The sequence below is a fragment of the Anolis carolinensis genome, chromosome 5, assembly GCF_035594765.1.
Source record: "Anolis carolinensis isolate JA03-04 chromosome 5, rAnoCar3.1.pri, whole genome shotgun sequence".
In the NCBI taxonomy this organism is placed as follows: Eukaryota; Metazoa; Chordata; class Lepidosauria; order Squamata; family Dactyloidae; genus Anolis; species Anolis carolinensis.
Window position 1 is genome coordinate 138,638,647 of NC_085845.1, and position 288,358 is coordinate 138,927,004.

The 288,358-nt window shown below is 40.1% G+C and overlaps 3 protein-coding genes and 2 long non-coding RNA genes across 16 annotated transcripts; 3 read left to right on the plus strand and 2 right to left on the minus strand.

Annotated features, from left to right (window-relative positions):
• Positions 1-4,051: 4,051 nt before the first annotated feature.
• LOC134299468 (uncharacterized) lies at positions 4,052-5,342 on the minus strand. Its single transcript, XR_010006685.1, has 2 exons — positions 4,418-5,342; positions 4,052-4,321 (listed from the first exon to the last, which is right to left on the minus strand). It is a non-coding gene; the product is annotated as an uncharacterized LOC134299468 (long non-coding RNA).
• Positions 5,343-23,922: 18,580 nt separating this feature from the next.
• ankrd26 (ankyrin repeat domain containing 26) lies at positions 23,923-95,853 on the plus strand. 10 transcript variants are annotated; one of them, XM_062982382.1, is made up of 41 exons: positions 23,925-24,340; positions 28,778-28,892; positions 29,276-29,449; positions 30,042-30,148; positions 33,088-33,225; positions 33,555-33,703; positions 36,152-36,202; positions 40,035-40,068; positions 40,354-40,417; positions 41,377-41,437; positions 41,815-42,806; positions 43,480-43,633; positions 43,920-43,987; positions 45,007-45,103; positions 45,294-45,313; positions 48,489-48,573; positions 48,666-48,710; positions 49,151-49,330; positions 50,197-50,252; positions 53,544-54,545; positions 55,429-55,658; positions 63,111-63,260; positions 64,635-64,668; positions 65,803-65,938; positions 68,492-68,705; positions 69,290-69,473; positions 72,960-73,106; positions 74,082-75,026; positions 75,621-75,773; positions 77,858-78,033; positions 78,218-78,311; positions 78,774-78,851; positions 81,963-82,097; positions 84,281-84,393; positions 85,413-85,554; positions 85,700-85,990; positions 86,146-86,381; positions 89,433-89,679; positions 92,386-92,440; positions 93,044-93,089; positions 94,767-94,848. In XM_062982382.1, the coding sequence occupies exons 1-39, from the start codon at positions 24,105-24,107 to the stop codon at positions 92,437-92,439; spliced, it is 7,587 nt and encodes a 2,528-aa protein (XP_062838452.1). In that variant the 5' UTR covers positions 23,925-24,104; the 3' UTR covers position 92,440; positions 93,044-93,089; positions 94,767-94,848. The 10 variants fall into 10 exon arrangements, with proteins under 10 accessions (XP_062838459.1, XP_062838452.1, XP_062838449.1 ...); XM_062982379.1 differs by lacking the exon at positions 92,386-92,440 and having other exon boundaries at positions 94,767-95,853; XM_062982381.1 differs by lacking the exon at positions 92,386-92,440 and having other exon boundaries at positions 53,544-54,482; positions 94,767-95,853.
• Positions 95,854-130,659: 34,806 nt separating this feature from the next.
• Positions 130,660-146,802, plus strand: LOC134299469 (ankyrin repeat domain-containing protein 26-like). 3 transcript variants are annotated; one of them, XM_062982391.1, is made up of 8 exons: positions 130,660-132,680; positions 135,207-135,420; positions 136,014-136,197; positions 141,513-141,625; positions 142,605-142,725; positions 142,871-143,053; positions 143,316-143,539; positions 146,311-146,802. In XM_062982391.1, the coding sequence occupies exons 1-8, from the start codon at positions 132,647-132,649 to the stop codon at positions 146,330-146,332; spliced, it is 1,095 nt and encodes a 364-aa protein (XP_062838461.1). In that variant the 5' UTR covers positions 130,660-132,646; the 3' UTR covers positions 146,333-146,802. The 3 variants fall into 3 exon arrangements, with proteins under 3 accessions (XP_062838461.1, XP_062838460.1, XP_062838462.1); XM_062982390.1 differs by having other exon boundaries at positions 130,666-132,680; positions 142,871-143,161; XM_062982392.1 differs by lacking the exon at positions 135,207-135,420 and having other exon boundaries at positions 130,673-132,680; positions 142,871-143,161.
• Positions 146,803-160,131: 13,329 nt separating this feature from the next.
• lsm8 (LSM8 homolog, U6 small nuclear RNA associated) lies at positions 160,132-167,799 on the minus strand. Its single transcript, XM_062982393.1, has 4 exons — positions 167,639-167,799; positions 163,512-163,552; positions 162,730-162,857; positions 160,132-160,397 (listed from the first exon to the last, which is right to left on the minus strand). Exons 1-4 carry the CDS (start codon positions 167,667-167,669, stop codon positions 160,307-160,309), a joined length of 291 nt encoding a protein of 96 aa, XP_062838463.1. The 5' UTR covers positions 167,670-167,799; the 3' UTR covers positions 160,132-160,306.
• A 90-nt stretch (positions 167,800-167,889) lies between these two features.
• LOC134299470 (uncharacterized) lies at positions 167,890-229,338 on the plus strand. The gene is made up of 2 exons (XR_010006686.1): positions 167,890-168,067; positions 228,446-229,338. It is a non-coding gene; the product is annotated as an uncharacterized LOC134299470 (long non-coding RNA).
• The last annotated feature ends 59,020 nt before the right edge of the window (positions 229,339-288,358 follow it).

The following is a 288,358-nucleotide window of genomic DNA, read 5'->3' on the forward strand; positions in this document are numbered from 1 at the left end:
AGCTGAAACAGTTTGAACATCTTGATTCAAGCTGATTGGCTGGGAGGGGGCAGACCCGAGGGAAGACATCTTCCCTTCGGTCAGCCTGCCCTGCATTTAAGCTCCCTCAGTTCAGTTGCTTTTGAACTCTCCCTACCCTTCTACTTGCTGTTTTGCATTGGGTTCTGCTGGAGAGCTGTACAGTAGAGTCTTGCTTATCCAACATAAACGGGCCGTCAGAATGTTGAATAAGCAAAAATGCTGGATAATATGGAGGGATTAAGGAAAAACCTATTTTCCTTAATCCCTCCTTGCAGGCCAGATGATGTGCCTGATGGGAAAAGTCTGCACCGGCCATGTCTCACCCCTCCCGTGTGTAGAGGCCCGCTGTGCGTTGCTGCTTAGAGAAACAGCTATTTCTCTAGGCAACGCACAGTGGGCTTCTCCATGCGCCGGGTGCTTGCTGGGAGAGGTGAGACGCAGCCGGTGCAGGCTGGACGCTGTGCCCACCGGGAAAAATCTGTGCCAGCCACGTCTCGAACCTCCTGGTGGGTGCCCGGTGCACAGAGAGACCCACTGCACATTGCTGCCTAAATAAACAGCTGCAGATCTGGATGGGAGGCAGACTGCATTGAATAATATAGAACGATGGATGAGTGAAGGTTGGATACGTGAGACTCTACTGTATTCTGCATTTTTTCACAATTTGATGGTGGTTGGCAAGGGCTCTGGATTCATGTTTTACACTCGTACTGAAATGGCAGACAAAGGCTTTGATGCAATGAAACAAGAAGAGTTCCGAGGGCTGCAGAAAATGAAGTTTTATTCTCAGTGGCCACAGAGAATAAGCATAGGACGGGCCTTTCCTGTAATCAGGAAAGCAAGGGTCATGAACAAAGAATCACAGGGCCTTTTATACCATTTTGCAGTCATCTACATATGTCATATGGGCATTATCCATCATCAATTAGTGTAAAAAAAAAGTCCTATTTTGCACTTTACTAAAAGCTACTTTTGCATTTTTCTAAAACAGAGGCTAATTTCAGGACCTCTGACCCTCCATTAGGGCTTATCTAAGGAATCGCCTATCTAGGCTTTTTAGGGTCCCATTAGTTGAGGAATTTCCTCTATCCAGGCTTTTAGGGTCTCATTAGCACCCCTCCACATTCCTTATGGTGCCAGGCTACCTTAAGCTTCCTGACAACACAAAAAGCCTCAATTTGTCTTCCATTTTCTGGACTTATTTAGCCTGTTGACACTTGATAGATGTTCCTGCAGGTTTGAGGCCTCTTCAGTGGCCTCTGCTATAGAGAGACGATGTATTTGCTACAGAAAAATGTATTTTCAGGGGCTATATGTACACATCCTGCTTGTGATTATATATATATTTTATTCCTATTTCTAATATGATTACATTCAATATATGTTTTCCAATACAAGTGTTATATTTTTCCCAATATACCTTCATCAGTACTCTCTCATCATCACACTCTGGGATGGGTTCTTCCTGCCACATTTCAGAGGCTGGGGCTTTGCAGGGTAGCCCAGATCAGTGGTTGGATAGGTATCCCTTGTAGCTGCCAACCCATTTCGGCTGTAACCAATAAACAAGTTGTGGCCTTTATCACCCCAGTATGTGTGTGTATCCTGTGTTCTCGGTGGGCTGGGGAGAGCATGTTGCCTTGCACACACACAACTTGGTAGTCATAATCAACATGCTTTATAGAACAATAAGTGCAAGGCCATAGAGGACTGTCCACCTGTAGTAAATGTTGCATTGCCAAATAAACTATGTAGACCACAGTATCTGCTCAATAAAGTGTTATGATTCAAAGAAAAGCCTATATACTTCTGCACTAATAATAATAATAATAATAATAATAATACTTTTATTTCTTACCCACCTCTCCTCACAGCTTGAGGCAGGTTACAACATTGCTAAATACATAATCAAAACACATAATCATTTAAGATACTCCATAGAATGCACATATTAAAACTTAACTGAATTATGGTGATTTCTTGGTAACACCAGATCCATTTGAAATACAATGTGGGTGTGTTGCTTTTCATGACATCTAATCAACCCACAAAGCAAAATAGATGTATAACTTGAAACATATAATTCCTCTGCAATACTGAGATTGTTCAAATTTGTGGTTTTGTGCCTTCAGGTTACTTCTGACTTATAGTAACCCTAAGGTGAGTTCATAATTTGGTTTTCATGGCATGATTTGCCTTCTTCTGAGATTGAGAGAGTCTGACTTTTGCAAGGTTTCCCAATGAGTTTCCATGCCCAAGTCCAGCACTCAAACTTCTACACCATACTGGCAGATTCAGATACCAAGAAAAACTTGATAAAATTGTCACTTAAATACCCAGAATGTTTTCCTGAATATTGGGAAACACATTCTTAAGTGGTGAACAAATATTTATAAATTTTCTTTTCATACCCTAATAAACACTGTTTTTGTGTGTAAGCAGTTCTTTTAAAAGATCCACAAACTTTCTCCTTAACAGTAACCATATCTTAGAAAAGATGTGTTCTATCTTTCGCCCCACTGAAATACTGTACGTGAAAATGATGTGCAAGAAACTTTGCTTATATATCAGCAAAGCTTGAGAGTATAAATCCCTTGGCTTTTATAAGCATCACAAAATAAGACCAAACTTTTTTTCGAAAAGGAAATTGCATTTTAATGTATCTGCTTCACCAGTCAAAAGTAATCAAAGCAAAGTACTGCTTGGGCAAAGCTAAAAAGTCTGCTGTAGAAAAACAAATAAGATTGAAATACAAAATAGGAAATTATGAATAGTGTCATTTTGTGCATCACATTGCTTTCTTGAGTTTGAGGTGACTTGTGGAAGAAAATAATTCTTTTAGGTAATTTATTTGTGTTTTATTTGCTATCTATTAGTAGTAAGCATACATCCATGGTGTTTGCTGGCAGTTTCAAGTAAAATGAGATGGTTGTTCTTTACTACGCAATTTAGCAAGGATTTCAAAATACTAAATTACACTCAAGCAAACCGTGATTTGAACATAAAACTTCTTGAACTAAATGAATTGCCTGAATCCCTGCCAATATGGGCAAATATGGAATTTTTTAAATCTGTTTTTCTCCTGCCATTTCTAAATACACAATCTCTTGGTGAAAGATCAACATCTTTCAGATACATATGCCGCTTTGTTTCATAAAAGTAAAAAGTGCTGTTTGGCACACATCCATAAAATCTAGAAGGCTACTCCTCATCATTGATTTTTACTAGCTACTTTTGGGTTAAGTTTTTATTTTCAAATGCTTCTGTAAGTATACTAATCTTTTTCCTGTGGTGACCACCACAATGTGTCTCAGTAATGAGGACATCTCAGTTTTTCAATGTCTTTCGAGATAATAATAAATAAATAAAATAAAAATCTTAACAGTATTTATATTCCACCCTTTTCACCCCAAAGGGGACTCAGGGCGGATCACAGATTGGGATTGATATATGGGCCAGGGCTTACAGCCAAACGACAAAATTCAGCCGGCCAAACGGATACCATTTTTTAAAAAATTGTTTCACTGTTTCTTTTGTTCCCATGGGGTTGTACTGTTCCGTGCAATCCAAATGGACGAAATGGTACAAAACCACAAATGGAACAGATGAAACAGAATTCAAGCCCAACCCTACAAAGAAGTCTATAACCTTGCAAGATAGGAAGAGTATGTATTTATTGGTTTTTTTAAAAAAGAGCCTGACAAGTTCTTCAATATAAAATAAGACTAGGGATACTGTAGTTGAACATCCGGTGATATTCAGATGACCATTTGCTACTAAGTAATTTTGCCATCATAAACAGTGAAGAAAGACTGGAGAAGACTACAGCAATATACTTGTGATGGGAGCCATTAGCAGATGCCATATGAACTACTTATGGAAATTACCTTTTGTTTCCAATAAGCTAAACACAATTAGTATTGATTTTTTTACTTACTGATCTGACTTATCAAGGCATTTCCCTGTAGGGATATAAACATTTACACAACTCTTGGGTAAGAAGCAAAATCAAAAGGCAGGAGTATTATAGTACTTCTTTATATATTTTTATTTTAAAATAAGCCATACAAATCACACACAATATAAAACAAGCCTTTTTCTCTCCAAGGAGAGGACACTCAGCTGATATAGCGTTTCTGGATGGTATCAGCACCGCAGCCAATCCGGCAGGCAAGGAGCGAGGATCCCATTCCAGAGAAGTCCTATGAATCCTGGGTGGAGCTATGGACAGACTATGGAGCTAGTAATCCCAGGTTCTTCACTGTCTTCCAAGTACACGATCTTGATGTCTGTTGTTGCACTAAGAGAAACAAAAAATACACATAAGAACAACTCAAAGTCTCCTCCAGCTCAACAAGAAGACCCAACCCCCACTCAAAAAGGGAGAAGAAGTTACTTCTCTTCCTGGGACTGCTGGCTCCAAAGTGTGTCCATGCTCCCTTCTTCTTCTGGTCTCTTGGTCACGGTGCACTGTGAAAGAAAGAGAAGAACAAAGTGATTATTGGGAGACTTTCTCTGAAAGCTTGGCCTCCCCTTCCCCTTGGCAGAAAGACAGTACTCCTGCCTTTCAATCCTTAGCCAGGATTGATAAGACTCTTCTCGAAGGGAACCCTCATGCCTTGCATCTGGGCCCGGCTGATACTATGCAGAAATACTGTAAAGGAAAAAGAGGAGACTTCCTTCAAATCCTGATCCCCTCCACTTTGCAGAAGTACAATGCTCCTGCCTTTCCCTCCTTAACCAAGTGTCTAAAGAGATGTCCGAGGAGGAGGATTCTTTGGCTTCATCCGGAGCACTAGAGAAGAGAAAACAGCAAAATGTCAGCAACGGAACCTTATGTAGCTATGCTGAAGGAGATCAAGGATGGTCACTAAAACACCAGTGAATTAAATTAAAACAAATAGAAGAGAAGGAGGAAGGGGATACCTGGCAAGAGCCACTTTATTTGATTTCCTCCTCCGGCAACATGAAAAGCAGGTCTCACAGACCTTCCTGATGTTCTTCAAAGGAGAAAGGAGGACAGAGGGAACAGGAGGGAGTCGCCTTGGGAGAGTGGCTGTTTTAGGGATTTTGCTCTTCCTGTGGTAGCTTGAACCCCAAAGGTCCCCAAGCCTGTATTTAGATGGGCCATTCCACCCCACCCAATAGCTCATTGAAAAAGGGTGAAGAACAACATCTCTAACTTCCCCTCCTGGTGATCTAGAGCAGGGCTTCTCAAACTATTTCCACCTGCTTTCCTTCCAAGACAATTTTACATGATACCAGACATATTAGTCTATAAGGTAGGTTTAAAAATGAAACATTTCCTGAAAATAAACCAGCATTGTTGTGATGACTCATGGGCCATGTAGTCCCGTTCCTAGTGCTGTTGTGACAGATGAAGAGGAAAACTTGGGTTTTCCACCATTTCAGCCAGAAAGGGAACTTTCCCAGCCTGAATTAGAGCCCTTGCACCTGCAGGAGGTTTGTATTCCAGAAATCTGCCAAACAAGCCCTGAGTCAAAATCTCCCCCATTTTCTCGCCGTAATTATTATCTACAACAAAAAGGAGTTCAGCAGGCTAATCGCCGAAGCCTGAGAATCGCAGCAAAGCATTCTGATGATTAAGCCTGCTTCCATGAGAAATTTTAGGGAGTCATACATCTGGACACAGAGATTGACTTTCGTTTCTGGTTTCCCCAGAGAAGTGTTCTCTGGTGGGAAACGAGGCCCTATTTAGGTTCCTTGCCCCTTTTGGAATCTTGCGGAGTCAATTCGTCAGCTACTGGAGTAGCGTGTGTGGACAGCTACTCCGCTTCCAAGCCTCGTTCCTGTTTCCAAGCCTCGTTCCTGTTTCCAAGCCTTCGTTCCCAGCCTTGTTTACTTCCACGGATCTAGCCTTGCTTTCCGGACCTTGCCAAGTAAATTCCACGGATCTTGGTTTTGCTCCTCGTTTCTTGTTGCCTTGTTCAAGCCTTGTGTTCCAAGTATCAAGTTATTTCCTAGCCTTGCTCAAGTTTCATGGACTAAAGGACCTTGTCATCTCCCCTCACTTCGCTTGGCGAAGTGAGTGTTTCGGTTATTGGATTACAACTTTGGACCTTAATATTTCATATTGGACATTGTTTCTTTGGACTAATTTTGACCTTCCCTGAAAGGTCTACTCCAGAACTATTTCCTACACTTGCTTTTATTAACCTATATATTTCCTTAAATAAAGATATTAGTTAGATTCTGGCCTCTGTGTATGGTTATTGGTGCTCTGCAGCCTGTGTCGTGACAATTGTAAGGCTTGCTTAACAGGCTGGTTTGAATTGTAAAAATGTTCAGAAACTTTTTATTACTTTTTGTGACCACAACATTGAGCTAGGAGGACCTATTTGAAATGAACCACATTATATGAGTCTGCACGGACCATTGAATGAAGTTTCAAACTGTGTTATATGAATCTAAATACAGGCTTGGGGACCTTTGGGGCTCAAGCTACCATGGGAAGAGCAAAATCCCTAAAACTCACAGGAGCACTGTCTTGCCCACATTTTACTGGCTCCTTTGCGAGAATGTCTTGGGGAATCTTCTCAAAGGCCTTCCTGAAATTGAGGTGTGCTACACCTACAGGATCCCCTTCATTCACCAAGATTGTGAGACTTTCAAGTGTGCATGAATTTATTATTTATTTATTTGCGATATTTCTACATCGCTCCTCTCACCCCAGAGGGGATTCAGAGCACCTTGCAGTTTGGCCACTTCAGTGCCACATTGAAAATACACAGTGTATAAATACAATAAAACACCAATCAAAGCAAATTTAACATAAAATACAAGACACAAATCACACAAAGAATAATAAGGTCTAGAAATAAATAAATAAATAAATATTAAAAACATTGAATACCAATTTAAATTATTGTGTAGACCCATCAATTATTTCGCTGAGCTCAGTCAACAGGGATAAACATGAGCCAGCAAGAAAATTAAAAGAAATCACCACAAAATAAATAAAATAAAGTCTGAAAACAAAGCAAAAAAAGAGGGAGGCAATGAAGGGGGCACTCAACGCCAGAACAGGACTGGCCCCAGGGCCTCAAAGGGAGACGGAGGGGAGGGCTCCCAAGGAGTGTGGCCCTTATCCTGAACCACGTGTCCAGGGCCATCCTGAGGGTGTGCACAGAGGGGCCTGGGCCAGAGAGGCATCCATGGGGACCGGCCCCAACTGGACCTGCCTGGAGAGCCCTCTGCTCATGTTGGTGGCCAGGAAGGCAATGGCGGGGCCAACTAACTGGAGGCCCCTCGGAACCTCCAGTCTCCATGGCAACCAGGTAAACACCATCAGCCCTGGAACCTTGGCAGGAATGGAACCTTTTGAAAGGAAAACAACCTCCAGCCTGGAGCTGCTCTTGGGAGGGAGGGGGGCCAGCAGGAAGAAAGCAAACAAGCAAGGAATCAAGGGTGGCCCTGCATTGAAGGGGAAAGAATGACAATCCCACGGAGAGCACTTTGGAACTGTTTTTCAAAATTTAGGCTCAAGTTTTTTTTAAAGACTACCATGTTAAAAAAAAACCATGCAAACTCCTGAATGGCATAAACATCTTCTCACCAACTCCCCACTTCATCACATTAGGCCGGGAAGTGTGTGGCAGAGCTCAGTCTTACTCCATTTTTTAAATGAAACGGATGTTTTCTCTACCTTCTATCACACTGTTAAATGTCTCTTGTTTCCTTTCTGTATTCTTTCACTGCAGCTGCCTTCACATTGCAGAGATTTGGCCTCGCCCACCATCCCTCTCCCTGCTCATTGTTGAAAATGGAGGGAGGGAAAGCAGTGATTCTCCCTCCCTCCCTCCCTTGGCTGCCTCACAGAGAAGGGTGTAATAATAATAATAATAATTTTATTCTTATACCCCGCCCCATCTCCCCGAAGGGACTCGGAGCGGCTTACATGGGGCCAAGCCCAGACAGAACAATATAAAAACAAAACAATAAAACAAATCAATCAGACAATAAAAGCAAGTCATAAAAACCACAAACAAGATAAAATGATAAAATCATGGATTGAGTTCAAGGATCTAGGCCAAAGTGCTAAAAGTGCAAATATATCATGTCATCAGGGAAGGGTGGTTACTCAGCTTGGAAAACTCCCAGGACTGCACGGCATGGAGACATATCATCATCATTATTATTATTATTATTATTATTATTATTATTATTATTATTATTATTATTATTATTATACAAACCACAGAGCACTAATGCACACTAAGGGCTTTCTTTTGCACACTTTTGTGGGAATTTGTTGTCTGGTCACTGTAGTTTGAAGCTAGCTTTGACCTGCATTATATATTGTAGATTGGACCTATTGGTTATGAGCAGAAGCTAGTGGATTTAGACCAGTGGTTCCCAACCTTTGGGCCTCCAGGTGTTTTGGACTTCAACTCCCAGAAATCCCAGCCATCTTACCAGCTGCTAGGACTGTGAGAGCTGAAGTTCAAAACACCTGTAGGCCCAAAGGTTGGGAACCACTGATCTAGAGATTCCAGAGCAGTGATTCTCAACCTATGGGTCCTGTCGCACCCCAAGGCTGCATAGGCACCTTGAAAACCACACTGGAGCCCAGAATATAAGCAATCAAGCTGTTTATTGTAGAATATAAGTAAGCACAAGCAAATACAGTTCAAAGTCAATAGAGTAGATGAAAGTATAGTTCAAAATCAATAGAGTGGACAAACCACCCAGCTATATACTTATCTGTCCTTAAACAGAAGTCCAAGAAAATATGTCGCAGATGTAGTCCAAACTGGAACTTTGCTTAGTCCCACAAGAAGTATCAAAGGTAGTCCACACAGAGTTCCCTTTCCAAGCAGGAAACAGCAGAAAGCCACAAGGAGCAAGAACCAAACTCAAGGTACTCCAAGAAACTAAAATCCACAAGGCAAGGAATCAGGAAGGTCCAACTGGAAACAAGGTTGACAAGACAGGAGATATCTGAAATCCACAAGGCAGGATCTTGGCTTGAAATTCACGAATGCAAGAGCACGAAGAGAGATGTTTCTCACTTGAATTGCAAAGTTGACACCGCTGCTGAGCAGAGGAAGCAAGGAGTATTTGAGGAGATTTCAAGGTTAACATTCTTAGTGAAAACTAGGGAGAGCCATTCGTCTCACGGGAAAGTTGCTCATTAGTGTGTTTCTGAACCAGACACTGGCTTCTTCTCCAATACTCCCTCCTGCTCCTTTCTTGGGTAAACATCCCCCTTCTGTCATAATCATCAGCCTCCTCCGGGGTAACATAGCCATCTGGTCTTTGAACTGACCTTGACTGCGGAGAGGAATGCTCCTCTCTGGTTTCAGAATCCTCTGTACAAACCAATTCAGGTAAACGTAGCTGAATTACAGGCCGAGATTCAAAGTTTTGGATGGGCCCAACATCTAGTTCCAACTCAGGCTGAGCTACAACAGGTCCCCAGATGTTTTGGCCTTCAACTTCCAGAAATCTTAACAGCTGGCAAACTGGCTGGGATTTCTGGGAATTGTAGGCCAAAACACCTGGGGACCCACAGGTTGAGAACCTCTGATTTAGACCAACACTCCCCCTTACAGTAGGCAGATTTAAGCAAACCATAGTGCTTTTCTCTGGATTTGTTTAGTATATTTTACAAACATTATCACTGCCCCTTCTGTGGTTTGTTTTTCCCTTAACAAACCAAAGTTATGGACCCAGGGTTAGTTTTAGATATCCTTCTTTGTTTGGTGGAGGAGAAAAGGAAAAAAACAGAGGGAACTGCACCCACATTCGAACATCACACAGAGGAAAACTGCATGATTTATTTAACTAGTCCTGCTTCAAATGGAAACAAACTGAATGCACAACATACTGCTAGTAATTGACATTTTCTGGTTCCCATACTGACTTGCCATACCATCCAAACCAGCCAAATGTTTACCTCCCCAGTGCTCTGTGATAATTTAATACAGTTTTCTCTCACACAATAGTTATTAGCTCTGAAGGGACATTTAACATTACTTGGTTTATCTGAAACAGGTTTGTTTTTCTATAGCAAATTAAGCAACACAAAGTATTCTAAAAGTTCTGTATATTTGATACTTTCTGGAGTTTTTCATTATTTATAATTATATCTATCTACAGATTCAACAAAAATAGCATGTCCAGATGTTATGATTGAGCCTCATGGCTCTGTTACTGACAGGCGTGGGCGTAAGACTCCTCGAGAGTCGGATACTCTCGAGGAGCGAGAGAGAAAAAGACTGCGAGACATATTTGCAGCACCATCGGACGAAGAGTCGTTCGAAGGGTTCACGGAAAGAATGGAGGAGGGGCAGGTTAGCTCAGAGGAGGATGAGATGGATTGGACTCGGGTAAGGGAGGAATTGGGGGCCACTGGCCATGATGGGGCAGAAGATGAATGGGGACCTTCAGGATTAGACCCATGGCTTAGCTGGAGGGATGGGACGGGATCCACAGCTGGAGATGCTGCTGGGCGTAGTCAGAGGTGTTCCAGCTCTGACGAGGAAAGTGATGAGGAAACGCCCGGGTTAAGGAGGACAGCTGACAGTGATGAAGATTTGTAACTGGCATAAAACTGGGCTTGGGAGCAATTGCAAATTGCGTCGGGCAAGGTAATCTGGGCAAACGCTTGGGATCCGTGTGTGTGTGGGACGCTTCCCTGAAGACTTGTGTGCTTTCCTGTGCTGTGACGTAAGTTGTTTGGAATCCAGGGTCAGACGGCGGGAGGGATTGTGTGGGCATTTGTTTGTGCAAACCTGTGCTTACTCTTATTAGCTTGACCTCCCGTCGTCTTCTTGACGGACGCCATCCACTGTTTTGAATACCCGGACTGAACTGACCACGGCTTGGCTTCATCCCCTTCTTGGACTTGGGAAAACTACAAACGTCTGCTTTTGGCTTTGAATTACGGAACGGAACTGGTCTACTCTACTGCTGCATTCCCTGGCTGTGCTGGAAATCCTGTCTGCTGTGTGTGTGTGTGGGAGCGACGCAAGTTACTCTAAACACTGTGTTGGCAGCAGAGAGGAATCTGCTGCCAATTAGCTGCATTCTTTGTATCTTTTTTCTTGGCTCTCATTTTGTTTAGGCTGAAGCAAGCATTTTGTTTTTACCCGGATTAAACTTCGGTTTAATCCGGTTTATCTTTTGAACATTCATTTTGTCCCTTTTTTGCTCCTAAAGGCAAATACTGCCTGGCCCTTTGTGTTTTACGGGCTTATTTTGAGTTTGTAACCTAATAAACCTTGTTACTGTGAATCTCGTGGCGTTCTGTCCTTGACACCAGAAGTACCAGCAACAATTCTCCAGTTCTTTCATGAATGCCTAGAATTTACTGCTGTAAAAAAAAAAAAAGAAGAAGAACAAACCCAGGAAAACTCTGTAGTCGTGAAAATGAGCAGAACAGCAGGGTACAAAGCCCACTCTGTCCTCAGAGATACAAAGCACAGCAATTAAAATGGACTCTTGAAAAGGCATTAAAGTTAATGGACTATCCTGCAGTTTCTTGGAAAGGAGAACATAATACAGACTTTTCAACAAAGTAACTGTTTTCGAAGCCAGGTGAGGTTTTTAAATAATGATCAAATATATTCTGTACTCTATTTTTGTTTCGGGTTTCCAAATTACCTGCTCTCTTTTTATTGCCATTTTAAAAATGTTTACTAAGCTTGCCAAGGAGAGATTGCATTATGGCTGGTAGAACAGCTAATATACTGACACTTAACAACAACACTGCCATTTCTACTTCTACCACATGCAAAAAAGTGTGATTGCAGGGAGAAAGAAAACAGAGAAGATTCAATGCAATTTCTAAGTTAAGATTCACATCATTAAAGGCTACCTGATAAACCCTATATCTCTGTAGGAGTTCGCCCAGACCCCGAGGTCCTCTTGAGAGACCCTTCTCCCAGTCTTACCACTTTCATAGGCACAGTAGACATGAGACCAGGACCGCATCTACACAAACTATTTAATGCAGTTTCAAACCTGTAATGAAGAAAGTGGTTTTGCTGTGCAGGTGATTACATAGGAAATCCTGGAACCAGGTTTTATGATGATTACACAAACCACAGGGGAGAGCTTTTTTCGTGTATTTTTGTGGGATTTTGTTGTCTGGCCACTGCAGTTTAATACAGTTCAAAGCTAGCTTTGCACTGTATTAAATATTCAGTGTAGACGAGGCCAGGGTTTTTTGGTGACTGCCCCAGTCTATAGAACCTCCTTCTCAGGGAGGCTAGATTGATGAATTTTAAAAGGAATTGCTTCTAGGAAGATGCTATCTTGTTTAATTGTACTGTTATAAAACTTGTTTTTATGGAAGGTTAAGTCTCTCATACCTGGAAATCCAAAATCCTTCAAAAACCAAACTGTTTTGCCGTTAGCTACTTTGGGGAAAAGGGGCTATTCCATATGTCCAGTGCCCATTGGGTTTTCCTGAAGGAGCCTTGAGAAAGAAGAGGAAGGGTGGTAAGACATCTTTGTTGTAAACCACTCCGAGTCCCGCTTTAGAGAGAGTGTGGCATATAAAGTTATTATCATCATCATCATCATCATCATTAGACACCACATATTAGACATCCTGTAAAAAGCAGACCTCTGAACACATTCAGGTTTCTGGAAATGGTGGAACAGGGACTCCTTATGGCAAAGCTTGGAGGACACTGGATATGTTACTAACCCCATTTCCTTCCTGTCCCACATTCACTAAGTATATGCAAATACAAGAATGACAAAATTTGAAACAAAAATCTAAAATCTGAAAAACATTCTGGTCTTAGAAACTATGGATATGGGGAAATCAACCTGTATTTATAATTGTATATTTTAAATTGTTTCATATTGTTGATATGTTAGTTATGTTTTAAAACAGACCTATTAATACTTTTAGCCATGCTATACTTATTTTAATTTGTAAGCTGTGTTGAGTCCCAATTTGGGAGGAAATAGCAACAACGATACTACCACTGCTAAGACACATCTGTTAGATGCCCATTTATTTTACAAAGACACTGGGTGTCCTAAAAGGTAAAGGTAAAGGTTTTCCCCAATATTAAATCTAGTCGTGTCCGACTCTGGGGGTTGGTGCTCATCTCCATTTCAAAGCCGAAAGACACCTCCAAGGTCATGTCGCCGGCATGACTACATGGAGTGTCGTTACCTTCCCGCCGGAGCGGTACCTATTGATCTATTTACATTTGCATGTTTTTCAACTGCTAGGTTGGCAGAAGCTGGGGCTAACAGCAGGAGCTAACTCTGCTCCCCAGATTCGAACTGCCTACCTTTCGGTCAGCAAGTTCAGCAGCCCAGCGATTTAACCCGCTGCACCACCTACAATATCAGAATTACAATATGACCCATCTGCATAGAGCATATATTCCCGGACTTTGCATGGCTATGCAAAACTGTAGATTATTGCAAACCCTATTGAAATGAAGGATTTTTAGCCCAAGAACACCATAAAGTCATGTTGGAGAACCTAAGGTAGAATTAATGGAGTTTGATAGCACTTTAACTGTCATAGCAATGTTATGGAATTATGAAAGTTGTTGTTAGCCTAATTATATGAAGAATGCTTTTGCTTCTCCAAACTACAAATCCCAGGATTCCATAGCATTTAGCCATTTCCAAAATAATAACTGAAGGTGTTTCTCCACAAGACCACTTCTTTCCAAGTGGTAAAATGAGGCTCCCTCAAGTCTTTCCCAGATTACTCCCATTATAGGTGGGAATGTAAGGGAATATTTTTTATTAATAACGACCCCCCTGTTTAACTCTCGCAGAACCATCAGAAACCAGAGAAGCCTCTTTAAAAATGTGTGGATATTTATATGGTGGGAATGCAGCATTCCAGTGTCAGACTGGTAGGTATTAAGCAAAATGCTTTGTGAAATAAAAGTCACAGTTTGTACTAATCTGTATGCAAAATGATTTTGCCTTCACTAAATCTTCATATTTCATTTTGTTTTCCTATCACAGGCCCCCAAATCCGTCATGATTAGCAGCTTAAGGCACAAGTCATGCCCAGTTCTAATTTGCTTGTTAATAGTGGGAAATGGATTCAGAGGTAATAGCTTTTGTTAAAACGCTACTTGCAATGTGAACTAGCCATGGAAGCGAATGCACAGTAAAAGAGTGGTGCCCACAGACAAAACAAAGTAGTGCAACTGGTTCCTTCAATGCCAAATCGAGGGAGAAAAAGCTCTCTCTGCACTGTTTATTCTCTTCCATCTTCCCATTCTTTTAAAAGTATTTTAATACATCATTTAATACTTCTGTTCAAGGCCAAAAGCAATCCTTTCAAAGCAATTCACTAAAGGAAATCAGCATCAAACAGGTGAAAAGTCTAAGGAAACGTACACAATAATTCTCACCTAAAATAATAATCAGTAGTAAAATAGTAAAAAGAAAAAAGAAAAGAAGATTAAAATTGCAGCTTGAAAGCCCCAAGCAGTAACCTTATTTGCCAAAATCAGATATAAACATTCAGGTCTTTTGAGCCCGGTTATAATGGATCAACAAGGGAGCTAAGTGTATCTTTGCCTTGAATTCTGCTTGAAACGACAGGATGATATAATGAAGAAATCAAGTGAAAGGATGCACTGGGAAATGTTTAGACATAAAAGGAGGATGAAACATTTCTGTGAATAAATGGTATATGTTTTGTTTTGTTTTTTTTTTTGTTAAGTTGCTGTGTTTCTGTGTTTTCTTTTAGAATGCATTGTAAGGGAATTGTGGCTTCTGGTGGAGAATAAGACCAGGAAAGATCACGGTCTTTAAAGGTCAGCTAGGTTGGCGAACAAACATCTTTCATGGACACAACTGGTAAAGAGAGAGATTTCTACTTTATATAGTACAAGTAGGAAAAGAAGACTATCCAATTTATTTCAGTATAGGCTTTTGTGGACTACAGCCCATTTCTTCAGGTACGATTAAGGGGCAAGTGTTAAAGTCACTGTTCAGCGCCAGAGATGATGGTGAAACACTTTAAATTGCTATTCAGGTGATAAAGCTCAGATTTTGGTTCCCTCCTCTTTGAGGAATTGTCATTCCGCTACTTGTTAGAACATGTACAGTGAGATGAGACCACTAAGGGGAAAAAAAACATACAGTAAGATCCCTATATCCATGGAAAATAAATTTTCAGCTGGACTGTATTTACCTGAAACTAAATACAACAAATAACATTAAATTACCTGACTTCTGGCCCCAGCATACAATAGAGTTGTGCTGGAAGGTCTAAAGATTTCTTGAAAGGTATCGTCTCTAGAAATTCGCTAGAAAATTTGCAAAGAAGCATACAATAAGATTGTCCAGAGAACCTAGCAATTACAGAGAGATCATCCTGCCCCCGCCCAAATGTTGGTAAATTAAACCACTGATATTGGGTTGCTGTTAATTTTCCGGGCTGCATGGCCATGTTCCAGAAGCACTCTCTCCTGATGTTTCACCTGCATCTTCAGAGGTTGTGAGGTCTGTGGCAAGTGGGGTTTACATATCTGTGGAATGTACAGGATGGGAGAAAGAACTCTTTCCTGTTTGAGACAGATGTGAATGTTGCAATTGGCCACCTAGATTAGCATTTAATGGCCTTGCTGCTTTAAATTTTTTTAAAAACTCAGGGATGCAGAAATACGGATATGCGGATCTTTGCAAAAGTTCTGTTCTTTGTCCTGGCCAGAAAAACTGCGCCCTCCAAACATTTCATGAAGTATCTGCCACACAAATAAACCTTATGGGGTAGGACCACTGTTGCCCAAGTCAGCACTGCACAATGAAACAGGAACATACACTTTCAAGCCAGGAACAGAACTTTGTCATTATTGACACTTTTTAGAGCCTGGCTGCCTGGCCATCTGTCCAGACAGAGTTTGTTGTTTACTTGTGGCATGAAACAACAGGGTGCTGTTCCTGGGTTATATATGGCTGTTCCTATTAGTCTCCTGTATGACCTTGACTCTCAGTATTTACATTCCTCTCCAGCACTTTCATGTCCCAACACCCAGTAGTAAATTTATTAAACTGTACATGTTGTCAGCATATACTCAATGAGGAACCCAGCAACATGATCCTGTTGTTCCCTGGCACAGGAACAAACATCTAAAACCCGGGAACAAACCCAGATAAAACATTCAATGATTTCGGATTGCAGGGACATACAGACATGCAAACCTCCAGATAGGCCCATGCTGTGGCGCAGGCAGGAGAGCAAGCCAGCTGCTGCAATTAACTGCAATGGATCACTCTGACCAGGAGGTCATGAGTTCGAGCCCCACTCGGAGCCTATGTTTGTTTGTCTTTGTTCTATGTTAAAAGGCATTGAATGTTTGCCTATATGTGTAATGTGATCCGCCCTGAGTCCCCTTCGGGGTGAGAAGGGCGGAATATAAATGCTGTAAATAAATAAATAAATAAATATTTGGCTAAAAACCGTGATTTTCCCACACCTGGAAATCTTGTGTTTTTTGCCTTTTGTAGCGATTGCTTCTGGGTTTACAGGGAACAGCATCTGGCTACCCTCCTGATTGCTCCAGGAGCTTCTGGGATAAAGGTACTGTCTGGACAGGCCCATAGTCTTCACACTTTCCTCATGCTTCTGAGCTGAGCAACATAATAGGAAAAGAGAAAGAAAAAGACTGAGGGACCTTCCACACAGTCATATAATCCAGAATATCAAGGCAGGAAATCCCACATTTTCTGCTTTGAACTGGGATATATGGCAGTGTGGACTCAGATAATCCTGTTCAAAGCAGATATTGTGGGATTTCCTGCCTTGATATTTTGGGTTATATAACAATGTGGAAGGGCCCATAGTGATGTTTCTCAACTGAGCAGCAGAACTCCATGATCTTTTGCATACAAAACATTTGCCTCATCACAAACCTGCAAGTCTTCTGCCAACTGCAGCTATCAACTGCTTTCTTGTGACCTGAGGAGCATGGAAGGCTTCTCAAATTCTCAGAAGTCTTGAAGAAGCCGAAGTTATGTTTATTGGAAAGTGCAGCCACTACCCACCCCTTCCCCCCCCCTCCCTTAATTCCCTGTCCCATAACCTACCTCTCCTCCCACCTTTCCCCTTAGATGACATGTGTTATCTGGAAATTCTATAATAAAGATTATTTCAAAAAAAAAAAAGAAAGTGCAGCGTATTAGTAAATTCCAAGAAATTGATGACAAAATAACTTCTCCATATTGACATGTTTCAGCACCAGTACCATGACCGCCAATGATAATCCAGCACACCTTTATACCAAACAGAGATTTAACAGATATTACTCCCTTATATATGGGCTGTAGTTGGCAGAAGGCTTGTAGGTCTATGATGAGGCAAATGTTTTGCATGCAAAAGATCTTGCATTCAGTGCCCAGCATCTCCAGGTAAGGCTGGATAAGGGACTTTATCAGTCAGTGTAGACAATATTGAACTGGATCAGCAGTGCTCTGGCTTGGTATATGGCAGCGTCTTAAGCTGCAAACTCTCAGAATCCAGTACTAAAATACTTACTAGAGAGTAAGCACTATGTCAACAGCTTTGGGTTGTGCTGTAGTGTGTTTGGATATTGTATGTTGTAGCTGCTCAAGGGAAATAACCAATTAATGGTTTATCAAGAAAGCACATACCAGGGCAGTTTTGTACTATCGCCTCAATACTGATTGTGCCATTTTTCAAGATACTCAACATTTTATTTCACTGCCATGCAATGTTATCCGAAACCCTGCTGCTAGGGAAATATACTCCCATTCCTGATCAGATTCTGGGGCTAATAACCCAGTAGGAAGAGAAATGAAAATTACAGGCTCATCATCTGTGCTTTTATGAGATAGCATGCTTTATGTCACTATAGCCAAGCAAACAATATTAATGATTTGCAGCTAATTTTGTGGTACAATAAGAAGAGTTCAGGAGCTATTTTGGTTATATCCGAACTGACCATTTTCACCTGAGGAGAAAGGGAATATACACATTTAAGTGAAAATAGCAATGTTCCAACTAGATAGCCCAGTAAAATTGACAGCAGAACAAAATATTTCTGCAGCCAAACTTTTGCTTTCTTGTTTGCCAAAATACAAATTGTTTCAGTTGCTCTGCTCAAACAATATAAAGTGATCTTTCTCAGTACCACAGAAAAATAACAGTTTTAATAAGGTGAAGCAATACATTTTTCCAGTAGATGGCAATAAATATACACAACACAGATAAAAACATTTCAGATTCACAGAGGAAGCCAATAAAGAGACATTTGATTTTTCATGCCTTGTCTCCATCCAGATTCTTTGAAATACTTTTTCTGCTTTTTGGATGTGTTTTATAAAATGTTGTGAGCACATAAATGTGCCTTTTGCTCAAATAAAAAAAGAAGAATAAAGACTACTACTAAGCATAATGCAGTTATTCATACTTCTTTTGAAGGATATATCAATAGCAGGCTAAGGCAGACAGGAATTGCTTCTTTATTTTATTTAGATTTTTTAAAATGTCATATGAAAGATATTAAAAGTGGTTGATAAGATCATAGTACAGTGTAAAACTTCATAGTAAACTAAATACATATTTAAAAATGAAAGAGAAGCAAGTTTAAAAAACAGAACCTCAGAATCCCACCAACAGGTCACATTTAATTCAATGACAAAATGTTTATTGAAACATTTTGACAAGGTTTTTGTCTAATCTTCAAAAGCTAGCAGCAATGGAACCAAGCCGACCACAAGATAAAACTGTGGGCAAACTCTGTCTCTTATGTTCAACTGGTAATAACAGTCAAATAACTTTTGGCTTTGTTAACTGGTCTATATGGAATACTGTCAGGGACTTCTCTATAAAAATTATAAAGGTAAAGGTTTCCCCTGATGTTAAGTCCAGTCATGTCTGACTCTGGGGGTTGGTGCTCATCTCCATTTCTAAGCCGAAGAGCCAGCGTTGTCCGTAGACTCCTCCAAGGTCATGTGGGATGACTGCATGGAGCAGCGTTACCCTCCCGCCGGAGCAGTACCAATTGATCTACTCACATTGGCATGTTTTTGAACTGCTAGGTTGGCAGAAGCTGGAGTTAACAGCGGCCGCCGGGGTTTGAACCTGGGACCTTTCGGACTCTAACTCAGTGCTTTAACGCACTTCGCCACCGGGGCTCCTTATAAAAATTATACAACAGCATTATACTATACTAAAAGATAATGCCATCAATACTTGTAAAGTCATACTGTGTTCTGGACCATGGAATCATGAGATATACTTGGATCACAGTCCTTGATGAAATCAAGTTGCAGAGCTTGAATAATAATTTCCCTTCACTTCCCATTTGCTGTATCCTATTATATCTCTTATTGGACTATTTACATCATATCCTTAAATTCACTCATGACCTGGAAAATGTTGGGTCTATTAGTCCGAATAGACTTGTTGTGTCCCTTATCACTCCACAGGACAACTCCATAAAATAATTGCATGAAGGGAGTAAGGTATTCTTGTGTCAGTGTGATATAAATACATTTATTTAACTCAAGCTCAGCTTTAACTTTTTTATTGCTGTTGTATCTCTTCAAGTTGATTCAAATGTAGACATTTATCACTTGGGGAAAGGATGATTTTGATAATTGTTTCATTGGATTCTCGAGGTGTTCTTACCATGAAAACATTTGGCAACTTTCAGCTCCATTAATATTCTCAAAGGTAAATCAGGACTGCACCTTATTCATTTTCTTTTCAGCCCATAGGCTGATGAATTTTGATACATGAATTCTGAACATACAGGTGACTTGTCTCATCAAGTGGTATAAAATAGATTTATTGCAAACCAGTTTTTAACTTGAGGGAATATCTTTCTAGGGCCCCTTCCACACAGCTGAATAAAATCCCACATTATCTGTTTTGAACTGGAATATATGACAGTGTGAACTGAGACAACCCAGTTCAAAGCAGATATTGTGGGGTTTTCTGCCTTGATATTCTGGGATTTAGGGCTGTGTGTAAGGGCCCTAGGTCCTTCATCGCAACTCTGCAGTCAACTTCCAGTCATGATGAAGGATGTAAAATTCCTAGGAATACCATATGAATCAGTTCCACAAATAATCAAATCCATAAAGGTTAAATATGCAAATGTAGAAGGCTAACTGTATAGGTAATATGTTCAGTTCATTATGCAGTGTATCCCAAAAGTTTCTCTATAAAGAAAAAAAAATAACAAACTCACATTTTTGTATCATACTAGTTTAGGTACCCGGTGATGCCTGAGTTAGATATTTTGTAATGTTATTTATTTTTTAAAAATAGTTGTTTTCTTTGTCACATTAAAACTACATAAGGATGTGGGTGCACTACAACTCCCAAAACTGTGGGTCAATTCCTCTCAAACCCCACCAGTATTCAAAGTTGATCATGATGGGTCTGTATGCCAAGTGTGGCCCAGATCCTTTGCCGGGTGGGTTCAATGCTCTCTGAGTGTGGGTAAATGATAATTCCCAACAACCAAAGTCAATTCTCTCCAAATCCCACCAGTACGTACATTTGGTCATGTTGAGTACGCCTGCCAAGTTTGGTCGAGATCCATTGTCCATTAAGTTTCAAAACATAGCTTTTCAAACTGTGTGTCGTGAGACATTTTAGAGCAGTCTAAAACTGTGTTGGTTGCAGTGTGTAGGCATGTTGCACATAACAAGAAATGACAAACATTTCTTGGAAATATTTTATAATCTTACAAATCATACATTTTAAATACATATATAAATGAAAAGTTTTCATGAGATATGTTGTATACCAATATATTTCGATATTACAATTGATATATGTGTTGAAACATGGACGATACCATTTCCTCCACTAAATATCAGAGTCATATAGCAATGTTCTTTTAAGAGACTAAATATCACGGGAGAACAGAAAAGACCTATAATGCCTATAATGTCTGTACCATTCTGTGTCATAAAATCTGATACTAGAGAATACTTTTAAAAGAAATGTTTTAAAAATATGAGCATATCTTGGAGTAGTAAAAATGTCCCACATCAAACCAGTGTCAGATGATGCTTGGTTTGTTTTAAACACAGACAAAGACACACACATATATATGTATATATCTCCCAGTACATGAACATTGGCTGATACAGTGAAGTCCCCTCCCACCCTGGAAAAGGAATAGAAGTATCCAGAAAAAGAAAAGTCACTAAAATTTGGGATTTTGTTACACCACAGATAAGTCATCAGATCCATAGCATATTAGATGGAAAACATAGCCAATGTAAAGAGTGTTTACCCATTGCAGGAGGGAGAGATTCACAGTATATAAATAGACAGTAAATTAAAGACACTATTTTTAGGCTACCTGCATGTGTAGCCCTAACAAGATCAAAAGCAGAGACAGCTCTGTGCTCTCCTTCACCGCAAGGTAAAACCCTGGGTAAAAGTTCCCCGTGGTTTAAGCTCCATTTAAGCTCCACACTAAGATCTTAAATGCAGATTAAGTGATATATAAATCACTGTGGGAATAAGTCACCATTGAACTGACATTCTCAATCTGAATTTTACTCTTCCTAGTGTGTGTATATATGTGTACTTTTACAGTATAGAACTACATAAAAGTAAAGGTAAAGGTTTCCCCTTGACTTTAAGTCTAGTCGTGTCCGACACTGGGAGTTGGTGCTCATCTCCATTTCTAAGCCGAAGAACCGGTGTTGTCTGTAGACACCTCCAAGGTCATGTGGCCGGCATGACTGCATGGAGTGCCGTCACCTTTCTGCCGGAGTGGTACCTATTGATCTACTCACATTTCCATGTTTTTGAATTGCTAGGTTGGCAGAAACTGGGGCTAACAGCAGGAGCTCACCCCGCTCCCCGAATCTGAACCGCTGACCTTTCGGTCAGCAAGTTTAGCAGCTCAGCAGTTTAATTCGCTGCACCACCGGTCAGAACAGTAATCGGCAATCATTTCAGTGCTGATTTGTCTTTGTATTCCTATGTCCAGAAGCATGAAAATTCATTTATTGAATTAAAGTGCAATGGACGTCAGCAATGACACGTAAATTGCAAAAGTATATGTAGCTGTAATTGTTTCCAATTTGATACATAATAGTTTAAGTTTATAATGTTGAAATGCACAATGTTTGATATTAGAATAGCGCTATTTTCATATCCAAGCACATTAAACACATTTTATTTTATTTTAGATATGTTTGCTGTTTGAAATAGTAGCAGAAATAACTGCAATACCTTAACTTCCTAGGGCTCTTCCACAGTCATATAACTCAGAATATCAACCAGAATAACCCACAATATCTGTTTTGAACTGGGTTATCTGATTCCACGCTGCCATATACAGTAGTCTCACTTATCCAACATAAACAGGTCGGCAGAATGTTGGATAAGCGAATATGTTGGATAATAAGGAAAGATTAAGAAAATACCTATTAAACATCAAAATAGGTTATGATTTTACAAATTAAGCACCAAAACATCATGTTATACAACAAATTTGACAGAAAAAGTAGTTCATTACACATTAATGCTATGTAGTAATTACTGTATTTACAAATTTAGCACCAAAATATCATGATATATTGAAAACATTGACTACAAAAATGCGTCGGATAATCCAGAACATTGGATAAGTGAGACTCTACTGTAATCCAGTTCAAAGCAGAAAATGTGGGATTTTATTCAGCTGTGTGGAAGGGACCCTAGACATGCCCTTTATCCCAGGATGTGATCCCAGGTTTTCTGTTTATCCCAGATTATCTGCAGTGCAGACTCATACAATCCAGTTTAAAGCAGAAAATCTGGGATCAGATGCTGGGATATAGGGCCTGTCTGGATGGGCCCCTAGAGAGATGAATGAACTATAGTTATGTTGTCAAAGGCTTTCATGGCCAGAATCACTGGGTTGCTGTGAGTTTTTCCGGGTTGTATGGCCATGTTCCAGAAGCATTCTCTCCACATCTATGGCAGACATCCTTAGAGGTTGTGAGATATATTGGAAACTAGGCAAGGGAGGTTTATATATCTGTGGAAGGTCCAGGGTGGGAGAAAGTACTCTTGTCTCTTTGAGGCGAGTGTGAATGCTGCAATGAATCATCTTGATTAGCATTGAAAAGCCTGAAACAATCAGGGCCAGCTAACACCTCCCAACAAAAAAATTCCCCATGCAGGAATCCACCAGGTCTTGAAGATGCAAGGCTTTTCAATGATAAGGCGATTAATTGCAACCTGCCTCCAACATGCAAGAGTTCTTTCTCCCAGCCTGGACCTTCCACAAATATATAAACCTCCCTTCTCTCGTTTCCAACATACCTCACAACCTCTGAGGATGCCTGCGGAAGATGTGGGCGACACGTCAGGAGAGAATGCTTCTCAAACATGGCCATCCAGCCCGGAAAACTCACAGCGAGCCGAACTATAGATAGGTCCTGCAACATATTTGGGGAACACGACATTGATTTCCTTTTCTTCCTGGAGTTCAGTGTTCACATCTGCAGAGCAGCTTGCCAAGGGTGTTGCATGGCAACAGAGAAAAAAAACTTGAGTCAGATTACTGGTCTGTTTTTGTCAATTCTGGCTGGCAGCGATTTTGTAGAAACCGCGGTGCCAAAGTTGCTTGAAGGCGCATGCGCAATACTCCTTGGGGGGGAGGGGGGAGACTGCCGAAGTAGATTGCGCATGCGTTCGCTGAGCCCAAGCCCCTTCCAGGGCAAGGAGTTGCTTGAAGACGCATGCGTAGTACCCCTTTGGCGAAGGGGAAACCGCCAAAGAGAATGGCGCATGCGCTCTCTGAGCCTAAGCCGTCTCCTAGGCAATAGCGGTGCCGGGGGTTGCTTGAAGGCGCATGCGTAGTACTCCTTTGGGAAGAGCGAAAAAAGGAGTGCGCATGCGCCTTTTGAATCAATTCTCCTTCCAAACACCAGTGGGTGCCAACGGTTGCTTGAAGGCGCATGCGTAGTACCGCTTTGAGGGAAGCCGTTGCCGTGGCTGCCGTGGGACCAGGCGAGGCTCTCTCTGCTCGCGCCCCTCTCGCCTTTTGCAGGAGCCTTCGGGCGCGCATGACACCTTCCTCCGGCAAGAGGACACTTTCGGCCCTGGCTGAGGGAGAAGGAGGAGGAGGATGAAGAAGATGAAGAAGATGCTGGGGTTGGGGAAGAAACGGAGGGAGCCGCCGGAGCCGCTGCCCCTGGGCCATGCGTGGGCGGGCTCGCGGCTGGGCTTAGCGGGAGGCCTCTACAAGGTCCGGAGCAAAGAGCTGCCCAGGCTGCACCGGGCCGCCGCCGAAGGGGACCTGGTTGAAGTGCGGCATCTCCTGCGGAGGCACCACGACCCGGACGAGAGGGACAAGAGTGACAGGTGAGGCTGGGAGCAGCGAGGAAAAGGGTGCCTCCACACCGCGGGATCATTGCAGTCTGGCGCCACTGGCACTGCCATGGCTCAAGGCTATGGAATTATGGGAGTTCTTAAGCTTTGGGTTGCTGCGAGCTTTCCTGGCTATATGGCCATGTTCCAGAAGCATTCTCTCCTGATGTTTCGCCCACACCTGTGGCAGGCATCCTCAGAGATTGTGAGGTCTGTTGGAAACTAGACATGTGAGGTTTATATATCTGTGGAAGGTCCCGGTCGGGGGAAAACTCCTGTCTGTTGGAGGCAAGAGTGAATGTTGCAATTGGCCAGCTTGATTAGCACTGGAAAGCCTTGCAGCTTCAAAGCCTGGCTGATTCCTGCCTGCGGGAATCGTTTTGTTGGGAAGTGTTAAATTTTATTTAATTAATTTATATACCGCTCTTCTCCCCCGGGGGACCCAGAACGGGTTTATATAATGGCAAAATTAAACACCACATATAATACAACATGTAGGAAAACCAAACATAAAACACAAATAAAAGCCGGTGTCCAAATCAAATTAAAACAATTCAAACCATGTGACCATTACAAAAGGGGAAGTTTCAAGCCAAAGTCAAGAGCCAGTCTGTGTTTGAATTAATATTAATCCATCAGGTCATATCAGCTCATATCTTAAGGTAAAGGTAAAGGTTTCCCCTGACATTAAGTCCAGTCGTGACCGACTCTGCGGCTTGGTGCTCATCTCCATTTCTAAACCGAAGAGCCGGCGTTGTCCATAGACACCTCCAAGGTCATGTGGCTGGCATGACTGCATGGAGCGCCGTTACCTTCCCGCCGGAGCAGTACCTATTGATCTACTCACATTGTCATGTTTTCAAACTGCTAGGTTGGTAGGAGCTGAGGCTAACAGCGGGCGCTCATTCTGCTCCCGGGATTTGAATCTGGAACCTTTTGGTCCGCAAATTCAGCAGCTCAGCGCTTTAACACACTGTGCCACCAGGGGCCCCAGCTCATATCTTAGGATGGGCCAAATGCTTGATCCCACAGCCAGGTCTTCAGCTGCTTCCTGAAAAACATGAGTGAGGGGGCTTCCCTAATCTCCCTTGGCAAGGAGTTCCACAGCCGTGAAGCCACCACTGAAAAAGCCCCGTCTCATGTCCCCGCCAACTTCACCTGTGATGGCAGCGGGACCGAGAGCAGGACCTCACTCAAAGATCTTAATCTGCAGGACGGTAAGTTGGTAAATGGCCCTGATTGAATCATGTTTGGAACCCCCCCCCCCCCCCGTTTTTAGAGTGTTATTCTTTATTTAATAATAATAATAATAATAATAAACTTTATTTTTATATCCCGTCCCATCTCCCCGAAGGGACTCGGGGCGGCTCACAACAGGGACAAGCCCAAAACAACAACACAACATATTTGACAAAAACATTCCAACGATACACAAAATAAAATAATGGACAATACATTAAAATCCAAGCAGATAAAATCAGAGTAATTAAAAGCAAACCAGCAGGGACAGGTTTGATAAAGTGCTGTATCATGGAAATAAGTATCAGTGATAAAGTGCCATACGCTTTTAAACAGAAAGAAGTATTCTAATGTAAGTATTTGTATACCCAAGAGTTTGCAGAATTTGGGACTGTGTTGTGCATATCTCACAGTAATTTTGAAGTGGGGACACTATTTGATATAATTTACATTTTATCTTCTTCCTGGAAAGTTTGCTAAATGAATAGCTGTTGCAAAGATATCTAGCTTTTATTTCCTATTTTAAAAAAGGCTTTATTTATACAGTAGAGTCTCACTTATCCAACATAAACGGGCCGGCAGAATTTTGGATAAGCGAATATGTTGGATAACAAGGAGAGATTAAGGAGAAGCCTATTAAACACCAAATTAGGTTATGATTTTACAAATTAAGCACCAAAACATGTTATACAACATATTTGACAGAAGAAGTAGTTCAATATGCAGTAATGCTACATAGTAATTACTGTATTTATGAATTTAGCACCAAAATATCACGATGTATTGAAAACATTGACTACAAAAAAGCGAATGTTGGATAAGTGAGACTCTACTGTATTATAAATCTCACTTAATTTACAGATATATTTATTCAATCTCTTCTTCTCCTTCTCACCCATAATCTAAGTTAACAAACCCTATTTTTCTGCCTATCCATCCATCTGCTTATTTACCTATCAATGTGTTATCACTATACAATAAATGCATATTCATAATAATAATTGGGTTATATGTTACAATCAAATTACATTTCTTTAAATGGAAGTTAAAGAACAGGAGTTGCTCCAAACCTCATAGAGGATAAGATTAGATTCTTGGGGAAATCCTGCTCTCTCACACATAACTGGCAGCAGTTTTTTTTAAATACTGGTAGCCAGATTTTGTTCATTTTCATTTCCTTTCTGTTGAAATTATCCACATGCAATGGCTTCTCTGTGTAGTCTGACATGGTGGTTGTTAGAGTGGTCTAGCATTTCTGTGTTCTCAAACCATATGCTGTGTCCAGGTTGGTTCATAAAGTGCTCTGCTATGGCTGACTTCTCTGGTCAAGTTAGTCTGCAGTGCCTTTCATGTTCCTTGATTCGTGTCTGGGCAGTGCTGCGTTTGGTGGCCCCAATGTAAACTTGCCCACAGCTGCATGGTATATGGTATCTGCTGTGGCCCCCCGACTATGGAACTCACTGCCTACTGAAATCAGGCAAGCTCCCACTTTGTTAGCTTTTAGGAAAGACCTGAAAACATGGCTCTTCCGCTGTGTTTTCGGTGAGTAACTTCTGTTATATATTTCTGTGTTACTCCCCCCCCCCCCCCCCGAACATCTATCCTCTAAACTGCCCCACTCTCATATGTCCCTGTCCACATTGGAGTACCCCTCTGTCCCTCTCACTCCGGGTTTTATCTTTGTGTTCATGCGGCCTTCTCTTGTTTGACTGTTTCTTGATTTCTTGATGTGATGTTTATTATTATGTATTGTATTACTTTTAATTATGTTATGGTATGCTGTTTTATATTTTATTATATTGTATTGCTTTGGGCATGGCCCCATGTTAGCCGCCCCGAGTCCCCGCTGGGAAGATGGTGGCGGGGTATAAATAAAGTTTTGTTATTATTATTATTATTATTATTATTATATGGTAGACTCCTGCAGAGATGAGAGGTTCATAGAATCATAGAGTTGGAAGAGACCTCATGGGCCATCTAGTCCAACCACCTGCAGTTGTAAGAATCCCTCTCGTCCTTTGTTGAACGTAGTATTTGTTGGATTTTCTTAGTGGGTCTGTAGATAGTTTGTAGGTTGTGTTTCTTCCCGATGTGGTCAGTGGTTCCTTTGATGCATGGTAAGAACTCTTTTCCTCTGGGTGGATCTTTGTCTTTATTCTTGTGGCTTGTTCTTGGCCTTTCAGTTCTTCTGATGTCTGTGGTGAAGTATCCATAGAGTTTAAAAACTCTAAAATCAAGACAGTAAATAAAGAACAACACTCTGAAAATAGGGGAATTCCAGACTTAAAACAATCAGGGCCAGCTAACACCTCCCAACAAAAGGATTTCCCCAGGCAGGAATCAGCCAGGCTTTGAAATTGCAGCGCTGGTGATTAATTGCAGGTGATTAATTGTAACATTCACATTTGCCTTCAATAGTCAAGAGTTATTTCTCCCACCCTGGACTTTCCACAGATCAGAAAAGATACATGGGTGAACAAAGACCCAGGCTTCCAGTCCAAATCTTAAATCTGGCACTTTACTATATTGGTTCAGCTATGTTTGGAAAATGCCTTTATTTTTTCTTTCTGGGTGAAAAGGTAAAACTGAATGCAAGACCATTTGATATGTCTTAGGGTCAAGTGCAATGGGAAATGGACTGAAAAAATAGCTAAACTATAAGTCATTACAACATGTGACAAACTCAGGGACCATATGGTGCTATGCAGCTCTCAGCCTGTGATCCAGAGAATCCTTTCTCCAGGTGATCAACCATCAGCTGGGCTACAGAAAGCACAGTTTCTCTGCAGGGAAGCTAAATCCATGCTACTGCTTTGATCCTGATCAAGAAAGCCAAATTCTGCTTTGGACTGCTGTCAAGATTACAGCGGGTGGGGGAGTCTTTCAGTCAGAAGAGCTGAGCCTTATAAATGTGAAGGTGAAAGATGTTGCGTGTTTCTGTTCCATCCCATTAGTGCTCCAGTCACCACCATAGCTACACACCCATGTGGCCCTTGAGAGGTCCTGCAGGGGCCAGCATAACTTCTCTGGTTCCTGTGGTAGGAGGCACGAATCAAAGGAGGTTGGGGTACTCTCAGGATAAAATTGGAGAACCCAAGTTTGTGCTGACAGAGAAAGAGTCAAATAACGCTAAAGAAAATAATATCAATTTTATTCTGTGATACTGATTGAATTTCATTGCATTCTTTTCAGAACACCTTTGCATTTTGCCTGCGCCAATGGATGCATAGATGTTGTTACTTTTTTAGTAAGCAACCAATGCCAACTAGATCTCTACGATAGTGATACAAGAACTCCATTAATGAAGGTATGTATGAGACATAATATTGCAACTTTGCAAATATGACATATGAATGAAAGGATCAGCTTAATGCAAGTCCTATCAGCAGAAGTCACAGGTTTTAACCAAGTATTTTAAAGAAGAGATTCTTCTATGAAATTTTTGTGTGCGTTTGAGTCTCTGCTCAACAATGGAAATCACAGTATGACCATGAGCAGTATTCCCTCAGACTCAGAAAGGCAGTGCTCCCCCTCCCCCGAACAAATTTTGTCAAGAAAATCTTGTGATAGGGTTGCTAGAAACTGGAAATGACTTGAAGACACAAAGTTTTAGCACACTATGCTGTGGCAGCATGAATTATTTGGACGAATTGACATGTGGGGCTAACTTCCTCTTCTTAAATGTTATAGGCTGTGCAGTGCCAGCAAGATTTATGTGCAATTTACCTGCTTGAGCAAGGAGCAGACCCTGACCTTGTGGATGCATACAGTAACACTGCCCTCCACTTTGCTGCCTTTAATTCTAGCATATCAATAGCAAAGCATCTCCTTGAATATAATGCCAATGTTGAAGCACAGAATAAGGTAAGGCACACCTTTTTAACGTCAGAAAAGTAGGCTACAACAGCTTTGTTTTTGTACTTTTGGAAGTTGAAAAAGTTCTGGAAGAAATGTATTACTCGATACACTGCTCATGATAACACCTAAAGGGTAATACAAAAGTCATACATAAAATATATACACATTGCCATCTGGTAAATTCCCTGCATTCACGTTGTCTCTCTGCTTCTAACCCTCCCCCCCCCCCCCCTTCCAGTTCTTGTGTCCCACTGCTGTCCATAGATTGGACTCAACCACGTGACATTTTTAACTTTTTAAAATATGTTAGCTGTACCAGTAGACTTGATACATCTGTTTTATTTATAATAAACAGTATGAGCATTTTAAAAACAACACATTTTATTGTTACACAGAACATACTTTGAGATTTGAAATCTACTTTATATGAAATGGCCTTTGTGCTGTTTGTGTCCCTTATTAATGGTTTTAATATTCTGAGCAGCTCTTCATTTCATTTTAATATATTTAAGTTATAAATAATTCTTGATCTTAAAGAAAACAATGGAAAATACGATGTGTCACTGTTTATATCTTTTATTTGGTTATAATCTTATAGGATGGGAACACACCTTTGATTGTGGCTGTAACTGAAAATAATCGAGAAATGGTAGAGTTTCTTCTAAAACAAGGAGCATCTGTGCATGCCACTGACAATTCAGGAAGGTACAGTCGAATTCATTTATCCCTCTCTCAGAAATTTTGGACTGTTTCTTAAGTAATTTGTTGAAGTTCATTGCTAAGGATAATGACAGAAGAATATAGTGTGGAATTTGCCTAGCTGAAAGTGCTTATTATTTACTAATCGCAGTTCTGTATCCATGCCATTATAAATAAACTTTGAGGACAGCTTTGACAGTGCTATTATTTATGTATTCACTCAGAAGCAAATAGCTTCAGTGGAACTTATTTCCAGATAATTGTGTGTGGAATTACTGCCTAAATCCTTCATCTGTCTTTTCTAATGAGGATGTTACAGAAAAGGGTGGGAATCATCTGGCTCTCCAGATGTTGTTAGACTGAAATTCCCAGCATCCTTAGGCAGTCTAGCCTGGAGTAAGGATTGCCTGAAGTGGCACTCCACCATGTCCAGCAGGGCCACTTAATTCCCAATGCTGCCATAGTCTATGAATGATTTTTGTAGAGTAACTGTTATGAAATCATATGGAATACAGCTATTGAATGTTGGGCTATACCTGTGTGCTTTGTATTGACACTGATCCTGTATTTACCGTATATACTTGAGTATAAGCCGACCCGAATATAAGCCGAGGCACCTAATTTTATCACAAAAAACTGGGATAACTTATTGATTCGAGTATAAGCCGAGGGTGGGAAATACAGCAGCTAAGGATAAATGTCAAAATTTAAATAGATACCAATAAAATGTCATTAATCCGGGCATCAGTAGGTTAAATGTTTTTGAATATTTACCGTATTTCAAAGAAAAACAATAAACTAGCTCTATAAGTGGAAAGGTAGGGGCAACAAAAACAATATGGTATCAACAACAACAACAACAACAATAATAATAAAAACTTCATTTGGATCCCACCCTATCTCCCCATGGGGACTCAAGCCAGCTTCCAGCATAGTAACAGGCAAACATTCAATGCTTATATAAACAATGCAGAGCTAGATATAAATCTATAATTATAGATACTGATTTCACATATGCATTTCCCCCTGAAACGTTTTCAAATCCCCCTCTCTATGTATGTGTGTGTGCATTTCCCCTACAATATTTGAAAGCCATATATATATATATACACACACACACACACACACACACACACACATACATACACATACACGCGCACACGCACACACACACACATATCTGTCTAGACATGTCTATATATATTTGTGTGTTCATTTCCCCCCTGTAATATTTGCAAGCCCTATATATATGTAGATAAGAATATATTCATATCTATCCAGACATATCTCTTTATATAGATATTTGCAGAGACTTGCAAACATATGAGGGTAAATTCATATATAAAAATAATGTATATGTATGGCTATAATACACAGGTACATGGATCTATATGTATAAAGGATTTGCAAAGACCTGCAAACATATGAGGGGAAAATTCATATATAAAATTCATGTTTATAGATAGATACAAATATAAAGGTACATAGAGATTGCAAAAGCTTGCAAGGGGTTAATCCCTATACTGTATACCTGTAGGAGAGTTTAACAAATATTTTGGGGAAAATGCTTTCATAAGATTAATAAATATATATTTTTCTTCTTCCTGACTTGCAAGGGTGTCTCTCTTTTCAAAACATTCTCTTGCTTAAGAGCGAGGGAGGCTTTGCAAAGTAAAACACTGATAAGGGAAGAGAAGAGAGAAATAGATCACATATTGCAAGCAATAGCCTGCAGGCTCCATTGCCGGCCTTGACCTTGACCCGATTATAAGCCGGGGGAGGCTTTTTCAGCTCATAAAAAGGGCTGAAAACTCAGCTTATCTTCGAGTATATATGGTAATTTTATATTGTGGTTTTTCACAAGCATCCCGATTTTAAAAGTGGTAAAAGGGAGGTCTCTCTCCCATCTTGTCTTTAAAAGTAGTTATTTGAACAAAAGACAAATTGCACTTGCTTCAAGCAAGCAAAATATCAAGTGAATCTGCTTGCCACATTTTGGTGATAAAAGTTGGTAGCTGATTTGAGGGAAAATAAAAATTCTGAAAGTATACATTGAAAACAATGTAATATGAACATGGAAGTCCCACCATTCTTACTTCAGCATCTATAAAATGGAGTGTGTAATAGTCATGATTGATACACCTTATTTGAACGTGCTTTTAATATGAGCATAACAATTATTTTCAAATTAAAAATGACATTTCATATGTGGTGTTAGTAATCCAGAAGGAATTTTGTTCTTATGTTTCCAGAAAAGACTAGATTATCAATTGAAAGCTTGTTTCTGAACCTTCCATTTTTGTATATAAAGAGCCAATAAATCATGAAATATTCTTAAATCTAAACTGTGGCTATAAGTGACTTTCACAAAAGAGCAAATCTTTTTTGAGGTCCCTTATTAGGATATATAGTATTGCTTATGATAAAGTGTAGAGTTAGGTCTTCAATAATTAAAATGTCTAGTGATAGTACAAATCTCTGCTATGTGATTCTTCAGATGTTTGTCTGCCATCATAATCATAGATGATGGGAGCTTTCAATTCAGAATGTGTATTTGTTATTTATAGAACAGCCTAGAACAACAAAGAGCCAACAATATTTATCTGTTCTCCTTGATTGAACAACAAACAAAATATCTCTTTAAAGAAATGTCTTGATTTGTAGAAGGTTGCATTCATTAACAGCCTTGGTTACATCTTAAATCCAGAGTCTATATGGTTTTGTGTAAAATAGAAGTGCAAATAGCCAATTCTTGAAAGCGAACCTTATTGAAATAGTCATGCTTCTACCAAAGACATAAGCATTTTATCTAAGTGTGATTTGTTTTACGTTTTGTCATAGCAAACAATGGTATTTAAACTCCAAGGTATTAAAGCAGTAGTGCTAAGTGATCTAGGCTAAGTGAACAGATCATACAGTAATTTTGTTCTCTATTTCTATTTCAGAACGCCGTTGTTGATTGCTACCTCTAATAAAAAACGTGATTTAACAAATATTCTCCTCTTTCATGGGTCAGATGTTTCCCATAAAGATGAAAGTGGATGGTCAGCGCGGGATTATGCTCTACTTAGCGATGATCCTATGTAAGCCTTTATTTCTAACATTTTCAAAATGTATATTTATAATTATCTATCTATTTAAATTCTGAAATGATGCTAGGAATTCTCAGAAATTGTTTCTTTGCATGTCCCTAAGCAAGAAACAAACAACTTGAGTATCATGATTTCTGACTAAGAAAAATAATACAAACATTGATCAGTTGACATTTGAGAACAGATCTCCATAGATTCCTACAAAAGGACTTCACTCTTACGATGCAGTTTAATGTTTTCTTCAAGTTATATTCTTTTTTTAAAAAAAACCCTTTTTTATTGTAACAATGTTATAAAAAGTTTTATCTTTTCCCTTTTAGTCTTCTTCAATATATAGCTGATTATTCCAGGCAGAGAGATAAAGAAGAAAAGTCTCTTGATGAGCCAAATATTCTGTCTATATTGAGCAGATCAGGCAAAATGAAAAATGCTGCTATAACCCTGGGTGCTCCTGCTACCAATAGAGAAGGTATACATTTACATTCAAAGAAAATAAGACATGTTCTACTGATTTAGACCAAAAATTATCTAATTCACTGTCTTTTCTTATTCCAGGGGGTAGACCAGATATGTGTAGAAAACACACAATTCGTACATTTATTGCTGTTTTCCTTGACATTGTCTTTAGGGGAAAGTGTAACTGAAACTGGAGTTCTATGTAGCTATTGTGATTGATAGCATTTGGTAGCTACTGAGGCCCCTTCTACGGGCCCTTCCACCCAGCCATATAACCCAGAATATCAAGGCAGATAATCCACAATATCTACTTTGAATTGGATTATCTGAATCCATATTGCCATATAATCCAGTTCAATATGGATTTTATACAGCTGTGTGGAAGGGGCCTTGATTGCCCTATATCCCAGGATCTGATCCCAGATTATCTGCTTATCCCAGGTTATTTGGCACTGGAGAGTCATACAATCAAATTCAAAGCAGATAACCTGGGATCAGATCCTGGGATATAAGGACAGTGTAAAAGGGGTCTGAGAGGCCTCTTTTAAATTAATTTGTCTCATCCTCCTTTAACCATTTAGGAAGAGGGAATTACATCATCTTGGGAGTGACTTTCCTAACATTTAGCTTCATTGGTTTTTCCCGTGTTCTGCTCTGTATTCACTTTTCCACACTGGATCAAATCTCTCATACCTCACAATGGCTTTAAGCTTCAGAAAATGGGGCAGTGGCAGTGCCTTAACCTACCAGACATGCACTGCTCTTGCTCCTTAGCCCACAAATATAGGAAAGACAGCAGACCAAGCCAAGGATGGGGTGCATGGGCTGTGCTTCATTCAGTCTACATTTCTTTCTCTAGGGGTTAAAGAACATGAGCCAAGTACCACTTCTATCCTAGGAAGCAGGAGGAAATCAGTCAGGCAATGACAAAACCACAAAATATTGAATCTGCAGATGTCAAAACAGCAATTGTGGAGGAGTGAAGTTCCTAGGATAGAATTGGTGTTTCACAGCTTTTCTACTTTGGGTCAACATTTTCATAATGTCAAAAGAATCTTAAAATCTATTTTTGTAGCTATTCTGTGCTTGTTCAGATCTCATCAGTGTAGATGAAGTGTTAGAATTTTTTGCATCACTTTGCATCACATTAAATTTACCAACGGTCTGGCAGAAGTTGTGCATACCGTCACTGTGGAGGATCTAGAGATTGCTTTTTTAAAAAATAATAATAATAATAATAATGTAGATGCACATCAATTTTAACTGCCATGACTCAGTGTTGTGGAATTGTGAGAGTTGTAGTTTGGTAAGATACCAGCATTATTTGACAGAGAACGCTAAAAACCTTGTAAAACTACAACTCCCATGATAATGTATCATTGAGCCAGGCGGTTAATGAGGTGTCAAGCAGCATCCATTCTCTCAGGTTTTTTATACACTTATGTTGCTAAACCCCACGGTAGTGACAAAACTACCATACATCAAAATTAAAGCAATTAACTCCACCCAGTTTGCATTTAATCTCTTGAAAGAGTGCAGTTCTATCTAGAACAATTTGTATGCTTCTCATCAGGGTAGAAAAACTGTTGCCTAACAGTGTCTTGAGACAACACACCTTCACTTCATTAGCTTTCATTACTGCATCTGGCCAGTAATTTATTGTTACTGACTGACCTGGATTTGAGTCCCATTTCTAAAAGACCAACGGAATATAAATTAAATAAATAGGTAAATATATAAAATAAGCTGAAGGAGAAACAGAGTTGCATGACATTAGAATTTGTCACTTCCCTTTAAATTAAGTGTGCAGTTTTATATTGATTGCAAGCCAGCAACTTGTGGCAGCAGTAGGACACGCATTGTAATATTTCAATTTACTTGGGAACTCTGTCCTACAGAGCTATGGCAGCCAATTTTATAAGGATGGTTGGAGCTGTGCAGGTTTTTAGAGGTAGATTTTTAAAAAAAGAAAGCATAGGAGATTGAAATCTGGCAACTTTGCTCTAATTTCTACAGTAGAACTCTATTTGGTTTTTGTCTTTTGATGTCTCTGGAGTAATCCTGAAATAGGAGATGCCAGTTAAACTACTGTACATGGAATGGCTATGTTTCTTTTCCAGCATTAATATCCTATTTTCCTGAGGAAAAAAATTCTTTCTTGTCTGCGGATACAGTGACACCTAAATATAAAGCAAAACACAGATTCTTCAAACTATGTTTAACCTTTCGACCCTGAAAATTCTAAATATTCCAGAATGGCAAAGATAATCCCATTGTCTTAATAATGAATGATTTATCTTTTGAATGAAAATTTGATCTTTTTGTGTGTATTGCTTTGTTTTTCTTTTTATTGTAGTCATGACATTGAGTAACTTCTTACTTGCTCATGCATTCTCATATCTGTAAACATTTTCTGAATTTACTTTCTTTATCTGTTCCCTTCATGCCTTATCCTGAATAGATAGAAAAGGGCAGGAGTCACTCAACCAGGCAGCAGGAGTTTCAGGGGAAGGTATAATTGTCTCAAAGAGTCTAATCTGTTTGCTTAGTGAATTTTAGTTGTTTTGAATTCAGACAGCCTGTTTTGGTGTGTGATGCTGCTTTTATATCTGTGTGTAGTATATAGTTCTACTTCGACCCTGGAAGGCAATTTGTTGCAAGTGGATGTTGAAACTATAGCAAAAATTTGATAGAGTGTATAAGGTGGGACCAGGACTGAAACTGCTGCATATAGGGAAGGACTTTAAACTCTTCCCAGTGCTCCAGCCCTGTCAAAACTATGCTCCTCACAAGCTACTGTTGCTCCCTGGATGAGAACCATTATTGACTTTGAGATTAATGGACAGCTACTTTTTGGGAACTTCATGAAAAACTCAAAAATCCAAAACAAGTTGAGTTGTATGAATTGAGTAATGTATATAAAAGACATAGAATAATATAATCAAGACATACCGTATATACTCAAGTATAAGCCGACCCGAATATAAGCCGAGGCACCTAATTTTACCACAAAAATTGGGAAAACTTATTGACTCGAGTATAAGACGAGGGTGGGAAATGCAGCAGCTACAGGTCAAATTTAAAAATAAAAATAGATATTAATAAAATTGCATTATTTGAGGCATCAGTAGGTTAAATGTTTTTGAATATTTATATAAAACTGTAATTTAATATAATAATAAGACTTTAATAAGATAAGACTGTCCAACTCTGAATACCTATATACTCAAGGATAAGCCAACCTGAATAGAAGCCAGCCAGGATTCTCACTTGAGTATAAGCCGAGGGGAGCTTTTTCAGCCCTAAAAAAGGACTGAAAAACTAGGCTTATACTTGAGTATATACAGTATATTATAAAATAATAATAATAATTCTTTTATTTCTAACATTTTAAAAATGTATATTTTGAAAAGTCAAAGAAGTTTACTAAGAAAGCATATATAAAAAAGGACAAAACAATATTCCATAAATAAGGGGTAAAATCCAGGAGGTAATATAGCAGGCAAAAGTCTTAAAGCCAAGTCAAACCATTTACAGAAAACAGTCCACAGGCAGAATAAATCCCAAAGCAAGGCTCCATACTGGACCATGAAGGCAGGATACAAGGTTTAAAACATGAACATGAATTTCCAGATAAATCCAGAAAACCAGGAGCAAAACATGAGCATGAATCCCAGAATAATCCATGAATCAAGGAGCCACAACATGAGCATGAATTTTGGATCTCCAACCAAGGCTTGAACAGGGAACGAGGTCAGAGAACCTCCCAGGATAAGCGACATTGCTAGATCTAAAATCCTGACATAGATCTCTCTGCTTTAAGGACTGCATATTCTTTTGACCTTGCACTCCCCACTTCTCTCTCTCCCTCTCCCTCTCTCACACAACAAAGTCTCTCGAATCCTTCTGCACCTGAATCCTTCCTCCCTCAGAGCCTCATGGGAATGTTTATCCAAATCATCCGATTCCCGTCTGTTATCCCGTTTGCTAGTAGGTGAAAGATCACCTCTCTAGCTGCTGGATTCAAAACAACAGTATTTTCCCACGGCAATACAAAAACAACCTTTTGCTCTAACACCACCTCCTTCCCCCCCCCCCCCCCCTTGGCTGCATCTGAATCCAGCATTCTCCCTAGCTCTGAAACGGTATCTTTCATTCTCATAGGTCCTGACACCACAAACCCCTCATCTTCATCAGGTTGAACCACAACAGTTACTCTGTCTTTACTAGCTGACCAAAATTGCTCTCTTGTCTGCATTATTTGTGTATATGAAGTACAACTTCCATCCTTGGTTACTTGTTTCTTTTCTCTTTTTGGTTGAAATAGATATTACTTATTTTTATTTATTTAAAACATTTATATTCCACCCTTCTCATCCTGAAGAGGACTCAGGGCAGAGCACAACATAAATGCAGCAAACATTCAGTGCAGGAACATAAAATAAACCATAAATATACATAAACACTAAAATTAGTTATCTTCACATTAAAACCATTATTTAAAACCCTCACAAGTCAGCCGTGAAATTTCCTATTGCCGCCATTATCTGGAAATCCAGTTCACTATACAGTGTGTGTGTATATATACCATATATACTCGAGTATAAGTCGACCCGAATAGAAGCCGAGGCACCTAATTTTACCACAAAAAACTGGGATAAATTATTGACTCGAGTATAAGCCGAGGGTGGGAAATGCAGCAGCTATGGGTAAATTTCAAAATAAAAATAGATACCAATAAAATTTCATTGATTGAGGCATCAGTAGGTTAAATGTTTTTGAATATTTACCGTATTTCAAAGAAAAACAATAAACTAGCTCCATAAGTGGAAAGGTAGGAGCAACAAAAACAATATGGTATCAACAATAACCTAATAATAATAACAACAACAACAATAACAATAAAACTTCATTTGGATCCCACCCTATCTCCCCATGGGGACTCAGGCCAGCTTCCAACATAGTAACAGGCAAACATTCAATGCTTATATAAACAATGCAGAGCTAGATATAGATCTATAATTATAGATACTAATTTCACATATGTATTTCCCCCTGAAACATTTGCAAATCCACCCCTCTCTCTAAGTTTGTGTGTGTGCATTTCCCCTACAATATTTTAAGCCATATATAAAATTAATGTATATAGATAGATACACATATAAAGGTACTTAGAGATTGCAAAAGCTTGCAAAGGGTTAATGCTTATATATCTGTAGGAGAGTTTAACAAATATTTCAGGGGAAAATGCTTTCATAAGATTAATGAATATATATTTTTCTTCTTCCTGCCTTGCAAGGGTGTCTCTCTTTGCAAAACATTCCCTTGATTAAGAGCAGGGAGGCTTTGCAAAAGAAAACACACTGATAAGGGAGGAGAAGAGAGAAATACATCACATATTGCAAGCAATAGCCTGCAGACTCCGTTGCCAGCCTTGACCTTGACCCGATTATAAGCCAGGGGAGGCTTTTTCAGCGCATAAATAAGGGCTGAAAAACTTGGCTTATCTTCAAGTATATACGGTACTAGCTTTATTGTCATTGTACTACTGCACAACAAAATTAAATGCCTTCCCCAGCACACATCACAAAAACAACACACCCATTCCTCCACACCCCAACCACAATTACACAGTACCCAATGCCACATCAGTATATATGATTATAGTGTTTTCTCTGTTATATATGTTTTGAATACATTCTTCTATTCATAGAATCCAATTTGCTTATCGTTTTAGCACCTTTTCTGCTTTCCTTGTTGTGATACGCATTTCATCTCCAATACATTTTTTTGTTGTTTCTGGTAGTAACTTTGAGACACATATCCATGAGAATCATATTTAATTTTAGAGCTATTGACCATGAATTTATTATCTATTTTCTGAATGGTGGGACTTTCTCATCATATTGTACACAATGAGACTTGATGCGCATTTCATCTCTCTATTTATGTAATTTTGTACAGCTATTATGTTCAAAAGCACATGAAGCAGCTGTTTAAAATCTTTTATAAACATTATTTTTTTTTGTTCTAAGATATGCTCCCCCCACCAAACATCTCTAAAAACAGGGTGTATCTTAGAATCAAGTCTCTCTCTCTCTCTCTCTCTCTCTCTCTAGATAGATAGATAGATAGATAGATAGATCTGTGTTTCTGTTGGTAGTACTGAAATTGGTGTGTTTCTTAGAAAAAGTACAGTATTCCCACTTTTACTAATTTTATAAAATAGTACTTTGGCCTTAAAAGACCTGCAGTTTAAACAGTGAACAGTACTTGCAAATATTGTTTGCTTGTTTATCATTATCTCAATTTTGCTTTCTCTTTTTCATGTATACTGAACACAGTTATAGATGATCATTCTTCTGGAGACTCAGTAAGGTATGACTGGCATTTTTATTTTGTTAATTTTTTTTTGTTAATCTAGATTCTAGAATGTGGTGTAATGATTTGAGCATTAGAGATCAGAATTCAAATTCCTGCTTGGCCACTGAAACCCACTGGGTGATCTTGGGCAGGTCACACTTAACCTCAGAGAAAGTAAAATGCCCTCTGAACAAATCTTGCCAAGAAAACCTCACAATGTTGTTGTCACAAGTCGGAAACAACAGGAAGATTCACAAAAACCAGAAGAGATTAATTCTTAGCTTTTCTGTTCATTTTAAGAGTTTCCGGGCAAATGTATGATGGCACATGGCAATCTTCAGAAGAGGAAGAATTCAGCCCTAAGGTACAATTTTTTCATTGTGCATGTTCCAAAATTACTATGGAGATTTCTGTTACAATGCTACTGCTTATATCAAAGTCATTGTGGATCTCCTTACTCTAGTCGAGCACTTTTGTCTGCTTAGGTTTTCAAGGTTATAGGGTAAAGAAGTGGTTGGACTAACAATGGAACACAGAAAGAAGAATTGGGATTTGAATGACTGCAACTAGGCTGAAGAATCTTTCAGACGATATTGTGTAGCTGTTCACTGAGTAGCTACCATTTAGAGAGTCTTGTGTGGTTTTAGTGCAGACATGTTACTTTTAAGGGTTACCTTAAGATATTTTTTTTTATTTGCCTTCAGGCATTTTATATCTTTTACTGATTGGCGCATGAGAGATCTATTGTAATGATACTGTGTTTTTCTCCGTTTATTCTACAGTGTTTGTTTATAAGTACACTCCCTTTTTCCATTAAACTCAGAAGAAAGCCTTCAAGCTTTTAAAATTATGACATCTATAGCTTTCTAGGAATGTAATACAATCTGGACATTAATCCTGTTTAATAATTTGCCTGTCATTTTTAAGAGTGGCAGCATTGTACCTTTAAGAGGTTTGTGCCTGAAATATGCATAAATATTTCAAGAATCCCAGAAGTTGAATGTTCAATACAGTATTGAATATTTGTTAGATGTTTTCTGCTTCTTATGTACAAGAGTTTGTGGAGCACTAGTGTTAACTTCTTTGTGTTGATATTATATATTTTGCCTCATTGGACCACATTGGTGTGTGATCAGGAAGACAAAAAACACACGTTTTCAGTGGTATTGCTCCTGTCACTGTTTCACAACTTATTATATATGCTAAATGTAGAATAAAATGTGGATAATGGATATGTCTGTCACTGTATGATCTTGGGATTTAGGGTTATTCATAAATGGTTTCTGGAAACAAAACTTAATGTAATAATATCTTTATTTCTAGAAATTACAAAAACCAAATTTGGCTCACCTAATGAATGTTTCTCAGCAATTGAAGAAAAGCTGTAAGTTGCTTAAATTGATTCATTACTTTTGATATTTTTATATGAAACTATGGATTTTAAATATTTTCTTTTGTTCTTAATTGTGTGTGTTTTATATTTTGATGTAGTAGATATGAAAAGTAGCATTATGAGAACAGAACATATAGAAAGTAAATCAGATTGTGAAGCTGGAGATGACAATGAATCCCTTCCTAAGCCTTTGTTCCAAGTCAAATCCTTCCCTCAGCCTATCCGTTCCTCTCCTGGCTCCTTTTCCAAATGCTCCCAGATGGTGGCTCACTTGAGCTCTAAGCAGGTAATAATTTTTATTCACAAATTTCAACCAGTCATTTGTTTTATCTTATGTATTTTTTATACCCACATATTATTCTGTACAGACAATGAAAATGAGAATGATCAGTCACTAAAAGAAAACATTCAAGCAGAATCTCAAAAAGATATTAATCCCAATAATCAAGAACCGAGTAATCCAAATGATTCTTCTGTAAGTAACGAGGAGGAAGAAATTGATGACGAGAAAGAAGAGGAAGATGAGGAGGAGGAGGAGGAAGAGGGAGACGAGGAGGAGGAGGAAGAAGACGAGGAAGAGGAGGATGAAGAAGAGGACGAAGAAGAGGACGAAGAAGATGAAGAGGGAGAAATGGAAGAAGATTTCAGTGAAGAAAGGAAAGATGAAAATATAGAAGTAGAAAGTCAGTGCAAGATAAAAGATGAAGAGGAGGAATCGTTTGAAAAACTAGAAAAGAGAAGAAATCTTGAGCATAATGAACCGGTGCTGGAAGGAAATCTTTCTAAGAATAATTGTGAAATAGACAAATTACAAAATGAAGAAATGCAAGAATCAACTGATGTGCTGATGCCTTTTATTGCTGAGCAGTACGAAAATTCACATGAAAAAGTGAAGTGTGAACTGCAGGGTCATTCATTTGAAAAGGAGAATAATAATGAACTTAAAGATCAGTTTGAAAATCTAAATGATTTTGAAGATAATGAGAGAAATGACAAAATTCAAGATGACAGCCAAAAAGAATTTCACAGCAGTGTTACAGGTACTACTACTTCAGAGGCTTTTGAGGGAACAGCATTAGCAGAAGCTGAAGTTTTCTTAAATAGCCATCATAACAATGGTATGAATTCAAATCTAAGTGAAAGTATTGAAAATGATCATGGTTCTGACTCAGAGGCAAAGCTTACAGATAACAAAATTAAAGAACAGAATTTCGAGAATACTGATTTTGTGTATTATCAAAAAATTGCAGACAAACTATATACAGAAATTAAAGAACTTCAGGAAACAGTAAATGAATCACTGCTACACAAAAATGAAAATACTGAGGAAGATCTGAATGCTGTTCAACATGATATCAGTGTAAGTGAATCTAATATGATGGGAAAATTCATTTAGTAAAAGGTAAATCTTTATTAACTAAATCCTAAGAAAATAATACAATCCAAGATGCAAACACTTAATAATTTTCTTTAAGAGTGTGCCTTGATAGTGCTTTCAGTTTTGTTCCAAGGTATTGATCTTGGTCTGTAAAGTTCTGCATGGTTCTTAATTCAGAGTCCTTGAAGGTCCACTTCATATGAGCACTCAGTGTCTTTAAAACTTGCTTCTGTGATACTTTTCAGGTTGCTTTTACTTATTTTATAATAGGCAGCTCACCATTTTTACTTGTTTGCAGTAAAAAACAATACAAGTACACATTATAAAACATTTTCAGTTAATAAAATTGGTTAATAAAATAAGAGACGTAACCAGAAATGCTGAATTATTTACCGTCTTCTACAATTTGCGTTCAGTATTTTAAAAGCAGACTTTCTATGGCTGTATTCTAAACTGATGCATGTAAGATGGAAATACATAATATCATGTTTGGGAACGTGCTGGACTAGAAATTTTGTTTTATACTTGTTGTATTACTGATTTTTGTAGGATTTACTCCCAAGTAATAACGTGTAAAATTGTTCTACATTGTACAAAAATTAAGTGAAAGTAGATGAATTACCATATCAGTAATTAATGTGGATCCTGATTTTAGGAAGAATCTTCAGAAGAAGAAGAGAAGAAAGAGGAAGAGGGAAAGGACAGTGAAAATGAAAATGAGAAAATTTCAGATGTTTTGATTAAAAAATTGCCTAGTAATGAAAGTTATCAAAATTGGAGTGCTTCACAAGATGGTGCTATTAGAAAGGGTAAATACAACCAGTCTTCTTAAATTTGTTGCGCAAAGTAGCAATGTATTCCTTTTTAAAATAAGGAAGAATGAATGAAACATACCTTGGAGCTAAATTGTGAGTGGATCAATGAATAGCTGGCAAAAGGGCAAAGACATGCCATCAAACATAGGATGGGAGGTACAGTAATATTTAAATAGTTGTTTGCCTAGCAGTCATGTATCATTCTTTGCAATCAACTGCCTTTTTTGTAAAAAGGAAAACTAAATCTTTTGTAAATAAAATATGATCTTTTATTTTCTAGTTACAGAAATAACAGGCATGAATAAAGAAGAAGAGGACAGGGGTGCAGAATCTCCATGGGATTCAGAGGTAGGTTACTTTATTTTGAAGAAAATACTTTGTTTAAGACTCTTGACTTCAGTTGTTTATTATCAGGTGCTTTTTGAAGTCTATATCTTGGTAGACTTCAAAAAGGTTATATGTGTTACAGATGTACATCTTTTCAATGGAAGAGCTGAACCTGAGCAAGTTTTGTATCACTTGTAAAATGTATTACATAGTAAAATGTATTAATAGATCTCTCAAGCAGAGTAATGAAATTCTGAATGCTGACACTGTCAGGGTCTGGGAAATGGTGCAAATGATGAAAATTTAGCATAGTTGAACACATGTTCTAATGAAGAAAAGATGGAAGATGAGTTAAAATGATTTCAAGTTCAAGGGATGGAGAAGGAGTTTGGATACTGTAACAAAACAGAGTCTTATCTTTTGATCCCGGAGAAAGAAGAGACTACTGAGTTTATGACCATATGTCCATATCTACACAGATGTTCTGTTTAGTAACATAAACTGACTATTCCTTTCTCTAATAGAAAGATAACATTCCTTCTAGGATTTGAGAAGTGAGACTTCTCAAAAACCTTATCTTAGTGCAGTGATTCTCAACCTGGAGTCCCTAGATATTTTTGGCCCACAACCCCCAGAAATCCCAGATAGTTGACCAGCTGTTAGGATTTTTGGAAGTTGAAGGCCAAAAACATCTGGTGACCCCAGGTTGAGAACCACTATCTTAGTGGATCTCTCCTTTGTCCATCTAAAAGGGATCAAAAGTCCAACTATTCCTCTGCTTCAAATTTAAAGGTACCATATTATCATGCATTGCAGTTCTCTATTTTGAAAATAGGCCTTTCCTTTCTACTGTATTCTTCAGCACAGAGCTCATTTGCTCACATACAAACACATTCATGCATAAGCAAACATGTTTATTTGTGACAATACAGGAGAACAAACAATCTGGAAGTCAGCAAACATGTAAACTTGCAATTAGTTTAGGCAGCATAGATAGTTAACCCTTCACAGCATCTGTCTTCATGATTTGTTTCCAATAGTGTACTACTGAAAGCCCCAGAAAGCCAGCTGTCAGTTCCTTGCCAGCATCTCCTGCCAAAAATGGGACATGCATGCACAGTATTACAGAAGAGCCATGTGAGTAAGATTTTCATAATAGTTTTGTTGCCTACCATATGTGTTTTTGACAACAGTCTTCATGTTTTACAAATTAATAAACTCTTTGAAACAAAAGCCTATCATATTCAAAATGAATAAAATGAATAATTATTGAAAATTTCAGTGCATTATTATTACTACCACTAATTCGCTTTTCTTGACATTCTAGGGAATTCAAAGGACATAAAGGTAAATATAGTTCTGCAATTATATTAACACCAATATCCTAATTTAAATATTATATTTTTGTTTTCCAAAGGTTCCACAGAGATTATTCTGATGGTGTTTTTCTGAAATATGTAGGTGTAGCTTATAGACTTGCTTCTCTAAGAAAAGTAGTTACCCAGATCTCCCAGACTAGCTCTGCTAGTAATGACTGAACTGAGTTGGAGCTTCTAAGAACCTAACTCAAGTTAATACTAATACTACTACAGTAGAGTCTCACTTATCCAGCATAAACGGGCCAGCAGAATGTTGGATAAGCGAATATGTTGGATAATAAGGAGGGATTAAGGAAAAGCCTATTAAACATCAAATTAGGTTATGATTTTAAAAATTAAGCACCAAAACATCATGTCATACAACAAATTTGACAGAAAAAGTAGTTCAATACGCAGTAATGCTATGTAGTAATTACTGTATTTATGAATTTAGCACCAAAATATCATGATGTATTGAAAACATTGACTACAGAAATGCATTGGATAATCCAGAATGTTGGATAAGCGAGTGTTGGATAAGTGAGACTCTACTGTTCTTCTTTTTACTTCTCTTTCTTTGCCTCCTATTTTTCACTTTCCCTGCTTTCCCTCCTAAATCTGAGGAATAGGCAACCATATTCTATTTACCAAAGGGCCTAAGTCTCACTTTCTTCGGGGCCCATTTAAGTTGTCTTCTCACAGTTCACATCTTTAACAAAGATACAGAAGCCAGAATGAACCAATGGGATCAGTGTTAATCTTGTTCATATTAGGAAAGTGAACTTTATTTGCAGCCCAGTAAAGTGATGGAGTTGCTTAAGCTTTTAATGAACAGTCGATGTAGTTTCTTTCTGTGCTCCCATGTGCTGTGTATACTGGTGTATTAGTCAATCTCCTGTATAAGCCGTGGACAGGGTTGGGGGTCAAAATTATGGATTTTGCTGTGACCTGTGGAAAAGTCAAGGATTAAAGCGGAGTTTAACACAGAACTCCTCAGAACTATTCCACAGAGAAGCAAAAGCGCCAGCACCACCTCAAGGCCAGCTGTCTCTACTGCTTCTATTTTCTTTTCCAAGCACTCAGACCTTTTGCCACTCTACTCAGAGGAGTGGATGATTGCTTTTTCAACAAAATTAAGGTTCAGTAGGAACTCATATAACCATAAAAGCCCTTCTCTGAGAAGTTTGGTAAAAGGTTAAAGATTAGTCCATCCTGCATTAGTAGATGCAGTCTGTGATGCTGCTTCAGGCCTTTTTGAGTTCCAGGGCAGGAAAACCATGCCAGTGGTGTTTCTTTGATGCTTTCCCTTCAGCTGAAACAACTGCTTGATTATTATGGTTAGTTGAAGAAAGCTGGCTGGCAGGCAACTAGGCAAGTGAGCTGTTTCTTCAGGGACCAACATGGCTATTCTGGGTTGAGGACCTGTTGCCTCTTCAGACAAAGGAGCCCACCAAATCTTGCTCTGTCACCATTGCTGATTCTATGCTTACTGCTTCCACAAGAAGCAGACATTGTCCGGCAGTGCAAGAGCCAGTACTAACTGCTTGTTCTCTTTTGCCCTCAACTGGTTTTATTGTCTCAGCTGGTCAGCCTGACTTACTTTTTCACTTAGGCGATCCCTTGTAGTTCGAGGATGATGGTCCTCCATTTCTTGGAAGATGCCTGTGTGTGATTTTTTTTTAATGTGTGGAGGTCGGTGCATGGCCGGTCAACACAAAGTCTTCACAGATTGAGGTCCCAGCAGTGGTGTGATTAACACAACGAGAGTGGCTTCTCAGTCTGTTTCCAGCCTTCTTCCGCCTTCACAGCCGTTGTAACATGTACCATGTTATCCTTCACCTGCTCCGCCGTTGAAATCTTTGGGTCTTCGGATTGTTCTTGGTCTGGATCCTCCCCTGTGGCCACTCCTGGGAGTGTGTGACTCCCGTGGTTGTGCCTGCAGATTCATTGGAACACACAAGCCCCCTCACCACGTCAAGGTGACAATCCATCGAGGGTCAGCCTGAAATAGGAGGCTCTGTCATGGTCATCATCTTCTCTGGATCCCTCTGCAATGGCTGGAGAAATAGCTGGTTTCTCATCATTCTCCTGCCTTTTCCAGCTCCTCTTCACTGCTCAACCTTGCATATGGTCCAGCTATGAAAAACCAAGGGTGAGCAATTGGGCAGTGAAGAAGATCTAGAGAAGGCAGACAAATGACAGCAAAACAGCTGTCCTTCCACCTGCAGCAGTAGGGTCCTTGCTCCATTTGTGTCCTAAAGGAAGGCGAATTAAAAAGAGAGATAAGCTGGCCGGAGATCCCTCCACCTTAGCTGGAGGAGCAGCTGGCTTTGTGTCTTTTGCCTGCCTTCTCCGGATCCTTTTAACTACCCAACCGCACTTGCAGGCTGACTGCAGACAATAGAGGGGAGGTGGTTGTATGGCAAAGAAGAGCAGAAGAGGCATGAAAAAGGAGAAACCAGCTGCTTCTTTAGCTGTGGTGCAGGGATAAAGAAAGGGCAATGACTGAGATAGAGTCAGCTTTCAAGTTGACTGGTGAGGTAGGAAGGCCAGCTGAGGGCAAAAGAGAGTGGCTCCTGCACTACAAGGGTATGTCCTTCCCGCACAGAAGGGACAAGTGAAGAAATAGCAGCAGTGAATTAAGATGATTTGGTGTTCTTTGTTCATCCTCAGTTTGTCTGCACCAGCCTGCTTTCTCCTTAAGTGGGCTGGTTGTGGACAACCAAGAATGGGAAGTTCAGTGGTGAAGAGTCTGACTGGGAAGAGCCTATTATAAAAGAATCAGTGATCCATCTGCCACCCCCCCCCCCCCAAAAAAAAGACAGGATAGAGTTAAAGAGGTGTTGCTGTGAGGAGAGTGGAGGGGATCAGCAGTCCTTTTAGGTTCTGCCTAGGAAAATTATGGCAAGAGCTTAGTTCTTTTGGGAAGAACCTATAAAAGAGCACCAACTTCCTCTGCATTCACTATATGGCATGGAAACACCAAAGAACCACAATTGTTGCTATTTTTTCGAGCCGGCATTACAAAAGGTCAGAAGTGGTAGACAGTGACCACATTGACTATTAATTAGTTGATCCCGGTTATGAGTCTTCCTAGAGAGCAGAAATTCCATGTAAAAAACTTCAGATGTTCTTACTACTCTGTTGGATTATTTTTTTTCTAGCTAGAAACTGCTACCACAATTCTACAACATGCTACTTCTTCTCATCCTTTAAATCAGACAGAGAGCAAAGAAAAGCAAAGATCCGGTAATGTTTGATAAAATAACTTGCTGGGAGGGGTGAAAATTTGGTTTTACTTTTTTGTTCAGTCAAAGCATTTCAATATGTTCTCTTTTCAGATTTAATGAGAGAACTTGGTTTAGATGATGCAGATGATATTGAAGGTACTTGGTCATTTTTATATCTGTTTTTGTCGGTCACACAGAGTTAGGCATCACAAATCCTTTATCCAATACTGCGAAAAGAGTACATAAAATCACACTATTCCCCTTTCCCCAGAATTTGCAAAATTTAGAAATAACGGTAGCTGAATTTTGTGTCTCCACTGAGAAAAAGACATCCAACATGTCCTATATAAGTCTCTTTCCAAATCTGGTCATTGAAATCTTCAGAGTCATTTTGAGAAGACAAATATTGGTCCATATTACAAAAATGAATACTTCAGTTCATAAGAATTCTGTTTAGCTACCATTAATAGACCGTAGGTTTTTCTGTTAAGTTTAAAACACATTCAGTTATCATAGTCTTCATTCTGAAGAATGTAAATATATTGTTGAGGTTATTTGTTTTTTGTTTTCATATTGTGATATCCTGATAATTTCAGATGCATCTGACTGGGATTCTACCAGCCTGTCACTTAAGAGTGTTCCTTATGCTAAAACCTATGACATCTTAACAGTGGGAGAACATAAGTCTCCTTTACAGTTAGCAAAAGCTGCTGATGTAACTGAAACTCCTGTTCCTTCAAGAGCAGAATGTGATGTTCTAACTGTTGTTTCAAAAGGTAATTGACACTATTTTTTTTACAATATCTTATTTTTTCTTTTGTACACTAAAGAAGATATGGTCCATGTATACAGCCCTGTTCTTTATAGTAAACCCCCTAAAAGTTGGGAATTTCAAGTTTCAAAATTAGATAGCTTTTTACCAATTGTTTTTAATCTAGTAGAGTGAACCTGATACGCAGAAGTCAGATGGTAGGGTGGATAAAATGAAGTGAATGTGATGGGTTGCTAAGGAGATAGGAGACAATGTAGTGAAGTGGGAGCTGGGACAAAATAGGACAGCAAGGTAGGCAGTTGAAGAGGAAGGATGGGAAATAGATTACAGTTTCTGAGAAAATAGTTGCAGCCTTAATTTTACTTTTAAGAATTTTGTTAATATTCGTCATACACACACACACACACATACATGCATACACACACACACACGGGTTCTGCTCTTTATAAAGTAAACTGGTTTTTTTAAAGGAATCCAGGAGTGCACTTGTTATTCAGATAGAATCCTTGTGGGTCAGCTTTGAATGCTGCCTCTCATCAACATATATTTGAATATTACTTGTTCATTTAAGTGGGAGTTCTTTTTTTTTTAAAGAACAACAACTTTGTTCTCTGTCTGTTCCCTGATCATTTATTAAGCAAAATATTTATTTTCTGCCCTTTATCTAATGATCGTAGAAGTATTCAAACGTCATTTTGAATTATTTTTAAAATTAAGTAAAAAACAGTTTTAAATGAACCCACAAGATAAAATGATTTGAAATCTTCATGATGTGCAAACCTGACATTTTGACAGTTTAGATGAGAAATCCAAATCTTACACTACTGTGAGGCATCCAAACACAAATATGCTCATTCAGTATTTTTACAGGCCAGCAGTGTGATGAACAAAATGACAATGGAGAAGTAGAAGAGGATGAAAACAAGGTAGGTATATTACAAATTAAATTTGCTTGTTGCTATCAAACATTACTGTGCATCTGAAACTATTGTTAATTTAATTCTTTAAGTTATACAGACACTTCAAAACAGAGTCAAAGGCACAAATTCTATGTTCTTCTAGTCTTTATTTTGTTATTTCTTACCCTGTTAATTTATTTCCAAATACTATATATTTCCATGTCCTCCAACACCTTCCTTATACATCTAGAAGCAGCACTCATACAGCATACATAGAAACACGACTTGTATGGTAATTATGAATTTTTCATACTTCTGGAAGGCAGAACTGATTGAGTAGTGTTTACCTGAATGAACATCTTCTAGAGATCTTTGGTTGCTATGATCTCTATACATTTATATGACCTTTGTAGATTGACTGGGGGGGGGGAGTTGGTTGCATAAGCTTAAGTCTGCTTCCTCATGGAGTACAGTGGTTACTTTTATGAGCAGACTCTATTTGTGAATAACAATTAAAATGCCAAATAATAATAAATGTGGGGATATAACTATATAAGTGGTAGAGATCGTTATTGGAATACAGTGAGGTTTTAAACTATGGGTAGGTTTTAATTTATTTTAACTGATTTTAAAAATACTGTTTATATTTAATCCTGTCTTAATTTTTGCATACTTGTATATTTTAAATTGTATACTCCTTTGGGAGAAATAAAGTGGAGTATAAATAAACAAAATAATAATAACAACAACAGCAACAACTGTTATAATATGTGTAGTGTGCCAAGAAACCATTGTCTCTGTGGATTACATATATGATAACACCAGTTAATGTCCCAGTTTAGGCGACATCTTTCCTCCTGTCTTTGTTCCCCAATGGCCATCATCGAAACTGAACTTATCAATTCATCACCGTTCCCACAGGTCTTCATTTCTGTTGCTCTTCAAACATATAATCTTCTCAAAAAGATCTGCTCTTTGACACTGTATCAACTACTTTCTCAGTCTCAAAGATTCTACAAGATCTCTTTGCATGTTGGCATTTTGCATAGAATTCTACAGTATATGTGTGGAGTAGAGATAATGCCTGAAGAGCTATTCCATCAGTACAAAAGCATTATCAGAATGACTTGTCTGCTTCAGAATAATAGTAATATGGCAATTACTGGGGAATTCAAGAATACTTCTGCAGTCTATTATAAGAGCCCCCGGTGGCCGGGTGGATTAAAGCCTTGTGACTTGAAGGTTGGGTTGCTGACCTGAAGGCTGCCAGGGTCGAATCCCACCCGGGGAGAGTGTGGATGAGCTCCCTCTATCAGCTCCAGCTCCATGCAGGGACATGAGAGAAGCCTCCCACAAGGATGGTAAAAACATCAAAACATCCGGGTGTCCCCTGGGCAACATCCTTGCAGATGGCCAATTCTCTCACACCAGAAGCAACTTAGGTTGCTACTGACACGAAAAAAAGTAATACAGTAGAGTCTCACTTATCCAACATAAATGGGCCGGCAGAACGTTGGATAAGCGAATATGTTGGATAATAAGGAGAGATTAAGAAAAAGCCTATTAAACATCAAAATAGGTTATGATTTAACAAATTAAGCACCACAACATCATGTTATATAACAAATTTGACAGAAAAAGTAGTTCATTACACATTAATGCTATGTAGTAATTACTGTATTTACGAATTTAGCACCAAAATATCACGATATATTGAAAACATTGACTACAAAAATGTGTTGGATAATCCAGAACGTTGGATAAGTGAGTGTTGGATAAGTGAGACTCTACTGTATATATTTATGTGAATTTTTGTTGATGGCAAGCCACGGTTCTACAGAAGTTTACTCTAGAGTGTTTATAATCTACATATCTAATCATGAATAGATCTTTAAAATGTAGTTTAACATTTTATGTTGGAATATTCAAATAACTAGTAACATTTTTTATGTATGTATTTCATATGTACATAAAGCAGTTTAATAGAATGCAGCAGTTTGACTAAGAAACCAAAATTATTTGTCTCCTGTTCCATTTCTTTAACTATGATCCCCTTTGAGCAAGTTAGGACCTTGCCTACTAAGAAACTGGCAAAAGTGTTTGGAACCAAATGATTATTTGTTACCTTCTCATATTGCTAGTCTTTGCTCACAGATACCATTCAGAGCTTTCTCCAAGGAGATGGCTTTGGGAGAAAATGTGGTAGATACTGCCAGCAAAACTACCTGCTCAAGTCATGAAGCTTTCAGCTTAGAAGATCCTACTGGGATCTGTTCCAAGTTAGTTGGCTTCCTTGGGGACATAGTTGAGCAATTTATTCTACTAGCCGAACAACTCAATCCAAGCAGAGAATTTTCTCAGGTTATTTTATGTGGACTTGGAAGCAGTAACAACATATGACTGGAAGGATATCCTCAATGTCTCCATAGGCATTTTGCAACTTGGTAGGCTTAGTGGCAGTGTATAGGCTTCTCCTGAAAGATGTTATCTGCGGTATGTCCATAACCTGCCCAAGCCATAGGATTTGCTAGATAAGGGCTAATTTGTAGATCACAACATCCAAAAAGATGGCATAGGAGTGGCTAGCTTTTCTTCAAACTTCTCAGTCCTCTGTCTGCACAAGATAGAAAATCTATATCAGAAATATAATAATGTTGGGAACACAGCCCAGTTTTCTTTTATTTAATAAAATGCACAGTAAGATTACAGTATATGTACATTTCTTCATGGAAAACACAGGAAATCATTTTCAGTTATAATGATGATGATACAAAATTATTGCAAGTACAGCAATACATTGTTGAAAAAAAACGAACATGCATTGTTAAAATATTAATTTGTTTTTCTTAATAATACATGCTGGTATTGTTTCATTATCTGTGCAGAACCCAAAACAGGGCCTAGACAGAGAGAGATAGTCCATTTTATGGGGGTAGAGGGTGGGTTAAAGGAGGAAAACCATTTCCCTCTGATATCCTGATATTCCCTCTACCCATGTCGCTGTTGTGGAAATAACCCTTGTTTATGACATGGGAAGTCAGGGGGGGGGGGGGGGGGAATAACCAGCAAAAATAGGGAAATGATTTTCTTCTTTCAGCTCCCCCCCCCCCCCCCATAAAGTAGATGATCCTTCTCTGCCTATGCCCCCTTTTGGACTCCACCCGAAAAATGCAACAGTACCTACAAACTTGAAAAAAACATATAATGTAAATTTATTACTCCTGAATATAAGAGAATAAAATCTTTTTTGTAAATTCATAAATGTAATGTGTTGATTATTTTTGTTAATTTCTCTCTATTCATACTTACGTGTATAAGGAAAAAAGCGTATTAGATACACACAACTCCCTAGAAAGATTGTCACCTGAAACAAAGACTGACAAGGCAAAGATTCCATATGCTTATGATGAAAAGAAAATTGGAGCAGTAACTCACAATGTGGAACCAGACAATGAAAGCAGTCATTTTGATTCGGCACTCTGGGAAGAAAGATATGAAAAAATGTGGGTTGCAAATGAAAAAAAGGAAGTCAAATCTCATTTTAAGACCATTACAGCAGAACTAAAGCAGATGTTTGGTGAAATCAATATAAATGAGAAAAAAAGTAAGACTGGGGTTGAAGGACAATTGCAAGATGGCCCTAATGGTTTCTCGGAGGATATAAAAGAATCATCGCCATCTCATCTGTCTAAAGCTGCAGTTGGTATGCCAGAAAATGATAGTAGACTGTTACAGCCTATCATTGCAGAAAAAGAAATAAATACTGGAAACTCAATTTTATGCCCTCAAAATTCTGTTTCTCGAGAACCATTTTTTGAAATGTGTGAAAATAAAAGACATAATGTCAAACAAAATCTGGAAACCAATGATGAGGTATTGCCTAATAATGCAGAAGAAAAGGGAACGAATGTAAATGAAAAAGATGATAATACATTTGTACAACTGGAAAAAAGTATGAATAGGAATGCTGTAGCTTCAGAAAAAAATCCAGATTATTCATCAGTGAATAGTTGTAGAGACACTTCAAGTACATTTTGTAAAACACTTGTTTTAAAACACCCAACCAACTACCAAGAGAGCACAAATGGGGAAAATGAAGAATTTCTGCATTATTTTAAAAATGGTGTCAGAAGTTGTAAATATTTTGATACCGAGTCTGGAAACCAAGTGAAAAAGTCTATACAAACTTGCTGTCAAACATCAAAACAACAGCTGGATGAAGAATTAGAACGTGATGTTGCAAGATTTAAGAATGAGGTAGGAATGCTGCAGATAGTGTTCCTGACTTTGGAAAGAGAAAAGGCCCAGCTTCAAAAAGAGGTAGAGACGTACCTGCTACTTTCCATTCTTTGGTCTTTCTCCCACCTCAGTCATGCTGTTCATTTCAGCTCTTCAGTATTCATTATAAAGTTTTCTTTCTGTGTCAGCTTTATGCTATGCTTCTAATATAAATCAGGAAGGAAAAGTTTATATAGGACGACCCCCATATCAGCAGGGGACACTTTTCTTAACATACTGTTGAAACAGGAAACTGGATTTAAGTGTGAACCCGATTGAAGTGAATGGCTTCCACTGAAAGTTGGCATAGACTCTGTCACCTACAAAATGCCTAGAGAGAACATACTTTGTTGTATGCGGTTAGGTGAAACTATGGGTACTAGTCCTGTGGGTAAGGAGGGTCGTAGTATATACGCTTTCCATCTAATCTGTGTGGTGGTGTGATTTAACATATTGAGAATTCAGAAATTTAATGCTAACAGAAAAAGATTTCAAGTAGCTCATATTTTAAATAGATGCTACTTTATAAGAAATGAACTGCACCAATTTATGTACTTGTTATACTTTTGGTCCAAAGTATGAAATTAGGATCTGAACAGGTTATTGATTGATCTTTCCATTTACTTTTATTCTTGCTTAGCACTCTTCACTTTGCTGTGTGAAACATTTCTCTTTTGCATGAGTCATTCTTTTAAAGCATATTTAATCACTTTTGTGAAGAATATTCTTTTCACAGTTAAAGTATTTTTGTTTTATCATTCATTTTTTCTTTTACATTAATAGTTTTCTCCCCCATTGCCTCCTTTTATACAATACTAACTCTTTAGCTTTAGAAGTGATTGACTGTTTGCTTTTGAAGAGTGGAAGTCTTTGGTTTGTGTTCTGAGTACTTTTTGATAAATATATAATGACTACTTTTTCCTAGGTTGAAGAGGAAAAAAGAAAGCAAGGATTGGAAGCTGACGGGGAAAAAGAAGCTGCAAATATTGGACAAAAGGTGGATGTAGAAACTGAACAGGAAACAGAGCAGATGCCTACAATAAATGAAAACCAGCATATTAGAACAGCAGGACAGAAAAGGACAGAAATAAGCCAGGTTATAAACAGGATTTCCTCACCAGACCGAGAGCGATTTATGCAAATTTCTTATCAGACGTGAGTATGAAAAGTGATATTAATCAACTTGTTTAATAGCCACTTAACTTTTTTCCCCTCATCTACCTTGGTGTCTGAGATAGCAGCATGCAGGTTCAGGAGAGTTAGTCTCTATCATCTTGACCAGACCTACTCCATCTGTTATATCTCAATCCAGGCTGATTACAGTTACATGTTTGGAGGTCCAGTGGAAAAGGTGGAAGGATATGATGAGGTTGTCATTGAGATCACCTTGGCAGCCAAAAGACTTTCTACTGCCGTATTTACTTGAGTATAATGTGTCATCAAATGTAATGGACATCTCAATTTTGAAGGTGCAGGGTGAAATGGTGGGGAGAGTGGGGATTGGAGGAGAATCCCACGGATGTCACTCCAAAAATGGATCTGTACTCGGATATAAAGCTCTCATCAGTTCAGGCATAGTACATCAGGGAGGCAGACAGCATGAGTGAGAGAACTCATATTCATCCATCAGGCCGACGATTCCCAATTGGACTCATAACGAGACGTTTAAAATTGAGTGGGCAGTTTTGAAGGCCTTCTAAATGAGGCCAGTTGGGAACCGGATGGGACTGAGCTTAGTGGGGAGCAGGCAAGAGACCCCAGAGGCACCCAAGTAGCAGGAAACTGTGATGACTCATGGGCCATGTAGTCCCGTTCCTAGCGCTGTGGTGACAGATGAAGAGGAAAACTTGGGTTTTCCACCGTTTCAGCCAGAATTGGAATTTTCCCAGCCAGAATTGGAGCCCTTGCACCTGCAGGAGGTTTGTCTTCCAGAAAGCTGCCAAACAAGCCCTGAGTCAAAATCTCCCCCATTTTCTCGCCGTAACTATTATCAACAACAGAAAGGAGTTCAGCAGGCTAACCGCAGAAGCCTGAGAATCGCAGCCAGGCATTCAGCTGATTAAGACTGCTTTCATGAGAAATTTTAGGGAGTCATGCATCTGCACACAGAGATTGACTTTCGGTTCTGGTTCCCCAGAGAAGTGTTCTTTGGTGGGAAAATGAGACCCTATTTAGGTTCTTTGCCCTGAAGGAATTTTGCGGAGTCAATTCGTCAGCAACTGGAGTAGGTTGTGTGTGGACAGCGCTACTCCGCTTCCAAGCCTTCGTTCCTGTTTCCAAGCCTTCGTTCCCGTTTCCAGCCTTGTTTACCTCCACGGACCTTGCCTTGCTTCCTAGGACTCAGCCTTGTCTTCCAGGACCTTGTCAAGTATTTTACCACGGATTTTGTCCCTGTTCCTCGTTCCTTGCTGCCTTGTATCAAGCCTTGTGTTCCAAGAATCAAGTTTACTTCCTAGCCTTTGCCTCAAGTTCCTTGGACTAAGAACCTTGTTATCTCCCCTCACTTTGCTTGGCAAAGTGAGAGTTTCGGTTATTGGATTACAACTTTGGACCTTAATATTTTATATTGGACATTGTTTTTCTGGACTATAATTGACCTTTCCTGAAAGATCTTCTTCTGAACTACATTCTACACTTATTTTTATTGACTTTATATATTTCCTTAATAAAGATATTAGATAGATTCTGGCCTCTGTGTATGGTTATTGGTGCTCTGCAGCCTGGGTCGTGACAGTTTGACTCCGCCACCCTAAGCACCAATTAACCTAGGCCAGAATGTCTACCGGAGCCGGACCGGGGGCCCAGCCACTCAGCTACACCATCGACAAGGATGAAGTGGACCGCATCCGTGATAAGCTCAATGCGCAGGAGGGAGAAATAAGGGGATTGAAGGAACGCGGAATCCGTCTCCCGGCCCTGGCGTTGCCAACCAAGTTTTCTGGAGAAGCTTCTAAGGTTCATGTTTTCCGTCGCCAATGCCAGGCTTATCTAGAGGCCCGTAATGCCGAGTTTCCCCAAGAAGACATCAAGGTGGCGTGGATCTACAGTCTCCTAGACGGGCCAGCGGCCAACTGGGCGACGGCACTGTTCGACCAAGTCTCCCCACATCTAAGATCAGCACAACACTTCTTGGATCACATTAAGGCGACTTGGGGGATCGAAGACAATTTGGAGGCAGCCGGCCACAAACTCCGGCGCCTCTCCCAAGGGGACAGACCCTTGTCCCAGTACATAGCCGAGTTCCGAGTGCTGGCCCATAACACCGGCTGGAACGACATAGCCCTCAGAGGACAATTTCGGGAGGGTCTCAACATCGAGATGCTGGAGGAAATCTCCAAGGTGGATCCTCCACACTCCCTTGAAGGACTCATTGAACAATGTTTACGGGCTGAAGTCATGCTTGCCAACAGAAAGCAATGGATCCGAGGCCAGAGCGGTAGGGCTGGAGCGAAACCTCCCGCTCCCACCGGCGTCCAGCCGCGTCCAGTGTGGAGACCCCCGCCACCAGCCCCATACCCCAGAGGAAGCGAGGAGGTGCCGATGCAGCTGGGCAATGTGCGACCCAGATTAGATGCTGCCGAGAAGGCCCGCCGCCAACGCCTAAATCTCTGTTGGTACTGCGGGAACGGGGGCCACTTTGCCAGAGAGTGCCCAGCCAAAGGGAAGCCCGCCGCCCGTCTGGCGGCGGCGTCCTCCACGGAGACGAAGGCGTCTGAGGCGGCTGGCGTGAAGCCGGCGGGGGAAGCCAGCGACCGGGCGTAGAGAGGCTCGCCAACCCGGTCAAAACCCCACTCAAGAGCCGCCAACCGGGGTCCTATTTCTCCTAGTGGTCACCTTGTGGTCAGCGAAAAAAGGACCCGTCATGATCCATGCCATGATAGACTCAGGAGCCACAAACAATTTCATTGATAGAGAGTATGCCGACTCTCTGGGATTACAATATCACGATTTCAAGAACGCCCGTGTGGTGCAGGCCATAGACGGCCGCCCCCTCAAGACAGGTCCAGTAAGCCAGTGGTCAGAACCCACCAGAATGTGGATAAGGGAACACATGGAAGAGATTTCCTTCTTTGTTACCGAGGTTCCCCACTTCCCTGTGATTTTGGGAATCCCATGGCTGACACTCCACGACCCAAACATCTCCTGGTCCAACAGAGAACTGCAGTTTGCTTCAAAATATTGCCAAAACCATTGTCTTGTAGCCAAGGTCTGCCATGCCACAGACGCTGAACCCATCATCACCTTGCCCAAGAAGTACTCAGAGTATTGGGACGTATTCAATGAAAAAGAAGCCGAGAGACTACCCCCGCATAGACCTTATGACTGTGCCATTGACTTGGTGGAGGGGGCCCCGATCCCGCGAGGACACCTCTACTCCCTGACTGAACCGGAGCAAGAAGCTCTCAGGGAGTTTTTAGAGACAAACCTCCGCAAGGGGTTTATTAGACCCTCTCAATCCCCAGCCGCTTCCCCAGTGATGTTTGTAAAAAAGAAGTCAGGGGACCTACGCTTGGTAGTGGACTATAGAGCATTGAACAATATCACTAAGCGAAACCGGTATCCCCTGCCCTTGATCTCGGACCTATTAGACCGGCTTCGAGGGGCCAAGGTTTACACCAAACTGGATCTTCGAGGAGCTTATAATCTAGTTCGCATCAGGGAAGGAGACGAGTGGAAGACCGCCTTCCAGACTAAATTCGGTTTATTCGAAACCCTGGTCATGAATTTCGGTTTGTGTGGAGCTCCCGCAACGTTTCAACATTTTGTCAACGATATCTTTCAGGATTATCTAGACCGGTTCTTGATTATCTACCTGGATGATTTTTTGGTGTTTTCTAGATCACAATCAGAACATGAGAACCACGTTAGAATGGTGTTACAACGATTGCGGGATCATGGACTTTATGCCAAGCTGGAAAAATGCGCTTTTGATCTACAAGAGGTAGATTTCCTGGGATATCGTGTCTCGCCACTAGGGCTCACCATGGACCCGGCAAAGGTTGCAGCAGTATTGGAATGGCGGGCGCCAACCAACAAGAAAGAGGTGCAACGCTTCTTGGGGTTCGCGAACTACTACCGCAAGTTCATTCCAGACTTTGCCCGCTGGTCTGATCCAATCACCAGCTGCATCCGTGGGAAGCAGCCTTTCCGCTGGACAGAGCAAGCAGAGAAAGGATTCCAACAGCTAAAGAAATTATTCACGTCCCAGCCAATCCTTCAACACCCAGATCCTGAAACCCCTTTTGTCGTACAGGCGGACGCCTCCGATGTGGCAATTGGGGCTGTACTCTTACAACCAGTGGGAGATCATCTTCACCTTTGTGCCTTTTACTCCCATCAACTGACCGCACCAGAGAGAAATTATACTATTTGGGAAAAGGAACTTTTGGCCATAAAGGCAGCCTTTGAAACTTGGAGACATTGGTTAGAAGGGGCCAAATTTCCCATTGAGGTCCATACTGATCATCGGAATCTAGAGCATCTAAGAACTGCCCGCAAGCTAAATCAGAGGCAACAACGCTGGGCTTTATTCTTTGAGCGTTTCAACTTCCAAATCCACTATGTAACCCCAGCCCAGACCAAGCAAGCAGATGCTCTGTCACGGAAACCGGAATATGCTGCAGGGCGCAAAGAGACCTTTGAATCCCAACTGCTGCAGCCCGAGAACTTTGCCACGCTCACTGTGGGAAATACCAAATCCACTCTAATTGATTCAGCTCCCTCTACTCCAGGGCCCCTTTGTGCTCAGGAAATCAGGGCCAGTCAACAAGCAGATGCTTGGGCTCAGGACCAACTTCGCCAAGGACTACAGTTTCCCTTCTCGCTTAAGGATGGGTTACTTTGCTATAGAAACCATGTCTACATACCTCCAGGACCGGGCAGGGAAAAGGCACTTCGTCTGTGTCACGACTGCAAGCCAGCCGGGCATTTCGGACTATTTAAAACCATGCATTTGATCCTAAGAGATTTCTGGTGGCCCAAGATCCGCAAGGATGTGGAAAAATGTGTCAATTCCTGCCCAGTATGCCAGCGCTCCAAGACAAGAAGAGAGAAGCCCTCAGGGCTTCTGCAACCCCTTCCTACCCCATCTCGCCCATGGGAAATAATCTCTGCGGATTTTATCACTGATCTACCACCTTCCTGTGGATTCACCACGATCCTAGTGGTGGTGGACCTTTTTACCAAGCTAGCCCATTTCATTCCCTGCGATGGCCTCCCCACGGCCAAGGAGACTGCAGATTTATTCCTTCAGCATGTTTTCAGATTGCATGGTTTGCCCAAGAGTTTGGTCACAGACCGTGGGTCTCAATTCACCTCTCGTTTCTGGAAAGCACTACAAAAACTATTGGGCATAGACTCTCGTTTATCTTCGGCTCACCATCCCCAAACGGATGGGCAAACTGAGCGCACCAATGCCACTCTGGAACAATACCTTCGCTGTTATGTAAACTACCAGCAGGACAATTGGGCTTCCCTGTTACCGCTGTCGGAGTTTGCCTATAACAATGGTGTCCAGGCTTCAACTAAAGAAACCCCGTTCTTTGCAAACTACGGCTTCCATCCACGTTTCTTTCCTTCTATTGTTGAAACCTCAGAAGTTCCCGCAGCAGAGGACTGGCTGCAGGAACTCACAGCGGTGCAACAACTTTTGCTCCAGCAACTAGACCAAGCCAAGGAGGACTATAAACGCCACGCTGACAAACATCGTCAGCCGGGCCCCGAAATCAAGGTAGGAGACCGGGTTCTTCTGTCCACTCGCTTTTTGCCCTCCCATCGCCCTTGCCGGAAGTTAGATGCCCGTTTCATTGGTCCCTATCCGGTGGTGGCGCAACTTAACCCCGTGACTTTCAAACTCCAACTTCCGCACTCTATGCGCATTCATCCAGTGTTCCATCGCTCCCTGCTCCTTCCGGCGGATGGTGTGCGCCCTGATGCAGACCGGCCGGCCCCCCCTCCTGTTTTGGTGGATGGGGAGGAGGAGTTCGAGGTTCAGGACATTTTGGATTCTCGCTTTCACCGCCGCCGCCTGCAATATCTCATTGACTGGGTGGGTTTTGGCCCCGAGGAACGCTCATGGGAAGACGCTTCCACAGTCCATGCCCCCGATTTAACCCGCCGCTTCCATCAGACCTACCCCACCAAGCCGCGGCCTCGCGCCTCGGGGAGAGAGCCCTATTTTGAGGGGGGGCTTGAGGAGGGGGATAGTGTGATGACTCATGGGCCATGTAGTCCCGTTCCTAGCGCTGTGGTGACAGATGAAGAGGAAAACTTGGGTTTTCCACCGTTTCAGCCAGAATTGGAATTTTCCCAGCCAGAATTGGAGCCCTTGCACCTGCAGGAGGTTTGTCTTCCAGAAAGCTGCCAAACAAGCCCTGAGTCAAAATCTCCCCCATTTTCTCGCCGTAACTATTATCAACAACAGAAAGGAGTTCAGCAGGCTAATCGCAGAAGCCTGAGAATCGCAGCCAGGCATTCAGCTGATTAAGACTGCTTTCATGAGAAATTTTAGGGAGTCATGCATCTGCACACAGAGATTGACTTTCGGTTCTGGTTCCCCAGAGAAGTGTTCTTTGGTGGGAAAACGAGACCCTATTTAGGTTCTTTGCCCTGAAGGAATTTTGCGGAGTCAATTCGTCAGCAACTGGAGTAGGTTGTGTGTGGACAGCGCTACTCCGCTTCCAAGCCTTCGTTCCTGTTTCCAAGCCTTCGTTCCCGTTTCCAGCCTTGTTTACCTCCACGGACCTTGCCTTGCTTCCTAGGACTCAGCCTTGTCTTCCAGGACCTTGTCAAGTATTTTACCACGGATTTTGTCCCTGTTCCTCGTTCCTTGCTGCCTTGTATCAAGCCTTGTGTTCCAAGAATCAAGTTTACTTCCTAGCCTTTGCCTCAAGTTCCTTGGACTAAGAACCTTGTTATCTCCCCTCACTTTGCTTGGCAAAGTGAGAGTTTCGGTTATTGGATTACAACTTTGGACCTTAATATTTTATATTGGACATTGTTTTTCTGGACTATAATTGACCTTTCCTGAAAGGTCTTCTTCTGAACTACATTCTACACTTATTTTTATTGACTTTATATATTTCCTTAATAAAGATATTAGATAGATTCTGGCCTCTGTGTATGGTTATTGGTGCTCTGCAGCCTGGGTCGTGACAGAAACACAGCTAAGGAACATCTGGGTCACTAGCTGGGTGATGCTCCTCCTTTGCATGCCACAGAGTCCTGAGGCTGCCTCCATTACCAAGAACAGTCCCTTTTCACCCCCACCTCCCTGGCCTCCAGGTCTCTCCGGGCCTTTTCACGCAGGTGGTTTTTTGTGTGCGATTCTAATGGACCATTGAATCTAATGTGCACCGTAGTTTAGCTATGAAAGATAAGCATTAGACTTAAATAAATATGGTAATTGTTTACTTGGGCTACTTGGGGACATTTTGTAGATAGTGAAAAACTGAATGAAAAATATATTTCTCTTGATTGTATTTTCCTTTTTTTTTTTTAACCAGGAGAGAAAAACTTCCCACTTAAAGAAAACTGATTTAGGCTAAAATAACTTTCATCTTCCACCAACCGAACTGATTATGATTCAGGTTTCTTGTTTCATTTCAGGAAAAATCATATTGCCAAAGCGAAGGAAGTAAGAAAAAGTGGAAATAAAAGACCAATTTCAAAGCAAAGAGTTGCTCAGGAGATCACTGGCAGTCTTCATCAATTACAGGATGACAGCAGTTCGAGTGAAGCATCTCTGGAAGATAAAAGGTAGGCATGATCATGATTTAGAAATAAACTCATATTATTTTTAAATGAATACTTACATTTAAAGACTTATCTTGTGTGGAATGAGCCAGTCATGCATTTAGACGAGCAATATCTTTAATAATTCTTTTAAAAAATAACATTGCAGATAAATTCCAAGACAGAAATCCATCTGTAGTCCCAAACCAAATAGACCTAATGAAACTATTATTGAATGAGAAATCAACATTTATTTAGAAACCACTGCTTTGATACTTCTATGATAATTGAGACTAGGAATTGGATTTAGGTCTAAATAATGTATTTTTAATGTATGATTTTTGAACCAAGTCTGTATTCTCTGGCTGAGATTATTTTTAAAGGGGATCTTGGGATATTACTAAAACAAACAGAGAAATCAGCCTGGTGTGAAATAGGTGAACTTGGTTAAGAATTATGAGGAAACGAGATGGAAATGATTGTCAGATTAGCTTTGTCAATTGTAAGTGTAATAACATCAAAGGCAGAAGTACGTCTTTATCTGTATAAATTCATTAGTATTTGGAAAAACAGTTTGTTGCATCCAGCTTTTCAGTATTTAAATGACATGTTTTTGGAGAAATATTACTTTTAATACTGTAGTTGTCTTTGATGTAAGCGCAATTCTGGACAAATCTGGATGTGATAGAAGAGATGTGTGATTATATTGGACAATCATGAGTCAATAGATAGAACATACACTTGGCATGCAGATGGATCAATTCTTGGCATTCTCAATATCATGTGATATGAAAGACTTCTGTCTAAAATCCCTGAAAGCTGTTTCAAATCAGATGAATCAGTACTTATCTAGATAGGACAATAGTCCTTCCATGTAATATAATAATAATAACAACAACAGCTGCAACAGCAACAACAACTTTATTTATATCCCACCCCATCCCCCCAAGGGCACTTGGGGCGGCTTAAGGCAACGTAGTGCAAAAATATATTAAACACCGAATAACATAAAATATATAACAGCACACAGGAATTTACATGTAAAATACATATTTATGTTTCTAGGAATTTTTGTTTTGTTGTCTCCTAATTATATGCAGCCCTGTTCGACTGCTTTTAAGAATAAGGAAAAGGTGTCCTAAAATTATTATTTAACCTTTTCTGTTATTGTCCTTTCCTTAGTCTGTAGTACCTTCCATCTGTTTAGATATGAAGGGATTCATAGAGATCTTAGAAAATATTCTGTATTATGTCCAGATTGCATTTCAGCAATGCTTTTCTAGTGTATTGCAGATTTGGTCTTTAAGGTCTAAACATTAGCAGTATAGAATTTTTCGACATTTTCAAAGAAATTTACATGAAATGCTATTGTTAATAATTTTTTTGTTTAATTTTCAGTCATGCAGCCAAATCTGGGAATGAAAAGAAAAAGGTATTGTAAGCTACCAAAATATACCAACTTTAGAAACAAAAAGATACAGTGGTTCAGTTCAAGTCATCATCATAGTGATCATTAGTGACCTAATATGATTGTCTTCCAAGGGTAAATAAAGTCTTGGTTGTGGGTCTGTAAGTGGCTCTAGAGACCTATTTGGAATCTTCATGGTCTTCTGCAGTGAAGATAAATTTCCAGATGAAAGACATGTTTGATGCACTTTCCTCTTAACATGTTTCTTCCTTTCACTTTTTATTTGTGCCTCATCAAAATCCATAGCACTGTTGGTTATAGCTGACCTCCAGTTAGAAACTTGAGTGCCAGGGCTTCCCAGTTTTTGGTGTTCATAAACTTTATACTTTATAACACATTTTAATATAATACACTATTGACCAAGATTCTTAACCCTCATTTACAGCAGTGTCCAGATTGACAAATGAAAGATTGTTTAAAATGGTAGAAGATGTTCTGGCCTGGTGGAAAGGAATCCTATAAGTACTCTCTGAGAGATGCAAAATAAGCAGAATCCTCTATTCCACTGTTCCCTAGCAATTACCAGTCATTTTCAATATAAAAGCTGTCATGCTGTCAATAGTCTCTAGAGATATTTATTAGAAATGGACAAAAAAGTATAGAGCTTTGCCTAGCAAGCTAACTACAGTTAGTCTGTATATTTGAAGCCAGATTGTGAATTATGTCTACACAGGGCCCTTTTTCATACATGACCGAGAAAATGGGACATGCGTGCTAACCATGGTCCTCAATACATGATGGTAGATGCAAGGGCAGGTCCCCTTTTTTTTTTTTTTGCATTTAGTCCACGAATTGAGTTTGATCAGTATGAAAACTGTATTGAACCACTACGTGCTTAAAATCCTAATTACATGTTAATTTGTCTAAATCAAGTATTTATTGTTAAATTATCCAATTATAAACTATATGATTACTTAATGTTAATACTTATCAATTTATTAATCATTATTAATTCATCCCAAATAATTATTTCTTTACATTTCTTAAATCGTTCATGCCAGCGACTCTTTATACGTTGTATGGATTAGAAATTCATTAAAGATTTAAGTAACAGACACAGTGGTGTTTTACTCTGTATGATTATATGTTGTTTCACAGATCCACAGAAGAATTGGTGTTACACCTTATTTTGATGACTTAACTCAGTCTTCAGATACAGCTGCAGAGGATAATGTATTGTCTGTCACAAAAGAAGCTGTGATGTTGATGGAACAACTTAAGTTGGATAATAAAGGTGAACTTATCAGCTGTCTTTTCTAAACATTCTGATTTTGTCTGAAAGTAATATAAATAATTAGAATATATGGCTGGAATCACTTAGTAACATATGTTAATGTCATTAGTTATGCCAACATATTTTTTTCTGAATATAATATTGAATGCAGTTTTTAAAATTAGTGTTCATAATGTTGCATCAAAATTAACTATGAAAAGAGGAAAAGCCAAAGATTTCCATTGATTGATACCTTGTCCAAGCAGTACTTGCATCCTGGCCTCTTTACAAACTCTAGCATGCTATTGTATTTAAACACTCACGTGATAGCAGTAACCAAAAAAGAATTGTTAGTCAGATAGAGGAAGATATAGAATTCTCTTACCCACCTCTGTGCCCCCCAAAGAAAGTGAAGAGAAGCTACCAGAAGAAGGAAAGCTCCTCCTCCTTACTAAATATACTGTGGAAAGATAAAACACCAAGTTCCCCATCTGCCAATTTCTGGCAGGGAAATAAAACTCATTTTTGCGAGGGACTTCCTTTATGGATTTATTTGTAAGACATTTGTATTGATGCTTGGATTTAAAAAATTAGAATCATAGAATTGGAAGGGAACACAAGGGTTCAGTCCAACCTCCTGCCATACAGGAACACGCAATCAGAACACCCCTGACAGATGGCCATCCAGCCTCTGCTTTAAAGCCTCCAGAGACGGAAACTCCACCACACTCCAAGGCAACATATTCCACTGCTGAATAGCTCTTAATATCAGGAAGTTCTTCCTGATGTTTAGATGGAAACTTAAAAAAAATAATTGCTACCCATTGATACTAAAATATGGCAGTTCTTCACCTTAGTACTTAAAACATCTGATGGATGGACAAAATATTCTCAAAGTATGCATGTGGCCCCCTAAGCTTTGCTTTTGTGGCCTCTCAAGCCCCACAATCTTAGTTCTTTTTAAAAAATCCACACTGATTTCAAGACGATATTTAATCCAAAATGCAACCAAGTCAACAAAAAACAGCCACAATCGTAGCAGTTTATTCCACCCGCCCCACCAAGTTTCACACATTCCCCCAACAGAAACATTGACACACATCTGCCAAATAGGGCAACTGGAAGTAACATGGATTCACTTAGTATACCAAAATCCTAGAGATGCAGTCATGAAAATTGGCCTCAACTCTCTCCATCAGTGTCCAGCTCTGTTTAAACTTCTAGAAATTTTGACTGCTAGCTATCCATTCCTGGTGGAAACATCCAAAACATCAGAAGGGCTGCCTGATAAAAATAAGAGTGCTAAGTTTACTAAAACTATTAAGTTGAAAAACTTATTTTTTTTTGTTTAATGAATTTGCAGTTGTATGAAATGATTGCAAATAGTAGTCACATAATGTTGCATTTTATATACGTTAGAGTAAGGACTTGCCAAATGATAGCTCAGAAAACATGAAGAGCAAAGTACTGTACTGGGAAAGAAGACAAAGTGCAGTGTGGAAAGTCAGGAAAGGATGATAATAATAAGATGATAATATTTAAGTAACAGATTCTCGGAGCTCTGCATGTAGGACACTCTAGAATTCCTATTCTATACTCTTACTTTCTCTTGACTGTGATAAGTATAAGTCTTTGCACCATATTTCATTCTGGCTGCTTTGTCCCACATAGAAAATTATACATATACGTGTGTGTGTGTGTGTGTGTGTGTGTGTGTGTGCATACACCTATATATATGCATATATTTAATTAAGGTACTGTGTGCCCTTGGTATCTGCTGGGATATGGTTCCAGGACCCCCATGAATACCAAAATCCCTGGATGCTCAAGTCCCATTAAATAAATTGGTTTAGTAAAATTGCTTCCTTAATATAAAATGGCAAAATCAAAGTTTGTTTTAGGGATTTTTACAAATATATATTTTCAATTCTTAGATGGCTGAATCTATCAATGCAGAATCTATGGATTCAGTGGGCCAGCTGTATTTCTATCCTGGCCTATATCTGATGCTATCAGAGTGGCTTAGAATAAAATTGGTTTGAATCATATTTTAAGTAATTTATCAGTTAAACACCAGGCAGTTTTAAAAATTTTAATCCATAGCACATGTGCAACCTGGATATGTGTCTCTAGAGAGTGGTCTAATTGCTGCAAGTCTTTTCAGCAATCCTATTATAGGTTGAAGAAGAGTCTTTTCAGCAAACCTACGCTTTGCTTGTTGCTCCCTTTGGCATTATTGAAAAGTAGGAACAACCAGGGTGACTTCCTCTTGAGCATCTGCCCAGAATCCCCAGCCCCTTCCTCGTCAGCCTTCTCCTCTTCGAACTCCTCCTCAGAGGCAGAAGAGGAAGACACAACACTTGTGCAGCCCTACTCTAAACATTGTAGTGAATTTAACTCTGCGGGAATTCTATCTGTATTCGCCTATCAGGACTATAGATATTGTGTTGCCTTTCCAAATAAAATAGAAACCATGGTAGGGTCTTGTCAGCATTAGCCTTTGAAATAAAATACAAATATTTGCCCAATATGTTTGTAAAAGTTATATAGTACTACAACATTTTTCCAAAACAGATTCTGTAAGCATCCTAAAACTTCAAAATATTTTCCGTGAATATGAGCGCTTAATTGAACGTGAAAAGAGACGCTATACTCATATCCGTGAGAAAGTTAAAAAACTTGAGAATGAGAAAAAAGAGCAGGAGCGAATACTGGAAGAAATGAGAGACATGAAATCTGTGCTGAATCAACAGCAACTAAAATGGGAAAGTGATATCAGCAACCTCAAGTAAGAACTCTATTCTGGTACAGGATTTACTGCTTTTTTGAAAAATGAGAAAGAAGTACGGAAGGCGAAGTGATTCAGAAATGTTGACTTTGCTATTAAAATATGGAAAATGGTGTTGCACAGAAAAGAGCTGGCTGGCTACAGTAATTCGGACAAGTGATTTGAGTTGAGATAGATATAACCAAATAGTATGATTCTGTGTTTGGTTATATGGTTAGAGCTGTACAAGAGCTGTCTACTTTAAATCACTAACATCTCCACAATTACTTGCACTCAAATGAGGTTACCAGATAGCAATTTGATACCTGGTCTCTGCCAAATGTTCAGATCTTGACTATGGCGGATCTGCAGGTATCGTCTTCACCTTTCCAACTCACAAATATGTTTCATTCTCAGTGTCTGGGCTTTTTTCATAATGTGTTGGCCAAGTCATGTAGTCCATACACTGAATTGCATAGTTTACTATATGCCGTATACATATAGTTCCATATGTATAGACCATCATGCTATTATGAGCGCTTGATACAAAGATAGTGGAAGCAGTTCCAATCCATTACTGTATTTTTTAAATTGTTAAACCCCAGGTTTTCTTTGAAACAAGAGAATGAAAAGAGAATGACTGCTGAAATATTGTATGAAAAAATCCATGGACAGTCAAGGAAGAAAGAGGAGCAATACTGTAAACAAATGGAGGAAAAACAACAACTTGAGTTAATGCTGAGAAGTTCTGAAATGGAGCTGAAAACACTAAAAGATCACCTGAAACAGGTGAGACAAAATTAAAATATAGTATTTGTAGAAGGTGTGCTTCTGGATTTATAGTTGGGGCTCTCTTCCACCAAAAGTCAAAAGCATCATTTTGACTGCCTTGGGATTTGGGATTGTCCTGCACATGCCAATGGCCATGCTTTTGGAGGTTGAAGTATTTGAAAGAATTTGAGGAGCTGCTGCTAGGTAGTGGGGAAACATGCTTCTATTAGACCAACTGCATGTACCCTAGATATATCTTTCCACTGGCTATAAATAGGAAGAGGGTTTTAGAGCGCGTGTGGTGTACCAAGTGTAGTGAGCCAGACTGAACATGGCTATGTCTTTATTTAAAGGCATATGCCACAGCAATAGACGCTGCAAATAAATTTTTTACAGCCAATATTGTGTCTGCAAAGAACCGTCTGGCGGAGCTGTTCTGAGTAGTCAGAGGTTTGTTAAATCCCGTCTCCCATGATGAGGTAGGCCTCTGACAACTCAGCAGCCCGCTGTAAAGCATTTGCTCGGTTCTTTGTGGACAAAGTCGCTCTGATCCATATCGACTTAGACACCACATTAACGGCAGTCTCTGAGGATGTAATATGAGCACCAGCTTGTCCAGTTTTGATGGATTCATTTCAATTGATGCAGCCCGATGATGTGGACAAGATACTCGGAAAGGCAAGAGCAACCACATGCATCCTAGACCCCTGCCCATCCTGGCTTGTAAAGCAAGCCAGAGGGGTGTCAGGACCCAGGCTACAGAACACCAATAACCATGCGCAGAGGCCAGATTCTATCTAATATCTTTATTTAAGGAATATATAAAGTCAATAAAAACAAGTGAAGAATAAAGTTCAGAAGTAGACCTTTCAGGAAAGGTCAAATATAGTCCAGGAAAATAATGTCCAATATGAGATATTAGAGTCCAAAGTTATAATCCATTAACCAAAACACACACTTTGCCAAGCAATAGTGTGGGGAGATGACAAGGTCTTTTAGTCCATTGAAGCTTGGCAACAAGGCTGGAAAACAAACTAGATTCTTGGCGAAACAAGACTTGGTACGAGGCAAACAAGAAGCAAGAACAAGGTCCGTGGCGAGGTCCGCGGTCAAACGTGAAGCAAGGCAGGCTTGGAACTTGGTCCGGGAAACAAGGAACTGGGATTACTAAGTCCACACACGATCTCACTCCTCAAGCTGACGAGTTGACTCCGCAAGATTTCCTTCGCGGCAAAACACCTAAATAGGGTCTCGTTTCCCGCCAGAAGAACACTTTCCCTGGAGAACTAGAAGTGAAACCACTCTGTCCAGATGCATGACTCCTTAGAATTTCCCAAGGGAAGCAGACCTAATCAGCTAATTGTTTGGCTGCGATTCTGGCACTCCGGCGATTCGCCTCCCTAGCTCCTCTATCTCTATTATAATTGTCTCTCCGGGAAAACGGGGGAGAATTCTGCCCAAGGCTTGTTTGGCTGACTTCTTGAGGGCAAACATCCTCCAGGTGCAGGGGCTCCGATTCTGGCTGAACCGGTGGAAATCCCATGTTTTCCTCTTTGTCTGCCACAATAGTACTAGGAACGGGACTACAAGGCCCATGAGATATCACAAGGGGGTTTGGCAGAGTGGATGAAGGTGGTGGTTAATGCCTCCCTTCGGGAAGACAAGATTCCAGCCAGCCTAAAACAGGCTGTCATAAAACCAACGCTGGATCCACTCAATTCGACAACTTCAGGCCCATTTCAAATCTCCCCTTTTTGGGCAAGGTCCTAGAACATGTGGTTACCTCGCAACTCCAGTTATTCTTGGAAGACACGGATTATCTGGATCCGGTGCATTCTGGCTTTAGGCCGGGACACAATACCGAAACAGCCTTGGCCGCCTTAGTGGACGATCTACATGTTATCCTCCGCCTGCTCCGCCATTGAGGTCTTAGGGTCTTCGAATTGTTCTTGGTCTGGATCCTCCCCTGTGGCCACTCCTGGGAGTGCATGACTCCAGTGGTTGTGCCCTCAGGTTCATTGGAACACGCAAGCCCCCTCACCACAGCAAGGTGACAATCCATCAAGGGGAAAAAATTACTGGAAGAAAAATTACTGGAAGACCATCATCCTCGAACTACAAGGGATCGCCTAAGAAGAAGAAGGATGATCTACACTGGGAACTGGATCGGGGGGAGTGTGTCCCTGTTGATTCTGCTGGACCTCTCAGTGGCCTTCAATACCGTCGACCACAGTATCCTTCTGGGACATCTTGCGGGTATGAGCTTGGGAGGCACTGCTCTGCAGTGGCTCCATTCCTTCCTGGCAAACTGTTTCCAGAAGGTGTTGTTGGGAGACAGCCTGTGTTGGATGGGTTACACTCCCTGAAGATGCATATTCACAGCCTGGGAGTGATCCTGGATTCAACAGGTCTCAGCGGTGGCTAGGGGAACCTTAGCACAACTAAAAACTGTGTGCCAGCTGAGCCCGTACCCTATGAAGTCTGACTTGGCCATGGTGGTCCACGCTGTGGTTACATCCCACATAGATTACTGCAGTGGTGCTGCCTTTGAAAGCAGCTCGGAAGCTTCAGGTGGTCCAACGGGTGGCAGCCAGGTTGCCGGAGCGGCATACAGGGAGCATAACACTCCTCGTTATGTTAGCTCCACTGGCTGCCAATCTGTTTCCAAATTCAATTCAAAGCGCTGGCTTTAGCCTACAATGCCCTAAACAGTTCCGGCCCAGTCTACCTGTCCAAACCTATCTCCTCCTATGAACCACCTCGGAGTCTGAGATCATCTGGTGGCAGCCTGCTCTCAGTCCCACCACCTTCACTAGCACGGTTGGTGGAGACGAGAGATAGGGCCTTCTCATTGGTGGCCCCTCGGTTATGGAACTTCCTCCTAAGTGATGTCAGGTCAGCCCCCTCCTTCCTGACTTTCAGAGAGTTAAAACCTGTCTTTGGGAGCAAGCCTTCGAGAAATAGTTGTGCAGTAAGTTTACTTGAAATCGTGCAATTGACTCTGGATCAGCCTTAGACCTTGTTTTTGGAAGCTGTGTCTTAATATTGGATTGTATTTAAATATGTTTTTATGTATGCTTATTTTAATCTTAATGTAACTTTTTATGTTTTATGTTCTAGGCACTATGTAGTGCCATTTGTAAGCCGCCTTTAGTCCCCCCAGGTGTTGAGAAAGGCGGGATATAAATGCGGCAAATAATAAATAAATAAATAAATACATTTATGGTGAAGAATGCTTTTGGAAAATAAAAATGCCATGAGAGTTTAAAATACCTTATTTAAATATTTGGTTGTTTATGTAGAATATATGCCCCAACACACTTCTCTTCACCTTACACTGGTATATATGTCTGTGTATCCATTTATTTGCCAGTGCAGGACCACATTTCATATATCTAGTGAGATATGTCCTAGTCCACAAAAGTGTATGCTATTATAAAGAGACTAGCCTTTCAGGTGTATGTGGAATTTTGGTTGTTTGTTCATATCTAGATGTTGTTATAGGTTGAAGAAGAACGCAATGCTATACAGCAACAACTCTGCCAAGAACAAAAGGTCAGATTTCTGCAAGAAGGTAGTTTGAATAGCCACCTTCGGAGGCACAAAGAGTTAGAAGAAGAATTGAAAAAAGTAACAACAATGCAGTTAGAGGTATCCATTTTCTTAGTATCGAAGAGTGTGTTAAAGGTGAACACGGGTTTCTTTTAATGTCCGCAGCTCTGTAGGTTGCTTTGATTTCTGCAGTGTTACACTAGAATTTTGGGCAATTTTTAGTATATGTGTAACTATTTTTTATTCAATGAAACAAACCTACAATCAAAGACATACAGAAAGACAAATTTCATAAAACAAAAGGATCATATCCCCTGTTACAAAACACAACAGACATTTTTCTTCATATAAAACACAAATGTAACAAATTTAATATAACACAGTTGTTTCAACCACTACCATCCCACGCAACCCTGCTAAACACATCCTGCATATCAGGTAAAGGTGGGGGGGCTGACTGTATAGGTTAAGGTAAAGGTTTTCCCCTGATGTTAAGTCCAGTTGTGACCGACTCTGGGGGTTGGTGCTCATCTCCATTTCTAAACCGAAGAGCCAGTGTTGTCCGTAGACACCTCCAAGGTCATGTGGCCGGCATGACTGCATGGAGCGCCATTACCTTCCCGCCAGAGCAGTACCTATTAATCTACTCACATTGGCATGTTTTCGAGCTGCTAGGTTGGCAGAAGCTGGAGCTAACAGCGGGCGCTCACTCCACTCCCGGGATTGGAACCTGTGACCTTTCGGTCTGCAAGTTCAGCAGCTCAGTGCTTTAACACACTTCGCCACCGGGGCTCCTGCATATAGAACAATAAAAACTAATCTATGAGTCTCACACTCTCTTGCTGTTGGTTTTCATTTCTCAATTTACTCTTTCCTTGACATTTACAATATTGAGATTTAATTTCCTCATCTTTTTCTTTAATTCATTTCTGAGGACATTAGGGAAAAGGTTGGGAAATGTCAGGAAAAGAGTATACTTTGAAAGAAATATATAATACTCATAAGAGGTAAGAATTTAGTTCTTCAAGTATGAGGAAAAGTAAACACATTTATTAACTTTGCTTTTTTGTTCAGATGAGTGATAATCAAGACCAAGAAAAGAAACTGTTGCACAAAAATCAAATCCTCCAAGATGAACTTTCTGTATTAAGATTAGAGCTTGACCGCATAAGAATTCAGCATCAGGAGCAAGAAAGTAAATATTTAGAAGAAAATGAAGCTTTGAAAGAAAAAATAGAAGAACTGAAATTGAATGAAGATGCTTTGACTCAAACAGTTTTCCAATGTAATGGACAAATAAATATATCAAAAACAGAGGCTGCAATGCTAACCACCAAACTAGAACATATTAAGGAACATAAAGAAAGACTAGAAATGGAAATCAATTCATTCCATTCTCGTTTGAATTCTACTGCTCAGGAACTTGAACGGTGCCAGTTAGGAAAAAACGATGCTGAACGAGTGCTGCAACGAGAGCGGGATGAGTGGATTCGTTTAAAGGACAAACTCAATCATGATATTTGTACTCTAAGAGAAGCTAGCAATACGATGTCTCAACAGTTAAGTAAATCTGAAAGTAAAGCTAATGGTCTAGAAAATGAACTCCACCAAGTAACATACACTCTCAGAGAAAAGAGCTTGCTCTTAGAAAGTTGTCAAAGGGATTTGAACCAGGCCCAAGGCCAAGTGAAAGAACTTGAAAATGCACGACAAGCTGAAAAAGATCAAATGAACAAATACATTGTAAAACACGATTCTATGCAGGAACGATTGGCACAGCTCCAGAGTGAAAATCTTTTACTTCGACAACAGTTGGAAGATTTTCAAAATAAGAGTATTATCAAAGAAAAAGTAGTTACTGATGTCCAAGATCGATTCAATGATATTTTTAGTAAACTCAGAAGTGATACTGAAAAGCAAGTGCAGCTGATGGAAGAGAGAAATAAAGAATTAGTTACAAAATGTGATAATCAAAGAGAACAAGTTCTTAAATATGAAGCCGAAAAGGCTGATAGAGAGGTAAGTGTGATATATCCCACCAGGACATTTTAAATTTGATGAAACTATTTCTTCAGTAATAGAGCTAAGCTTGTGTCTAGACTGGACATGAAGATAATTATATTCCCTGATTCCACCTTCCCAGAAATATCATCCTTGGGTATTAACATTTTTGATTAATCACTGTAAGACTAAAGCATGTATTGATTTACAGTTAGATTCATTTTGTAGAATTAAGTATTTTGGAAAATTATTTTCTATATAACATTTGAGGAAATATGCTTGCTGTCCTTCACTTAATAGTAAACACCATACAGCAGGCATGGGCAACCTTCAGCCTTTCAGGTGTTTTGGACTTCCAACTCCCACAAATCCTAACAACTGTTAGGAATTGTGGGAATTGAAATCCAAAACACCAGGAAGGCCAAAGTTTGCCGATATCTGCCATACATTGTTGATTGTTTAAGTTGGCATTGCTCAGGAAAGAAATATATCAATTTATGTTTATATCAAACAATATTTGCAATTTAGCACTCTTGGGAGGGCCAGTGTACATTAAGAATAAAATAGCAATGTTTAATTTGTAAACTCCATATTTTTAAATTCTGTTCTCAGGGTATAATAAGACAACTACAACAAGAACTTGCAGATTCTCTTAAAAAGCAGTCCATGACAGAAGCTTCACTAGAAGTTTCAACACGTTATCGTATTGATTTAGAAGAGGATAAACAGCAATGCCAGAAGGAAATAGAGAGGATAAAATCCAAGGTATGGTTGCAACAGTTCATTTAGTCCTGGCCAATTTACAGTCTGCTTCTATACACACACACACACACGCATGTGCACGCTGTTTGGGTGAAATAATTACCGTATATACTTTTCAAGTTTTTCAGCCCTTATAATCGGGTCAAGGTCAAGGCTGGCAAGGAGCCTGCAGGATATTGCTTGCAATATGTGATCTATTTCTCTCTTCTCCCTTATCAGTGTGTTTTCTTTTGCAAAGTCTCCCTCGCTCTTAATCAAGGGAATGTTTTGAAAAGAGAAATACACCCTTGCAAGTCAGGAAGAAGAAAAAAATATATTCGTTAATTTTATGAAAGCATTTTCCCCTGAAATATTTGCTAAACTCTCCTACAGATATACAGTATAGGCATTAACCCCTTGCAAGCTTTTGCCATCTCTATGTACCTTTCTATGTGTATCTATCTATGTACATTAATTTTATATATGAATTACCCCTCATATGTTTGCAGGTCTTTGCAAATCCTTTATACATATACATAGATTCATGTACCTATATATCTGTAGCCATACATATACATTATTTTATATATGAATTTACCTTCATATGTTTACAAGTTTACAAGATATTTGGGTTTAGTAACTCAGATAATGCATGGGATAAAAGAATATCTTCTAACAAAAAGACATTTTCAAAAATTTATATTAAATTACTAGAATGGTCAATGCAAACAGAAATGGGCTAGAATGGTGAAATGGGCTAGAAACATTGGACGACCAATTAAATTAACTGAATGGGAAACTATGAATTTACCCTCATATGTTTGCAAGTCTCTGCAAATATCTATATAAAGAGAGATGTCTGGATAGATATAAATATATTCTTACCTACCTATATATAGGGCTTGCAAATATTACAGGGGGGGAAATGAACGCACAAATATATATAGACATGTCTAGATAGATATGAATATATATATATACAATAGAGTCTCACTTATCCAACATAAACAGGCCGGCAGAACGTTAGATAAGTGAATATGTTGAATAATAAGGAGGGATTAAGGAAAAGCCTATTAAACATCAAATTAGGTTATGATTTTACAAATTAAGCACCAAAATATCATGTTATACAACAAATTTGACAGAAAAAGTAGTTCAATACGCAGTAATGCTATATAGTAATTACTGTATTTACGGATTTAGCACCAAAATATCACAATGTTTTGAAATCATTGACTACAAAAATGTGTTGGATAATCCAGAACGTTGGATAAGTGAGTGTTGGATAAGTGAGACTCTACTGTATATTTGTGTGTGTTTGTATGTATATGTATATATATATATAGGGCTTGCAAATATTGTAGGGGAAATGCACACACACACACACAGAGGGGATTTGCAAACGTTTCAGGGGGAAATGCATATGTGAAATTAGTATATATAATTATAGATCTATATCTAGCTCTGCATTGTTTATATAAGCATTGAATGTTTGCCTATTACTATGTTGGAAGCTGGCCTGAGTCCCCATGGGGAGATAGGGTGGGATCCAAATGAAGTTATGATGATGATGATGATGATGATGATGATTATTATTATTATTATTATTATTATTAGGTTATTGTTGATACCATATTATTTTTGTTGCCCCTACTTTTCCACTTATAGAGCTAGTTTATTGTTTTTCTTTGAAATGCGGTAAATATTCAAAAACATTTAACCTACCGATGCCTCGATTAATGAAATTTTATTGGTATCTATTTTTATTTTGAAATTTACCCATAGCTGCTGCATTTCCCACCCTCAGCTTATACTCGAGTCAATAAGTTATCCCAGTTTTTTGTGGTAAAATTAGGTGCCTCGGCTTATATTCGGGTCGGCTTATACTCGAGTATATACGGTAGTAGCATGCCACAGAACTTCCTTATTTCCCCTTATAAATGCAAAATTGGCTAAAGTGAATAATGCTCATGGTCAGATGCTAAGTTTCATAGTCTACCAAATGTTCTTTTTCTCTTCTTCGTTTGTAATAATTTAGTTCTAATTCTATAGTCAACTGAGCAAATCCAGGTAGACATTCCTATTGCTAATATGAAGTGTTGTTACAGCTGCAAGAGTCAGAAGAACAGTATTTTCAGTCAGAAAAATGTATACATAACTTAAAAAATGCTTTGGATGCTAAGGAACACGAAGCAATTGTGGCGGCTCAGAAATTAAAAGACCTACTGGTGGCATCATCAGGTGCAAATAATGCCATAAAACAATTAGAAGAGCATGTACAGAGGTAATAAAATATTTCCCATGTCATGAAATTGTACATGTTAGCATAAGATAGAAATGGAAAATTAATGTAAAATATAAATGTATAGTACTGAATTCATGTTTTGGACATTTAACAAAAATATGTAAATTGAATACAATTTAACTATATTGTCACTGTTCTGAAACTTGGTATGTGCCTTTTTCAGACTTGAAATAGAAAATGCCAGATTGGAAGCAACAACGAACCAACAGGCCAATAGAATTGAGATACTTCAGAAAGATATGCACAGTAATGCCTCTGTAAGTCAGCCATAATATTATTGAGATAGTTGGGACGGTTGCTTAAGAAAGATTTTATGTATTTCACTTTTTTATTACCTTTTAAGACGTAAGCATTTTGGAGCAAAGTAATGTCTAGAAAACTGCTGAATAGCTCTCTTTAAACCATAACTTTTTTATTCTTATAAGCTTTTAAAATTGGTTGCAATAGACCTATTAAGGGTATATTGTCTGGTTGATTTGTATCTTCTGTTTTTAATGTATTTTAAAATTATTTTAATTCTATAGATAGTTTAATTACATTTTAAATAGCATTTATATCCTTAATGGATGTTTTATATGCCTTTTAATCTGTATTTTTAAATATTTGGTAAACTGTTTTGAATGGGAAAAAGAGAGATGTCAATGAATAAGATAACAATAAAATAATCAATTGAAAGGGATTTCTCAAACCTACTATTTCATTTGTTATTTTGGATACAGGCTCACAATAATCTTGAGGAACTGATAACTGGTTTGCAAACAGCAAAAATCAATTTGGAGGAGCAACTAAGTCAACAGGTATTTTACACATTTCTAATATATTTAAAAAATGGCACTCGGCACCTTGGAGACCATTTCCTCCGTTTTCTGATTCAGGGAGCAAGTTCCATCCTTTGTGTTGGCTACATAGAAGGAGGAAGTATCAGCAGGCTCAAGAGAAGTTGTAGATTTGTAAAAATACATAAAATTAAAACAAAATAAAACTTGAATATAAATTGCTCCCAGGAAAATGTGTAATATAACACAGGATTTGCTGGATAATAGTGAACTGAAGTAGAGGGAGGAGGAAGAGACATAGGTGTACCTGTCCCATCATAGATTGGGAGACGTTTCTTGCACTGGACAGCATCCCAATTGAAAAAGAGTTATGAAAATGAGGTGACGTTGGATATTTTAAAAAGCTGTTAATCACACAAAGTCTATAATGCACCTAGGGCTTTTGAGAATCTTTTTCATAGAATCACAGAGTTGGAAAGGTTCAAACTGCAGGATCTCCTGCTAAAGCATCCCAGTGTATTTTTGAAGATGTTCAAGTAGATCCCATCACTTTTTTAGGCAATTGGTTCCATTGCTGAACTGTTCTTACGGTCAAGGAGTTTCTTTTAATGGTGAATCAAAATCTACCTTCCTTTAACTTTTAACCATTCGACCTAGTGCTACTCTCTAGGGCAGCAAAGAGGAAATTTGTCCCCTCCTCTCTGTAAGGCACTTGAAGCATTTAAATAATTTAATCATGTTAACATTCAGTCTTCTCTTTACCAAGCTGAATGTGCCCAACACTTTCAAGCATTCTTCATATATTTCTTTCTCTATACCAACTAGCACCCTTGTTGGTGTTATCTGAATTCACTCCAACTTGTCTATTATAGTAAAGGTAAAGGTTTCTCCTGACATTAAGTCCAGTCGTGACTGACTCTGGGGTTGGTGCTCATCTCTATTTCTAAGCTGAAGAGCCGGCGTTGTCCGTAGACATCTCCAGGTCATGTGGCTGGCATGACTGCATGGAGCGCCGTTACCTTCCCGCCAGAGCAGTTCCTATTGATCTACTCACATTTGCATGTTTTCGAACTGCTAGGTTGGCAGGAGCTGGGGCTAACAGCAAGCGCTCATTCCACTCCCTGGGAATTTGAACCTGGGACCTTTTGGTCTGCAAGTTCAGCAGCTCAGTGCTTTAACACACTGTGCCACCAGGGGCCCCCTGCTTGTCTATTATATCATCCTGAAAATGAGGCATCCAAAAATGAAAGTTGGACTTCAGACAAAGTCTGGCCCGTGCAGACTATAGTGGGACTATTACTATGCTTCTATTAATGCAAGTATGTAGTACTGGGCTATGTATCCTTTATCCTATACCTGTGCGTTTGGTTTTTGTGCTATAAATGCAGAATTTTGCATTTGTTTTTATTGAATTTCATTTTATTAAGTTCTGCCCAGTTTTCTAGTTTGTAAAGGTTTGTTTTGGATTCTGTTCTAACCTTTATGTGTGTTACCCAGTTCTTCTAGTTTTGTACCATCTGCAAACATGATAAGGATTCACTCCACCCTATCATCTAGGTAATTGATAAAAATGTTGAAGGGCGATGGCCCTCGGACAAAACCAGACCATTCAATTGAGACTTCCTTCGAGTTTGAACCACAACCATTGATAACTTTTCAGGATGATTTTCCAACTACTTATGGATCCATCTATTCTGTATTTAATTAGTTTGCTAATTAAAATATTGTGAAGGACCTTATCAAATCTTTTACTGAGATTCAGATAAATGCCACCCACAATATTCCCACCATCTACTAAACTAGTGACCTGATTTAAAAAATTACAGTAGAGTCTCACTTATCCAACACTCGCTTATCCAACGTTCTGGATTATCCAACACATTTTTGTAGTCAATGATTTCAATCTATCATGATATTTTGGTGCTAAATTCATAAATACAGTAATTACTACATAGCATTACTGAGTATTGAACTACTTTTTCTGCCAAATTTGTTGTCTAACATGATGTTTTGGTGCTTAATTTGTAAAATCATAACCTAATTTGATATTTAATAGGCTTTTCCTTAATGCCTCCTTATTATCCAACATATTCGCTTATCCAACATTCTGCCGGCCCGTTTATGTTGGATAAGTGAGACTCTACTGTAATTAGTTTGGCGGGATTTGTTGTTGACAAGTTCATGCTGGCTCCTACTACATTGTCAAGATACTTTCAGACAGATTCCTGTATAATGCAGTATAATATTTTTCCTGGAGTTAAACATCAGGCTGTCTGGTTTATAGTTTCCTGGATTTCCTTTTTTGAAGAGAGGCAGAACATTGCTCCTCTCTGGTCCACTGACATTCTTACTGGGCAGAGGTCCCACAAAAGCATTCCAAAGGGTATATGAAGCCAATGGGAAAGGTTGTAAATTAAGTAGCTGCACACTCTTACCTTCATGAATCTTTCCAATTGTAGTCTCTTCCCAAATATTAAAGGTTTTATCACATATATATTACAGCTTATAATTACTATATGAATATTTCATTATATAATTTAGCCCTCATTATTCTTAATTATTTTTGTATTGGTTGCATTTGTATCCTGCCTTTCTCCGTGTACAGAATGCACAAGTGACAGTTTTCTATTCTGTTTGGTCAGAGTCTTCTAGCATGAGGAATTGTTGACTATTATCTGTCTATGAATGTGTTTGTTTTCATTGCTTATTTCTTGGCTGCCTAAAAAACGAATTGTCTTTGTGGCATACAATCATTATATAGTACCGCACAGCGTGTAACAAAAATGAAATAGAATCATATATAGAGCCCAGCATAGTCAAGAGCTTACCAGTCAATAAATAAAAAAACCTTCAAAGTGTTGTAGTGGTTAAAACAGATTTTGGAAGACCAGGGAGAACATGCCTTTAAAGCAGGCATGGGCAAGCTCCGGCCCTACAGGTGTTTTGGACTTTAACTCCCACCATTCATAACAGCAGGTAGGCTGTTGGGAATTGTGGAAGTTACAGTCCAAAACACCTGGAGGGCTGAAGTTTGCCCATGCCTGCTATAAAGATACATGCTATCTATTTCTTTGGGAGGGGGGGGGGGCTTTCTGTTTTGTTTTGCTTCTAACCGAAAGGCAATTTCTTTAGGTACAGAAACAAACTATGCTCTCAGCAACTGCACAAGATACTCATAATTTGTGGGAAGAGGAGCTAAAGTCAAGATCAAAACTTGGGCTTCGCCTTTCTGAGCTTGACAGGGAAAAGGCAGAGCTAACAGCTCAGGTAAGCCTAGTGGGAGTGCAATATGTTTGCCAAATGGAGGACATGCTTCTATCTTTCCTTTTCAGTCCTTAGTCATGTGCTGTGGCAGTGACATCCATTTGTTTTCTTCTACTACGGTAGTGGTTCTGAGTATACTCTGGAACCAGATGAGTTTTATAAATAAAAAGTTTTAAAAGCAAACCAAGTCTAGGATGTTAGAGTTAAATTACTTGTGTCTTTCTCACTTATCCTTGCTAATGTCTTGTTCAATATGTTGTCTTGGAGCAAGTGGAGCAGGGATGGCTAATTATTTTACATAGGAATCAAAGTGGTTCTTACTGTACTCCTTTCTAATATCCCACAAAGATTTTTAAAAACTCTCCTGTTACTAGACAAATTGATGAAATAGCAGCCCTGACATCTAAACTTGGGTTAGCCAGTTTTGGAGATTTCTGTTCACATACTGAAGAAATATTTTCAGACATTATGAACAAAAGAATACCGTATATACTAGAAGATAAGCCGAGTTTTTCAGCTCTTATTTATGAGCTGAAAAAGCCTCCCCCGGCTTATAATCGGATCAAGATCAAGGCCGGCAACGGAGCCTGCAGGCTATTGCTTGCAATATGTGATCTATTTCTCTCTTCTCCTTCCTTATCAGTGTGTTTAGTTTTGCAAAGCCTCCCTCGCTCTTAAGCAAGGGAATGTTTTGATACCCTTGCAAGTCAGGAAGAAGAAAAAAATATATTCATTAATCTTATGAAAGCATTTTCCCCTGAAATATTTGTTAAACTCTCCTACAGGTATATAGTATAAGGATTAACCCCTTGCAAGCTTTTGCAATCTCTATGTACCTTTATATTTGTATCTATCTATATACATGAATTTTATATATGAATTTTCCCCTCATATGTTTGCAGGTCTTTGCAAATCCTTTATACATATAGATCCATGTACCTGTGTATCTGTAGCCATACATATACATTATTTTTATATATGAATTTACCCTCATGTGTTTGCAACTCTCTGCAAATATCTATATAAAGAGAGATGTCTGGATAGATATGAATATATTCTTACCTACCTACATATAGGACTTGGAAATATTACAGGGGGGAAATGAACACACAAATTTATATAGACATGTCTAGATAGATATGAATATAGCTTGCAAATATTGTAGGGAAAATACACACACGCACACACACACACAGGGATTTGAAAATGTTTCAGGGGGAAATGCATATGTGAAATTAGTATATATAATTATAGATCTATATCTAGCTCTGCATTGTTTATATAAGCTTTGAATGTTTGCCTGTTAACTATGTTGGAAGCCGGCCTGAGTCCCCATGGGGAGATAGGGTGGAATCCAAATGAAGTTTTTATTATTATTATTATTATTATTATTATTATTATTATTATTATTATTATTATTAGGTTATTGTTGATACCATATTGTTTTTGTTGCTCCTACTTTTCCACTTATAGAGCTAGTTTATTGTTTTTCTTTGAAATACGGTAAATATTCAAAGACATTTAACCTACTGATGCCTTGATTAATGAAATTTCACTGGCATCTATTTTTATTTTGAAATTTACCCATAACTGCTGCATTTCCCACCTTCAGCTTATACTCGAGTCAATAAGTTATCCCAGTTTTTTGTGATAAAATTAGGTGCCTCGGCTTATATTCGGGCCGGCTTATACTCGAGTATATATGGTATGTCTTAGAAATGTAGATCTAGACCAGGATAGTTACTTACAATCAAGGTGATATCAGTCTGTGTAATATACTTGTTTACATTAAATAATGTATAGCTTGTAAAATAAAGTTTTAAAATGACTCTTGAGATCAGGAGTTGAATCCTCACTCAGCCATGTCATCCACTGGGTGACCCTGGGCAAGCAACTCTCTCAGAAGAAGGCAAAGGCACTCCACTATGAACAAATCTTGCCAATGAACCACCATGATAGGGTTTCTGTGGGGTGAAGGCACACAACAAGTTTGTAAAACCTGGAGAAAAAAAAGAATTTCCACAAGTAGAGGATCATATCTGGATTTTATGTCCCTTTTGTCACATAACACTCAAGTGTGACACATAAAAAATCCATCTGTCCAGGAACTGTGTATTCAATTGATGTATTTTAAACGTTGATAGTTAACATACGTTTCTGTGTAAAACTTCTTATTTTTGTATCAGTTGGAGAATGAAAGGAAAAAAGTGAAGAAGATAGTAGAGTTAAAACATTCAGTGGATATACGACTAGATCAAGAAATGAAGAGAAACAGTGAATTACAAAAAGAATGCCATGGGTAAGGAGAATTTACATGTCCAAATGTTAGTAAGTAGTTCACTTTATAGAAATGTGTTTTTATTTTTCTCCAGTTATTCTAAATGCTTGATATGGTATAAAATCTACGGAATACATTTGCAATATAATACAATAATAAGACAACCCAGCTGCCATTTTTAACTAGACTTGTTGAATCAATCATGATTTATACAGGTGTTGACTTGCCATTCAACAGCTGATTAAGTGTATTTACTTTCACCAGAATCAGTAATGAAGGAAAAAAAGGTGTAAAAAATAAGTTTTCAGACTACGTATATCTGAATCTTACTGAAGTTTCCGCCTGTCAAACTGCACATGTTTTAGAGAATGGGTTTCCATTACTGAAAAGGCTTACTGGTCTCTATTTTAGATATATTTAGCATTGTCATATTGAAAATAGTTATGCATATAAAATCCAAGTCCATGGCATCTTATACTCTTGGCCTGGCTTTTAAGACACAGTATCCTCTTAACTGTAGTAGAATGATGCAACACAAGGATGCTGTTATTTCTGGAGAAATAATACCCCCATACATTGACTTCAGGTCTCTTGTCAACAAGCAGGTGAAGGAATAGGAAGGAGGCATCACCAGAAATGATAGGAACTGGAGAACTTGATTTATTACTTGTAATCTGTGGAGTTTATTGTCATTGACAAAGGATAGAATTAATACTGTAGTTATCTGTAATTTATTTAATATTCAAATGAATTTGTACTTATTCATTAATTAGCATATTTATGAAATAAATTAATGCTTGATATGCTTGATAAATTAAGTCTATTGGCATTTTTTAAAATTCATGTATTCATGATTTAGTAAATATTCCCTGAAAGGAACCACCTGGTCTACATTTTCCTGTTTGTTCAATCATAGTAAATGTTTTTATGTGTTGAGTAAAAAAGAAAATCTGTACCGAATATTTCAGCCATTAAAATACTGTCTTAATCCAAGTTTTCTCATCAGTGTTACCTTTACTTTTCTAATGTTTACTTTACAGGATTAGAAAACTTCTGAAAATAACTAAAAAGAAACTAAAGGAGTATGACAATACAGAGAGTTCATCTCAGTCTAACTTCCATGGAGACATAAAAAAGCGATATTCAGACATTGACATAGAAGTTGAAAAGTTGAGAACAAAGGTACCTTTATGGTCAAGCTTTTCTATTAATTCTACTAATCTATTAATTCAGTTCCTATTTCCTTGTAAAACTGAAAACAGAAATGTAATTTCTCTTTGTAAGAAATAAAGGCCTGTTTTCAATTCAGTATTTCTCCTTTGTTCAGGTAGATGAACTTTCTCGCAACTTGGAATCTGAATCAAAAAGATGCACTCAGTTGGAATCTAGAAATCATGAATTACATGAGCACTTGTCTTCTATGAAGATACTTCATAAAAATTATGAGAAATTGGAGAAAAGCAAACAGCAGCTAGAAGAAGAAGTTGCTAATCTCAAACACCACATACAGGGTAATGCGATAGACTACAACAAAATGGAACAATACAAGAAAGACACTGAAGAGCGAGCTAGACAAGATGTAAGGCAAAAACTAGAAGAAGTCAATTTGTTTTTGCAGGTAAACATTAATTCAGTCAAAACTTCTGGTAACTGTTATACATCAGATCACTTTAATAATTATTAAGCTTTGTTATCCTACTGTAGCATTTTTAATAGCATGAGGAAGAAACCTCCTCCTTCTAAATGTAGTAACATACTTTTTTTGTATCATAGACACAGGCAGCCTCACAAGAAACCTTGGAACAAATACGAACCACCAATTATTCTTCCTTGAAAAATCAGCTGGAAAACAGAATTAGAGATTTAGAGTCTGAGCTGACAAAACTTAAAAACAGTCAGCAAGACAGTGGGTTACAGAAACACTCAATACACACAGAACTGGAAAGATATAAGGAGCTATACTCAGAAGAACTAAAAATGAGAAAGTCTTTAAGAAGCAAATTGGACCGGTAAGATTAAGAGGTCTTCTGTCAATCCTACCTGTTGCCTTTTTCTGCACTTTTTTTAACACTGGTTAGTTAATATATAGCACAAAAAGGAAATAAATATTTACCGTATAATTTGAATGACATTAGGAAAACATGTTTACAGCAAAACATGTGATATAATAATTTCAAAACTTAATTCTGTGGGTGTTGTAAGTATTATATGTCGTCTCAGATGCTGGTAGCAGAGCATCCACACAGTTGCCTGCAGAAATATAATAATTTTTCTTTTATATTTTTTAACCTGACCCAAGGCAGAACAGCTAGTGAATACCTAAGATTTAAGAGGCATAGTATAAAAGAATGAGCAAAGCAGGAAGTCTAATTATAACAGATTTTCTTTTAAAAATAGTAGCTGCCACCAACCTAAAATGTCTTTAGGATTTTTGTTGTTAAATGTGTCTGAGGCAAACTTCTCCCATTCCCTGCCCACACTGTTTCTACCCCTGGCTCCCAAACTGATGTTCACTATGAGGCTTTTCTGTGGTGTTTTATTGTTGTATTGCTGGAACTTTTATAAAGGCTTCTTGATGGAAAATATACACTGTGGAGGCTCTTGAAAGGTGAAAATAGAATAAAAATTTATTTTCTTAAAAACCGGCAAATTATTACTTCAGAGAGGTACATTAGCATAAACGGTTACAGGCGTTCTTCAGCTTAACTTAGTTGTATGTTTCAGAATTACTTCACTTAGTTTCAAACAGTTCCAACCAACCAATCTATCTATTGGTCACAAAAAAACCTTGCTCTATTTTCTGAGAATAGACACAAGTTCCCCTGGGTTGTTAATTAACTCTAACCTAGAGTCCTTCTATTAACCAGCTCAGTAGTGAGAATCAATCCCTTGAGTTATCTCCCTCAAGAGATCCAAACTGCCTGACCTAGCCTGTCAGTTTCCACAGCTTTCAGAGCAGAAACAGCAGATGCCTCCCAGGGGCAGAGCCAGCGCTGGGCCCGCCCTCTGGGAAGGGGCCTGGCCAATGAGGGCCAAGGCCACCCCACCCGTCATTGGCCAGCGGGGGCTGGCGGCGGGAAAGCTTCCCGCCGCCCCCAGGAGGCTTCTGGGAAGAAGAAGCCCCTGGATCGCCGCCATGATGGGCGCGTGGGGCGCCCTGCCCTGCAACAGGCACATCCCGGTGAGTCGGGCCATGCATTTTCTCTCTCACACACACACTCCAAACTCCCAAAACCGAACTGCTCTCTTCAAACCCTAAAACAGAACTCCCTTCTTCAAACCTCAAAACACAACTGCATGGAGCTCTTTTTTTTCTTCCTGTACTCTAAGACTTGGCTCCTCCCATCTGCTCTGGTTGGCCAATCATAGGAGTCTCTCTCTAAGCTCCTCCCTCTTTCTAACCACACTCAAGATGGCTGCCTGGCATTCCTCAACAAAGTGGAGGCTTGCCCCACTCACTGTTTCCCAGGCTTCATTCCAGGCCTAATAGGTAAGGTTCACTACACAGACTCTTTAACATGTCAATTACAGAAGAAAACAATGTCTTTTGCTGGTGGTGACTTAAGATATAAGAGACAGGCTATAGCATATCACTTAAAGGACAAAGTGAAAAGGGAAAATTGGGTGGGATGAGTGCGTCCCTTGTTCTCTGAATGTTCTGTCTGTTCTTACCAAATCGTGTGGGTGAGGGTGGAGGCTGAAATATGCATACTGTGAAGTCTGCATTTTCCTCAATTGAGTCCTTCATTTGAGTCCAAGGTGTGTTTTTAAAAAATTACTACCTAATCAAAGTGCTTCCTTCAATCTTAATTATAAACTTCCTGGCAAGAAATAACCTGTGAAAAGTGTGAATTGCCACTGCTTCTATTCTGCATGGTAGGGGCCCAAGAGAGGAAATTTATATATTCATGTACAAGTCAACCTCGTATGTAAATGGATGGCAGGTTATGGGGCCAAAATTATGTATTTTGATATTAATAATGGGTAAGTCAAGGAGCATTCCACAGAGGGGAGAGCCTCAACTTCCACCCAGGTATTTAAAAAGACCATAAGTGGTGCGGTGGCAGAGAGATTATATGTGATTGTTACATCTTTTAGGTGCCCTCTCTTGCCTTTCACCACTCTGCTCAGAGATGTGTCCTTTTTTGATAAAGAATTAAGGTACACTACCTACAATGACCCATGGATAAGCCAACAAAAATTTTGGGGGTCAATATTTTGACTAAAATTTCTACATGACCCACCATTTCTGAAAGGAACTGCTCAGGTTTAGAATATGGTGAGCATGAAGATATTTTATCCCGCCCCAGAACACAACAATTTGTCCTCGTAATAGAACATACAGAATACTGAATCATTTATCACGCTTTCCATTAACTGTTGAGGGATCCTCTTAAATTTTTCCATATACTGTAATACTGAACTTGGTAGTCTTGTGTGTATCAGTTGGACAGGAGAAAAATAGGACTGCCCACAAGCTGATGCATTCTGCATAAATGTAGTTTTTCTAAATATTTAGAAAAACAATGGGGGATTGCTTTTAGATTATGTATTCTGTAAGGTTAGAAAAAGCAGCCTGTTCATGATGACTGTTCTCTGAATCACAGGAAAGTATTCTATCACAAAATGTCAGTTCCTGTGGTATATGGGGAGATTTCACACAGAGAAAAGGACAGCTTTTTCCCGTTTTCACTCTTTGGGAACCTTCCTTCCACATAACATTGCAGTAAAATAATACAATTTGAGATTGGTAGTCAGCCAAGCAGTCCTAATACTAAACCCTTAGCTTTGTATAACAGTATAAGAAAATTGCAGTACGTGGAGAAAGGGGGGGAGGGGGGGGGGACACAGTTTTTTAGCTTTGCCCTGCCCTGATCTGGGAATCAAAATGAAGTACAAGACGATTCTTGGCTTATTGGAACCCTGCACAGCAGTATCTCTGTGAGGAACTGGAGATACAACACAAAATATATCTCACTTGTTAAAAAGTTGAATGTATACCAATTCTTTTTTTGGTCATATGTCTGTTAACCGTTCACTTGCTGTTAAATGTTTCACAGATCTAGTGAGAAATTGGCAGAAGCCAATGCCAAACTCTTTTATGAGCGCAACAGGAGCAGATCTCTACTTGCCAACAGCTTTTTAGGTGGAAGCCTTTCGACAAGCCCTGTCTTGGAAACGGTTCAGTTTGGAAATCTTGGCTGCAATTTAGCATTTACTAGACCTCTTAGTCTTGAAGGAGAATTCATGAACCCAACCGGAAGTCCGTTAGCTTCAAAAAACAGAATGGAGGCTTACTTGGAAAAGGTTAGTAATCCCCAGTGTCATTATAAGATTTCTTTTAATGCTATGATATCAGGTCATGTTCACCTGAACAGCTGTATCAGTTTAAACAATATGCTAAGTCCTTAAATGTGTAGCTCCCTATGCTGCCCTGTAAGATACAAAACAAAAGGAAAAATGAAAAGATTCCTCCTCCTCTAGTTTCCTTCCTCTCTGGATGCTCCCTAACTCAGCTTTTTCCATTTCTCATCACATGGGCAGGTGTTTTTTCCTCTCATCGCAGCATCATGAAGTGCCTATGTCAAGAGTTAAAAAAAAAATTGTGCAATTGCAGAATGTTAAAGTTTCAAAACATTTTTAAAAAGAAGACCGATGTTCAAAGAGCAGTGGTGGCAGAAGGAGCATCGAGGGGCAAGAAATGGCCACCCACATGTACATCCACAATGAAACGTCAGAATACAGATCCACCATTTCCCATCCCACAGAAAAATGCCCATTTCTAAGTTCAGTGAGACTAGAGGAGTAGATTCCATCCTGCTTCTACATGCTGCAAAACCAGAGTCCCACCGGCAACCCACAAAATGAGTCGCGCGTCATTTGATGGGATCTATGGAATTCCATCTCTTAAATGTGTAGAAACGGAGGAAACCTCTGATGAGGTCCCATGGAGCATTTTTGGAAATAAATACGTTTCAAGAATGTCAAGCTTCAGTTACTAGGAACAGATCATAAATGTTGAATAGCTTGTCCAAATAACTTGTGTTACTTTTAGATTTTCTAATTATAAATATTGTCTTTGTTTCGATATTTAATTGGTGATATACCCAATTTGAAACTTCTATTTTTTGATACAAAGTGATGCCTGGACTGGATTTATAGTCTTCCCCCTCTAAAAAAGTTTGTTTCTCAATATTAGTTTGCAATTTAAATAGATGGAACATATGATAATTCTCTGTTAGTGGTGAAGGAGCCATCCAGTATGCAGGCCTACACAACTTGTGGCCCTTCATGTGTTTGGAACTCCAGCTCCCAGAAATCCTAGTCAGTTTGTCCAGTAGTCAGGAATTCTGGGAGCTGAAGTCCAAAACACCTGGAAGGCACACATACATATTGTGCACGCTCACAGTATGGGTTAGCAAAGGATCATGGGGTTTAAGGTTTCCACAGAGAGCTCTACCTCCTCACTTGCCGTACAAGGTCAGAATCATTTTCATTTTTCTTCCACAGGCTGGTATTCTTGTTTTTCTTTTCTATATATTAAACTTTTAAAATCTTATTCCTCTTGCTGCTTCTTACATCAGTTTCAGTTGTCTTTCCTTACCCCGTTCCACTCTTCAATCTGTTTTTGATTGTTTTCTCACTCCCTCTGCTTCCATTTGTATTTTCATCTCTTTTGTTTATTGAACCATGCAAATAGAAATTATTTCTTAACACCTGGCTGCCAATTAATGAATTGTGAGACTAATTATAGAGCTCCGTTTTATTTTTTTTACCACCTCATGTTACAGTACTGCTGTCATTAGACTGAAAATCTGTTAGCCTTAAAATTATAACTTAAGAATGCCGTTTACCTTAGAATGTCATTTTAGAAGAACTGGTAGCTGGGGTGGTGGTGAATCTTTCTAATTATTCGTCTAAACCTTAAACAACCAAAGCTGAATCTATTTGAGGAGTAGCTTTCAACACCTAGAATGGGCTTTTAAAAATCTGAACTACCACTGACAACCATCACCTGTCACTAGTTAATATAACAAGGAAAACAAAACAAAAATGTTTTCATGTCCTCTACAAAACTTGCTTGAAAATTAGTATGGTGACCTTTATGGGACACGGAAACGTACATTTGTTTTTCAGCCATCTACATTAGAGTGTTATCCTTCTTAAGAATCAGGACAATTAGTGAATGTTCCAAGTGAAGGAGCAATTCCAGTTTCCCAAATTTTCCCACTTTTCTTGTGCTTGCAGTGTTAATAGGCGGAGTAGTACATTTCCAAGAAATGTTCAATATTTACAAAATCATAAGCAGGACTTATGATCTCATAACTTTTGGGATTTATATTTATGTGCGTTAATTATTGAATGTGACTTCAAACTCTATCTTTTAAGCTGGGCAGTACCCAACTGGAGTATTTCCAGGGTACTGTTGATTGGGACACTAAAAAATCATGACTACAGTGCTCTCAGAGTCACAGAGATTAATGAAACAAACAGTTGTAACAGGACCCTGCATGGTATGGTCTCTCTTGTTTACTATCTTATACCCTAAGACCAGGAAAGCACTGCAGTCATCAGCTCATGACATTCCCATCCACAATGTCTTAGAAAACTTTATTTGGCTTCAAGTCAGGATTTGCGACCGGGGGGACAGGGACGGGACGGGACGGGACATTGGCATAAATGCCCATGACAGATCTCAGTTGTCATAGCAATATCTAATTCTACACAATTTCAGCTGAATCCAAAGAATATTTGTCATGCTTTAATTCCATTGAAATCATTGGCACTATCATGTTGATTTTAATGAAAAGTATAACAATTTTTTTCCAGATCAGTCCTGTTTTTCTTCTTGCAACTAAATTCTTCACGTTCTCAAAGTAAATCACACTGTAAATGGTTTGCATATCTGACATAGATCCAAGTAACCTATTTTGTAGATTCTATCACTTATAAACTGGCCTTTTTAAAAAATTCAAGAACTATACACTTATGGCTTGTTCTTTGCTTCTTCAGCTCTTTGATCAAAAGTCTATTGCTTCTTTCTCTTCTCTGCAACCAGATACTTAAGGTGTGTAGTCCGCATTGCTTAATGTCATATAATTTTTTCTACAGGACAACTATGACTGTTCTCTTACAGATTAATTAAAATTGTTCTTTATCCTGACAGATAGTTTAAAAAGTTATTGTTTAGTATTAAGGAAATACAAACTGCAACCCTGCGTGGAATAATTCTGTAAATTATATCAAAACTGTACTTTTTTATATCATATAATCAGCTTCTTAAAACTTATTAAAATATAGCTATAGTTATACACCCATATCCAGTTGACAGTGTTGGCTCACCTACTTTTTTATTCACTTCCTTGTATTGCCTCCTTAAGGACTTCTGAGGCGATGAACAAATAAAAGTGATTCAATGGCAACTGGCTAGAGGAGACCCACTGAATCAGTGGATTTGCATAAGTGTTGATTCACCATTCAGATTATGATTCCGTTGGTTGACATTGGTTGGCACTATCATAAAATGATGCCTTGGAAATTAATATCAAAATGATATTGAAACAATAGATGTCATAGTTAACCCAACATAACATTTCTTATGATGTTACCATTATTTAATGAACATTGCACATTTACATTTGATTTATAATTAATCTAAATGTAATTTCAGATGCAGATGGAATTGGAAAAAAACATTGCCAAGGAATTAGACCAAGGTATGTTTGCCAACTGCATGCTAGCAATTTATAAATGCATGTTACTGTGGAATTTTTCCTACAAAATTATAGTAATCATAGTATGCCAGAATTTTATGCCAAAACATTTGTTTCTGTTGATTTCAAACTAGTCTTTATTAAATGCATATTTTCATGAATTGTATAAGTATACAAAATTAAAGGAATAGTTGAGTTAACCATAACCAACATATACAATCTATGATGTGGTAATGCCTTTAATAGGCCAGTAAAATGGTAAAAAATAAAAGTAATTTCAAAGGACTTGCAGCCTGGAAAATTATTTATTTATTTATTTATTTACATCATTTCTACCCCACCTTTCTCACCCGTAGGGACTCAGGGCGGCTTACAACAGTTGGCAAATTCCATTGCCCCAAAAACACATTCAATAAACAGCGACAGTTCAATAAAACAATAACAATACCAAAATCAATTAAAAGTTATATCAACTCTGTAAAAACATGAATTATAAAAATATTAAAATGCATGGGTAATTAGATTCATCCGCTGACACCTTTCACGTACGCCTTGATTCAGCCATATCACCTCAGATATTTATTCCTCAAACGCTTGAGTACACACCCATGTATTGACTGCTTTCCTAAAACTTAGGAGTGTTGGGGCTTGTCAAATACTACTGGGGAGAGCATTTCATAGCCAGGGAACCACTACCGAGAAGGCCCTGTCCCTCGTTTCCACCAGCCGAGCCTGCGAGGCAGGTGGGACCGAGAGCAGGGCCTGTCCAGATGATCTCAACAACCTAGGTGGTTCATAGGAGGAGATACGTTCGGACAAGTAGTTTGGGCCAGAATCGGGCCTGCTTTATCTTTCCTGCAGGAAATTCAAAGCGGCTTAACATAAAAGCATCAGCATACAATTTAAAATAAACAAATAAGCAAACATTAAAACAGAATTAAATCTAAGTAGTATTTTAAAATTCCCAGTTAAAAACCATTAAAGCATATTCAAAGTTAAAAACGACTGTAGTGCAAAAGGAGCACTTTAGAGACCCTTGGAATAAAGTTGGTTAGTCTGTAGTGCTAATGCTACCAACATTGTTCTCTCAGTCTCTAAAATGCTACAAGATCCCATTTTGCATGCATTCAATTTTACGAGTCTACACTGAATCTGGATCCAACCCTTCATAAGGAAATTGTTAAGGCCTGACATATTTGCAAAGAATAATTTCCAAATGATAATCTGAATTTGTCTAAATATAGCATTTAAATCATACTATTCTGGAAGTGTGTGTGCGTATATACACACACATATACATATACAATTCAACATATATAATCAATTAATATATGCACGCGCATATATGTTTGTGTATTCAATTAATGTAATGTTTTGTCTCCAAATCTCCAAAGTAAAATAAAAATTGAATTTGCTTAATAAAGTCTTCAGAAATTCCTAAAAGACTCATATTTTACCATCTAATTCATTGGATTTGTTCAGTCTGACATATTTACTGTAAATAACATATGCTGTCAGATTGAACTGGAATAAAGCAATTCTACCTTACTTCTCTTGAGTACATTTTTAACAGAAAATTCTCCTTTATATTGCTTTTTCACCTACTGTCTTTGGTTATTCATTTTCTGTCAAACTGGGAGAAAATTATAATTTATTTTATTTTTATTTTTTGCTTTCCAGCAAATGCAGAACTTGATACTGGGTCACTTCGAGCTTCCCCAATAGGATCAGTTGGTGGATCTTCAAAAAACCTAAATGCAGATCAAGATCAAGTATCCAAAGCAACACAACAGTATCTTGATGTTTTAAAGAAAAATTATATGATTTGAACTAACTTTAACTCTTTTATATATTGTATTTTACTATGTTATTTAACTATTTTAATTGTTGTATTATTTTATTGTATTATGATATACTGGTAGTGATCCTGTCAGTTGTGTAAGCCGCCCTGAGACCCCTCGGGGAGAAGGACGGGGTAGAAATATCAGAAATAAATAAATAAATAAATTTAATGAAAACTTGCTAATGTGGGTTTGCTACATTACTTTATAATGGAGGGAATGAAACAAATGTGAATTTGTATATAGTTTGAAGTTATGTTATAAACATATCAGGCACATGGCACTTATATCTGGAAAAATATTGCATAGCTAAATAGTATTTTTTTCTATTTGTAATGGAAGCCATATTTATTTTTTTAACATGTAAGACACTAGCCTTTATATCTTGATAGTATCTGTTCTGGATAGTTCAAGTCCTGTCTTGTTATGTATTGATATAAAATCCAAGTATTTTTATGAAAAGTTTAGCGTAATTTGGCACTTTGTATTTTTAAAATGTGTTTCAGTATTGACAGGAAGTTTTTGAAATGCTTCTCTGATATATTTGCTTTGTTCTACCTTCTTCACCCCACTGACTATGAACTTTTCTGTCCTTTGTAGTTTGGTAAAGGTTAGGAATATATCATTTTAAGTTCAATATTATTGTTATGAATGCAGTCTTTAGGTATGCCATTGCTAAGAGACTTGCAGTTTGTATTTTTAAAAGGTACATGTATATTTAAATGTATATTTAAATGTACAATTATGCAGGTTTTTAATGTATGTTTTAATTTTATTGTAATTTTTTAATTTCGAAAGACTTTTAAATCTGATGTAAACTGTTTTTCTGATGTATATGTTTATATTGTAAGCCGCCTTGAGTCTCCTGATAAGTGAGAAGGGCGGGGTAGAAGTGATGTAATAAATAAATAAATACATAAAGTACATTCCAGTTTGATTGAATAATACAGGGTACTTGGAGCTCTTGGTATATTGTTCTCTGAGTTAGTAGTAACAGGCCTTCTACCTCTATTTGTGTACTTCCCAAGAACAGTCAGCTATAATCAGATGACTTCTAGTTGGAAAAATCAATCTGTTTCAGTGATCAAGTCAGTTCAGAGTTAGTAAATTGCTTATCTACTCTTGATTATTGTGGATGAGCAATAAAATTGTAAGTAGCTATGAAACTACAATTCATTTTACATAATAATCAGCATAGTGCCTCACAGGCTAGGTCCAAAACTATGTTTCTGTAGTATAGCATCTACTAATACACAGTTGGGACACATGTCACTCTCCAGATCTTTAAAGGTACTTCCTACTAATACTGAAGGGTGGAAGCTGAAGTTTAACATGTGGAGCACTATGCTTCATCTCTGCAATTAGCATAGATACCTCTCTTCCCTGTAATTCTCAATATATACTCCAGAGCTGGGGAAATCCTCAGAAGTGAAGGGAAGTTCTTGTGCCAGTGGTGGATTATAAAGAGAGGAGGGATGATCAAGCCTCAAACAGGTCAGTTTCTGTGTTTTTTAAAACTGCCTTGCCTCTGAGAAAAGAGGGAAGATCCCCCCCCTTCCTTCTTTCTCTGAAGACATGGCAATTTACAAAATCTGAAATGAAGCTCTTTGGAGGTTTTTAAAACTGCCTTGCCTTCAAAGAAAGACAAGGGGAATCAGCTCCAAACGGCTATGCAATTATTATGTGAGGAGCACAACACAAATTTTGCAACCCCCAAAATAGGAATGTGATTATTATGCAGTGACAACCTCTTATGCAAGGAAACATGGCAAATACTTATTAGCTTTTTGGAGGCTGTTTTTTTTTAATCCTTTCTAAGTGAGTATTTTCTATCTTAATATAACCTGCTTTCCTTAACACAGGATTATCTTAATCATTGATACTAAGTACCTATATTTGCCATTCCATCAGTGAACAAAACAAATTCCTGGTATAATGGTCACTTGAAGAACATAAGGTGAACTTTTTTTCATGTAAACAGACTTAAGATCAGCCTTTTAAATCTACCCAAACTAATATATCCATGAATTCCAATGCAAGACTGCTGTAAAAGCTACCAGTTTTTCAATGTGTTGTAGATTTTTAAAAACCTCACAAGTCTTTAATAAACATATCAAACCATAACATTCAAAATAGGAAGGTATCTGCTATTCAGGTTGTGACACATAACTTGTAAAAAAGCAGCCATGCCAATGTATAAATAGTTCTGTACAGCTGGAGCTTCAAGATAATAAATTTATAAAGTTGATAACAGCACAAGATTTCAATACTTTAAAATTATCAATTCTGCTTAATGCTGAAGGTTAGCTTTAGGCAAAGCAAAAATAATGCAGTGAGACCAACAGATGGGCATCAAAATAAAACAAGCATCACTTTTATTAGTCACAGAAAATACAGTACAACTTAGCTACACTGTCCGTGTACTGTTTAAATACATCTTATGATACATGGGAAAAAATTCTGAACAAAGACTTTGCTTTTGGAGGGGGGTAACTTTCACAGGGATTATCCCCTTCTAAACTAAAAATAAATTATATAAAACCTTATAGCTCAGTTCTTTTATGGAAAACAGCATTTTGAGAGGAAAGGAGGAAATCTAGATTTTTTTAAAAAAAAAGTCAAGTGACTAGCAGACTGCACCAGAAAGATGGCAGTGGAATTTCGGAAACATGGGAACATAGATATTGCATAAGTACGACACAAATGTTGGAGGCCCCAGTTCACCAAAAGAGGGAACCGTTGGGCTGTTTCACTTTACTGCAATAATACATAAATTAAGTTTGAAAGCATGCATCGATTGGTAGCTGCAGAGAAACTCCTAGCAAAAATACCTATATTGCATATCAATAACTAGCTTTCAAACAACCCACTCAAAGCCTTTCAGCTAGATAGATGATTTACACCAGGGGTCCCCAAACTAAGGCCCGGGGGCCGGATGCGGCCCTCCAAGGTCATTTACCTGGCCCCCGCCCTCAGTTTTATAATATAATATTTTTATATCAGTATTAATGTAATATATTTTATATACAGTAGAGTCTCACTTATCCAAGCTAAACGAGCTGGCAGAAGCTTGGATAAGCGAATTATCTTGCATAATAAGGAGGGATTAAGGAAAAGCCTATTAAACATCCAATTAGGTTATGATTTTACAAATTAAGCACCAAAAGGGTTGTTGTATGTTTTCAGGGCTGTATGGCCATGTTCTAGAAGTATTCTCTCCTGACGTTTCGCCCGCATCTATGGCAGGCATCCTCAGAGGTTGTAAGCACCAAAACATGTTTTACAACAAATTTGACAGAAAAAGCAGTTCAATACACAGTAATGTTATGTTGTAATTACTGTATTTATGAATTTAGCACCAAAGTATCATGATATATTGAAAACATTGACTACAAAAATGGCTTGGATAATTCAGAAACTTGGATAAGCGAGGCTTGGATAAGTGAGACTCTACTATACATATAATATTGATAAAAAAATATAAAGTTATACAATATAATACGAATAATAATACCATATAATAATATTTATATGTTATATATTACATATAATATTACAGTATAGTGGTATAGTTCAATATTATCTATATATATATAAAAGGGTAATGAAATTTCAGCCTAGGACAAAACAACAAAACTACACATTCCAGAAACACTAAACTTGGCAGCACAACCCCTCATCCATGCCTCTACGTTCATACAACAAAAATAAAAGAAATATAAAATCCTAATTAGAGGGAGAGGAATAATTGTTTTTATCTAATTGCTGCCAGTTAGAAGGCTAAGTTCTGCCCACTTGGTCTCCTAAGCAACCCACTCAGCCCAGGGGACAGGCAGAGTTAGACCTCACTTAGGCCTCTTTCCACACTGCCTATAAAATACAGATTATCTGATTTTAACTGGATTATATGGCAGTGTAGACTCAAGGCCCTTCCACACAGCTATATAACCCATTTATAATGGACTTAATGTCAGGGGAAAACCTTTACCCTTTTCCTTAACTACCACCAATTCCTCAATACTTTATTTCCCATACCACCATACTTCGCCACAGCAACGCGTGGCCGGGCACAGCTAGTAGTAATATATAATGCTAATATTTCATTTTTAAATATTGTATTGTTCTTTCATTGTTGTTTTGCACTACAAATAAGATATATGCAGTGTGCATAGGAATTTGTTCTTTTTTTTCTTCCTTTTTTCAAATGATAATTCGGCCCCTCAACAGTCTAAAGGATTGCGGACCAGCCCTCTGCTTTAAAAGTTTGAGGACCCCTGATTTACACCAATGAATTACACTAACAAAACAGAGGAAACTTACACATTATCGCCTCTTACAATGTATAATCCTAAAACAACTTGTTCTACTCCTTGTGAAGAACTGAACACCCTTTCATGGCTTTCATCCAAAATCAGGTTGATGGTCTGATCAAAGCCTTTGAGAGTTCCCTTGGGGGGGAAATAGAGACATTTCAAATTCTCATGTTTATGTCCAAAAAAATAAGGGGCCCCTGGTGGTGGCACAGTGTGTTAAAGCGCTGAGCTGCTGAACTTGCAGACCGAAACGTCCCAGGTTCAAATCCCGGGAGCGGAATGAGCACCCGCTGTTAGCCCCAGCTCCTGCCAACCTAGCAGTTCGAAAACATGCAAATGTGAGTAGATCAATAGGTACCGCTCCGGAGGGAAGGTAACAGCACTCCATGCAGTCATGCCGGCCACATGACCTTGGAGGTGTCTACGGACAACACTGGCTCTTCGGCTTAGAAATGGAGATGAGCACCAACCCCCAGAGTCAGTCACGACTGGACTTAACGTCAGGGGAAAACCTATACCTATGTCCAAAACACATTATAAATATAAAATTATGCTACTTAACACTAATTAAAATGCTCTGAATTTTACACTATTTACCAAAATCATACAGCTTTAAATATGCTAACTTCAGCACATTATTCTGAGGTAAATGATTCTGTATAATCAGCAAAATTTAATCTCCCCCTGATACTCTGAGGGGAGATTCTTCTTTTTCCAGCTACTGATCCCAAATGCTTCCATTTATCCCATCTCTGTGACATCAAATGTGGAGATCTAGATGCCCTCAATGTTCCTATGTGAGACTTTATTAATCTAATCTCCCCACCAGGCACCACCACCCTTAATTCATTGCTACCACCAAAGACGTTTCTATTTGAACCTTAGTTTTAAAGAATAGAGCACAATGAACACTAATTTTCAGGGTGAACAGACAACTCCCACTGTCAAATGAAGGTATCATGAAAATGTTTTGTGTAGAAACAGGTTCATCCTCTCAGGAATTGAAGCTTGTGACTCTTACATGTCTTCCATAACTGATGTATAAAGTTTTTCCCACAGCTATTATTTGTATCTATGGCTACTACTAAATGAACAGTCTACAAAAGTATAGTGTTTAGATTTGATGTGAATTCTTACCACAATCATTCTACCATCTGAAGTAATCGCAGCAACAGTACCTGGGGCTCAAGTTAAAGAAGAACCACAAGAAAGGCACAGGTGCATTTGCTCTGCCTAATATTGCAGCATCTTAATTCCCAGAAATACAACCATATAAAGTTATTTACAGGAGATGGTGAGCCCTTCCAAGTTTTTAAGTGGCTCTGCCCATATTGCAGTTGCAATCTGCCATGGTTCCATCCTACGGAACCCTTAGGATTCATTTAGAGTATCTACACTGTTTAATGCAGTTTGATACCACTTTAACTACCATGGCTCAGTACTATACCAACCACTCAATACTTCATATTCCATCACTCAAATATTAAGTTAAGTCTTCGGTGTTCATGGGTACAAAAGGTATTTGAAGAAAACATTGAAAACCACAGTTCCATACTAGTTTTTTCTTCTCTATCTGTAATATGTTAATACATTTGTGTTGTCAAAGGCTTTCATGGCTGAAATCACTGGGTTGCTGTGAGTTTTCTAAGCTGTATGGCTGTGTTCCAGAAGCATTCTCTCCTGACATTTTGCCCGCATCTATGACAGGCATTCTAGAGGTTGTGAGGCATTCAGAACTACATTCAGAAGACAAAGGAATTCCAGACATGAATCAATCAGGGCCAGCTACCACCTCCCAACAAAGGATTCCCTCAGGCAGGAAGCAGCCAGGTTTTGAAGCTGAAAAGCCATTCAATGCTAATCAAGGCAGCCAGTTACAACATTCACACTTGCCTCAGGCAGACAAGAATTCTTTCTCCCACCCTGAACATTCCACAGATATATACACCTCATTTGCTTACGGTAGTTCCCAATAGATCTTACAACCTGAGGATGCCTGCCATAGATGCAGGCAAAACATCAGGACAGAATGCTTCTGGAACATGGCCATACAGCCCAGAAAACTCACAGCATCCCAGTGATTCTGGCCATGAAAGCCTTTGACTCATATATATATATATATATATATATATATATATATATATATATATACACACACATACACACACACACACACACACACACACACACACACACACATATTAGAGTCTCACTTATCCAACATAAATGGGCCGGCAGAACATTGGATAAGCAAAAATCTTGGATAATAAGGAGGGATTAAGAAAAAAGTGACTTATTTTAAGGTAGTCTGCCTGAAAGAACCTCTGCCATTATTAAACCTCCTTGCAATTTGGCGGCAAGTGGTGGGATATTTCGTGTAACATCCCCAATTTGGTGCCTCAGATCGCTCATAAGAAAAAACTGTGAGGTAAAGTTTGTAGGAAATGGCCGCCAAAAAACAGACCACCTTGTCAGAATTGACGATGAAATATCAACTGGAGTTGAAGAAATTGAAATGGAGGATAAAGAGAAACAGAGACAAGCAGAACTGAGAAAGATGGAGATCGATCTAGAAAGACAGAGACTGACACTCTCTCAGCCTTCTGTATTGGCACAACCAGGGACTCCCATTATTAATCCTAGTGATTTAGCCTTAAAGAGGTTTCCTAAATACACTAAGGAGGATGATGTGGAGATGCAGCGGATTGAGCTCGCACCACGTCTGAAAATGCCATTGTGCCCAGGAGATTCTTGGTGCCTGATTGATTTTAAGTGGTTCATGAAGTGGAAGAAGTATGTGGGGTTTGAACGTTGGGACCTGTATTATGCGGGAAAGCCTAATTACTACCCAGGACCCATTGACAACGCAAAACGTTTTGCGGATTCAGAAACTCAGACTTTAAAAAAAAATCGCATGACTAGAGTGGACTATGAGGTGATTCCTATTGCAGCCTGGAATAAGTAAATCAATTGGTATGGATGTATAGAAGGACAGAGACCAATTGAGAGAAACATTGTGGAGTATGGAGAATATTTTAAGTACTGTGAAGTAGAAGTTTATCCATCAGAGTTGAAGTTATGTCAGAACAACGATTCTACTGATCTTGTAAGCTCTCATTTCAACCAAGCAGAAGGATCTGCTGGAGATGGAGGAATCGTAGACCTCCAAGAGAAGTTGTCTGTGTCGCAGCTAGGAGTTCATTGCGTGGCTGAGGCAAATGAGTCACCAGTGGCTGAGATCCTTATTCAGTGCCGTAATGACACAGGAGTAGAGCAAACTGCAGTAATGGAGGATATAGAAGTGCCAGTCATTAGTGAGAATTATTTACTTGAGCACTGTAAAGAAATTAATGTTGTTATAAAGAGTAATGGTTTGAAAAGTGACTGTGCCCTAACAAAAGATTTACAAGAGAAAGATAGTGACATGAAGTTGCTAGGTGCTAACAGAGCAAACAATGTGGTTCCCAGTAAAGATGAGAAGGAAGATGAAGTTCTGAGAGAATTTTGGGGAATGACTGATTCTATCTACTTAGTGGTTGTCTCTTTAGTCACTACAAATATAGAATCGAGTCAACAGTTGGGGCCAGAAAAAGATTTACCTCAGAAAAACACCAGATTTGGTCAGTTTGAATTATTGTGTGCAGGAGAGCCTAAGGGACCAAACAAATCTCTGTGAGAGAGAAAAAGAAGACAGACATCTTGAACCTGAGAGTTATCGCTAAGCGCAGCAAACTAAGAAACCTGCAAAGGTTGTGTTTTGATGGAGAGAGTTTTAAAGACCTCTATGCGTCAGAGTGAGAGACGTGGGTTTAAAAGGAATTTTCAAAGATACTTGTAATGACTATAAGGCCCATATGTTTTGATTGACCTAAGTTGCAAGAGGCCTGTGTTTGAGAAAAGGCCTGCGCTTGAGAGAAAATGCTGATGTTTGGGGAAAGAGTTGTTCCAGAGAAAAGAAGTTACTTTCAAATACAGCAGAGTCTCACTTATCCAACATTCTGGATTATCCAATGCATTTTTGTAATCAATGTTTTCAATACATGGTGATATTTTGGTGCTAAATTCATAAATACAGTAATTACTGCATAGCATTACTGCGTATTGAACTACTTTTTCTGTCAAATTTGTTATATAACATGATGTTTTGGTGCTTAATTTGTAAAATCATAACCTAATTTGATGTTTAATAGGCTTTTCCTTAATCCCTCCTTATTATCCAACATATTCGCTTATCCAACATTCTGCCGGCCCGTTTATGTGGGATAAGTGAGACTCTACTGTAATAACAATACATCAAGTCAGAACCGGTTCCCATACTTGCAACAAGTCAGGGTCAGTAACATGAAAGCACCATTGTCTAAAGAATCACATGTTGTTACAGCATAGAAAACCAATGGGATTGCATGATGGTTAAGATGTTTGTGACGTAGACATTAGACAAATTGGGAAAATGATCTTTGTAAGCCAATAAGGATATGCTTGCTAATTTCTGTGAAGGTGATAAAAACCCTTGCAACCATTTTGGAAATTCGGACAAATCCTTTGATTGCATGTATGCATGTATTTGTCACATTGCTATGGCCACACAATAAATAGTTCTTTTGCAGTTCGAAGATCCAACTTTGGTGGTGTTTTTCCTCGTCCTCTTCACAGAAAAGGGGCCTCCTGCTTTTGACTTTGGATTGAGTATTTTTTTTACATCTTTTACATCTTTGCCCCTTCAAGAGATTTGCAGTTTCAACCATCAGGATTACGTATTGAAAGATATAGAGCTCTCTCCCTGCTATGTGCGTGTGTGCGTGTGAGGGAGAGAAAAGAACAGGTTTTTCTAAGCGTAAAGAGCTGTTCATCCTTTTAAAGACATTATAGGCTTTCTCCCTGTGTAGGAGTTTGAGAAAGTTAAAAGTCAGAGCTCTCAACTGCTATTTGACTTGTAGAGGCGTTTTGGCGCCAAAAGAGGGTTTGCTGCTTGGCAGCTATTTGTGTTGGTTCTTTTAGGCTTCCCTCACAGAAGTGAAGCAGAGGGTTGGCAGCCATTTTGTTTCCACCTTTTCTATATAGTTTCTTTGGGGATGTGTGCTTTGGTTGAAAGGAGCGGGGAATAGTTTGTTTCGTGTTTGTTTTGCCTTTTGCCTGAGAAAAGGAGCTAATACTCAATACCGATTTCATATTTTGTGATTTCACTGATAGTTTAGGTGGTGTTTGTAGGATTTGTGCGGTCTGTCACTTTAGTCCTCTTCCCACACAGAGTTTAGCAGTGATCTATCATAATGGATAGGCTTTCTGAGGGAATCGCAAGCAGACATTCGCATAGCACCCGCTCCCATAGAGAAAAGCACCCATCAGAAAAGGACCTGGAACTGTTGCTGGCAAGGGAAAGGCATTTAATTATAAGGGCTGGAATAGTTTGGAAAGATTTGGAAGATGACGTGCATACTTTGTCAACCACCAATGATCCTGTGAAAATAGCAGTGTATAAAGATGGGCTTCAGGATAATTTTTCTAAATGGAAAGCCTTAATAGCTAAGCAACAACAAGTTCTTAAAGACATTAATAATGATGAAGCCAAAGCAAGGCTTCGAGCTTTAATATTTGACTCACAAAGAAAAGAAAGTGGAGTTAATGCTGTGCTTGAAGCCTCTCGGTCTCAACTTCAAGAATTTCAGTTGAGCGGGGTTTACTTTACATCCCCGCCTCAGAATTCTCAAGTCAGTCAGGGGTTTTACCCTTCTCGGCCACAGAGCACCAAAGGTTCTGTCACACACCGGTCGAATATGTCATCTGCCAGTAGGCACCATTCACATTCTGTTCGTGGCAGTGATGGTACTTCATATCATAGTAAGGCTCCTTCTAGAGCAGCTCAGCATTTAGAAGAGTTGAGGAGAAATCTCAAAGCTCAGATTCTCCAGGCAGAAGACGAAGCTGCTATGGCCAAAATTGAGGCAGAGCGAGCCAAGCAACAAGCCCAAATTCGGGCAGAACAAGCCAAACAGCAAACCAAAATTGTGGCAGAACAAATTAGACAACAAGCCGAAATGAAAGTCCAGATATTGGCTCTTCAAAGTGAAAGAGACATATTACGAAAGAGCAAAGAAGCAGCTAAGCTAGCTGTTAGGGCAAAAATTCTGGCAAAAGCTTTTCAGGATGAAGTAATTCCTGAGAATGTTAGGTTGCTGCCTCCGAAGGACATCGACTCTAAGATGTCTCTTCTCTTTACTGACAAAAATGTCATTCCCAAGGAGCAGCACTCTATTGAAGGCAACATCATTGAAGTTTTGCCTAATACCAGAATTAACGAACCTGTGCCTCAGCTAGATAATCTGCCGCCATTGTCATCAGTTGGAAAATCCTTTAAAAGGCAGAAGCCCACAGCGGGGAGCCAGTCTTTCCCCACCTGTACTCCTGCTATTAAAACTTTCATGCCTGCCCTGTCACCAACAATGGAAGAGGAAAACATAGTGAGGCAGCTGAAAAATGAAGGAGACACAGGGATGTTGGGGATGCACTAGGTGAAATTGAAACTGATAAAGCAGTGGTTACCATGGAGTCAAATGATGATGGCATATTAGCTGAAGTCATGAAACAGGAAGGCAGTGAAAGCATGAGTTTGGGCACACCAACCGGCTTGCTGGTAGAGGAGGGGCAGGACTGGAAGCAAGTAGAAATACCAAGTCACAGTGGTGAGGCACCCTCATTGTCTGGACCACTGGCTACAACTCCTGTCCCCATCCCATCACCTTCGGTAGCCTCGCTACATAAAGCAGAGCAACATCCTGAAAAACTGCAGTTTCACTTAAGTCCTGCTGCCCACGATAGTTTGGAATCCTATGGACTTGATGCAAGCAGTTGTACACCCTCAGATCCTCGAGAGATTTTCTCTAAAGAAGATGCCCTTTCACTTTTAGAGCAGAAACCGAAAGGAAACCGAGTTCTGGAGGCCCTGGAGGGCCGAATACCTGGGTCATCTTCAGAGGAAAGGTTTGGCACCACTCCCGAGAGGACATCTAGGTGGAGTGCAGTTTCATTTTAAGGGACCAAAGTGCTTCCAAGAACTCTTGGTGTATGGGTGTTATCCAAGAAGACTTTTTGAGTGCGGATGACCACATCCAGAAGGCTGCAGCCAAGGCGGCCTCATGAGAAAGGACTGAAACCTACCAGTGACTCATCTCGGACTTGGTGGTTTTATTTAAAAGTTTGAAGTTTATTTGCATTTACTGTATAAAGTAATTTGCATTTATTTATTTGTGCAAATTTGTTTCCAAATTTGAGCGGGGAGTGTGCTGTCTTACTGGGTTCCTATCCCCTGCTTATTTCCTGCTTTGCTTTTCTTGGGTGGAATGTTCCATTGGCTCCTGTTTTGGGGGTGGAGCTTGGGACTCCCCTGTAGGTTTGGATGGGATGGATCAGCCTGGGAGCTAGTCTCTAGAGGCCTTTTCCCCTCCATTTGGCATTCCAGAGAAAAACCTCTTAGAGATAGGTCTTAGAATTTGGTCTGGGTTCTTTGACCTGGCAAATTCAAAGAGGCAACATAAATCACGTACTTACCACCTCGTAGTTTACCTCATAACCATTAGAGATAGAGCTTATAGTTTCTTCATAGTTAGAACTTATAGTTCACCTCATAGTCTCGTATTTATCTCATGTACTTACCTGATAGTGATGTACTTACCTTATAGCTTATCACCTTATAGTTTACCTCAGAGTTATTATAGATAGTTCACTATAGCTGGTAATTACCACTTAAGTTATTATAGATAGAGCTTATAGTTTACCATATAGTCATTATAGATAGTACTTACCTTAGGTACTTACCTCACCTCACAGCCTAGTACCTACCTTTCCTCATAGCTTGTGTGTTTATCCTTTATAGTTTTATAGCCTTCATTCTCAATCAATATAGTTTTATTTCTGTATAATTTCAATGATTTTACCTCATATTATTTCTAATACAATAAAAGGGCTGTTTCCTGTGTCCAATAAATATATTTTTGGTTATCTTTAATCAACTTCTAGAGTGTTTACTTTGGGGTTTGAGGTATAGTTATAGGGTAAACCGAACGCCGCTTGGGAAGCCAGACCTAGAGATAGCCATTTCCCCCAGCGTGCCTTCACAGTATGGTAAGATATGGACATGTTATATGTAAATGCAATCCATATTATTTTTTACTATTCTGGATTATAGAAAAGTCAAAAATAATCTTTATGGGTTGGGAGGTGTAAAGAAGTATGAATTTTAGTTTACAGATGTCATGTTTAATTGCGTTTTAAAAGTCATGTTTAACTATGCTTGAAAGGGTAAGCATTAGAGTCACCAGTGTGTGGGGGATGGTAGCCAGCTCAGCATTCTGAGGCAGGTTGCCATAGAAACATAGCTGCTTCTGTAGAAATGTAACCAGCAAGAAAGGGGCGGAGCTAGCTGGATGAAAAAGGAGGGAATGTTTTAAAAACAGTTTAGTCTGTGTTCCTATGAGACACATGGGAGACTGATCTTCGGTGAAGGGATCAGGGTGGCTCAAATGTTTCATTTTCATGTGTCTGGGCAAGGCCCCATGTAAGCCGCCCCAAGTCCCTTCGGGGAGATGGGGCGGGGTATAAGAATAAAGTTATTATTATTTTATTATTATTATTATTTTGAGTCAATTTAAAATAAGTTTAGTGACTTATTTTAAGTTAGTCTGTGTTCTGTTGAAGCACAGGGAAGGCTGATTCTCAGTTGGAGAATCAAGGAGACTCAAATAGTTGATTTTGAGTCTATTTAAAATAAGTTTGGTGACTTATTTTAAGGTAGTCTGTATTTGGAGGGATTACAGGGAAGACTGATCCTCAGTGAAGGGATCAGGGGGGCTCAAATGTTTGATTTTGAGTCAAGTTTAAAATAAGTTTGGTGACTTATTTTAAAGTAGTCTATTTCCAGATAAGAAACAGATAGTCTGTGATTGAAATTCACAGAGTAACTGCAGGTTAAAGCAGTAGAGAAAGAAGTAATGTTTTAAGGAGTTTGAAACACATTCTAGCTTTGCAACTGTTAGACCAAGTGCCTCCAAAGAGGAAGTTATTGTAACCATTAAGCTTGTGCCTGAATAAATGTGTTATTGTTCTTTTTAACATCTCAGTCTCTGACATATATATTACCATCAAAAAGAGGAAAGAAGAAGAAGGAAGAAAAATAAAGATTTAAAAGCCTCCTCTCTAAGTAGCCAGTGGCTATATCATCCCATAGTGGTGGCAAGAGTTGATAATCCCCTTAACATCTGGTGGCAGCTTATAAATAAAACATCTTTAATAACCTAATGGCAGCGGATACAAAATATATAATAATAACATATTTGCAATTTGGTGGCAACGGTGGGATTAAAAGATTTCTCCCCCCTTCCTGACATCTTTACAAATTGGTGGCAGCGGTGGGATTTAAAAGATTCCCCCCTGCCTGAAAGAACCTCAGCCATTATTAAACCTCCTTGCATTATGTAATTACTGTATTTACGAATTTAGCATCATAACATTGCAACATTTACTACAAAAACAATGACTACTAAAAGCCAGACTGCCTTGGATAATACAGAACATTGGATAAGTGAAGCTTGGATAAGTGAGACTCTATTGTACATATTATTTTATCAGGCATGGGCAAACTTCAATGTTTTAGACTTCAACAGCTTATAGGCTGTTAGAAATTGTGGGAGTTGACGTCCAAAACATCTGGAGGGCCTAAGTTTGAGCATGCCTGCTTTAGATTATACACCTTTGGTAAGACCCGTTTCTTTTTACTGTCAATGCACATGATGTGTATGTGTATATATAATACATATTTATGTGTACGTGTATATATAATACATATACACACATATATAAATACAAGTAGTGTTAATTCTAACAGAATCACTTGAGGTTTCTGCCCAAATATAAGCAAGCCTTTTCTTTAGAAAGCGAGCCCCGACCCACTCCCTCAAAGTTCGTGAAAGCAGCCCATTATCGGTGCTTGCAACCCCTCCCCGCTTTCTTCTCCTTAGTGTGCCGCTCTTCGCTTGCCATCTGCTTTTAAACCCGCAAGCGTCCAATCAGAAGCAGCCGAACTCCACCATCGCAAGCCCCTCTGGAGCACGAAGGCCAATGGGAAGGAAGAGCCGGTTCCCATGGTCCTTCCTCCTCCTCCGTCCACCCTTTTGCCCCAGCCTCGCCCATTGCTACTCAAACCGCTCTGCTGAAGGATACGGTTAATATAATTTTCCAGCGCGGAAGTCGTGGCAGCAGAGGCCTGGACTTCCTCGCACATACTTAGATCTTCTGGCGCGCTCACACAGGCTCCACTCGGGAACGTTACATCCGGGACACCACACCACACACACCTTCGTCGGACCACACTGCACATGCACCAAAAGGAATTGAAAGCTATTCGACTATAAGAAACCGGAAGTTGCCACCTTTGAAATTAAACGTCTAAGTCTACGTTCCTTTCTGCTTGAATATTATTGGTGCTCACTGGTCTCAACGTGAGGGCGGGGGGAGAGCGCGAGAGCAGAGGAAGTAGGCGGGGCCGTCCTGACTGCGCATGTCAGCGGGACTGCTATTTAAGTGTTGCCTTTGGCGAGTGAAGCCTTTTCGCGTTGGACTCTCAGGGAGGGTGGATGGGTGTCATTCAGGGCTGAGACTTTTCAGGCCTATTTGGCCTGCTAGCAGCTGTCTAGTAAAAAGTTTGAAATATGTTAATGGAGGAGTAAAGATTTTAGGGAGCAAAGCCCAAGCATTTATTTAGAACACCAGAGGGATTATTTTAATTGAATACCAGTTGTGCATTAGGCATTTTTTTTCAGAATGTTGTTACATTAATTTCCACTTAGCGTTTTTCTCTTTCTGGGAGTCAACTTATTTCATTTTAAAGGAGGTGTAGCTGTAAGTTGGTGTCATTAAAATGCAGTATGATTCTACTTACATTGCAATTGAAAGAAATGCAGAACATGGCAATTAAAATGAACAGGTGCAAACAGTGCAGCATGTTGTGAAAAAGGCTTTCACCTGAGAGCAATCAATCAACAAAGGCCAACTGAAGCAAGCAAAGCTTTCATCTGGTTAGAGAAGAATAGCAAGCGGTCAGAAAGCAGTTTTAAAATCTGAAGAGTTTTAGTGTGAAAGCAGCTACCACAAAAAGCATAAGTTTGTTTGCATCAAACTTAAGCTGGGCAAAGAAGGGCTTCCTCAGAAGACAAAAGCAAGGCACTTATTACTGAATAGACTTGTAATGCTAGAATTCTCACTCTATCATAACCCCAGTTTTAGATATTGCTCTTTTCCCAATGTGAAGATCTATATATTCCTGAAATTTAACTTACTCTGCATCAGTTCTTGGAGGCTATAAAAAAGTTTTAAGAAACTCAATATAAAGGAATTGTCAAAAGTCAGACGCCAGTTAGAGAGCAAAATAGAGTTTATTTAAACAATTGTCCAAAAAATAGCTCAACAAACACAAAAAGACTTAAAGCACTTAACTTTCAGTGTTATTAAGCAAAATGAGCAAGAAAAACTCCAAAAACAAAAGCTAGCAAATAATCCGGATTAACCAGATATATAATCCGGGTTAAACCTAAAGTTCCTGGACTTGACTCAAAAGTTCACAATGGGTTAAGCAATGGAGGCAAAAGCTAAAGCAAGCAGTATCTAAGCCCACAAGCTCTTCTAAAAACTTAAAGGTTCAAAAGGAGTTCAAAAACAAACAAACGCCCAAACCGTTCTGGCGAACTCTCAGTCATGAGCAGCAAAGCCAGCGGGAGAGCGAGACACTGGCAAGCCCGCAGCAAACCGCTGCTGGAGCACAGTCCAAACCAGAAGTTAAAGGAACAGAGCAGGGGAACGTCGTCAAGCTGGTCCGAAGTTGAGATAAGCTAGCAGCGTCAAGACACTGCAGAAGCAAACACCAAGCCAGGAATTAAAGGGGCAGAGCGGGAAAATCTTGTTAAGCCGGTCCGAAGTCGGGATAAGCAGTCAGCGTCCGCGTCAGTAATGAAGGCAGTAGTCAGGCAGCCACGGAATTGAGAACGATGCCAAATCGCAGTTTGAGAACGAAGAGCAAAGCCGAGTCAAGTTCCAGTCCAAGGTCGGAGAAGTTGAAGTCATCCAAGATGGTCACAACACAAAATGGCAACGAGGGCGAACAGCAGCTAATGCAAAATAGTAATAACAGTGCAGTCCAGGAAAACCCACACAATTCCAGCCCTCCGTTGCAGAATAACCTGGATTAAACTTACATCCGTTGCAAAGTCCCAGTCCAGTCTTCAGTAACACAAACACAGGAAACCCAATGGTGCCCAGCAACACTTTGCCACACGCAAAGTATAGTGGCCAAACAACCCCAATATATCCAGGTCTCACTGGGCGTCCAAACTACTCACGCCCAAGAACAGGTGTCCCAACTTCTTAATCTGAATCAGAACTCCACACAGCCAACGCCCTTGGGTCAGGCGTCCCGAATTCTTCATCGGAGTCCCAATCATCCTGCCCACGCCCAACTCTATCCACACCTGTGGACCCACTCTCACTCCTCCAAGCAGACCAAGTGGGATCTGCTTCTGAAGACACCCAAGCTTCCCCAGTATCAGCAGCATCCATAGGCCCCGATTCCTCCCCAAGCATCTCCGGTGCCCGTGCACAGTCCGTGCCCAATTCCTCCGTTAATACCTGTTCCCCAGCATCCATTTCCACCTCAAGATCCCCACATGAATCCTCCTCAGAAGACTCCCCATCAGTCTCCCTGACCCTTTTCCTAAGCAAATCCTCCAACGAGTCCTCCTCGCGAGGGTTTTTCCTTCCTCTCCTGATCCCACCACTATCATTCACAGTCTCCGAAGGCGCATTCACAACAGGAATAGTCTCAGTGGGAAGAATGGGGTAGGGAGTTGTGTTTCAAAGCAAATCAGAAAACACTGGCATGCTGCATCAGAACGTCAAAGCTAGTCTCATTTGGCAGTTTAAAAGAATAGAAATGCCATCAGAAAGAAATAGGTGATAAAAATGTGGCTGTGTAGGCTAAGCACCTAGTGCTCAATTCATTGCCCTCAGCCTAGAACATAACTAATTTTGAAATACAAATGAATACATCTTTATCCCCAGTCACCATTTCCCCGAAGGAACTCAGGGGGGAGGGCGGCTCACAGAAGCACTCAAGTGTCCATATAAAAAACAATACAAAAGTATATACACAATGACAAGTATATAAACAACGCACATAAAATCACACTGGGATGCTTCATTTGCTGTATGTTTCAATTGTTATTTTGGGTGCAACATGCTTTGATTTAGAACAGGGCTTCTTAAATGTTTTTGATGCACAACCCCTTCCACCTGAGATATTTTTACATGAACATGTATGAAAACCAAGCATTTAATAAATTGTTTGTATGGCTTACCAAACGGTGATTTTACAGCTGAAGAAGGTTCAGTGTGAGCACTGCATCTTAACAGATTGGTTTGAATGTCTAGGTGGCATTCAGAAACCTTTGATTGTTTCCAATTTTTTCATGACCCTAGCAAGAACTGAGAGGACCTCATTTGAGACGACCCACAGTTTAAAAAGCAATTATTTAGAGTGCAGAAGGACATTACCTATTCTGGTGTCACAAATTTAGTATCTATTCTTTCCTATTCATGTCTGCCTTCTTTCCCTTTCAAATCTCCCATCACTCTCCTGCCCCACTCCCAGCCATTTCAGATGTTGCACTGACCTGGCCTCTTCTACCTGCCAAATCTGAAGTTGCTGCTATTGTCCCTCAAGGCATGGGTGACACCCCAGTATCTTGCTAAGAGGACCTGTGGGTGGTGGCAGCAGACAAATATCCTCCAATATTGAATAAGTGTGGATGCTTTGTGTGTAGTCATTATCCCGAAGTGCTTCTCAAAGATGCCTGGCAAATGCAGCTTGTACTGCTAACTCAGGTTAGCAGTACAAATGGGAGTTCTTGTTGTGCATTGTCTTGAAGGAAGAGTGGGTAGAGCAGCATTATATGTCAAGGATGCATTATATGTGAAGAGATGCAGGACATCAATCCTGAAAACCAGGTTGAAACCATCTGGATAAGAATTAAGAACTAATTGCTCAATACTAAAAGAAAATCAGCATTTCAGTCTGAGCAATATGGGGCAGACAAGGCAATAAGTAATATCCCTAGGTAAAGCTCAGCAATACCTGGCCACTCTAAATAAATTGAAGTCTCCAAGGCCAGATGTACTACATCCAAGAGTATTAAAGGAACTAGATCTTAACTCAAAACCGCTGGATTTTCCCATTGGAATGCTATTCCATTCTGGCCCCCAAGGGTAAGGTAAAGGTCTTCCCTTAACATTAAGTCTAGTCGTGTCCGACTCTGGGGGTTGGTACTCATCTCCATTTCTAAGCCAAAGAGCCAGCATTGTCCGTAGACACCTCCAAAGTCATGTGGCTGGCATGTCTGAATGAAGCACTCGTTATCTTCCCGCCGGAGCGGTACCTATTGATCTCACATTTGCATTTTTCCGAACTGCTAGGTTGGCAGAAGCTGGAGCTAACAACGGGAGTTCACCCACCTCCCTGGATTCGAACTGATGACTTTTCAGTTAGCAAGTTCACCAGCTCAGTGGTTTAATCTGCTGCGTCACCAGAACTCTGTGTGTTTGCCTCCTAAGCTCTAAATTCTTTTTTTTTTTTAGTTATTTTATTTATGATTTTGACATATACATAAAAAAAAAAGACATATGCATACAAAAATGAAAGAAAAGAAAGGGTAAAAAAAAGGAAAAAAAAAGGAAAAAGAAAAAGAAGTATGTGAATGTAGAGTAATAGAACAGAAAACAAAATCGAAGATCAAAGCGTACCCCCCTGGCCACTTCCAGCTCCTCTGGACTGCTTTACTAAACATCCTTGCAACATCGAATATGTTCGGCAGGTCAACGTATGTAACCTAGAGTCTAAAAGCTCTTATAAACGATAATCACAAAAGTTCTATACTGCTTCTTAGCAAATATTGTCTTAGTTTGTTCCAGTCGGTCCAATGTCCTGGCGAGATGCTCTGCGATACTTTTTGTGTTAATAAATCCATATTTTTTATATCAATAAGCTTCTTCATCCATATTTCAAATGTGGGAGTCTCTTGTGTTTTCCATAGTTTGGCAATACATATCCTAGCCGCAGTTATCATATATGTAAATAATTTTTCCGTATTAAAGTCCATCTGAAAATCAACCATGCCCAACAGAAAGTATTCTGGTTTTATGTTGAATTTGATTTGCAATATTTTCTCCATTTCTTTTTTTATTTCTTGCCAGAACTTTTTTATTCTTTTACAACCCCACCACATGTGCATAAAATCACCGTTGTATTTCTGGCATTTCCAACATTTCCCGTCTCTTTTGTCTTTATTGAACTTGGCAAGCCTTGCCGGAGTAAGGTACCATCTGTAAAAAACCTTAAACCAATTTTCCCTTAGTTCTGTTGCGTATATAAGCTTTTGGTTCTTTTTCCATATATTTTCCCATTCTGATAGCATGATCGTATGACCTATTTCTCTTGCCCATTTGGTCATAACCGTTTTAACCTGGACTTCTTCTGTATCCCAAGCCAACAATTGTTTATATATTATTTTTATTGTTTTTGTTTCTACTTTTAATATTCTGTCCCAACTTGTTTCCTTTAGTTCAAAGCCTATTTTGCTATCCTCTTGGAAGATTCCCCTTATTTGCCAATAATTAAGCCATGTCATTTTGGGATCCATTCTTTTTATCTCATCATATGATTTGAGATTGACCTCTTGGTTTCCCACTCTTAGCAGTTGTCTATAGGTCAGCCACGTTTCTCTGGGTAGTTCCCTCATATGCTCCGCTTCGGAAGGTGAGCACCACATGGGTATCTTTTTATAAAATCTTTTTTTATATTTCTCCCAGGTTCCTATGAGTGCAGCTCTCAGAAAATGGTTACTGAAATTTCTCTCTTTGCTAGATTTCTCTCTACCAAATAGCTGTGCCATCCTTTCCTTAGGTCCTGACCTTCTAGGGCTAGTGTTTTCCTTTTAGTTAAAGTGGACCAGTCCTTGACCCAACTCAGAGCTGCAGCATCATAGTAGAGTTGAAGGTCAGGCAGTCCCATCCCACCTCTCTTTATATCGTCATTTAGGTATTTAAATCCTATTCTTGCTTTTTTTCCCTCCCATATAAATTTCTGTATGTCCTTGTGCCACTCTGCTATAGTTTTTTTCGTTTTTAGAATTGGAAGATTCTGGAATAGGAAGTTTACTTCAGGTAGTATCTTCATCTTGACTGTTGCGATCTTCCCTAAAAGTGAAAGCTGTAGATATCCCCATTTCTTCATTTTTTCTTTTATCTCCTTCCACTTCCTCTCATAATTAGTTTTGAATAGGTGGGCGTTACTTGCTGTTATTTCTAACCCTAGGTATCTGATTTTTTTGACAACTTCTATGCCCGTATTTCTTTGTAACTTCTCTTTTCTCTTGTGTGTCATATTTTTAGTTAATATTTGAGTTTTGCCTCTGTTTATTTTAAAGCCTGCTACTTCTCCGTAATTTTGGATTACCTCCCACCATTTATCGAATTGTTCTAAAGGGTCCTCAATTAGACATACCAGATCATCAGCGAACGCTCGTGTTTTATAGCTAAAGTTCTTTGTTCTAGGACCTTTTAGTTCTTTGTTATTTCTTATAGCATTCAGGAGAATCTCTATTGTCATAATAAATAAAGGAGGGGATAGGGGACATCCCTGCCTTGTCCCTTTGCTTATATTTATAGTGTTAGATATCTGGCCGTTCGTTATTATCCTTGCTGTCTGCTTAGAGTATATAACTTTAATAGCATTCGAGAAGTAGAAACCCACATCCATTTCCCTTAAAATTTCGAACATACAGAACCAGTTGACATTGTCGAACGCCTTTTCAGCGTCTAAAAAAAGAAAGGCTATCTCCTTACGGTTATTTTTTTCGTAGTATTCGATAACATTAAGAATGTTCCTTATGTTCTCCCTCATTTGCCTCCCGGGCAGAAAGCCGGATTGATCCTCAGCTATTCTCACCTTTAACACCTCCTTTAACCTGTCAGCTAATATACTGGCGAAGATTTTGTAGTCCGCGTTTAAAAGGGATATAGGCCTGTAATTCTTAACCTGTGTGTTGTCCATCTTGCCTTTGGGTATAACTACAATGTTGGCACTATTCCATGTCTGCGGGACTTTCCCTTCTTCCAAAATTTTATTCATCACTTTCTGGAGAGGTGAAACAAGTATGTCCTGGAAAATCTTGTAGTATAACATTGAGAAACCATCTGGCCCTGGTGCCTTGCTCGAGGGTAGTTTCTTGATTGCTCTACTTATTTCTTCTTCCGTGATCCTCCCGTTTAACCTCTCTCTTTGGGTTTCAGTTATTTTAGGGATGTCCTGCTTCCCTATATATTGGGTTACTTTTTCTTCAGCAATTGAGTCTTTTTTATATAATTTCCCATAGAATGCAGTAAATTGTTCTCCTATCTCATTACTACTAAAATAAGTTTTCCCATCTTCCTGTATTTTGTTGATATACTGCGCCTGTTTCTTTTTATTTATTCTCCTAGCCAGCCATCGCCCGACCTTGTTCGCGTTCTCAAAATGGTGCTGTTTAACATATCTTAACTTCTTTGCCATATCCTCTACCTGTAACGTCTCTAGTTGTTTTTTGTAGATGTCAAGATTTAGCTGGGCTTTCTTATCCTCGGCATTACCTTTGAGTGTTTTTTCTAGTCTCGCTATTTCCCCTTCTATCTTCTGAAAATCTGCTCGCCTTAGTCTTTTCTTTCTTGCGCTTTGTTGCATTATTTGTCCCCTTATATAGGCTTTACTGGCATCCCAAATTAATTCTATTGCTGTATCTTCCTCTTTGTTAAATTTGAAATACTCTATCAGCAGTTTCCTGTACCTGTCCAGGTCCTCTTGATCTTTAAGCATTAATTCATTGAGTCTCCATCTAAACTCTCCTCTTTGCGGATCTCCCTTGCCTAGTATCACCTCCAGGGGTGCGTGATCTGAGTTTATTCTTGGCAGTATTTTACATTTAGTTATTTTATTTACGATAGATTTACTCCCCCATATCATATCGATACGGGACCAAGTCAAATGTCTATTAGACAAAAATGTATAGTCCCTTTCGTTCCCATGCAGGTGTCTCCAGATATCTGTTAGATTTAAATCTTCTTTTATTTTGAGAAAATAACTGGGTAACACTCCTCCTTTTTTATTTTTGGGTTTCTCTTCTGTATTGGATTTATCTAATGCTATATTAAGCACCCCGTTGAAGTCTCCCATTACTAAGAGGTCCTCATATTCCTGTTCCACCTAAGCTCTAAATTCTTTACAGCCACATCCAATGGCATAAAGTGTGTCATAGAGAGACTGTGTGCCAAATTTGGTCCAGATCCTGGGTGATGGGGTTAGCAGTAATCTCCGGATGTGGGTGAAGGTACTGCAAATCCCATTGTCCATGGTGAATCCTCCCCCAAATCGTACCAGAACATAAAGTGGGTCTTGGGGGGAGGGGGGGTCTGTGTACCTGTCATTTGTGGAGATTGCAGTGGCCTGTGGAAGTGGCAGCCAAACAAAGCAAAAGGAAATATTTTCCGCTATCTACAAACACTAGCTTTTAATAGATATGGAAGTTATAGATTTATCTTTATACCCCGCCTTTCTCTCTGGGGGCTCAAGCACAGTCGGGCTGAGGCACGCTTATGTCGCTGCTGGACCCTGAAGCAAACTATTAGACTGCTTCCAAAGCCTGGCATGTGGGATTGCCTTGCTTCCAGGAGCCCTGAGGATTTTGTGATTCTGTTTATACTCACATTTGCTCCCAGTTCCTTGCCTCACAGTGGTGCCAGGCCTCAGTTGGGCTGTGTTTTACTTAGTTGACAAAACTCAAAGAGATTCACACAGCTGGTTATAATACATGTGGTACAGCTTTTAAGTGTTTTTTTTAAAAAAACAGCTTCGTTATTAACATTACTCCTTTTTCCAAATAATTTTATTAAGCAAAAGGGAAAAAAAATCTACAAAAGATAAAAGGCTCTCGTGAGCTCAGAAGAGGAAAAGAAGGGTAAAAAGAAAATGCTCTAGGTTGATACAACAAAAAGAAAAGAAAAATGAAGTCCTAATTAGAGGGAAAGGAATAATTGTTTTTATCCAATAGCTGCCAGTTAGAGGGCTAAGCCCCGCCCACTTGGTCTCCTAGCAACCCACTCAGCCCAGGGCCTCAGTTTCGCTGTTTAGTTTAAATTAGAAATGGTCAGAACATTAGAGACTCATCTCTCGTTGATTGAGAGTTTGTATTAATGCTATGACAGTCGACTCTCATTTAACCGGCACCCGAGGGGAGTGGTCGATGCCGGATAACTGAGAGTTGTCTCTGGTTGCTTCAGAGTTTGTATTAATGCTATGCCCCATAGTATGCCATCACATAACCCTGTATGGACTAGACATTAATACTGAAATGCAGCCATTAAAAGCAAATATAAGACCAATGCAGTCCAAACTGAATTATATGGTCAGCATAGACCCATGTAAAGCAGTCCAAGGCCGTTCAAACCGCATTATATAATCATAATCATAATCATAATAAGGCAGTGTAGACCCATATAACACAACCCAATGATATGCAGTGCAAGAGCCAACACGGCCAACTTGGTATACTAGTGGGGTTTGAAGGGGGTTGGATTTGCGATCCAGGAGTTGTACTTCACCTGTATCCAGAGAGCACTCAAGGTAGCCAACGTCAGATCTGGACCAAACTTGGCACACAGACTCAACATGCCCAACTGTGAATACTGGCACGGTTTTGGGGTCTGGGAATTGTAATTCACCTGTATTCAGAGAACACTGAACCCAGCAAGTGATGGATCTCGACCAAACTTGGCACACAGACCCAACACGGCCAACTGTGAATATTGGGGGAGTCTTGGGGGAATTAACCCATCATTTTTTTGGAAATTGTAGTCCACCCCCATCCTTCATATTATTACTAAATATCATGGCTATTGATTACAGCAGCCTGGGGGAGGCGCCTTCCACTGAGCCCTGTCTTCTGCTGGTCCTTCTTCAACTCCCTGGACAGGAAGGGAGGGGGTTCCATCAGGGCCACCTAGCACCTCCAAACAAAGGATTCCCCCAGGGAGGAGGCAGCCAGGCTTTGAAGCTGCAAGGCCATTACATACTAATCAAGGTCACTAATAACAGCATGCATACCTGCCACACCGAGACTATTCAGTGTATTCCACCTCACCAAACTAGGATCACAATAGGAAGAAAACGGCCACACTTTGCTGCTGCAAGGCTATTCAGTGCTAATCCACCTGGCTAACAAACAAATCCAAAAAGCCACAGCAATGCGTGGCCGGGCACAGCTAGTAAAATATAGAAGGGGATATTGTTGACTTCCAATCTCTTTTGTCCAGTTATTTAGTCTTATTTTTGTTGTTTCCACTTTATTTCTTAGTATATTTTATTCAATCTCTTTATATTGATTCAAAAATTTTGGATTAAAAGGGATTCAAAAGGGTAGAGCAACAGGGACCTCTCTGATCTCTTGGAAGTAAGTTCCAATCCCAGTCAATCCATACGAAATTTCCCTCTCAATCCCCCCTTCTCCGGTGTGATTACCCTCTTTGTGCCACCAGGTCTCAGAGGAGATGCTTTAGCTTGGGTACTCCAAAGTAGTCAGAGGTGTTTATATCCAATCTCCCGAGACAGGATCCCTGACAACTCGGCAGCCTGCTGTGAAGCATTTGCGCGGTTCTTTGCGGACAAAGTCGTTTTGATCCGTTCTGGCTTTGACACCATATTAACAGCAGCTTCCGAGGATGTAACACAAGCATCTGCTTGTCCTATTTTGATGGATTCATTTCAATTGGTCAAGGATGTGGACAAGGTGCTTGGAGAGGTGAGGGCTACCACATGCATCCTAGACCCCTGCCTATCCTGGTTGGTGAGAGAAGCCAGAGTGGGGTTAGCCGAGTGGGTGAAGGTGGTGGTGAATGCCTCCCTTCGGGAAGGCATATTTCCAGTGAGCCTTATCTTGGCTGTGATCAAACCGCTGTTGAAAAAGCCATCACTGGACCCCACTCAATTGGACAGCTATCGGCCTATTTCCAATCTCCCCTTTCTGGCAAGGTTGTGGAACATGTGGTGGCCACACAACTCCAGACATTCTTGGTAGACACTGATTATCTAGATCTAGTGCAGTCTGGCTTCAGGCCAGGACATGGTACCGAGACAGCCTTGGTCGCCTTAGTAGATGATCTACGCCGGGAACTGGACAGGGAGGGGCAGTGTGTCCCTGCTGGTTCTGCTGGACCTCTCAGCGTCAGTTTAAAGCAGAAAATGTGGGATTTTATTCAGCTGTGTGGAAGGGACCCTAGACAGGCCCTATATCCCAGGATCTGATCCCAGGTTTTCTGTTTATCCCAGATTATCTGGCAGTGCAGACTCATACAATCCAGTTTAAAGCAGAAAACCTGGGATCAGATGCTGGGATATAGGGCCTGTCTGGAAGGGCCCCTAGAGATATGAATGAACTATAATAATAATAATAATAATAATAATAATAATAATAATAATAATAATAATTTTTAAAAAACTTTATTTATACCCCACTACCATCTCCCCACAGGGAGTCGGGGCAGCTCACATGGGGCAAGGCTCAACTAGCACAATTTACAAAAACAACAGCATAAATACATTGAACAATATACGATAAAAATAAAACACAGTAAGACAATAAAACAAGAGTTAATACAACAGTAATATCAATCAACCACCAAGTGCAATTCAGTCGACTTCATTGGTGGGGGGGGGGGGGGTGGGGGGGACTGCAGCAGCAATATAAAAATAACCAAAAATAACTATAGATATATTGTCAAAGACTTTCATGGCCAGAATCACTGGGTTGCTGTGAGTTTTTCCGGGTTGTATGGCCATGTTCCAGAAGCATTCTCTCGACATCTATGGCAGACATCCTTAGAGGTTGAGAGATATATTGGAAACTAGGCAAGGGAGGTTTATATATCTGTGGAAGGTCCAGGGTGGGAGAAAGAACTCTTGTCTGTTCGAGGCAAGTGTGAATGCTGCTATGAATCATCTCAATTAGCATTGAAAAGCCTGAAACAATCAGGGCCAGCTAACACCTCCCAACAAAAAAAAAATTCCCAGGCAGGAATCAACCAGGCCTTGAAGATGCAAGGCTTTTCGATGATAAGGCAATCGATTGCAACCTGCCTCCAACAGGCAAGGGAGGTTTATATATCTGTGGAAGGTCCAGGGTGGAAGAAAGAACTCTTGTCTGCTGGAGGCAAGTGTGAATGCTGCAATGAATCATCTTGATTAGCACTGAAAAGCCTGAAACAATCAGGGCCAGCTAACACCTTCCAACAAAAAAATATCCCCCCGGAATGAATCAACCAGGCCTTGACGATGCAAGGCTTTTCAATGATAACCAAGGTGATTAATTGCAACCTGCCTGCAACAGAGGAGAGTTCTTTCTCCCACCCTGGACCTTCCACAAATATATAAACCTCCCTTCTCTCGTTTCCAATATACCTCACAACTTCTGAGGATGCCTGCGGAAGATGTGGGCGACACGTCAGGAGAGAATGCTTCTGGAACATGGCCATCCAGCCCGGAAAACTCACCGCGAGCCGAACTATAGATAGGTCCTGCAAGATATTTGGGGAATATGACATAGATTTCATTTTCTTCCTAGAGTTCAGTGTCCACATCTGCAGAACAAGGGTGTTGCATGGCAACAGAAAAAAAACTTGAGTCAGATCACTGTTCTGTTTTCGTCAATTCTCTTTTCGTCACCTGTGGCAGGCATCCTCAGAGGTTGTGAGGTCTGTTGGAAACTAGGCATGTGAGGTTTATATATCTGTGGAAGGTCCAGGTTGGGAGAAATAACTCCTGTCTGTTGGAGGCAAGAGTGAATGTTGCAATTGGACAGCTTGATTAGCATTGGAAAGCCTTGCAGCTTCAAAGTCTGGCTGATTCCTGCCTGCGGGAATCATTTTGTTGGGAAGTGTTAAATTTTATTTATTTATTTTTGTTTTATAATTCATTTTTTCTTTTACATTAATAGTTATTTTCTTCCCCATTGCCTCCTTTTATACAATACTATTTAGTTTTAGAAGTGAGTGACTGTTTGCTTTTGAAGAGTGGAAGTCTTTGGTTTGTGTTCCGAGTACTTTTGATAAATATATAATGACTACTTTTTCCTAGGTTGAAGAGGAAAAAAGAAAGCAAGGATTGGAAGCTGACGGGAAAAAAGAAGCTGCAAATATTGGACAAAAGGTGGATGTAGAAACTGAACAGAAAACAGAGCAGATGCCTACAATAAATGAAAACCAGCATATTAGAACAGCAGGACAGAAAAGGACAGAAATAAGCCATGTTATAAACAGGATTTCCTCACCAGACCGAGAGCGATTTATGCAAATTTCTTATCAGAGGTGAATATCTTATCAGAGGTTTCATATCACTATGAAAAGTGATATTAATCAACTTGTTTAATAGCCGCTTAACTTTTTTCCCCTCATCTACCTTGGTGTCTGAGATATCAGCATGCAGGTTCAGGAAAGTTAGCCTCTATCATCTTGACCAGACCTACTCCATCTGTTATATCTCAATCCAGGCTGATTACAGTTACATGTTTGGAGGTCGAGTGGAAAAGGTGGAAGGATATGATAAGGTTGTCATTGAGATCACCTTGGCAGCCAAAAGACCTTCTACTGCCATATTTACTTGAGTATAATGTGTCATCAAATGTAACAGGCATCTCAATTTTGAAGGTGCAGGGTGAAATGGTGGGGAGAGTGGGGATTGGAGGAGAATCCCACGGATGTCATTCCAAAAATGGATCTGTACTCGGATATAAAGCTCTCATCAGTTCAGGCATAGTACATCAGGGAGGCAGACAGCATGAGTGAGAGAACTCATATTCATCCATCAGGCCGACGATTCCCAATTGGACTCATAACGAGACGTTTAAAATTGAGTGGGCAGTTTTGAAGGCCTTCTAAATGAGGCCAGTTGGGAACCGGATGGGACTGAGCTTAGGGGGGAGCAGGCAAGAGACCCCAGAGGCCGCCCAAGTAGCAGGAAACACAGCTAAGGAACATCTGGGTTACTAGCTGGGTGATGCTCCTCCTTTGCATGCCACAGAGCCCTGAGGTTGCCTCCATTACCAGGAACAGTCCCTTTTCACCCCCACCTCCCTATCTGGCCTCACAGGAGATCACTGGCAGACTTCATCAATTACAGGATGACAGCAGTTTGAGTGAAGCATCTCTGGAAGATAAAAAGTAGGCATGATCATGATTTAGAAATAAACTCATAGTATTTTTAAATGAATACTTACATTTAAAGACTTATCTTGTGTGGAATGAGCCAGTCATGCATTTAGACGAGCAATATCTTTAATAATTCTTTAAAAAATGACATTGCAGATAAATTCAAAGACAGAAATCCATCTGTAGTCCCAGACCAAATAGACCCAATGAATCTATTATTGAATGAGAAATCAACATTTATGTAGAAACCACTGCTTCGATACTTCTATAATAATTGAGACTAGGAATTGGATTTAGGTCTAAATAATGTATTTTTAGAGTATGATTTCTGAACCAAGTCTGTATTCTCTGGCTGAGATTATTTTTAAAGGGTATCTTGGGATATTACTAAAACAAACAGAGAAATCAGCCTGGTGTGAAATAGGTGAACTTGGTTAATAATTATGAGGAAACGAGATGGAAATGATTGTCAGATTAGCTTTGTCAATTGTAAGTGTAATAACATCAAAGGTAGAAGTACGTCGTTATCTGTATAAATTCATTATCTTTAGTATTTGGAAAAACAGTTTGTTGCATCCAGCTTTTCATGTTTTGGACAAATATTACTTTTAATACTGTAGTTGTCTTTGATGTAAGCGCAATTCTGGACAAAACTGGATGTGATAGAAGAGATGTGTGATTATATTGGACAGATCATGAATCAATAGATAGAACATATACTTGGCATGCAGATGGATCAATTCTTGGCATCCTCAATATCATGTGATATGAAAGACTTCTGTCTAAAATCCCTGAAAGCTGTTTCAAATCAGACGAATCAGTACTTATCTAGATAGGACAATAGTCCCTCCATGTAATATAATAATAATAATAACAACAACAGCAGCAGCAGCAGCAACAACAACTTTATTTATATCCCACCCCATCCCCCCAAGGGCACTTGGGGCGGCTTACAAGGCAACATAGTGCAAAAATATATTAAACACCGAATAACAAAATATATAACAGCACACAGGAATTTATGTAAAATACATATTTATGTTTCTAGGAATTTTTGTTTTGTTGTCTCCTAATTATATGCAGCCCTGTTCGACTGCTTTTAAGAACAAGGAAAAGGTGTCCTAAAATTATTATTTAACCTTTTCTGTTATTGTCCTTTCCTTAGTCTGTAGCACCTCCCATCTGTTTAGATATGAAGGGATTCATAGAGATCTTAGAAAATATTCTGTATTATGTCCAGATTGCATTTCAGCAATGCTTTTCTAGTGTATTGCAGATTTGGTCTTTAAGGTCTAAACATTAGCAGTATAGAATTTTTCTACATTTTCAAAGAAATTTACGTGAAATGCTATTGTTAATAAATTTTTTGTTTAATTTTCAGTCATGCAGCCAAATCTGGGAATGAAAAGAAAAAGGTATTGTAAGCTACCAAAATATATGATTTAACTTCTATATATGCTATAGAAGTATTAGTTTACCAACTTTAGAAACAAAAAGATACAGTGGTTCAGTTCAAGTCATCATCATAGCGATCATTAGTGACCTAATATGATTGTCTTCCAAGGGTAAATAAAGTCTTGGTGGTGGGTCTGTAAGTGGCTGTAGAGACCTATTTGGAATCTGCATGGTCTTCTGCAGTGAGGATAAATTTCCAGATGAAAGACACTTGCAAGGGTATGTTTGATGCGCTTTCCTCTTAACATGTTTCTTCCTTTCACTTTTTATTTGTGCCTCCTCAAAATCCATAGCACTCTTGGTTATAGCTGACCTCCAGTTAGAAGCTTGAGTGCCAGGGCTTCCCAGTTTTGGTGTTCATAAACTTTATACCACATTATTAATATAGTACACTATTGACCAAGATTCTTAACCCTCATTTACAGCAGTGTCCAGATTGACAAATGAAAGATTGTTTAAAATGGTAGAAGATGTTCTGGCCTGGTGGAAAGGAATCCTATAAGTACTCTCTGAGAGACGCAAAATAAGCAGAGTCCTCTATTCCACTGTTCCCTAGCAATTACCTGTCATTTTCTTTCTTTCTTTCTGTCTTTCTTTCTTTTTGCAAATATTTAATTGTGCAATTTACAAGCAACCTATATATTTCTTGTTACATAAAAAGAAATCATATTCTTTTCTCAATTTAATAAAATTACATCAAGATAACCATCACCTAGAAAAATGTGAAGGAGAAAACTAACCCAAGCAATACTAATAAAAGAAAAAAAGGGAAAAAAAAGAAAGGAGGAAAAAGAAGGAAGATATATACAGTAGAGTCTCACTTATCCAACACTTGCTTATCCAACATTCTGGATTATCCAACGCATTTTTGTAGTCAATGTTTTCAATATATCATGTTATTTTGGTGCTAAATTTGTAAATACAGTAATTACTACATAGCATTACTGTGTATTGAACTACTTTTTCTGTCAAATTTGTTGTATAACATGATGTTTTGGCGCTTAATTTGTAAAATCATAACCTTATTTGATGTTTAATAGGCTTTTCCTTAATCTCTCCTTATTATCCAACATATTCACTAATCCAACATTCTGCCGGCCTGTTTACGTTGGATAAGCGAGACTCTACTGTAATTCAACAGTTGCTATATTTTTTCTATAACTTCCAGAGTGGCTCAAGACTCAGCTTCTAAAGACACTCGGCCACCGACTGCTCCTGCTCTTGAGGCTATGCCTCCTCCAGAGTCTGTGTTTTCATCTCCCCCTCAGTCCCCTCAAGGGGCTGAGGACGATGACATTGATATCGACAGTCCGGATTCCGTCCTCTCTGCCTCGGTGATCTCCTTGGGCCTCAATCTTTCTCCTCCCCACGATGCTTATGAGGTCGACCCTCCTTCGCCGACAGATAACATTCGTGCTTTCTCTGACCAAATGGTCAGAATGGCTGATGCCCTAGGAATGGAAATCAAACAGACTTCCAAAGCAGTATCCGACCCTGTCTTCAAAAGGGTCCAGGCCCAAGCTCCTCCGGCCACGCTCTTGCCCTTCTTGCCATATCTCCTGGATGTGATCCAGGCGACCTGGAAAACGCCATCTTCTATTCCTCCCACCTCGAAAAGGATCGAGGCTTGGTACCGTACCAACGACGACGCCTTAGAATGGCTTAAGCACCATCCTGACCCTAATTCTATGGTCGTCAAAGCTTCTCAGTCCTCCGGTCGTCAATCCAACACCCCAGCAGATAGAGAGGGCACTGTTGGTTGGAAACTTTACTCTGGAGCCCTTCTACTCTGTAGAATGGCTAACTATGGGGCCTGTATGGGCGCTTAGCAGCAAATCCTCTGGAAGAAAGCCCAACCCTTCTTTGCGAAGCTCTCTGACGAAGATCGCTCAGTCCTTACCATGCTTCAGCAAGAGGCTGACTCCTTAGCTCATCATCAGATCCAAATGGCTAAGCATACCGGTGACACTGCCGGCAAGATGATTTCCCACGCGGTTGCAATCCGTCGTCACTCCTGGTTGAGGTCGTCGGGGTTATCCTCCTCTTCTAGACAGGTCATTGAGGACTTAGCTTTTGATGCATTGGGGCTCTTCAATGCGGGCACTGATGACAGACTCAAATCCAATCATGATTTTAAGGTCCTAGCTTCAAAGTATGGTGTCGACCAACCTCACGTCCAACGTACTCGGTGGTTCCCTCACCGGTTTCGACGCTTCCCCCCGCAGTCTTTCCAGCACCAATCCTTCAGGCGGCCCTCGGGCTCGAACAACCAAAACCACCACCAACCCCGCTGCTCCGCTCAACCTCAAAAACGCGGTCGGAGCACTCCTGCCCCCACTCAGACCCATCGTCGCACCTGACGCCACCCTACCCCGCCAGGCCTCCATTTTCGATACTGATGCAACAACCATGCCGTCCCCGCAATCCTCTGTTCCTCCACCTCCATGCCTCTGCCTCTTCGCCGATCGCTTAGCTCCCTTCTATCACCAGTGGGAGTCTTATCACTTCGGATGCTTGGGTTCTCCGAATTGTTCGAGAGGGCTATGCCTTAGAATTCGAAGAACTCCCGCCCATGGGCCAGGTCCTCCTCTCCAACCCTCCTTGCCAAAGGGGCTATTCGGCCTTCTCTATCCGAACAGGACCCTCAAAGCTTCTTTTCCAGATACTTCATGGTCCCGAAGAGAGGTGGCGGACTGCGTCCCATCTTGGACTTACGGGACCTCAATCTCTTCATCCGACCAACCAAGTTCAAGATGGTCGCTTTCGCGTCCATCCTCCCTATGCTGCAGCGGGGAGATTACTTTGTATCCATAGACTTGTGCGACGCATACTTCCACATGACGATACGAGAAGCCCACAGACGCTTCCTCTGTTTCAAGGTCCTCGACCGGACTTACCAGTTTACCGTTTTACCTTTTGGCCTCATTACAGCGCCAAGGATCTTCACCAAGGTCGTTGCCGTTGTTGCCGCTCACCTCAGACTGCAAGGGATCACGGTCTTCCCATATCTAGATGACTGGCTTCTCGTCGGGCCCAACCCCGTCCTTTTGAAGCACCACGTCAATCTCACCCTCCAACTTCTGGACTCTCTCGGCCTCCAACTCAATCCCGAGAAGTCTCACCTCACCCCGTCGAAGAAAATCCGTTTTATCGGCGCCCTCTTTGACTCCATTTCCCAGACTGTCTCCCTTCCATCCGACAGATTTCTAGCCCTCCGTCATCAAATCTCACTCTGCGAGACCAACCGGAGGGTCCGAGCCCGATCCATCCAGGTTCTCCTGGGCCACATGGCTTCCACGGTGGAAGTCTCAGTCCAATGTGTGCAGGGGTCTGCCATTCCATCCGGTCTGCCCCACAACAACCATAACCACGGACTCCTCCAACTATGCCTGGGGAGCTCACATGGACGGCCTGACAGTCCAAGACCTCTGGTCTCCCCACGAAAGGAGCAACCACATAAACTTCCTGGAGCTCCTTGCCATCTTCAAAGCCCTGAAGGCTTTCTCCTGCCTGATCTGCCACAAGTCCGTCCTCATCCAATCGGACATCACAGTGGCAGTTTTTTACATCAACAAGCAGGGCGGCACGGGCTTGAGGAAACTGATGCTCATCTCCTCCCGCATACGGTCCTGGTGCATAGCTCGCAAAATTCAATTATTGGCACTTCACCTCCCGGGCGTCCAGAATGGCCTAGCAGATGCCCTGAGCAGAATGACGAGCTCCTCTCATGAGTGGCGGCTCTACCCAGATATTCTCCATACTCTCTTCCGTGACTGGGGGTGGCCTGTTCTAGACCTGTTTGCCTCTCCTCAGAATGCACAACTGCCTCGGTACGGAGCGAGACTTCCTCCAGCCTCCTTCCACGGCTGCCTAGGGGACGCCTTTCTACTAGACTGGTCGTCAGAGCCGCTATACCTCTTTCCTCCTTTTCCCCTGATCCCGAGGGTCCTGGAGAAGCTCCGCTTGGCCTCAGCCATGGCGATCCTGATAGCACTGGCCTGGCCACGGCAACCGTGGTACCCAGCCCTCCTTCACCTCTCCAAGGGGACTTTTTGCTCTCTCCCACCTCTGCCGCACCTTCTGTCCAGGGAGAACGGTCAGATCCTCCATCCCGATCTCCCCTCTCTACATCTTACTGCATGGAGGATTCTCTTGAGCTACCTCCCACTGAATCTCCGAGAAGTTCTCCAGGCAACTCACAAACCAGCCACAACAAAAGCTTATGCCTATAAGATTTCTCGCTTTCCTGCCTTTCTTCGGTCCCGAGGAATTGATACCTTTCCGACCTCGGTACCGGTGGTCTTGGACTTCCTCATGACCCTTGCGGAGCGAAAGCTCTCCATCGCTTCCATGAGATCCTATCTGGCTGCTCTGTCTTGGTGTTTTCAGCGCCACGGCCATCCGTCCTTGTTCACGGACCATCTTATTAAGACCTTCCTGGAAGGGTATAACAATCTTTGTCCCCTGTCTCAACTGCCGACGCCGGGTTGGAACCTCGAACTTGTGCTCTCCCAGCTCACATCCTCCCCATTCGAGCCACTGACATCAACTGATCTCCATCTGCTTTCGTGGAAGGTGGCCTTCTTGGTAGCTGTAACCTCGGCATGCAGGCCTTCAGAGCTGGCGGCTCTAAGGGTGGACGAACCTTACCTTCGCTTCCACCATGACCATGCGGTCCTTCACCCGGATATCACCTTCCTCCCTAAGGTGGTCTCAGCTTTTCATCTCAACCAGGACATTGTCCTTCCTGTCTTCTTTGCCAATCCCTCTTCTCCTCTCGAGCGGAGACTTCACCTTTTGGACGTGAGGAGAGCGCTCCTTTTCTATAGGGACCGTACTAGAGCAATACGGAAGACACCAAGACTCTTTATTGCCTATGCTCCAGATAAGCTAGGCAACCCAATCTCCTCCCAAAGACTTTCTCACTGGATTGCGCAAGCAATAGAACTCGCTTATGAACTGGCTAAGTGTCCTCCTCCTCCGTCTATCCGCCCTAGATCGACGAGAGGTCTCTCCACATCGACTGCCTTCCTAAGGGGCATCCCTCTTGACTCTGTTTGCAAGGCAGCAATTTGGTCGAACCCCTTGACGTTCGTCTCTCACTATCGGATGGACCATAAGGCCCAAAAGGACTCAGCCTTTGCCAGATCAGTCTTATCGTCATGTTTATCCTGAGGGTCGGTGCTTTGTCTCCCTACTCGACACTTACCTGTCAGTGGACCCGTATGTGTTTTTCCTTATGTGAGATCAGGGATATTACCTGTCACTTTAATGAGGAAAGGTCGTTTCCAAATGTTTTTGGTTCATATGACATTTCTATGCCTCAATGTTTTTCATATTTGCACTGAGTGTTTGTGCCTTACAAAATGTTTACCTCTAAATCCTCCTTGAGGATATGATGCACTGTACTTTGCGCATTTTTCTTGAGCTGTTCCGTTGCTCGTTGACCGAGATTTTTTTTTCTCTTGGCATGTTGTATTTTATACATTTCTACTCTGCGTCCCTGTTGACCATTTGTTTACTTGTGTCCTAATAAGGATGAGTTTGGACATCCACCTTGTTGTCAGGTTTGCCTTGTCCCACCACCTTAGCCTGCTAGTCTCCATTAGTGTGCATTCACAGAGTATGCGAAGAAAAAGGACAGGTTGCTTACCTGTAACCATGTTTCTTTGAGTGTACTCTGTGAATTCACACATGCCCGCCCTTCCTTCCCCACTGGCAAACCTCTCCCTTTCTCGTTGCCTTGGCGGCGCAGGAACTGGAGAACGGTCGCCCAGGGCTGCCTTTTATGCCCTCCAGGGAGAGGGACGTGGCTACCACCAAAATTTCAAACTTTAGCTTGGAAGAGTTTTCCGTTGGAGCCCGTGCAAGCGCAGTCTCTCCATTAGTGTGAATTCACAGAGTACACTCGAAGAAACATGGTTACAGGTAAGCAACCTGTCCTTATCTTATCTTTCCATAAGTAGCTATGCCACCCTCTTCTCAAATCCTCACCCTCTAATATCAGAATTTTTTTCTTTTCTAGTGTGGCCCAGTCCCTCACCCAGGTCAATGCAGCTGCTTCATAGTACAGTTCCAGGTCTGGAAGACCTAGTCCGCCTCTTTTTCTATCATCTTTTAAGCTTGAGATCTTTATTCTAGCTTTTTTATTGTTCCAAACAAACCTCTTAATATCCTTCTCCCACATTGTGAAGATCTTCCTTGTTCTTATTATTGGTATTGTTTGAAACAAATACAGAATTTCTGTGAGGATATTCATCTTAACAACCGCTATTCTTCCCAAAAGAGACAGGTTTAGATTATTCCATCTTTTCATTTTGTCTTTTATTCCTATCCATTTTTTTTCATAGTTATTTTTTAGTTACTTGTGGTAATCTCTACTCCTAAATATTTTAGTTTTCTAACAATTTTTACTCCCATCTGTTTTTCTAGTTCGTCTTTCTTCTTCGCTGAGATGTTTTTGGTTAGCATATTCGTCTTTTCTTTATTGATTTTAAATCCTGCTACCTCTCCAAATGTTGTTAATTCTTTACACCATTTAGACCATTGGTTTACTGGGTCTTTGATAATACAGGCCATATCATCCACGAAAGTGCAGAATTTGTGGTTATTATTTTTTATTTTCAAACCTTTTAACTCACTGTTTTTTCTTATTCTTGTTAATAGGATGTCCAAAATCATTATAAAAATTAACCGGGATAGAGGACATCCCTGCCTCGTCCCTTTGTATATTCTAAATTCTTTTGTTTTATGCCTGTTAACTATAATACTTGCAAATTGTTCTGAGTAAATTGATTTAATTGCGTTAAGAAAATAATAGCCGACGTCCATTTCCTTTAGAACTTCTATAATAAAGTTCCAGTTGACCTTATCAAAGGCCTTCTCAGCATCCAGGAATAGAAGACTTACCTCCTTTTGTATATTTTTATCGTAATGTTCAATTATATTGAGGATAGTCCTGATATTATCTTTAATCTGTCTCCCCGGGAGGAAACCCATTTGTTCCTGGCCTATTCTCTCATTAAGTATTTATTTTATCCTTGATGCTAGGATGTTGGTGAAAATTTTATAATCGGTGTTGAGCAAGGAAAGTTAGTCTGTATAGTTGAAGCCAGATTGTGAATTATGTCTAAACAGGGCCCTTTTTCATACATGACCGAGAAAATGGGACATGCCTGCTAAGCATGGTCCTCAATACATGATGGTAGATGCAAGGGCAGGTCCGCTTTTTAATCAGTATGAAAACTGTATTGAACCACTACATGCTTAAAATCCTAATTAATGTTAATTTGTCTAAATCAAGTATTTATTGTTAAATTATCCAATTATAAACTATATGATTACTTAATGTTAATACTTATCAATTTATTAATCATTATTAGTTCATCCCAAATAATTGTTTCTTTACATTTCTTAAATCGTTCATGCCAATGACTCTTTATACATTGTATCGATTAGAAATTCATTAAAGATTTAAGTAACAGACACAGTGGTGTTTTACTCTGTGTGATTAAATGTTGTTTCACAGATCCAGAGAGGAATTGGTATTACACCTTATTTTGATGACTTAACGGAGTCTTCAGATGCAGCTACAGAGGATAATGTATTGTCTGTCACAAAAGAAGCTGTGATGTTGGTGGAACAACTTAAGTTGGATAATAAAGGTGAACTTATCAGCTGTCTTTTCCAAACATTCTGATTTTGTCTGAAAGTGATATAAATAATTAGAATATATGACTGGAATCACTTAGTAACATATGTTAATGTCATTAGTTATGCCAACATATTTTTTTCTGAATATAATATTGAATGCAGTTTTAAAAATTAGTGTTCATAATGTTGCATCAAAATTAACTATGAAAAGAGGAAAAGTCAAAGATTTCCATTGATTGATACCTTGTCCAAGCAGTACTTGCATCCTGGCCTCTTTACAAACTCTAGCATGCTGTTGTATTTAAACACTCACGTGATAGCAGTAACCAACAAAGAATTGTTAGTCAGATAGAGGAAGATATAGAATTCTCTTACCCACCTCTGTGCCCCCCAAAGAAAGTGAAGAGAAGCTACCAGAAGAAGGAAAGCTCCTCCTCCTTACCGAGTATACTGTAGAAAGATAATACACCAAGTTCCCCATCTGCCAATTTCTGGCAGGGAAATAAAACTCATTTTTGCGAGGGACTTCCTTTATGGATTTATTTGCAAGACATTTGTATTGATGCTTGGATTTTAAAAATTAGAATCATAGAATTGGAAGGGAACACAAGGGTTCAGTCCAACCTCCTGCCATACAGGAACACGCAATCAGAACACCCCTGACAGATGGCCATCCAGCCTCTGCTTTAAAGCCTCCAGAGACGGAAAGTCCACCACATTCCAAGGCAACATATTCCACTGCTGAATAGCTCTTAATATCAGGAAGTTCTTCCTAATGTTTAGATGGAAACTTAAAAAAAATTGTTACCCGTTGATACTAAAATATGGTAATTGTTCACCTTAGTGCCTAAAACATCTGATGGATGGACAAAATATTCTCAAAGTATGCATGTGGCCACCTAAGCTTTGCTTTTGTGGTCTCTCAAGCCCCACAGTCTTCGTTCTTTTTTTAAAATCCCCACTGATTTCAAGGCAATCATTTAATCCAAAATGCAACCAAGTCAACAAAAACAGCCACAATTGTAGTAGTTTATTCCACCCGCCTCACCAAGTTTCACACATTCCCCCAACAGAAACATTGACACACATCTGCCAAATAGGGCAACTGGAAGCAACATGGATTCACTTAGTACACCAAAATCCTAGAGATGCAGGCATGAAAATTGGCCCCAACTCTCTCCATCAGTATCCAGCTCTGTTTAAACTTCTAGAACTTTTGACTGCTAGCTATCCATTCCTGGTGGAAACATCCAAAACATCAGAAGGGCTGCCTGATAAAAATAAGAGTGCTAAGTTTACTAAAACTATTAAGTTGAAAAACGTTTTTTTTGTTTAATGAATTTGCAGATGTATGAAATGATTGCAAATAGTAGTCACATAATGTCACATTTTATATACGTTAGAGTAAGGACTTGCCAAATGACAGCTCAGAAAACATGAAGAGCAAAGTACAGGGAAAGAAGACAAAGTGCAGTGTGGAAAGTCAGGAAAGGATGATAATAATAAGATGATAATACTTAAGTAACAGATTCTCGGAGCTCTGCATGTAGGACACTCTAGAATTCCTATTCTATAGTCTTACTTTCTCTTGACTGTGATAAGTATAACTCTTTGCACCATATTTCATTCTGGCTGCTTTGTCCCACAGAGAAAAGTATGCATATACGTGTGTTTGTGTGTGTGTTTGTGTGTGTGTTTGTGTGTGTGTATACACCTATATACATGCATATATTTAATTAAGATACTGTGGGCTCTTGATATCTGCTGGGATATGATTCCAGGACCCCCATGAATACCCATTAGATAAATTAGTTTAATAAAAATTGTTTCCTTAATATAAAATGGCAAAATCAAAGTTTGTTTTAGGGATTTTTACAAATATATATTTTCAATTCTTAGATGGCTGAATCTATCAATGCAGAATCTATGGATTCAGTGGGCCAACTGTATTTCTATCCAGGCTTATATCTGATGCTATCAGAGTGGCTTAGAATAAAATTGGTTTGAATCATATTTTAAGTAATTTAACAGTTAAACACCAGGCAGTTTTAAAAAGTTTAATTCATAGCACATGTGTAACCTGGATATGTGTCTCTAGGGTGGTCTGATTGCTGCGAGTCTTTTCAGCAATCCTATTATAGGTTGAAGAAGAGTCTTTTCAGCAAACCTACGCTTTGCTTGTTGCTCCCTTTGGCATTCTTGAAAAGTAGGAACAACCAGGGTGACTTCCTCGTGAGCATCTGCCCAGAATCCCCAGCCCCTTCCTCGTCAGCCTTCTCCTCTTCGAACTCCTCTTCAGAGGCAGAAGAGGAAGACACAACACTTATGCAGCCCTGCTCTAAACATTGCAGTGAATTTAACTCTGTGGGAATTTTATCTGTATTTGCCTATCAGGACTATAGATATTGTGTTGCCTTTCCAAATAAAATAGAAACCATGGTAGGGTCTTGTCAGCATTAGCCTTTGAAATAAAATACAAATATTTGCCCAATATGTTTGTAAAAGTTATATAGTACTACAACATTTTTCCAGAACAGATTCTGTAAGCATCCTAAAACTTCAAAATATTTTCCGTCAATATGAACGCTTAATTGAATGTGAAAAGAGACGCTATATTCATATCTTTGAGAAAGTTAAAAAACTTGAGAATGAGAAAAAAGAGCAGGAGCAAATACTGGAAGAAATGAGAAACATGAAATCTGTGCTGAATCAACAACAACTAAAATGGGAAAGTGATATCAGCAACCTCAAGTAAGAACTCTATTCTGGTACAGGATTTACAGCTTTTTTGAAAAATGAGAAAGTACGGAAGGCGAAGTGATTCAGAAATGTTGACTCTTTGCTATTAAAATATAGAAAGTAGTGTTACGCAGAAAAGAGCTGGCTGGCTACAGTAATTCGGACAAGTGATTTGAGTTGAGATAGATATAACCAAATAGTATGATTCTGTGTTTGGTTATATGGTTAGAGCTGTACAAGAGCTGTCTACTTTAAATCACAAACATCTCCACAATTACTTGCACTCAAATGAGGTTACCAGATAGCAATTTGATACCTGGTCTCTGCCAAATGTTCAGATCTTGACTATGACTGATCTGCAGGTATCGTCTTCACCTTTCCACCTCACAAATATGTTTCACTCTCAGTGTCTGGGCTTTTTTCATAATGTGTTGGCCAAGTCATGTAGTCCATACACTGAATTGCATAGTTTTTAAATCATACGTTTGAGCCGTATACATATAGTTCCGTATGTATAGACTATCATGCTATTATGAGGGCTTGATACAAAGATAGTGGAAGCAGTTCCAATCCATTACTGTATTTTTTAAATTGTTAAACCCCAGGTTGTCTTTGAAACAAGAGAAGGAAAAGAGAATGATTGCTGAAATATTGTATGAAAAAATCCACGGACAGTCAAGGAAAAAAGAGGAGCAATACTGTAAACAAATGGAGGAAAAACAACAACTTGAGTTAATGCTGAGAAGTTCTGAAATGGAGCTGAAAACACTGAAAGATCACCTGAAACAGGTGAGACAAAATTAAAATATAGTATTTGTAGAAGGTGTGCTTCTGAATTTATAGTTGGGGCTCTCTTCCACCAAAAGTCAAAAGCATCATTTTGAATGCCTTGGGATTTGGGATTGCCCTGCACATGCCAAATCCCCATTGCTGCTAGGCAATGGGGAAACATGCTTCTATTAGACCAACTGCATGTGCCTAAATCTAGATATATCTTTCTAGAGGCTATAAATAGCCTATAAATAGGAAGAGGGCTTTAGAGCACGTGTGTACCAAGTGTAGCGATCCAGACTGAACATGGCTATGTCTTTATGTAAAGGCATATGCCGCAGCAATAGACGCTGCAAAGAAATCTTTCTTTGAAGCCAGTATTGTGTCTGCAAAGAACCATCTGGCGGAGCTGTTCCGAGTAGTCAGAGGTTTGTTAAATCCCGTCTCCCATGATGAGGTAGGCCCCAGACAACTCAGCAGCCTACTGTAAAGCATTTGCTCGACTCTTTGTGGACAAAGTCGCTCTGATCCATATCGACTTAGACACCACATTAACGGCAGTCTCTGATGATGTAATATGAGCACCAGTTTTGATTGATTCATTTCAATTGGTGCAGCCCGATGATGTGGACAAGATACTCGGAAAGGCAAGAGCAACCACATGCATCCTAGACCCCTGCCCATCTTGGCTTGAAGAGCAAGCTAGAGGGGGTTTGGCAGAGTGAATGAAGGTGGTGGTTAATGCCTCCCTTCGGGAAGACAAGATTCCAGCCAGTCATAAAACCAACACTGGATCCACTCAATTCAACAACTTCAAGCCCATTTCAAATCTCCCCTTTTTGGGCAAGGTCTTGGAACGTGTGGTTTCCTCGCAACTCCAGTTATTCTTGAAAGACATAGATTATCTAGATCCAGCGCATTCTGGCTTTAGGCCGGGACACAATACTGAAACAGCCTTGGTCGCCTTAGTGGATGATCTACATGTTGTCCTCCGCCTGCTCTGCTGTTAAGGTCTTAGGGTCTTCAGATTGTTCTTGGTCTGGATCCTCCCCTGTGGCCACTCCTGGGAGTGCATGACTCCAGTGGTTGTGCCCTCAGGTTCATTGCAACACGCAAGCCCCCTCACCACGGCAAGGTGACAACAGCCTGCTCTGCTGTTAAGGTCTTAGGGTCTTCGGATTGTTCTTGGTCTGGATCCTCCCCTGTGGCCACTCCTGGGAGTGCATGACTCCAGTGGTTGTGCCCTCAGGTTCATTGCAACACGCAAGCCCCCTCACCACGGCAAGGTGACAATCCATTGAGGGGAAAAATTACTGGAAGACCATCATCCTCAAACTACAAGGGATCGCCTAAGAAGAAGAAGGATGATCTATACTGGGAACTGGATAGGCGGGAGTGTGTCCCTGTTGATTCTGCTGGACCTCTCAGTGGCCTTCTGGGACATCTTGCGGGTATGAGCTTGGGAGGTACTGCTCTGCAGTGGCTCCAGTCCTTCCTGGAAGACCGTTTCCAGAAGGTGTTGTTGGGAGACACCTGCTTGGCCCCGCAGCCGTTGTCTTATGGGGTCCCGCAGGGTTCAATATTGTCTCCCATGTTGTTTAACATCGACATGAAGCCGCTGGGAGAAATTATCTGGAGTTTTGGAGTGCGGTGTCATCTGTATGCAGATGACATCCAACTCTATCACTCCTTTCCACCTGCTACTTAGGAGGATGTCCAGGTACTGAACCGGTGCTTGGCCGCTATAATGGTGTGGATGAGGGCAAACAAATTGAAACTGAATCCAGACAAGACGGAGGCCTTCGTGATCAGTCACAAGGCTGAACAGGGCATAGGGCTACAGCCTGTGTTGGATGGGTTACACTCCCTGAAGATGCATATTCACAACCTGGGAATGATACTGGATTCAACAGGTCTCAGCGGTGGCTAGGGAAGTCTTAGCACAACTAAAAACTGTGCCAATTTGTTATCTGAATTCACTCCAACGTGTCTATTATAGTAAAGGTAAAGGTTTCCCCTGACATTAAGTCCAGTCGTGACCGACTCTGAGGGTTGGTGCTCATCTCTATTTCTAAGCCGAAGAGCCGGCGTTGTCCATAGACATCTCCAGGTCATGTGGCCAGCATGACTGCATGGAGCGCCGTTACCTTCCCTCCGGAGCAGTACCTATTGATCTACTCACATTTGTATGTTTTCGAACTGCTTTGGTTGGCAGGAGCTGGGGCTAACAGTGGGCACACATTCCGCTCCCGGAATTTGAACCTGGGACCTTTTGGTCTGCAAGTTCAGCAGCTCAGTGCTTTAACACTCTGTGCCACCAGGGGCCCCCTGCTTGTCTATTATATCATCCTGAAAATGAGGCATCCAAAAATAAAAGTTGGACTTCAGACAAAGTCTGGCCCGTGCAGACTATAGTGGGACTATGACTATGCTTCTATTAATGCAAGTATGTAGTACTGGGCTATTTATCCCTCACCTGTGCATTTGGTTTTTCAGCCCTTATTTATGAGCTAAAAAGCCTTCCCCGGCTTATAATTGGGTCAAGATCAAGGCCGGCAACGAAGCCTGTAGGCTATTGCTTGCAATATGTGATCTATTTCTCTCTTCTCCTCCCTTATCAGTGTTTTTGGTTTTGCAAAGCCTCCCTTGCTCTTAAATGAATGTTTTGAAAAGAGACACCCTTGCAAGTCAGGAAGAAGAAAAAAAATATATTCATTAATCTTATGAAAGCATTTTCCCTTGAAATATTTGTTAAACTCTCCTACAGATATATAGGCATTAACCCTTTGCAAGCTTTTGCAATCTCTATGTACCTCTATATGTGTCGTGGTACAGCTGTCTCTTAAAGAGCCACACACAATAAGCAAAGTTCTTAAATGTTTATTAAGTGAGGTTTTTAAACTCAGAAACACTTAACTTCAGTGTTTCTCTTCAAAAGAAAAGATCTTAGTTCAAAGTAAGTCAAAAGCAGGAACAGAAAGATAATCCGCAACAAATTTAACAAAAACGTCACTAGTACTGACGCCACGCAAAATTGTGGCTCAAAGGGCTAGCGAGAAGCTAAATGCTCCCAAAAGGCAGCAAACAGAAGCGTTGTCAAAAGCCAGGCCGAATTTCAAAGACCAAATGGAGAAACCAGAGACGCCAAGCCACAAGCAAGCACAAACGTGGTCAGGAGTCGGTCCGGGTTCAGTAGCCAGCAATACCGAAGTAGAAATGCCAAAGCAAAGACGCCAAAGCAGGAACGCCAATGCAAACACCAAACTGGGAACGTCGGAGCAAAAGCGCCCAAAACGAATGCCAAGCTGGAAGCGCCAAAGCGGGAACGCCGAGGCAAACGCCAAGCTGGAAACGCTGGAACAGGAATGCAAACACAAACACCAAACGGGAAACGCCAGAGCAGGAACGTCAAGGCAAATGCCAAACTGAAAACGCTGGAGCAGGAACGCCGTAGTCAAGAGCCAAACTGAAGTCAGAAGCCAGGAACACCAAAGCAGGAAACAATCCGGATTATCAGGAAGCTGTACAGCCAGGACCCAAGGAGAACAGGCAGCGACAAAGCAAAATCCCCAAAACGACACCTTCCCTTCTGCAAGGCAATAGCTCTCACAACACCACTTTTAACTTACTCATCGGAGTCCGATGCTGATGAGGCCTCCGCCCTGTCCTCATCCTCCACAAGCTGATCTTGACCTCATCTGTGGACGTCGCCTCTCATCCCTCCAGTCCCTCCATCTTTGTTCAAGACTTAGATCTTCCCATGTCCCTGGAGTATGAGTAGCTTGCCAATCCCCTGATGCAGCCTCATGAGCTGGCTCATCATCCACATTTACTTGAGTCCAATCATTATTCTCCATTTCACTCCCAGACCCATCATTCCCAGGAAAACGCACAAATGAATCATCTGACGTGGGAGCAGTGAGCATGTCCCGGATCTTTTTCCTTTCTCTCTCCTCATCCGACTCCTGCTCTCAAGTAGACCTTTTAGTTCCTCTACTCTCTGTAAAATCATCATCTCCCAGCATGGACTCCTCATCACTAGAGAACCCATAAAACGTCTCATCCTCTGAAGGAGCCATAAGTATTTCCCTGACCCGCTTTACTTGTTGTTCTTCATCAAGCACCTCTCTATTAGCCCTTTTTCTCCTTCTAGCTGTTTCACCAATAGAACCATTACTGCCCCTTGGCCCAACTACAACAATATGTGTATCTATCTATATACATTAATTTTATATATGAATTTCCCCTCATATGTTTGTAGGTCTTTGCAAATCCTTTATACATATAGATCTATGTACCTGTACATATCTATGTACCTGTACACATCTATGTACCCATACATATAAATTATTTTTATATATGAATTTACCCTCATATGTTTGCAAGTCTCTGCAAATATCTATATAAAGAGAGATGTCTGGATAGATATGAATATATTCTTACCTACCTATATATAGGGCTTGCAAATATTATAGAGGGGAAATGAACACACAAATATATATAGACATGTCTAGATAGATATGAATATATATATAGCTTGCAAATATTGTAGGGGAAATGTACACACACACGCAGAGGGATTTGCAAACGTTTCAGGGGGAAATGCATATGTGAAATTAGTATATATAATTATAGATCTATATCTAGGTCTGCATTGTTTATATAAGCTTTGAATGTTTGCCTGTTAACTATGTTGGAAGCTGGCCTGAGTCCCCATAGGGAGATAGGGTGGGATCCAAATGAAGTTATTATTATTATTATTATTATTATTATTATTATTATTATTAGGTTATTGTTGATACCATATTGTTTTTGTTGCCCCTACTTTTCCACTTGTAGAGCTAGTTTATTGTTTTTCTTTGAAATATGGTAAATATTGAAAAACATTTAATCTAGGATAGTTACTTACAATCAAGGTGATATCAGTCTGTGTAATCCACTTGTTTACATTAATTAATGTATAGCTTGTAAAATAAAGTTTTAAAATGACTCTTGAGATCAGAGGTTGAATCCCCACTCAGCCACGGTAATCCACTGGGTGACCCTGGGCAAGCCACTCTCTCTCAGAAGAAGGCAAAGGCACTCCATTATGAACAAATCTTTCCAATGAACTGCCATGATAGGGTTTCCGTGGGGTGAAGGCACACAAGTTTGTAAAACCTGGAGGAAAAAAAAAAGAATTTCCACAAGTAGAGGATCATATCTGGATTTTATGTCCTTTTTGTCACATAACACTCAAGTGTGACACATAAAAAATCCATCTGTTCAGGAGCTGTGTATTCAATTGATGTATTTTAAACGTTGATGTGTAAAACTTCTTATTTTTGTATCAGTTGGAGAATGAAAGGAAAAAGGTGAAGAAGATAGTAGAGTTAAAACATTCAGTGGATATACGACTAGATCAAGAAATGAAGAGAAACAATGAATTACAAAAAGAATGCCTTGGGTAAGGAGAATTTACATGTCCAAAAATTAGTAAGTAGTTCACTTTATAGAAATGCGGTTTTATTTTTCTCCAGTTATTCTAAATGCTTGATGCACGATATGGTATAAAATCTACGGAATACATTTGCAATATAATACAATAATAAGACTTAACCCAGCTGCCAATTTTAACTAGACATGCTGAATCAATCACGATTTATACAGGTGTTGACTTGCCATTCAACAGCTGATTAAGTGTATTTACTTTCACCAGAATCAGTAATGAAGGAAAAAAAGGTGTAAAAAAAAGTTTTCAGACTACTTATATCTGAATCTTACTGAAGTTTCCACCTGTCAAACTGCACATGTTTTAGAGAATGGGTTTCCATTACTGAAAAGGCTTACTGGTCTCCATTTTAGATATATTTAGCATTGTCATATTGAAAATAGTTATGCGTATAAAATCCAAGCCTGGCTTTTAAGACACAGTATCCTCTTAACTGTAGTAAAATGATGCAACACAAGGATGCTGTTATTTCTGGAGAAATAATACCCCATACATTGACTTCAGGTCTCTTGTCAACAAGCAGGTGAAGGAATAGGAAGGAGGCATCACCAGAAATGATAGGAACTGGAGAACTTGATTTATTACTTGTCATCTGTGGACTTTATTGTCATTGACAAAGGATAGAATTAATACTGTAGTTATCTGTAATTTATTTAATATTCAAATGAATTTGTACTTATTCATTAATTAGCATATTTATGAAATAAATTAAGTCTATTGGCATTTTTTAAAATTCATGTATTCATGGTTTAGTAAATATTCCCTGAAAGGAACCACCTGGTCTACATTTTCCTGTTTGTTCAATCATAGTGAATGTTTTCATGTGTTGAGTAAAAAAGAAAATCTGTACTGAATATTTCAGCCATTAAAATACTGTCTTAATCCAAGTTTTCTCATCAGTGTTACCTTTACTTTTCTAATGTTTACTTTACAGGACTAGAAAATTTCTGAAAATAGCGAAAAATAAACTAAAGGAGTATGACAATAGAGAGAGGTCATCTAAGTGTAACTTCCATTCAGATATTGACATAGAAGTTGAAAAGTTGAAAACAAAGGTACCTTTATGGTCAAGCTTTTCTATTAATGCTATTAATCTATTAATTCAGGTCCTATTTCCTTGTACAACTGAAAACAGAAATGTAATTTCTCTTTGTAAGAAATAAAGGCCTGTTTTCAATTCGGTATTTCTCTTTTGTTCAGGTAGATGAACTTTCTCACAACTTGGAATTTGAATCAAAAAGATGCACTCAGTTGGAATCTAGAAATCATGAATTACATGAGCACTTGTCTTCTATGAAGATACTTCATAAAAATTATGAGAAATTGGAGAAAAGCAATCAGCAGCTAGAAGAACAAGTTGCTTATCTCAAACACCACATACAGGTTAGTGCGATAGACTACAACAAAATGGAACAATACAAGAAAGACATTGAAGAGCGAGCTAGACAAGATGTAAGGCAAAAACTGGAAGAAGTCAATTTGTTTTTGCAGGTAAACATTAATTCAGTCAAAACTTCTGGTAACTGTTATACATCAGATCACTTAAATAATTATTAAGCTTTGTTATCCTACTGTAGTGTTTTTAATAGCATGAGGAAGAAACCTCCTCCTTCTAAATGTAGTAACATACTTTTTTGTATCATAGACACAGGCAGCCTCACAAGAAACCTTGGAACAAATACAAGCCACCAATTATTCTTCCTTGAAAAATCAGCTGGAAAACAGATTTAGAGATTTAGAGTCTGAGCTGACAAAACTTAAAAACAATCAGCAAGACAATGAGTTACAGAAACACAAACTGGAAAGATATAAGGAGCTATACTCAGAAGAACTAAAAATGAGAAAGTATTTAAAAAGCAAATTGGACCGGTAAGATTAAGAGGTCTCCTGTCAATCCTACTTACTTGTCGCCTTTTTCTGCACTTTTTTTTAACACTGGTTAGTTAATATATAGCACAAAAAGGAAATAAATATTTACCATATAATTTGAATGACATTAGGAAAACATGTTTACAGCAAAACATTTGATATAATAATTTCAAAACTTAATTCTGTGGGTGTTGTAAGTATTATATGTCGTCTCAGATGCTGGTAGCAGAGAATCCACACAGTTGCCTGCAGAAATATACTAATTTCTCTTTTATATTTTTTAACCTGACCCAAGGCAGAACAGCTAGTGGATACCTAAGATTTAAGAGGCATAGACTCTTTAACATGTCACTTACGGAAGAAAACAATGTCTTTTGCTGGTGGTGACTTAAGATATAAGAGACAGACTATAGCATAGCATATTAAAGGACGAAGTGAAAAGGGAAAATTGGGTGGGATGAGTGAGTCCCTTGTTCTCCGAATGTTCTGTCTGTTCTTACCAAATTGTGTGGGTGAGGGTGGAGGTTGAAATATGCATACTGTGAAGTCTGTATTTTCCTCACTTGAATACTTTGTTTGAGTTCAAGGTGTGTTTTTAAAAAAAATACTACCTAAGCAAAGTGCTTCCTTCAATCTTAATTATAAGCTTCCTGGCAAGAAATAACCTGTGAAAAGTGTGAATTGCCACTGCTTCTATTCTGCATGGTAGGGGCCCAAGAGAGGAAATGTATATATTCATGTACAAGTCACCCTCGTATGTAAATGGATTGCAGGTTATGGGGCCAAAATTATGTATTTTGATATTAATAATGGGTAGGTCAAGGAGCATTCCACAGAGGGGAGAGTGTCAGCCTCAGTTTCCACCCAGGAATTTAAAAAGACCATAAGTGGTGTGGTGGCAGAGAGATGATATGTGATTGTTACATCTTTTAGGTGCCCTCTCGCTCTTGCCTTTCACCACTCTGCTCAGAGATGTGTCCTTTTTTGATAAAGAATTAAGGTACACTACCTACAATGAGGAGCCCCGGTGGCGAAGTGCGTTAAAGCACTGAGCTGGAGACCGAAAGGTCCCAGGTTCAAACCCCAGGAGCTGCGAGAGCCGCCGCTGTTAGCTCCAGCTCCTGCCAACCTAGCAGTTCGAAAGCATACCAATGTGAGTAGATCAATAGGTACCGCTCCGGCGGGAAGGTAACGGCGTTCCATGCAGTCATGCCGGCCACATGACCTTGGAAGTGTCTACGGACAACGCTGGCTCTTCAGCTTAGAAATGGAGATGAGCACCAACCCCCAGAGTCAGACATGACTGGACTTAACGTCAGGGAAAACCTTTATCTTTACCTTTTACCAACAATGACCCATGGATAAGCCAACCAAAATTTTGGGGGTCAATATTTTGACTAAAATTTCTACATGACCCACCATTTCTGAAAGGAACTGCTCAGGTTTAGAATATGGTGAGCATGAAGATATTTTATCCCGCCCCAGAACACAACAATCTGTCCTGGTAATAGAACATACAGAATACTGAATCATTTATCACCCTTTCATTAACTTTTGAGGGATCCTCTTAAATTTTTCCATATACTGTAATACTGAACTTGGTAGTCTTGTGTGTATCAGTTGGACGGGAGAAAAATAGGACTGCCCGCAAGCTGATGCATTCTGCATAAATGTAGTTTTTCTAAATACTTAGAAAAACAATGGGGGATTTCTTTTAGATTATGTATTCTGTAAGGTTAGAAAAAGCAGCTTATTCATGATGACAGTTCTCTGAATCACAGGAATCGGGTCAAGGTCAAGGCTGGCAAAGAGCCTGCAGGCTATTACTTGCAATATGTGATCTATTTCTCCCTTCTCCCTTATCAGTGTGTTTTCTTTTGCAAAGCCTCCCTCGCTCTTAATCAAGGGAATGTTTTGAAAAGAGAAAGACCCTTGCAAGTCAGGAAGAAGAAATATATATATTCATTAATCTTATGAAAGCATTTTCCCCTGAAATATTTGTTAAACTCTCCTACAGATATACAGTATAGCCATTAACCCCTTGCAAGCTTTTGCCATCTCTATGTACATTTATATGTGTATCTATCTATATACATTAATTTTATATATGAATTTCCCCTCATATGTTTGCAGGTCTTTGCAAATCCTTTATACATATACGTAGATTCATGTACCTATATATCTGTAGCCATACATATACATTATTTTTATATATGAATTTACCTTCATATGTTTACAAGTTTACAAGATAATTGGTTTTAGTAACTCAGATAATGCATGGGATAAAATAATCTCTTCTAATAAAAAGACATTTTCAAAAATTTATATTAAATTACTAGAATGGTCAACGCAAACAGAAGAAATTAAAAATTGTATGGTGAAATGGGCTAGAAACATTGGACAACCAATTAAATTAACTGAATGGGAAACTATTTGGAACAAGAAATTAAAATATACCTATGCATCCGATTTAAAAGAAAATTGGTATAAGATTTTTCACAGATGGTACATGACCCCGAAGAAATTAGGGAAAACGTATAAGAATTATGATAACAAGTGCTGGAAGTGTAAAGCTCAGGTAGGCTCCTTTTATCATGCATGGTGGACATGTGAAAAAACGAAAAAATACTGGAAAATGATTCATGCAGAAACACAAATTATATTAGATAAGAAATTCCCGTTAAAACCTGAATACTATTTATTAGGTATAACTGATACAAATATGAACTTTGATTTAAATGATGATATTTTATTTATATATTGTGTTACAGCTGCAAGAATGATTTTTGCTAAGTATTGGAAAAATGAGGAACAAAGATAGTTGGTTGAACAAACTAAGAGAAATATGGGACATGGATAAACTTACCTTTCTTTTGAAAGCGACAAGAGGAAAAAATGTTAGAGACACGAATTGGAAAAAAATTGAAGAATACTTTAATAAATACTAAATATTGTATAGTAGATAGAGAACCTGTAAAAAGAAAGAAGTTTTTTATACAGTGATTTATTGTAAAAGTTTTGGTAGGGAAGTGTACTTTCCGTGTGAAGAAGTTTCCTGTTATTCTTATACAACTTTATGTAAATCTATATACCCCCTTTCCCCCCCCTGTCCCTTAATTCTATCCTTCCCCCTTTGCCCTTCTGTAACCCCTAGTTTTTAGTTTTATACTGTTCCCCAATACCCCTACCCCTTTTTCCTTAGCCCCTTTTCCCTCACTCTCCCCCGATTTTATATGCGTGCACTGTATATGAAAAATACTTAATAAAAATAATAAAAAATATGTTTACAAGTCTCTGCAAATATCTATATAAAGAGAGATGTCTGTATAGATATGAATATATTCTTACCTACCTATATATAGGGCTTGCAAATATTACAGGGGGGAAATGAACACACTAATATATATAGACATGTCTAGATAGATATGAATATATATATACAATAGAGTCTCACTTATCCAACATAAACGGGCCGGCAGAACGTTGGATAAGTGAACATGTTGGATAATAAGGAGGGATTAAGGAAAAGGCTGCTTGCCAGCACAGAAGAAGTGAGTCCTGCGGCCCCACCCCTGGCCCTGCTGCTCTGGAGTAGCAGGCGCCCCTGCTGCTGGCTGCCGCTGGCTGTTGCTCCATCTCACACCTCTTAGCTGTGCCGGCCCGGCCTCCTGCCGTTTTGCCCATCGCCGCCTTGCTCGTCGCCGCCGCCGCCTCACCTTTTGCCTTCCATCCTGTGCCAGCCGCTTTGCCCGTTCCGCCTCGTCGCCCCCCGCCAGCTTTCGCTGCCGCTACCACCCTTGCTCCGTTGCTGGCCGCAGCTCTCGAAGTACTAGGTCTGGAGGTTGGCCAGTACTGGGGGGCCGCCACCTCTGGAGCTGTCTCTTGTGGTCAGCGGCTGCCCCTTGCTGTCGGTCGGTTTGTTCTCTGGCCTGTCCCCGGCTGCTGCTGGGCTCGATGGTCGGACCCAGTTTCAAGCTGCAGCCCAACAACATTTTGGCAGCAGGTGGCAGCTGTGAGAGACTGACTGTGTGTGGCTATTAGGGAGCTTTATGGCCTATTTGCTGGCTATCAGGGATTGTGGCCTATTTGCCTGGGCCTAGACCTTAACCACTGTGGCATCGACGCTGGGCAGCCTGCTAACCTCGCTGGAGGGACACTTAGCATTCTTCTCCAATAAACAGAAGACACAATTCCATCTGTGGGGCCCAGCTGCTGTGGTATGATAGCCATCTAACCATCTATACGACCCAAGCGGGGCTGTTGCCTCTTATTCCCAACCCCCCTCGAGTATGTTGCACAGTAATCATCCTTGAGATTGACTTTCGGATCTAGCACTTTATTTATACTTTTATTGACCATAATTGCATTGTTTTATCACCTACTGTTGTTAATTATTGGTTTATGAGATCTATATCAAGTTTTACTATAATATTAATTTCTGGCTGATGACATCTGGTCCATATCGGTTGATGAAATTACTGGTTTATGAAATTTCCATCAAGTGGTTATAATCTGTGGTTAATCCTGAAATTGTGCAGTTGGGGAGGGTTGGGGGGGGGCTTCTTATGGACGGCGGGAAGGTAGGGCGGGCTTTGTTACTAACCCAGTCTATCCATTTATAACCGACCTGAATTCATCAAGCACTTAGTCACTTTACCATCTAAATACTGTGAACGCTCTTATAGGCACTGGCACTTTAATCTGGAACTTTCTATTGCTTCGTAGATCCTTATGTGTTGAGACCCTCTCTGCTTGCACTGTGCACTTTTATAGTTAGTCAAAGGAGGGTGGGAGCTGTAAAGCTCCGTGTGCACTTTATTTATCAACTCTGCAAAGGAGGGGTGAAAGGAGCGGCCCTAAATATCGGGCGAAGCTAACTTTGTTAGAAAATCAAGTGCCATGGTTACGTCTACAGCCAATGTCAGTTGGATACCGGAAAGAAGGGATAGCGACCATATAGAGGGGGGGGGGAGTTGTCCACTAGCCGGGGGGGGGGCATTGAGGTAATTCAAGGGAGGGGGAGATACGGGAAAGGGAGACCAAAACTAATGCGGCCTAGGGCTGTGGCGCAGGCTGGAAAGCAAGCCAGCTGCAACAAATCAACAAATCACTCTGACCAAGAGGTCATGAGTTCGAGGCCAGCCCGTGCCTGCGTCTTGTCTCTGTCTCTGTTCTATGTTATGGCATTGAATGTTTGCCTTTATGTGTGCAATGTGATCCTCCCTGAGTCCCCTTTGGGGTGAGAAGGGTGGAATATAAATGCTGTAAATAAATAAATAAATAGGGAACAGTTTCTTGTAGATTTAAAACAGTCTCCTGATACGGTAAAGTTGGATATCCGATCTGGCGGTCCCTCCGGACTAAAGGTGGTGCTGTTGAACGCCAGGTCCATAAATGGAAAATCGGCAATAATCCAGGATCTTATTCTGGTCGAAAAAGTGGACCTGGCGTGCATAACGGAGACCTGGTTGGACGAGGCGGGGGGGGGTCAACCTCCCCCAACTCTGTCCTCCTGGGTACTCCGTGCAGTACCAACCTAGATCCAGAGGACGGGGAGGCGGCGTCGCAGTGGTCTACAAGGAATCCATCCCCCTGACCAGGTGCCCCATCCCACAGTCAACCCTGTTCGAATGTATCCATCTAAGAGTGGGGGACCGGGACAGATTAGGGATTCTGCTAGTGTACCGTCCACCCCGCTGCACTACAGTCTCCCTACCTGAGCTAGCAGGGGTGGTCTCGAGCCTGGCGTTGGAATCCCAGCAACTTTTAGTGCTGGGGGACTTCAACATCCATGCGGAGACCATCCTTTCGGGAGCGGCTCAGGACTTCATGGCCACCATGGCAACCATGGGGCTGTCCCAAGTGGTATCTGGCCCCACTCACAGAGCAGGACACACACTGGACTTGGTTTTCTGTCAGGGATGAGAGGAAGATGGGGGTGTGGAGGAGCTCACCATCGCTCCGTTGCCATTGACCAACCATCACCCGATTAGGTTTAGACTGTCTGCGCCTCCTAACCTCCGCAGGGGTGGAGGACCTATTAAAAAGGTCCGCCCCAGGAGGCTTATGGATCCTGATGGATTCCTGACGGCTCTTGGGGAGTCTCCCACCACTTTGGTTGGTGATCCTGTTGATGCTCTGGTCTCTCTCTGGAATAGGGAGATGACCAGGGCAATAGACACGATTGCTCCAGAAAGCCCCCTCTCAAGTAGCTGAGCTAAACCTTCTCCTTGGTTCACCGAGGAGTTGGCAGCAATGAAGCGAAAGAAAAGGGGACTAGAGCACGTGTGGCGTTCGAAATGGAATGAATCAGACCAAACACGGCTGCGCTTTTATTTCAAGGTGTATGCCGCGGCAATAGATGCTGCAAAGAACGCTTTCTTTGCAGCTAATATTGCGTCCGCAAAGAACCATCCGGCGGAGCTGTTCCAAGTTGTCAGAGGTTTGTTAAATCCCATCTCTCAAGATGGGATCCCTGACAGCTCGGCAGCCCACTGTGAAGCATTTGCTTGGTTCTTTGCAGACAAAGTTGCTCTGATCCGCTCTGGCTTTGACACCATGTTAACGGCAGTCTCCGAGGATGTAACACGGGCACCTGCTTGTCCTATTTTGATGGATTCATTTCAATTGGTTGAGCTGTAGGATGTGGACAAGGTGCTTGGAGAGGCGAGGGCTACCACATGCATCCTAGACCCCTAGACCATCCTGGCTGGTGAGAGAAGTCAGAGGGGGATTGGCCGAGTGGGTGAAGGTGGTGGTGAATGCCTCCCTCCGGGAAGGCATTTTTCCAGCGAGCCTTAAATTGGCTGTGATCAAACCGCTGTTGAAGAAGCCATCACTGGACCCCACTCAATTGGACAACTATCGGGCCATCTCCAATCTCCCCTTTTTGGGCAAGGTTGTGGAACATGTGGTGGCCGCGCAACTCCAGGCATTCTTGGTAGATACTGATTTTCTGGATCCGGCACAGTCTGGCTTCAGGCCGGGGCATGGTACCGAGACAGCCTTGGTCGCCTTAGTCGATGATCTACACCGCGAGCTGGACAGGGCGAGTGTGACCCTGCTGGTTCTGCTGGACCTTTCAGCGGCCTTCGATACCGTCGATCACGGTATCCTTCTGGGGCGCCTTGCCGGGACGGGGCTTGGTGGTACTGTTCTGCAGTGGCTCCGGTCCTTCCTGGAGGGCCGCACCCAGATGGTGTCATTGGGGGACGCCTGCTTGGCCCCACAACCATTGTCTTGTGGGGTCCCACAGGGTTCAATACTGTTCCCCATGTTGTTTAACATCTACATGAAACCACTGGGAGAGATCATCCGGAGTTTCGGGGTGAGATGTCATCTGTACGCAGATGATGTCCAGCTGTCACTTCTTTCCACCTATCACTAAGGAGGCTGTCCAGGTCCTAAACCGGTGTCTGGCTGCTGTGTTGGACTGGATGAGGGCCAACAAATTGAAATTGAATCCAGACAAGACAGAGGTCCTCCTGATCAGTCGCAAGGCTGAACAGGGAATAGGGTTACAGCCTGTGTTAGACGGGGTCGCACTCCCCCTGAAGACACAGGTTCGCAGTCTGGGTGTGATCCTGGACTCATCGCTGAGCCTGGAGCCCCAGGTCTCGGAGGTGGCCAGGGGAGCATTCGCACAGCTCCGCCTTGTGCGCCAGCTGCGCCCGTTCCTTGGGAGGTCTGACTTGGCCACGGTGGTTCATGCTCTGGTTACATTCCACTTGGATTACTGCAACGCGCTCTACGTGGGGCTGCCTTTGAAGACGGCCCAGAAGCTCCAGCTAGTACAACAGACAGTAGCCAGGTTAATAATGGGAGCGGCCTACAGGGAGCTTACAATCCCCGTTAAGCCAGCTCCATTGGCTGCCGATATGCTACCGAGCCCAATTCAAAGTGCTGGTTTTGACCTACAAAGCCCTAAACGGCTCCGGTCCAATTTCCTATCCAGACATATCTCCTCCTATGAGCCCATAAGAACTTTAAGATCATCTGGGGAGGTCCTGCTCTCGATCCCACCTGCTTCACAGGTGCGACTGGTGGGGACGAGAGACAGGGCCTTCTAGGTGGTGGCTCCTCGGCTGTGGACCTCCCTCCCCAGTGACATCCGGCAGGCTCCTTCCCTTCTCTAGGGTTCAGAAAAAAACTAAAGACATGGCTATGTGCGCAAGCGTTCAATGAATGAACTTTCGAGCTTGGTACGGTCAATTTTTAAGATTCTAGTGAATGTAAGGACATTACCTTGGTGCATGGTAATGTTTTATTATTGTATATTGGTTTTTATGATGTTTTAAATGTTTTTAGTTTTTAATGCCTTTTTTATTGTATTGTTGATGTGATGGCACTGTGTTGCCAATTTGTAAGCCGCCCTGAGTCCCCCAGGGGAGAAGGGCGGGGTAGAAATACCGGAGATAAATAAATAAACAAACAAACATCAAATTAGGTTATGATTTTACAAATTAAACACCAAAACATCATGTTATACAACAAATTTGACAGTATCTTGATGTTTTAAAGAAAAATTATATGATTTGAACTAACTTTAATGAAAACTTGCTAATGTGGGTTTGCTACATTACTTTATAATGGAGGGAATGAACCAAATGTGAATTTGTATATAGTTTTATGTTATGTTATAAACATATCAGGCACATGGCACTTATATCTGGAAAAATATTGCAAAGCTAAATAGTATTTTTTTCTATTTGTAATGGAAGCCATATTTATTTATTTTTTTAACATGTAATACACTAGCCTTTATATGTTGATAGTATCTGTTCTGGATAGTTCAAGTCCTGTCTTGTTATGTATTGATATAAAATCCAAGTATTTTTATGAAAAGTTTAGCGTAATTTGGCACTTCGTATTTTTAAAATGTCTTTCAGTATTGACAGGAAGTTTTTGAAATGCTTCTCTATTTGCTTTGTTCTACCTTCTTCACTCCACTGACTATGAACTTTTCTGTCCTTTGTAGTTTGGTAAAGGTTAGGAATATATCATTTTAAGTTCAATATTATTGTCATGAATGCAGTGTTTAGGTATGCCATTGCCAAGAGACTTGCAGTTTGTATTTTTAAAAGGTACATAATGTTATGATTGAGCCTCATGGCTCTGTTACTGGCAGACGTGGGCATAAGACTCCTCGAGAGTCAGATACTCTCGAGGAGCGAGAAAGAAAAAGACTGCGAGATATTTTTGCAGCACCATCTGACGAAGAGTCTTTTGAGGGGTTTACGGAGAGAATGGAGGAGGGGCTGGTTAGCTCGGAGGAGGATGAGATGGATTGGACTCGGGTGAGGGAGGAATTGGGTGCCACTGGCAATGATGGGATAGAAGATGAATGGGGACCTTCAGGATTAGACCCATGGTCAAGCTGGAGGGATGGGACGGGATCCACAGCTGGAGATGCTGTGGGGCATAGTCAGAGGTGTTCCAGCTCTGATGAGGAAAGTGATGAGGAAACGCCCGGGTTAAGGAGGACAGCTGACAGTGATGAGGATTTGTAACTGGCATAAAATGGGGCTTGGGAGCAATTGCAAATTGCGTTGGGCAAGGTAATCTGGACGAACGCTTGGGATCTGTGTGGGACGCTTTCCTGAAGACTGGTGTGTTTTCGTGTGCTGATACGTAAGTTGTTTTGGAATTCAGGGTCAGACGGCGGGAGGAATTGTGTGGGCATTTGTTTGTGCAAACCTGTGCTTACTCTTATTAGCTTGACCTTCCGTCGTCTTCTTGACGGACGCCATCTCCTGCTTTGAAATTCGGACTGAACTGACCACGGCTTGACTTCCCCCTTCTCGGACTTGGAAACTACAAACGTCTGCTTCTGGCTTTGATCTACGGAAAGGAACTGGGTCTACTCTACTGCTACAATCCTTGGCTGATCTGTTCGTGTTGGAAATCCTGTCTGCTGTGTGTGGGAGCGACGCAAGTTACTCAAGGCACAGTGCTGGCAGCAGAGAGGAATCTGCTGCCAATTAGTTGCATTCTTTTGTATCTTTTGTTCCTCGGCTTTTGTTTTGTTTATCCCCAGGCTGAAGCAAGCAGTTTGTTTTTACCCGGATTAAACTCCGGTTTAATCCGGTTTATCTTTTGAACGTTTTTCCTTGTCCCTTTTTGCTCCTAAAGGCTAATACTGCCTGGCCCTTGTATTTTACGGGCATTTTTGAGTTCTGTAATCCAATAAACTCTGTTATCTTTGATCTTGTGGCGTTCTGTCCTTGACAGATTGCCCAACGCCCATAAAAAGTTTATTGCAGTAATAAACCCGTCAGGAAGACGATGGAGGAGTTAAGGGCCAAATTTGAGCAATTACAAACGGCTTTTACCGTCAGTCAAACAGCTTATGCTGTTAAAGGACATGTTTTGACTCCTGAACGCTTTGACGGAACCAGGTGCAAGTTGCCAACCTTTTTGGCACAAGTGGAGCTTTATTTTTCCCAGCTCAGTGCTCATGCTTTCCCTACAGACACTAGCAAGGTGGCATTTATTTTGAGTTTGCTGACCGGTCCCGCAGGACAATGGGCCACTAATTTAATTTTGGGAAATGACCCAGTCAAAGACAATTTGAATAATTTCAAAAAGTTATTAACTGATACTTTTGGGGATCCTCTCCGCACGGAGAATGCTGGGTGGGCTCTGTATCGGTTGAAACAGGGAAAGGGGACTGTTTTGGATTACTTAAATAAGTTTAACTTGTATCGCCACCAGCTGGACTGGGGGGAAAATGCATTCATGCTTTTATTTACTGCTGGGTTAAGTGATATGCTCCAGGATGAATTAGCACGCTTGGAGCCAGCTGAAAATTGGGACGCCTTAGTAGCTAAGGTGCTGCGTTTGGACGCCAGGTTCGAGGCTCGTAAACACTCGAAAGCAATGTGTGCGCCACCCATGCATGTAACCAGGGCACCTGTGGTGATGGGGGAAGAGCCTATGGAGCTTGGGGTCTTTAAAAAGCTGTCTACAGAGGAAAAGAGCCGTAGGAGGCAGCTGGGGTTGTGTTTGTACTGTGGAAATGCTGGGCATTTTGCCAAAAACTGTAATGTGAAACCTTCTCAGCTTTCGGGAAAAGGCCAGCCCTAGTGCGACGTGAGTCCAACGCACTAGGGCTCCTAAAGCAGTCAACTGAGGGGAGGAAGCATGTTTTCGTACCCATTACATTATCTGTTGGGGGAAGGGAACTTGTTTCTACTTTGGCACTGCTGGACTCAGGGGCTACGGTCTCTTATGTAGATATTGAGTTTGCTAAGAAGCATGGCATTCCTAGAGTGCGCAAGGCATGCGATGTGTGGGTGGAAGGAGCAGATGGGAGACTGCTGGAGACTGGGGTGGTTAACCATGAAACCTCAGCAGTAATGTGGGAAGTGCAGGGAGTAACGGGAACGTTTGTGTGGGATATTACGAGCTTGCCTAGATACGATGTGATCCTGGGGATGGATTGGCTAGCTGTAGTAAATCCACAAGTAGATTGGGCGACACGTAAATTGACCTTAAAGAGGCAGGACTGTTGCACTCTGAATGTTACTCAATCTGATATGGAGGGAGTGCCTGCTGAGTATGGGGAGTTCTCTGATGTATTTTGTAAAAAAGAAGCGGACAAGTTACCGCCGCACAGGCCATATGATTGCGCCATTAAGCTAGCAGAAGGTGCGAAATTGCCAGCAGGAAGGCTGTATGCCTTGACTGTACCGGAAAGGCAAGCTTTGCAAGAGTTTCTAGATGAAAATTTAGCCAAGGGGTTTATTCGCCCATCTAGCTCTCCAACTGTGGCACCAGTATTCTTTGTAGCCAAAAAGACTGGGGAACTTAGGTTGGTCTGCGACTATCGGATCCTAAACAAATACACCATTCGGGATAGGTACCCGCTACCTTTAATATCGGAACTGTTATCAAGGGTGCAAGGGGCCAAGGTCTTTACCAAGCTTGACCTGCGGGGGGCATATAACTTAATCCGTATACGGGAAGGTGATGAATGGAAGACGGCATTTAACACGTGTTTCGGATGCCACGAGTTCCGAGTCATGCCTTTCGGACTTTGCAATGCTCCTGCGGTCTTCCAGAGGTTCATGAACGATGTGTTCAGGGACCTAATTGACCAATTTTTAGTGATTTATTTGGATGATATCTTGATTTTTTCTAAGGACGAGAAAGAACATCGTCAACATGTCAAGCAGGTTCTGCACCGTCTGCGGGCTAATGGGCTCTTCGCCAAGGCTTCCAAGTGCGTCTTTCATGTGCCTGAAGTGGAGTTCCTAGGTCATGTAGTGTCAGGTAGGGAACTTAAAATGGACCCACATAAGGTTGACGCCGTCAACTCATGGCAGGAGCTTAAGACTAAGAAGGATGTGCAAAGGTTCTTAGGATTCGCTAATTACTACCGGGAGTTTATTCCGAATTTTGCAAAGCTCACGGTACCTTTGACGCAGCTCCTGCGTAAGAAACAGCCATTTGTGTGGGGGCGGGAAGCTCACGATGCGTTTTTACAACTTAAGTCTAGTTTTCAATCGGACAACATACTAACACATCCTGATGTTGACAAACCGTTCGTGGTAGAAGCGGACGCTTCTAGCTACGCGTTGGGGGCTGTATTGTCTCAGAAAGATTCCTCAGGGACCTTGCGTCCCTGTGGATTTTACTCGCGGCAACTAACACCCTTCGAGCAGAACTATACCATATGGGAGAAGGAGTTGTTGGCGATTAAGGTGGCGTTTGAGGTGTGGCGGCACTGGCTAGAAGGGGCGCGGCACCAAATCGTGGTCAGATCTGATCACAAGAATTTAGAGCACTTGCAAACAGCAAAGAAGTTAAACCAGCGTCAAATCCGATGGGCTTTGTTTTTCTCCAGGTTTAACTTCAAGGTGCAGTTCGTGGAGGGGAAGGCAAACTTGCGGGCCGATGCTTTATCCCGCAAGCCGGAGTTTAAGACCAATGAGCAGGTGGTATGTCAGACCATCTTGCCTACTGCTTCTCTATGTGTTGTAGATAATGAGCTCGGGTTACATGACCAGATCCTTGAGGCTCAGAGGGATGATGTGTGGACTCAGGAGCAACTTATGCTGTTATCAGCAGGTAACCGTACCATACTGCCTCATCTACAAGATCAAGACGGAGTATTGGTACGCAGGGGGCAGGTCTATGTACCAGTGGGGGCCCTCAGGTTGGAGGTGATTAGAGCCCACCATGACGAACCCATGGCTGGGCACTTTGGCAGGTTCAAGACCGTGCAGCTTATCACCAGGAGCTACTGGTGGCCAAAGATGCGGCAAGACATTCTGCGCTTTTGTGACAGCTGCGCTGTTTGCCAGCAGAGTAAGACGCCTGTTGGGCGCCCTAGAGGGTTGTTGTCGTCTCTACCTGTTCCTGAGAGGCCATGGCAAATCATTTCCATGGATTTCATTTCGGATTTGCCTAAGTCTGGGGGTTATACTTGTATTTGGGTGGTGGTGGATTTATTTAGCAAACTGGCTCATTTTATTCCTTGTTCAACCATTCCGGCGGCCCCTACGTTGGCCTTATTATTTACTAAGCACATCTATCGTTTGCACGGAGCACCCGAGGTGATTATTTCGGATAGGGCTCCGCAATTTGTGTCACGCTTTTGGAAACACTTCCATGAGTGCTTAGGGACTAAGTTAAACGTTTCTTCAGCCTTTCATCCGCAAACGGATGGACAGTCGGAACGGGTTAATGGGCTCTTAGAGCAGTATTTACGTTGTTTTTGTTTAGATCAACCCACGGCTTGGGTGAAGTGGTTACCGGTGGCGGAGTTCGCTTACAACAATGCGGTGCACACGTCTAGTCAGCATACGCCATTTGAGCTAACTTATGGTTTTCACCCACGGGGAGGTGTGGCGCCGTCGACCAATGTGGTCTCTTCGGACCCTGTGTACCGCTCTTCGGAAATGGCTGCATTGCATGATGTTGCCCGTCGCTTACTGTTGGAAGCTAAGGCAACGCAAAAAACTCAGGCTGACCGCCACAGGCAGGCAGGGGAGGAGTTGGAAGAAGGGGATTTGGTGTGGTTGTCTTCCAAACATATTAAACAGGCTGGGGGAAAGTTTGCGCCTCGGTATTTGGGTCCCTTTCCTATCGTTAAAAAGATTTCTTCCGTTGCGTTTCGTTTGCGTTTACCGTCTAGTTTAAAGGTCCATCCAGTTTTCCATCGTTCACTGTTGAAGTTAGATACCTCCAGTCGTCGTGGTGCTATAGCAGATGGTATCACTGCCACTTCTCCGCCTTCGGGGGAGGAGGCCTTTGTGAGAGGGGATAGTGTTATGATTGAGCCTCATGGCTCTGTTACTGGCAGACGTGGGCGTAAGACTCCTCGAGAGTCAGATACTCTCGAGGAGCGAGAAAGAAAAAGACTGCGAGATATTTTTGCAGCACCATCTGACGAAGAGTCTTTTGAGGGGTTTACGGAGAGAATGGAGGAGGGGCTGGTTAGCTCGGAGGAGGATGAGATGGATTGGACTCGGGTGAGGGAGGAATTGGGTGCCACTGGCAATGATGGGATAGAAGATGAATGGGGACCTTCAGGATTAGACCCATGGTCAAGCTGGAGGGATGGGACGGGATCCACAGCTGGAGATGCTGTGGGGCGTAGTCAGAGGTGTTCCAGCTCTGATGAGGAAAGTGATGAGGAAACGCCCGGGTTAAGGAGGACAGCTGACAGTGATGAGGATTTGTAACTGGCATAAAATGGGGCTTGGGAGCAATTGCAAATTGCGTTGGGCAAGGTAATCTGGACGAACGCTTGGGATCTGTGTGGGACGCTTTCCTGAAGACTGGTGTGTTTTCGTGTGCTGATACGTAAGTTGTTTTGGAATTCAGGGTCAGACGGCGGGAGGAATTGTGTGGGCATTTGTTTGTGCAAACCTGTGCTTACTCTTATTAGCTTGACCTTCCGTCGTCTTCTTGACGGACGCCATCTCCTGCTTTGAAATTCGGACTGAACTGACCACGGCTTGACTTCCCCCTTCTCGGACTTGGAAACTACAAACGTCTGCTTCTGGCTTTGATCTACGGAAAGGAACTGGGTCTACTCTACTGCTACAATCCTTGGCTGATCTGTTCGTGTTGGAAATCCTGTCTGCTGTGTGTGGGAGCGACGCAAGTTACTCAAGGCACAGTGCTGGCAGCAGAGAGGAATCTGCTGCCAATTAGTTGCATTCTTTTGTATCTTTTGTTCCTCGGCTTTTGTTTTGTTTATCCCCAGGCTGAAGCAAGCAGTTTGTTTTTACCCGGATTAAACTCCGGTTTAATCCGGTTTATCTTTTGAACGTTTTTCCTTGTCCCTTTTTGCTCCTAAAGGCTAATACTGCCTGGCCCTTGTATTTTACGGGCATTTTTGAGTTCTGTAATCCAATAAACTCTGTTATCTTTGATCTTGTGGCGTTCTGTCCTTGACACATAAAGTACATTCCAGTTTGATTGAATAATACAGGGTACTTGGAGCTCTTGGTATATTGTTCTCCGAGTTAGTAGTAACAGGCCTTCTACCTCTATTTGTGTATTTCCCATGAATAGTCAGCTATAATCAGATGACTTCTAGTTGGAAAAATCAATCTGTTTCAAGTCATTTCAGTGTTAGTAAATTGCTTATCTACTCTTGATTATTGTGGATGAGCAATCAAGTTGTAAGTAGCTATGAAACTACAATTCATTTTACATAATAATCAGCATAGTGCCTCACAGGCTATATCCAAAACTATGTTTCTGTAGTATAGCATCTACTAAGACACAGTTGGGACACATGTCACTCTCCAGATCTTTAAAGGTACTTCCTACTAATACTGAAGGGTGAAAGCTGAAGTTTAACATGTGGAGCACTATGCTTCCTCTCTGCAATTAGAATAGATACCTCTCTTCCCTGTAATTCTCAATATATGCTCCAGAGCTGGGGAAATCCTCAGAAGTGAAGGGAAGTTCTTGCGCCAGTGGTGGATTATAAAGGGAGGAGGGATGATCAAGCCTCAAACAGGTCAGTTTCTGTGTTTTTTAAAACTGCCTTGCCTCTGAGAAGAGGGAAGATCCCCCCCCCCCCGCTTCCTTCTTTCTCTGAAGACATGGCAATTTACAAAATCTGAAATGAAGCTCTTTGGAGGTTTTTAAAACTGCCTTGCCTTCGAAGAAAGACGAGGGGAATCAGCTCCAAACGGCTATGCAATTATTATGTGAGGAGCACAACACAAATTTTGCAACCCCCAAAATAGGAATGTGATTATTATGCAGTGACAACCTCTTATGCAAGGAAACATGGCAAATACTTCTTAGCTTTTTGGAGGCTGTTTTTTTTTTTAATCCTTTCTAAGTGAGTATTTTCTATCTTAATATAGCCTGCTTTCCTTAACACAGGATTATCTTAATCTTTGATACTAAGTACCTATATTTGCCATTCCATCAGTGAACAAAACAAATTCCCGGTCACTTGAAGAACATAAGGTGAACTTTCTTTCATGTAAACAGGCTTAAGATCAGCCTTTTAAATCTACCCAAACTAATATGTATATATCCATGAATTCCAATGCACGACTGCTGTAAAGGCTACCAGTTTTTCAATGTGTTGTAGATTTTTAAAAACCTCACAAGTCTTTAATAAAATGGACACTTTAATAAACATATCAAACCATAACATTCAAAATAGGAAAGTATCTGCTATTCAGGTTGTGACACATAACTTGTAAAAAAGCAGCCATGCCAATGTATAAATAGTTCTGTACAGCTGGAGCTTCAAGAAGTCCTTCTACAGCCTCATCCCTTTTTAACTCAATGTACTACTGAGTTCAACGGTTCTGCTCGAATGTTCCCCAGGTCAAGAGATGAATCTGTCTCTTCATCAATCTCGCCAATTACAGCCCTGTGAAAGAAATTACAGTTATAGATAATAAATTTATAAAGTTGATAACAGCACAAGATTTCGATACTTTAAAATTATCAATTCTGCTTAATGCTGAAGGTTAGCTTTAGGCAAAGCAAAAATAACACAGTGAGACCAAAAAATGAGCATCAAAATAAAACAAGCATTACTTTTATTAGTCACAGAAAATACAGTACAACTTAGCTACACTGTCCATGTACTGTTTAAAAACATCTTATGATACACTAGCTGTGCCCGGCCACGCGTTGCTGTAGCGAAGTATGGTGGTATGAGAAATAAAGTATTGAGGAATTGGTGGTAGTTAAGGTAAAGGGTAAACGTTTTCCCCTGACATTAAGTCCAATCATGTCTGACTCTGGGGGTTGGTGCTCATCTCCATTTCTAAGCCGAAGAGCTGGCGTTGTCCGTAGACTCCTCCAAGGTCATGTGGGATGACTGCATGGAGCGGCGTTACCTTCCCGCCAGAGCAGTACCTATTGATGCACTCACATTTGCATGTTTTTGAACTTCTGGGTTGGCAGAAGCTGGGGCTAACAGTGGGGGATCTCCCCGCTCCCCCAATTTAAACCTGCGGCCTTTCGGTCCAGAAGTTCAGCGCTTTAACACGCTGCGCCATCAGGGGATATTATTTCCTAAAGGTTGTGAATACACAATATTTCTGATTGGTTTTTTTTTTTGTCTGTTGGAGGTAAGTACGAATGCTGCAATTAGGGGAAATGATTAGGATGTAATGGCCTTGCAGCTTTAAAGCCTGGCTGTTTCCTCACTGAGTGAATTTATATTGTTCTGCATTATTCTATCCCAGTAATTATTTCATATTAAAGTAGAATCTCACTTATCCAACATTCGCTTATACAATGTTCTGGATTATCCAATGCAGTCTGCCTTTTCGTAATCAATGTTTTTGTAGTCAGTGTTTTAAATTCATTGTGATATTTTAGAGTCTCACTTATCCAACATAAACTGGCCGTTAGAATGTTGGATAAGCAAATATGTTGGATAATAAGGAGGCATTAAGGAAAAGCCTATTAAACATCAAATTAGGTTATGATTTTACAAATTAAGCACCAAAACATCATGTTAGACAACAAATTTGGTAGAAAAAGTAGTTCAATACGCAGTAATGCTATGTAGTAATTACTATATTTATGAATTTAGCACCAAAATATCACGATATATTGAAAACATTGACTACAAAAATGCGTTGGATAATCCAGAACGTTGGATAAGTGAGACTCTACTGTAATTACTACATAGCATTACTGCACATGGAACTATTTTTTCTGTCAAATTTGTTGTATAATATGATGTTTTGGTGCTTAATTTGTGTAACGATTACCTAATTTGATGTTTAATCGGCTTTTCCTGAATCCCTTCTTATTATCCAACATATTCACTTATCCTGCCGGCCTGTTTATGTTGGATAAGTGGGACTCTACTGTATATTGATAATCTTATATTATCTGCTTAGAACTGGATTATATGAGGCCCCTTCTTCACAGCTGTATAAAATGCACACTGAAGTGCATTATATGGTAGTGTGGAGTCAAGATAACCCAGTGCAAAGCAGATAATATAAGATTATAAATGGGTTCTATAGCTGTGTGGAAAGGCCTTGAGTCTACACTGCCATATAATCCAGTGCAAATTAGATAATCTGTGGAAGAGGCCTACGTGAGGCCTAAGTCTGCCTGTCCCCTAACTGAATCCTGGCTGTCCCTTGGCTGAGTTGGTTGCTAGGAGACCAAGTGGGCAGAGATTATCCCTGTAACTGGCAGCAATTGGATAAAAACAATTATTCCTTTCTTCTTATTAGGACTTTATTTTTCTTTTCTTTTTGTTGTATCAACCTAGAGGCGTGGATGATGGGTTGTGTTGTCAAATTTCAAGGTTGGGGGGCCTGTAGTTTTGTTGTTTTGCCGGTCGCCGTGATGCCATCACTCATTTTTTGGGGAACGGCTGAAATCTAGATTTTTTTAAAAAAAAGTCAAGTTCCTAGCAGACTGGACCAGAAAGATGGCAGTGGCATTTCAGAAACATGGGAACATAGATATTGCATAAGTACGACATAAATGTTGGAGGCCCCAGCTCACCAAAAGAGGGAACCGTTGGGCTGTTTCACTTTACTGCAATAATACATAAATTAAGTTTGAAAGCATGCATTAATTAGTAGATACAGAGAAGCTCCTAGCAAAAATACCTATATTGTGTATCAATAACTAGCTTTCAAAAAGCCACTCAAAGCCTTTCAGATAGATAGATGATTTACACCAACAAATTACACTAACAAAACAGAGGAAACCAAACTTACACATTATCGCCTCTTACAATGTATAATCCTAAAACAACTTGTTCTACTCCTTGTGAAGAACTGAACACCCTTTCATGGCTTTCATCCAAAATCAGGTTGATGGTCTGATCAAAACCCTTGAGAGTTCCCTTGGGGGGAAAATAGAGACATTTCAAATTCTCATATGTTTATGTCCAAAACACATTATAAATATAAAATTATGCTACTTAACACTAATTAGAATGCTCTGGATATTACACTATTTACCAAAATCATATAGCTTTAAATATGTTAACTTCACCACATTATTCTGAAGTATATGATTCTGTATAATCAATAAAATTTAATCTCCCCTGATATTCTGAGGGGAGATTCTTCTTCTTTCAGTTACTGATCCCAAATGCTTCCATTTATCCCATCTCTGTGATATTAAATGTGGAGATCTTCTAGATGCCCTCAATGTTCTTATGTGAGACTTTATTAATCTAATCTCCCCACCAGGCACCACCACCCTTGATTCATTGCTACCACCAAAGACGTTTCTATTTGAACCTTAGTTTTAAAGAACACAATGAACACTAATTTTCAGGGTGAACAGACAACTCCCACTGTCAAATGAAGGTATCATGAAAATGTTTTGTAAAGAAACAGGTTCATCCTCTCAGGGATTGAAGTTTGTGACTCTTACATGTCTTCCATAACTGATGTATAAAGTTTTCCCACAGCTATTATTTTTATCTACGGCTACTACTAAATGAACAATCTACAAAAGTATAGTGTTTAGATTTGGTGTGAATTCTTACCACAATCATTCGACCATCTGAAGTAATCACAGCAACAGTACCTGGGGCTCAAGTTAAAGAAAAACCACAAGAAAGGCACAGGCGCATTTGCTCTGCCTAATCTTCTATTGCAGCATCTTAATTCCCAAAACAAATACAACCATATAGAGTTATTTACAGGAGATGGTGAGCCCTTCCAAGTTTTTAAGTGGCTCTGCCCATATTGCAGTTGCAATCTGCCATGGTTCCATCCTACGGAACCCTTAGGATTCATTTGGAGTATCTACACTGTTTAATGCAGTTTGATACCACTTTAACTACCATGGCTCAGTACTATACCAACCACTCAATACTTCATATTCCATCACTCAAATATTAAATTAAGTCTTGGGTGTTCATGTGCTCCTGGAGTTTGCAATACAAAGGAATGCTGAAACTAAGACAAGTCAAACACGCATTCTCGACTTTAAGAGAGCTGACTTCCAAAAAATGAAGGAATTACTGAGCGGCATTCCATGGACGCCAATATTAAAAAACAAGGGAGTTAAGGATGGATGGGAGTTTTTCAAAAGTGAAATACTCAAGGCACAAATGCAAACAGTGCCAACAAAGAAGAAAAATAAGACAAGTGCAAAGAAGCCAGAATGGATGTCCAAAGAACTTCTAACTGAGCTAAAGATCAAAAGTGACATGCACAAGAAGTGGAAAAGGGGAGAAATCACCAAAGAAGAATTCAAACGTATAGCCAACACCTGTAGGGAAAAGGTTCGCAAGGCTAAAGCACAAAATGAGCTCAGGCTTGCCAGGGACATAAAAAACAACAAAAAAGGCTTTTTTGCTTACGTTGGTAGAAAAAGGAAGAAAAAGGAGGCGATAGGGCCTCTGCAAGGAGAAGATGGGGTGATGGCGACAGGGGACAGGGAAAAGGCAGAACTGCTCAATGCCTTCTTTGCCTCGGTCTTCTCACAAAAAGAAAGCCATCTTCAACCTCAGCAACATGGAATGGACGAAGAATTGGGGGAAATCCAACCCCAAATAGGGAAACAAGTTGTCCAGGAACACCTGGCCTCTCTAAACGAATTCAAGTCCCCAGGGCCAGATCAGCTACATCCAAGAGTATTGAAGGAATTAGCGGAAGTTATTTCAGAACCACTAGCAATTATCTTCAAGAGTTCTTGGAGAACGGGAGAAGTACCAGCAGATTGGAGGAGGGCAAATGTGGTCCCTATCTTCAAGAAGGGAAAAAAGAACGACCCAAACAATTACCGTCCGGTCAGCCTCACATCGATACCAGGCAAGATTCTGGAAAAGATCATCAAGGAAGTGGTCTGCGAACACTTAGAAACAAATGCGGTCATTGCTAATAGTCAACACGGATTTACCAAAAACAAGTCATGCCAGACTAATCTGATCTCTTTTTTCGATAGAGTTACGAGTTGGGTCGATACAGGGAATGCTGTGGATGTAGCCTATCTGGATTTCAGTAAGGCCTTCGACAAAGTCCCCCACGACCTTCTGGCAAATAAACTAGTAAAATGTGGGCTAGACAAAACTACGGTTAGGTGGATCTGCAATTGGCTAAGCGAACGAACCCAAAGGGTGCTCACCAATGCGTCGTCTTCATCATGGAAAGAAGTGACAAGTGGAGTGCCGCAGGGCTCCGTCCTGGGCCCGGTTCTGTTCAACATCTTTATTAACGACTTAGACGAAGGGTTAGAAGGCACGATCATCAAGTTTGCAGATGACACAAAACTGGGAGGGATAGCTAACACACCAGAAGACAGGAGCAGAATTCAAAACGATCTTGACAGACTAGAGAGATGGGCCGAAACTAACAAAATGAAGTTCAACAGGGACAAATGCAAGATACTTCATTTCGGCAGAAAAAATGGAAATCAAAGATACAGAATGGGGGATGCCTGGCTTGACAGCAGTGTGTGCGAAAAAGACCTTGGAGTCCTCGTGGACAACAAGTTAAACATGAGCCAACAATGTGATGCAGCAGCTAAAAAAGCCAACGGGATTCTGGCCTGCATCAATAGGGGTATAGCGTCTAGATCCAGGGAAGTCATGCTCCCCCTCTATTCTGCCTTGGTCAGACCACACCTGGAATACTGCGTCCAATTCTGGGCACCACAGTTGAAGGGAGATGTTGACAAGCTGGAAAGCGTCCAGAGGAGGGCGACTAAAATGATTAAGGGTCTGGAGAACAAGCCCTATAAAGAGCGGCTTAAAGAGCTTGGCATGTTTAACCTGCAGAAGAGAAGGCTGAGAGGAGACATGATAGCAATGTACAAATACGTGAAGGGAAGTCATAGGGAGGAGGGAGCAAGCTTGTTTTCTGCTGCCCTGCAGACTAGGACACGGAACAATGGCTTCAAACTACAGGAAAGGAGATTCCACCTGAGCATCAGGAAGAACCTCCTCACTGTGAGGGCTGTTCGACAGTGGAACTCTCTGTCGGGCTGTGGTGGAGGCTCCTTCCTTGGAGGCTTTTAAGCGGAGGCTGGATGGCCATCTGTCGGGGGTGCTTTGAATGCGATTTCCTGCTTCTTGGCAGGGGGTTGGACTGGATGGCCCATGAGGTCTCTTCCAACTCTACTATTCTATGATTCTATGGATACAAAAGGTATTTGAAGAAAACATTGAAAACCACAGTTCCATACTAGTTTTTTCTTCTCTATCTGTAATATGTTAATACATTTGTGTTGTCAAAGGCTTTCATGGCTGAAATCACTGGGTTGCTGCGAGTTTTCTAAGCTGTATGGCTATGTATGGCTATGTTCCAGACCTTTTGCCCGCATCTATGACAGGCATCCTAGAGGTTGTGAGGCATTCAGAACTACAATCAGAAGACAAAGGAATTCCAGACATGAATCAATCAGGGCCAGCTAAAATCTCCCAACAAAGGATTCCCTCAGGCAGGAAGCAGCCAGGCTTTGAAGCTGAAAAGCCATTCAATGCTAATCAAGGCAGCCAGGTGCAACATTCACACTTGCCTCAGGCAAACAATAATTCTTTCTCCCACCCTGATCATTCCACAGATATATACACCTCATTTGCTTAGTTTCCAATAGTTCTTACAACCTGAGGATGCCTGCCATAGATGCAGGCAAAACGTCAGGACAGAATGCTTCTGGAACATGGCCATACAGCCCAGAAAACTCACAGCATCCCAGTGATTCTGGCCATGAAAGCCTTTGACTACATATATATATATATATAGATACATATATACAGTAGTCTCACTTATCTAACATAAACGGGCCAGCAGAATATTGGATAAGCAAAAATCTTGGATAATATGGAGGGATTAAGAAAAAAGCCTATTAAACATAAAATTAATTATTTCACCAATTAAGCACCAAAACATCATGTTTTACAAGAAAATGACAGAAAAAGCAGTTCAATACACAGTCATGTTATGTAATTACTGTATTTACAAATTTAGCACTAACATTGCAACATTTACTACAAAAACAATGACTACTAAAAGGCAGACTGCCTTGGATAATACAGAACATTGGATAAGTGAAGCTTGGATAAGTGAGATTCTACTGTACGTATTACTTTATCAGGCATGGGCAAACTTAGGTGTTTTAGACTTCAACAGCTTATCGGCTGTTAGAAATTGTGGGAGTTGACGTCCAAAACATCTGGAGGGCCTAAGTTTGCGCATGCCTGCTTTAGATTATACACCTTTGGCATGGCCCGTTTCTTTTTACTGTCAGTGCACATGATGTATACTATTTATGTGTCTGTGTATATATAATACATATACACATATATAAATACAAGTAGCGTTAATTCTAACAGAATCACTTGAGGTTTCTGCCCAAATATAAGCAAGCCTTCTCTTTAGAAAGTAAGCCCCGACCCACTCCCTCAAAGTTCATGAAAGCAGCCCATTATCGGTGCTTGCAACCCCTCCCCGCTTTCTTCTCCTCAGTGTGCTACTCTTCGCTCGCCATCCGCTTTTAAACCCGGAAGCGCCCAATCAGAAGCAGCCGAACTCCACGCTCGCGAGCCCCTCTGGAGCGCGAAGGCCGACGGGAAGAGCCGGTTCCCAAGGGCCTTTCTCCTCCTCCGCCCAACCTTTTCACCCCAGCCTCGCCCACTGCTACTCAGACCGCTCTGCTGAAGGATACGGTTAATATAATTCTCCAGCGCGGAAGTCATGGCGGCGGCGGCGGCAACGGCCTAGACTTCCTCGCAGAGACTTGGATCTTCTGGCGCGCTCACACAGACTCCACTCGGGATCGTTACATCCGGGACACACCACACACGCCTTCGCGGGGCCACACTGCGCATGCGCCAAAAGGAATCGAGAGCTATTCCACTATAAGAAACCGGAAGTTAACACCTTTGAAATTAAACGTCTAAATCTACGTTCCTTTTTGCTCGAATATTATTGGTGCTCTTTGCTCTCAACGTGAGGGCGGGGGGAGAGCGCGAGAGCAGAGGGAGTAGGCGGGGCCGTCGTGACTGCGCATGTCAGCGGGACTGCTCTTTAAGCGTCGCCTTTGGCGAGTGAAGCCTTTGGACTTTCAGGGAGGGAGTATGGGTGTCATTTAGAGGTGAGACTTTTCAGGCCTATTTGGCCTGCTAGCAGCTGTCTAGTAAAAAGTTTGAAATACAGTAGAGTCTCACTTATCCAAGCTTCTGGATTAGCCAAGCCATTTTTGTAGTCAATGTTTTCAATATATCGTGATATTTTGGTGCTAAATTCGTAAATACAGTAATTACAACATACCGTTACTGTGTATTGAACTACTTTTTCTGTCAAATTTATTTTACAGCTGAAGAAAGTTCAGTGTGAGCACTGCATCTTAACAGATTGGTTTGAATGTCTAGGTGGCATTCAGAAACCTTGTATTGTTTCCAATTTTTTCATGACCCTAGCAAGAACTGAGAGGACCTCATTTGAGATGACCCGTAGTTTAAAAAGCAATTACAGTAGAATCTCACTTATCCAAGCCTCACTTATCCAAGCCTCTGGATTATCCAAGCCATTTTTGTAGTCAATGTTTTCAATATATCGTGATATTTTGGTGCTAAATTAGTAAGACAGTAATTTCAACATAACATTACTGCGTATTGGACTGCTTTTTCTGTCAAATGTGTTGTATAACATGGTGTTTTGGGGCTTAATTTGTAAAATCATAACCTAATTTGATGTTTAATAGGCTGTTCCTTAATCCCACCTTATTATCCAAGCTTATCCAATGTTCTGCTGGCCCGTTTAGCTTGGATAAGTGAGACTACTGTATTTAGAGCGCAGAAGGACATTACCTATTCTGGTGTCACAAATTTAGTATCTATTCTTTCCTATTCGTGTCTGCCTTCTCCCCCATTCAAATCTCCCATCACTCTCCTGCCCCACTCCCAGCCATTTCAGATGTTGCACTGACCTGGCCTCTTCTACCTGCCAAACCTGAAGTTGCTGCTATTGTCCCTGAAGGCATGGATGACACCCTAGTATCTTGCTAAGAGGACCTGTGGGTGGCGGCAGCAGACAGATATCCTCCAATATTGAATAAGTGTGGATGCTTCGTGTGTAGCCATTATCCCAAAGTGCTTCTCAAAGATGCCTGGCAAATGCATCTTTGGAAATGGGAGTTCTTGTTGTGCATTGTTTTGAAGGAAGAGTGGGTAGAGCAGCATTATATGTCAAGGATGCATTGATATGTGAAGAGATGTAGGACATCAATCCTGAAAACCAGGTCGAAACCATCTGGATAAGAATTAAGAACTAATTGCTCAATACCTTCTTTGCCTCGGTGTTCTCCTAAAAGGAAATCAGCATTTCAGTCTGAGCAATATGGGGCAGACAAGGCAATAAGTAATATGCCTAGGTAAAGCCCAGCAATACCTGGCCACACTAAACAAATTGAAGTCTCCAAGGCCAGATGTACATCATCCAAGAGTATTAAAGGAACTAGATCTTAACTCAAAACTGCGGGATTTTCCCATTGGAATGCTATTATTCCATTCTGGCCCCCAAGGGTAAGGTAAATGTTTTCCTTTGACATTAAGTCTAGTTGTGTCCGACTCTGGGGGTTGGTGCTCATCTCCATTTCTAAGCCAAAGAACCAGCATTGTCCGCAGACACCTCCAAAGTCATGTGGCCGGCATGCCTTAATGGAGCACCCGTTATCTTCCAGCCAGAGCGGTACCTATTGATCTCACATTTGCATGGTTCCGAACTGCTAGGTTGGCAGAAGCTGGAGCTAACAGCGGGAGTTCACCCACCTCCCTGGATTCGAACTGACGACTTTTCAGTTAGCAAGTTCAGCAGCTCAGTGGTTTAATCTTCTGCGCCACCAGAACTCTGCGTGTTTGCCTCCTAAGCTCTAAATCCTTTACAGCTACATCCAATGGCATAAAGTGTGTCATAGAGAGGCTGTGTGCCAAATTTGGTCCAGATCCTAGGTGATGGGGTTAGCAGTAGTCTCCGGATGTGGTTGAAGGTACAGCAAATCCCATTGTCCATGGTGAATCCTCCCCCAAATCGTACCAGAACATAAAGTGGGTCTTGGGGGGAGGGGTGTCTGTGTGCAAGTTTGGTCCAGGCCTGTCATTTGTGGGGGTTGCAGTGGCCTGTGGAAGTGGCAGCCAAACCAAGCAAAAGGAAATATTGTCTGCTATGCACAAACACTGACTTTTAATAGATATGGAAGCTATAGATAGATTTATCTTTATACCCCACCCCTTTCTCTCTGTGGTGGCTCAAGCACAGTTGGGCTGAGGAGCTGGCAGCAATGAAACGGGTGAAAAGGGAACTAGAGTGTCTGTGGTGTTTGAATCGTGGCGAGTCAGACCGAACATGGCTATGGGCCTACCTAAGGACATATGCCGCAGCAATAGAAGCTGCAAAGAAATATTTCTTTGCAACCAATATTGCGTCTGCAAAGAACCGTTCAGCGGAGCTGCTTTGAGTGGTCGGAGGGTTGTTAAATCCCATCTCCCAAGATGGGATCCCTGACCACTTGACAGCTTGCTTTGAAGCAATTGTTTGGTTCTTTGTGGACTAAGTCTCTCTGATCCGTTCCAATTCCGACACCATGTTAACAGCAGTCTGAGGATGTAACAAGAACACCTGCTTGTCCAGTTTTGATGAATTCTTTTCAATTGGTGCAGCTTGATGTGGACAAAATCCTTGGAGAGGTGAGAGCAATTGCATGTATCCTAGACCCCTGCCCATCCTAGCTGGTAAAGGAGGCCAGAAGGGGGTTTGGCAGAGTGGGTGAAGGTGGTGGTTAATGCCAGAAAAGGAAGGTTGCTGCGGCCATGCTTCAGCGCACCAATGACCGTGGAAAATAACTCCAAAACCTAATGACCCTGCGGCATCCGAGGCAACTTGAAGGGCTTCATATTGAGTCAGCTCAAATCTGTTGTGGCAGATCACTCCCCATATGCCAGTAACCAATACCATATTTGTATTATCATATTTGCTGATTGTTGGCCCAATTTTCTGCCACCAATCACATTTTAGCATGCCTCAAAAAAACCCAATAATTAATACTAAAAGGAGTCTGCTTGATACTGTGTGTCACTGTTTTCTCCGGTTCACACTACCATTTGTGCATCTGAAGATGTTGTGGCTGTCTTCCCTCTATGCAGCCTTCCTTCTCCTTTCCCTTTCTCACCCTATTTCACCTCGCATTATGATTTGCAATGGCAAATGACTCAAAAAGGCTGTTTTAATTCATGACGACTTAAAAACATATCCCACTTTGTTCTCTATTCGTCTTGTGTAAGATGTAGAAACCATAATTCCTAAATCTAAAGGCTATATTTGCCCTCATCTGACCACTTTTTCTTTTTTGCCCTGGTGATAAGAATTTTTTATTTGTTATCAATTATTTCCAATCATAACAGTACAAAAGGACCAGTCACTGAACCGTTGTAATTTTCAATACAAAATTAATATCTCCAAGTTGTGAGTACAAAGTGTGTGCTAAGGGAAATACTCTCTTTTCCCCAAAGAATGGAAACTTCAGTGAAGTAAGTTGGCTGCCAGCGTAATACTGAAGGTCACTGACTCAGTTCCAGGCCTTCTAGCCACATTTAAACATCAAGCCGTATCCTTGGAGCAAAGCAGACATCTAAAATAATGGATGTCTCCACTTATATTCAAAGCCAATAAAAGCTAGAGGGTAGAATGAGTCAGTGCACAGGAGGTATTCACAAAATTGCTGCTTCAAGAGGGCTCCTTTATTTTTCTCTGCATAATTGACTCAATATTAAGAAGGAGAACTCCTACACAATACCAAACTGTTTTAATAGAGTGGCTCGTGAGCTCCAACAAAAATGTGTTCAATATAAATTCACTTTTTAAGGTGGTAATTCTTCAGCTAAGTAGCTGCTGTATTGTGATGGTAGGAGTCTACTGCCGTTTGACTGCTACTAAGATGTATTTGCTCCTCTTTTACTGCTATTAAGTATGTCAAAGTTAGTATAGTACAATGGCTTATTGGTATAGGATGCTGGGAGACTATGGTTCGCTGCTGAGCCATAGAAATCCAGTGGGTGGTCATGGACAATTCACACTCAGCCTTTGAAGAAGACAGTGGTAAACATTGTCTAAAGTAAAGCTTGTCATGAAAACCCTAGGATAAGAATTGCAAGAAACCATGGAATTGACTGCCTACTTTGTCCAATTCCAATATTTCACATTAGATCTTTTTCATTATATTGAAATAGTTAATGCGTCAGAATAAGTGTCTTATCTTGAAGGGACCATAAGCCAGAAAATAGTAAACTTTTGCCTAACATAGCTTTGCCTCTGCATATATCATATAGCCTTTATATAGACAATATAAGCACTTTGTATGAACCAAAGTAGTATGTGCAACACAGGGCCTGTACCCCTCTCTTCCTGTGAACTGGTGCCTTCTTTCAGGAAGTTCCAGAGAGAGAAGAAAGCTTAGAATAAACAAGTTAGGTCATTGGTATCACTTGTGCCAAGTAGGTGTGGAAGGTGGGGAAGATCCTCAGCTGTTGGTCAATTCTAGATAAGCCGAGATATAAAATTCTTTGTTTGCTACGCATATGTTGCGACGGCCATTTTCATGATACAGCTCTCGGGTATATGTAGCTGTTCGCCTTCTCATAGCTATTTGAAAATAAACTTTGCTTTTTGCATCTTTCACGAAACTGAGTTTCTTTGCCTGATTTCCCTCCTGAGCCAGGACCCTTTGAAGGTAATTGTCTTACAATCTTAAAACCAATAGGTGACAACATTCCCTTGTCTGCGGGAGACAATTCCATAATTGGTGCTCCTACTAAAATTTCTTTGGGAGTTGCTTATAATTAGGATGATCACAAATGCACAAAAACTGGTTTTTATTTTTATTTTCAGTATGCTCTGCAGGCCTGTAGCGAGGTTTTTTTTTTAGGGGTTCAACCCCCCCCCCCCCCCCGAAATTTTTCAGGTTCTTAAAAAAACCTGGTTTACTCATGAATTTTAAATGGTTAACCAAATCCTCATGCTAAGTCTATGAGACGCAAAACATTAAGAGTCCCTCCAGGCACTATCTCAAGCAGATATTGACAGGTTTGTAGCGGGAGGTTTAAACCCCCCCCCCCCCCGAAATTTTCAAAACCCCTCCCGAAATATTTTTCTGGCTACGGCCCTGATGCTCTGTATGTCCGTGAGACTGATACCCATGGTTCCCACATCTGGCAAAATATATCCTAACTTAAGTATATTCTAGTTTTTTCTGTCAATGCTTTTGTAAGAACTTGACTATCGCTGGAGTGCCTACCGATGCCTAGAGAAGTGTCCTATGTAGGTATTTCTTGGGTTAAATGCAGTACAACTGTGTAGTATGCTTCCGCTGGAAGTCATTTGTTCATTCGAATTCACAATTATTCATGGTTTTGCATGAAGTCCTGGAAATATCCCACACAGAGATGGGAATTATGCCATATATACTTCGGTAATTTATTCAGATTATAATTTCAGACTTGGAAAGAGAACTAGTTAAAGCATCACAATTTAAAAAAATGTGTGTTTGCCATCATCATAGAAGTCCTGTGCTATGACCCTGAGTTATATGCCTTCATTTTAGCTTGGGAATGCATGCAGACATATATGAAGGGCGGCGGGGGTGAACCTTTAAAAGTTGAGTAGGGAAGAATGATTTTTTGAATCTTTGCATATGGTAGGCTTACTTTACAGTATGCTGATCATTTCAAAGAACAAGTAGTAATAGATCAGAGTATGCTGGAGTGATTTAGGCACCCAGTCCTCCTACTCAAAGATATTTTGAGTATATATGAGTCAACACTTATGACAAATCCCTTTTCAATTGCATCTGAAATACACATGGCAAAGGAGTGTAATGGGAATATATTAGTGCTTGGATTATAAAATAATTGTTAATGCATAGGAGGAAGAACCTACAAAGTTGTCGTATTGGTTTATGAAAAGTACCAAATTCCTTTTCAGTTTATGAACTCTTAATGATGGACAGGTGATACTTTCTGTTGATGTCTTGAATGTAGAATATTGAATATTCCGATTTTTTAAAAAAATCTTTGACATAAAATAAAACAGTGCATCCCGAAAGGCGTAATTTCACAATTTCAGGGTTTAATTTATCATGATCGATATTTTGGATCTTTCTTTCTTTTTTTTAAGGAAACATTTTTATCAAGCTTATGCAGAAAAAGATTTCCCAAAAAAAGCTTCCTTACCATTATTTAGATGGATTTGACAAACACTGTGAAAGAGGGCCCTCAAGTATCTTTGCTTTAGCACCCACCATGGAGAATACTTTGTATGTAAACCATACTATACAGCTATTCCTGAGCAAGAATATTAAACAGTAACTGAAGTTTTTACAGAAGTTGAAGGTGCTTTGAAGGGGATTCCCTTTGCACACCTTATCAAACTTTATCTTGGATCAGTTTTGTTTAGGAAATAGTCCTTCCCCGCCAAACTTGAAGGAGACAGTACATTCCAAAGATGTCTTGTGTGTATCCAAGGAATATAATGCAGTAGCACTTTCTGGCAACTCTTTCCTTGCAGTAGTACCAGTCCCTTCCCTTCCAATCCCATAATAGACTTTAACAAGAAACATGCAATTCACTGCCTACTTTGAAATAGTATCATAATCTGAGCTAAGCAGGGTACTCTTGTGAAGTGTCCAAAATCTGCAAGATTCAAGTTACTTGGATAGTTTGTTTTTCCTGGTTTTACCAGCTTTAATAGATAGCATTAATCTGTTTTCTTTTTTTATATAACTGCTACTGCCAGATTTGACATGCCCACTACTTCTACTTCCTTTCAACTGCATAATTCCACTTCTTGGTTTCTTTAATATTGCACATCAAATACCTCTTTTGATTAATGTTCTTAGGCTCTTTTCTTTAAAAAATAATTTTAATTAATCAAACAATAGTGACTACAAGTTATAAAATGCTCAACTGAGCTTAACATGTGATGATAGGGGATGGAAAAATGGGAGCTATCTAAAAAAACTGAAACAATTTACCACAAACAGAACAAAAAATAAATAAAAATAAAAGGACAACATATACTCTATAGGGCAAAGATACAATATATAAATAGGATATTGTTGACTTCCAATCTCTTTAATCGTGGTGTTAAATCTTTGTTTTTCTTCCAATTTTTGTATTTAATCTACTCTCTAGAATTCCTGTATTTTTTCATTTTAAATTATCATTCTCAATTTTTCTTGTTTCAAATAGTTTTTCAATAAAGTCCAAACTTGTTTTTTTTTTGGGGGGGGGGATACTTTGGTAATTCTTAAGGTAATAGATTAAATTGTCCATACTCATAATATCTGCTAATTTCAATGTCCATTCTTCCATTGTTGGGATTTCTTTAGTTTTCCAATTTCTTGCTTAGGCTCTTTTTCTTAGCTATATATTCAGTGCTGGCACTACTATAATGTGAGTCTACTTTGCAGATTTCTCCTCAATCAGGCAAAATGAACCAAATTTCAAAATTGTACATCCCTTTCATTTTTTAAAAGATAAAATGTAAGTCAAAATTATCTAATGATAGTTCATTTCAGCTAGATTGAATTAAGAGTCTTTTGTCACTAGAGGGCACCATGGCAGCTGAGTCAGATCAACTTCACTATTCCTATTTCTACTTAAATACAAGACCAGTTGGGGGAGGGTGAGTACATTAATTTTACAGATTCAGGGGGCTCTTCTGCACTTACCACTTACATCTGTTTGGGGATGGTTTGATAAACCATTTTTGCAGTACAAATGATTAAATGGACATTTCTGGAACAGGCTCAAGTCTGGGATGGTGATTACATAAAACACTGTATTTGGCCTCCAAACTGGTTCTAGAAATTGCAGTATCATGGCTTGACAGCCACCAAAGATGTCTTTTTCTGTTGAGATGTTCACCAGTGCTCTGGAGGCATAAGAGGTGTTTTTTTTGGGGGGGGGGGGGTTGATGGTTAGCACTGGAGGTAATCAATTATATCTCCCAAGGGGTCAGTTATTCCTCCGCTGCCTAACTATATACCCCTGGAGCATTTTACAGGAGCCAGCATTTTACAGGGACTCATTGATACATATTAAGGGGATTATTTCAGACTTTCCCCTGTTGTTGTTATTGTTATTATTATTATACTTTATTCTCCATGCTTTGGTGGTGTCTATTCTGTAGCCGCTGCAGTTTGAAGTTAGCTCGAAACTGGCTTATAGAATAAATGCAGATGCAGTTTGTAGCTTGTGTAAATCCAGAGTCAGGGCATAAGAATTTAAGTTATACTCCTTTTAAAGAAAGTATTTGCAATATTTGAATTTAAAATATGAGATTCACTTTGACTAGCACTATGTCTATGTGTCACCCCAAACTCTTAAAAGGTGCAGTTTCAGAGACGCAGTCAGCAAAATAACCAGGTGTTTCTTGTTCTCAGAAAGTTTTATTCTGAAAAAGGAGGTAGAAAATATACAAAGAACTAGAGCTCTAGTGGTGCCTCTGGAATGGAGGGACTCCGAAAAGTGACAATACGTTCGGTTTTATAGTTTTACAGTGCTGTGCCACGCTTTTGGGTTCTTACTCGATCTGGCAATATCACACCATGGTCCATGTCCCTATCCTGCAGCTTCCATTTGTCTAGTTCTTATCAGCAGGAAGTGCTAGTCTTAACCCAGACAAAGCGAATGCTGATGCCAACAGGCAGATAGGATCTGGCAAACCTCCCACTTATCAAGGCCATCTGTCCAGCAGGGCGATGACAGGATGCTCTCACTATGTGAGAGAAGCCTTGTGGTGTAACGTGGAATACCTGGGATCAAATCTGCACTAAGCCATTGAAACCTACCGGGTGATCTTGGGCAAGCCACACATAGCCTAAGTGTAAGGTCTTCTCTGAATCTTGCGAAGAAAACACTTGCTAGAATGAAGTCACCATGAGTTCGGGCTGACTTAAGGGTACATGACAATAGCAAGTGCCAAAACATCCTAATAATGCAATTGCCTCATAACAACTTGGGACTTAGTTTATTTGCATCTTATAATGAAAGGGTGATCTAGAATAAATAGTAATGGTTATATAAAGTATTTTACATATTGTCTACCTTGGTGGCCTGGACGCCTGCTCTGTTCAAGGTATATATGTGAAATTCTTGTTGTTCCCATTGGCTTATTTTCTGGAGATGTAATTCAAGCCAATGGGGCTATATCTTACCCAGCTGTCAGATCACCATGGCTGAACTTGGTACTGTAAAATCGTTCAGGGGTATTTGAGGTCCTCAAAAATAAGCAAAATTTTTTGCTGTTGTACAGCTTTAGTCTGCAAACTTGTCAGATATGACAAGGTAAACTTGGATGGTTCTGGCCAGGACCTAAATAAGGAGACCTACTCATTTCTAAAGAATATGAATGTAACATTTTGTGAACAGAATCAAATTGCCATGTCTGTCTCCTACACATCATCTGCCTGCTTTAGTGTCTTGCATTTGAAGACATGTGCCAAAAATTCATGCTAAATTCCTAAACTAATCACCAAGTCTAGGGGGAATACATAAATGTTAAATTGTGTTGTTGAAGGCTTTCATCGCCGGAATCACTGGGTGGTTGTGTGTTTTCAGGCTGTATTCCAGAAACATTCTCTCCTGATGTTTCGCCCCCTGCAGAGGTGAGAGGATCCCTCTTGTCCTTCACTGAACATAGCATTTGTTGGATTTTCTTAGTGGGTCTGTAGATAGTTTGTAGGTTGTGTTTCTTCATCAACTTGCTATGCGGTCAGTGGTTCCCCTGATGTGTATGGTAAGAACACTTTTCCTCTTGGTGGATCTTTGTCTTTACTCTCATGGCTTGTTCTTGGTCTTACAGCTCTTCTGATGTCTGTGGTGGAGTATCCATAGGCCTGCAGAGCCCAGTTTAGGTGGTTTAGTTCACCTTGGAGGAAGTGAGGTTCGCAGATTCTTTGTGCATGGTCTGTCAGGGCTTTGACTACTTCTTTTTTGACTGGGGTGATGGTCGGAGTTTTTATGAAGGTATCTATCTGTGTGTGTAGGTTTTCTGTAAACTTTGGCACAATTGTTGATTGGGTTTGTGGATGACTAGAACATCTAGAAATTGCAGTATCCCTTCGTTTTCTTTTTCCCTGGTGAATTGGATGTTTGGGTGGATGCTGTTGAGCTGGTCTAGGAACTTGCTAAGTTCTTGTTCTCCATGGCTCCAAATGGTGAAGGTGTCATCCACATATCTGAACCATATAGTTGGCTTTTTTTGGTGCTGTTTCTAGATCTTGTTTTTCAAAGTACTCCATGTAGCAATTTGCTATGACTGGGCTGAGAGCTCCCCATGGCTACTCCATCTTTCTATTCATAGAATTCATTGTCCCACTGAAAATAGCTTGTGCTGATGAAAATGGTGAAATAGGGCTGTGATGTCTTCCGGGAAATTCTGGTTGATAAGTGTGATGGTGTCTGCTACCGGGACCTTGGTAAATAGAGACAGCACATCGAAGCTGATCAGTGTGTCCTTGGTGCTGAGCTTGAGGTTGCTGATTTTTTTGTTGAAGTGGGTTGAGTCCTTGATGTAGTGTGTGGTGAGCCCAATATGGGTTTGTAGCTGTGCAGCCATAAATTTTTCCAGGTCGTATGTGGGGGATACAATGGCACTAACAGTGGGTCTCAGCGGGGTGGAGACCTTATGGATTTTTGGGAGTCCATAAAGCCTAGGTGGGAGGGCTTCCGATTTATACAGTAGTTGGTGTATGTCGTGGTTAATGGAGGAGTTCTTGATCAGAGTGTTAGTTTTTCTGGTGATTTTGTTAGTTGGGTCTTGTTTTAGTTTTTTGTATAATGTGGAATCCATAAGTAGTCTGATCTTTTCTTTGTATTGTTCTGTTTCCATGATTACCGTGCCATCCCTTGTCTGCTGGGAGAATGATGATTTCTGGATCTGAGTTGAGGTCTTTGATGGCTAATCTTAATTTACTCATTACGCTGCTGGAGGGAAGTTTTGCCTTTCTCAGGATCCTTGCTATTTCCCCTCTTATTTCCTCCGCTTCTTCCTCGGGGAGGCGGTAGGTTGCTGATATAACATTAGCAATGATGATTTAACATTAGCAATGTTACATTCCTGCAGAGCTTCAGAAATGAACCTGGAATGTGGTGGTTCTTGATCTTACGTTTTATTATACATATATATGTAGTCTTTGTATATGTAATTAGGACCTAAATGTCCTAGAACCCATAAATGAATGGATTTTATTGTTATGGCCACAGACTAAGAGTATAAAACTTTACAACATTAAAAAACATTTCCAGTCCTACTGATTTTGAGAGTCATGCTAGTTGTTGGGGGGGGGGGATCATGTTGTAAATCTTGCAGATTTTTGGTGAAAAGGACACAATTGTCTGCAAAGAGGAGATGAGAAAGTTTACAATGAATTGAAACTCCACCTTTAAATTTAATTTTTTGGAAGAAGCTTTCCAGACTTGCCGCAAACTGTTTTGGCAATAATGTATGTGTCTCTTTGATGCACTCCTTTGTTTATTCTGGTATGACACACTCCTCTCCCTGGACATACAATTTATACAATAAACTATAGAAATTACATTTGATCTATCAGGTGATGCACCCCGAAACCCAGTGGATAAATAAAGCATGGTGAGGTTAACCTCCCCCCCCTCCCCCTCCCCAAGCTTGTCCAATCAGGTTTCAGTAATGCAAGCTAGGTCTGCTTGTTCATCCAGGATCAAGTCCCGGATGGCATCTGTTTTACCATTTACGGACCCAGCATTTAACAGCAGGACCTTAGGCCCAGGGGGTTTGTCATGTTGGCACTCCAACCTATCTCGCCTCAGAGTCACAAATACTCTGGTGTGCTTCTTCCTGGAATGGCATATTCGATCTTATCTATGCCTCCTCAGCACGACCTCAATGGTAGACCCCTGCCCCGGAACTCCCCATCCCCAGGGGCATCATTCTCTGGACTTAAAGGGACCAGCAGTCAGCTTCCAATAGCCATTGGGGGGGTGGCATTCTCAGGGGGGGGGACTCTCAAGGGTGGCTTCTTCAGTGGATAATCTAATTGAATCTTTTGATATCAAGGAGGGCCAGTCTAAGGGCGGGAGTTGGAGCTCTACATGGCTGGATTTTAAGGGCATGGAAGACCCTAAATGGAATGGATTCTGAGGGCCTCTGGGAGCTGTTTCTCTTTTGGGGGACCTGATGCAATCCCCTCTAATAGTGGGTGAGCAACTAGGTCTTGACAGACCCTTCTCACCTGAATTCCCCAACCATATAGAGTTGGTCTGAGTGCATATATATCCTTAGGTGAAATGGCGTCTGCAAAGGTGGTTAGGAGGCATAGGTATTGGTGTCATAATCTCTACAGAGCCATGTAATAGTCAATCATAATTTCCATAGGGTGCTTCATGAGAATCTGTCCTAAGGAACGCCTAGCCAATTTCAGAGAGTTCCATCTGCCCCTGTTAAGGTGGGTGTATAATACATCAAAAGCCAATTTGTTGGGTTGGAGAAATCTATGATGTGTCTGGCTTCCATACCATGTGATTAAACACACCTCTTTGTTTACAATCATGCCATCAGCTGTCCTTTACCCCTGATAAAAAACGTGAAAGTTGTGCAGGAGTCCTGTACCGTTTTTGTAATGATTTCTGATTACTTCCATGTTTGGGGGACATTTTGCTTGGTATATATTCCATTTAATACCTCTGTTAAGTGTGGTATTAATTCCTCTATATATGCTTTATAATATTCCGCTGAAAATCTGTCTGACCCTGGTGATTTGCCTCCCCATAATCCTTTTTTATCCTTAATATTTCCTCTTGTGTTATTGATTGATTTAGTAGCTCTGTCATCCTCTGTAATTTTTCTTTGATGATTAAATTCCCTTGCTCTACACTTTTCTCCTTATATAAATCTTTGCCATCAAACCCACAAAATAAAGACACACACACACACAGGTATGGGTTAAACTATGGGCAATATTAATGAATGTTGCCTAATTAAACCTTGAAAACTCGTAATTTCAACTAATTCTATTGTGAGATGAGAATTTGTGTGAACTGAAGCCGAGGTAGTGATCCTTCCCAACCTATCCCTCGGCTTAATTTGGGCAAAACACCAGGGTCTTGTGCTTTTCTTATTGATAATGTCATCATAGATCAAAGTCAAGTTGACACTAAATAACAACATTAGGCACTCCATATCTCCCTGATGGCCTGGTAACAGTTGTTGATAGTGCTGAGTTAAAGCCTAAAGTTTTTCATCATTAACCTCATCATTCTTGCATTATGATATTCATAGGGAATTGGTTTGGACATTGGTTCCAGTGGCTGCTAATTTCCCCTAAAACATGTTCACAAGTCCTTGCACAATTCAAAAACATTTCCACATCCACTAGCTCTCCAAGCATGTTAATTTCCAAAGAAACTACGTTGTACTTCATTTTTCCTCAAAGGATCACTGTAGATTTCATAAAGCAGTGGTTCTCAACCTTTGGGTCCCCAGGTGTTTTGCCCTACAACTCCCAGAAATCCCAGCCAGTTTACCAGCTGTTAGGCTTGCTGGGGGTTGAAGGCCAAAAACAGCTAGAGACCCCAGGTTGAGAACCAGTCATAGAAACTAATGTTTGGAAAATAGGAAGTTTCTTTTCTTCAGTTGTTCTGAAACAACTTTAAGATCAGACTCTATGCCCTAATAACTGCAGTCTCAAGCATATTTAGTTGGAGGCGAGTCCACTTAGTGTTGGTATGTTGGGCTGTTGATTTGACACATGTATAGGGTCATTACAACAGTATTAGTGAGAAATTATCACCACACTTGACAATCCAAATTGCACATTTCATTGTAAAACCAAACTGGAATTGATCTCATGTCTCCTGACCCCCATCCACTGCATGATAGATTATTGAGCTTAATTAAAATTGTTTTAGTTGGTCTAAGGAGTATAATATAATTATCTACATGCTTCAATTAAATTATAAATTTTCCATTTTAGTCACTATGGCTCTAAATTTAGATTAGTTATTTTGCATGCAAATTGTACTGCTAACCTACAACCAGTCCTGGCATAATAATCTCACTGGAGTGAATGGACTCATTCTGTGTGTACCAAAGAATTTGTGCTTATCTGCTTTTGTTACTGCAGAGCTTTGTTGCTTGCTTTTTCAAATGTTACACCTTTAGCAAAAACTGACGGGATTTCTGAGTTTGTCACTGTTGCTCTGGAAACTCGACTCATGATATTTCACATCAAAATGTGTTCTTCACCCTCCTTTGATAATTCAGTTATTCCCCCTCCTCCATTAATTTAAATCATCAAACTGAAAGGTTGGAAAAATTACAAAAAAGCATACAGAAGGAGCGGTATTAGCTGTGTTTCACTCTCTAAACTTGGATGTCTAATTCCCCAAGATTTGGGGTTTGCATATGCCTCTCACCCAGGCTTAGACAATTGCTTCCCTCACACTGCCATTTCATTTTTTAAAGTACAGCAGACCCACTGCTTTGACAGGTTATGGGTGTAGGACCCCCGCAGAACTGAAGTATTGTGTGAGATGGAGGCAGGTTATAAGAAATTACTATTACTGCTACTACTCTCCTATACTGGTTGGGGCTGTTGTAAGTTACATCTTCAGATAGTATTTCTTGTCTTATTTGATCTAGGTCATCATTTTTTTCCTTCTTACAAACCAGGTAGTCCCTCACTGGACTCCAATTTGTTTCTTCTTTCACCGATCCTTCACTTCTTGTCAATAATTGGATTAATTTATCCATGTTTCTTATTTCTAGTGTCTTAACTATCCATTGCTGAATTGCTGGCGTTTATTTAAGTCTCCAATTCCCCGCATAGACTATTCTCACTGCTGTTAAATAGTTTAGAAGCATTTCTTAATTTTTTTCCAAATTTAGGTTTATAATTCCTAGCAAGTAGATTTCTGGTGACATTTGAAATTTTATATTTAATATTTTTTGAGATTCTTAATGTATTCCTTTCCAATATTCTTTAGCTTTTTTACACATCCACCACATATAGTATAATGTATCTTCTTGCATTTCACATTTCTAGCATTTTATTTATATGTCTTTGTAATATTTTCCCAATTTTTTAGGTGTAATGTGTCACTGGTACATCATTTTATACCAGTTTTCTTTGAGAGTGTATTTTAACTTTCTATTCCAAATAATCTTCCCTTTCTTCCAATTTGACCTGTCACCCAATATTTGCTGCCCATTTAGTCATACATTCTTTTTGATCTGTTCTGTTTCAGTGTTCCATTCTAATCATTTCTTTCATACTTTTGTAATTGTTTTCTCTGTCACAATTATTCTGTCCCAAAATGTTTCTTTGTCCATAAATCCTAATATTTTGTCTTTCTTGAGATGTTCTTTTAATTGTCTTTTGAAGCTTCTAAGGGCGAGAGCCATGACGGGGTTTCTGGGTATATTCTTTCTTTGTATTTTTGCCATATTTTAATCAAGGCAGATCTAATGAAGTGATTTACATTTTTTTTCAATTTTTGTCTTACATGCTACCCTATCCGATTGAACACTTCCAATGACAAAGTCTTTTCCTTTTTTAATGTCATCCAATCTCTTAGCCAAATCAGGGAGCAGGATTCATAATATAGTTTTATGTCAGGCATGGAAAGACCCCCCACTTTTCTGTTTTCTTTTTACATATTATTAATATCTTGTTTCATTTCTCCCAATTCTTCCTTTCATTCTTCCTTTAAACCCAGCATCTGTTCTTATAATATTTTCTGGTATTTATCCTGGTTTTTTTCTTGCACTTTTTGCAGTTCTTTCATGATATCCTTTAAATTTATCTCATCTGTAACAGAAGGTCCTCTTGGTTGTCCTTTAATATCTTTGAGATCCTTCTCCCCCTTTAGCTTGGCTGTGGTCATTTTCTCTTTGTTTAGATTTATGTATTTGTTTTTGTATATGTCTTTGTTTTTAAGCTCTTAATTTCTGGGATGGTTTTCCCCTATTTTGTTTCTTTTCTTATCCTCAGTTAGAACTTTGGACTAAAGCCTCGTGACTTGAAGGTTGGGTTGCTGACCTGAAAGCTGACAGGTTGGAATCCCACCCAGGGAGAGCGCGGATGAGCTCCCTCTGTCAGCTCCAGCTCCATGCGGGGACACGAGAGAAGCCTCCCACAAGGATGGTAAAAACATCTAAAACACCCGGGCATCCCCTGGGCGACGTCCTTGCAGATGGCCAGTTCTCTCACTCCAGAAGCGACTCAAGTTGCTCCTGACACGAAAAAAATGTCTTTTATCTAGATGTTTGTTTGTTTACTTGTCCATTTGTGTGTTTTTTTCCTTCCTGTCCTTCACCAATGTCCCTGTGTCCCGCTGGTTTGTTTTGTCTCCTTTCCTTCTCTATGCTTTCTTCTCTTTGTCACATCTGTTGTATTTTAATTCTCTATTGGTCTGCCAGTCCGTTAGTCTGTCGGTCCGTTAGGTCCCTTCTTATTCTTTATTGGCATTGGTCTTCTTTCCATCTTCCTCTCGGTCATCTTTCTTCTATGGTTCTGACTGTCCTGCTCCGTTTCTGCTGTCTTCTCTTGTTAGATCTGATTACCCTTTTCTTCCCATTTCTCCAAAAAGTCTTCTTCCCCTTTCCCTTTGCCCTATGTGATCTCTGTTTTGTTCCTTTTGTTTCTGGGTGGGTTTCCTGCTTTTTGCTTCTTTCTCTCCTTCCATGTTCTATGTTATCTTTGCCTATGATTTTTTAGTCTATCAAACTCGTCATGCCCTCAGCAAGTCTATCTAATTGCCATCTTCACATACCAGAAGTCTGAACACCTGACTCCTAACTTACATGTGCTCCCTGTAAGCAACCTTTGATACATAACTTTGAGTCAGGTGAATATGTCATGAAATTAACAAGAATCAGAGGCTAGTGATCATTCTCTATTCTGGTGTCATTGATAAAATACTGAACCAGATTATAAGCATTTCTAGAGGCCAAGTCATACTCCATAGTACTGGCGCTAAATGGGTTCAAGAAGGTGAATTCACCCCCAACTATCCTCGAGGATGGACCCATTTAGTATCAGTAAGTCCAGGTTAAGCTGAAGTTGGGCCAACCAGAAACCAGTAAAATTAGATTTTGGGTCTTTTGATTTTTTTTGTTGTCCTTTAAGTTATGTAATACAAAACATTTGTTTTCTAGCTCAATATAATTAGCACCTGTTATTGCATTTATGAGCTGGGAAATGTTAATAATGAGAAAAAATAATTCTCGAGTTTACCCCAAGTAGCCTCTTTGGCGTAAGTTTATTTTTAATTTTTAATTTTGTTGTTATCATTATTGAATTTTATTCTTACACAGCACACAATAAATATGCAGCCCTGATGTTGCAACACAGACTCCTTAAAGCGCCAGACCAGACGTTAGTAAAAATACATTTTATTAGTTCACAACCAAAAGGAGCCCAAAAACAAACTCAAAAGGCTTAGAACACTTAATCTTCAGTGTGAAACCCAGAATTCCCAGCAAACAACACAAAACCCCAGAACCTGGAAAATAACCCGGATTAAACCGGAGTATAATCCAGTTTAAAAACAAACTTTGTAAAACAACAAAGAAGGCACTCCAATTCCCAGCAGGATGTCAGCAGGCAGGAATTGACGATCAGCAGGGGCCCGAAGACGTCTGTCGAAGTCACCCAAACACAATATCGACGTCATTGAGTCCAATCCGGGTCAGAGAAGGAGAAGTCAGCAATACGAAATCCAGTCCAGGTCATACACAGAGCCAAAGCGTAGAATGCAGCACGGCAACTAATGCATAAGATCAACACAAAGCAGTCCAGAGAAAACTGACAGTTCCAACCCCCACAGCCATGGATAATCCAGATTAAATTTATGTTCACAGAAGTCTTCCCAAAGCACGTCTTCCCAAACAGCTCACAGGGACACACGAACACCCAACAACACTTTGCCGACTGCAAAAGTGATCCATTTCCCAAACCCATTTTTATTCACAAATCATCCTCAGAACTAGAATCAGCCAACACCCTGCTAGCAGCTGCAGTCTGTTGCCTCAATTCCTCCTCAGAGCTAGAATCAGACAACGCCCCACCAGACCTCCTTTCAGCTGAAGCCCCTTGCCGATCCCTCCACCCAGTCCATCTTTTATCCAAACCCATAATTCCCCAAGACCCAGCTGGATTCCCACTGTGCCAACCCTCAAACGTGTCGCTACTTGTGGGTTCTCTACAGATGTCCTGGATCTCCCGCACCTTAGTCCAGTCCATTACCTCATCCTCTGAACTTGTCATCCCATCCTCCTGATTCTCACCCCATCATCCCCCTCAAAGCCCTCTAATGAGTCATCCATAAGTATTTCCCGGATCCACTTCCTTTGTTGCTCCACATCGGAGTCTTGCTCACGAGTAGTCTTTCTTCCTCTTCTAGTGCACCTAGTAGTATCAGTACTCAAAGACTCCATCACAACACCTGATGTTAATTACTGAATCAGTTCAGCAGCCATTTAGTGATTCTAAGAGTAGTTCTAAGAGAACAACATTAACACCAATTTTAAAGTCACATTTGTACCTCCGTTCCTTATTTCTGAGAAATACATTTAGAGTACTTTTAAGCACCTTTGGGCCTCGTTGCCATTTGTCTGCAAAAGGCATGAGGGAAGTACCTCTGTGGGACCATAGCATAGTATTTAGTGATGCAAGTCCTAAGTGACGTTTCCATAGCAACTCTTCTTGCACACAAGATGCTGAATCCAACCTGAGGGAGCTCTTAAAACATTTCATTCCTGAAATAGCTAAGTATCGCACCATAATTCTTCCATTAATATGAATGTTCTCTCATCTCTTTGCATCAATACATTTTAAGGGAATTAGACATATATTTTAGCTGTATAACTTTGAGCTAAGAAGTGATTCGTGTCCAAACATCTCGCTTGATGCTATCAGTTCAAAATCCTCAGGGCCTCTTATGAATATATTTTATGGTGGCCTATGTCAGCAAAACAGTCAGACTATTATAAATACATTTGAACCACCCTATTTAATATTCCTTGGCTGCAAACTGACATATATTTAAGAGGAGTGAAATGCCATTTTAGACAGTTTAAATACTCTCAAGATCAGAACCCATCTGATCTTGGAAGTGATGTGCAGTGAGCTGTAGGTAATATTTGGATGTAAGATCACCCAACTATAGCTGGTGTATGCCATTGCTGCTTAAACTGTGGGTCTCAACTCCAAATTTATTTATTTTACTTTACAGTACAGTAGAGTCTCGCTTATCCAACGTAAACGGGCCGGCAGAACGTTGGATAAGCGAATATGTTGGATAATGAGAGATTAAGGAAAAGCCTATTAAACATCAAATTAGGTTATGATTTTACAAATTAAGCACCAAAACATCATGTTATACAACAAATTTGACAGAAAAAGTAGTTCAATACTCAGTAATGCTATGTAGTAATTACTGTATTTACAAATTTAGCACCAAAATATCACGATGTATTGAAAACATTGACTACAAAAATGTGTTGGATAATCTAGAATGTTGGATAAGCGAGTGTTGGATAAGTGAGACTCTACTGTATTTATATTCTGGCCTTCTCACCCTGAAGGGGACTCTGGGTGGAATAACAATGTACATTTGGTAAACGTTCAATGCCATAACACATGCAGACAGAGACAAAGACACAGAGGCAATTTAACATTTTCCAGCTTCCGTCTTCATGAGGGTATTCTCGATTCTGGCCACAGGGGGAGCTGCTGCTTCATCCACTGTGACACTTGATGGATTACTTCCTTCTTTTCCACACGCTGCTGGATGATTTTTATGGTATTGTAAGTTAGTTAAATTAGCCTCCCCACATAAGCGGTACCTAAATTTCCTACTTTAAAGATGCAACTATCTTTCAGGTTGTTTAGGTCAACAACGAGCTGGGCTACTTTAATGGTCGGGCACTCAATCCGACTCAGGCTGGCTTCGAACTCATGACCTCACGGTCAGTAGTGAATTATTGCAGCTGGCTACTAACCAGCTGCACCACAGTCTGGCCCAAATGAGGTAATTAGCGCAGTGTTGAGATCCTGAAAGATTTGGCAGCAGTAAAGGTTTTCTGAATGGGCTCTAGTGGCCTTTTAGACAACAAATCTGTTGTTCAGTGTATACAGTGGACTCTCCAGAAGATTTTTCAGCTGTACTTCATAAAAAGGATAATAATCCTGTTTATTAGGCCTTTCTAATGATTTCTAATTATTAAATATTTGCACCTTTTTATATAGTATATACTTGGAGTCAGCCTTCCTTATGGTCCAGCTCTCGCATCCGTAGATTACCACGGGGAATACCATTACTTTAACTATGCGGACCTTCGTTGCTAGTGTGATGTCTCTACTCTTCACTATTTTATCGAGATTGGTCATTGCTTTTCTCCCAAGAAGTAAACATCTTCTGATTTCCTGGCTGCAGTCTGCGTCTGCAGTAATCTTCGTGCCTAGAAATATAAAGTCTGTCACTGTTTCCATGTTTTCTTCCTCTATTTGCCAGTTACCAATTAATCTGGTTGCCATAATCTTGGTTTTCTTTATGTTTAACTGCAACCCAGCTTTTGCACTTTTTTTCACCTTGGTTATAAGGCTCCTCAGCTCCTCCTTACTTTCAGCCATCAAAGTGGTATCATCTGCATATATAAGGTTGTTAATGTTCCTTCCAGCAATTTTGACTCTAGTCTTGGATTCCTCAAGCCCCGCACATCGCATGATGTGTTCTGCATACAAGTTGATTTGGCAGGGTGAGAGTATACAGCCCTGCCGTACTCCTTTCACAATTTTGAACCAGTCTGTTGTTCCGTGGTCTGTTCTTACTGTTGCTACTTGGTCTTTATACAGATTTCTCAGGAGACAGACAAGGTGACTTGGTATCCTCATACCACCCAAAACTTACTGCAATTTATTATGATCCACACAGTCAAAGGCTTTGGAATAGTCAATAAAACGGAAATAGATGTTTTTTCTGAAACTCCCTACCTTCCTCCATTATCCAGCGGAAATTGGCCATTTGGTTTCTCGTTCCTCTGCCTTTTCTAAACCCAGCTTGTATGTCTGGCAGCTCTCGCTCCATGTATTGCTTGATCTTGAGCATTACCTTACTGGCACCTGAAATAAGTGCCACTGTATGAAAATTTGAACATTCTTTATCGTTTCCCTTTTTTGGTATGGGGATTTTGGTATCTGGTACACTCAGTCTTCTTTTATTTTACTCTCAGTTAAGCACTCATGGAGCCATCCAATTCTTTACACGACAGAGGAGTTTTAAAGTCTTAAAATTCCTCACTTCCCTGAAGTCTTCCAAAGAAGGAAATTCCAAGAATTGGGAGTCTATTTTTCAACATTTTTGGGAAAGGGGTCCAAGAGGAAAGCAAACACCACACACACACACATACATATACCTATCATGCCTGCTGTTGAATGAAAGTACATTTTTCTGGCACGGAATTCCTTCAGTCATATTGCCCTGCTTTTGGTGAAGTAGAAAGGTCCACTGCTCTCTGTGGGATGTAGATCTTCACTATTTTTTTTCTTAAAGGAAGCAATGAATCATTTTAGTCTCCCCGACCCCATAAGCAAATTTGCAGAAACTTATTTTTGAAACCTAGTCATAATTCTGCACTTACTCTGCAGAAAATTCACAACTGTTTGCAGTTACTGTTCACCTTCAATAGGACCTATCCTGCCTTTCCCTAGTGTTTGCTTTACTGGCGAGCAATATGTATTTGATTTGTTAGAGGAAATCAAACAGAACTTTAAACAGAACAAATTTGGGGAGGAATCCCAAGGGCCCTGCCAGTGGCACAGCAGGTTAAACCGCTGAGCTGCTGAACTTGCTGATCAAAAGGTCAATGGTTCGATACCGGGGAGCGGGGTGAGCCCCCGCTTTTAGTCCCACTGTCTGCCAACCTAGCAGTTCAAAAACATGCAAATGTGGCAGGAAGGTAATGGCGCTCCATGCAGTCATGCTGGCCACATGACCTTAGAAGCATCTATGGACAACACTGGCTCTTCAGCTTAGAAATGGAAATGAGCACCAACCCTCAGAGTCAGACACGACTAGACTTAATGTCAGGGGAATACCTTGACCTTTACCTAACCTCCCAAGGGGCAAAGAGTTGTGAGGGGACTGCCACAGACTGTCACACAAAGACATGTAAATTTAGATGGAGTTTCTTGTGGCGTTAACAATGACTCCTAAAGCCAAAGTGGGTCCCATTCATGGGACTGACCTATTTCATCTTGAAGTCATCTATCAGGACTTTATCATGCAATTAAAAATGGGGACACTGATCAGGAGGCTCAGTCGTTTCTCCTGTGTAGTTTCCTGCCTTGTTTCTCTGTTCCCCTAGAATTCAGTGGTAGAAGATCACTTTTTGTTTTTGCAAGTTCGAATGCTAATTAAATTGAAAATAATACATGAGGCCAAAATGAGTTTTATGTACTAAATTGATTCCTGAACTATTTTTTCATGCCTAATCCCCAGAAGACTATCGTTAACTGGGTTGAGAGAATGTGGAACAGGCTGGTCTCTTTCTTCTTTCTGCATTTAAACCAGCTCTAATGGAAGGCCTTGGGGGGAGGACATAGCAGGATGGCATATTCCAAGAGCAGAACAAAGCAATCAAAAACTCGAAGCCTGGGAGAAAATGTTAAAAAGTGCCACGTGAAGGTGGGTGCACATCTGTAGGCTAAAGCTTCTCAAAGCTAAAACTACTCAGCCCTTTCAAATGCAAATGATTTAAAGACACCTTGTGTGTGCAGCAGCATTCTGAAGAGTACTTATCTATTAGTGACATATTATATCAAGCATATTTTAATTTAAGCTCAATGGAATATTTAATAACCGTGAAAACAACCTCTGCTGCACCAGTGGTCATTAAAGAAGAATATATTTGCAGGCTCTCTTACACACTGTATCCATTTTGTACATGAACCTATGGCCCTGTGAAAGACAGAGGAGGGCAAAATTACCTTAATCTTTACTCTGCTTTTGTATATGGTACGGCAGTATGAGCCATCAGCAATAATGCACTGCAGGTTGCGAATTTTTAAAAGGTATACATTCCAGTACCTTGTTTGGCAAAACGTGCATGCAGATGGTTATAGCAATGACACAGCAATGTTACGTAGCACTTGAACTTTTTCTTTCCTTCCTCTTTTATATGAATTTGGCTCATGCAGAGCTATTTTTAGTAGGACCTCTTTTGCACACATGCAATGAATGACACAATCCAGGGTATATATGAAGGGGAAAGTTCTAATTAAAAGATCTCCTAGTGAGTGAATGGGCTTGCAAGGTCGTGGCCCTATTTTGCAGGGAGGCAAAAACTATCAGATTAATAAAAGCCTCTAATTTGTTCAGGATACATCCAGCAGGTGGCTGAAATAATTCTGTGAATAGGAATGGCTTTCTTTGTGCCATAAAAATAATGCACCTTGAGTGGTTTATAAATAAGCTGGAAGTACAGTAGGCTAGTTGAATGGCTACCTCATGCTGCTTCTGGGGTCTACAGAGCACAGAAGGCAAGGCATATAGTCCATTGTAAGGAATTAGAGTTACAAGGAAACAGACTCTGAAGGGTATAACTCTGTGCACTGCAAGAAAGTCTTCCCAGTCATGGGCATACTTGTGTTCCATAACACCGCAAGCTATATTCTGTAACAGTGCGATTGTCAAAAGTCAGACGCCAATTAGAGAGCAAAACAGAGTTTATTCAAAAAATAGCCCAAAAACAAGTCACAAACATAAAAGATGGCTTAAAACACTTAACTTTCAGTGTTTTTAAGCATTCCAAACAAAAATATATCAAAAGCTATGCTTTAACGAATAAACCGGATTATTCAAGCAAATAATCCAGATTAAACTAAAGGTTCTTCAGTTTGACTCAAAATCAGCAGCCAAAACAAAGCAAAGACTTGGGAACTCCCAAAAAAACTCCCCAAAATCCCAAACTAGCAATACAAACTTAAAGCTCCAAACGGAGAACCCAAACTGGGCAAAGGAGCTTTCCACTCAGCAGCTTGTAAACAAACTTTGGAAGCTGGTGCAAAAGGAGATAGAGCGGCTCCAAGCCGCTACGGAGGCAAACACCAGGCTTTGGGATTTAAAGGGAAAGAGCAAGGAAACGTCGTCAAACCAGTTCGGAGTCGAAACAGGGGAAATAGCAGTAAGAGTGCAGACAATGCCGGGAGCTCAAGGAACAAAGCGAAGAGACGTCGTCAGGTCGGTCCAGGGTTAGGAAATGAGGCAGCAACAGGGTCGGGAGGCCAGCTAGGAGTCGAGAGCCGTAGGTAGTCACAAATTAGAGAACGAAGGCAGAAGCAGAGTCGAGTTCCAGTCCAAGGTCCAGTAGTCATCAATTCAAGGTCCACGAAACGGAATGGCACAAAGAGCCAAGACAACGAAGGAAACAGCAGATCTGAAGCAAAGTCCCAGTCCAGTCTTCAATAACATGTACAGGAGTCCCAGTGGCGCCCAGCAACACCTTGCCACACGCAAAGTGAAGTGACTAAACATTCCCATTTTATCTCAATTCTCCCTGAGTGTCCAAACACCAACGCCCAAAGAGCAGGTGACCCAAATCCTTAATCTGAATCAGAACTCCACACAGCTAACACCCGTGGGTCGGGTGTCCCGAATTCTTCATCAGAATCCCAATCAACCTGCCCACGCCCAACACCATGCACACCTGAAGATCCATCCTCACTCCTCTAAGTAGACCAAGTGGGGTCTGCTTCTGAAGGTACCCAAGTTTCCCCAGTGTCAGCAGTATCCAAGGGCCCCGATTCCTCCCCAGGCATCTCCGGTGCCCGTGCCCAGTCAGTGCCCACTTCTTCAGCCACCACCTGTTCCCCAGCATCCATTTCTTCCACAGACTCCCCATCTGAATCTTCCTCAGAAGACTCCCCATTGAGATCCCTAATTCTCTTTCTGTGCAAATCCTCCAGCGAGCCCTCCTCGTGAGGATTTTTCCTTCCTCTCCTGATCCCACCACCATCATCCACAGTCCCTGAAGGCGCAGTCACAACAGCGATCCTCAAACTTTTTAAACAGGGCCGAATCATAGTTCCTCAGACTGTTGAGGGAGGCGAATGGGCAGACTATAGATTGAAAAAAACTTGAATGGATTCTATGCACACTGCACATATCTTAATTTTCGTTTTTAAAAAGCAATAAAAGACCAATACAATATTTAAAATTAAGAACAATTTATACTAACATACTAGTATTTCAATGGAAACTGGGCGTTCTTTTGACTGATGAGATAGTCAAGGTAATTAGGATCGTTGTTGTGTGACTTCAAGTCATTTCAGACTTTGGGCGACCTGAAATCTAAAGTTTAGGGCAGGGGCTAGGTGAATGGACCCATGGGCCTTAGTTTGGGGACCCCTGCTCTATACCAAGGGAAGGAGAGGGTAACTAGCTAGCTCCCCCCCCCCCCCACTTTAAGAACCTCCTGGTTGTTGTTGTATACCCTCAAGTTATTTCTTATAGCAAACTTAAGTCAACTCCTATCATAAGTTATTCTCTGACCCAGGTGATATACACAGACTTGTTTAGAGACTATAAACTTTCCTAAATGTTCCATGGTTGTTTTTGAAGGGGAACTCTTTAGATTTCAAGTTTCTAACATTGCTATGAAAGTCAGACAAACTGAATTTCCGACAGGCATTCCTAACGAAGAAACTTTGCTTTCTTTCAGTTTTGGCAACGCTTCACAGCATACTATTGAAATATAGCATGTCTTTTCTGCCTGTTTGATGCTTGTGTTCCCCTTTCACTGTACCACAGTGTGGAGACATATGTAACAAAGTGAAGGATCTTATGAAGAATCTCTTGTATCTCTTGCAAGCACATATCTTGGAAGGCAGCCCAGAGAAACCACAAGGATAGATGAGCCTCTGCTATATAAAACTGTTTAATTTATCAGAAACCATGTTTTTTCTGTTTGTAGCAGATAGTTGAAATTTAATATATGTAATAATTATACAATAAGTTTATTTCGTGTCAAAAGCATTGTATAATAAGTTTAAAAGTGATAAAGGAATCACAAACAGCGAAATAGTTTTGGACCAAAAGCGGGCAACAGCAATTGCATTGTCCGTAGCTTTAAACAACTCCTCCTCTGTGCACGAGGCAGGGCATTTTTTTATATATAAAATTAGTAAAACTTATTAAGGATTTTATTTAATAAATCCCCTCACTTCATGAGGCAAAAGAAGTCTGATCTGATTTTCTAAATACCAGTTTGGATATATCCTGTCTGATTGTTGTTATTTTTGTTAACTTTATTTATACCCCTTTCACCCTGTAAGGACTCAAGGTGGCTAACAATACCACATTTAGTTCAAAAAGCTAAAATTTATTCATTTATTTCAAGCATTTGTATCCCGTCAGTCATTAGATGCCAAAAGAACAAACAGTTATAAAGCAATTACAATTAAAAGATAATTAAAACATCAATTATAAAAACATCATTTAAAATTACACAAGTTCAAGTCATAGTCCAGGCTCTGTCCATTATCAGTCGCATTACTTTTCGAATGCCTGGTCCTACAGCCATGTTTTAAGTTTTTTTCAAAAGGACAGAAGGGAGGGGGCCGTCCTGATTTAATCAGGGAGTTCCACAGATAGCGCTCCATGCAGTTATGCCGTCCACATGATCTTGGAGGTGTCTATGGACAATGCCGGCTCTTCGGCTTTGAAATGGAGATGAGCACCAACCCCCAGAGTCTGTCACGACTGGACTTAACGTCAGGGGAAACCTTTACCTTTTACAGATGGGGAGGCCCTATCTCTCATCCCCACTAATCGTGCTTGCAAGGGTGATGGGATCAAGAGCATGGCCTCCCCTGGCGATCTTAACCTCCGAGGTGGATCATAAAGGGAGATGCATTCGGACAAGTAAGTTGGGCCAGAACTGTTTATAGCTTTATAGGCTAAAGCCAGCACTTTGCATTGCAATCAGTATGTTTCAATACTCCCCACAGAGCCTACAGAACAACGGTTGTCATGTAATGTTCTGTGGTTGGTGGTGTCAGGCCTAGCAGTTGGTGATGAAAGGGGTTAATGTAAGTCTTAGTTCTAAAGGGCTGAGTAATCTGTAAGTAAGAGTTTACAGGTGAAAGCAATTAAGGGTGGAGGCATTCAAGAGATAGGTTGCAGCTAGGTTTTACTGGATATAAGGAGCTAGCCTGGAGACTGATCTTGGGGTGAAAAGCATTTGTTTGATGTGCTATGATTTTTGTCCCTGGGTGATAAACATCATTTCGTAATTGGTTCTTATAAAAACATGGTGAAACTTTATTATACTGCTAAAACTTGGTCTTTGCGCAAAGGACATTTTCCTATAAATAGCATATTTTGCTTTGTTGAGTCTCTCTCCACCAAAAAACAAAGTTTCTGGAGTAGAACAATGACTTTCAAAGTAAAGACAACCAAATGAAACAGGAAATAAAACTTTCAAACAAGGGACAGATTTTCGTTATTAAAAATTTTTTTATAAGAAAAATAGAAAATTCACCAAAAATTTGTGGATAAGTCAAACATTCTGAAATTTGGTGATCTAACAATGGTAAATGTGTTGTACCACTGTAGGAAGTTTAATCAGGAAAGCTAAAAAATGAGGGAGAAACCCCTCAAGCTTCCCCATTAACAGTAATGTTTTCCTTAATGTGCATGCATGGCCACCATTAACAAGGTATTTACGAAGTTTCGTAAAGTTACCCCCAAAATTTGGAAAGGACTTTAAAAAGGAAGCGCCAGTGCCCCCTGCTTTTCAACACTGTTTAGAACCTTTTTTTGGATCGCACATGCCTAACGTTAGTGATCTTGTAGTAACTTAGCCCGTGTATCTTAATAACATCCGCTCAGACTGCTCAGCATCCATGTGGTTAATGTTTTTGTTCCTGTGGGACGACGTCTCTTCCTGTATTTGTGCATGTGCACTTCCGTTAATGTAAGGATTGAGTGGCATAAATAAAACACCAAAATTATTTGCTTTGTAATGAGATAGTGTACAGTTGGTCAGAAAATTCATAGAGAGTAGGCAAAATTAAAGGTATATTGAGGGACAGAGCGCAAAAAGAGGAGTTCATCCAGAGCATTTAAAAGGAGAAAACCCTTTTTTCACTTTTCATGAAATGGATGAGAGGGAAGTGACATACACAGAAATTACAACAATTGGGAGAAGCTTCTGTGGTGTGATGAGTAAAAATTGATTACTTTAAATGATAAGAAATTTGTTTGTTGGGGGTGTATTTATCCTGTTGTAAAAAAAGTGGGATGCATACTGATTGAACGTTGAGGTCCTAAAGAACTTGAAGCAAGTGACTTGCCACATACCATTGGGCATTCCTGTATTCATCTTAGTTGCCATTCAGCATCAATGTTCTTGTACTGTTATTTACAATATGATCAAAGATAATAGGTAAATGGCTATTTAAAGATTAGAGATAAGTTGTATGGATTGGAACTGAGCTCTTGTTGGCAGCCAATGAAGCAGTTGCATGAAACTGAAATTTGCTCAGTTACCTTGAAAGAAATTTCACAAAAGCTTATTCCTGAATTTACTAAAATAGGACTGAGTGGTGCTTTATACATTTTGTACAAAAATATCCAAATTGGTAATCCTTTCAATTTAACTTCACTCGCTTTGTTATGGCCATGACCAAAAGCCTTATATATGTTGGCTGTGATTCTTTTGTTACCCCATTCCCATGACTTATTAAATAGAGCCATTCTGGAATCTTTACATAAAGAAAATGAAAGTGTTTATGGAGTCAGTGTATGTTATGATTGCCATCTATTTTTCCTTGCTCACTTTGCTTGTTATTTCCCCTCTTTACATAATTTAGCAATGCCCAATAAATCACCACATCATTAGCACAAGTAGAATGGTTTTAGTTCTACTATGGCAATTACTCAGTTTCCTACTGGGATTAATCTGAAAATAGATATTAATAGAAAGAACCAATGTTAATCTATTTCCTTTGGTTTTAATTAATACATGAAGGAGAGCTTATATTCCTGGTGTAGAGTTTCTTTGTGCTAGATTCTGCAAAAATTAGTTTTTATGATGGAATGTGTTCATTTGGAAATTTTGCAGTTGTTATGTAATTTAGGCTATCACTGGAAAGAATAGGAAATCTGTAAGAGCTAGTTTTATTTAAGTAGAACATAAACGACAGTCATACCATGCACTTAAAGAGGCTTCTTGGATTGTGACCTTAGAGAAGGATGACTATCTTCCCCCTCCCTTCCGTCTTCACTCTCCATTGTGGTTCTGTTTGCTGAATATCTGTCATGAATGCCAGACCTCTGCATTCAGAAATAAATAAAAACAACCACCCAGCTTGTGTCAAACTATTTAATTAAAACAGCACTTACTGTCTGGCTGTTTTCATAGTCCAAATGTAAAACATAAAGATAGCACTCAGCCACAGAATATAAAACAAAACTGATAGCAAATGTCAATGCAGGTTCAAGAAAACACTGTAGTCAAGGTCCAGTCCAATAGTCAAACGCCAAGAATTCAATGAGTAAAGTCCAAGTATCAAGAGTCTATATCGTAGTCAATAGCCAGTCCAGAGATCCAAGGTTCCAGGGTTCCATGAGTTCAGGAGACAGGTCAGGATACAGAAAATCGTCAAATCTGAGGGAAAAGTCAGCAACATCCACAGCCAAAGTAGAATACAAACAAGTACTCCCTCACCCCCCAAAGATCAGTCTCCAGGCTAGCTCCTTATAACCAGTTAAACCCAGCTGTATCTCTTACATGCCCTCACCCTTAATTGCTTTCATCTTCAAATTCAGGGAGTGGGTGAGCTCCTGCCTGTCAGCTCTAGCTCCCCATGCAGGGACACGAGATTAAGCCTCCCACAGTATGGTAAAGAATCAAATATCTGGGAGTCCCCCTGGGCAACGTCCTTGCAGATGGCCAATTCTCTCACACCAGAAGCAACTTGCAGTTTCTCAAGTCACTCCTGACACGAAAAAAATTAAATGCCCTCTTTCTATAGCATTCCACAACAAAATAGACTAGGCACTTCATCACATTGAAACTGGGACATATAGAGCTCAGTCTGATTCAGTGTTGGAATGAAATGGATGATTTCCCTACTTTCATCACACTGTTAAATGTATCAGTTATACTCTGCATTCTTCCAGTAGATTTAATCATTAGGCACCGCCCACCATCCCTCCATCCCTCCCTGTTCTTTGTGTGTGTGTGTGGGGGGGGGGGGGACTTCTCTTTGAAATGTCAGCTGTTACGTGTCCTCAATTCCTGAAGCAAGGAAGCAGGGAGGGAGGGAGTTGTGATGTGCTCTCTCTCTCTCTCTCTCTCTCTCTCTCTCTCTCTCTCTCTCTCTCTCCCTCCCTCTCTTGGCTGCCCCACAGAGAAGGGTGTGGACCCTGGAAAGCTACAACTCCCAGGACTGCATTGTATGGTATGGTATTTAAAGTAAGGTCTAGTTGCATTAATTCCATAGTGTAAATGCACCAAAAGAAGGGTATGGACCTTGGGAAACTATAACTCCCAGGACTTCACAGCATGGAGACATGGAATAATAATAATAATAATCAACATCATCATCCTCCTTCTCTCCCAGCTTTCCCATGCAACACAAAACATACACATATCACGGAAGGAAGGGAAGGGAAGGACCTCGAAAGGCTATTTTTTTTAAAAAAAAAATTGTTTTGGCAAAGTAAAAACTTGATGAGCAAAAGGTAATGCTTTCCCTAATAAGGGTACCTTTGGCTCTTCTCACAAATTGGGGAAATGTTTCATTTTAAACCTGGAATCAACAAATGCCATCACATTCGAGAATTGGCCAAACATCTGGATCGTTAACAAAAATCCACTTCCCCACCATTTTCTGAAACGTTTGAAAAGAATGCTGGCCCCCATGCTTAAAATACGCAAAAATTGCTCTATCCTAAACTTGAAGCCAAACTAATGTGATGAGAACAGTGGCTTCCCAGATTTTAAGTGTAGCACTCAATAGAATTTAGTACGTGTAATAAAGTAAATAGGCTGTTTTTGTTGCGTACAGTTTTTTCTCCACCATAGGGATGGAGGAAAATCTAGCTGATGTTGTGGTAAAAGACATTTGACTATAGAGATAATTATTATTTATCTTATTTATTTATTTACCTTATTTCTATTCCGCCATTCTCTACCGTAAAGGGGACTCAAGGTGGTTTACATATGTCAACCATTAGATGCCTTAAAATACCTAAAACAACTTAAAATCAATTAAATTTAAAATTAATACATATTAAACATTTGAAACATTACATTCAATAGTAAAATCACATCATCCGAAAATCATAGGGATGTTCTTGTTTTTCAGTTTTTGGTTTACCATCTAGAGCTAATCAGCTTTCCGGATCCTTAGAGGAGGGTTTTCTTTTAATCTTGACACCACCACAGTCCCATTTGTTGAGGATACAAAAGAGAGCATTTTTAGCAACTGCTCCCATCCCATAAATTTTCTTCCATGGAAGGCTAGGCTGGTCCTCCCTCTGCTCTTCTTTCATTGGCACATAAAAACCGTCTTTGCTCATGCAAGCTTTTGATGAATATCTGCTTCTAGTGAACCTTTTATAGGGTGTGTGTATTCTTTAAAAAAAACTTATGCTTTTAAGTAATATTACTCTTTTAAACATTTAATGGTATTAATATGATGTTTTAGATTGTGTTAGGTTTTTAACTGATTTGGCTTTTAACTTTGTTAGCCATCTTGGGTCCCATTCCAGGAAGAGAGGTGGCGTATAAACTGAATAAATAGATAAGCAAATAAAGTTAACCCAAGTGTCATTGTTTCTGCCAAGAATACAGAAATAATTTTTCAAATCTCCCACCCCACTATCGATGGTAGACCTATGCTTGATTCCACACCCCATTCCTGCCTCAAAAAACTATCTCAAAGAACAAAATACCATACAAAAAGATTTTAAAAACCAGAATCAACACTTGCAGCAAGCCTACAGTGTTTCCCCGAAAATAAGACACTGTCTTATATTTATTTTTCCTCAAGAAAACACACTGTCTTATTTTCAGGGGATGTCTTATTTTTATTAAGTATGGTACAACAATCTGCATGTATGGCATGATCTCGATGGGCTCAGCAGCAGAGTGTTTGCTGAAGCTTTTCCCCTACCTTCGGGTGTTTGTGTGGGGTGAGAGAGACCCACTGACTGTTGCTGGTCAGTGCTGGGGAGCAACAGCTTTACTGGTGTTTGTGTGTGTGTGAGGGGGGGGGGAGAGACCCACAGACTGTTACTGGTTGGTGCTGGGAGAGAGAGACCCACAGTGCTGAGTAAAACGGCAGCCACAGCTTTACTTCTTCCCTCTGAGGACACACAATACATAAAGCAGAACGTCCTGCTCTTCACTTCACTGAGGAGACTTTTACTTTCCCTTTCAATGTCTCCCTCTATGCCTCAGCTTGCAGTACACACGGAATGACTGGGACCTGACGGGGAGCCAACCTTGTACGCTGCATAGCCACACTCACTATGAGTTATTTTTAGGGTATGGCTTATATTGTGCAAATGCATAGAAATCCTGCTACAGCATATTTTATGGGTATGTTTTATTTTCGGGGAAACAGTAGATGCCAACTTTGTTTCCGCTACTTTGGCAATATTGTTTCAGAACCCGATAATGACACCCACAGTACACAAAAGCTTTGTTCATGTTTTTGTCTTCTGTTGTGATGCATAAAGAGCTTGGAATTTCTTGGAATTAATATTGATGTTACCTATAACAAGTTACAGGATAAGGGACAAGAAGATAGCAATTGTCCCAGTTAACTACTCCCATTTTACTGGCAATGCCTTTGGTTTTTCAAAATGTAATGAATAAAAATTCACTAAAATGGTTTCATTCTCTCAAGCCATTCCAGGAAGCATGGCTGGCAGCTAGCCATGGTTCCTTAAGAGGCCTTCAGAGTGTTACAGACTGAATTGAAATTAAGAAGCAGGGGCCTATACAAGATCAAGATGAGACCTTGTTTCATAGCGGCTGTGGAGCACATCCACCACCATTCTAGTCATATCAGTAAAAGAAATATAAGTGTTGCTAGGCATTGCTTCTTTAACTGTTATTTTCATATCAGAGGCAGAAACAACAGGGAAGGATTTCATGCACACACAAAAAGAAAAACACATGTTATAGCAAAACAAATTGTCCAAAACTAGAAGTCTTTGATCTTCTATCAGCTCTATTCTTCTACATTCTGTGAGAAACAGGCCAAGCAAAAGAATAAATAGATTTGGATACTGCTACTTCTGGTGTGAGATCTTTAAGTCAAGGAGAGAAATTTTCAGCCTTCTAGAACAGTCTGTCAAAGACCCTAACATCGCCACTGCAAAGCAAAGAAACTTCAAAGGGAGATTTTTTGCAAGAATATGAGTTGCAGTTGATCAGGAAGTCCAGCCAATCACCAGATATCTGAATCAGGGTCAGGATTTCTTATTGCACTACTGAAAATCGAGGCCTATTGGAGACAGGGGTGTGCTTTTCTAAATCCTATGTTCCCCTGAGGGAAAAAGAGTAATTTAAACCATTTTGTTCCAGCTGTGGGAACATCTTCAAAAAATGATGTCACCCCCATATCTTGTAGTAGCAGGTTCCTTAGTTGAAATGAGCACTGCTGTTTGATGAAGTACTTTCCTAGTTCTGTCCTAAGTCTTTTGGCATTTGGTTTCACTGGATGACTCTTCATAATAGTATAAAACCAGAAATAAAAAAATCAATCATTTCTTAACATCTCAATCACATCCAACCCCTACTTTCCCAAATTAAAAAGTTCTAAATACTGTGATCTTTTCTATCAGGGGGGCTACTTTAGTCCCCCTGATAATTTTGTTTGCCTTTTCCTGTAGATTTTCCAGATCTAAAAATAAATTTTAGATGCAGTTCTGCAAACCATATACATTACTTTGAGGCCTTGGGATATTAACATTTATTATGTCTTCAAGTAGTTTCTGACTTAGGGAGACGCTAAGGTGAACTTCTCACAGGGTTTTATGGGGCTGAGAGTGTGTTACTTGTCCAAAGTCACCATCCCTAACCTTAATAATCCATAGAAAGGAATTTCATGGCAAGCATATACTGGTTCCACCATTTTTCACTAAGTGAACTACCTTTTCTTTCTGAACTGCAAACTGAAGTGGCTTCTGAAACTGGAATTTTCATCCAGTTGAAGTCAACATGAAAGAAAGCAAATTAGCATACAAGAAATGGAATCAGAAAAGCATAGATGTGGACGGTGGGAGCTAATTTATTCTCCAGTCAAATGCAGTTTTCACATTCCATTTTAGAATGGGGTTGGGTGGGTAAAGTCTTTTTGTGGTGTGAAGATGGTGGGCAGATACTACCACCTATAGCCATTTGCTTGATAAGCAATGGAGGCTATACTTCCAATCTTGGATTTCAAATCAACACCAAGAACTACTACAGCAGCTTTCCTCATGACTCTCCTTATTACCAACCTACCAGTACGTTTTAAGAAAAAAATATGTCATGGAGTTGCCATAGCATGGTATCATTAATTCTTATCAAACATCTCTCCCCAGTTTTCCTCTAGATAGGTTTCTCTTTACAAATCTCGTGTGATGCAGATATTTGATCTGTTAACAACTTGTTTATTTTAGCTTTTGTTGTACTGTGGATTGTATGCAGTATGTGTTAAATGTGTTTGTTAAGTGTTTTGATACGGCCAATGGGCTAATCAATAAGATGTACTACTACAAATCTCATGTGATTTCTTTTTATTTCTTCTCCAGCACTCATTTAAAAAATTGCTTACTGGCACTCAAAGTGGTAGTCCCTGGACCAGTGTCAGCAAGCAACTGGCTGCGTGTTCATTGAGAGTTTCCAGGAAAGAAAGAAATAGCTGTAGCCAATAGAGACAAATATTATTCCAGTTCTTAGCACATTGGGGGTGGGAATAACCAGTCTCCCACACTAGATAGCCCAAGAAGCACTACTCTAGAGCTATGGTGCTAAAATACAAGTTGAGCATCCCTCATCTGAAAAAACAAAATCTGACAAATTCCAAAGTTGTCTAACTGCATGGCTGAGATAGTGACCCTTTTGCTTTCTGGTGGTTTGATGTACATAAAGTTTGATCTGAAATACAAATGAATTTTGTGTTTTGAAATTGTCCCATTTCCAAGATTTTTCATTATGTACATAATTTTTCATTGGCCCGGGGCTGTGGCGCTGACGGGAGAGCAAACCAGCTGCAATTAACTGCAATCAATCACTCTGACCAGGAGGTCATGAGTTCGAGGCCCGCTCGGAGCTATGTTGTTTGTCTTTGTCCTATGTTGAAAAGGCATTGAATGTTTGCCTATATGTGTAATGTGATCCGCCCTGAGTCCCCTTCGGGGTGAGAAGGGCGGAATATAAATGCTGTAAATAAATAAATAAATAAATATGTAACTACAAATATGCCACAATACAGGAAAAATCTAAAATACAAACATTTATGGACCTAAGCATTTTGGATAACAAATACTTAGCCTGTATCAAACTGTAAAGGTGCAAGTTGGCTTATATGGGAAAATGTAGTCCTTTAGGTTATGATGCCCACAAACTATACATCTTTCTAACACTTAGAATTCTGCTTGGAAACATTTCCCCAAATCAGCAGAACACTTCAAGACCTATTTCTTGAAAGCATGGTGCATAAAATTTGTGAGAAGTTATCATAGCTAAATGTCACTAAGGCTACTTGTCACCCAATCGCAATAAGAAAAACTTGCTTCCAGTTAGTTTTTGCATAATGTTGCCTTTTATTTGGAAATCAGCATTTGGAACACAAAGGCCGAGAATAAAAGATTGAAGCAGCCTTCCAGAATGGTTATGGAACCAGTGCGGACAGAAGTCTTCATACAACACTAATGCCTGTGCTGTTTGATATGCATATGGATCCAATGGGTAAACATGACTTCCATCACAAGCAATCTGTTCCTCCATACATTGTGCACCAGTGTGATTAATGGGTAATAATGAAAAAACATGCTCTGCAGTGTTCAGATAAGCAATTCAATCAAGGGATAGAAAATTTCCTTGTCTTTCCTTGCCGATGATCAATCTATCATGAATTTGACATTAAAGAATAATCTCCTGTTTCAAATTTGGCAATCATGCAGAAAGGAAACACATGTGATAGGATTTGTGTATGGTTCTGAATGAGGAATGCATCTGTGAATCTGGCAATAAGCATGCAAATAATTCATACACATTACAAACGCTTTACTTGAAAGAATAGTGACACTAAAACTATTATTTGGGGCTGAGAAGGGAGAGACCACCTTCCCCAGTCAGGATCCTTCGGAATATTAGCCTACAGTGGTTGCGGAGGGTAGGGATAAAGGAAGCTGGAAGTCATGGAGACATAAGGCTGGAGAAGATTGGTATAAAATATAACAACTAGAAATGCTTTTAATATAATACTTGTTGCTTTGCAGTTTCATCAGTTTATTATGTCTGTTTTTAAGTTTTTGGTTTACCCTCTAGAGCTAATCAGCTTTCTAGATTCTTAGAATTATTATAAATCTGCCTTTTTCCCAGTTAGGACTCAAGGCAGCTTACGGACATTAAAACAAATACAGCTAAACATCATGCAAAAATTAAAAATGTAATTCAAACAGTCAACAAAATCAATTATTTTTATTTATTTCTATCCTGCTTTTCTCCCAAAGCAGGACTCAAAGCGGCGTACAGCATATAAAATCAGAAAACGGTGGCATAACATAAAAATACAATCATATGCCACAAGAAGTATAAAATTAGCAACTTATAACATTATAAAACCCCTGACACCCATAAAAGGACTAACACGAAACATTCATTAGACATTCAACTTAAAAGCCTCAGTAATATCCACTCCTTTAGGCTGTAAACAATGCAATTGCCAAAGGTCCACTCTATGGTTCACATATTGCACATCACATCTACCTACTGTTCTTCAGAAAAGGCCTGCTTCCAAAGGAATGTTTAAAACCGTTAAACATTAATGGGAAAACACAGTGCAAATCTATAGCCAACATCTGCCAGGTTGACTGTTGAGTCATGATGGAGGACCTTGAAATTCTTAGAGAACTCTCCACTGTAAGTTGACCATACTGTTGTGTTGAAGAATCTAGACATTCCTAGAGAGGTGTTATCTTCGGTTAAAAATTGCATTTTTAAAATTCTGGTTTTTGATTTCTGTGGTGGTCCTGAGCCCCTAATCCTAATGAATGTAGAGGGCTGACTGTAAGCACATTGCACAAGGCTCTTTCCCTCGGAACTGTCCGTCCTCTAACCCCTGTCAAAACAAAATGAACGCCTTTGCCTGTCTACAGAAGGATAGAAAGGATGGTGGTCAGTCTAAACTCTTTAGGAAAATACATTCCAAAACCTGTGAGCAGTCATCAAGAAAGTTTTCTCCTATATTCCCACTGCCCGTGGGAAGAAATAGAGAAGGACCTTTACAGGAAATCTCATAACACAGGAAGGCTTGTGTGGGAGAATAAGGTCCTTCAGAGAACCTGAACTGTAGGATCTCTGTCTATGGCTCTTTCTAATAAAACCATCACCATGTAGCACCTTTGAAGAATTGGCAGTGCCATGTTTCTAGGATGAGTTTTCCAGGAGTCTTGAATGTATGTGTCAAAAATGTGTTAAAAGTCTGGCAGAATAATTTAATGACAGGGGTCTAAGAGTTTGATTTAAGGGCAGAAATATTGATTGGGGTGAATGAAAAAGTTTCTGGAAGTTATTCTGTTTTTTAAAAGGAAGACAAAATGAAATGGAAGTAAGAGGTGCTGGAGAGAGGGAGGGAATTGCACACCCACACTCTTCTTCCATTGCCAAGCAACCTGAAAAGAAAGGTTTTTGTTCAAAATCTGAAGGGCTGGAGCACAGCATGCTGTTTCCTTTCCAAGAAAGACAATACACCCACACTGGAATAGCATGTTGGAATTTGTTTTTCCCCAAAGGAAACTGCTGCGGGAAAACATTAGCTTCCCACCCCAACTAAATGACGGGCTACTTGAAGAAAAGGTGTATTCATCAATGAGTACCATCCGGTTTTCTCAGCCCAACAGTGAATCTTGGCAAAGCATTAAAAAAATCCTGTTCAGCTTAAAGAAATCCTGGAGTGCTTTTCACCTCACCGAATATTCATTCTCAGGCCCCAAGTAAAGAAAGTTGCTTTGGTTAAGGCTTTGGTTTTAGTCTACCTTCCTACCAATGCCCCTAAGTGTTTGTTTGACATCTCCTTTTTCTCATTGGAATATTCAGGATTGGCCTGGAAGGGGGAGGTGCCTCAACTTGAAATGGCAAAGTGAGATGCCCCTCTATCTGCAAGGACCACTGGTGACAACAGCAATGTTCTAAGGATAGGGCCTTTTTAGTGGTGGAACAAAATAGAATGTTTTTTCCTAGGACAGCTTGGCTTAACTGAACATCTTCTTATGATGCCAGATCAAAGTATATGTTATCTTAAATACATAACCCAGTCTTGTATGGGAATTTTTTTTAAACCCAGGAACCTCAATCTAGATAAAGGCTGAGATTTTGTTGGTCCCCTATGCTGGCCGATATAACTATACTGTATAGGCAAGGATAGCAAGTAGACAAAAGCAGTGGCAGCAGGGAGGAAGCTAATTGTTGGGTGAAAAAGAAGCCTACAAAGTTTGGCTTTCTTTTTCCCACTGTGAATCCAGGGAAAGTGCAATTTGGAAGTTTAGAATATCGATAGGACCCTGACCTATGCGGAGCCAAGTTTCACAAAAAACCCCCAAAAGATTTTATTGATGTCATTTTCACATTCATAGCAACCGTTTTTACACCCAGCAATTGGTTCTCCTAAACTAATTTTTCTTTCTTAGCTCCCTCTCCCTGTAGATTGAGAAGAGCATATACAATCAATATACAGTAGAACCTCGGTAGTCCGAGTTAAACGGGCGGACCTCAGCTCGGTCAACCCGGATCACTCGGATTACCAGGTTCCTTGTTCTTCCTTTGGCAGCGGCTTGGAGCCAGGGAAGCAGGTGTCGCTTCCCTGGATCCAAGTGGCCACCAAAGGGAGAAAGCCTCTTCGTTCGGCGGGTGCTTCCTCCAAGCACCCGCCGAACGAAGGGGCTCTCTCTCCTTTTGGCGGAGGCCTGGAGCCAGGGAAGCGACTCCCGCTTCCCTGGCTCCAAGCCTCTGCCAAAGGGAGAAACCCTCTTCATTCGGCGGGTGCTTCCTCCAAGCACCCGCAGAACGAAGGGGCTCTCTCTCCCTTTGGCGGAGGCCTGGAGTATTGTTGTTTTATTCCCTGGCATATCTGCCTCTTATAAAAAGTAGATACTCCACATATATCAGATGATCTGGAAGCTTCCAGACTAAATTAGGAAAATGCACTAACAGTGCCTTTGCGTCGTCGTCCCCCCCCCCCCCCCCCCCGTTCACTTGCTCGGATTACACGGAGGCTCAGACGAGCGGGGCTCGAATGAGCGGGGTTTTATGTATCTATAGAAAACCCATAAATATACTTTATAAACCATAATTGAGAAATAATCTGGATAGGACTGCTAGACGTGAATGGTGGTTTGAATAATGTATAGACAGTGTCTTGAGCTGACAAATCTCTTCTGTAAGATCATTCTATGATCTGGGGATAGCCAAATACAATGTCCTCTGGGTGAGGGTCAGCCTAGTATTGGCTGACTCAAGTAGATGTCTAGTTTTACAGCAGTGATAATCTCACAGTGTTTTGGCCCCATGTCAGTGTTAAGTAATTACCATTGTTATTTGTAAATTTGTACTTGCATCAAAGGCTGAATGATTGGCACCAATTTGATCCAAAAGGTCCATCATGTTTCTACATCCTAATCTTTCAGAAAACATTAGCATATTTTGGCCAATGACAAGAAGCAACATAAGGTCAGTTACGTATGTGACATATTTATCAACTACAACTTCTTGACACATACTGTTAGTGCATTTTCCTAATTTAGTCTGAAAGCTTCCAGATCATCTGATATATGTGGTGTATCTGCTTTTTATAAGAGGCAGATATGCCAGGGAATAAAACAACAATACTTTTTCTACAACATTGTATTTCTCTCTATAGGGACTGACATTGAGACAGGATAAGGTAGCCAAAATGTTAAAAGTACTTCAACAATATTCCACTAGTTAAGCATTAGCATCATTGTCTTTCATTGCTGGCATTTCTGTTTCCCTTGCTTGCTCTGTATTGAACCCCAAGTCCTGGAAACAATCATTGTATTTTTTGGCAATGGCCACCTTAGCTAGTTCTGGAATAATACAAACAGACATCCATGGATATCAAAACTACCTGACTAGCTTTAGGTTTTATGTATCTTGTCCAGAATTGAAGGAGAATACAATTTCTGATACACTTCAGGTAGCAGAATATTTTAGACTGGTTTTGTCCTTTTCTCCCAACACACAATATGTTTCTTTAAATATTGTGAACACGTGAAACTTCAGTTTAAAACAAATTATTTGTGTGGTCAACTATGAAGCAATGGGGAAGTTTGCAACGTAGGCTCTCTGCCTAAAAAATTCCTTCTTGAACAAATATCTTTGAAAATCCAGATACAATATTTGGACATTTCCATATCATCAGAACAAATTTTGAAATGTCATGAAATACTTATTAGCATTCCTCAGAGGTGGATGTACAAATTTAGAATATGGCAACAAATATATTTGTGTCTGTATCTTAGCCTTAAGGAATGCTCTCCATTTCCTAATATATGTTATTTATTATATACTGTATACATAATGATTATGACTACTTTTCATCCACTTCAAGAAATAGATAACATACATAACTTAAAATAATATGAAGTAAATAATAAAAAAATTATCTCCAGCATTGTTTGGCAAAATCAGCTGTACTAGTGCAATGCCAAATGTGCTTGCACAGCACTTCTGGGTCAGACACATGTCTTAGAGATTGAGCTCTCTATCCTGTGAAATTAGATTGGATTAGATTAATCCAGTGTTTGCATGCAGCAAGCACAAGAGTTAAAATGAGGGCATAGAATGTTTTGTGTCTGTCAACATTGCCAGATTGTGCATTGATTGGGATGAGAATATGTCTCAAAATTATATATGAAAACAAGTAGAGAAAATGAAATAGGGGGAAGGCAGTCTGTAAAGTACTGTCTCTACCCTTCAACTGTGAAAGCTTTTGTTTCTTACACTGTGGCATGTGGATAGCAAATGATAATGTAAAGGAAAAGCATGCATGGTGAAATAGAGACATATTACACGTTTGCACATTAGTTTAAATCCAAGGTTTTGATCAGGATTAGAAACTTGATTTTGCTATATATGGGTCAGAGTAACAGAGTAACCGAAGAAGACTGTCCCTGTCTTTTTTCATTCGGAACATTAACAAAATCCTTGAGCTAAAAGAGATACGCTGATACAGTTTTCTCACCTATCCTTACTCCAGTCGGATTTATTTCCAGACGGAGATTCAAGATTCATTGTCTATACAGATGCAACATATTGTGCCAAACAAGAAGGAAGCTCATCAGGATAGGTTTGGACACAAAGCTGTTTTCCTAGTGGAAAAGGAAAACAGATCAAGCAGATTAACATTAGTGTTATTTAGGGGGAAAAGAGAAATCAATTATAAATAGGAAAACAGGTTTTCAGATGTCAGCTGAGGGAACCCGAGATCCAGTTATGGCAGCAGATGCCCAAAAAAGTAACTGTTCCTAGCCTAATACAGGGACACAATTCACTAGGGACAAAATCCTACTAGAATACATTTTTTCGGTTATAGTAGATTACTACAAGTTAGTACAGGAATGACTAGATCCATTGTAGTCCCTAAGTATTCCATTGATGGAGACCTCTGGATTTTTCCTGGTTACTATTATACCAAGGAAAAGTTATCACACACATATGCAAACAGATCAAAACATTCCGCTAGAAGTTCAGAGATGTTTCTTATTACCTTCCATTGTAATACATTTTGGGTCAGATATTGATAAATGATCCTAAAATCTAAATGAAAATTACTAACAATACTGTATAAGCTATGATACTGGTTATCACAAAGATTGTTTAGAACCTATGCCCTCAAGAACAGGAACCCAAATGTAAAAAGAGTACAAATATGATGAGGACAATACAAAGGAAAGCTATCATCAGTTGCTATTATGTTCTTGATTACTTCAAAGCTGCTAAATAATCATTTTCAATACAGTTATCCTCAAGGATACCAAATATAATGGGGTACAGCCTATGAGTCTATTTTAGTGGAATATCATCTCTCCATAATTTCCTACAGGTTTACATACATTTGATCCACACCCTCCTTTTATTCTTATTTCTTCCATGTAACTATAAAGGTGACAAGTGAATGCTTTACATAAATAATAAAATAAATGTTCTGCCATATTTGCTTGACCTTTTCTAGTTCAAACTAATCCTAGGTTGTCAATGTGAGACAGAAGTTAAGTGCAGGTCACAAGCTGTGATGTGTCACCCTTCTCTCTATTTTTGTCAAATGGAAGCGTAATAAATACTTCACACAGATTCAGAGCGATGGCTTCACTTATGTCAAACTGGTCTTCTGATTATCCATTCAAGTCTTTCAGCTTCATCTTTATGTAGGTATAAACATGGTTAATTTATTGTCTGGTTTCTATTTCTAGGAAAGTACAGCTAGTACATCAAAGCATGTTCTGTGTCAGCTGCTTTCACACTCAACCTGTTTATGGAATTTGTTACACAGCAAAAAGCTGTTCAGCACTTCCATCACACTTCATCTTACAGTTTTGGGATTTATTCCAAGTGAGCAGGACTCGGGGACCCACACAGCTGTTTTAGCTGAGAGCAGGAATCTAGCTTGTTCTAGTCATGGTATATAGGACCAAAGGTCAGCCAAGTTATTTTGTCCTCTTAGGAATCACAAATATCTCTCACTTGATAGTTGTAAAAATAGAATAATAAATTAATTACATACAACTTGCTGCCTTTTCATGACATGATCACCCTTCTTCATGATATAGAGCTGATCTTGTTAACTGATTGGTATGTTGCCCTGTTCTTCCAACTCTACATGATGTGTTACAACACATTTAAGAATAGTCCCATGACTTACAGATCACATTGTATTTATTTATTTTACCTGATCTGGATATATTCAGAATCAACATATTTTATCTCATGTTAGTAGTAGTGCCTTAGGGCGCCAACTGCGACCATACCTCGTGAAGTCTGACTTGACCACGGTGGTGCATGCCTTAGTTACCTCTAGACTGGAGTACTGTAATGTGCTCTACATGGGGCTTCCCTTGAAGACGGCCCGGAAATTACAATTGGTCCAGCGCTCGGCGGCCAGATTAATAAGGGGGGCGAGCTACAGGGAAAGATCTACTCCCTTGTTCAAGGAGCTCCACTGGCTGCCGTTCATTTTCTGGTCCCAATTCAAGGTGCAGACTATCACCTATGAAGCCCTAAACGGTTTGGGACCCTCCTACCTTATCTCCTATCATAAACCCGCCCGATCTCTTCGATCGTCAGGGGAGGCTCTCCTGTCACCACTGCCTATATCTCAGGCCCGTCTTGTGGGAACAAGGGAGAGGGCCTTTTCTGCTGTGGCCCCCCGACTGTGGAATTCACTGCCCATTGAGATTAGGCAGACCCCCACTTTGCTAGCCTTTAAGAAAGACTTAAAAACATGGCTCTTCCGGTGTGCCTTTGGAGAGTAACTGTCATATCTTTCTTCGGTTATTCCCCTGGGATATCTATCTTTTAGACTGTTCCACTATTTTATGTCCCTGCTCCCTGTGGTTTTATTCATATGCCTTTCTCACCGAGTTTTAACTTAGTGTTCATGTGGCCCGCCCTGGTTTTTGTTGCTTTTTCTGAATTTTGGGTTGTAATGTATGTTATTATTTATTGTATTGTTAAATTGTGTTATGATGTGTTGTTTTTGTTATATTGTATGGTTCTGGGCATGGCCCCATGTAAGCCGCCCCGAGTCTCCGTTGGGGAGATGGTGACGGGGTATAAATAAAGTTTTATTATTATTATTATTATTAGGGCTCATCTATACTGACCATATAATGCAATTTCAAGTTAGCTTTGAACTGTAGTGGCCAGATAATGCATATCACCAAAAAGTGCTGTAGCAAAGGTTACATCCAGCAAAGTTGGGGGAGGGGAAAAAATAAGTCCTTTAATGAGTTGCATAATGGGTACAATCTAAACCATATCAGTGAAATCAAAGCTTTCGCTGTAGACATCCAAAGCGCTGAGGTGCTTTGTATAATTCAGAATGCAGGGGCTGCTGGACATGCCTGGGCAACAGGAAGCCAATTGACCCTTTGGGACAGGTAATTGAATACCTCCACTGCTATTGTCACTTTCTCTTCTTTTTTCTAGCTCATATGCCTCTTGAGCGTTGGTCTGCATCTCACCCATAAATGGAAAAGTATGCATTTTCCAGTGGCTTTCAAGCCATAGATGACCTTCTTGACCCTCAGACCTGTTCCAAGAATTATAATCTTTTCATCCATACAGCAAAACCAATTTCTGTCAAAAGTAACCTAAATGGTCAATATAGAAAAGCCCATGTGTCTTCCTAACTGGGCAAGCTACTGAACATGTAGAGTTACCTCTTTACAGATATGAGTATACAAAGAATGACATTGGCTTGAAGAATCACTTTGGTGTTCCCTATCAGTTTTTACCCTAAAAGCTTCTATGGGTCTCTGAGTTCATTGATCTGTTGACAGCTACTAATTTTAAGTGTATTTTAGGATTTCTCAAGTTTTCAATAAAATTGCAAAACACGGTGTAGTGGTTTGGATATTGGGACTATAACTCTGGAGGTCTGATTTCCATTCCGCCCACTTGGCTATGAAAACCAACTGCATGATCTTAGGCAAGTGATACATTATCAGCCCTAGAAAACTGTGGTAGGATTCCTTTAAGAGTCACCATAAGTCAGAAAAGACTTGAAGGCCAAAAAAAACAAAAAAACAAAACAAAACAATAGAGTCAAGCCAAAATTAATTTAACTTTTATGCACTAAGATTTTCAAAAATGTATTGTATAATTTCTGTGGTACTTTAAGAATTTCATAGTATTGTACAGTGTAAAATTCTCCATGTCCAAAGAAGTATTGTAATGTGCTGAATCGAGGGTGTCTTATCAAGTAGCCAAAAGCAGAAAATGGAAAATAGACTAAAAGTGAAATAAAATAAAATATACATGTAATATGAAGCATTTGACCTGACAGAATTCCATTGTTACTTTCAACAATTGAAATTTCAATTTTTCCCATTTGGAGGCAGCCTCCTTGGCTTTCCTGCATTTTGCTCTGCACCACAATTGCATTGAATGGTTGTTCTACAAACATATTGGTGAGGGAAAAAAATCCCTGGGGCAAAAATAAATAGATTTGTTGGGACAAGTGTGCAAGTGACAATGTCACAGAAGAGGGGGCAATGTCAGTGTAGTTTTGTGTGCACTCTGTGATGAAATATGAAGGTGAGGGCTCTCTAAGATTGGTCTAAAGAAGCATGAGTTCTCATAATAATATATCTCCTCGATTGTTGACAGTTGTTTTTGCTTCTGTACTCACTTGTTCCTTTCATTTAGTAGCATTGTCTGGGAAGAATTTTGTATCTTCCTAAAGCTTCCCCCCCCCCCCCCCCGCCCCGAATCAGTGTCCTGGTATGCTGAGGTGTTGCTCTGGTTTGAAGTGCACATTTTCTCCAGACTAATTTTTAAAATTGTTGGGAGGCTGATAAATTATTATTTTAAAAAAAGACAAAATAGAACTTGCAAGTGATATGTAAAACTACCAAAACCTGCATCTATATAATGTCCAGTACTACTAAATGGCAATTATCTTCAGACCTTCAAATACTGACTCTTCCATAGAACTTAGTTTTCTATCATTGGTGATTGTAAACCTTCTAGTTATAATAAACTATATGTCATATTTTGGAGAAAACTCCCTGACCCCTACCCCAGGATAATATCATACAACATGTTAAATTATTACTCTTAACCAACAGTGTATCACTAGAAAGAAGATAGGGAAATATTACTTGTTAGACAACAAAATTATTTGTTTACTATATTGGTCTTAACATTGTTCTTCTTTCTATTTTTAGTCACTGAACAATGTTACCGACATTTTTTAATATCCTCCTCATCTATTCCACACACAGATTCCAGGTTTTTTATAGCATTGTGTTGATTCATCTTTAAGTAAACAGGTTGATTTATCCAGTTCCTTCCAGTTCATCATCTTCTGAATCATGTTTGAGATTATTGTAGAATTTTTTGGCTTGTTGCAATGTTGTAATCCAGAGTCTTCTGTTATTGAAATAAAGAAATAGTCCTACCAATTTCTCCAATCTGTATATAATGTTTTTGTTTTTAAACTTCTGTCAAGAAAAAATAGTCTCTTCTCTTTTGCCAATATACATCCTGGGATGTCTTTATAATAATCTATGTTCCTTGATTTGTCCATTTAGTTTCTTGATATTTCTTTAGAATCTCATCTTTGAGACATTTCTTGACAAAATAGACAATCACATATCTTGGTACTTTCCATGGTCCACTCTTCTATCTGTAATCCTGAAAACTGTTTGTCAAGTTCGTTCTCCTTTATGATTAACTACTAAATCAAGCAGAGACTGAATAACAGTATGAAAGAAGAAAGCAGACAGATAGCTCCCATAGGCAGCAGTCTCCTTAATTCAAAAATAATAGGTGACTTGAAAGTTTCCCAAAGACATTTGCTTGTAAATCTTGCCTTATATGTTATTGCTGTTATCAAAAGGGCAACTCAGCTCAGTCATTTACCTGTTTTTCACTAAATGGCACTCAATTACAAAGGGGGAAGATGGCTTTTTCAGCTTGCTGTCACAGCAGCTTCAAGACTCCTATTTGGAACTTTTTACAGCTTCTCGGCAGCATTTTCTGCTCACAAAAATTTCCTTCTGGTACAGTGTTCCCCCACTACTTCGCGGTTCACTTTTCGCGAATTTGCTGTTTCATGGTTTTTCAATAAATTCTAAAAGACTATTATAAATCATAAAAATTACAATTTACAGCCTAAGGAAGGGAGGAAGGAGAAGTCAAAGGGAGAGAAAAGGACCCCAAGAGGCAACGGGAGGAGAAGGAGGCAATTTATCAACACACGATTGGTTGATAAAGACTTAAAATAGTGTATAACTACTAAAATAATGTATAAATATTAAAATAAATATAGTGTCCCTACTTTGCGGATTTTCACTTATTGCGGGTGATCCTGGAACCTAACCCCAGCAATAAGTGAGGGAACACTGTATCTCTTTCACAGGAGACACTTGGCAAAGGTTTTTGCTTCTGTTGTTTCTCAGATCTTCTGTGGGAGTCCCCAACAAACATGTCTGATCCTTGGACTGCCCCTGGAAATCTTCCCTCCTTGTAAAGTTATAGAGTTACAGTGCAAAAGTGCTATTTTACTAATGTACCATAGCGCTATATCTCTAAAAAATTAAATAAAAGGAAAGCAGAAAAAGACAATGTATTCCAAATATTTTTTTATAGAAAAAATGAGTGTGAATGTGTCAATGGCAGTAACTGCAGCCAGGAATTTTAGTTGCATGACTTTTTTTTTCAGTCAAAAGCTGAATGTTAATTCAACTAGAAGTCTATCCATGGTTTCACTTTTTCCCTTAAATGATCCTAGTCCATTTTGGGGCTGTACGTATAACATAGAATTCATTTTCATCACATCAACCTTCTAATTTTCCTTCTTCAATAAAGTGTCCAAAGCCAGTGGCATGACTAACGGTATAATTGCAGATTTTTGACATTAGCTATTTTCTCATGATTAATTTCCCGTTCTATCTTTCTCATCTAAAACTTCTGTAATGTATCCATTTATAAAAAGAACTAAGTGAAATCTGGGGAATGTGTTCTATAGCTAACAGCGTGTTATTGGTAGGCATTTAAAGCATATTCAAAGTGACACGCTTTGAATGAGCACTCTGGGTCTGTGGCAAATTTAGCCTGTCAAATTGAGTGTAAGGACTTTGGAAGTGTGACTTAGAAAACTTGGCCCCTATACACACTAGCTTGAAGATATTGGTAGTAAGTGTTCCACGGTAATCTAAACCTTTCTCATTCCCAGCCCTACCTAGATCTCTGCAGTCCCAATCTTCTTTCTTCCACTGTGTGGGGTCTATAATCCTAATGTATGTCTTTGAAAATAGAGCTGGATCTACCATTAGGCAGAGTATAGCAATCAAACAGCAAATAGTATCAAGTAGTTAAAATAAATCATTGTATGCAATTTGTGATTCTTTGCCCCATCTTCAGAGGCAGTGAACCATGCTATCAAAAAAGGATTTAATCTGCAGTCTTAATCCATTTTTTCTGTATGGCATGGGAAGGGGAACCACCCTGTTCTTATAGATCAGCATTAAGCATTAACTCAAGAGGCAAGCCAAATCTGTGAGCAAGAAATGAGAAATGCTAGAGCTTGCTGCAATCTGTTTGATTAAAAAGAATAAACAAACAGAAAGAGATATATCTGTTGTTTTTAGTTGACCTAACACAAATTAATTTGTTAAATGCAATGATATAATTTTAATAGCTATATAGAGCAGCCCCTTTTTTTCAAATAAGATATAGACATACATTCCCATTTTGTTATGAGTCTTATTCATTGTCTATGACCAAATCAAATTTTACAGCCATGCTGATCAATGCCTTGAACACCAGACAACTCAGATAAATACAAGGGGCAATTTTTAAACTTCTAGATCCATCTTGTGTGAACTGCTGAAAGGAAACACAACCTATTACCACGGTTGCTCCAGATCAGATGTTCTTCAGAGCTGTTGTGCTGGGGGTGTTCACTATAGAAAAAATATGCTGTCTGATCTGGGTTAATATCCTATATATGTGTCTGTGATTCCACATAATGTTGTTACTCCAGATTCACATATTTGAAAGATTTTGTTTTTGTTGGAGTATTTTGCAGCCTTTGGAATAGTTCATTTATAATGCAAATACCATTTGGCTATTTTGGAATTCTAGTTTAGCAACAACTTTTCCAAGCTTTAGTATGCAGTGGTCACATAAGCATGGTATATTATTATATTTGCACTGGTTATTTTTATGGACTCACCAGTTCATCTTTCTGTAACCAGAGTTATGTACAAAAGCAGGATAGATTCTAAAGTTTTCTCCCTACTTCTGTTAGATCCATTATCTTTCTGTCTGCTTTGAAAAAGCTTGTAGTTACTCATCAACTGAGCAGCTGGAACTTGGCCATTGGCATGGAGTTTCTTTCTAAGGACCTTCCAAACATTTGTTCACACACTTCTGAATCTTTCCACTGTTCCATCATTTTCCTTGGCAGCGTGTTTTGAAGCTCATATTACAAATTTCAGTTCTGGACAAAATTATGCCAAATGTTTAATGCTAAAGTATAATGGGTGTATATACACAGTTGATTTGTGCCCATGGTATGAAAAGCAGTCACCACATTGTTTGGGTTCCAATATATATATATATATATATATATATATATATATATATATATATATATATATATATATCTCTGAATACTTTCTTGAATATGTTGTTGTATGTTGTGACATGTTACTAAGAAGTGTATATGGAAGTATATGCTTTGAATGAGATTTTCCTGCCTCTTGGCAGGAGGTTGAATTGGATGGCCCACGAGGTCTCTTCCAATTCAATGATTCTATGAATGTATGAATGTATATAAGTAGGAATTCATGTTTCTTACACTTACTATAGTATTTGCTTAAAAGAACAAGCTTTGATGAAGAGCTGCAAATTATACCCCCAAATTAAACTGGAAATTATTAGATCCCAGAGATTATTAGAGATCTGCAAATAAATTTGCACAGTTCTCACTGCAGATCTGCTCATTGCAACAATAACAGAAAGACAAGACATGGAACATAGGGATGGATCAGCCCACTAGTTTTGCTTTCTCTCACATTCCTGTATTTTAAATATATATATATAATAGGATCTCACTTATCCAACATAAACGGGCCAACAGAATGTTGGATAAGCGAATATGTTGATAATAAGGAGGGATTAAGGAAAAACCTATTAAACATCAAATTAGGTTATGATTTTACAAATTAAGCACCAAAACATCATGTTGTACAACAAATTTGACAGAAAAAGTAGTTCAATACGCAGTAATGCTATGTAATAATTACTGTATTTACGAATTTAGCACCAAAATATCACAATGTATTGAAAACATTGACTACAAAAACATTGACTACTAAAAGGCAGAATGTGTTGGATAATCCAGAACATTGGATAAGCGAATGTTGGATAAGTGAAACTACTGTATATCAATTTCTTCCCCACAAAATTTATGAAAAAATGTGCAAACACTTACAATGGCCAAATTCAAATAGGACAGCTTTTTCCAGGATATAGTGGAACACACTGCATCTGTCTTCACTATTATTGCTTACAGATGAGGGTCCTATTAGGAAAAATTATATACCAATTGTATTTCAGCATAAGTACAAATGATTACACAGGAAGTCAGCCAAAATTGTGAGAATGAGAAGTTAGTGAAATTGATCTAGTTCTTATAAAAATGGGAATCGAGGGAAATGCTCACCTATCCCTAACAGTACTTCAGCTAAGGATAGTACCACCAAATGATTGGAGCTATTGCTCTTATAGTCAAGAATGTACGTGAAATATTCAGATCACCAAAGAACTTACTTTAAAATAGAACTCCCTGCTTATAACTGCTGAATAAATGTTTATACAGGTTTGGGGGGCACTTTCGTATTTCTTTATGTATTTGGCAGAAGAGAACATAAATGGCATGGCAAAGTGATTAAAAAATTAAGGACAAACTGAAAGAACTAAAGGAGAAACAGAACACTGTATCCATTTGCATTTAAAAATTTCAAAAACTATGTACAGCCTAACAAATGATTTATCACAGTATGACTAGAGTCCTGTTATTTGTATACTTGCAGCTTATTGCACATACGTCTCATTTTTGAATGGGATATATGTAATATACTGTAGCCCTTTCGAGCACCATACTAATCTCTCCCCCACAATACATTTCAAATCTCAAAAGATGAGGCAGTTCTGATGATGAAGGTGCAATTGATTCGGAGTTCAAGGGATAGGATAAATAAAAGCATTAAAATATTACAATCTAAATTTTGTCAATGGAAAAGTAGCTTTTTAAAATAAAAAGGCATACAGGTGGATTGAAACTAAATAAGGGATGAAAAGTTAATACCAGATAGAGGCCTTAATTACATTCTTAGGGCCTCATCAGACGGGCAGCGGGAAAACAGGGGGAAACGGAGGGAACTGTCCTTCTTCATTCCTTACCATCTTTCCCTGTCTTCTGGGGTGGCCTCCTATTCTGCGTGTTGGACCATTTTCCAATATTTTCCTATCTTTTTGCAGTTCCACCACATGTGAAAAAGGATCCTATCTGTTCCTTACACCTCCAGCATTTATTATTAACATTATTGTACATCAAGCCCAGCTTTTTAGGGGTTAGGTACCATCTGTTTAGAATTTTTAGCCAGTTCTCCTGGAGATCCGTTGCATAAGTATATTTTAATTTCTTTGTCCAAATTTGTTCCCATTCATCTAGTAGAATTGGTCTGCCTATGTTGTTTGCCCATTTAATCATGGAATTAGTTATCTCTTCAGTTTCGATTTCCCATCCTAATAGTTTATTATAAAGTATTGATATATTTTTCTTCTCTATCTGGAGGAATTTGTCCCAGAAACCCACTTCTAGATTGAAACCTTCTAAACTATATTTTTTATATGCCTCCTTGATTTGGATGAACTGGTACCAGGAGATATTTTTATTGGATTCCTGGAGTTCTTCTAACATTTTAGTTGGGGTTGATCTTGTTTTTTGGATGTTTTATTTAAAACTTCTTTATAGGTAGGCCATTTCATCCAACCCAACTGTCTTCTATGGTTGACCTCTAGTGGAGATAACCATAGTGGAGTTTTTGTGTGAAAGAATCTTTTATATTTCTCCCAGACTTTGAGCAGGTTGGATCTGACTAAATGATTTCCAAAAAAAATTTCGATTTTTGTTTTGCCGTACCAAAGGTACCCATGCCAGCCTCTTCTAAAGTCATGGCCCTCTAATGTCAAAATTTTACTTTTGTCTAATTTAATCCAATCTTTGATCCAAAGTAGAGCGTTGGCTTCATGGTATATCCTAAGGTCAGGCAATCCAAATCCCCCTTTAGTTTTTGGGGTAATCATTGTAGTGTATTTTATTCTCGGTTTTTTGTTTTTCCATATGAATTTACTTATTTTTTTGCCATTCTTTAAATAATTTTGCGGTTCTTATAATTGGGAGGTTTTGGAATAAGTAGAGTAATTTAGGGAGGACACTCATTTTAATAGCCGCTATTCTACCCATGAGTGACAAATTCAGATGCTTCCATTTTTCCAAGTCTTTTTTTTATTGCCTTCGTTTGGCTAAATAATTCAGATTTAAGAGTTGGTTGTTTTTGGGTGCAATCCATACACCCAAGTATTTTATTCTTGGGTATATTGTTAATCTGGAAAGTAGACTCAAGTCCTTCTGATGTTGTGTCGTCATGTTCTTTGTCATTAACATCGTTTTCTTTTTGTTAATTTTGAAGCCTGCTAAAATTCCAAATTCTTCAATTTTATTAAGCCACATTTGGATATTTTGTTTGGGATTTTCAATAATACAAATGACATCACCAGCAAAGGCACGAAATTTGTAGTCTTTTTTGTCTAATCTAATTCCTTGCAATGTTTTATCTTTCCTAATAGCTCTTAATAATACTTCTAATGCGAAGGGACTTTGGGGCAACTTACAAAAGCACATACAAGTGCCATTACACATAAAAATAGAGGTAAAATTACATCACAAATTAGACAATGACAACACCAGTTAAGATAAAAACAACACATTACAAAAAGTCCAATTTAAAAAATTAATAAAACACAATACCAATTGCCATAAAAATGAATAGTGCCGCATCTATTGAAGAGTCTCCTTACACAGCTGTGTTGCCTTGTGCAGCGGCTATATTCTGCTTTAGTCATCCACCTTCTCTAAAACATCATTCAGATTCACCTGAGTTTCTTGCTCTAGCAAACTCAATTGATCTTTTAGAGAAGCAGTCAGCTGGGAGGGGTGTACCCTTTTTTTGTGCCTGGATACAACCACAAATAGATTAAACAAATCCCTTGCAACGGAGGCTAGCAACTGGATCTTATAAGCAAAATATTGCAGTGGGATTTTGCTTTTGTTTTCAACATTTGCTTAAATATAGGATGGAGTTGAAAATATAATATTTAGGACAGAAGATCATTTTCTTCAATATAAAAAGGATTCAAGAAGGCTTTTTATTTTCCCTGAAAATGCAAATTCTCCACCTTCTTGCTTGCTTGTTTTTGTAACATGTGCATATGCTTAAAATGTTGAGGATGAATACAGATGCTAATAAGGAAAACTTTCATTTATGCCAGTGATTTCAATGTATTTGTGAATCTAACCCATGTGTTGCTAATGGATGGCTGGATATTGTGTTCTTTGACATATGCAAACAGGTCAGTGCAGGCAACGCACTTGGTATTCAGATCACACTCCTCTATAATTTTATGTTGAAGTTTAGGCTGCGAGGCACAAAATGTTCAAACATTAACAGGAAACTTTTCCTGTGCTTCATGAATATCATAACATAACTGAAGGAATGGTAACCACTTGTCAGTCATGGAAAACAATTCAATCCACAACTCTTTGAGCATTGGCGAAAGCCGCTATATCTCCTAATTGACTTAAAACAAAATAGAAATCTAAACCACATTTATGCCTAGTGTTTTATGAAGGAGTTAGACAACTAGCAGTTCATTTTTTGACATTATATTTTGTTATAGTATTAAGTTTAGGTTAACTGTAGGGAACCACCATCATTAGATCAACTAAATTTGAATGAAGCTCAGTTGGAAAATTGCTTCAGCTCCCAGAGATGACGTTCATGTCTTCTCTGCATGGATTCTCTCTCCCAATGTCTCAAACAACTGCAGCTAGCCAAAAAGAGAAATGACCACACAGGAAGAATATCATGTCCAAATCCCTGCTCACAATCCTCTCTTGTGTTGCTGTGACCTTGTGTTACATTACACCATTTATCATGAGTTGTTCTTCTCCAAACCTTTCCGCAGCTTCTCCATCTAGCTTCCAAACAGTCTGTTTGCTTAAGCTTCAGGATTTCCACAGAATTTTTAATGCCACAGCATAGTCCTTCAACTGCTACTTTAGAGGATTTTTAACAATGAATTGGCACAATTTCTTAAATACTAGAAATTCTTTTGAATGTATAATTTGCATACTTTTTCAGTATCAGTAGATAATGCTGAGAATTTACTGGAGAAGGTGGATATGCAATTTTCTGATTAGACTACTCCCATCTCACTCCAAAGTGTAACCTTATTGAGAAAATACCATTTATTTTTCAAGCTAGGGTTTACCTGGTATTGAGCATAAGAAGCACTCAGAATTCAATCAACAAAGCTTAATTTAAAATGATTATTCTTCCAAAAGTGTATAAAGTTAATGTAGATTGCTTTTTGTTATTATCAGAAGTTTGGTGCTAGAAACTAAGAGCAGTCAAAAGTTTTGATAAGTTCAGTGCACTTCAAGTACAGAGAATTCAATCAATATTTGTTACTGCATTGGTAATGAAGAAGATTGTTCACTAACAATATCCCACAACTATAACTTCTGGGATGAGAAACTGCAATAGTTAGATTATGATATTTCACTAATTGTTAATTGACCAAAAAGTTGATGAGAAAGTGGCCACTGTATAGTAGGAAACATGTCATTACAAGGTCTTAGAAATTTATTTCTATCATAACACAATTATGAGTAAATAGAGTAAATAGAGTAAATATATACTCTAGTATAAGCCGACCTTAATATAAGCCAAGGAACCTAATTTTACCACAAAAAACTAGGAAACCTTTTTTGACTCGAGTATAAGCCGAGGATGGGAAACGCAGCAGCTACCGATAAATTATAAAAGGAATGGTTGCTTACCTGTAACCATCTCTCTTCGAGAGATCATCTGTCAAATCTGCACATATGGTAGTAATTGCGCCCAAGCAATACTGTCAGAAACCCTCAACAGGTGTGCATGCATGCCGACGAACTGTGGTGGCTGCAGCAAAAATTCTGCAGTATTTGTTGACAAATCCTTCTGGGCTTTAGCTAAGGCCAAGCCTTCTTGTTGAAAAGCCCTCACCATGGGCTGCTTGTCCTTAGGCAGGGCATTGAGGTAAGGGCCAATCTTTTTCTACAAAAAATCTTGGTAAGTCGCCATATATGCCTCATAGTGGGTTATGTGTGTCATAAGTCCTGCACCTAAGTTGACCTTTTTCCCTACTGACTCGAGCTTTATGCCCTCCTCATCAGTGGGTGTTGTATTTGTTCTAGAAGGACGTTTACTGTGGGACGTGTCAGCAACTATTGTGTTCAGCTGTGGTGGTTTATAAACCCATTATGCAGTCGAAAGGTCAACCTTGTGCAGGTTAACACTCCTGTGGGAAACTGCACCAAGTGTTGCAGGGGCCACATCTGGAGTTCGAGCCACTCGCTGGAGGTATGGTACTGCTGACACTGCCATAGCAGGGGAAGCTCGCTGGCGTTACTCTTCTGATGGATATAGGTGATCCTCAACTGGTTTATAAATTAAGTAAATTAAGAGCACCCAAAAGGTGCATCATCAAAGCCAAAAAGCTTGCTACATCTCCTGAGACTGAGGTCTCTGGGTCTGCTCCGGTCTCCTGGTCCCCTTCCAAATGGTGTGAGGAATCAGACTCAGGCTCCGAATGTGACTGCAACTCCTGTTGCTCAGACTGGTATGCTGGGTCAGTATTTGGCGTTTGTGCAGGCTGGGGCCTGATGTCCCCCTGAGGAGACAGTACAGGTGGTTGGGGGTCCACAGCCATTATTGGCCTCCCCCCCCCCCCCAAAAAAAATGCTCTTCCACCTGGAGAGTATATATTTCCAGCAAATTACAGTAAATGTGAGGCCGGCTGGGAGCCACTGATGGGATCATTTGGAATGGAAATAATTAGAGCGGAACGTCCTCCCCCCCCCCACTTTCGCTCCCTCCCTCTCTAACTTTTTCTTCCGGTGACAACTTGAAATGGCTTCCTTTATCCCAAAAGGGCCAGTCCCAATCCATCATGGTAGTCAAGGAGGGGACGGGACATCTTGGTGGCCCACATCCAGACAGAATGGATAAGGGATGATAATGCGATAAAAGCGGATTCAATAACGGGGTGGGGGGACTTGTTTCGCTCACCGACGAACCCCAAAATCAAAATATGGGCTCCCCCCACTCTGATCCCCAATCCGGCCCATTGGTTCGCCTTGGAAAACCCTGGACATTTAACCCCCCCCCCCCCCATTCTCCAGAAAAAGTTTCTTCTTCCAAGTTTTCATATGACAAGGGAGTTGGATGGATTGATGGTTACACTGAATTGCAAACGGATGAAATCTAAGGTGTGCTGGTTCTTCTTGGATGACACAGTTTTCCAACAACGACAACAGAAACAAAACAAATATATTTAGAAAACCCATAACCTGGACAAACAAAGGAGGCATTTCTCATGGCCGTCACTTTCTGGGAGTTTGCCTCCACATGACTTAAATTTTTTTAAAATCCAGTTGAAGCCATACTAGCCTGTCTCAAAGTCAGGGAGTCCAAGTCAGGGAGCCAGAAATCAGAGTAGTCATTGTGGAAGTCCTTATTCATAACCAAAGTACCAGGAAAACTTACAGAATTGATCATGGAAACCCACTAGGTGACCTTAGGTGTGTCACAGTCTCTCAGAGGAAGGTGAAGGCAAACCTCCTCTGACCAAATCTTGCCTAGAGTCTGCTTTAGAGTCTCCATAAAGTAGTAAATGATGCTGAAGGCAAAAAACAAATATATAAAAAGTTCATCTTTATGAATAGATGAATGTATAAAAGATGAATTCCTTATTATTTTTGTATCAGTAAAAAAATCTTGGGATACATTCAAATATTTAAACCAATTTTTCAACTGTAATTTCAGTAGGCAACCCTGTTTGATATATCACATAACACAGATGAGACAGAACTGTGGAATATACTGCATTTTCAGTATGCTTTGACAAAAATCTATAGATCTGTGCACCATGGCAACGGAAGAGTATTTTGAGCCTGAGAACTGACATCCATAATGGCATCAATCTGTTTAAAATTTCAACAGATTCCTATTGCTTCTCTTTCCAGCAATCTTTCCAAGCTGTTCCTCCAGCAGGTGGGGGGGAAACTGGGCATCTTGCATAGAGTTTGCCGTTATATAGTATTTTGTATATTAATAGGTGCTTATTGGAGAAGGCTGTGTTTTTCCAAGAAAGGCATTCCAATCGAGAACAATTTTTAATTCAGGCTGAGATCCCATTTAAAGATCCCATTTTAAGTGTAAATCTTCACCAGACAGTTATGTAAGAGGCCCAGGAAAGAGTATAACACCACCATGGAAATGTCCCAATACACATCCCGGTCAATGAAAGGCTGCTTGGATTGAAGGAAGAACTACATCGAATACACTGAATCCTTACAATTTCAGATTCATAAATCCTGCCACAAATAGCTCAAAAGTATTTTTCTAAACAAAATGTTGCAAAACTTCCTTCTTTCGAAAAGGGGTGTCACCTCTCTGTTCATTTGACATGCAACATTTAATGTCTGCTAAGCACATTCAGTACTACTACAACAACTACTAATAATAATAACAGTAATAATGACTTTATTTTTTTGCCGCCTCCATTTCCCCAAGGGGGACTCAGAGCAGCTCACATAGGGACAAGCCCGACCATCAAACATCGTAAAACAGTTTACAACATAAAACATCATAGTTACTGCAAAGCAAACAACTATGGTTAAAAGTTTAAATTATCCAACCATAAAGCATAGAAAAATCTTTAAAATCTGTGAGACATCGGAAAATCTAACTAAGCGTGAGTAGGAACTGTCACAGAAAAGGAAGGGGCCTGAGGCTGCCAGGAACCGCGGGAGCCAAAGTCCAAAACGCCCAGAGGGAAAGAAGGAGGGCCCAAGCTGGCCCAGGCCTAGTTTAGAGGCATGCTGAAGAACGAGGGCAGGAGAAGGGCCATAGGAAGATAGGCTGATTGCTCTGGGTTCTCCTTCTTTGAGCGAGGGGCCTGCCTATAGCGCTAGATCCTCCGGAAAGCCTGCCGCTTGTTTGTTTGCTTGTTGCTGTGTTTCCATATTTAAAATTCTAGACCTATTTGTATTTTTTATTAATATATCCATGAAAAGGATTTATGACTTTGTATGAGGTATGTCGGCTTTTGATGTATAGAATTTGCTTCAAATATGTCCTCCAATTTCCATTTTTTGAAGGTTTTTGTTTTTTCTAAGGTCCATATTAAAGTCCCCTCCAACTATTAGCTCCCTTTGGTAAATTTCTTGTACTTTCCAAAACCACTTTCTAAAATAATTCTTTTGCCATTTATTTGGGCCATATACATTTCCTATTGTATATTTCTTGCCGTTGATTTTGCATATTAGTACTATGTATCTCCCTTCCTTATCTATTATTGTTTCTAGTATTTCCAATTTTAATGAATTTTTCATTACTATCGCTACCCCTCTGGCTTTATTCGTACCTCTCGCTTCAGCTATCACGCTCCAATCTGGAATATTTATTAATTGTTTGTTATCTTTCTTATGTTTGTGCATTTCCTGTAAACAAAGCACGTTGCAATATGATTTCTTTGCTAATTGTATTATTCTTGACCGCTTCAGATCCGAAGCCAACCCGTTTGTATTTAAAAAACAAATTTTTAGCTTGTCGCCCATTAACTTTGTGTATTTGTGGCTCATCATCTGCTATATTCCCATCCCTTATAACTGTGGTTACCCCTTCCCACTTCTCAAATGTTACTTTAAGGAAATGAATCTTTCCTTTCATTTGAGATTTCTTGCAGCACTGCGCCCCCTGTTCCCTCTCCTGTTTATTTTTTATTTTTATTATTCCAGGCCATCCAGTTACTTCACTATTTTTTACCCATTATATGCCCGCTTTCAACCCACTAGTTGAAACGCTTTCCATACCTACTAGTTTTGTTATACTTAAGCTTAAACATAATGTCCATTCAGTCCTACATTCATCTACTACAAAGACTCCAAGTCAGGGACTCCACCGCCAGTGCCACTTCTGAGACAGGAGGAGTTGTAGGGGCCCCTCCAGTCAGGACAGAGGGAGACATGGTGCCCCTCTTCCCTCCTTGGCCTTCAGCTTTCTTCTCCATTCCCTCCCTCACAGGTGCAGGCGAAGCATCTTCCTCCCCGTCTATTTCCCAGCTGTCCTCCACCACCAGTGCCACTTGTTTGGGGGCGGGGTGTGCTTTTCTCTTCCTCTGCCAGGTGCCTCCATCCCCTCCCCCATAGCTAGTTGCCAGCTATCCTCCACCGCCAGTGCTACTTTTGAGGCGGGTGGAGTCATAAGGGCCCCTCCAGGCAGGACAGAGGGGAATAGAGGGCCCCCTCATCCCGCCTTGGCCGTCAGCTTTCCTCTTTCTCCACCAGGTGCCTCCATCCCCTTCCTTATAGTGGAGGTAAAAAGGGAATAGAGAGTGGTGCTGGGTCATAAATTTACACTCCTCCTCCCAATCTAGTTGCCATCTGTCAACTGACAGAGGGGGCCCTCCTTGTTGTCCTCCTGCTCCTGTGCCACCTTCTCAGATCTACGGCTGCTCTCAAACTTGTGTGCAGCCTGGAGGAAGACACCTCCTGTCACATGGGCTGTCAGCTGTCCTCTCCTCCTCCAGGTGCCTCCATCCCCTCCCTCATAGCTAGTTGCCAGGTGTCCTTTGCCACCAGTGCCGCTTTTGAGGTGGGAAAAGTCATAGGGGCCCTTCAGGCAGGACAGAGGGGCCTCCTCCTCATTGTCCTCCGGCTCCTGCGCCGCTGCCTCAGATCCAGGGCTGCTCTCCTGGTCTTCTTCACTGCTCTCAAACTCTTGTGCAGCCTGGAGGAAGACGCCTCGTCCTGCCTGGGCTGTCAGCTTTCCTCCGCCAGGTGCCTTCATCCCCTCCCTCATAGGGGCAGGCGGAGCATCAGGAGAGTGTGATGCTGCAGCGGCATAAAACATACAATCTTCCTCCCAGTCTGTTTCCCAGCTGTCCTCCACTGCCAGAGCCACTTGTTTGGCAGTAGGAGTCATAGGGACCCCTCCAGGCAGGACAGAGGGGGACAGAGGGGCCCCTCATCCTGCCTTGGCCTTCAGCTTTCCTCTTTCTCCACCAGGTGCCTCCATCCCCTTCCTCATAGTGGAGGCGAAACAGGAATAGAGAGTGGTGCTGTGATGCCCCATGGGCCTTGGAGTTCTGACCCCAGCGCCATCATGGATCATGATGATGAAAACATGGGTTTTTTGCCGTCTCAGCAAGAGACAGAGCCGTCCCAGATGCCTGTTGTGGACAATTCTTGCCAAGAACTCATTAAAACAGACCTTGAACCAGTTCTTCCCAGCGCTTCTCCCCCCTTTGCGAGAAGGGAGTTCTATCAGGCGAGCCGTTTCCAAAGAGAACAAACAAGGAGAAGTATGAGATTAGCAGCCAGACAGGTCGTTAATTAGCTAGTTTCTCTTGGGAGCTTTCAGGGAGGAACGCATCTGGATGAAGAGGTATTTCGCTTCTTTTTCCCTTGGGAAAGGAAGCTCTGGACACCTGCTCTGCAGGAAGATTAAAGTTCTTTATAAGTTCCCCGCACTGGTGAAGCCGTTGCGGAGTCAACAGATCAGCTTAAGGATTAACTTCGGTTCCAGCCAAGTGTGGACTGCGTTTGAGCCTGCAACCTCCAGTTCCTTCGTGCCTTGCCTTGCCGTGTTTCATGACCTATCTCATCGTGTTTTCCAGCCTTGCATCTTGTGCCAAGTATCCAGTCTTGTCTCCAACTCCCTGCCTTGGACTTATGTTAAAATTCAGTAAAACTTCTGGACGTTTTTTCCCCACTCTAACTGCTTGGAAGTGGAGTGTGTTTCGGTTCTGGGATTACAACTTTGAACTCTAATATAATATACTGGACAATATATTTCTGGACTATATTTGACCTTCCCTGAAAAGTCTATTGCTGGACTACATTTTCTACTTGTTTTTATCCTACTATAATATTTCTTTAATAAAGATATTAGATTGTTATTGGCCTCCGTGTGTTGGTTCTTAGTGCTCCGCTGCCAGGGCGTGACAGGTGCTGGGTCATAAAAATTACACTCTTCCTCCCAATCTAGTTGCCATCTGTCAACTGACATCTGTCAACTTGTCCTCCTGCTCCTGCGCCACCTTCTCAGATATACGACTGCTCTCCTGGTCTTCCTCGCTGCTCTCGAACTCTTGTGCAGCCTGGACAAAGATGCCTCGTCTTGCCAGGGCTGTCAGCTTTTCTCTTCCTCTGCCAGGTGCCTCATCCCCAATATTTGTCTGGTGATTTTGTTCTTTATTTACCATTTCCTTTATTTCAATTTATTCTGTTTTATGTGTGTCACCTGAAGTGCACCAGATATTTTGTACTCAGTTGTAGTGGGATGTGAAAGAGAATTTGTCACAGAAATGAAATGCAGGGCAGCCTCAGAGGAAAAGCAATAATCTGATCCAGGAATAGATTCTTTATACTCTTTATTGAATCCCATTGTGGATTACAAAGAATCAAACTTACTTCTGTATGTGACAAGAAACATAGGCAAAAGGAAGGACAAGTGAACAGCACAGGATAGAACCAGAGAAGAGGCAGAGTTGTCTATTAATATTCAGAAAGGGCCAAGATGATAATTTTATGGGGATGGGGATCCCTAAATGAAGGGCCCAGCCACACAGGCCTAAAAACTCAGTAGAAAGTGGGATAAAGGGGGAGAGGATTGCTACAAAACTCATAATGCGTGATCAATTGTGTGACAACATAAGAAACACATGATAAAAAGGTTCACATAAAATCCAAACACTGGTGAAAAATGTGCTGCTGTGGAACACTATATCCCAGCGCTGCTATAGGTCACTGTATATCCTTGCAATATGCTGGTTTAGACTGCTCCAACACTTATTCTTATTTTAAAATCCCAAAACATCTGATGGAGGGATGTAAACAGATAGAGCCACAGACACAGAGGTGGCTAAATGGCAGCATGAGAGGAAAGCAGTTCCTATGAGAAATCTCACCAACCATTCAATTATTCTCATTTCCTATGTATTACTGAAAGGAAATGGAGCTTGAAATTACAGTGTCAGCAGCATGTTGTAGGCAAGTGACCCCAAAGGGAAACAGGATTCAAGAGGGCAAACCTGCAGGAACCAGGAGTGAGGGAGAAGAGAGACAACAGAAAATCTGCTGGTGTGCCCTTTGTTATATCCACATCACCACTCAAACTTTGGCAAAATGCCTATGAGGTGCAGCACATCTCAGAGAGAGAGAAAAGAAAACTTCCTGCGGAAGTCCTGCTGAACCTTTTGCAGTTCCTTTCAATCCACATTAACTAAACCTTTCTGGATGCTGTGGATTCCTTAGAACTTAGAACCTTCTATGTGGACTCTGCTTGAGGTACTGGAATTTTTAATCCTTCTTTCTTACTCCGGATTAAGCAACTGTTTGAAAGGGCCCTAAACAGAGACTGGAAAAAAGGAAGACAAGCCAAAGTCTATTCTGCAAATGGAAGTAATCGGTAAGTGCATACCGATTGTGTTTGTAAGACTAGCCTTGTATTAATGAAAAAAAATTTTGTTTTTGTTTTTCATGTCAGGAGCGACTTGAGAAACTGCAAGTCGCTTCTGGTGTGAGAGAATTGGTGGTCTGCAAGGACGTTGCCCAGGGGACCCCCGGATATTTTGATGTTCTACCATCCTTTTTGGGAGGCTTCTCTCATGCCCCTGCATGGGGAGCTGGAACTCATCCATGCTCTCCCCTGATTTGAGCCTGATTTGAGCCATATAATCCAAACACCTTTTGAAAGGCAGTTATCAAAGAATTACAAAAAAAGGCAAGCTGGTTCATTAAATAGCATTGGGAAGCCCTCCTCTACAACCTGTCTCTTTAAGACTACGAATGGCATTACTGAAGTTTTACTAATGACCCATGCTGCTACTAAATTGCCACCTTGGTTTTATGCCTCAATGCCCATGAGATAATATATGGTGATATTTAATGGCTGGCTTTATTGCAAGCGTGACTTCCAAAGCTAGTGTTAAGTAAACTGTATTTCTATATATAAAACTAATAGAAGCTCTCTTATGCTGAGTTAGGGAAATGATTGTTTTTGATGAGTACTGTATATTCCAACTGGCAATGGCTCTCTTAAGTCTTTGCCAGGACTTTGACATTTTATTTTCCCAGTGCCCATGTTGATTGGAAGACCCTCCTAACTGTACTTTCCCAAGTCCTGATGTTTGCTAGAGCTGTATTTATTTTTAAACCTGTCATTTGAGAACCCTTAGCAAAGAGGTAGATTGAATCTGACACCTTATACAAGGAAAGTATGTCACAAGACCCTACATTATGACTACTATTGTTTTCAGAATAGCTAGTAGTGGCTGCACTCCAAATACCTTGATTTGACTCCCAGAACTTTGGAGTCCAAAGTAGTGTCTTTGTGATACCTTCTTTGGAAGCTACTTGAACAGTGCAAACTCACTAAGATTTTTCTTAACTGGAATTAGCAAGTGCTATTGAATCACGGCACCATTTCAAAAGGGTAACTTCACATTCTTACAAGTTCATCTAAGAGATCTTTTTTCACCCACTGAACCATTTTTGTTAAGTATCATTCCATACAAATTGTGAGAAATACATTTCCTGAGGTATGATATTCCTGTGAACAAGAGCTGGGAGATACTTATTTATGACCTCATCAGACGGGGGTGTAATTGGTTGCAAGCATCGGTTCGTCTTCCCTTTCACCACAGCCGGCTCCCATCCCCTGATGCACTGCAACTTCCAGCGGGCTTGTGTGGTGAAAGGGAAGGCAAAGCATCATAGAAGGCTTCCTGTGTTGCCTTGGATCAATGGGGAAGCCAGGCAGAGAACACTTCCCCTCCTAAGATGGACTTACTGGTAAATCAGGTAATGCAGGGCTTGGGGCGATGGATTCCCCATGTCCTCCGGTGAGCACTGCTGGACTCACCACAATCCGCATCAATTTCATTGGCACATGTGGAGAGGTCCCAAGTCTAACTCTCAAAAATCTTTCAGGCAAGAAGTTAAGAGATATACCAAAACTTTTTCAGGGCATACACCCTCAATTGACCTTGAGCATAGTTAATCAAAAATCAAGCAGAGAGCTGAGCAGAGAAATTGCAATCAGTGAGACTTGCTTCTAAGTATAGAATCATAGAATCATAGAATAGCAGAGTTGGAAGAGACCTCATGGGCCATCCAGTCGAACCCCCCCCCCCCCGCTAAGAAGCAGGAAATCGCATTCAAAGCACCCCCGACAGATGGCCATCCAGCCTCTGCTTAAAAGCCTCCAAAGAAGGAGCCTCCACCACAGTCCGGGGGAGAGAGTTCCACTGCCGAACAGCTCTCACAGTCAGGAAGTTCTTCCGAATGTTCAGGTGGAATCTCCTTTCCTGGAGTTTGAAGCCATTGTTCCACGTCCTAGTCTCCAGGGCAGCAGAAAACAAGTTTGCTCCCTCCTCCCTATGACTTCCCGTCATGTATTTGTACATGGCTATCATGTCTCCTCTCAGCCTTCTCTTCTGCAGGCTAAACATGCCCAGCTCTTTAAGCCGCTCCTCATAGGGCTTCTTCTCCAGACCCTTAATCATTTTAGTTGCCCTCCTCTGGACGCTCTCCAGCTTGTCAACATTTCCCTTCAACTGCGGTGCCCAAAATTGGACACAGTATTCCAGGTGTGGTCTGACCAAGGCAGAATAGAGGGGGAGCAGGACTTCCCTGGATCTAGATGCTATACCCCTATTGATGCAGGCCAGAATCCCATTGGCTTTTTTAGCTGCCGTATCACATTGTTGGCTCATGTTTAACTTGTTGTCCACAAGGACTCCAAGGTCTTTTTCGCACACACTGCTGTCAAGCCAGGCGTCCCCCATTCTGTATCTTTGATTTCCATTTTTCTGCCGAAGTGAAGTATCTTGCATTTGTCCTTGTTGAACTTCATTTTGTTAGTTTCGGCCCATCTCTCTAGTCTGTCAAGATCGTTTTGAATTCTGCTACTGTCTATGCAGCCATATTGTTTGTAGCGAAGAATCAGACTGCCAATATCCAAATCCAAATTTATTTAATGCTTAGACCATAGGTCTTTCGCATGCAAGACAAACAAACAAATACACAAAAGCCAGACCATCAAATCTATATATATAAAAGAGTGATGGCATCATGGCAGCGGACAAAACAACAAAAGTAAACACCCCACAACCTTGAAAATTGACAGCACAACCCCTCATCCATGCCTCTAGGTTGATACAACAAAAAGAAAAGAAAAATAAAGTCCTAATTAGAGGGAGAGGAATAATTGTTTTTATCCAATTGCTACCAGTTAGAAGGCTAAGCTCCACTCACTTGGTCTCCTAGCAACCCACTCAGCCCAGGGGACCCTTTACCTTAACTACCACCAATTCTTCAGTACTTTATTTCCCATACCACCATATTTCGCCACAGCAATGCGTGGCCGGGCACAGCTAGTACAATATAAAACATGCCATTAAAACCCTATATAAATCATTAAAACATTAAAATGCTGCAAATATCAATGTCAGGATATGCCCTTCAAATACTACATACTAAATACTACAGACTGCCAATATGAATGTATGAATTAGGAAATAAAAGAACGAAAAACCATCAATTTGGTAGTTCTATGAGCTTTGTGTGTAAAACCATGATCAAAGTGGAAACCTTACCCTTGGCAAGATATACCTATAGAACTTAATGTAAAGAAATTGCCGCAGAAATATCTAAGATAGAAATTAGATTAAAGGGAGTGGGTTGGAACCCGTCATAGATCAATAGCAGTCACTCAGCTTTTTATGATCAGTTGAGATGAGGCTGTAGGAGCAGAAGTATAAAAATACAGCTCTTAATATTCATTTTAAAAAACTCTCTGCATTTACTGAACAATCTACAAGCATATTAACTTGACATCACTGACAGGTCTAAAACGAATTGCTGAGGGTGAAGTTAACCAAGAGTATATTTATTGTAATAACCTGTTGAAATGAATCTTTGCCTGGTTCGACATAGAAATGTTTTTCTTCATTTTAAAGAGGTTTAAACAGCAAGAAGATCTTCCTGATCATTATGGACATTTCAGCATTATCAAGGGAGATTATTATAGAACCTAAGGGGGAAATGTGTTGCCTTTGTAGGAAATTGCATACTATGGAAGACTTTTGCAAGCAGAGGACACATACGCTGTAAACCGATTCCTCACTCAGGAAAAAAAAAAAAGTAAAGTACAATACTCTGTATGTAGGGTGGATGTAGATTTGCATGATATAATGGATTAAATATCAAATATCAGACTGTTCTATACCTAACAGGCTACAATTCTCTGTGTCCCTCATCACATATATTCAAGCTCTGTTTAGGTATTACAAAGTGTGCACATATGAGCAAGGTGAGGGAATAAGCATGCCTATATTTTATTACTCTCTGAACTTTGTATGGGAGATGAGAGTCCTGTTTTCAGATATATTTTCTATGCAATTTATCCAAGGTTGGAATTGGGTCCCTTGGGTGCAAAGCCAATCTGTCCTAACCAAATGGTTTATTTATGCTTCCTGAATGAGTATTGCAAGTCAGATGATAACTGTATTCGTAATCCATTTTTCGGTAGGATTCCAAATCAGCAGACATTCTAGAGGACATAATTGAGTATAGAAACTTGTTGCGTTTGTTGTTATTCTCATGTTAGGATTGCCAACTCTCGAAAAATGAAATGCACCCTGGCATTAAAAGGGTGTATCTGGTGTATTCTGGGACAGAATCAGAGGACAAAAATGCAGAGACTAGAAAATACCATGCTTATAGCATGACCATAAACAGTAGGGCATATTGTTAATCTACATAAGAATATGTTGCATCCTCCTTATTACTATGGGGTACAAAGTGCCAACCGGAAAACTTGCGGTGTAGAGCATTGATTTCTAGATCCCCTGGAGCTTGAATAACTCAAAAATATGTGTTTTTTAGACTGTGCAGTTTTAATCATTTGTTTTAATATTAGATGTTTTTAACTTTTGGGTTTTTAATGTATATGTCTTTCATTTGTATGTCTGTTTATGTAGCAGTGAATTGTTACCACTTGTAAGCCACTCTGAGTCCCTTTTGGGGTAAGAAGGTGGGGTATGCATATAGTAAATAAAATAAATAAATAAAATAATACCTAGTTCCTTAAAATTATTTCCCTCTCCCACAATAACAAATATATGTTGCCATTGTAAGTTATAAGAGACAATTGTAATGATTTTGTGGAATAACTGCAACTTTTAGTAACTGCTATAGTTAGAGGAGTATGGCCTCCCTTAGTAATGGGGGAACTATTATATCATGCTGTGTTCAGGGTACTGAGGCAGCAACAATGTTGACCAAAATAAACTCAAAATTGTTCCTTTTTTTAAAACAAATAGCTGCTTTTTGAAGCAAAGGGCTACTTTTCTGAGGGTAATTGATTGTTTGGGGACTTGGAAGAATATACTTTCTTCCTAAAGTGACTGCAAGCTCTACCCCCACACGGTCACCATTTTTTAGACTGCGCTATTTCCATAGGAGTAAAAACAATATCAAATCAGTTCTAGAAGAGCTGTGATGTATATAAAAGAGCTAGAAGAGCATAATGTACATAGATGAACTGGAATTGTCTACCCACAATCAGCCCAATATGTATCTATAAGTAATGTATACTCCACTTTTTCCAACTGGGATCATTGGACTCTCCCTGCATATTTATATTTAATATTTATACATTATTTTAGTAGTTATACGTTATTTTAAGTCTTTATCAACCAATCGTGTGTTGATAAATCGACTCCTTCTCCTCTTGTTGCTGCTTGGGCTCCTTTTCTCTCCCTTTGGCTTCTCCTCCCTCCCTCCTTAGGCTGTAAATTGTAATTTTTTATTATTTATAATAGTCTTTTAGAGTTTATTGAAAAACCGCGAAACAGCGAATCCGCAAAAAGTGAACCGCAAAGTAGCGAGGGAACACTGTATATGATTACACTATTCTTACACAGAAACAAGCCATACACTCTGGAATATTGAAACTGAATATTACATTTCCTGTGTTAATTCATTTTACAGGAAAATAAATGTTGTCTTTTCCCAAATATACCAGGGACTTCATCACATTTACTATTGGATCTGTCTGGTGAATCCGAGGGGTAGCTGGGCAAGCCCATTACACATGGGGAAGTGTTGCTGTGTGGTTTCTGCCCTGCTGGCCCCATTGCTGCCTACAGAACAAGGAAAGCCTCTTGTGTTGTTGTGGGTGAAGCATACTAAGATGCTTGTGGCACAATTCATCTACAGAACGCTGTCGCGAATGAATGTGCATCGTGTGATGGGTGGCATGTCAGAGTTTTATGTCATTTCTTAAGTAAAAATGGGTAAGTGATTGTGAGAATCATGACCAATCACTGTATGGCCAGCAACAATCAAGCCACCTGCTAGAGATGGAGTACTACTAATAGAGACTAAGTACATTATGTTACTCGAGGTTGAAGGTTGGTGCTTGAGGTTTGAGGTTGGAACCTGAGGTTGGAGAGAGTTTGGAGCTTGACATTGAATGCTGAGCTGGAGTTGCTGGAGCTGATTTGTCCAAGTTGGAGTTGCCAGAGGTGTATTGTTGCTACAACGTCTGAAGAACAAGACTGTGGCATCTTGCTGAAGATAAGGACTTTATTGTTTACTATTAATCCTGTGGAAGCAGCTGTAAAATCCAAGGACTCTGCTGTATTTGTAAATACCTTTATATAAACCTTTTCTTTGTTAAAGAGACAGTTTGTGTTGGGTATTCTCCTTAACCAGAGGCCAAAGCTTCCAAGGAAAGGGGATTGCAAATTTAGAACCCCAATTGACGGGTGCAACATGGCATAGGGCTCCATAGATGAAGTGTTCTTGCAAAGAGCCATGTGATAAAGTCACAGGACTCTGTTTGAAATAATATAACAAAAATAAGTTTTTTGTTAAAAGGGAAGGGGGAGAAATATTCTTCTTTACATAATGTAGAAATCCTTATTTTGGGTTTTGCTCTACATTATTCTTGCAACAATTCAGAAAAATAAGTTTATCTAAAAGAGAGTGACCAGACTGAGATCATCCACCAGAGGTCACTCCAAGGTTATCCAGGGAATTCCATGTCCAAGAATGATTTGAAGTCAAATATCTTCCACTCAGCTCCAACAATTTGTCTTCTGACCATTTCAATTTACATGGTTCTGCCCCAAACTGTCACCATTGTTTCATCCTCAAAACAATCCTGTGAGGGAGCTGAACTGAAGAATGGTGTCTGGCACATTAACTGAATTTGAGTCTTTCCAATCCTAAACTGACATTCCTGAACTGTGGTGTACTTGGAATGCTAAATATCACAGCACACTTTTTTTTAAAAAAAGGAAGATAAAACTTAGCATCTGTAATCATTCATGACTGTGTTGTCGAAGGCTTTCATGGCCGGGATCACAGGGTTGTTGTATGTCTTTCGGGCTGTGTGGCCATGTTCCAGAAGTATTCTCTCCTGACGTTTCACCCACATTAATGGCAGGCATCCTCAGAGGTTGTGAGGATGCCTGCCATAGATATGGGTGAAACGTCAGGAGAGAATACTTCTGGAACATGGCCACACAGCCCGAAAGACATACAACAACCCCATTCATGACTGGTTCAGCAAGATTCAGAAATCACCTTATGAAGTTAGAAGGAACATACAAAATGAAACAAATGGCTTCTCAGGTAGCTTCAAAAATGAGTATTCACATGACTTCCAAAATTACCAAGAATGTTATAGATTCTTCTTACATCTGCCACATAAAATTCAGGCATTTTGTATCTGCACTATTGAGATCATTCGTGACCTTGCAATGCAGAGGATGCTGTAGCACAATAATGGTTTGAGACTGATTCTACTCTTATAACAAATATGTTGATTACCACTCTGTTTCTGAGCATAATTCAGAAGTCCTTATTGTGACCTGTAAAACCTATAAAATTTGAGTGCAGATTATCTGTAAGATCGTATCTTCTTATGTGTGCCTGACCAAGTATTGAGGTCTTTGGGGGCAGACGTTTTCTCTGTCCTGTCACCCTCAATGTCACATCTGGTGGAAACAGGAAGAAATATTTTTGGTGGCTGTTCCTGAGGTTCTGAACTCACTTCCTAGAGAGGTCAGATTTAATCCCCTCCTTGCTCCATGTCAGTAGGTGAAAGATTTCTGTTCCAAAACTTGATCATAAATGTTCCTAATCATATTCCTTTATTACAAACTGAACACTGAAAAGAAAATCTGCCCTAAACAAGCATATCTTTCTTGGCTATTTCAGTCAATTCTTGTGAATTGTTTCTTGCAAATGTTTTAGGTTATGGTATCCCATCCAGATCTAAAATCCTCTTTTTTCCAATCATGTTGTTGAGGCATGGAATTATATTTCCCAAATTACATTTTGGTTCTCCAAAATGGCTGGTATGCTTAATTCAAGACATTGGGCCCTTCCACAGAGCCCTGTATCCCAGAATATCAAGACAGAAAATCCCACAATATCTGCTTTGAACTGGGTTATCTGAGCCCACACTCAGATAATGTGGGATTTTTTACCTTGATATTCTGGGATATAGTGCTGTGTGGGAGGGCCCATTGTGTTGCATGATGCAAAGGAAAATATAGCAAATACCTCCCAGTCCAATCTGACAGAGAAGCCAAATGCAAGACCATTCTCCACCACACCTGAGAGCTACAGACCCATTTGGCTAAATCTGCAGGGCAGATTTGTGACCTATGAAGGGAAGATGAAATTCCTAAGTGGCAATGTAATAGAGTATACACTTATGCCAAAGATTATGAACCAGAAGAAACATTAAGCAATCTTTCTTCAGAAAGCTGAGGATTGCCAAACCATCTCCAAACTAAGGAGTTCACTTCTCATGGAAGATGCTGGGGAGAATTTCATGAATCAGATAATGACCCTGCAATAAATATGCGTTGAAACCAGAGCAAGGGGAGAAACTTGAATTTAATATTGCTGAGACATCTTCCTAGCTCTCCACAAGATCTGTAAGAAAGAAGGGCATCTGTGGTATTATTAGAACACCACCATTCTGCCATTAGATGCTACAAGTGCACATTCTTGTGAAATGGTTGCCTTTATTCTCCTGAGGGGATTTTTGTACTAAATCTAGCTTTTGCTAAGGAGTTTTTGTACAACACCCACATCTGCTAAATTCTTCAGGCAAAGACTGTACAGTCTTTGTTCTTCCTTGTAACACCTTGCCTTAGAAACCTCAAAAGAAATATAATAAAAAAAAACCAAGCAAGCAGAACATATATTATTTGCTTGAAACACGTAGTTCTAGATTCAAAGTGATCCAATTACAGGTACTTTCACAAAAAATAGCCACGGCTATAGCTTAATTGAATACAATTAATGCTGGCTGTAAACTAGCCCTTGATACCCAATAATTTTCAGCAGCAACCCACCATTTTCGCCATATGCGTCAGTCTACTAATAAGCGCAGATTTTTCACACGCCCTCGCCATATCACAACAGGGACACAGACTAATATAGACTGAGGCATATACTGAGTGAACTCAATTCGGTAAAATGAAAATAATATATGACTCTGGATTAGCTTTGAAACTTTTCCCCTTTCAAACTAGTGAGCAGAAAGAAATCTTGAATTATTGCAATTTTTAAAAGCCTGACTAGATGACATGTGAGACTGAAATATTTATCCCATCAGAGTAAAAGGCAACCAGGCATCTAGAACATATTTTTAGGGTTTCTCTAAAAACAGGATGGATAAGGAGATGATCCCTCTCTAAAAGGATCTAGCATTTTTCTCTTAAATGACTCAGAAGAGCACAATAGTCTGGGAACATGAACTCAGCGATTTCTGGATGGCTGACCAGTTGGCTGGCTGACTGGCTGATTAGACTTATTCATGGTTTAGTTCAATAAAATCCAAGAAGCTGGAAGTGCCATACATGATCTCTGCCCTCAGCAGAAAGATATTGGCCATCATAACAACCTAGTCTAGTTTCGTGGCTTGAAAGCCAGTATTTGGCTATTACTGGAAGAAGTCGATGAAAAGAGCCTCATAACAGTTGAAGATTCAACCATAATCTTGGGATATGGGGCTGTGTAAAGTTTCTGGTGGCATAAATAAACCCAAAAGGAGAATTCCTGAAGAAGTTTAAAACCCCATAGGCAGCCGAAAGGGAAGGGAATGTATAGAAAGGTACCAGCCTCTGAAAAAACACCAAGGAGTTCTACTGCAAGACTTTCAGTTACATGAATCATGGAAAAACAAGACAATAACTGAGGTTAGAAAAGCTTCTATAGAGATTAATAGGTGCTCAGACATCTGCAGAAGTAATAAATAAAAAAGAGAGCTTTTGGTTTGGAGAAAAGCCTAATTACTTTGGGAGAAGATTCTGCTTTGGACACAGATGGGTGATCATGAGCTAGCTCTAATTTATGCTGATCCTTGCAGACTGTACAGTAGGGGATGTGCCTTATCCTCCGGCTGGCGTCATGTACCAGGCAGACTTGTAAGCCAAGTTCTAGTCATTTGCTCTGTCTGGAGGGAATTCAAAACATTCTCAAATTAGGAGCGGTACTTGTCTGTATCTTTGGGCATCAAATGATTTTATCTCCTAAGCTCAATCTTCACAGGGCTAAATCTGTAGCATAGTCCTGATTCTAAACCTCATGTGACACATTTTCTCCCTCCCCAAACAATCTCAGATCTCTGCATTGCCTGGAGGTTCTCATTCAAGATAAATACAGTGTTAAATGTGAGTTCTCAAAAATAGCTCAGGTTTTCTCTTACTCTTTTGTGGGTTCTGTTGCACCAGTTAGATTGGATTTGGTTGTTTGGGGAATGGTTTCTGGGACACATGGGTGGAATAATTTCCACCAAATAGTGTCTAATTCCCCATTGCTACATATCCTTAAACATTTACAAATAAAAAATGAGACGTGGCAAAACAATATTATCAGAAAATGGTAAAGATGGCAAAGAGGATTAATGAGGAAAAACACCTGCAGTTTGCTTTTGTCTGATGCACCTAGTGAGAAGGAAAATACTCATCCCTTCTCTTCTCTCCCTGCTGTGGACAAAGTACTTTTGTTCATTGAACTCGAGCCTCATCTACACTGACCATTTAATGCTGTTCAAAACTAGCTTCAAACTGCCTTGAATAGTTGAGCATACAAAAGAATAGCCTTGTGCATTTGTATAAAATTGCTATCCATTTCTGTTTGTCCCATTTGTGTGGCCCCGTTTCTGTCCGCAACTTCCGAAAACAGCACCTATCCGAATGAGCTTTTTCATTCCACCATCCAAAAATGCGAATACATTAATTCCATTGGCAGCAATGGGTGGGCTGCCCAGGCTCCCCTTCTCGTCAGTTTTAGGGCTAGAGGAGTGAAAACTGCCACACATGGAGGGCATATCTACCACTTTTAGCCCACCAACTCTTACAACCAACTTGTTGCACCCCAAGGCAGCGCGAGCACTCAAAAACCAGGCAGGAGTCAATATAACACACAAGCTGTTTATTGAAGCAGAGTAAATATATAGGTCTATGCACATTTAAGGTGGAAAGTCAAAGTAAGAAATAGTCCATAATATATAGTCTATTGCAATTCAGAAAGAGTTCATCAATGTCCAATTTGTAACCCACAAGTGAAGCTTGATAGCTTCCCTTAGATATCATAAAATTTGTCCATGAAACAATAGTGGAAAACAAGCACTCAAATCCGCTTGAAAAGTCCCGTAGCAAAGTCAAAGAAGCAAGGTAAAAAAGCGAAGTCAATCTCGATTCAGGAACAAGGAAGTCATGATAACAAGGCAAGGTCTACTCGGGAGTCGCGGCTCGGCGTGGCTCTCCTGGACCTGGAAACTCGGCACAGATTCAGAAGACAAGGCAAGGTGCTGGAAACTGGAACCTCTTCCAAGGAAAGGCAAAGTTGACACCATGAAAATACAGTGCAGAGTACTTTTAACGGAATCCCAAGTCTGTAAGAATTAGGGAGTACAGGACCCACGAAAGTTCTCATGGGAAAACTAATCATTATCTAGTTTGAGAGCGAGTCTTTGACTTCTTCTCAGTCCTTGTTTTCTACTTCTATCTTGGGTAACAAAATCTCTCAGATTAAAACTTCCATTCTCCCCCAAGTCTGTACCATCTGGTGTGGTTAACGCTGGAGAGAATTCGGAATGTTTGCCAATTAGCGTATCCGGCGCCTGCAAGGCCATGGGGCCTGAATTCTGAGCAGGAATGTCTTCGAATTCCACCTCCTCATCTGTTTCTGACTCCAACTCTAAATGAAACCTGGGCCATGATGGCTGAGCCACAACACAACTCTTGGGCTAGCCCCTGAATTTTAGTGATTTTTTTTATTTCTGGAAAGGAAATCCCCTTTAAAGCATTCCCTCTTTTCCCCGCTGGCCCTGCCTTCTAACTTCTCCATCAGCTTCGGCAGCAGGGCAGCATGGCACCATTCCTCCCTGCCGAATGTCAGAGATGCTCCACACACCACATACACAACCCGGTGCCTAGCCCCACTATTTCTTCAATATAACAACACCAAGCAATTTCTCCCAAAGCTTTTACAGCAGCAGCAGCAAGCATTGGCAAGCATAGTCCTCTTATTTTACAAACACTGATCTGCAGGGAGAAAAGAAGGAATCTGAGCAACTAACTAAGAGAGATCCCTTTTTCCCCAAAGCCCTCTGTGCACACGCCGGCACCAAGCCTGGTGCAACCCACCCCCACTCCTTTCAAACATCCAGTCCCTTCTTTTTAAATAAAAATAAAATAAAAAGATTTAAACCAAGCAAAGGCAAGAATAAATCTTTCTCTGCTGGCTGCAGTGGCTGGCAAGGCAGGCAACAAGTGCAGCAGGCATGGGATAGCAGCAGCAGCAACTAGCTGCTCTGAAATATGTACCCACAATGAGCTCTTTGGGGCAGTCACCCCATTAAATACCCAGAGCCTTGTGTAGGGACATCACTACATTCAGTTCCTCTGATTGGGCCAAACTGGGCGTCCCTAATCATTTATCAATATTTAGAAATTGAAAGTAGTATGGCATAAATGGTTTCCAACTTTGGTGTTTATTGGCATCTTATACTTTCTCTAGTACTTCCACAGCTGGCCTTCCAATTCCTAGTCTTCATCTGGTTTCTTCTCTACAGTTTCTGTTTTGAGAAACGTTAGAGAAAACCTTTAAAGTTCTAGCTAATTCCTATCTATTATGAAAGCACTTAGGGGTTATTTAGCTAGCAGTCACTCTAACAAAAAGGAATATACAATCAGTCCTCCCAATTTGCGGGTTTTACTTCTGCTAAATTGATTATACACAGATTTGATTAATATGTACTCTCTAGGAATCTCTAGGTCTTCCAGCGTAACACTGTGATCAATTCCTGCTATACATGTGCACTGGATGACCTAGAGACTGATAGAGAGAACAATTGTCTAGGCCTTTGTAGGTCTTCCAGCACAAGTCTACAGTCTAGTTTTGACACAATCTGGCCATAGGGAGATGTTCTTTTTGATTTAAAAAATGTGGGGTTTTATTTGTGGTTTTCCAACTTTTGTGGGGAATCCCTTACAAAAGTACCTCAGAAATCTTCCCACGGCATTAGCTACTAGAAGAAAGAATGGAAGAAAGAGACAAAAAAGGAACAAAAGGGTGCCCCACAGCTAGATGGGGTGGGAAATCCACCTTGATACCTACTGGTACTGGATGTTTTTCCATTCCGATAGGGCAGAGTCCACATTATGCTGGACTGTATCATCCCAGAGGAATCTGTAGCTGGATTGGAAGGATCAGCTGGTCTTGAAATTTATGGAAATATTTTTGTATATTCCTGTGATGGATGATGATGGAAAAGATGCTAATGAAAGGGAAGTGAGACACACATCTTTGTGCATACAAATGTATACAAGTGGCTTTGTATTAGATGGCTATTTTATTTATTATTTTCCACTCCAAATTTTCTAGCATGTGTGTGGGAGGGGGGGGGGACCAAAAAAATAACTCTTTGAAGGACAAAATAGAGGAGAGTGGCTGACATCTTGAAACACATACAGTGAGGATTAGGCTTGATTGTTGCATCACTCCTTCCAGCAAACAGCTTCTAGAGCAGCCTTTCAAAAAGCAGGCAGTCTTAACAACAATACACCTAATTCCTTAAGGAATTTTCTATGCTAAGGGGAAAATGGGAAACAGCAGTGGGAATATACAGGTGTTGAAAATGGAAGATGATATCAAGAATGCTCACACCTGATGAATATGGGAGGTTTGCTTGAAATAAAATGTAATTTGGATATGCAAAGAAGCAGAAGAAGCAGAAGCAGAAGAAGAAGAAGAAGAAGAAGAAGAAGAAGAAGAAGAAGAAGAAGAAGATGATGATGATGATGATGATGATGATGATGATTTATACAGAAAGAAATCCAGGGGTTTTCAGAGACTTTCCCTCCAGTAGAATGGGTTCTTAGAAGATAGACTTTGGGTTCATTTGCAATATAGAATTAATTAGTCTGACACCATTTTAACTGCCATGGCTCAATGGTATCCTGGGATTTGTAGTTTGGTGATGCACTAGTATTTGTTTGGAAGAGAAGGCTAAAGACCTTGGAAAACCAAAGCTTCCAGTATTCCATAGCATTGAGCCATAGTAGCTAAAGTGGTGTCCAACTGTGTTAACTCTACAGTGTGGATTCACCCTCAGTCAATATTTAGTTCCCTAGGCCACAAGTAACCTAACCTAATCTTATCAGACCCCCAATAGAGAACCTGGGTTGCATTATCTATAGTTTGTCCAGAACAGCTTGACCAACTTGGTCTGCTTCAAGGAACAGATATGCCATAAGAATTGCAATAATCTATATTGGTGTTTATCCACGGGTTGGATCGAGCATACACTTTTCATGCAGAAATCCCCAAATTCTGTCCTAGGGTTGAATAGGATTTCCCTCAGTGTGTCACATTGTAAACCATCCTGTGTACCTCTTCCATCAACATGTTTCCTGCTCCTGTTCAGGTTTTATCCACATTAGACTGCAGGAGTTCTCTTTTTAAAAAAAAGTGTTCCCAAAATAGTAATCTGCCTTGGACATTTCTAAGTTACTATTCTACCTTGAGTTCATGTATCCAAGCTTTAATATGATAATAATTTGACTTAAGTCCAGAAGTGACTGGGCGGATTTATTAGTTTCATATGAATAAAGGGACATTTAATGACACACACTACTGCACATTAAAATCCAGTTCAAGCTCAATGTGACCTAAAAGCTTTAGTTAAACATTAGCATTTTTATATTTAAAAAATACAACTCTAATCAGGGTGTCAGGACTTCTGATCTGAAGGAACCTTTTGTAGCTCTAAAATATGGTAACAGTTTTGTAGAAAGTATCATTTAATTATGCAAACCTTGAAGAGTTTTTAAGCACAAAAATACCTAGTGCTAAATTATTCTTAAGTTCATTCTACTTGGAGAGTGTCCATTCCCAGACTACTGTTTAAAGCAATTCCTGTTCCAAAAGGCTCACTTAGAATATGTCTTTTTAAATTATTTTTATTTTGGAACTCTGGATAAAGTATAAATAACCTGTAGCTTGAATTACAATTCAAGGTTGTGGACTAGAGTATGTGGATATAATCATTATATCTCCTTCCTTTCCTGCCATGGTGTCTCTTTGGATGACCAGTCTGAACACAATCTAGTAGAATGCATCAAAATTCTCTAATAAAAGTTCAGCTGAGATTTTCAGAACTTCTCCATCCCAGAAGCTCGGAAGCACCTGGAAGCTCAGTAGGGAGATGGGGAACTTCTTATATCTAGCTTGACATAGGAAAATAAGAGTGAGGGAAGATATTTCTAACAAAAGCTTTTCCAGCTTCCCAAATGAATGTCTAGCTCAGGATGACATTGAGAAGAATCTCAAGAGGTACCTTTCATGATACTCAGATATAACAGTATGATTCCACTAACACCCATGGTACCATGCTATAGCATGCTGGGTTTTATAGTTTGGGGAGGCACTAGAGCTGTCTAGCTAAGAATTCTAAATACTACACATTCTTAAACTGCAAATCTCAGGATTCCATAGATTGAAAGCATGACAGTCAAAATGGAATCATAGTGCTATAATTGTAACGTTGAAAATAACTTTAGTACTATTAGCCGAACCCATTATTTCCACAATCCCAGTGCTTTCTTGAAGCTCTTCCTGTCCTCTGGATTTTCTATCAGAGAAACAACTAAGTGGTTGTTAAATGTTTGGCATGTTACTAAATACAGCATTATGTTCCGAGTATAAGAAATTCTGTTATTGCAAAAACCTAGTGTTTTTTTTATTCAAGCACTTCTTATAATGGTGAGATGTTTCAGAGGTATTATTATTACTGTGTTGATTATGTTGATTTATACCCTGCTTTTCTTTCAAAGAGAGACTCAGAGTAAAACCAATGCAATACAATTTAAAACCTAAAAATATACATTAAACTAGAATTAAGTATTAATGGTATCAAAAATAAACAGTTAAAATCTTTAAAACTAAAGACTCTTGAAGGCAGCCCTATGTAGAGCACATTACACTAACCCAGACAGGATGTAACTAAGGTATGTTCCACCATGGCCATCCTCCACTTGATGACTTCCAGCATACGGACTTACACCTCCCTACTATGTAATAGATTCCTCACAGAATCAGAGAATAATCTGTCCTTCTCATGTTGTCTTCATCTCTGTGCCAATTCCAAACTGCAAACTGTTGTTTCTTCACACATGCACAGAGTGTGAGAGTGCCGTGGGTAGCATATTAAAGCACATAAGAGAGACTAATGACTATGACAGAAAAAAAAATCAGTGTCAGTTATCAAGAGCAGTTTTCTTCATTAAGATAAAAGATTCTGCTTAGCATACTATCCTCATATACCCTCAAGATAGCATAATTCCCAAATCTTTTTGTCTTCCTTCACTTTTATTTCTTTAAAAAAAAATGCTTGATGAAAAAAAATCTGTTTTTAATCGCTACATCTGAGATTCTGTGCATTTTTGATTGGCTTTATTAAAGGTCTTACCACTGCATTGACTTCAAAACTAGTTTTATGACTCATACATTTTCCCCTATATTTAAATGATGGCTATGGACTTTATTGCACAAGGGAGGCAAACTGGCATCGCAGATGGACTGTCACCTTTGGTGGTGGTTCCTTTCCATATGTTTGCCTCCTCCCTGTGATTCCCCTATCACGAGATATTAATGGATAAAACCCATCAATAACTTCCAATCCTACAACATTCCTGTCACCTACCTTGGTGCAATCGGTCCTTTCCATATCTGTGCCAGCAGTAAAGGGGCATCAGGGGTCAAGAGCCAGATTAAATATCTGCATCACCCCTACAATTTACCCTAATTGACTCCAAATATGCAGTTCTCAGCTGAGTTGCTATATATATATATATATATATATATATATATATATATATATACATACATATACAGTAGAGTCTCACTTATCCAACATAAACAGGCCGGCAGAATGTTGGATAAGCAAATATGTTGGATAATAAGGAGGCATTAAGGAAAAGCCTATTAAACATCAAATTAGGTTATGATTTTACAAATTAAGCACCAAAACATCATGTTATACAACAACAGAAAAAGTAGTTCAATATGCAGTAATGTTATGTTGTAATTACTGTATTTATGAATTTAGCACCAAAATATCACGATGTATTGAAAACATTGACTACAAAAATGCGTTGGATAATCCAGAATGTTGGATAAGCAAGACTCTACTATATATATATATATATGAGAGAGAGAGAGAGAGAGAGAGAGAAAGAGAGAGAGAGAGCATTTTGTATGTTATATTTGCATTCTTGTTGGCCAATAAAATGTAGTTGTAATATAAGGATCCTAGTGTGTCTTTTGCATAATGTATGATCCGAGGTATTGTTTTCTCTCTTATACAAGTTACAGCTATACAGTACATGTGTGATGTCTTCTACCTCTCACTCTCCACAGATACAAAGACGTTTGCCATATGGAACTTGGTTAAACGTTCCATGTTTGACCATTGTGTCCAGCTATTCAAATCTAGTTCTGGTAAAAAACCCTCCTGAGGTATTTAGGCATTTCTGTCTTTAGATATTGGGCTGTTTGAAAAGTATGTTTAAAATGACTTAACCATTTCATTGAGCCGGCTTTACTGAGGGTAGCAATTTTTTTCTGAGCTTCAATAGCCAGTATTCATTGTGAAACAATTTTTGTATTAAGTTCTTCTAGGAGATTTGGATACAGGATCGGAAGTCCACAACTCCTGATGCCAAGAGGTCTGATCTTGATTTTTTTTTTGACTGCTCTAACATGCACAGTTTCGGTAGTCTGTCATTTGCCATGGCATTCGGTTTAACCCAGTAGATGTATGCCCTAATTTTGGATAAACCATCAACTGTATATACTCCCAGTTCTGCTCTTACTGCGTCAGCTGGGGTCCTTTTGTCCACTCCCAGAAAGCTTTAGAGGTGCTATGATTGAGATTGCTCTAATAATAGTACCTGGTTTAGGCTCCAAACTTCAGCTCCATATAAGAGCATGGGGGTAACCTTCACCTTATATACTTTAAGAAGTGGTCTAAAGCTATGATTTGTTAATTTAACAACAACAACAAAAACAACTTTATTTTTGTATCCCGCCTCCATCTCCCCAAAGGGACTCGGGGCAGCTAACATGGGGCCAAGCCAAAACAGTAAAACAACATTAAATACAAACAAGGCACATGACAGCATCCAATAAAATGCCTATACAATAACAGAGTAAAACAAAATAAAGTGACAATGGCATAATAAAATAAAGTATTACGAATGGGAATAGGCACCATTGCAATATCAAAGATGCTCATCCCAGTATGTATCCACTATAAATGATCAAGCGGCTATAATGAAATAGCGGGTTTGTGTGATAAAGTCCTATGAATGTATCTTCGCTATAGTTTATATTCCATTGATAGCAAAGTAACTGCCATGGTTCCATCCTATGGAATCCTGAATTATAATTAAAGGGTGTGGAGTAGAGCTGTCATATGAAACTGCTATGGCATGAAATATAGCACCTGTATTATTTTAGTATGTAAAGATTTAGATTATTTGTCTTTAAATGTTAAACCTGACAAAAAATATTCTAGAGTCTAAGTGAGTAACTAAAAGTTAAAACCATCACCTAATTATTTTCATCTTTTTGCTTAAACATTTGTTTTTTCTGTGCTTACGTGTATGTGTTCCTTTTTATGCACATTTCTGTGCTTTCCCAAGGGGAATGTCACTTGCTTTGTGAAGAGAATTTATGTACAAATTCAGAAAGCCTAAACAAAAATAACACTTATCCTTGTCCTTGGAGGCATGAAATCTCAACAGACGTGTCAGGACAATATGCCTCATTAGGAACAAGTAATTTGTTTAAATGCCTTCTCATCCTTAGTATAGATACACTCTTAGTTCCTACTCATCAATAGGCCGTTTTGGTCTATACATCAACAATCTATTCTAACAAAAGAAATCCTTGGTGATTCAAGGCAAAAATGCATTTATTCCTTGTTACCATTACTGTTTTCATTTCTGTTTATAGAACAACAAGGGAATGCAAATCATTTGAGAAACTCTTCAAAAATCCTGGTGCATTCATATTCAAGGGAATAGCTTCCATTAAAAAAAATTAACTATCCCTTCAACCTAACAAAATGAAAAATGGTAATGGGTAATTTGAAAAGCATTGTCTCAGTTTACATTCTTTGGGGGTTCTCTTTTTGCTACCATTTTGAATGTATTCCCCTTCTTCCTTTTGTGTCTTATTTAGATGTTAGAACCTATCAGCAATTCTTAAATGCTTCCATTCTCTTTGGTACTTTGCCTTTGTTTCTGTGAGTAACACGTTATTATCTCCTTAGGGATCCAATCATTGCTTGTGGTATTAGAATTTCTAATGACAATCCAGCCACTTTAGAACAAAATGGGTAAAATAAGATCCTAAATTTCAATCCTGTTAAATTAGTGTTGTCCTAATATTGGCAGACAATTTTGTCTTTGACCATTTGTAGGGAGGCAAAGAAATTGGTCCCCCAAATTGAAAAAGGTGTCAAGTGAGGTTCAGTGAATTTTTCATAGCTTTTTTGGTTGGTTCATGTGACATAAAAAGAAAAAACAAAAGCAGACTGACCTGCCTCCCCAGCTTTCTATGTTGTCACCGTGAGCCTTTTAAATCATTCACGACTTATGGCAACTCTAAGGCAATCGTATAACATTAAGAAACTATTTAGAAGGGAGTTGGCTTCTCCAAGGTCAGGACAGTATGAAGATCTTACTCCACAGACAAGACTACAAGATTTTGCCTACCTGGAAGCAGAGATCAATTTACACAGTACAATTATATCATTCCACTTTAACTGTCAATATTCTATCTTGTGGTTTTGTAGTTTGGTGCTCTTGCTTGGAACTAGACATTCTCCTCTTTACAGTGTAAATCCCAGGATTGCATGGGCTGGAATCATGATAGTTAAGTTGCAATAACAGTGCAGTAAAAGTGGAATCATAATACAGTAAAGTCTCACTTATCCAACATAAACGGGCTGGCAGAATGTTGGATAAGCAAAAATGTTGGATAATAAGGAGGGATTAAGGAAAAGCCTATTAAACATCAAATTATGTTATGATTTTACAAATTAAGCACCAAAACATCATGTTTTACAACAAATTGTCAGAAAAAGCAGTTCAATACATGGTAATGTTATGTTGTAATTACTATATTTACAAATTGAGCACCAAAACATCTCAATGTATTGAAAACATTGACTACACTAAAAAATTGACTACAAATAAAGATAGAATTGCATTTGCGTGGGTAGGGTGACACGCCTCTCACCGCTAATACAAAGGAATACACAGACACTTAGTGTGATGCCTCCTGGGCCTTGTAGTCCTGCTCCTAGTGCCATTGTGACAGATGAAGAGGAAAACATGGGGTTTTCACCGGTTCAACAAGAGCCGGAATCTTTCCAGCTGCCAGATGTTTTTGCCCAAGAACCCAGTAAAACAGACCTTGGGCATTCCTCACCCCCGTTCCCTAGGAGACAGTCCTATTCTGCAGACAGGGGAGTGAGAGAACAGACTCGCAGGAGCTTACGGATTGCAGCTAAACAACAGGCTGATTAGCCATGCTTCCCTTAGGAAATTCTAAGGAGTTTCACATCTGGACAAAGTTGGGTTTCGTTTCCCGTTCTCTAGGGAAAGAGGTCGTTGGCGGGAAAATGAGACCCCAATATAGGTGCCTGGCACGTTAGAATTGTTGCGGAGTCAACAGAGCAGCTCCAGAAGCAACATCGTGTTTCCAGCCTTGTGTGAACTTCGCAAAGTCCGCAACCCCAGTTCCTTGCCTTCCGGATCAAGTATCCAAGATTTGTCTAGCCTTGTTTTAGCCACGGACCTTGTTCTTAGAATCTCGTTTTCGCCTTGTTCCTAGTCACGGACCTTGTTTAATGATTTAAGTTTGTTTCCAGCCTTGTTCTCAAGCTACCTTGGAATTCAAAGACTCTGGGCATTTTCCCCACACTATTGCTTGGCAATAGTGTGTGTTTCGGTTATTGGATTTAAAACTTTGAACTCTAATATCATTTATTGGACAATACATTTTTGGACTTTATTTGACCTCATTTGATAGGTCAGCTTCTGAACTATATTCTTCACTTGTTTTTATTACTTTTATATATTTACTTAATAAAGATATTAGATAGATATTGGCCTCTGTGTCTGGTTCTTGGTGCTCCGTTGCCTCGGGCGTGACACTTAGTTGGGTAAACAAACTGGCCACAACTTGTTTATTGATTACAGTAACAAGGGTTGGTCGACATGCATGGGTCCTGTATCCAAAATCGGTCAGCCCAATGCTGACCGATACCAACCACACCAGGGTGCAACCGGGTAATAAACTGAGCCAACGTTACCCCGCACCTCTGGCAACCAGGCACTCCCCCCACCTACAACAGGGTGGGGGGAGGCAACCAGATCCAGAGCCCATGAAACACAGCAATTCTGGTTCCCTGCCATCAATAAACTGAAAATTACACCATCAGCCCCACAGCCGAAATGAAAGAAAAGCTTTGCACCAAACAGGGAGTGGAGGCAGGAAGCCCTGACCCCAGAAGAGTCCCGGTCCATAGGTCCAGGAGGGGGGCTGACATTCCAAGCTGCCCAGAATGGAGTCCTAAAGTCCCTGCTAGGCTGGGTGTTCCACCTGGTCCATTCCAGATGGGCATACATCCCTGTAACGCCTTAGTCGCATCTCAACCTGCTGGCGCTGGTCCTCGATCCATGAGCCTTTTACCAGTGCCATTTTCTTTCTTGCCCTTTGCATCAGCCTTGCAGGGATGAGAAAGAGAACAGCTGGCAGTTCCCTTCGCCTCAATGAGAAGGCTTGACCTGTAAGACATGTAAGCGGAAGACTTCCAGCGGCCCAAAGTCTTGATGACATCCACAGGAACTCCCCCCACTGCTGCCGTAGTGGCTGCTGCCACGGGAGGCCCAATTCCTTAAGGGATAGACGAAAGATGGCCATAAACTGATACCTGGTCAGGTGGCTCCCGTCCCAGTGTACAAACAGCAGGCCTGGAGATGGACCACGGGTCCCTAAGAACAGAGACAGGGCTCAGACTGGGCATGGATGCCCTGACTCTAACCCCCGGATATTGAGGGAAACACCTCCCCCCCCCCCCGCCGGTCTGCCTTGGACTTGCAATCCCAAAGGATGAGGGAGTTACCCTGGATGGAGATGTCCCTGAGCTGCAGGGCCCTGCCTGAGGAATCAGATTTAGAATTAGCTATCACCTGCCCCAGGCAGAGAGCCCCAAAGAAAGTAGTAGTGAATGCTGCAGAAAACAACTTGACCTCATAGCGTGAAGAGCAGATCCTCCGGAGAGATTTGATTACCCGGCCGAGGGTGCTGAAAGACAGAGGCTGCCTGGAATCTGGTTGCCTGGGTGACTGCTTGTTCTATCCCTTCAGGAGTTTCCTGATCCTGTAGGCTTGACAAGGATCCCCGAAACTAGCAGCCTTGCGGAAGAAAGCGATCCCCGCTAGCTTGAGCCACATGCCATGAGTGGAAACCTTGGACCTCCTCTGATGAATAATGAAGTGAAGTACCTCATCCTCGGGAACTGGCCCCCGCTTCCGTAACCGGCTCCCAGTCTGAATTTAGTGAACTTGGCCATCGCCTTTTGTGTTGCCATGGCGATGGATTGCATAAATTCTGTCCATGCCTCTCATCTGCAAGGGTCCACAAGATCCACGTCTGGTGCTAGGGATCGAAATCTGTCTTCCTGGAAATGGGACAATGCATCTGCTATTTCGTTGCTCAAACCTGGAATATACTGTGCTGAGAAATAGATGTTAGCCTCCAAGCAAATTAAGACAAACTGCCTGACCAGTGACCCTGGGCAATTTGGAGGATTGTCTGTTGACTACCCTGATCACCGCTTGGTTGTCGCACCAGAACTGAACCCTCTTATTCTTGAATAAGTTGGTCCAGATATGTATCACAACGAGGATGGGGAAGAATTCCAAGAAAGTGAGGTCTCGCAAAATGCTGCCCTTACCCCAGCTGGGAAGCCACCTGAATTGTCTTTTTTTCTGTCTTGCTTTTCACGTATCTTCAGCAAATGATTCCCAAAACAGCTGTTCACCTTACCTGTTGTAAGGTATACACACACAAATACAGCAGGGGCACATAGAGTAGAATCCCATTCTTTCCTAGGTAAAGTTTTATTGCATTGTTTATTATAGACATGCTGCTGCAGTACAACACTGAAAGGCTTGTCTTTTTCCTGTCATCCTTCACTATCCTCCCAGCGCCAAGGATGGGCTGAGCTCTGGTAAAAAAGACTGCAAAAAGAAGCTTCTTTATCAGAAGGTTTGTTAGCTGGGGGTGCATCCAAATTGTAGAATTATTGTATTTTGAGCTCAGTTTAACTGCCGTGGCTCAGTGCTATAGAATCCTGGGTCTTATAGTTTGGCAGGGAAGGCTAACAACCTTGCAAACCTACACCTCCTATGTTTCCATAGCATTGAGCCATGGCAGTTAAAGCGGAGTCAAACTGCATTCACATGTAACCTTTACATACAAGCATGCATTATGCTGCGGGACAAACCTTTGGTGCATCTACAGATGTATCTGAGAATTCATTCTCAACATTGACACATGACCTAACACTACGTAGGTACTCAGTGGTTCATCTGAGAAAAGCAAGTCTAGTGATGTTGACTTTTGAAAGTAGCTGAAGGAATTTGGTGAAAACGTTTGCTCAGAAATCAGCACAGTAGACTTCATTAGTAGTTTATATAATTCTAGTGGGATGACATTCACAATATATGCACATACTTCCTAGTCCCTGATACTTAGTTTACATAACTGCTTTACATGTGAAAAATATCATTTTGCTTCTTGGAAGATTTACTATACAGTTTCTGATTAAAAGGGATTATTTTTGTCACTGCCTTGGAGAACTTGTTTTCTGCTGTAGTCTCTTTTGTAGTAATCAGTGCCCAAACTATTCTCCCCATCAATGTTTGCCTCTGGTCCAAGCCCTTATCAGTATCTTCCTATGATTGTGGAATATAGTAATATTCTAAGAGTGTGGTGTTTTGAAGGAAATTACAAGTGATAATATTGATATACAAAACATTTACATGTACATGGATTCAGATGTAAGTTCCCATAAACTCAATTGTAGCAAACAAGAATTAATTCCAGTGCAATGGCTCAATGTGTATCTAGGAGAAACGTCAATACTGTAGTCAAAAGTGGGCAGTAAATCAACAAGTCTGATTAGGAAAAAAAAAAAAAGAACAGCCAGACATGTGATTCATATAGCAGTATCTCTAGCAGGCTTTCCTTGTCCTAATTTGCCAGTTATCAATAGGTGTGGTTGCCATGATCTTGGTTTTCTACAGCTTCTACAGTTTAATACAGCTTCTGGTTACTCATTGGCCAGATAGTTCCCCCTCACACCTTCCTGAAGTGTCTGTCTCTGTGGCTTCCACTTGGTTCAGGTGGAGTGGTATATAAATACAGGCACATTTGGGAAAGGCCAGGTTTCTTCAAGCTACATCAGAGAGAGGCTAGGAGAGAAGAAGAGTGGCCAAGAGCAAGCAGCAACAGCAGTTCAAGCAACTGACATAGTGGTAGCACTTCTGTGTTAAGCAAAAAGAGATGTACCAGATTGAAAAAGTCTATTGACTGAGCAACATGGACAAAGTAGTAAGCTGACTAGTGGGTTGTGAAGACAGCACTTTCCTCCTCCACCACCACCAGCAGTAGCAGTGAGGATGACAACTACAGCATCCATGCTTCCATGCTGTAGATGCTGTCTCGCCCGTCAATTGGAATTCTAAATTTGCAATCCCCTTTTTTCGGAAGCTTTGCTGTTTGGTTAAGGAGAATACCCAAAACAATCTGTCTCTTTAACAAAGAAAAGATTTATATAAAGGTATTTACAAATACAGCAGAGTCCTTGAATTTTTCAGCTGCTTCCACACAATGACTAGTAAACAATAAAGTCCTTATCTTCAGCAAGATGCCACAGTCTTGTTCTTCAGACATTGCAGCAACAATACACCTCCAGCAACTCCAACTTGGACAAATCAGCTCCAGCAACATTCAAACTCTCTCCAACCTCAAGCCTCAAACTCCAACCTCTTTCCAACCTTGAGTAACATAATGTACTTAGTCTCTACTAGTAGTACTCCATCTCTAGCAGGTGGCTTGATTGTTGCTGGCCATACAGTGATTGGTCATGATTCTTACAATCACTTACCCATTTTCACTTAAGAAATTGTTGTCGACCGCGCTTTAGGGGATCGGGCCCTTAAGGAGAGTCCCGATCCGGTCCTGAGAGAACGGACCTTGGCGGAGCCAATAGGAAAATATGAGCCGCAATACAACCTGAAGCCGAAATGAAGAAGGTCCGCCAAAGTTGAAGGAAAATCCGCCAAGGAGTCTTTATTGAGCGATTCAGCTGAAAAGGACTCTAGTAGTGATCATTCAGTCTACTAGGGTACCACATAACCAAAATAAAGCCATATTTATACAAAGTTTCAGTCTGACAGCCCTTTGAATTTCCCGCCCCACTCCCCCGCCCATCTGATCGCTGGTAGGCTAGAAGGTTGAGCGAGGCGGGCCTTCGTTTCCCGCCTTGCTCTGTTGGCCCAATAGGGAGCTGCTTTTTGTCCCCACTCGAGCCAATCAGGGAGGAGAAGGCGGGAGTTATTGAAACAATGAAGTGACTGAGCAGGAAAGATCGGATTAATTCCTGCCCGGCCGATTTCTAAAGGGATTAATGACAGCAATCAAGGTTTCCTGTCACGTATACAGATTTCAGATATGCCTTGGGGTGTCAGAGGTGGAAGTAGAGATGGGTGGTGATGGGCCATAATTGACAGGCTCTGCAGGGCGCCTTCCTGAGGTGTCCTGGATTTTCTTTTGGAGGAGATATGACAATGTTTGCCTTGGGGTGAATCACCTTTAGGTCAATACTCCGAATTCGGCGACTCAAGCCCTATATTGTCCATGCAATCTGAATTTGATTGGGTTTAAGCGGTGGCGGATTATCCTTTTGTTTTTGGGAAGGGAAGCCTGGGTCATAGGATCTGGGGTTCAGGTTGAGTTCAAAATATTTCCTATTTGATTTCATGATTTGACAATTATATGAAATAAAATGAAAAATAAAATAAAGTTGGAATATAAACCCTGCTGGGGTAAATACATATTTTCCGGGGATCCCAAAGAGTACAAATACATATAGGCAGATAGATAGATTTCAAGGAAACAAGGGAGAATCCATAAAGGTGGGTTACATTGCATAAAGGGGAATCATAAATGATATAAACAATTGAAAACATTTGATAAGAACGAAGTTCACAACATCTGGGGAACCCAATATGGAAATTCATAAAAGTGGAGTTTTAGCAGCATGATTTCACAATTCATGAAGTTAGCCCAACGATTAGAAATTCATACAACAGTGATTCATGAGGGTGTCCAAGTACATAGAATATGAGAATTCACGGATACATTGGGAAAAGAGTTCATCTGTGGTGGAAGGAATTCATAGAAATAACATGGGGAAGAGGTACAGGTGGGATGCAGTCTTTGGAAATATAGGATTTCATAAGTTCAGGGGTAGGTCTGGGAAGAGTGTCCCTCTCATTCATAAAATTATGAAGGTATGAATGAAACGTGGAGGGCACCCGTCCAGGCACCCTCCTGGCAGCTGTAGAGAGGGTGAAGGTCCTTGGAGAACTAGGTCTCCCCAGCGGGAGAGCGATCCCCCATCCACAGTTCACAGAAAGGGACCAGTGATCTCTTAAAACCATCCCGCGGGTCGCGGGGAGAGGAAAGTCCGGGATAAGGCTGGAAGAGAGCAGTCTGGCTTGAAAAGAGCAATCGGTTCCGTTTGACAGTCAGCTGATGAGGTGCCGAGAACTGGACCGATTTTGGTTCAGCTGGTGGTCCTTGAGTCAGGAGCCTTAGAAAGGGTTAGGACTAAAAGAAGAGCGGGCTAGGGGTAATTTTGATAAAGATATGAGCCAATTTGTATCGTCCGCCGTATTAATCTATGGCGGAGGAGCCTCAGCCAGAGTTAAAAGGACGGACGGGTTAGAGAGAGAGAGAGAGAAGATTTCGTGCAAAAGAAGGAGTCAGGGAAAGACACAAAATAACCAGGTAGAGAGTGTTACTGTTAAAAATGAATGCTACTTTTATTGGGGGATTTGTTACATAGTTCAGGGAAGGGGAAAGTGAAGAAAAAAAGATCTTTTAACAATAGTCTGCTGCGGTCCCGCTCCGTTCCTTAGGTGATGGATCTGCGGAACTCTCCGCTGCGGGTTCAAATCAATTTGAAAGCTGGCGCCTCGGTCATCAAAATGATAAAACTCTGACAGATGCCATCCTCGCTACTGCTGCTGCTGCTTCTGAAGGAAAGTGTTGTCTTCGCAACTCCCGGTCTGCTTATCACTTTCCCCATGTTGTTCGGTCAATCAGAATTGGAAGTGGAGTTACAGGAAAGAAGGAGCAGGAGGAGTTGGGAAAGAAGTGGAAAAGATCCAGCCAGAGAAGAGACTCAAGACAGTGGTGACACTTCAAGCGAATCATAAGGAAATGAGAAGGTGGATAGGAAAATATACTGTAGGGCTGCCACAAGTGTGCCAGGGCTCCTGTTTTGGGTAGTTAAAAGGTCTTTGAGAGACAAGATGGCCAAAGAACCCAGAAGCACATGGGAAATGGGGAGCAGGGAGTCAGCATGCTGTTACAGTCAAGGGTATGGGATATAGAGTATATTTTGTATTTTACTGATTTGCCCAGAAATTGTCAGCTGCTTGGGAAAAGGGGAATGTTGTAAGAGATCTCATTTTCTTGGAGCTGTGCCCTATATTTTGATGGCAGCTTATATCTGGACCAAAAAAAGATTAAGATGAAAGGATTTGCTTTGGGTGAAATAACTAGGCAGTGGTAAGTGTCATTAATAAATAGTCTTCTTACTCAGCAAGGGTTATGAAACTTGCCAGATTTGTTTAGTTGTGCCTGTCCACTAACGTTTTCTTTACGGTATGCCATGTTCCAGATTTGAGTAATGGAATTGCAGGTTTCTAGCCTCAATTTCAGGAACACAGGTCATGCCTTGTTGCTAAAGACAGACTTACAGTCAACAGTTTTCCAATTCAGCTATATGAGCTTGAAAGTACACAGTGATGCAAGGGGCAGCTATCCCCTCAGTCACTTGATGGCAGGCATCCTGCAATGTATATTGAAGGCAGCGATCATTGTCTTAAATTTGACCACTAGTTCTCCAGTCCTCAGGGCCCCAAAATATAGTAGACAGGTCAGGGCAAGCCCTGCAGGCTGAAGATGTCAGTGTTGACCAAGATGCTGTTTGCATCCACATCAGACAGGCAGTATGCAACCAACTGGGAAAGGTGTGGCAATCAAGTTGCAGGGCATTAGCCACTCATGACCTTGTCCATCTTGAGCATTATAAAATTATAGTAATGCAACCTGTGGACATTGGCCCCCTCTTAATGCACAAACAGTACACCCCTGTCAGTACACCCCGGACTAGATTTCAATTCACTGTTGTTTCAACTCTTAGCAGGCTGGGTTAGCCAGCAGGGGGTCATTCATTTAAAATAGAGGCAGCTACAATGTGGCCTACTTAAAGAGTGGCCCACCTGAAGCAACCATTAAAAAGTTATGTCATTGGAAGTCCAGGAGATACAAAGGGTATGCCCATCCAGAGTTTGTATGGATGGTTAATAATACTAGCAAAATGAGGAAAGTGGATGGACAACAGAACAAGGCAAACTGGGTACCTACTCTTCTTGGATATTTATATATGGCTGGTTGGTTGCAGTTTCAGTAAGTTGGTGAGTGGATCTTGGGGTAGTTCACTGTCGACCCATTTTTGGGGGAAGTTGGAATGGGTTATGGATACAATGTGTAGAAGGCATTAGTTGTATAGGGGGTTTTGTAATGGGGACTCAAGAGTGTATGGCTAGGATAAGGTCTTGTCTAGTAATGGGAGAACGCACTGACCATTCCCCATGGTGACTGAGAGGCCAGGTTTCGAAATCTGCTTGTCTGGCTCCTCTCATGCCATTCTACAGGATCTGGCAGCAGGCTGAATATGTAGGTTCATCCAACATAGGATCATCAATCACCATGGATCCAGATTCCTGTGTGTGCCAATCCTGTCTATAGCTGTAACCAAAGAAATTTGTGAGTGTTTTTCTACTCAATTTAATACATTTATCTTGTATCTGTGACTGTTGTGGAGTCGATTTTAACTTTAAGCATGCAGTGCTGCTTTGGCCAACATTGCCAATAGGACAAATGTGGTAGTGCTCTTTACTACCCAGTGGTGACTGTTGTTTCCCATGTCAGTGGAGCATTAAATCTCGCATAAACCTTAGACTCTAAAATTGTGTGGCATAACAGAAAAATGATGTAAAATATGTTAGCATTGTCTGTGAATTCAATCATCTTTGAAGTGTACCTGCAATAGACACAGTGGCCCAAAAGAGTGCTCTGTAATATGAATGTGCTCCTTGAATGTGCTCTTCACCAGAATATCCCTGATGTTGTTGACTTTTCAAAATGAAATCTGGGGCTTATCCTAGCAACCAGGTATATGTTGAACCAATGTTTCATTTTGAAACCCTAAAAAACCTGAAAGTGACATGATGAAAGCTAATGCTGCAGTTTAGATGGCTGGACTGCAGCCTATTTTTACGGTGCTTTGTACAGACTCTGGAGACACTGTTTTATATGGATGTCATTCAATACACAGTTTTCATTTTGAAATTCTTTTGCACTGCAACAGTTGTGTTTCAATCTAACCAACTGTCCATAGGGCAGATTGCATCTGAAAGACTAGAAATCTGCTGTTGAGAACCGGGGGGGGGGGGGGGGATATGAGGAACCAATTCTACTGCCATGAATATCACCAGCCATCACCTCTTCTGATATATTTTCATTTCTGTAGTGGGCATCTAGAAAAATGTTCACTGAAGAAATGTTATTTCTGCTTCAGCTGGTGAATACTCAGGGCAGTAAAGTTTTACTAATTAATTGGTAATATTAAAATAATCTTGCCTACATGAAAGAGGGTGCAGAAGGTTTCTTTTAAGATGTTGTCTGTTGCTATAGCTTTCCTATGCAGAATCTAAAAACAAAATATGTGATGCATATCAATTAGTAGACCCAATCAATCAGTCAATAAAGAAATATATACATACTCGTGGGTTTCTTCAGTTGATTAAGTATGCCAAATAATTACCTCCTTTTTGGGGGAGAATTCAAACCTTGGGCTTCAGTATTTAGTCTTCAATAGTAAAATGTTCAGAAATCCTTTGGTGGAATTCCCCTCAGGGTTTAAAACACAAAGCAATCCCTATTGCTTTTGATCTCAATTACACATCTTCAGATTTCTGTGTATGGGCTTGGCCGATACAGGCCAATCTCATAACTCTTCGAAGCCTGAAACAAAGTGCTTGATATGTATATGGACAGAAGCTGCCAATGAATTTTACTGAATTGGGAAATCATTGTCTATCACACTTGAGGACAGCAGCTTTCTTGGAGATGAGGGGTTAGGATGGCGCTTTGATGTATACTGCTCTATATTTCAAAAGAGTAAGCTGATACAAGTTATCAGGAGATAAAGACTTGTCCTAGAATCATAGAATCATAGAATCATAGAATAGTAGAGTTGGAAGAGACCTCAAGGGCCATCTAGTCCAACCCCCCGCTAAGAAGCAGGAAATCGCATTCAAAGCACCCCCGACAGATGGCCATCCAGCCTCTGCTTAAAAGCCTCCAAAGAAGGAGCCTCCACCACGGCCCGGGGGAGAGAGTTCCACTGCCGAACAGCCCTCACAGTGAGGAAGTTCTTCCTGATGTTCAGGTGGAATCTCCTTTCCTGTAGTTTGAAGCCATTGTTCCGTGTCCTAGTCTGCAGGGCAGCAGAAAATAAGCTTGCTCCCTCCTCCCTATGACTTCCCCTCACATATTTGTACATGGCTATCATGTCTCCTCTCAGCCTTCTCTTCTGCAGGCTAAACATGCCCAGCTCTTTAAGCCTCTCCTCATAGGGCTTGTTCTCCAGACCCTTAATCATTTTAGTTGCCCTCCTCTGGACGCTTTCCAGCTTGTCAGCATCTCCCTTCATCTGCGGTGCCCAAAACTGGACACAGTATTCCAGGTGTGGTCTGACCAAGGCAGAATAGAGGGGGAGCATGACTTCCCTGGATCTAGACGTTATTCCCCTATTGATGCAGGCCAAAATCCCATTGGCTTTTTTAGCTGCCGCATCACATTGTAGGCTCATGTTTAACTTGTTGTCCACGAGGACTCCAAGATCTTTTTCGCACACACTGCTGTCAAGCCAGGCGTCCCCCATTCTGTATCTTTGATTTCCATTTTTTCTGCCGAAGTGAAGTATCTTGCATTTGTCCCTGTTGAACTTCATTTTGTTAGTTTCGGCCCATCTCTCTAGTCTGTCAAGATCGTTTTGAATTCTGCTCCTGTCTTCTGGAGTGTTAGCTATCCCTCCGAGTTTGGTGTCATCTGCAAACTTGATGATCGTGCCTTCTAACCCTTCGTCTAAGTCGTTAATAAAGATGTTGAACAGAACCGGGCCCAGGACGGAGCCCTGCGGCACTCCACTTGTCACTTCTTTCCATGATGAAGACGACGCATTGGTGAGCACCCTTTGGGATCGTTCACTTAGCCAATTACAGATCCACCTAACCGTAGTTTTGTCTAGCCCACATTTTACTAGTTTGTTTGCCAGAAGGTCGTGGGGGACTTTGTCGAAGGCCTTACTGAAATCTAGATATGCTACATCCACGGCATTCCCTGTATCGACCCAACTCGTAACTCTATCGAAAAAAGAGATCAGATTAGTCTGGCATGACTTGTTTTTGGTAAATCCGTGTTGACTATTAGCAATGACCGCATTTGTTTCTAAGTGTTTGCAGACCACTTCCTTAATGATCTTTTCCAGAATCTTGCCTGGTATTGATGTGAGGCTGACCGGACGGTAATTGTTTGGGTCGTTCTTTTTTCCCTTCTTGAAGATAGGGACCACATTCGCCCTCCTCCAATCTGCTGGGACTTCTCCTGTTCTCCAAGAACTCTCGAAGATGATTGCCAGTGGTTCTGAAATAACTTCCGCTAGTTCCTTCAATACTCTTGGATGTAGCTGATCTGGCCCTGGGGACTTGAATTCGTTTAGAGTGGCCAGGTGTTCCTGGACAACTTGTTTCCCTATTTGGGGTTGGATTTCCCCCAATCCTTCGTCCATTCCATGTTGCTGAGGTTGAAGATGGCTTTCTTTTTGTGAGAAGACCGAGGCAAAGAAGGCATTAAGCAGTTCTGCCTTTTCCCTATCCCCTGTCACCATCACCCCATCTACTCCTTGCAGTGGCCCTATCGCCTCCTTTTTCTTCCTTTTTCTACCAACATAAGCAAAAAAACCTTTTTTGTTGTTTTTTATGTCCCTGGCAAGCCTGAGCTCATTTTGCGCTTTAGCCTTGCGAACCTTTTCCCTACAGGAGTTGGCTATACGTTTGAATTCTTCTTTGGTGATTTCTCCCCTTTTCCACTTCTTGTGCATGTCACTTTTGAGCTTTAGCTCAGTTAGAAGTTCTTTGGACATCCATTCTGGCTTCTTTGCACTTGTCTTATTTTTCTTCTTTGTTGGCACTGTTTGCATTTGCGCCTTGAGTATTTCACTTTTGAAAAACTCCCATCCATCCTTAACTCCCTTGTTTTTTAATATCGGCGTCCATGGAATGCCGCTCAGTAATTCCTTCATTTTTTGGAAGTCAGCTCTCTTAAAGTCCAGAATGCGTGTTTGACTTGTCTTAGTTTCAGCATTCCTTTGTATTGCAAACTGCAGGAGCACATGGTCACTTGCCCCTAAGGATCCAACCACTTCAACTGTATTGATCAGGTCTTCCACATTTGTTAAGATTAGATCAAGAGTTGCTGATCCCCTTGTTGCCTCTTCTACCTTCTGGACCATAAAATTATCTGCAAGGCAAGTGAGGAATTTGTTGGACTTTGTACTCTTGGCTGAGTTTGTTTTCCAGCAGATATCGGGATAATTGAAATCGCCCATGACTACTATATCTCTTCTTTGTGCCTGTTTGGTCAGCTGTTGACAGAAGGCTTCATCAAGTCCTTCATCCTGACTCGGAGGTCTGTAGTAGACACCCACGACAAGATCTTTTTGAGTCCCGGTTCCCTTGATTCTTATCCAGATGCTTTCAAGCTGGTTTCCCGGATTACAGTCTTGCATTTCTTCTGCAACGTAACTGTTTTTGACATATAAAGCTACTTCAAAGCACCTACCATTAAAGTAGTTTCTTCACTCTGCCAAATACTTTCTTTGTGTGTCAGGATCGACTTGAGAAACTGCAAGTCGCTTCTGGTGTGAGAGAATTGGTCATCTGCAAGGACGTTGCCCAGGGGATGCCAGGATGTTTTACCATCCTATGGGAGGCTTCTCTCAAGTCCCCACATGGGAAGCTGGAACTGACAGACGGGAGCTCATCCTGCTCCCTGGATTTGAACTAATATTATGACTGGCCTAGGCTGGTTGAAGCCCATTTTTTCAAAATCAGTTTCAGAAAATTAACACATTTATACCTGATGCTAATGGGGATCAACTTTTATTAGAACAACTTTGGGTCAAGTTTCAGCTCTAAACCGGGCTGCATTTTAGATTCTGATCATAGAAAACCAACCATACTTTTCTGCATCCAGTATGGGGGAAGATCCGTTTGCTAACTGAAGCAGAGCGTAGATCTTCAGTTTCTAGAACCAACATTTTAAGATGAAAAGTTGTTGCTGTTGCTGCAAACAGGTACCAGGTTCTTCATTGCCTTCACTTGGTGACCTGAAGTAGCTTGCCTTGCCATGCAGCTTAATATTTGGATGCATCTATATTGTAGAACAGCGGCTCTCAAAGTATGCTCTGTGGAGCCCTCTTCATGAAGCATACTGAGGGGCTCTATGCTTCGCTCCGCCTCCTGCCCCCAAAATACTTTTTTCCTTGCCTCCCTCACCCCCAAAAGCCCTCTTCCCTCAATCCCCTCACCCTCAAAAGCCTTTTTCCTCCCGTTTCCTTCACTCCAAAAAGTCTTTTTCCCGCACTTCCCTTAACGCCCAGATCATTTTCTTGTGCCTTCCTTGTTTCCTTGATTGTGCTTTTCCTCCATGGCAGAAGGGAATTTATTATTATTATTATTATTATTATTATTATTATTATTATTATTATTATTAAAGCTGGGTGGCTATTTGTTGGAGGTGCTTTATTTGTGTTTTTTCTGCATAACAGAAGGGGGTTGGACTGGATGGCCCCAGGGGTCTTCCACTGAAATACTGTTATGCTTAGGTAAAGGTAAAGGTTTTCCCTTGACATTAAATCCAGTCGTGACCGACTCTGGGGGTTGGTGCTCACCTTCATTTCTAAGCCGAAGAGCCGGCATTGTCCATAGACACCTCCAAGGTCATGTGGCCGGCATGACTGCATGGAGCGCCGTTACCTTCCCGCTGGAGCGGTACCTATTGATCTTACTCACATTTGCATGTTTTCGAACTGCTAGGTTGGCAGGAACTGTTATGCTTATGTTGGTTAAAATTGTTTTTCGTTTTAAATATTATATTGTTCTTTTTTCTTTCCTTTTTTTGGCACTGCAAACAAGATGTACGCAGTGTGCATAGGAATTTCTTCATTTTTTTCCAATTAGTTTACACACTCTCCATCCATCTGCCACTGGCCCGGCCCATCTGTCAAATTTTAAAACACAGTGCATCAAAAAGTTTGCCCATGTCTGATATATATACATTATATACAATATAATTTATAATATAATATATAAAGATCTCTTGGGGTTCCGCAATAAACTTTTGCTTCAAAAAGGGCTCAGCGACTGAAAAGGTTTGAGAACCCCTGCTGTAGAATTAAGACAGATTGACACCACTCTGCCATGCCTCGACCCTATCGAAATCTGCGATTTGTAGTTTGGTGGGCACCAGCACCTGTTTGGTAGAAAAGACTAAAGACCTTGTAAAACTATTTCCTTGGTCCCATAACATTAATACTGCAATTTAAAGTGCTGTTGAACTGCATTAATACTACAGTATAAATGCGCCTTCTGTTTCCTCTTCTTTCACACACGTGGCAGAACCAACTGCCCTTCTCCATATCAGTATTTTTTGCTTTGATGTTGTACCAGACTGCTTTGCTGATGCGATCCTCACAGGGGGATAAGAATTTAGACTGTGTTCCCTGTTCTGTGACACGTAAATGCCTAGTTATATGAGTAAAGTGACAGTAAATAGTATCTGCATCAACTCTATATTATAACCATTGTAAGAAGAACAGAGGCAAGTTAGGGATCTGGGGCAATCAGATCCAAAATTTCAAAAATAAAGTATCTCTTTAGAGAATCAGTTTTCAAAAGCTATGAAAATGCAATGAGAACCAATTTCCCTGAACTGTAATAAGTTTGTTGTACACTTTTAATGTTAATTGCTCCAAGCGCTTTTTGGGAAAGATGTCCTTTTATAGAGAGACAGCCGCTCATTCGCAGTCTTGTGATCTTTTGCTTCTCTGTTTCCTTTGTAAAGTTAGCAGTATCCTTTTATCTATAGCAGCAGGATGTCCTCTGTTGAGTGGAGACTTAATCAAAACATGTGATGGGAGAGGGTTTTTTTCCTTGTGACTTCTGTGTGATAGAAGCAAGATGTCATAAAATGAGCAGATCAAATAACCTCTTAAAATACATCTGCACAATAATATTTTTATCTTTCTGCAATTTTTAAAAAAATGAATAGGCAGTGGTGAGGAGAATTGCAAACAAACGTGAATACTGTTGTTTATCATCAGCAAACACACCAATGTGCTAAACACAAAACATAACTTGCTTGGAGTCAAGAACATTTACTGCTAGTCATAAGGGAGAACTTGTTAGTTTACAAAAAGACAATTGCAAACAACAGCAAATATAGTCATATTTTTTGCTCTATTTTCCTTTTCTGCTTTAAAGAAAGCAGAACCTGGAGTTCTTCACATATTTTGGACTGCAACTCCCATAATCTGCAATCATAATCTCTAAACATTGTCTGTGCTTAATGGGATGTAATAAGACTGAAGTCCTTAATCAGCGGAAAGTTAAAAATTCCACATTCTCATACTAAGGAAAACAGCAACCTATCCTTCTTTCCACTTGTTTCTTTTTTATTAATCAGTGTGTAAGAAAATCTATCTGGTGTTATGGCTCTTGACTACTCGGGGCTTTGTAGCCTGGTCAGAATCTGAGTGCTCAGAGGATGAGGAAGAGAATGCTGGGATGGAGACTGGGAAGCCAGAAGAGGATAGAAGTGGCTTGGAGGGAAATGTTATGGATTCACAAGGCAGTTCTCAGGTGACCGGAGAAAGTGATAGCAGTTTTCATAAAAATCTAACTGAGTTGCAGTCTGAAAGGGATGTGGGAGACTATAATGTTTTTCCAGATCAAGTTGCCTTGAATTCTGGAGACAAAATGTTAAACAAAGACAGACTAGGTTTTCTTGGCGGCTTAAAGATAAAGAAAGGAAAAGCAGGTGTGTGTGAAGTGATGTCATGGAAGGGATTGAGGCCTTTTAAATGGTTTCTTCTGGTACATTTCTTTCTGAGAGCAATGTTGAATTCAAGGGGACAACAGCTCTCGGTTCCTGTTCTTAAGTTTTTTTTTTCATGTATCCAAGTTTTCATGTTTGTTCCTGTTTCTAGTTTCTGTGTAGATTAGACTGCCTGCCATGGATTCCTGCTATAATGTTTATGAATTAATTATGAAGACTGTGTTTTAAATTGATTTTGGGCCCCTGAGATAATTTTGTAATGGCTTTTGAAATTTGATACTTCTTTATAAAGTTACTAATTTCTCATCTTTTAATAGACTTTGTCTTACTGGACTATTTAGACATATATCGTACATGGTGGAAAAGGTGGTTCAGGGTTCAAGTGCAACAAGGGCTAACAATATGATTTAGGTCGTAATGTTCTTAGGTACATTTATAGAGATATTTATTACAGTTACTGTACACATTGCATATCCTCTATCTAATCATCTAAAATCCCAAATAGCCTAAAATTGCCCACATGGATGGCTGAGAGATTTGACACTTTCTGAATATTCAAGGTACACTTTTTCATGCACAAAATGATTAAAAAATATTGGGCATAAAATTACTTTCAGACTATTTGTGTAAGGAGAACCATATATGAAATATAAATGAATTTTGTGTTTAAATTTGGATATCTCCAGGATATCATGTAAATGCAAGTATTCCAAAATATGGAACACCTCTTCTGGTTTCAAGCATTTTGGATAAGGGATGCATAACCTATTTCAAATATTGTGATCTCAATTATTTTTTATTATTAATATTTTTGTTTTACCTTTTGTTTTGCTAGCTAACTTGCCTTCAAGATCTGGAAGACAGGTTGGGCTTTAGGAAAGCTGTAAAGACATGGCTGTGTGCCCAAGCATTTAAAGAATAAATATTCAAGTCGACGTGGTCCGAATTAAGGTTTTTGCATGAGGTTTTGGAAGAATGGATTTAATTATATATATGTTTTAAGTTTTATATTGCATTTTAAACTGTATTATTAATTGTTTATATGTACTGTAATGTTTTTTATAATTATGTTTTTGGGCATTAAATTTTGCCAATTTTGTGGGCCACCCTGAGTCCCCTCGGGTGAGAAGGGCGGGGTATAAATGCTGTAAATAAATAAATAAAAATAAATAGAAAAATAATTTTTAGAAACATCTATCACTCCTTTCTACCTGCTACCAAGGAGGCTGTTTAAGTTCTAAACCAGTGCTTGGCAGATGTGATGGTCTGGATGAGGGCAAACAAATTGAAACTAAACCCAGACAAGACAGACGTATTCCTGGTCAGTCGTAAGGCGGAACAGGGTATAGGGTTACAGCCTGTGTTGGATGGGGTTACACTCCCCCTGAAGTCACAGGTTCGCAGCTTTGGAGTGATCCTGGATTCATCGTTGAGCCTGGAACCCCAGGTAGCCAGGGCAGCTTTTGCACAATTAAAACTTGTGCGCCATTTGTGCCCTTAGCTTGAGAAGCCAGGCTTGGCCATGGTGGTTCACACTCTTGTTACATCCCAAATAGACTACTGCAATACACTCTATGTAGGGTTGCCTTTGAAGACTGTTTGGAAGCTATAAATGGTCCAAAGAGCGGCAACCAGGTTCCTCACTGGAGCAGCGTACAGGGTGCGCACAACCCCCCTGTTACCCCAGCTCCACTGGCTGTCAGTTTGCTACCGAGCACAATTCAAAGTGCTGGCTTTAGCATATAAAGCCCTAAACGGTTCTGGCTCAGCTTACCTGTCCAAATGTATCTCCCTCTATGATCTACCTCAGAGATTAAGATCTTCTGGGGAGCCCCTACTCTCGGTCCCGCCTCTTTCGCAGTGCAATTGGTGAGAACGCGAGACAGGGCCTTCTCAGTGGTGGCCCCTCAACTATGGAACTCCCTCCGCAGCAAAATCAGATCAGACCCTCCCTCCTGTCCTTCAGGAAGAAAGTAAAAACCTGTTTATGGGACCAAGCTTTTGGCTAGCAAGATGGTACAATATGAGTACATGGAATAATGAAATGACTAATGGAACAGTCTTGGATTTTGATTCTGGATGACTTGATTTTAAAAATGGTTTTAATATTGTTGTTTTCCCAAGCAAATATGTACAGGATTTTGCTGCAAGTCATTTATGTATTCCTGCCCTCTTGGATCCTCTACCTGCTTTGATACTTCACTGATTTATTTAATAACCTTGTTTTCATTGCTCCTGTTCACTAAATATAAATATAGATACATGATATGCAGGTTTGTTTTTATTTTGTTACAGCATCTTTCCAGAGCAATGCCTAAGGAGAAGGATGCAATCTGCCAACTGCCAGCTTGACTGATTTTCACCCTGTTCTACATTAACCTATAGTTCATGCATGGCTGATTTTTTCCCCCTCTCCTAATTGAAGACCAACCATTTGTACTATATCTAATGAGTTAATGTGACAAGGATGTATGTGGTAAACAAAAGGGAGATGAAATTGAATAATGGTAATACAGCAGATAGCAACCCTTTCATTAAAAAGCAGCTCAAAACTATTTTTATATGTCTCAAGATCATCCTGATCTTTGATTCTTTTTGCCGTTACAATTGTGATGGTAATATTTACCAAAGAATTTATGTGTTCATTAAAAAAAAAAGAATGAAGAGAACAGAATTGGCCTTGGTTTCATTGGCAAGGAGCCTGCCTGATGTAGTCGTTTAAGTGTTGGACTATGATCCCGGAAATCAGGGTTTGAATCCCCATTCAGCCATGGAAACCTACTAGGTCACCTTGAACAAATCACACACTCTCAGCCCCATAGGACAGCAAAGACAACCCCCTTCTGAACAAATCTTACCAATAAAACCCTGGAATAGTGTCATCTTAGAGTCACCATAAATCATGGTTGATTTGAAGACACACAACAACGAGAGTGGCTAATATAACTTACAGTTTAGAACTGGGAATCATGTTGCCCAGTCATCATATGCAGGGGACCATCCTTCTCAGACATATTAGCTAACCCAAACCTCCCTAACTGTCTTCTCCCACCAAAAATTGGGCCAAAAATTAAAAATCCCCGACACTCAGAGCCTCTAGGAGCAGAGTGCCTTCAAGACATGGGACTATGTGTTAAAGCTGCTGAAGGCTCATTCCATACTCTTTTACTTGGCAAGAAGAACTGCTTGATCTCCACTAATGATTTCTACATTTAAGTTCATACATCTCAATTAGCAGATGCAGTTTGTGAAATCTCATTTATCTTGTGTGTGTGTGTGTGTGTGTTTGTGATAGAAATATGCATAAATGAACTCCTCGGGGAGGGCCCAAATTAATTGCTGAGAATCACAATTCAAAACCCTCTCTCATATTTCTTCCAGCCATTATGCAGATAGCATGAGCTACACAAGATAATTGCCCCAGATTTCTTCAATGCATTTGTAAGATTGTGCGCGTGCATACATGTGCACACACCTTTAAATCTTTTGTTAACTTTATAGTAACACCATGAATGTCATAGGATTTCTAAGGGAAGGAATACTCACTGAGAGGTTATCATTGATTTCCTCTGAAATATAGCCTGTAGTCCCTGGTATCCCCATTCAAGTATCCCTGATCCTGCTGAGTTTCCAAGATCAAATAAGATCTTCAAGGTAACATCACATAGCAAGACTAGAGTGCTGAGAGAGGTGAACAGCCAATGTACATTCAATGCTAAATGTACAGCTATAAGCAGTATGGTCAGTGGAGCCGTACAATATTGGAAATGCGGGGAATGGATTTACATCTGTGTTAATTTAAGCAGCACTAGGGTTATGCCCAATGTTATTGAGCCATGCATCATAAACACTGTCAGTGTCTGTCTAAATAGTTATTGCTTCTTTTTTGTTGTTTAATTTGATCTTGCTTTCTGAGTGAACAGAAGCTCATAGGCTTTGAAAGGACATCTCTTAATTTAGCCCATGGTCTTGAAAATGATATTGGCAGGTTTGTTTCATCAGGCTGTCTGGCTGGCTGAGCATTGCCTGATTAGTTATTATGTAGCATTATTGATGTTTTGTCACCACTCTTTGGAAAGTTAATACAAGCCTGAGAGGGGACCCAAACAACCAGAACTCCCGCTGTTTGTCTATTCATGTGTCATGTGAGTGTTTATGTAAGAGCTATTGAAAGGAGACTTTGGAGAGAGAGTTTAGCAGTGCTCGGAGATAATGGATATTTTTCTCAACATGGTAAACAGCATTAAAATTAGCACTTGTCTGCTTTGAAGGGCTCTCTAGAAGGCCATTCAGTACTAAAATAAAAATGAATTCTCAATACTAAAATAATGAAACACTGGCAAAACCCTCCCAGTTGTCTTCTTTGTTCTTGATTACTGAATCCTTTGTGGTCACTTGATTTATATAGTACCATAAAATAAAATGCAGGAATAGTGTTAGGATGGCTTCAGGATTGGAGGGACCCTGTTTTTTTTGTTTTTTTTAAGGAGAATCATAGGCTCCATTACCAGTACAGGGGAAGTAAATGGGGTTACACAATCTAAAATCCACAGCTGTAGTAAACAATGCAATCTGAATCTAAAGTGTTAGTTTAAATTATAAAGGACCTATCTAATGTGCTGAGCCATGTCCCCCAAATGGGTTCAGTACCTTGGACAGCTACACTAAAACAGATGGAAACTAAGCAACTACTGATAACAGTTTAAGGTAGAGATAGGTAACTTGGTTACTTCTCAATATTTTGGACAACAGTTTCCATAAGTCACAGCAAGATTTTTTTATTATTAATGATATCAGGAAATTTGCCAAATTAGTACATCTCTATATCTTCTGGCAAATGATAATGTTCATATTCTTTTCAGTTGCAATAACACTTGAAATACAGAAATAATGAAAACCTTCACACAAAATTTATTACAAATTGCTGTCTTTGAAAAGATTGACAAATAAAGTCAGCACTGAATTTGTAAATGGTGAATTGAGCAATTATATTTTATTAGAAAATGTATTAATTTATAAAAGTGCATTAACTATTGAAGTCTGGCTTTGCTCTTAGGTTTTTGCACAGCGGAAAATATTATTGTTATTTGGAGTAAACCCTTTGCTTTTTTGTATAATTGTGGCTTAAGGTAATGTTACCTTTTGCTTCTGCATAACATATAATTCACAGCAATAATTTTATCCTGCAAACCTGCATATGCTGAATGTCCTTATCTCTGTTTGATAACTATGTAGTCTCTGTAGGAGATGCTTTGAGAAAATCTAATTGCAACGTATTCTTCCACTCAGTATTTTACAATCTGAGAATGTTCTTAGGAACCCTCCAAGTGGTGTATGCCTTGCCCGAAGTCAATTGCCTACCACCAACTGTTAAAATGAATTCCCGTGGCTTTCCTCACAGAAGTCATTTGGAGCTGTTCCTCAAGGCATTTTTTTCCTTCTGATTTTTAATTCAGTTCATTCTATCATAAAAAAAATCCAGCATAAACTGTTCTGACTAGATCTGAAAGTCTTATCCACAGTACGGGAGTACATTGGGGCCTTTAACACTACAAAATTTTCATGAATACAAGTCAAGATGTGTCCAAGGAAGCAGGTCATTAGCGTGTAAGAGCCATTGAGGGGTCAGTGTAGTTTGGATCATTCATGGATAAAATACTGAGAGAAGCACAAGAGTGATCAATAGTTGGTCTAGCAGTATTATTAGCACATGAGAGGTGCATGAGTCAACAGTGTAGTTCATAACTTAGCCAGTCCAAGACAAAACAGGCTACTAGATATGACAGTTGTCAGCACTAAGACTGAGATACAATTACCAGGATACTTGTGGCAGCACCTTCAAGGCCAAAAATGCCTAATTGGGTCAGTGTCCATTACTTAACCGGTGCTAGACTTGGTGTTTCTCCCTCTTTCACTCAGTTACAGATGGAAGGATGTCTGCAACCTTGATCGGGTCAGTTGCCAGCTCCTCACACTCAGAAGGAGTTCCACTGTTTAAAACTGCAGTTTTCTGGAAGTTTGTGGCCTCTGCCACACCTAGGGCAGTGGTTCTCAACCTGTGGGTCCCCAGGAGTTTTGGCCTACAACTCCCAGCCAGTTTACCAGTTGTGAGGATTTCTGGGAATTGAAGGCCGAAACATCGTAGGACCCACAGGTTGAGAACCACTGATCTAGGGGGAGAGTTATATACAATAAAACCATGATTCCACTTTAGCTACCATGGCAACATCCTGTGCAATCCTAGAGTTTGTAGTTTGGTCAGATACTAGAGTTTCCTGATTGAGACTTCCAAATCTCAATTCAAGACTACAAATCCCAAATTCTCATAGGTGATATTTGTTGGATAAACTAACAATCTTGCATGCACATTTGAAATTGTTTGTAGTCTGCATGTCTGTATAATCTCACTTTGGTCTTATCAGTTTTATAGCACCCTCATTTAAATTTGCATGTGGGTTCAGGGAGCTTTACTTCATTGAGAACATAGCCCAAGTCATGTAGGCAGCTCTTTGAACTCAAGAGTATAAAAGAGAGAGACATCCTTTGTCTCTTCTTGATTTGGTTTTACCTATGCTCTTAACAGGGTGCAACCATCATCCGAGCTTTCAAGCTATGTAGTTGCATGCTGTATTGCCTGCTTGGGCCCATGCTGAAGATATAGAATCTACCTTTTACTCTTGGGTTGTATCTTTTGGTATATTGCAACCAAGTTTATCCTGTACCTGTGTGATACCATTCACTCAATAGTTTGTGAGTAAACTACTTTTTATTACATTAATCAGCTTCATGTGGAATATTTTGTTTTCTGGCATTCTGAATGTGTATTCCTATGCGGGCTTTAATAGGGTGCTGTTTGATCAATAGTTCAGTAAGCTTGACTCTGCCTGTAAATGATAGCTATCCTATCATTTACCTTGCTCACCTTCTGTTGTATTTTTCTAACTCTGCTATATGTAATGCTTTAGAGAGATGATCAACTGTCTCAAATTATTTAGTTTTGCCTCAAGTCAAACGGCCAAGCTCTTCCGCGCTCTAAGCATTTCACATGTAATCCCAAAAATATTGGAATATGCCACTGTAACTGTATAGTGTGAAAGGTTCCCAACTGGGGTACAATTCATGTTTTATTTTGCGGGACCTGGTGATTTCTGTTTCAGGAACCATGACAGCAATATCCTTTGTATTACTGTAGTTCAATACATAGTTCTGAGGATTTTCTGCTACTTTGCATAAGCTTCTACATTTTATGAAAATGAGCAGGTGTGTTACAGCATGTGTACACAGGTGCATGCATTGACAGCGTGTTGTAGCAGCAGATGCAATTTTCATGCATCTCTAGTGTGTTGTAATTTAGTGGTTTTTCAGATGTTATGCTTATGGACTCTATTTTGATTTTGTACCATAGCCAGATGCAAAACCCCTAGGGGGAGGTATTAGGAGGTATCTATGGTCCTAAAATATTGTTTTCAGTTTCAGATTTAAACTGAATTCATAGTTCTTCCATACAATTTCGATCTGCAGCAGGTTAGTATAGGTAGAAAAATCATTTTGATAGTGCAGTCACAATAAGGCCTCCACTTTTGTAGGGACTAGAAATGCAGAACCACCACAAAGCTGGAAAAACTGTGAATTAAAAACCCACTTTTTACCCGAGATACCCCCTTTCTAGGATTCTCTAAGACCTCCAGAGTGACTGTACGGTCTATTTCTATAGGAGACTGATCGCAGACTTGCTCTGGAGGACCTAGAAATTTCTAAACAGACCATATTAATCAAATCTGTAAATAATCAAATCTGCAGAAGTTGAACTCAAAAATGTGGAGGGCCAACTGTATCAATGATTTGGAGTCAGAGAGGTTTCTTGAATTGCAGTGCCAAGCACGATGTATGAGTCAAAGCTCTGATGAGAGGAGAAAACATGTCTGTTGAGTACACGGATGTGCTGCTGGAAGAGCCTGCGTAGCTAAAAAGGAAACTTAAAAGTTCATGATTGTGTACATTTATAAAGATGCAAAGAAGCTGCTGAGATTCTTTACTGTAGAACACAAAGTCATTTATTGCTTACAGCAGATGGTACAGTGTGCAGCCCACTGAACTGAATGCTCTGGCGTGTCTATATGCGTTGGCCTTCCTGGTGCTTTGCAGTGCCCTGATTTCTGCAATCCCAAGCAAGAAGGTAAAATAAGAGATTCACAGAGCCTATTAGAAGCCACCAAGCCTTGATGGTGGGCTGTGTACAGCTTCTTGAAAGATCACTCTGTGCAAACTCCCTGCTAAGTACTGTGAAAGTATTTCTGCAAAATAGTAACTTTCTTCGTGATATTGTCTAAAAGCAGTCACTCGTTTCAGAAGGTGAAATTGGGTACTGTGTTTAGGTAAGGCTAAGGCTATATTTACACTGTAGAATTAATGCAGTTTGACACAACTTTAACCATCACGGTTCAATGAACTGGAATTCTGGAGGTTGTTGTTTGGTGAAGCACCAGCATTCTTTGGCAGAGAAGGCTAAAGATCTTTTAAAACTACAGCTCTTGTGATTCCATAGCACTAGCAGATAAAATGGTGCAAAACTGGTTTGATTCTACAGTGTAGATGCACTTTGAGACATTCGACCTCGTCAAATGCACAGCGGCAGTTACAGAAGCCGATGGTGTGTGCTCTTCTCAATAATAATAATAATAATAATAATAATAATAATAATAATAATAATTTTATTCGGATATCCCATCACTATCTCCCTGAAGGGACTCAAGGTGGCTTATAGATGGCACAAGGTACCTAAAAACAACATAAAAAGTGAACACAATATAGTAAAAACATAAAGCTTTCCCCTGACGTTAAGTCCAGTCATGTCTGGGGGTTGGTGCTCACCTCCATTTTCAAGCCGAAGAGCCGGCGTGGTCCGTAGACACCCCCAAGGTCATGTGGCCAGCATGACTGCATAGAGCGCCGTTACCTTCCCGCTGGAGCGGTACCTATTGATCTACTCACATTGGCATGTTTTCGAACTGCTAGGTTGACAGGAGCTGGAGCTACCAGCGGCCACTCCCGCCGCTCCCGGGGTTTCAACCTGGCGCCTTTCGGTCTGCAAGTTCAGCAGCTCAGCGCTTTAACGCACTTCACCACTGGGGCAAAGTGTGTTAAATATTCAATACAATACAATAAAATAAAATATACAATATACAATACAATAACATAAAACATATGTAACATATAAAACATCGATTCAGACTCAATCAAATCAAGCCGCGATCCTCTAACCGTGGCAGTCAATTAATGGGACCATGGTCAAACTGTAAACATTGGAATAAAATAAGTGCCAGCTGCGGTAATGGAGAGAGGGCATGGGATAAATTGCAGGATGTGTGATTACAACGTAGGACAACTAGGGGCTAAATATTCTCAAAGGCTTGATTGAAGAGCCACGTCTTCAAGTCCCTACGAAAGGAGGACAGTGTGGGCAGCTGTGTAATCTCCTTGAGGAGAGAGTTCCAGAGCCAGAGGGTCACCACCAAAAAAGCCCTATCCCTCGTCCTCATCAACCACGCTTGTGATGGTGGCGGGACCGAAAGAAGATTCATGGGGGGATGCGGTCACGACGATAGGCAGGACTCAAGCTGTTTAGGGTTTTATAAGTAATAACTAGCACTTTGAATTGGGCATTGCTATAGGCGAGGAGTCTAGCCCTCCTTTCTCCAGCTTGCCTCATTTTGCCAGGCTGCACTGGCATCACATGGATGGAAGCAAGAAGTGCACATAGTGCACACGGCTTCCCCCCATGGAACTAGCAGACCTCAGTGGTGGATGGAAGCCATGCACTACATGCACATCTCCCTTCTGTCCATGTGATCACCAGGACAACAGGCAAAGCAGAGAAAAAGGAGATGAGGCAAAATGACTGTCTCTGCCTCTTCCATTAAGGACAGCACTGCCATCTGATGAAGTCCCTACTCCCATTCCTAGCTGTCAACCAATCAAGACCAGACAAATTATTCTGCCCTATGAGAGAGAAAATCCTAAAATGACCCCTCACTATTCCTGTCTGTAACTATAGAATAGCAGAACATTTGAAAATAAAATATAGTTACCCATTACTGGTTTGATTTGTGCAAATTTGATGTTCTCTCTAGGAATCCCTAGGTCCTCCATAGAGAGAGGTTCTCTAAGATTAAAAATAGCTTTTGGGGGGTGGGGGATGGGGTGGGGGGAGTTTTTCACTTTCACAGGTGTCATGTGATTCTAAGCCCAGCATAGGTGCGTATGGGATCCATCTCAGCCAGGCTGGTCCTTGATATTTGTCTAATGAAACCTGTTTATTTATACCTTGCACACGTTGTTGGAAAATGTAATTCAGGCGGCATTGCTTGAACAAGATAATCTTGTTACCAAACAGGTGTCATGACACAAAACTATACATGGGAAACATAATCAACAAATGCAGATAAAAGTGACTCCTACATGACAAAAAACGAGATTACAGTGAGGAAAATAATGATACTGTGTTCAAAAGGAGAGTGGCTTTCATTAATCACAGGCACCCTGATATTTGAGATGGTACATTGAAAAGGCATCGGCGGATGCAGCCGAAGTGAAATCAGACCTTTTCCAGATCGTGTATAATATCCTCATTATCTCTGCCAGATATATGATTTTGTTCCTTCACAGAACTTTCTGAATGCCAGAGTGACATTTTAACCAGGCAACATAATGCTTACCAGAGGTGATATGTTAAACGCAAAGGATCCCTATTTGTAAAGTCGTGCTTTAGGCAGCATGACTTCAGATGACAAGGTTGTTACATGCCAAAGTGTGAAATGTATTTTTAAAAGGAGTACTTGTTTTACCAAGTGCTAGAATTTCTATATTTATTTAGCAGGGTAAAGATACTGATATGGAGGCAAAAAAATACTGTGTTGTCGAAGGCTTTCATGGCCGGGATCACAGGGTTGTTGTATGTCTTTCGGGCTGTGTGGCCATGTTCCAGAAGCATTCTCTCCTGACGTTTCGCCCACATCTATGGCAGGCATCCTCAGAGGTTAAAAAAAGGAGGGAGATGACAATGTGATTGAGTTCAGCATGAATCCAGTAGGGCATAATTTGGCAGAATCAGCAGCATCACTACAGGGATGCAACCAACACCAGGAGACACCATCAGAGGGGTGACATGAAAATTTATATATATAAAAAATTGCAGTGATATAGCAGAAATTATTATTTTTATTAAAAAATGGGTATATTGGAAAAAATACATGAAATGATACAAAAAATCTTTAAAACAAACATTCAATTGAGACCAGAATATTTTTTACTAGGAATGACTGATATGAATTTCAACAAGAATCAAGAGATTCTATTCAAGTATTTCGTAACTGCAGCCAGAATAGTATATGCAAAGAAATGGAAATCAATAGAAATACCAACTAAAGAAGAATGGATATTAAAAATAATGGATATAAAGAACATGGACACATTGACATATTACCTAAAGACCCATTATGGCAAACCAAAAAAAGAAACAGACTGGACATTATGGACAAATTATATAGAACAAGAAGAACCTTTTACAAAAACATAATGTCGGAGTGGATTTATAATGATAAAAAAATCACAAAATTTTTCACTACCCAGAAGAAAAGACGGGAAGTACTTTTTAATTTTTTTTAATTTTTTTAATTTTTTAATTTTTTTCCTTCTCTTCTCTCCCATTCCACGATACCCTCCCCTTTCACTTTCTTTTCTTTATCTTTTAATGTTCTCACTCTTTCTATGTTCAAAACGCTTAATAAAAATTATTTAAAAAAATAAAATAAAAATGGCTATATGATCGCAAAAACATTTTTTCATAGGTCCAGCTTACATGTACTCTATCAATACACCTACAAGGCTAATGCTAATTCTATGCTAATTTCTTTTTAAACTTTCTAATGGCTAGCAATCAGTCAAAGCTGTCATTGTTATCCAATTGCAATTGTACTTTGAATAACAAGCTTTTGTCTACAAACATGTCCTGTTGTTTTCATTGATGCTGGAATTTTTTTTGCTGATTTTATCGAATTTTCTGGTATTTTAGTTATAATATTGTGGTGCAGTAAAATATGGGAGTGGAGGGAGTTGCGAGTAACACCGTGAGTTACTGCACTGGGTAATACCAACTCTAAGCAGAATATGCTCTGATGCATGGCATGCACAAATGTTTGAAATGCTGGCTACTAGATTCAATATCTGCTTTGGTTGGCTGCTACTGGATTTTTTCAATGCCTTGACCCTTGGTGATTTACAGCACTCTTCTTTTCTAGCTGATTGATGAACTAGTAAGGCATTACTCTGCTTATCTGACCAGACTTCATTTTTAACACTCTTTTTTTCTTGCATTATCTGCTTGCTCCAGGGTCAATGAGATTCTGTGTAGACACTTACAGCCATGCAACTGAACAATTTAAGAAAAAGTGGGGGAAATGCATTTAGAGGACAGGGAAAGCAAAAACATGTTTCTCTGTGTTATTTTTATCCAGAAGATAATTGGATTGCACAGAATAGTACAGTAAGAAACTATGAAATGGAAGATGAAACATTCCAAAAGTCTTGATCGACATAACATGCACTCACTAAATGGTTTTCTTCCTTTCCTCTTGTACAGATCTCCAACTTCCTGCGAATCACTGAAATCGCAAATAAACAACAGCAGCAAAAAACCATTTAGGCCAGTAATTGACTTTCTCCCCTTCTCCAAGAGAAATAATGTACTGCATACTGTAATAGATCTAATTTCATGGTAATCAACCCGTATTTCCCTCAATTATACCTCATTACTCTTAATTACACACGATCATCCTAAACTCTCCTTGCTTCAAGGTTTAATCCATTCATATTTGTATATGTTATTGTGTTCTTTATGCCTTTGCATATTATACATGCCCTGGATTTTGTTTATATGATGTGATAACGTATTTATCTCTGTTTTGGACATTGTTTTGGGGCATTTACATTGAAAAGGATTGCTGTGCAAAAACAAAAGGTGTGTGGCTGAAATCTCTATACTAACTTGATTGTGGCTGTGTACCTTCTAGTCAACTTTTGCTTGCTGTGACTGCATCCTTTGGATTTTCTTGGAAACATTTATTCATAGGAAACTTCTTAATGCAAATTGCCTATGAATAAATTGGGAAATCAAAGGCAGAGAGAGTGATTTTCCCAAGATCACCTAGTTGGCTTTCATGGCTGAGCATGGATTCCAGTCCTGTATTCTAAGCTAATTCTCACCCTATCCGCTGTAATTTACTCTTGACATGTAAGAATGTGTAGCATCTATTGAAGAAATAAATGTTTTGTCATGTACGATAAATCTTCAACCATTGTGTCATTGCCTGTGAGGATGAATATGTAATTTTTCCCTTACTTTGAAAGAAAATTAATATTTTTCTACAGCTTTCTCCCTGTCTGTATCTAGGAATTCCAAAGTGTTGCCTGGGAATTATTTTACAAAGAAAATAAGCTTTTATGACAAAAAAAACCCACATTTTTTTTCTACAGACTAATTCCTGCCCAATACTTTGGAACACTGAGGATGCGATTTGACCACACTTTAACTGTCATGGCTCGATGCTATGGAAACCTGGGGTTCGTAGTTTGTCGAGACACCAGCACTATTTGACAAAGAAGGCTGATTATGGAACTACAGCCATCTTGATTCCATAACATTGAATCATGACACATAATGTGGTATCAAACTGCCTTAATTCTACAGTGCAGATGTACCCTAAAAAACAGAAGAAAATTGCACAAAATTCTTGTTTTTCCCAATAGAGTAGCCTGACTATCAGGAAACCAATGTTCAATCTGGGAATGTACAACTGCAAACACTCTTTCCATCTCTAGTGTATGCTATTAAAAATATATTTCTGTTAAACTTCATAACAGCGCTCCATGCAGTCATGCCGGCCACATGACCTTGGAGGTGTCTATGGACAACGCCGGCTCTTCGGCTTAGTAATGGAGATGAGCACCAACCCCCAGAGCCAGACATGACTGGACTTAACGTCAGGGGAAAACCTTACCTAAACTTCATATAGAAAGTGGGATGGAGAATTTTCATAGTAACATACTGAGTTGATCCATTAATCTATCTATCCATCTCACCAGTGTCAATTAGGACTGGTAGAGATACCAGGTATGTCAAATAAGATGGAAAAATGTTATCTTGGTATCTTGGAATTGAAAAACTCCATTAAAATTGTCAATCACCACAAGATTTATTTTATTTTATTTTTCAGATTTTGTGGTAATAAAAGGAATTAACATTTTTTAATAGAAGCAGTTTTTTTTAAAATGCATGGTTCTTTTGTGCAATTTCCTTTTCACAAAACAGATTTTTGGTAAAATACTGTTTTGCATGAAATAATGTTTTTGTTAAAGAACAATAATTTGTACATAAAGCATGAGCATTTGCACAAAAACATGCATAAAATCTTCATATAATATCTCAAACAGGTGAAACCTCTAAAAAGTGCACAAAAATTATTGTATTTTCATCTAATATGAATTTTATTTGCCTTCCTGTATGCAAAAACGAAATAGGCATCCCACCTGTTAAGGGATTTGGGACAGAATATTTGTTCTACTCCACGATCTCTGGGATTCCTCCATCCAAGCCCTATCTTACTCGCTTTATAAAATGTGTTCAGGGTCATATGGTAGTTAGAGAAAGAAGGAAAGAAAGAAAGAAAGAAAGAAAGAAAGAAAGAAAGAAAGAAAGAAAGAAAGAAAGAAAGAAAGAAAGAAAGACAGTTGTGGGCATTTATCAATTACTACAACTATAATGCTTTTACACCTTACCAACATGATAATGAAACCAGTCCCCATAGCAATTGTATCTAGCCCTTAAGTCCAATAAAAGGTGACAACTCAAAGCCCTTGTGTTAACTGGTTTATTTCTTGTTTTCTTCCTGACTTTCTGGAAAAGTTGATACACAGAAATGTCCCAGTAAAATAATGTCTCCTTTTTAGTGAGGAGTATAGAAGAAAACCATGGGAAGGTCTAAGCTGGCTCCTCTCTGCTTTCCTTTCACTGACAGACAAAGGCCTTTTTATTCCAACGAGCTTTTAATGACAACCTTTTATGAGGTGTGTACTGTATTTTTAACTTTATTGCTACGTTTTAAAATAATGTCAGATTCTAATGATTTTAAAGGTATTTTAGGATGTTTGCTTCATTGTACTTTCACTTTTATTATCAAATTTGCAGGGGTGTTTTTTTCCGAGAGAATCTTGCATAGTGCTTTGAATATACCTGTCCTGGTGTTTTAGACTAGTCTGTTCCTGTATCTAGATTAATGTGAAACCAACACCAGCCATTTAGAATCTAGTTACTCTTGGTCCACAAAAATATCTAGTAGTAGAAGCACTATGAGAAACTCTTTTAAATTTAAGAAGCCCTAGAATATTTGGCTGCTTGTAACCCAACTTGAAAAAGTAACCACAGTACATCTTCTTGCGCCAAGACAAGGAGGTTGGACACCATGTTTATGGGATGAATGCAACTTTACAACTTTAACTGCCATGGCTGCCTACCAAATGGACATGCACTTATGTGCCATCCCAAATCATGCTTGAGATATTACGGGATTTGAAGTCACACCAGATCTCATTTGTAGTCTCATGATGGGTCATCACAAAAGGTCTTTCAACCCATTCAGAACAACCACTTGGAGCGGCCTGATGGTATGATGCGTGCCTGGGAGGCCCAGTGCAACACAAACCCTCCAGGATGCATACAGTAAGTAAATCGTTGTCTCTAAATGCACACGTTTTCTATAATGAGATACAATTTTTAGATTAATTACGAAAATTGTTTCATACACTCAATAATTTACTGGACAGATCACAAACATCAGAAATGGAATATTTTGCATCAAACAAAAGTCAGTCTCTTCTCTGGAGCTAGCTTTCACTAGTCTTAGACTCCTGTAATTATGTGGGACTAGGGATATATCTCAACTTATTTAGGGTGCATCCAGACGTTTTGAAGATACCAGAAAATCCCACATTGATACCATGCACATCCTTCTGCCAATCTGCCTCCATTATTCTCTTGCCCTTTGCTATTGACAGGAAAACCCATCACTATATCGCAATTCCACAATGTTCCTGCCACCTGCTTTGATGTGATAGGTCCATTTCACTTGATGGTAGAGGCCATATTCTCCTCCTTTTCTTCTCCTTACTATTTCCAAGAAGTCTGTTTCTGTTTATTTAACAATCATATTTTTCCTTTTTTGTTGTTTTTCAAGACTGAAATTATGAAATAGCTATAAAAATTTTAAAAATTACAGAACAATGGAAGTATAGGAAGGCAAGGTTACAGGGGTATGCAGAAGTATGACCATGGGACTACAGATTGGGGAATCAGCGCAATTGCATGAATGAAGAAAGGTGAGATACTGAAGGTGTTCAACTTGGTATGTATTCAATATCAACATGACAGCAGTGGAATAATGGGTTAGTGGGATAAAGCCCTTTGTTTCTGTCGTTGTTGTTGTTGTTAATAATAATAATACTTTTATCCCACTTTTCTTCCATGGGTGGGACTCAAAGTGGCGAACAAATGGTTAAAACAGAAATTTCATAATACAAAATCACAACATCATCCCCCCACCTTTATTTTGGAGGTCCATAAGTTGTTTTTTATGCCATAATGTTTTCTTTCAGTGCAATATATGACCTCTCTTTCCCCATAAATGTCCTTTATACAGTAGTCTCACTTATCCAAGATAAATGAGCCAGCAGAACATTGGATAAGCAAAAATCTTGGATAATAAGGAGGGATTAAGAAAAAAGCCTATTAAACATAAAATTACGTTATGATTTTACAAATTAAGCACCAAAACATCATGTTTTACAAGAAATTGACAAAAAGCAGTTCAATACACAATAATGTTATGCAGTAATTACTGTATTTACGAATTTAGCACCAAAACATTGCAACATTTACTACAAAAACAATGACTACTAAAAGGCAGACTGCCTTGGATAATACAGAACCTTGGATAAGTGAAGCTTGGATAAGTGAGACTCTACTGTATTTGGATATTGTACATCATGTTTTAAGTTCTAGGTTTCCTATATTTTAGAAAAGCAAACTCTAGATTTTCTCCTTTTACTTTTGTTCTTTGCAGAGTTGGACTACAAAGGCAGCAACTCCCATCTGACTTTGGATGCTAAGCAGAGTTAACTCATGTAGTATTTCAGTGGAAGATCAACAATGAATCCTAGGTGCTGTAGGCTATAATTCAGAGGAAGTGAATACCAGACACTGTAGGCTATAATGCAGAGGAAGTAACTTGCAAACCATCTCTAAATATTCCTTGCTTAAGAACCCTCAGAAAATCATGAGGTCACCATAAGTTATTCGTTAACTTGAAGGCATATACACAGAGAGATTTGGGCTGAAGCATAGGCTCTCCCCAAGCAGCTGGACAGCCTGGAGTTGGCAGGTAAGGTTCAGTCTTCGGGCACAGTCACTTGCTGATTCTTTCTTGTAAAGAATAAGTCCACCAGTTGAAAAAAAATGCTTTTCTCAAATCTATAACATTGCCTGATGCCTTTTTTATACAAGAGAAAGATTTTGAGGAGAAGTGCATCTACACTGTATAAGTAATATAATTTGATAGCACTAATGTCCATGGCTCAATGCTAAAGAATAATAGGAGTTGTAGTTTTACGAAGCCTTAAGCCTTCTCTGATGTCTCATCAAACTAAGATTCCATTATTCCATAGCACTGAGTTATGGAAGTTAAAGCAATGTCAAATTACATTAATTCTACAGTGTAGTTGCAACCTAGGGCTAGAGAGAGTCATAAATCACTCATTATCCAATGTCATGTCTATGTCTAAGCTGCAACTTCATCACTCAACAGTTCATGCCCACCACCACCACCCTGAATACAGTGGGGAAGACGATGGTTGGGAAAAAGGTTGAGTGCTCTTCTCTTCTATTTATTTACTTATTTATTTGCAGTATTCATATTCCGCCCTTCTCACCCCGAAGGGGACTCAGGGCAGATCACATTTTACACACATAGGGCTGTCACGACCCAGGCTGCAGAGCACCAATAACCATACACAGAGGCCAGAATCTATCTAATATCTTTATTAAGGAAATATGTAAAGTCAATAAAAGTAAATGTAGAATATAGTTCGGAAGAAGACCTTTCAGGAAAGGTCAATTATAGTCCAGGAAAACAATGTCCAATATAAAATATTAAGGTCCAAAGTTGTAATCCAATAACCAAAACACTCACTTTGCCAAGCAAAGTGAGGGGAGATGACAAGGTTCTTAGTCCAAGGAACTTGATGCAAGGCTAGGAAGTAAACTTGATTCTTGAAACACAAGGCTTGATACGAGGCAACAAGGAACGAGGATCAGGGACAAAATCCGTGGTAAATACTTGGCAAGGTCCTGGAAAGCAAGGCTGAGTCCTAGGAAGCAAGGCAAGGTCCGTGGAGCAAAACAAGGCTGGAAACGGGAACGAAGGCTTGGAAGCGGGAACGAAGGCTTGGAAGCGGGAGTAGCGCTGTCCACACACAACCTACTCCAGTTGCTGACGAATTGACTCCGCAAGATTCCTACAGGGCAAAGAACCTAAATAGGGTCTCGTTTTCCCACCAAAGAACACTTCTCTGGGGAAACAGAACCGAAAGTCAATCTCTGGGTCCAGATGCATAACTCCCTAAAGTTTCTCATGAAAGCAGGCTTAATCAGCTGAATGCCTGGCTGCGATTCTCAGGCTTCTGCGATTAGCCTGTTGAACTCCTTTTTGTTGCTGATAATAATTACGGCGAGAAAATGGGGGAGATTTTGACTCAGGGCTTGTTTGGCAGATTTCTGGAAGACAAACCTCCTGCAGGTGCAAGGGCTCCAATTCTGGCTGGGAAAGTTCCAATTCTGGCTGAAACGGTAGAAAACCCAAGTTTTCCTCTTCATCTGTCACAACAGCGCTAGGAACGGGACTACATGGCCCATGAGTCATCACAAGGGCAAACATTCAATGCCCATAAACACATCAAACAGAGACAGACAGACGCAGAGGCAATTTAACCTTCTCCTGAGGGGATGTTCGATTCTGGCCACAGGGGGGAGCAGCTACTTCATCATCCACTCTGACGGCACTTCCTCATTCCAAGTTGTAAATTAGTTAAACTTGCCTCCCCACTTTTATAAGTGGTACCTTATTTCCTACTTGATAGATGCAACTATCTTTCGGGTTGCTAGGTCAGCAACGAGCAAGGGCTATTTTTTTTATTTTTAATTGACGGGTGCTCACCCTGCCACGGGCTGGCCTCGAACTCATGACCTCATGGTCAGAGTGATTTATTGCAGCAGGCTGCTCAATAGCCTGAGCCACAGCCCAGCCCCTATTCTACTCTATTCTGTTATTTCTTTGTTACCAGTCTCTTTCTGGTACAAAAATGTGCTATCATCACCCTCAGCTATGGGCATCATGTATTTTTACCATTACACCTAGTCTGCCAAAGTTTGTTCTTAACATGAAGGCAGTTAAATTATAAACTCAGATGAAGTTTACCATTGGCTTCTTCTGAAGATGAATGTGTGTGAAACCCAGTGCCCAAGGTAGAGTCCAACATTGGTCTCCAAAGTCATAATCCAACACTTGAACCACTATACCACCATTGCTTTTGCGGAACAATTGGGCTGAGAATGCATGTCTTAATGGGGAAGACTGTTGTGGTTTGCTGTCACATTTTTCTGAGTATCTAACAGAATTTTAAATGTTTGTCATTGAGTTTCAGCAGAATGATTTGTCACCAAATGTCAATGTTGTAGGATAATTGGTGGCGGGGGGTGGGGGTGGACTTGGATATGCCAAAACTGCTTTGGGGCTCATAGTCTGCGTTGCCCACTTCTTGTTAAAAGCAACTCCTTCACTCATTTCAGTACAGAGCAGAGTAATTTCAGACAACGATTAGAAAAAGAGCCCCCCAGGTCATTAGGGAGTTGTGTGACTTTCTCCCTTCCATCTTAGGTCGCATTATTATGCAAACAGCAGCTGGCAATTATCCCCGTTTGAAAGAATGATTGGAATTTAGAATTCAATCAGAGCATTAATTTGAAAGTAACTGAAGCCAGTGGGGAAAGACGTGAGCTCCTTTTTCCCAGGAAAGGTGGTCCTCCCTCCTTGGGTTAAGCATATTTTGATATGGATCACTGGTCTTCTAACCTGTTTTTTCACATGCCAAGGGGGTCTTGGGCTTCGCTGAGTTGTAGGGCAGATGCTTTGGCTGCAAAAATGCCCAAGTTCAAGTAACACATGATATTGTAGACAGCTTTCCTTTTGGGAGGTTCCCATCTGACCTTGGTTGGTGCTTTTTGCAATTAAAACCTATGTCTGGAACATAGGAAGAAAAGCAGGTTGGGGGAGGATTTGAGGTAGAGTGAAGGGCAAGGGAACGGTTTAGTAGTTCTCTCTCTAATGCAGATCCCAATACTTTGCAATGCTGAAAGGATCACTGGAGCTAATTTTGTGCAGCCTTTCTATAATCCAGTCAGCCCTCTACATTCACTGGAGTTAGATGCGCATGAGCCATGCAAAAGTGGAAAAATTGTGATTAAAAAACCACTATTTTTATAGCTAAGGAAATATGTCTCTAGAAATCCCTTATATTCTCCTGTTCATGTCTATAGTCAAATTTCTGCTGGTAACTGAGCATAGAATCACTCGAGAGGACCTACAGATTTTG

What these genes read in the sequence shown, in the direction of transcription:
- LOC134299469 (XM_062982390.1), top strand. Translation starts at nt 132,647, where the DNA reads ATGTTGGTGGAACAACTTAAGTTGGATAATAAAG. An exon ending in TTGAAAAGTTGAAAACAAAG is followed by an intron (nt 142,726 to 142,870) that starts GTACCTTTATGG and finishes TCTTTTGTTCAG; the next exon opens with GTAGATGAACTTTCTCACAA. An exon ending in AAGTCAATTTGTTTTTGCAG is followed by an intron (nt 143,162 to 143,315) that starts GTAAACATTAAT and finishes TTTGTATCATAG; the next exon opens with ACACAGGCAGCCTCACAAGA.
- ankrd26 (XM_062982379.1), top strand. Translation starts at nt 24,105, where the DNA reads ATGAAGAAGATGAAGAAGATGCTGGGGTTGGGGAAGAAACGGAGGGAG. An exon ending in TCTAACTGTTGTTTCAAAAG is followed by an intron (nt 49,331 to 50,196) that starts GTAATTGACACT and finishes GTATTTTTACAG; the next exon opens with GCCAGCAGTGTGATGAACAA. An exon ending in TGGAGGCTTACTTGGAAAAG is followed by an intron (nt 89,680 to 93,043) that starts GTTAGTAATCCC and finishes ATGTAATTTCAG; the next exon opens with ATGCAGATGGAATTGGAAAA.
- lsm8 (XM_062982393.1), bottom strand. Translation starts at nt 167,669, where the DNA reads ATGACTTCCGCGCTGGAGAATTATATTAACC. An exon ending in GCTGGAGAATTATATTAACC is followed by an intron (nt 163,553 to 167,638) that starts GTATCCTTCAGC and finishes CTTGAGCCCCAG; the next exon opens with GTACTGTTGCTGTGATTACT. An exon ending in ATTGTAAGAGGCGATAATGT is followed by an intron (nt 160,398 to 162,729) that starts GTAAGTTTGGTT and finishes TTTCTTTCACAG; the next exon opens with GGCTGTAATTGGCGAGATTG.